Source organism: Protobothrops mucrosquamatus, unplaced genomic scaffold (genome assembly GCF_001527695.2).
Source record: "Protobothrops mucrosquamatus isolate PMUCROS unplaced genomic scaffold, P.Mucros_1.0 scaffold453, whole genome shotgun sequence".
In the NCBI taxonomy this organism is placed as follows: Eukaryota; Metazoa; Chordata; class Lepidosauria; order Squamata; family Viperidae; genus Protobothrops; species Protobothrops mucrosquamatus.
Window position 1 is genome coordinate 1,073,372 of NW_015386776.1, and position 220,895 is coordinate 1,294,266.

Consider the following 220,895-nt stretch of genomic DNA (forward strand, 5'->3'; position numbering starts at 1 on the left):
CATTGTAAAGTGGTATTAACACTTCACGTGATCTTGATTCTATCCCTCTGTTAATGCAGCCTAGCACTGTGTTGGCCTTTTTGGCAGCTGCAGCACACTGCTGGCTCATATTTAGGTGATTGTCTACTAGGACTCCGAGGTCCCTCTCACAGTTACTACTATTGAGCAAGGTGCCACCTATGCTGTACTTGTGCATTTGTTTTTTCTTGCCTAAATGTAGAACCTTGCTTTTTTCATCATTGAATTTCATTTTGTTAGATAGTGCCCAGTGTTCAAGTCTGTCCAGATCCTTCTGTATCTTAAGCCTGTCTTCTGGAGTGTTGGCTATTCCTGCCAGCTTGGTGTCGTCTGCAAATTTGATGAGTTCCCCATCTATCCTCTCATCCAAATCGTTGATGAAGATGTTGAAGAGCACTGGGCCCAGAACAGAGCCTTGGGGCACCCTACTACACACTTCCCTCCATTTAGATGCGGTTCCATTGAGGACCACTCGCTGGGTACAGCCGGTCAGCCAGCTACGGATCCATCTGGTGGTGATGCTGTCTACCCCACATTTTTCTATCTTGTCAAGTAATAGGTTGTGATGTACTTTATCAAATGCCTTACTGAAGTCCAAGTAAATTATGTCCACAGCATTCCTCTCATCCACTAATTTTGTTCCTCTCATCCACTAATTGGAATATCTAATCTTGGCTTAGAAAAATATAATATTCTTTAAAAAGGGAAATGGGAAGAGATAGCCGTTGAAATGATTAGTTGAATTTAAACCTATTTTGTAAGGCTTAAAAATTGTTTTAGGGTTTTGTTTTTTGTTTTTTGCTTTTCCTGCATCTGTCTATTTCTTTTCATCTCTTCATCTTTACACAATTTGGTCTTCCCCTACCTCCAATCATGCTCTTCTGTTGTCTACTTTTGCTACTTTTGCTCAAAGGAGAAAGGGAAATATGTATTTCTCCTTTCTTATGTAAATGATTCATGTCTGTGAGATAAAAGTTCTATAGTTTTAGGAAAAGGGAAATACATTTAAAGACTCCCAAATCATAGTCACCTCAAAAGCTATGCTTGAAACACTTCAGTTCTTTCTCTGCTCTTCAATTATTTATGTTTTTTTTTACTTCAACATAACTGAATCCTAGGATTGTTTTTTTGTGGAAAGAGGATAAATGTTATTAGGGCCAGGATTCAAATCAGAGAAAGATATTTATTGAGCTTTTGAAATTCCCAATTAAGGAAAACAAGTTAACCATCCTGATCCAAATGTGCTTGGACACTTTTTATTATTGTTGTTAAAGGAGTAACAATGGTATTATTGGAAAGGTTAGGTCTTAGACAGGAGGGTAAAAGCAGATTCTATGAGAATGAAAGACAGGAAGAATTTCCATTGGAGGCATAGTGAGTTAAACATATCTTTGTGGAGATAATCACCACAATAAAACCAAAGAACTGGAGTAGACCAATTCTGTTATTTATTAAAGTAAGGAGAGGACAGGAGATTGCCAACATGTGCTCCTGATGGCTGCTTCTTGTGAGGATACTGCAGGATAGCAGTTTACAGCAGGAGACAAAAGTATTAATCATCAAGTTCATAACCACTACTGGGACACTAAATTTACTAACTTTGCTTCAAATCATATTAGAAAATTGCTTATTTAAATATCTTAAAACTATTAAAAGTCTTTTAAATGACAATCCTGAAAAGTTCCTGGAGAATATAATTTTATTCATAAACAAAAGAAAAATTAAGTACAATTTTAAGAAGTTAAAGAATTTGAAATAAATGGCAAAAAGCTAAATAAGGTTTTGAATTAAGAAAGTTACAAATGAATTAAGGGCTCAGACACATAGATAGTCTGTGTTTAAAAGATGTTAATAAAGGAGTGACAGATGTGAAACAAATAGTACTTGTTACAGAAATAGAATCAGAAATATTGGATATTGGATTTAAAAAAATGTGGATTACAAAACAGACATGCTATTAAAACTGGAATACAAATAATAAAGAAAAAAGTGGATTCCAAAAATAGAGAAAAGCCAAGTACCGTTTAGGTACTTTCTATCACAAAAGAAAAAGATGGCTAAGGCTTGGAAATCAAAGGTGTAATACAAAAGGCATGGACTATATTCTAGATAATGACTTTCCACTTACAAAAAAGACCTGCTAAACCTTGAAGGCTTTATGGTTGGAAAAAGAAAGACAGTGAATTAAGTAAAAGTTAGAAGTAAAAGAAGAACATGAAGCTGGTTTGTTTGATCAAGGTTAAAAGAAGACTTTTTTAAAATAAAGCTCTGGTAACCGTTTATGGACTTTTTTGGACACCGTGACTAAAAAGTTAATGATGCATGGGGAAGAAGAGATATTTGTTGTAACTTTATAACTGATGATGCGTTATCCAATTTGCTTTTACTTGTTATCCAATTTGCTTTTACTTGTTACTCAATTTGCTTTTATTTGATGTAATAGAGACTTCTTTCCTTTTTTATATTTTTATTTTTCCTTTCTTTTGCACTTTTTATTATATCTCTCTTTTTTCTTTTTCTGAGTTTAATTTGTATTCCTTTTACTGTTATATTTAACATTTTAAATAATAAATAAACAAAAAAATGAAAGAAAGACCTATTTACTAGGTCTTTAAGGTCTTTTCTAATATTATTTGACTTTTTCTCTTGTATTCTAAAATAGGCAGTATAGTGTAGAATTGTTGGTCTGGGATTATGATTGAGAGGATTAAGAGGCTCACAAGGGGGCAGAAGACTTCAGCCACCTGAGAGGACAGAATAGAGATGGAATTTACAAGTTGTTTGAACCTAGGCATTGTGATATATGAATCATATCTATTGCTTACTATGTGTGAACCCAATCAGTAGTGGTTTTAGCATGTCATTATCTTTCTTCCAAAGTAGTTCATAAAGTAAATAAATTCTTATTTGTGCTATCTTTAAGCTCTCAGAAAATAAAAAATAAACATGGCACTTTTACTCATCCATACCTTCTTAAATAAATTCTCATTCTGCCCTTAGGACAAAGTTTTTTTTAATATGCTGAATCCTTGGATTATATCACAATATTAAAATAAGAATTTGATTTTTGAGCTGATTTTTTTTTAATCCCATATATTAAGGATGCCAGTGTATTGCTAAGGGATAATGATGTTCCTATTACTAGCAGCCATTTAGTTTCTTATGAAAATGGAGAAAAACTGAAAAAATAAGAATATATTTCTGAAAACTATATGAAGATAAATGGTATGGATCTATTTATAGAGTTTTAAATTGGGCCTAATGGATAGTCTTCACCAGATTTTTAAAAAACAGTTGTTCAGCAATCCTTATAATGTTCTACTCTGAAATAATATCCATTCAGTCAATCAAAGCTTTATTCTGATAAATGCCAAAACCAACCTCCTATAATCTTGGCATCTATTGGAATATTAAATATACTTGATCTTCATAAAAATATTTCCCTGATTTTTTGTGTCATCTTTTTTCTTAATGAATAGCCTACTATAAAAGAATAAATGTCTTGGCAATGTGAACAAATAAATGTAGATTTTAAGGAAGGGTTGGTAGATAAAAGTTTTCATAGAGTGTTAATGGTATTTTAAACCACAAAATTATATATATCAAGTACTATTAAGAACAACTAAGTAACATGCATATTGCTAAAAGAAATGAAGCTCTTTAATTTTTTAAAAAATGTTGAGGAAGCCTCAAAATTATGGGATTGGAAATTTAATAACAAAATGGAATTTGTATCAAGTGCATTTTATATTCATGAGTCCTATTATATTTATCTCTAGTTCATCATTGAGAAATGTTTCAACTGGATCTTCAAGACCTTCTAAAGTGTGTTTAGTGTGTGGAGATGAAGCATCTGGATGCCATTATGGAGTAGTAACCTGTGGCAGTTGCAAAGTCTTCTTTAAGAGAGCAGTGGAAGGTAAATCCTCATGTGGGTTCTGATTTTATATTTTTTCTGATATAATTGTATAGAATTTTATTGCCTTTAACTTAAAAATATCTTAATTTTTTAAAAAATTACACAAATAATGCATGCATCTTTATAGAAGAACACTTGGTTAGAGTCTGTTGATGCTGTTAAGCTAATCATTTTAATTTGTGTTCACAATTCTAATTATTTGCAATCTGATTTGTGTTTTCTGCCAGATCTAAAGCAAAAATTCTCTTCAGTTACAAATAAACATGTCCAAACCCTTTCATAAGCTACGTAGTTTATGAAATTCTGTATAGAGACAAGCAGATGATGTATCCAACTGTTCTTCTGAAATAATAAATAATAACAAATATAGTTTAAAGCTAATTTAGGCATGACAGTTATACAGCTATGAGCCACCCTTTTAAGCAATTACACTCTTGTTTTAAAAAGAAGTTGATTAATTTGGAAAGGAGTGAAGTTTTCATAAAGCCAATCTGGAATTCAGGTGACTGAAACAGGCTGCTTGCAGTATCTGAAGCAAAGCACTTCAAGTAAACAACATCTATATCTTTCTGTCAGAAAATGATTTGTTCAATTCTACATTACACTTGCCTTTTCACTGCAGTTGCCCTTTCTTCACACGACAGTCTCTTTACCTCAACAATTTTCCTGTCATTCCCAGTTCTCCTCTTGTTTTTCATCACCATAAGAAGCCTTTCTTTTTCTAGACTTATCACTTAGATTATAGTTGCTTATGTTATTTATTTAATTGTACTTACCTATGAAAAGCTAGAACATCATGGGTATAGAGGAGAGTATATAACAGTGGTGGCGAACCTATGGCACGGGTGCCAAAAGCGGCACTCGGAGCCCTCTCTGTGGGCACACGCACCGTCGCCCCAGCCCCGCCTCTTCCCACGGCCCCCTCCTCACCAGCAGCCCCCCCGGAGGAGAGTCGCCCCTGGGCATGGCCCACATGAAGCAGCGCAGCCAAGGACATGGTAGCTGGGCAGCAGGGACAAGACTCCACCCTTGCGCCCCGTCACACGCAGATGTTGCTGCGGGGCACAGGTGGAAGGCGCGGCCGTCATGGCGCTGCTGGGCTACCTGGGTGATCTGTGGTGGGCCGTGGAGTGGTGGGTGGCCCAGTGGGCACGGCGGAGCGGGGACAGGGGTGGGGGGGCAGTTTTGGGGCACTCGGTCTCTAAAAGGTTCGCCATCACTGGTATATAACCTTGTTTTTCTAATTTAAAGGTATTTTATTTTTCTATTGGGATTGCATGGAAAGTTGAGATAAAATGATAAAATGTAGAACTTGAGTGAAGGACCCTTTGAAGTGTTTCTCTGAAGCACTGGAGCATCCTTCTCCCAGTTGCTGCAATAGCTGTGGTGCTTAGTGCAGAAGCCAGTTCTGTCAAAGCAAAGTAACTGATTCATGCAAATCGACCTTACTTTGATGTTTATAAAAGTGGAATATTTCCCCTCCATGTCAATACTTCCCTGCATTGAGACAAAGCAACATGCCTCCATAGGGCAAATGGAAGAGGGACTGCAATCCTCAGAGATAAATGAAGATCTCTGATGGAATATTTTAATCAAAATTATAAATGAATTACAAATTCATCAAATAAAGTTTAATACAAAATTGTTATGACAACTTTATCTGGCTACTGAGATTTTAGTACTAGTAAGAAAGACTGTGATTAGTATTGGACTACCTGACTTATATATAGAAGTTTAGTCGATAATGTGTCAGTGGAACTGGAAAAACATCAAAGCATCAAAGCCTGTGGAAACATATTTTGTCTGTTGCTCATATTTAAGGGTTAATTAAGCTGGTTTCTATGTTTGTAGAGACACCCAGCACTTTTGCAACTTGATAGTGTTTTTTACATCTGGAGATACTGTACGTTCAGATGTAAGCTATAGAATACTTCCATGTATTTTGACCAAATTTGGTAGTTTGGCAATCACATTGCTCTTGCAGCATAGCAGCAAGGCATCATACCATATCACTTTTGACTGGACTTCTTTTTTACCTGCTTCAGCTTCTTCTACTTTTAGCAGCAATTAAAAAAAATAAGACCATGTAGCTATATTCTTAAATATAATCAAGGAATCAACTTACCTGTGAAAGTGTTGAGAAGTTTCTCTAAGACTATGCAGTGCAAATCTTCTGTTTCATGAATTTGATAAAGTTATGTAAAAGATCAATATTTATTAATCTTTAGCTACTCAGAAGAGGAACAAACTGCTAATGTTCCAAAGTATATTGTTATTTCAGATGGGATGAATGAATATATAACTCTAACGCTGTATATAATTACTGTGGACTGTATTCTATTCTTATTTACTCAGAAGATACTTCAGCATTTCCCATATAAAATAAGTCTATTTGAGTTTGCAATTTTATATTTAATGATATAATTTTTTTATAAGAATTAATGAACTGGCATAATATATTATTCTATAATTAAAATATATTCAATTTTGCTATTGGTTTATCTTTTGGAAGAGAAAGATTTCCCTGTGATGATACCTATCAAACTTAGCTATGAATTATTCACCATACCATACTGAATAAAGCACAATTGAATAGTTTCATTCAATTTGTTAAATCATAAATCATGATTAAATATAACAGTGATTGCATTTGCAGAACATACAAACCACAACCAAATACATCTCACAATAGCTTAGCTTCTTCTCCACAACTGGTCAGTTCTGAGTAATCAAAACTAATTATTACAAGCCAGGATTTCTATGTTGCCACAGCTGATCTTACATACACATGCTAGATTAGGCCTTTCTATAGTAGCTGTGTTTATTTTAATGCTAAAATTTATTTTAGAACTCAAAATTATTTTTAGTTAAATATAAATATTTTAATGTCAGAATTGGTTTTATGTGAAAGTTTAATGCCTTGCTACTCTTCATGGTGTTGCTCCAAATGCTACCAAAGGAAGTAGTGCTCATGTATCAAGATTGAAAATAAATCCCGGTGTTGTAATAAAGATGTATGTATGCTGCATATATTTAAATTGTCTCTATATCTATAAAGATCAAAACTAGGTGGGCAATAGCTTTCCCTGTGACAGTTTATGAAAGCACAAAACTTTGAAGTAGCAAGACAGAAAGAGTATTGATGCTTTTGAACTTTGATGCTGCACAAGATTCCTGAGGATACCTTGGCTAATCAAGGAAATAAACAAATGAATAATTTAACAAATCAATACTAAGTTCTTAGTTGAAGCACACTTATACAAGCTCAAAATAACATATTTTGGATGTATTTATCCCTGCTCTCTTGAGAAGTCTGGGAAAGGAGGATTTGATCATACATAATCAAACAACGCTACCGTGTTTCCCTGAAAGTAAGACCGATCTTATTATTATTTTTTGCCTCCAAAAGAGGCATTAGGTCTTATTTTCAGGGGATATCTTTTATACTCACCTCCGGCACCGACAGCCCTGCCCAGCTGGCCCACTTCTTCTGCGGCTGAAGGAGCAGCTTCATTCTGCAGCTGCGTTCCAGCTTGCATTTCACAGTCAGGCCTTTCTGGAAGGCCACTACAGCCGAGTACCGAGCTATGGATTGAATCCATAGCTCGGTTTTCAGCTGCAGAGGCCTTCCGGAAAGGCCTATGACTGAGAAATGCAGGCCTGGCTGCAGAAGAAGTGGGCCGGGAGGAGAGGCCTGGCTGCAAGGTAAGTGGGTGTGAGGCATGTGGGGCACCCCCCAACCCCTAGGTTGATTTTTAGGTGTGTGTCTCGCCCCAAAACTAGGGCTTATTTTTGGGGTAGGGCTTATATTAGGCCCACCCCTAAAAATCAAGCTAGGGCTTATTTTTGGGTTAAGGCTTACTTTCGGGGAAATGGTATATATCAAATTTTACAATTGCCTATGTAAAAATTGGATAGAAGTAACATTAAAAACTTACTAATTGTATTTTTCTTCTATCTCTTAAAATATGGATTTAAAAGAAGGTTGATTTAAATTAACCTTACCTGCTGCTTTCTGTCATGTATTATTTTTATCTGAATCATTTATTAGCACAATCTTTTATATAATACTTCTCTATTTCTCCTTTTACTTCAGCACTAATGGAACTAGTATTTTTCCATTAAAGTCTGCAGATTATTTAATTCACTTTTCAAGGCCAGTATCCCCTTGGAATTCAACATTTATTTATTTGGTTTTCTAGTGTTATCATAGAATCTGTTTTTAGATACAGAGTCTTACAAACACACACATAAGCTAGTCGCTATTTATCATAACAACCTGTTTCAATATATTCTGGAAATGCTGGAAGATTTGCAGTAGTGAATAAGAGTTGACTAAAATGTGGCTCATTGTATTGAATTATGTGTAATTCAAAATCCATTAATTTTCACTGCAGATATTCTAAGTATAATTGTATCTGGTGTAGCCTGTTTTTTTTAATATCTCGCTAATCCAACTTTCCTTAATTTGAGTGGATTTAGTGCACGGTATGAACATGCTCACTATATTTTGAACATTATTGTTGACTGTATCTGGCCATCAGAATTGAAATGCTTCTTTTTGGAAATAGTGTTCTGTATTCCTCCTACTTTTTAAAACAACCAGTAGTTACAAATACATAAACATAACCAGTAGTTACAAATACATAAACATTTGTAACCAGTAGTTACAAATACATAAACAAGGATCACACTGTGTTTGGAATTTTATTTATTTCTCTTTTTTTGCTGTTTTATATGTTAAGTTGCCCAGAGATTTATTAGAGTTGGGTAGCCCAGAAATTTGTTAAATATGTAAGTAGATGTATTATAAATAAAAAACAAACAAAAGCAAATAAATTATTTTGTTAATAAGCCTTCACTAAAAGAGGAAAATTGTGTTCATTTCTTTCTTCTTCCTGAATTTCTGTGGTATGATTTTCAGTCTTTCAGCTGTGATTGACTCACACTTGGTACTTGATATTTTCATTGAGGGAAAGGAGAATGGCGAGTAACATTTGTTTGATTCCCACACCATAATTTTATTTCTTCTAGAGATTTACAGTTGTTCTATCTTCCTTTCTTAGCAGGGATAGGAGATTTGTTAGAATAATTTGCCACACTTTGGAAGCAAATGGGTCTCTGTTGAGTGTTGTGAGGAACATTCTTGCAACCAGGCTAGTACTTCTGCTGATATTGTTCTAATGTTTTAGAACATAGAAATGCTTAGAATCATAGCTGAAATGACTTAGGCTAAGTTTATTTGTGCTTGTTTATGTATGTTTGTTTACAACCATTATAAGGATAGTGGATTGTACAATGTTCTTGATCATAAATACTGTGTTTCAAAAGGAATTTTGATGGCAAACAGCATTACAATTAACTGTTTCCACTGCTACACAGTTCTCACACAGTATCTAACTGGTTTGGTAGAACGTGTTTTGCATAGAACAGGATGGTTCCTTGATCTGTATGTGCAGTACAGTGGACTGTAGGGAAGCCTTGGTGGCTACACAGCCCTGGAGTACCTGTGGATTTGAAAAGAGGTCCCCTTAATGATTTGAAGAATGGTGCCTGCTTGCAGAACAACATGAGTTGGCCTCCGTAGGAAGGCTGTGCCTTGCATTGTCTGGGTATGCCTGCCAGCAAAAAAGCACAATTTACATGGGCTGCTGGCCCTGTAACTGGTCAAAGCCCCCAGGTATGTTGGAGTGAGAGCGGGCCTTCAGCATTGTGGTAGTTTTGATATGCTGGTGGATCAGGTAGGTGGCTAATATGTGGGGGGGGGAGATAAGCAGTTATGGGCTAGTTGCAGCATCTCTATAGTCAATCCTAAGGGTGGGTGGACTGACAAAGGTCCCATATTTTTAGCAAGTGACTCAAATGACCATACCTTTGGGGTATAGATCATAAGTCCGTTTGTTCAGCACCATTGTAATTTCGAATGGTTGTTGAATAAACAGTTGTTAAGCAAAGATTACTCATGCTTGGTCAAACAGTTTATGTTCTTCCACAGGAGTGACTTTGAAAGCTGGTCTGCTTAGCCTCATCCTGACAAGACTATAGTTTCCCAATAATATTATACATTCATTAATTATTTCAGTTATGTAATTGCAATTCTTTCTAGATTTATATAAAAGTAATTTTCTGTGTTAGCTTATTTTTCCTTTAGCAGGATTTTTAGCATTAAGGACCATTTAAATTTCACTGAAAGTCACCTTATTTTCAAATCTCTTAAATTGACAAAAATTGCTATTTCCATATACTGGATAAATGTATTGTTGTAAGTTAAATAATGTCTGTTTAGATGCAGGAGAAACATGCATTTGGCTTCGTGCTCCACTGTGTTTACAAAGGACATATTGATCATTCTACCCTTGGCAAGGGTTAATTAAACACTTCACAGCAACAGTGAAAATAAATGTTACAGTCTTTCTTGTGAAACAAGTGAGAGTCTCAATCAGAAATTAAATACTAGCTTGGAATTATGTACTGCCTCTTGATTTTTATCCTTCTTTAGGAACTTGTTCTTTCATTTTCTTTAAGGCATATGCTGCATATAGCAATCATTCAACATCGGTCCTAATTATGTCTTAGTTCAGTATGTACATCAAGTTAAAATTCATTAAAACTCCAGCTTACTTCTACATAAGCAGTATGTAGACATGTTTAATGTAACTTAACAGAATTTATTTTATTTCATGTTAGTTATAATGCAGCCATTTTTTTATTAGCTGCCCTATTTCTAATGAGATCTAATATTACTTGCCCTGGAAGTATTTTTAGTAACAAATTTATTTTTAACTTTACAGTGAACCATGTCTAGCTTTATGTTATATTGGTCAAAATACTGTAATAGAACAAGTTCAGACACAAGATCCAATATTGCAGTATTGTAATATTATTTGTGTCCAGAATATTATATTTACATATTCCCTTCTCCTATCATTCTCTACTCTCCTATTATTCTCTACAATTATATTGTATGTATGAGATAATATATTGTATGTATGAGATAATATTGTATGTATTATCATACAATAAAATTAGTTAGTTAGTTATTATGCCTTGCTTATCTATTTTAGTGAATACACAAGGGACTAGCTTTTAAAAAACAAACAAACCCAAAAGCAATATTAAAATTTAAAAACACAGATTTAATTAACAATAACTCTGGTACTAACTTCATTTAACAATTAAAAGCCTGGCTAAAGAAATGTGTCTACCTACTTGTTTAAACGCTGAGGGAGTGGGTGCCAAATGCAGCACTTGCGATGGGGTTTTGGTTGCCTGGGCACAATGCAGAAGGACTCCCAATTCTACATATTAGAAAGATGGGCCTTTGATAGCTGGGCATCTTCAAAAACCATCTCATAGCTGTTTATTCTGAAGAGGCTTGTAATGTTTTGATTGTAATATAATTAAATGCATCATTTATTGATTCATTCAATTTATATGCTTCCCAACTCACAGTTCAGGGGACTCAGAACAATGTTATGGTTCAGCCTTTCTCTGTTTATATTGCTTTGGTATGTTAATATAGTAAGAAGAAATCGGACATTAACTACTCTAGTGTAAATAATGAAGTGAATAATACAAATGATCTCTATAACTTGAAATGAGTCTTGGAATCTTTTCAGATTGAAATGCTTCATGTCTTTAATCAAACAAAAGTTCAGATAACAGCTACCTTTACTTTGCTTTCTGAAAGTGCTTTTGAACTTGTGAATTGGATATGTATGTCCAAAGAAATCCATTGTAGAAGCAGTAGTCTCTACAGACATATACTTCCTTGTTCACATAAGAGAAAACATAGTTATTTATTGTATCAAAGTGAATGAAATAGGGTGAACATATCTAGTTCCTACAAAAAAGAAAACTTGTAAACAATGGTGCTGTGATAATAGCGTTAGAATGATTGAAGTAGTTAGAGGGTTAATTTAATTTAGGCTTTTACCTTTGAGATGGGGTGGTATTTATGGTAAAAACACTTCAGATATTATCTCCCCTTTAATACCTGTTTCTCACTAAACAACCCAACAAAACAAGATAAGACCTACTTTACTATTTTTGATAAAGTTATCTTACGTTTGACCCAGTTAGGAAATGAAGCAAAGTGGAAGATGCTGAGCAAGTCTATTTCAGCATTTTTCTAATTTCCTTGTTTGTATATGTGGTTTCAGTTGCTCTCTTATTTGTAACTTGTAAAGAATTGCTTTCTTCACTAATAAGATGTGGGCAAGCTGGCTAGGGATAGTGAAGTTTGCTGGCCCCATATAAGAAATGGGGAAATAGATTGGGGGGTGGTCTATTTTATTTTATAACAAAGGGAAAACCAAATGTATATTGAAATACGAATGCAGTAAAAAACAGTGAGGTCTAATGAGAAGATTAAAAGCATATAATTGTAAAACAAAGGACAAAAAGATGGAAAGAAGTGAAAAAAATATTTCAGAATTTGCATTCAGGGAGATCATGAAATAGGCAGCATTGCAAATTTAAGGTAATTAAAAATGTATTTACTTTAAGTAATTTTTTTTTGTTTAGTATGTTATAATTTATCAGATTGGGTTTATTTAAAGTTAATTGTTAGCATAAATAGACAACCATTCTATATTTGAATATTCTAGCAGTGGAATTCACCCAGTTTATGGGATGGTCTGGTTTCTTTTTCATTTATAAACAAGAGTTTTGAGCTCTGCAAAGTATTTGAACTGCTTATGAGAAGAACTAAAAGCAGCAACAAGGCAGCAGTTAGAGTCAAGGAAGAAAAGGAATATGAAAATCATTAAAGATATGTAAATCTGAAGTCCCCAAAATATGCTGGGATAATCATGCTCTTTAGTTGTTTTTTGAATACTGCATCAAGCTTCTTTTGAAGAAGGCTTTACTTTTATAGTCAATCCATTGATTTTTCACCTCTGAGGCTCTTGGAAATATTAGTGACAGTGCCTGCTGTCTACTGCATATTTATTCAGAAATTTATCTCTTATTAATAAGTATCTCTTATTCTTGCATATACACTCATCTCAGTTATAACATTATCACTGAATAGGATTGAAATATATATTTTTTGTCTGTCCTTATATTTTCCCAACATTTAGTAATTTCAGCTTTCAGAATTGGCAACCAAGCTGTCTGGGAAGGCTGAGATGTGAAATCCCAATTCATACAGAGGACATCAGTATAGAGATCAGTAATTTAAAGAGAACACTATAAGAAGCGTTGTAATAAGATTATTTCCAAATGGGAAACAAGAAAACAACAAACAATTAAAACCTAAAGTAACAGCCAGTTTGAAATAAATTATAGTTATACTTTGCTTCATATAAAGTATAATTATAGAGTTAGAAGAAGCCAGTCTATCCATGAAATTAAGTTTATAGTTTAATTTATAGTGGGATCACTTCACAAAGTATCTGACAATGAATATTTCATAAATAAAAAAAACATGAAATACAATGGCTCTCATTCAGACCCAATATCATCATAGACCAGCGGTTCTCAACCTATGGGTCGCGACCCCATTTGGGGTCGATCGACCATTTCACGGGGGTCGCCAAGCAAGGCTGTCCGCTATTTTTTCCCTTTTCCGGCGGGTGCCTTACCTCCCTTGAGCTGGGCCAGCTGGTGGTCGGCCTGCTCCGTCTCTGCCGCTTGCCAGCTACGCCTCGGCTGGCGCAGGGGGCGGAACCATGCATGTGCGGCGCTCCCGGGCAGGGAAAGTCCTCGACTTATGACCGGTTTAGTCCTTGACTTACGACCAGTTGGGGGTCGCGGCATTAAAAAGGTTGAGAACCACTGTCATAGACCAATTAAAGTCATCTTTACAACATTGGCAGAATTGGGATGAAATTACTAATCATATTAATTATTAGGAAATATGTATTTTGATATTTTGAAATATTTATTTTGAAATCATACCTAAGCCATATTCCCTTTGTACTGTAATTGCTTAAAAATATTTTTCCTGTCTTAATTAAACAAGCAACAAAAATGAAAGTTGTCATCCAGCATGTTTAAAGGGCACCGTGTTGGAAAAGTGTATGTTAGCATCTGTTTTCACAGAAATATGGAAAGTAGCAAAAATATGAAGTGCAGGAAATTTAATACTGTTATCATTTTAAGGCAGTGAATAATTGATACCTCCAAGGGTGATAAAGATACTTTTGTTGTTTATTTCTTTCCACTTATTGAGAATTATTCCATTTAGTCAGCTAAATAATAGTCATGATATTTGTAGAATAGATATTTTTCCAAAATTGGGAAAACAAAAGAAAGCATAGATAATGAGTGGGATTAAAAAAACTTGAATAAGATATAATATGGATAGATAAAGGTGGATGAAATAAAGTTATAATCCACCAGGAAACTTGCAAAAAGGGGCTAGAAAATTGCTTAGCAGGAATGGAACCCCATGGACAGGATTAAATGTTTTAGAAGGAAACTGTCTTGTTTTCTCAGATGATGGGAAAATGGTGCCTTTATGACACCAAAAAAATGGTATGTACACTAACAATATATATCATAGGTTTCTCCTTCCTTGATTTAAATTAGTGCTTGAACTGAACATTCCTGTAATTTGATTAGGAGCATGCAGTTGATTGCATGTTTGACTGAATTGTTGGACAATTATTATATTATCCTTAATTTATAATATTTAGGTGAAGACTTGAATTTGGCTCCCTTTTTCATATTCAACATTTTGGATAATAAATCATATGATTACTAATACTGTAATATAAACTGTCAGATATTTGCATTGTATGCTCTGCAGATAAATTATTCTACCCTGTTCCTACCTTCTTGTTCAAACTGATAAAGGAGAATTCATTCTGAAATGTATTTCATTTGATGAAATTCTCATGAGTCAAACATGATCTTGTACTGATTTAGTGTAAAGTAGACAAGAATACTGAATATCTTGTCTTTCACTGTACGGTCATCTCAATAATAGCATTCTTTCTTACTTCTTAGATTTTAATTAAATCCCAAGAGAAAGTGAAACAAGGATGCATCTTGCTTCTCTCATTTTAATTTTTATATTCATTATTGGTAGAAGCTTTGACAACTTTTATCCCAGTGCTGACCAATAAACTTCTGTTTCTTGTATAAACTGTTAATGTCTCAATGATCCAAATGTGAAAAATATCTCAATGATACAAGTGAGTCTTAGAGTCTTGCCCGCTATTGCAGAAAGGAAAGACTGGTTGACAGGTACAATTAAACCAAAATCTTCTTCAATTATCAGTCATCAGTAGTTTTAGTAGCAATCAATCAAAGTTTTTAAATAGATCAGTATTTCTCTTCAAGGCTCAGCAATCTGGCAAGCACAACAAGGGCCATCACCACCTGGATCCACAAACTCTGAAATGCTATTCTCTGAGACAGCAATAATTATATCCCAGATGCAACAGAAATATTTAGAACTAAGGTCATGAGCCATCTGTTATACAGGGCGCAAATTTGCTATTAGTATGATGTGTGTTCTGTTGAATCTGTCCAGTCCAAGTTTCCATGTACTCTGTTGCAAATTGCCCAATAGGTATCTAAATCTCCAATAAGACTGGAATCTGGTTTTATCTCATGCATATTACTTCATCACCTGAAATTTGTTCGTACCAGGGTTTTCCCATGTTACTTGACTTTGCAGGATAACTTTGTGTTATCATGGAAGTCAGAGTTGATCTACATTTAACATTTCTTGGCTTATCAACTCTATTTAACTGCTTGGTTGGAGTTAAAGCAATAGACTTTTACAGCTTGAGATATTTAATATGAGTTAAGTACAAATGCAGTTTGCACTGGGCAGGTTTAACCTTTAAACTTGTTTGATCTCGTATCCTCACTCCTAGAAAAAAGATTAAATAATATACCTAGAAAGAGGAAATTTGCCCCTGTCCACAGAAGGAAGTATAATCAATTTCTCACTACAATTTGCACTTCTCTTTTTATAAAACTTGGTAAACTGACCTAATAATGCTTGTACCAAGCCTAGTTATGATACCGCAGAGAAAGAAAATGCTTTTCTTTCAGCTGACAGATCACATTTGTTATCTAAAGAAGGATTACTAAAGTCCATTCAATAATTGTTGCTGTTTATGCTTATTATCAATATTTTTCATAATTTCTTCTTTCAGAATTATATTTTTAATTATACTTGCATGTATACATTCTGATTAATTGTAATCATTTTGTTTGGTTTTATGTTATTTGACCGTAAATCAGTAAAATAAATGAACGATGAAGTTAGGGAGGCTCCAGAATGATTTCATTCATTCCATTTCTACTCTACCCATTTCACTTAAATGATCTGGACTGTTTCTTATACAACAAACATCTCATTATATAAAACATGAACAACAGAATTAAACCCTAAGATAAAGATGTTACAAATTAAAAAGTTAAAAAGATGGAGAAAATAGCCTCATGACATGAACTACCCCCAAAGTCACATAGCAGTTTCTGATGTCCATATCAATTGTCAGAGCCAGATGTTCACTCTCTATCTGAAGGCCAAAAGAGTGGGGCCCATCTCGCCTTTGGGAATGAAATGTTCCAAAAGTCAGGGACAGTGACAGAGAAGGCTTTCTTCCTGGATCCGGACTGTTATGACACAGTTATGACACCAGGGTTGGTGTGCAAGCAATATGTGCTAGGCGGAGGCTTGTCAGCATTTATTCCACCACCATCCCCCAGAATCCCCAGAATCCAGCAATTCCTGGTCCATTTCCAAAGTCTCTGCACACAATTTACACCTACAGTCCAAGAGCAAGGCTCAAACACACGCACACACTCCGTGCAACTTCCTGGTGATGGAAGTCCAAGGAAGCAGCAACATTCTGGGAGCAAGTCAGGATCTCAACCGTGGCAAAGTTCATGATGGATGAGTTGGAATTTTGTGGCATGGACAATCCACAGGGAACAGAGCAAAAACCTGGAACAGAGCTGCATCATCATTAGCCCGCAGACGTCAAACTAAGAATCAAACACAAATCCACACCAGCAAGGATTCTGGAGTAAGTTCTTCTCTGAGCCATGGAGAGTGTTGCCACAAAATACAATACTTGTTCCTGACAAAAGACCCTCGTCACGGCATTTCCTTAAATGCTACTTTCTAGGTGATCCTCGTGAGGAGGGGTGGGGCACCCTCTTCCCGAGTAGTTGGGTTGCCCTGTGCTGACTCTGCCTCCACTCCATTCTCCACGCTCGCAGATCAGGCAGGGGAGGCATTTGGTCATCTCCAGAGCTCCGCCACTCTTCTCCACTGCCTGCCTTTCCACCTCCTTCCCCCTTCCTCAGTCAACCTGCACCCTCTCTTCCTTCCTTTCTATTCTTCCGAGGTCCGAGGGACCCGGAACTGCCTCATCCTTGTCCCCAGGTGGTTCCTCATGGGCCATAGGGACTGCATCATCCACCTCCATCGGCGTGGCTCCATATCCTCCTCCTCGGATCCGGGGTCTGACAGGGCCATGACATTGACAGTCAAAATTCTTTAAATGACAGAATACAGTCAGGTGGAATGGGACAATGTAATAGGAATGAGATGGTTCCTTAGGTAACCTGGTCTCATGACATGATTAAAAGATAAGTAACAGAAAATAGCATTGCTACTTCTAACAAGAAATATAATCAAGAGAAATGTTCCTTGGAATCTTCGTTTTTGTTTAAATAGTTGCGCACTTTTTCCAGAAACACCTGTTTTTCCTATTTTTAATTTATATCTATTTATTTATCTGTTTTTTAAATTTATATGCTGACCATCTCACTGTCGAGCAACTTTGTGCCACTTACAATATCATAAACAATATAAAACAAAACATAAAACAATATAAAACAAAACTTTAAAACGGTGAACCTTTGAAGGTACACAAAACTGAGTGAGAAAGGAACCAATAAATAAACTGGATGAAGGTGGAATCTGTTTCTAAGTATACTAATTCCAAAATGGGATGCTTCCATCAGAATCCCAGATCAATTTGTTTAATAAAAGAAAAAGAAAATCAAAAAGTCCAAGAAAAATGAAAACAAAAAGTAGAAGTTTGAGAAATATATAAATGATTTCTGATCTTTTCAACAGATAATTACAATTTCCTTTACAGTCTGACTCAATCTTAAATATTTTGCAAATCCCCTCCCTTCTTTAATCTGCACCTTTCTTAATGTTCAAATCTTTAAATCATCAATTTATGCTTTAATTTTTTTAGCAAAAATTCCCTATAATATTTCCAGTCTTTCAAAAATTAAGAAATGCCTTATTTTTTCCTCTACTTGATGTTGGCACAGAGTGGGTTACTCTGTCCTGATTCTTTCTCTAGAAGAGATGAAAGTGGAGGCTCACAGAAGCAATTGTGGAACAGCTCTGTCTGACAGAGATCCCTAAGAAATATATATCTCCAAGAAGGTTTCTGCCTCCAATCACTCTAAGCATTTTACAAACAATAAAAGAAAATTGAATGGAGCACATAAAACATCAGATCCTATTCCCAAGAATCAAAAATCAGGCAATTTAATAAGCATACACTTGAACCCCAAATATCCAGCAAAATAAAAACATATTTACCATTTTCATAAAATGGATAATATGAAGGCCATCCAGGCTTCTGTGAACAAGCTGTTCCATAATAATTGGGAGCCACCCATACGACTTGCCTCTGAGGATCTCCACTTTCATTTCTTGAGGAGAGAGAATCAGGAGCCAAGCAGTGGAAGGCTTATCCCAGGGGTGGCGAACCTATGGCACGCGTGCTAGAGGCGGCACTCAGCTCTCTCTGTGGGTATGTGTGCCGTGCCCTGGAGATGATGAGGGACTGATCCCCGCTGCCCAGGCCCCGCCGCCCAGGCCCTGCCCACCCAGTCTGCAATGACCACCATGGCCACGCCCACCCAGCACCTGGTGATAAATAAGGGGGGGTTGGGTTGCAGTTTGGGCACTGGGTCTCTAAAAGGTTCGCCATCACTGGCTTATGTCATTGCCCCCACAACTTTCACAGAATTTTACTGAAGGACTTTACAGTTTCCAGCTATGCCATCTTTTTTCCTCTAGGGGAAAAATTATTAAGGAGGAAAGATGATATAGCTGCAGGAATTTCTTTTTGTTTGCAAAACTATAATCTGTTGATTTAGAACCATCCAGTGATAAGGATTGCCCATTCAAGCATTCATGTTTAAAGAGGAACTGGTGCTTTGTAGGAATAAATGAGTTATGTTGCAGTAGGTTGATAAACTGGAGATAAATTGGTACATTTTTGAATGAATCTAATGTGAATGGAATAGAAGCAAAGGATTCCTAAGATTGGATTGACTAGTGCATAAGATTGTGTTGCTTGCTTAGGTTGCCTGTACCAGTGTGTGGAAAGAATACCGGTGTTTGGAAGGTTACTACACTAATAAAGTGTAAATTTTGGAAAAATGAAAATGAGTTATACTTTATTTTCTTCTCCATTTAAAATAACACGTGTACTTTTTCTTAAGTAAATATCTGGAAATATCTTTTGTTCTTGCCCCACTTGTGGCCTTTACTTACATCCAGTATGCTAGTATAAAATATTGGAAGCTCAACAATTCTTCTTCCCCTCTCCACCTTGCATTTTCAAACCACACATATATTGTGATCAATCATTTGTAGATACATTTCATCAGATTTTCATGCATAAACCCAAGAGAAGTGGCTTATTACTTACTAGTTTACCAGTGTTGCACAGTCAGACTCTTCGGGCTTAAACAGAATTGGAAAAGTTAATTATCGCAAGGTCTAGTTTGCTCTAACAATAAGTAACCAGTTAAGGTGAAAAACTGAATATAGATGCAATATTTTATAATATGGCTGGGATTTGAACATGCTGTTGAATTTGCATTACAAAATGTTTAGGGGCTGCACTAATTTATTTCTCAAATTGTTCTAACCAGTTCGAGAGCAGTAAAACAAGGTTATATAATTGATATAACCTAAAATAGTGAATGCAAACATGCTATTGCTGGGCAGATGGCAACTGCTAAAAGAGGAAAGAGAAAAGAAAACTCGTGTATAAAATAGACTTTTTAAAGATTTAAATGCAGTGGTCAACAGAGTGTGTCCCCATCCTAGAGATATTCAGTGTGGAAAACTTAACACAGTAACCTTTTTAATAGTTTTATTAAAGATATTGTCAATAATATTAAGAAATTATTTCAACATTGTTTCAAGAGCTAGGACTTTGAATTTCACATACAGGTATGTACATTTTGTTCTTTCTTCAAAACACATAGCTTCTGAACCACAGCTCAAATAACCTTCCCGACCATCTATTCCTAACCTGTCTACCTTACTAATTAGAGAGCTTGCAAGTGTGTGGCAGTATAATAGCAGTGATTTGAATGGAGGTGATACCCTGAAAGCTGCCAGGCAAAGTTTATTTCACAAGCAATTGGGTAATTGGGTAAGCAAAAAAAAAAAAAAGATAGGACAAGAATTAGCTGAGTCTGTACAACAACAGTTAGAATTGTTTAAGTTAGCCTGGTCAGACTGCCAGGGATGCTGCCCCACTGAAAATTGCATAGTTCAAGTATGCTTCTTGGACACGAAGGCTTCTGCTTCTACCTCCCCAGCTGGCTTCTTATCATTGATTTTCCACAGCATATTTTTATTTCATTCTGCTGGGCAAATAATTCAAACAGCCACTTCAAATGTGAAATGAGACCCACTGTAAGTTATGTGAAGTTAATATAGCCAAGAAGCTTACTAATGTTTATTTATAAGCAAGAAACAAGCTTATGGATGCGAAGACAGAGCCTGGCCTTGGTTCTACAGAATCCTTCTATCGCTTAGCAAAAATAAACAAACAAAAAATCTGGGAGGTAATTTTCCTGCCGAGAAAAAAAAAATCACATCTGTACATGTGCATGCCTCAGCCAAATAGCATCAGAAAAAGAAAAGAAAAAAAACCTGGGAACCCACTGGAAACTTATCCCATATAATTGGCAAAAACATTAGGACTGGAAAATTAGGCATCCTCTGATTATTTGATGTGATTGTGTCTAAATTGTGTCTAAATATAGTTAAGCTTATATTAATTTTATGTTAATTTCATGTTATTTGTGGAGATTTACATTACTGGAATAAAGATATTATTCCCAAATAATGCACGTTGCGTGAATGTGGTGTTTACATAATTTGGAATGATGAAAAGTGCTGGAAATGCTTATATTTGAGGCTGTATCTTTCAATATTCTGGTCTGTGTCTTTAAAGTTTATCACAAATTTGGTGAATTGTATACCAAGACTTATTTGTGTTGTTTATACTGTTTTGGATTCTTCAACATCCCCTCCCTCCCCAAATGTGGAATTTACAAACACAATGTCTTTTATTTATCTTTGATCAATATGTGATCCTGTAATAAAGCATCGCCTGCTTTTGAATTTTTCATATTATCTCCATTTTTCAATTGAAAAAGAAGGAGCTGGCAACTATGCTGGATTTAATGACTGCAATTTTTTTATTTTTTCTTCTAATTATTCTGTAGTTAAATATTCATTATTTCAAACCTAAGTTCCTTATAAGTTAATTTACTCCTAATAATTTTTCAGTATTGGCAGTGGGGTATATGTCAATTAATCCTATATTGCTGTCAAAAATCATAACTTGATACAAATTAAAAATATGTGTTAAAATATTCTTAGAATATTCTCCAATCAACAAAATGTAAATTTGCCCTATAGAATTGAAGCTTCTTAAAGATCTTGTCAGCAGATATATCCATGTGACATTTTAAAGGAAGACTTCATTTGGCACATAGTGATTTATACAGTTTTAAAAGATGGAAACTTTGTAAAACTTACAATAAAATGTCCTTTCAATAAACATTTGACAAAGGCTTCATCTGGATGTATTTAGCCAACAGATGCCTTGTTCAGTTTAAGGCTCATTATATTTTTATNTTTATGCTATAAATACAATGTGAATATTCATTGTATATGCATTCCATATCGCTTTTTTGCCATGACCATGAACTAACAAGAATTAGAACCAACACCAACATCCCAATTAAAGTTAAATATAGAACATGCTACTTAGTAAAGAAGAACAAGATAAACATTAGGTTGAACGTTTTAGCATCATATTGAATCAACCTAGCCCATCAACAGCATATGATTTTGCAACATTGCACAGTCAGAGGAACTTGATGTCAATATGGAACTGATTACAATTACTGAGGTTCAGGACACAATACAGTTGTTAAAAAATGATAAACCATCTCACTTAGACCAGATATCTGCAGAACTCTTAAAACATGGTAGAGATAGTTTGGTGGAAGATCTCACTATTTTATAAACAAAGTCAGGAAATAATCATTAAAGTACCAAAGAAACGGAACCTCAGTGATTGTAATAACTGGAGAGGCATAATGTTGCTATCATCCCTGGAGATGTTCTATGCCTTGTGTTGCTCAGTAGATTGCAGTGTCAAGTAGATACACACCTGCGTGAAGAACAGGCAGGATTCAGGAAAGAATGCTCTTGTAACAACCAGATCCTAACCTTAAGAAATATCATTGAACAGAGTATTGAATTCCAGAAGCCAGTGGTAATCAATTTTATTGATTTCAAAAAGGCATTTGACTCGATTTATTGAGAATCACTATGGAATGTTGTAAAGTCATATGGTATTCCTCAATGTTTTATCAACATCTTTAAGAGTCTGTGTTACATATGAACAGAATCTGGAAACACAACCTTCTTTAATGTCAATACAGGAGTAAGACAGAGATGTATACTATCGCCATTCTTGTTTCTCCTCTCCATGGACTTTGTTATGCATAGAGCAATAGCAAAGCTTTGGCATCCCATGGATTTTGTGGATAACATTGCATTGCTTGGTGAAACAAAAAAGTGCTGGCAAGAAATGACCTCCAGTTTAGATAATGAGGTCAGCAAGATTGGCTTATACATAAATTTTGAGAAGACCAAATTTATGCAAGTTAGAAGTGTTCAGGGTAATATAACAGTCCTATAACAGTCTGTGGTCGGGCTATAGAACATTCCTGGGAACCTGCAAAATATTTCAACATTCCTACTTTTCCGGATTGAGGAGAACATTTCAAGGATTAAACACAACATCCTTCAATTTCCTCTTTTGTAGGTAGTATCCTAATGTCCCAGTAGCAGAGCATATCTGTGAAGTCTGTGAGATAGAAATCTATTTGTGAAGAGATAGAAATAGTTCATTGCTTACATATTGTAACTTTGTAGGTATGTTCAGAATATCTATCTTAATCCTTCAGTGTCAATACACAGGAAAAATATATAATTATATGTGAACCTTGTTCTCTAAAATGCAAATTTATTTATCACTTGTGAGTTCCAGCGGTGAAGAGGCAACAGCTAATAACTAAGGTTGTTCAGACAACTAACCCTATTATTTATGTTTTTATGTAATTTCCTGGTTGTTGATTAAAATGAGATTGACTAAATCAGATTTATGACTACTAAAGTTTTCTGTTTGAAAAACAATTGTTATGAAAACATACATATGATCATTATGTAATTTGCAATTTCTCACTGTGTATCAGATTTTTTAAAGAAAGGGTTATTATGCTTATGCCCAGATATAATATTATAAAAACTATTTCAAAATGTTATTTTATGTTTTAAAATCTTATTAGAGCCTTTCATCTTTGTATGTAAAATAGTTCTATGTATTGTGAGGAGTGCTGTAGTTTACTTCCTTATTAATTATTTAGTCTGTATAACTTTTAAGTTCTGGTATTATGGAAGAAGTAAATTTCTGTACTTTCTTATTATACCCATAATTTGGACAGTACATGTACATACAAAAGAGTATGGCTTTGGATGCTCATTTGTGATTGTCATCTTAACCTTTTTTATTCCCCACTGCATATGCTATTTTCCCTAAAAGGGAAAATAGCGAAACAAATATAAAATGCTTGAAGCTTGCAAGTACACTAGCAAACAGCAGGTACTGGAGCATTCCTTTCAATGCATATTCCCCAGTGTAAGCTTACTTTCCTCTTCAACTTTTATCTTCTTCTTCAGTTCATATAAATACAAACATCCATTTCCTTCTTGCTAATCATTCCAGAGCTGGGGTTGCATTCTTAAGGGAAGTAGGGAAAAGGATATGCCCTTTTATCCAGTTTCTTCATGACTCAAATTCCAGAAATCTTCCCCGGTGTTTGGGCTCACACAGCTGTTTGGGATCATATCTTTCTGATGCTTTAAAGCACAGAAAAGCAGAAGCAAAATCATAAGCATAGACACAGACACAAGATTTTCACTTAGTGACCACTTTGCCCAATGACTAAATCGCAGAAACCAATTTTGCGTACAGTGACTGTAATGGCACGCAGGTGACTTGAGAGAGAGTGAGAGATGCTGGAAAAGTTGTAAACGCAGGCACAAAGTTACTTTTTCGTCTCCATCAGTCTCTGTTCAAAGCAGTCACTGAACATCGGAAACCTATAGGATAATTTGAGTCAGAGCATTTGTTCCTCTGAGAATAAAGTCCTCTTGAAACTCTGTGTTGATTTGTTCAATTATTCACTAATTTATTTGCATGGTTATACGTGGTATTCTTAAGATTCTTCTCCAACGCCAGTGTCCCAAAGTATCATACATTTTCTATCCTCCTTCAAGTCTATTTTCACTTCCACAGAGCATCACAGGGAATTCCATTGTATCTTTTCATAAGCCTTTATGGATGCTCGACCATGATCTAGTTTGTAACGTATTTCTTGATTGCTTGTTTATTTACTGATGATAGTTGAGCCTAAAAGGCAAAAGCTACCTACAGTTTCATTATTAATTCTAAGGCTGGTTGTTGTTTCCGTTGTTTTGCAAGTAATTTTCTTTCAGTGGCTTAATCCTATTCAGCCTGTAAGTTGCATAAATAATGAGAGAGCATACAGACCTGGCTCAGTTCTTTGCTAACTTGGAGCCAATCTGGTTCACCATGTTCTTTCCATACTGTGGCTTCATGACCTGTATATATGTTTGCATAGGGACAATGAGATGCTCTTGGATTTCCATTTTAACAATCACATTCTACAGCTTGACATGGTGGATACAGTTGAAGGCCTTGCTATACAGTCATGGATATACTTATTTCATGCATGCTTAAGCTTTACTTGGTCTTGACAGGATTTAATGTATAATTGGCTTTGTCATACAAAATCTTTTACACCTTTTCAGCCATCTTTATTTGTGATATTGACGTGTGGTGATCTGAATGACCTTGAGCTCATCAAAGTTTCTATTATAATAAATTCTTGAATTTTATAAAATTCCATCTGGAATATATTACGCAAGAAGTAAATAAGGTTTCACCCTTTCATTCTCTGATTTTAAATATGTGGATGTGGGTGTGATTAATTTATTTAGTTATTTATTGAGTATGTGTTTTCAAAATTGTTATGAGCAGTTATTTTAAAATGTTCTGGCAGATTTAAAAATAATAAAAATTATAAAAGTTGGAAGAGGAGTTCTTTCAGGTTTAGAGCTGTGAGTCTGTGTTGTGGACAGTTTATTTACCTGTATATGGTTAAAATAGAATTTATTATGTTCTGTCTTTTGTTTATTGCAGGGCAGCACAATTATTTATGTGCGGGACGGAATGACTGTATAATTGATAAAATTCGAAGAAAAAACTGTCCAGCTTGCAGATTACAGAAGTGTCTTCAAGCTGGAATGAATTTGGGAGGTAAGTAAACTATGAGTACTAGTACTTTCTAGTAGTTTTCTTTTTATTTGGCAAACGTATGTTACACCTGATTCTTTTTAAATTAGTATCAGATGGATGAACTTGGAAGCTCTGTCCTGAATTCCTCTAGCAAGAAAGAGACATTCTATAAAACCTCATAAAATCTTATTGTCATTCTCATTTTTAAAAAATAAATAATAGTTCAGAATAAGAACGATGGGAGTTAGATGATGACTAAAATTTTAGTGGAATATCAGGCAGCTAATTGGACTGAAGTATTGGGATCGGTCATGTTTGAAGGATTTTTTTCTTGTTTTCTTGTGGTAATGGTGTTAAAACAGTCCAATAAAATTATCAGATTTAACCAGAGAAAAACTGTGTGTTATCTGCCAGGTATCCTGGTACGTTCCAGCCTAGAAAAAAATAATTATAATAAAAATATGGAAAAAGTATAATTTAATTGCCTAACTATATTGATAGCATTTTCATTATATTATTTCATATTTATCATGTGAAATAAGTAGCATAATTTTTGGTCACATATCTTTTAAAAAGTGAACTGGATAATTAAGGTTTTGCCCATTAAAAAAGGTATGAAATTAGAGATTTTCAAGTGGAGAGTGTCCTCCTTTTTGCATCTTTTCTGTTTGGGCCATTTGTATAAGACAGTGATGGCGAACCTTTTAGACACCGAGTGCCCAAACTGCAGCCCAAAACCCACTTATGTATCATTAGGTGCCGGGTGGGCATGGCCCATTGGGTGGGTGTGGCCAATTGGGTGGGCATAGTGGCAGTGGTAACGGCAGACTGGGTGGGACTAAAAAATTCAATCAATTCCAACTTTGAGAGATCTTTTTTTCCCCCGCGAGTTGAAATTGATTGATTGATTGAACCTTTTTTTTTTTTTGCACACGGCGGGGGAGGCCTAAAGCGAAAAGATTTTTAAAAACCCAGCTGAAGGCCTAGGACTGTGCGCGTGCCCACAGAGAGGGCTCTGCGTGCCACAGGTTCGCCACCACAGGTATGAGGCATCCTTCAGAAGAGGGAAGAAGGGAAAAAATGTATGCTGTTGATTAAAATGAAAGCAGCAATTGAATCTGGAAGCTTCATCAGATTGATGAAAGTTACACTGTAGCATTGCAATGAAAGATTTGTCCCTACCATGTGTCCGTGAGTGTGTTGTATACAAAAGGCACCTTAGCAGGCATCTTAGCAATTCAACTTTGACAGATGGATGATGTCGTGATACATCTTTCCTTAGCTGCTTCAGACAAATATCCATGAAGATTAAAGAGGATTCTTGCAGCACCTTTCTAACACATTTTATTAAAAGGCCTAACATTTGATAAACTGTGGCTGAGTTTACTAACAGCTCATGAAAGCTTATATCTTTTAATAAAATTTGCTAGCCAGAAAAGATCCTATTTGACTTCTGACTTTTGGCACTGTAGTTTGACATGGTTCTCCTCCTACATTGCCACGAAAAGCAGCTACCCAAATTTATGTAAATACAAACTATAACCGAATAACACATACTGATTTCATGCGTCTCTTCAAAAAGTTGTATTTTTCTATTCTTGTGCTCTGATATTTCAGTATAGCACATCACAGAAACAGACAGGCATCTCTTCATTTCTTTGGCAATTTAGATATCTTTTTTTTCTTTTCATTTTGCTGATTTCCCCCCCAAATTTATACTACTTTCTCCTCGGCTTGTAATTCTACTAATGAATTTTCTAGAGTGCTTTTTGAGTCTGGCACAAAAACTATGATGAATTGTGCTACCATATCTATGCTGCAGAATTCCAGATGATCATAAGGCTACAGTTGACAATAATTACCATTTTTATATCTCCTTGTGCCAAATAATTGTAATCTATATTTTTGCAGCACAGAAATGATAATTATAGTGTAAGTAGTTACTTATTGTAAAAGTTTCTTTAAAGTCAAAAAAATATTTTGTGTGCAGTTCCTACAAAGTGTACTTTATTATATATCACTCAGACATGAGAAGCTGTAATAGACTTAAACTATAGCTGGCTTAAATGGGTCGAAGAATCATTGTTATTGTAGAATAGAAAAAGAAAAAATAAAAGTTACTCTCCAGTAACAGAGGTGGAATCAAGGAGTGGAGCAAGAGAATCTTGAGGCTAGAATGAAAAATAGGGATTGGTTTCTAGGACTTGTAAAGTTCAGCCAAAGGGAACAGTTGGGTGTGGAAGCAACAAGAGAGCAAGTTGAAAAGAGAATGGACCATTCTTGGCTCTGGTTGAGACAAAATTGTTTGAACAAAGTTAGCAGGAGAGTTGGCTGACAATGCATAAGCTAGCTAGAGAACAGTGCTGGAAAATGAAAATGGGGTGAAGATGAATGTAATAAAAGATCTGCTTGTTTTGCTGAACTTGGGGTATGATTTTAAAATTCAGAAAGCTTGCTTAAATAATTTAAAAGTGTATTTCTGGATATATTGACACAGTATGCTAATACATAAATATAGTTTACATTTAGCAATTATTTATACATTTCATATGAATATGAGTCTGATTAATCAGCTGATTTCATCATATAGATTAATTGAATTATATTATAATTATATTATTCCAGAGTGAATGGATAATGATGCATACAAAGATCTACATTTATATTTTTCATTAAATAAAAAGAGCTTATACAATGTGAAAAGTGGCTCGCATACTGTATAGTAAATGTGCATGTTAATTTTTCAGATAAACTTAAGTTATGTTAGTAAATAACTAATAATTATAAAAGATATCTTTAACAGCAGCATCTTCCTATCCCAGTCCTTGGAAAGGAATCTATAGGTGAATAAAAATGCCAGATCCAATTTAAACATCTGGCTGATTGTGCCCTGAATCATAATAATGAAAAGAATATATCTTGGAATCATAAAGTTAGAAGGGGCCATTTAGGCCACTGAGTCTACACTGTGTGCACAATTCTTAGGCAAGTGAGTATTTTGACCATATCAACATTTTCATGCATATTGTCCACCTCCAAGCTGTATAAACTTGAATGTTTAGTGGATATAAGCATATCAGGTGATATGTACAGTATTTGTGTAATAAGGGAGGGTATGGCCTAAGGAGATCAATATCAATATGCAATAGGTGTGCATAATTATTAGGCAGCTTCTTTTCCTCAGGCAAAATGGGCCAAAAAAGAGATTTAACTGACTCTGAAAAGTCAAAAATTGTAAAAAAAAATCTTTCAGAAGGATGCAACACTCTTGAAGTACAAGGTGTTCAGTGCTCAGAGACATGGCCAAGGTAAGAAAGGCTGGCAGTAGGTTTGGGAGTTGAGTCCAACTAGCTCAACTTTAATAATAACAGCCCATACCAGTATCCCACCTCCTTGATGGTGTCAAAGTGGAGCTCTGTGCCTGTTACTGATCCAGCCACGGGTCCATCCATCTGGTCTGTCAAGAGTCACTTTAATCACATCCATAAAACCTTTGAAAAATCTATCTTTAGATATTTCTTGGCCCAGTCTTGCCATTTCAACTTATGTGTCTTGTTCAGTTATGTCGGGTTTCAGCCTTCCTTACCTTGGCCATGTTTCTGAGCACTAAACACCTTGTACTTCTGGACACTCCATGTAGGTTGCAGTTCTGGAATATGACAGAACTGGAGGATAATGGATTCCTGGTAGCTTCACATTTGATTGTTCTCAGATCTTTGACAGTTAATGTACATCTTTTTTTCTCAACACATTTCTTGCAACCCTGTTGACTATTTGCAACAAACCTTTGATGGTTCTGTGATCACTCCCCAATATCTTAGCAATTACTCACTTGCCTAATAATTGTGCGCACAGTGTACTTCACTGCTAAATGCAGACATCCAAATTAAAGCTTCTACTTGAACACATCCACTGAAGGAGAGTTCATCACCTCCCTGGGTAATTGCTTACACTGTTGAATAGTTCTTACCATTAGGAACTTTCTTCTAACATTCAACAAGAAGTTATTTTCCAAGAACTTAAATCCATTTTTCAGTGCTCTCTATTCTGGAACAAGATAAAACAGGCCTTGATCTTCTTTTATGTGACTCCCTTTCATGTATTTGAACAGTGCTATTATATCTACTCTCACTTATCTTTTCCTGAGGGAAAATACTCAGTCTCTTCGGTTCCTCTTCCTAGATCAAGTTGCTTTTCCCTTATCATCTGATTGCTCTGTCCAATTTCTCTGAATCTTTCATAGAACATGTTGCTTGTTACCACTTATTGTGCCAATAAACTTTGATAAGGGGAAAATAAATTATTTCTCGAGATTTTGGTATTATACAATTGTGGCCACGTTACATCAGTGGCTCAATTTGTGCCAAACTGTTATCGTAACAAACTATTGTGTAGCAATTTTGTTTAAAAATCTTTTTTAAAGTATCATTACCATATGATATTTCCTATCCTGTAACTCTGTATTTGATGTTTATTTCCTCAGTGAGGAATGTTGAACTTGTCATTCTTACATTTAGTCCATTTATTGAACCTATCAATTTTATTTCTTACTTCTTTGTTTCATTCAGTATTTGAAATTTTGAAAAGCATTCTTTTCACTTTTTCATCCAAGCCATTAATGAAATTATCCAGTATTGACCTTTAGGCCACTCCATTTGATACTTTTTTTTTTAATTTGATGAGAATCCATGGAGAAGGGCTTTTGAGCAAAATATGTATCCACTTAATTGTCACATTATATGGTTCACAGTTAAGTAGCTTGTTAATCAATATGTGATGGGATACTTGGTCAAATGTTTTATATGTACTGTGTCTAAATAAATCATATACTATATTATGAAACTTATCTGATTAACAGGCACCTCTTTTGTTCTACCAACTTGTATTCTTCCTTTCTGATTTGGTCTCCTTTCATTTCCTCTCTTTATCTTATTTCTGTGTAGCCACTTTGAATTCTTTTTTGTTCCTCCATTTGTTTTTTTCCATTGATATTGTATGGAATTGTGGTTTTACTATTAGTTCTTTCTTGAGGAATACAACTGATCCTGAATTCTTTTCCTCATTAATTTTTTCTGCTGTGAGATCCTATTTAACATGGCTCCAAATGTACTAAAATTTGCTTTTCTAAGTTCTAAGGGTTTGGTTATGTTTTAGTTTCGCTTTGAATCGAAATCTTTAACATTGCATAGTCCTATTACTTCCATTTCCTCTACTAAATCTTCTTTATGGTTTGTATCAAGTCCAGATAGCTGATCTTCTTGTGTCTTCCTCTACTGGACTGGAGAACTTGCTGGAAGGATCATTCTTGATGAAGTTTTTCCTCTAAGAAATTTTGAGTTATTCAGTGTTTCTCATCACTAATAACATAATGCCTTTTTAAAGATCTGTAGTTTCCTTTTGGAAAGCATTGGTATCATCTCCTTGGGTAGAAAATGAGAATAGACATGAACAACAATGTGGCTTTTATTTTGTTCCACTTATTTTAATCCAACGTTGTCAAATCCATTCTTCAGGTTTTCTGAATATATTTTTAACATACAGTAGAAATCCTTTTCTCTTTCTATAATATTGCTTCGGGTTTTTTTCGAACAAATAGTATCTTTCTATTGCTGTACTGCAGTCATCAAAAGTTATTCTTAGATTCTATTATATCTATTAAATCATATTTGTAATTTTGCACAAAGAGTTCATGTTGTTTATTTATTTTTTTATTTACTACATTACTTATATACTGACACAGTTTATCCTCCAGTCATCATCAGGATAACTCAGCCATGATCCCAGAAAACAAATCTCTGCTCAGTACCATTTGCAATGCTTGTCATTTTCAGTATTTTTTTCTTTCACTTTCCTGTATTCTTCCATATATTGGAAGAAAAGATGAATGTCATGTTCCAATTCTTTTTAAGTTTTTCAAAGATCAGAGTGATATACTTTTAGCTGTTTTTTTTTCTTCCTATATGTATTAATGGGAAAAGATAACTGTCAGTAGGCTTGATAAGTTTTGGAAGTTGTCCTGTCACATCCTTATTCTTCACTCCTAGTTGTCAGTGTACTTCATGAACTAATAAATATGATTTGAATACATTTGATCCATTTCCTCATATAAGTAAATCGTCAGTTACCGTGACTATTCTCTTTGTTTGTTTATTAGGATATAATTGCATCCTTTCTGTCTTGTTCCTATTCTGGAAGTCTATTTTTATTTCCTTAAATACTTAGAACCTGCTTCTTATGCAAAAGTCAATAAACTGTTTCTGAGTTCCATTACTACCAAATATTATTCTGATCCACTAAATGTACTCTTGTGTTTCTCTTCCTTATAGAACAAGTTAACATTTTTTTTATTGGGAAAGTTTTCTTTGGACTAATTAATCTTTATCCCTTTTCAATAATGTGTGATTTCATTATTTACTTCAACTCTGATAACTGGTTTTGATGGCAATGTCTTTTGCATGATGTATTTAGTTGCATGTCTTTATATATCCATATCTATAGCCATATCCATATCTATCTATATCATGCATGTACATACACCCACATGATATAGATAGAAATGGATATGGATATAGATATATATTCAGATATGTAGTATGTAGTACTAGTATTCAGATATGTATGTATGTATGTATGTATGTATGTATGTATGTATGTATGTATGTATAAAGAATTGAATGGAAATGGGCTGATCACATAGCAAGAAGAATTGATGGCAGGTGGACCAAAGTAGTCATAGAATGGATCCCACTTGATAAAAAGCATCTATGGAAGAGACCTAAAACAAGATGGATTGATAACATCAGCAAGTATTGCAGGCCCAATTGGCAAAAGAAAGCTCAGGACCATATAGCTTGGAAAGAAGCGGAAGACAGTTCTATATTGTATATTTATTCTATGAATATTATTGTAGGTTTCATGTTGGAATCTATAAAATAAGCAATGCAATAATAAGCACATAGCTCCACGATTTATCTGTATTAAATCGAATTCCCTTGTTAATTCACCATTAAAGATTACAGCTAGCATGCGGTGCACAATCTCTGCTTAGATGTTGCTTGATTTAAAAATATTGACATGACATACTTATAGCACCAGTCCCCAACCTTTCAGGTATCGGTTTTGTGGACTCAGAGCAGAGGAGGATGGTTTCACGCACAAGCTAGATCCTGGGCATGTGAAGATGAAAGTTTGCTTGTTTGCCTGCCACTTGTGTAGCTTGGTTCTTGACAAGTCACAGACTGGTATGGGTCTGCAGCCTAGGGGTTCGGGACTCCTGATGTATAGGCCAAGGTATATTACAGCTGGACAGAACCCATTTTAAATGACAACTCTGAAGATAATAAATATATAAATACATCAGTTGCCACTGTTTCTTTAAAAAAATATTTTATATGGCATCTGATGTATTTAAATAAAATTAATATAAACTCATGTTTATGGAGTTTATACCATAAAAATGGAATGTAGATAAGGAATTATAAAAATACTTACAATTTTTTTATTAAAAAAATAATTTATAATATAATACCAAAAAGCATATTTATATCTGTGTTTCTAGATTTTTGTAATTGAGTTTAGATAAAATAATCTATAATGCAGACTTGTTTGCCATTCAGGAAAAAAAAGTTATGCAGTTGGTTTGGTCCACAGTAATATTTGCAGAATACATGCAATTTTGTTTAAAGGAAAAAAATTTATTGGAAGTTCTTAGTTTGTGACCCAGGTTACTAATGATATTAGAAGATAATAAAGATTACTTATTTAAAGTATAATTTTGATAGCTGTTACTTGAGTTGCTGCACTTAACAATATTTCTGTTAATTATTTTAAAGGAATCATAAAGTGCAATTTCAAAACCAGTTGAGAAAAAACATAGCTGAGAATACTGCAAAACAAAAGAGTGAGAAAATAAGTGATTCAGTTAATAAAGGGAAACTTAAATGGCTTATGATGTGGCGTGCATTTAATAGAATAATCATGCTTTGCTGAATCCATATGAAATACATAATAAGATGTATTTGTGAAATAGCATTATAATTTGCTTTCATCTCTATGCAATTTCCTGTTTCAGAATATATTTCTAAATACTCACCTTGCTGTTTTCTGCTATTTCAATTATTGACCTGGTTTTTCCCCAGGGACATTTGTGTGTTTTACATAGTAAAAACAAAAGATGGATAGTTTCTGGTGTTGTATGATACAACTACATTCTTACCCCATTTTATGACTCATCTTTGCTACAGCCCGGAAGTCGAAAAAGTTGGGCAAGTTAAAAGGAATCCATGAAGAGCCACCACAGCAGCAGCAGCAGCCACCACAAAGTCCAGAAGAAGGGATTACGTATATTGCTCCAGCAAAAGAAACTTCTGTGAACACAGCACTTGTTCCTCACTTATCTGCAGTTTCACCAGCACTTACTCCCTCACCTGCTATGGTTCTAGAAAATATTGAACCTGAAATTGTATATGCAGGATACGATAGCTCAAAACCAGACACAGCTGAACACCTGCTCTCCACTTTAAATCGTCTCGCTGGCAAGCAGATGATTCAGGTGGTGAAATGGGCAAAGATCCTCCCAGGTAATGAAACTTTTATTTTCAATGTAGATATTCTGAGGTTAAGGTATGCTTTGCTCAAAAGAATGTGTTAGAACTCCTTTTGTATTAAGAATAATTCATCACTTGTCATTAGAAAACATTTGTACCGTTTTCTTTCATGTGGGTTGGGGCTCCAAATTCTCAGAATAGGCAATAAAAATATCTGGATAAAATAAAATAAAAATATTTATAAAGGATACATTAGTTTATGCTGCATAATATAGATATATTTGTTGTTGTTGTTGTTGTTGTTGTTAAAGTTAGAAATATTTGCTTAGAACACATGAAAATATAGCAGTGTGAACATAACTTTCTGGGCCCTTCTTAGAATAAATCTTATATTTTCATATGTGTTTGAGCATAACCACCAGTTTTCAGACCTTCTCCTGAAATATAGCTCATAATATTACTAACCAGGGATCTGTTTTAGAGGCCAGAGTTTGCCAGGAAATCTGTGAAATCAGTGTACTAATCTGGTATAGTGACCTTGCCACTAAGAAACTATGAGGTACCTTCCACACCTAGTTTTAGAATGTGAAGTAGCAGTGTGTATGAAATAAAAAAATATGGTAGGGTTTTGTTTTGTTTTTTCAAAAAGAAAATATTGAATTCATTACATTTTCTAAATTCTGCAAAATCCTTATGAGCCAGCTGAAGTGAGCAGAACTAAAACTTAGAATATTTTGGTTGTTACAGATTTTAGCTGGAACAAATTCAGAGAGGTCTTACACGGCAGAGTAGAGCAAGGCTACTACACCTTCCCACTTTCTTCCCTCCACATGGCCAATCCACCAGCCTGCCAGATGATGTCCCCCAGCACCTTCCTTTCCCTCCCTCCCCTTATCCTCCACATGTTGCCCACAATATTTTTGGCTTCAGTTACGGAATTTCCAGTCAGATACAGACCATCTATCTTTCTCGCATTTTCTTTTTCTTATTCCAAGAACATTGCTGATAGCTTAGGGGAGGTATGGAAAGGAAGACACTGAGAAGATCAAAAGAGGATGGATTTTAAGTGTTGCAGATAAAGCCAAGGGCATCAACAATGGTTATGACTGGGTTCCAGCACCACATATCCAGCTGAGCAGCCTGTTCTCCCCATATCTTTTCAGTGCTTTCCCTTTCTAACCTCTCCTTAGTTGTGCTCTATCACCAATCTGGCTGGCTTATTTCTGATCCTTCCCCAAATTAGTTGGCCTGAAACACAGGTTTTCAGTCCAGACACAGATCACTGCAAAATAATTGTTCCATGCATAGGAGGCTTCATGCAGGAAATGTTTTTCACATCAGTAAGGTAAAGTTTTAAAATTAGAATTCGTGGTTCCTAAGTGTACAAGTATTTGTACATCTGGATGTTAAGGATAAAAAATTGTTTTGCTACTAAAGATTTACTAATCCTTATTTTCTTTCCGTCTTTAGGATTTAGAAACTTGCCTCTTGAGGACCAAATTACTTTAATACAGTATTCTTGGATGTGTTTATCGTCATTTGCCTTGAGCTGGAGATCATACAGACATACAAACAGCCAGTTTCTTTATTTTGCTCCTGACTTGGTCTTTAATGAGTAAGTTTTCCAATAAATACTTGTTTTTCTAAGGAAGTTTATAAAATAAAGCTCTGTTAAAATGTGATACATATAGAAATCCAAACCTTTGAAGGAATACAAATAGTGGGAAATGAGCATATGGAAACATCTTTCTCACATGTGTTTTTCTTGTCCTTATCTTTAATTTGCATCTGTCATTGTATATGTTTCCAAAGCTTCAACATTTAATTGGCTTTGACAGATCACTAATACATAACTTAAAGAAAAAGTAGAATCCTTCCACCTATCTACTATTACATAATTTGAGATTTGCATTTTTTTAAAAGTCCATTGAGAGGATTGCTCTTCTTAAGAATATACAGCAACTCAGTGTATATTCATTACAATTATAATTACTAATTTTGGAAGAAGCCTTTTTTTATACCTCACAGCAGTAATTGTAAGTGTCATTTATTTCATTGCTGTGGGCTCATTCCTTTTCGTAATAGAAACATAATTTGTACCATAAAACCAAGGATTCAAGTTCAAAAACATTGCTGAAGCTCATGTAAAGGAAGTGAGTTACCTTGATGAAATTGTTTATTCTGTTTTTTAATGGAAGAGCAACAACAGGTGTCATATTGCAAATTACACTTGAAATTGTTTTTAGGCTATTAAACTACTTTTTCTGCACCAAGAGTGGAGAAAAAAGCAAACAAACTAAATTACTTGCAGAATATATTTAATAGTTCCTTAGATTCTGTCTATGAAAATTAAAGATCCCTAAATCTTACTTTAAGAGTTTCTTGTGCAGTCAAATTAATCTGACACTGGAAATCTGTTATATATTAATTGCACTGGATTGAGATGAATTTTGTTTTAATCAAATTTTACATTATGTTAAAATACATAGGTAATTTTTCCCTTCTACTTACTTAAAGCCTAATATAGCTGAACCTCCAAAGGCTGTGCCCTCTTAGTTGTTAATAAAGTATTTAAATAATTAGAAGATTATTGCAGCTAGGAATGAAGTCTCAGTACCAGAAGTCCAGTTTGTTACTTTGTTTCACTATTTTATAAAATAGAGAAACATATTATCTAGATCAGCCTTTCTCAACTGAATTTCTGTGGAAATCTACGGTTCCCTGAGACATTGTTCTGCAAACTATCACAATTGCAAAAAAAAGCATCATTTTTGAACTTTGCATGCTTCATATTGCTAGCACTTGGATGGTGGGAATTTTAACATGCTGTTGCTTACCTGTCAGACTATTGCTTTGCTGTTGTAAACATTGTAGGTTGGGACTAAACCGTATTGTAAAGTTTTCATATTTTCATATTTTATGCAAATATTTTATTTTTATGAGACTTGATTCCAAGGGTTCCTCTCGGGTAGTGGTCCCCGAACTCTTCACCTCATTGACCCCTTCATGAATTTTCAGATTGTCATTTATCCTCAAACAGTTATTATATGAAATTAATTTGATAAATACTACTTTAACAAATACCACTACAAACAACAACATTGATCCTTGGGGGGAGTTGATACTGACCACTTTGGGGAATTATGTTTGAAAAGTTAAGAATTGGAAAAAGGCAAATTTAAATCGTTGAATGTAGTCAATTGTCTCAAAGGTGCTTTTTTCAAAAGGCAACTGGACTATTTTTTTATTTAAGGAAAAAGATGATGTTTACAACAGATGATGGTTCTTGGATTAGAAGTGAAATGTATTTCTCTTCCTCAAATAAAAAACAGTCCAGTTGCCTTTGGGGAAAAAATAATCTTTGAGACAACTATGATCTGGATGACTGAGAATCTCCATAAATCTAGTCAATTATTTTGTGTAGCTGTATGTAGTCTAACAAAATTAAAATTTGTTTTTCAATTGTGTCAGGATAGAGGACATAGATTTAAAATCCAGGAAAACAAATATCAACTAAATGTTAGGAAAACCAGGGCTCATTTTCTATATCTGACATAACATGATCTCTAGAAGTACAAAAGAGCTTGATATTTAATTTCCTTTTTCAGTTAAATACTGAAATAGTCATAATAAATCTTGGAAATTACTTCTTTGATTAAAGTTGTTTGAATTTATACTGAAAATTAAAAGGCTAAAGACTATCTAGAGGGCTAACATTTTGCAGTACTTACATGTTCAAAACTTGCTAGCTGCTATCCAAAGTTGATGTCTGATTATGTACTCTTTTTAGGATATTAAAAAAAGGGTGAGGTCTAACCCAAGAGAGCTAAGGGATCATTTTGTACTAGCCAGTGATGTGTCTGTGTTGAAGTGAGAACTAATTTTTAAGTGATTAAGATATTGGATTAAGACTGAAAAAACAAATTCAAATTCACAGTTTATATAAATATATAAATAATACATTTTAATGTGTAGCTGAACCTATGTTCAAAGATAGATGTTGAAAAATTTAACTTTCTAGATGTTGTTTGAATGTTTATTATATTTATATCCCGCCCTTCTCCTTACGGACTCAGGGTGGCTAACAGCCAGATAAAACAACTACAAAATACAAAATACCAATACTACAGTTAAAACACTATTAAAAGACAAATATTAACAATTGGCCTATAATTTAAAATAATTTTAAAACCCCCGCTAAAAATTTCCCCTAGGCCAGTCCTGCAAGCTGAAATAACCATGTTGTGGAAGTTTAACTTTCTAGATGTTGTGGGAATATTTATAACAATTTTCCATGTTGTCTGGGGCTATTGGATTTGTATTCAATATATGGAGTAGGCCTTGTTTTAGAGGTTAGGCATAGATTGTTTTGAATTATGTAATTTGGAATATAAGAGCTGTTGGAATTATCTAATCCAACAGCCTTCCCAAAAAAGAAAAGTTCACCATTTCCCAAGGCAGACTATTCCGTTCTAAAACAACTTGTACCTTTTTTTCCCTGGTATTGAGCTGAAATACATTGTGCTGTAATTTAAGATCAGTCTTTTTTTCTTGCGTTGTAGTATAACATTCTTTTGAAATACTTCAGTTATAGCCCTTTAAATATCACATCTTCTCCAGACTAAAAATGCCCAACACTTACAAATGTTCCTCATATGATAATCCTTTGAGGTCCTTTATCAACTTTCTTGTTCCTCTGAATATATTCCATCTCATCAATGTTTTTTCTAAAATGAAATGCCCAGAACTCAGTGTAATATAGATGGGATTTGACCAATGGACATATCTTGATTTTTACATCTTATTTCTGTGGATTCAACCTAGAATTACAGTTGCTTTTTTTATCATTTACTTTACACTGTTGTCTCTTATTGACAAAAAGCCACTTGGGTCCTTTTTTTGTATGTATGGTCCCTGTTCTACATTCATGGTTTTTCTTTTTCATATCCAAATGTTAGACATCACATTTGTCCTCACCAAATTTAATAGTGACTGATTACTGCCTGTTGTTCCCACCCTTCAAAGTTTTTCCTGCCAGATGATACTGCCTTCTACGATATTTTCCATTCCCCCCTCTCTTTGTATCATCTGTAAATATGGTAATAATGTTTCCAATCCCTTATTCAGGTCATTGATAAATATGTTGAACAATATACTGTAAGACCTAGAACAGAACCTAGCAGCTCACCATTTGACACTTCCCTCCAACTTAACCTATAATTTGATCTATACTTTATATGCTTATTCAAACAATGTTGAATCAATTTAAAGTAGCTAAAACAGAGCCCTCTTCTCTAGTACAAGTGGTATTTCATTCATTCATTCATCATTCATTCATTCATCAAATTTATATGACTGCCCATCTCATGAAAAAGTAACTCTGAGTGGTGTTACAATAAAATCATAAAAGATTTAACAATTAAAAATATATAATTCAGGAAAACAATTAAATACTATATCCACTCTATTTCCCAGGCAATTAAACTGCTTATGAAGAAAGATCAAGAGGAGGGGCAAGGGAGGGAGGGAGGGAGGGGGAGAGATCAGGTTGGTTTGGCATGATTTTTTTTCCTGGCTCCTGCCAAGAAATGCATTCTTTTCTAAATGCTTGTCAACCAATTGTTTAATGATTTCTCTCTGAATTTTTCCCAGTGTCACTGTCAAGCTGACCTGGTTTATAATGTCTTCTTCTTATTCTTTTTTTCTGAAGAGTAAAACAACAGTTACCTATCTCCAGTCATCTGCAGTGATTTGTTAAAGTTCATAGGAAGGGACTCTAATGACATCTGCAAATTTCTTTACAACTTTTGGATGTAATTGCTCTTATTATGGAGATTTGAATTCACTCATAACAACTAGTGTTTACTAACCCTAATTTTATTTACCCTTCATTTTTCACTGCCTCTGTTTGTCAGTGGTTCTGATCAGTTACATTTGAATACATTTTGGGTGGCGGGGGGGGGGGATGGAGAGGGACTAAAGCAAATTAAGTCTTGAAGACCTCTGCCTGCTCCCTCTCTTATCTATTTACTATCCCACCATTTTCTCCTAGAAGTGGGCCTCTTCCTTCCTTCACTTTTCTTTCTTTTACTATTGTCATAGCTGAAAAAGGGACATTTGTTGCTTTTAGCTTCCCTTGTAAGCCTATGCTGTCATTTCTTTTTTGAGAATATGACAAATCTCAAGATAATGTGGTCAATTCTTCTTAAGCTTGCACTGCTTTCATTCTTTAATCACTCGTCCCCTATTAGTTATATCTAGTTCACCAGATCTCTCTTGTTCCGTTTTCTATGAAAAATAAAACAATCAGATTGCTAACAAATTTTCGAAGTTTGACTGCATTGATTTTTTGCCCTATAGCCATAGGTTTGTTATTTCTCCTTCTTTGTATTTTTATCAAATGCTTTCAACTGAATTTTCATTTTTCCTTTGTTCCCCTTCCTTTTCTTTATTGGTTTACGTATTATTTTAGCCATGATGAAGGACTACATTCCAAGGTAGAATTAAACATAGTAGGAAAATGGGCATTTCCCATTATTCAGTATCTAGCTGTAGATGTTACTAAAGAGCTGATCTCCATGAATACAAGATAGTTATCTGCAGTAGGGAGCAATTGTGTATGTGAAATTGGATAATGCAGATTTCTAGCTCATGTGGAAGTGTTCATTTATAGAGAAGAAGACTCACTGTTGAAAATCATATGACATCGCACAACATGATATATAGAGAAGGGCTACAGTGCCATCATTCAACCTGCATTGAGATCTGTACAAGAATTTGTCACCTGAAATATTGCGTTGTGTCAAAAAAATACTCTCAGACCTAACTTGAAGGATTTTGCTTTTATTAGCATTCTTAGAATCTAAAGGTTTATGTGTTTCATTATCACCCAGGGATAGTTGCAAATACAGTGCAAATAGAATAAATAGGCTTAACAGAAGTTTTCTAACATTTCACACTATCAAACTATATTTGTACTGCTTGGGCTCCCAAAATGTTCCTGATTTCAGTAAATTACCTATCAACATGCTCTACTGTGTCTGCTAAGACTCTTTTAATTTGAGGAAAATTGATTTGCTGCAAAGCAAAGCATTAATCTAATTGATATTTTTTACAATGCCCTTCAGCCCTCATAGATCTCAAAAGCATTACTGTAAAATGAAATGCTGGGGGCTCTAGCCCAGTGCTTTGCTTACCTTCTGGTATGTGAGTATTGTGTAATTATCCATACCCCAAGAACTCCACATTTGTTTGCTACTTCCCCAAAATTGGATACTGCTACCCTAGTGTGGTGCTGCAGATATGTCAGGAAAATCATATGCAATATGTCAGCTAATACTGAGTTTATAGCTTTTGCTATAAAAAAGGAAGTTTCTTTCTGAACTAATATATTATTTTTTCTTCCTGATTTTAAAGTTGGAAACTTAAACTTAAAGAGTAATAGTTACTTACGTATACACACAGTGTCCCAGAAGAAAATGTTGCCTCGGCTATGATCTTCTGGAAAATGATCAACTTGGTCCATTCAAGGCTACAGTAATAACAACACCAGTTTTCACAATCAGCAATACAGCTCCCGCAGTGATAGAAATGGCTTCTATAGGTCGAGCAAATGTGTTTGCAACTGGTTCACAATTACATAGTCTTCATCATTAGGAACACGTGTGCAGTTATAAAAAGCTAAGAAAATGTTTCATTTTATATTTAAAAATTATTAGTTTCATTAGAAAAAAGATATTCAAATTACTGTATAAGATAAAAAATAGGTGTATTGTTTTCTATATTTGTTATGGGAGCTATATCAGTTATGTAAGTTGGCAGATTGTGTTATAATACAAAGTGCCTGTCTAGCCTCATTTGAAATCCTGCAAGGGCTGTGTAAAAGCATACAAAAGATCACATAGCTCTGCTATTAGATTCATATTTACTGATCTGTCATTCCCATTAATATAAAGTTAATATAGTGGGCAGATATGGAAAAGATGATAAGCAATGTTCATTGATGACTTCCTAGAGCAGAAATAAAGGTCCTACATTCAGTTTTAAAGTGTTCCTTATCTTTCCAATTTATGCTCATTTCTTCAGATCTAGTGTGTTGTTAATATTGTAGAAATATTTCATCTCCACATATATAAAATTGTAATGTAAATGGCATCATCCCTTCTGCTTTATATTAGGCCAGGGGTAGGCAACCTTGGCTCTTTTATGACTCGTGGACTTCAACTCCCAGAATTCCTGAGCCAGCATAGCTGGCTCAGGAATTCTGGGAGTTGAAGTCCACAAGTCATAAAAGAGCCAAGGTTGCCTACCCCTGTGTTAGGCTATTCTTCTGTTCTCAGAAGGAGATTAATACTCAGTCAGTCAGCAGGCATAATTTATCTCATTGCTAAAGTGAGTTTTATAGCATATATGTTGGTAAAGGTAAAGGTTTCTCCTCCCCAATCATGTCTGACTCTAGGGGCCAGGGATCATCTCTGGTTCTTAGCTGAGGAAGCCAGTGTTTACTCAAGAAATTTCTGTGGTCATGTCGTCAGCATGACTATACGCCAAAGTATGCGGAAAACTATTATCTTCCCACCAAAGTGGTACTTATTTTTGATGTCCACATCGGTTTCTGACTCGGAAGAGTCAGATGATGATGATGATCTGGAACTGTACCCATCAGACAGGGTCCCCAGGAGTACTTAGCCCGGGGATGGAGGAGGATGCAGTCCCAGGTCCATTATGCATCGGGGGTGCAATCAACTGGATGGACAGCCGCCTGCTCAAGAAGAAGAAGGAGAGGCATGGTTGCCACTGGTTAACACTGATGATTAGTAACAGGCTGCCTCCAATGAGGAACAGCTACCACCCCTACCTGATCCACAGACACAAAGAGCAAGGTCAGCAAGGCTGCTTGTGAGGAAGCAGCCTTGTCCCTCCTAATCAGGAACACCTGACTGTGGATTACTTAGCATCAGAAAGGAGCAGTTGGCAAAGATAACCATTCATTTTCCTGATCATCATCTTCAGCTCCATGCTTCCTGTATTCTGATTTTGCACTGTGATCATTGGGTTTGTTTTATGGCCTTTTCCTGGATCTGGACTTGGATTGAGACTTTCACTTGGATTTGGACTTGGATTTGCATATGGATTTAGACTTGCCCCTGTGAGCTTCCTTAGCGTATTCATTTGCTTGAGAACTTATTGTTTAGACTTACTCACTCAATGGCTGGGGGGGGGGGAATCTGTGACTTGCAGGATTTGGGGAGATATTGCTATAATATCTAGAGTAGTACAATAAACATACTCTACTAGGACTTATTGCCATATGTGTGACTTGGGTCATATCGCTATCTACTTACATTTGCATGCTTTTGAAGTGGGAGGAGGGCAGGAGCTGGGGCAAGTAGCAGGACCTCACCCCATCTGGCAGCACTTGGGTCTCGAATCTGAGCTGTCAGATTTCCAGCTGACAAGCTCAACATCTTTAACCACTGAGCCATCACATTCCTCATATGTTGTTACATTTTGTTTTCAAATGTAGCTGTATCTCTATGTAGCACTGTAGTTTATTCTGCTATATTTAATATTCTGGTTTTGCAAAACTCAGTCTAGTACATAATTGTCAATAAGCGAAATAATCAACTGCTCCTCAAGTAGATTTTTCTGCTATTGTAGAAATCATAATGATCAAAGAGAATGACCAAGAGAACATTTCTGGCTGTTGAAGCATCTATATGGAATAAATGAATAGCGCAAGGTTTAATTTTATAGGTGGGATGAAGTACATTTTCATTATGTAATACTGAAATAATGCTTTAAACTACTGTTGACAAATACTGGAAAGTAGGAGTTTTTTTAAACCATAAAAAATTTAAAAAAGCACTATTTTTTAAAAAAATACATGTTTTAAAGGACTGTATGAATAAATATGGAGTAATATACAGCAAACAACAATAGAAATTTAATCTGAAAGAATTACAATTATAATCTGGGGACTTTAAACTGAAAATGTGAACATATGTGAATAATTATCATGATCATTTTTTTAAATGTCAATTTTAAGTGTTAATTTTCAGTAAAATTATAAAAAAGAAAGATTAAGTAGTATCATACTTTTGGTTAGGAATATCTGCTAATGTGATACAATTCATTCCAAGTCAGTGAGGCAGGCCTTTGGTTCTTGAAATAAAATGGGGGAGGGAGCATTTATTTATCAATAAATAGCTCAACAGAAATTACTTGTGCAAGAGCATCTCAACTCCAAATTATAAGCTGGATCAGGATTTATCAGTGGTTCAGTTTTGCTGATTACTTAATTGGCATCTGTTTATTCAGGTTTCTGGATTCTTCAGTGCATTATATAATAAACTTGCTGCGTACCATCACATCATGTTTGGATAAACATATATATTCATGTGTTTCTCCAAATACCCTAAAAATACTAAACTTACATTCTGTTGTGGATAAGATGCTGGGAATAGAAGATAATTTAGATTTTCATAGGGCACAGAAAAAGGATAGTGGACTCACATACACAGGGTTGGAAAAAAAGAATTGGGGGGGGGAGGCAGGAAATGTAGCTGATTACTATCGGATTCATTGAAGATGGACATCTTGGTGTTGAAGGTAGATTGTTGGCTTTAACAAAACCCAGTTTGGACTAGTAAATCTTAATAGGTTAGTTCGTGATCCAAGTGATAAGACTGCTGAAAATAAATTCTTGGATGCTACCTGAAGAAGTCAGCTGAAGATAGAGCAGTGGCAGTTGTATTCAGTACAAAAAGCTCTCAACAGAACTGAAGAAAGATGGAAGATAAGAAGGTCAAAAGATTACCTACTAGAGAAAAACCAACAGATTAAGCTGCTGTGATGATTGATGGAGAGATGCCAACTAGTGTAACTTTAAGCCATTTCTTAGCTTTAGATAGAAATAGTTTTCATATTTAGAAGCATTGTCAAGATTACATCATTCCATCTGTAGGAGAATATATCCAATATATGACACTGCTCAATGTATAACAATATCCTCCTCATTTGAGAGTAAGTAATTGTGAAAGTTCTGAAGTTGCCTCCTACCAAACTTCAAATGTACAGTATGTTGGGTGTTTTTTTGTTTTTTTGTTTTGTTTTTTTGTTTTGTTTTGTTTTCATTGTTCCACCCAGGAAGTGATAACTACATTTTAACAAATTCTTCAAAACAGCAAATATATTCATATTGTTTATTCTATTTTAATACATGTTTACCCAAGAATTTTATCTCCTACGTTTTCAGAAAATGGTTTCTTGTTTGAAGCCTCCAGTTCAGGAAGCTTACAGATCCGTTGTTCCAGTAGAAGAGAATATATGTAGCTCAGGCTTGATCTGTGCAGTCCTTGGTGCTGTTTGAAATTGGCTGTTTGCTTGCAGACATTTCATTACCTGACTAGGTAATATCAGCAGTGCTAGTGAATATGGGGTTTGCTTTCTGCTTATATATAGTAGCTTGCCCTCCCAGTATTGGTGAGATTGTAGTTTTTCCTTGAAAATTCCTTGATTAGTATATTGTTTTCTGCTTACTTGTTTATCTAGTGCTAATCCCAGCTTAATTTATTTATCAAATTTCTATACCACTCATCATACTAGCATGACCCTTATCTCAGCATAGGTTACTGGTGAAGATGTGTTCTGTTTTTTTGGTTTCCTTCTTAATTTTTTCATTGTCTCTTTTGAGTGATGTGTAAATGTGATTTATCTCTATTTGTTGATTGCTGATTGGTCTGAATGCTAAGCTTCCAAAAATTCCGTAGTGGTTTTGGTCTAGGATGCTCAGTTTCCCAGTTGAAACTATGGTTAAATCTTTCCATGAGCTGTGAAACTAAATAGTTTCATCGTGCCTTCCGACTGCTGATCAGTGTTTGTGGATCCTCTCTACTAGTATTCTCCCTAACTGTCCTTCATAGTGGTTGCTACAGTCCTTACACTGTATGTAATGGATTATGTTAATACTGCCCATTTGGACAGTTGCTGAAATTGAGGAATTACTTTCATTTCAACAGCCACATTAATGTGTACCTGTCCTTTCCATATACTAACTTCTTGAAAAATCCAATTTTCACTTATCTGGAAGGAATTATGCATTGCCGGATTCTGGAAGAAATTGCTTGCATGATTTCTTTTCTCTTTATGTTTTCACATAGTACTAGGATGGTGCAGAAATCAATGAATTAGTATAATTGATGTTTGACTTATATGGCAACTTTTGGATTTGTTTTATTTTGTTTTGTTGTTTTTCCTTTGCTTTTGCTCATGAAAAGATACATTTCTTCTCTATGGAATCAAAATACTAGCTTTTATTTTATAATTCTATTATAATTGGCATCTTCCATTCATATGTAAGCTTTAATTCTAGCTAGAAAAATGAACTTAATATTAAACTTTATATGGATAGAGAAGAGGAGGTCATGCTCATAGTTTGTCACTTGTCCCTCAGGATTCAACACTCTCCCCTTTGCTGTTTAATATCTACATGAAACTGTTGAATGAGTTTATCTGTTAGTTCAGTGTACTGATGGTATTAGCTCTATATCTCAACCTGGGGCTGACAGGTGAAGCTGTCAATGTATTAATCCAGTAGTGCCTGGAGGTTTTTCAGGTATTGGGAGAAATAGATTTTGGCTCAATCCTAATAAGACTGAATGACTTTAGCTGCCCCCCCCCCCCAGTTCAGGTATATTTTCATCATTGAACTTGGATGGTGGTGCATCTCCCCATTTAAGACTGGTACACTGGTTGAGAGACCTCGTAAACTCACAGCTGTGGCCAGGAAGGTTAGCACAGGTTCATCTTGTGTACAAGTTGCTGCTTTCTTCAACTGAGAAGTCCTTCAGGTGGACACTCACAATCTGATCACCTTTTGATTGGACTATATGTTATACCCATGTGTCACACTGCTATGTGAGTAGCATTGGTTGCCCATGGGCTTCTGGGTGCCATTCATCATCTGCTAAACCCTTCATGACACAGAGTCTGATTATCTGTGGGATTGTTGATCTCCAATTGTTTCTGCTTGACTCTATGTTGTGACAAAGCAAGTGCAGTCCCGGTCCTTTCTATGAAACATTGGCATTTTGCAGGGCCTAAGAAAAGTGTCTTCTCCATTGCTGCCTCTGCCCTGCAGAAAAGCATTGCCCCGGAGATTAAAAAAAAGTTCCCATTTTCCCGGGGTTCTGAAAAGCTCTTTAAGATCTGGCTCTGTTCCAGGGCTTGAGGTTAATGTGTCCATTGGTGCACTTCTGGTGCCCCTATCATATTTGTAGGATTTATTGTTTTGTTTTTTGCCTGTTTATGTTTGTTTAGTTGTTTTCTGAATTTTATAATCTCATTTATAGTCAATTGAAGACATCCAATATCTCAACCGATTTCTTGAATAGGGAAGATAAAACTGGCTGTTATCATTACATGAACTTCAGTTTGCACCCATCTAAAACTCTTTATAGTGGTTTTGAGAAAATAATAAATAGAATAAAATAAAATCTTGATGAATCTCATACTGCAATTCTTAGGCTGTCTAAAAACAGGACTCTAATCCTCCTAAACAGGGCTTTTTTTCTCGGAGAAAAGGTGGCGGAACTCAAACCTGGCCACGCCCTCATCAAACCCTAGGACCGCCCCTTTAGAGAACAGGAATGCAAGTAAAATTTGGGAGGGGCTATTTCCGGTGCGGCCGGCCCGGAAAAAGGTGCCGGAACGCGGTTCCGCCGTGTTCCGGCTGAAAAAAAGCCCTGCTCCTAAACTAACCAAAGGCCAATCATATTTGGATAGAACCAGTGTAAAACAATTCCTTTATTCCAAACATACAGTAGATCCAAATGATTTTGCACTCTTTTTTATAAAAAAAAAATTCCCATAGAGTTCCCAAAGCATTCGCTTTTCCAAAACTGGGTTTAAATCTGCATTGAACTGAATCGAAAAGAACATTTTCATTCAAAACGTTTCTGAGTCACTTAAGTAGCCCGTCAGATATTAGCAACCTTCATGAAAAAAGCTTTTGCATGATTCCATCTAAATGCTTCCCCCCATTGATACTTATGAGGGATTAATTTTGACAGGATAATACTTCAGTCAGTGTTTTATCATGTTAACAAAACTCTGAGTGTAGTCTATAAACAGTTACTAATGAAATGAAAATGATCCTTGAGGAAAAGTATATCCATTTTGCCTAATAATGACAACAGCATAAATTATTTTTTATCTTAATTAGAATAAATCATTAATTTGATGTACATAGTCATCCATCTCACTGTAGCGATTCTAGGCAGCAAAGGGCATATCAAAACACAATACAAAACATTAAACAATAAAACATTTGAAAGTTTCAGCATATCTTTATTTTACCTGTCTTGTCTTTTACAGAGAAAGGATGCGGCAATCTGCAATGTTCGAATTATGCCAAGGAATGCACCAGATCAGCCTTCAATTTGTTCGTCTGCAGCTTAGTTTTGAAGAATACACCATAATGAAAGTTTTGTTGCTGTTAAGCACAGGTACGTTTCTTGATATTCCAGTCACAATTTTAAATACTATAATATCATATATTATTGTAATAACTGACTAATCAGTATACGATGAATTAAAAAAGAAAAGAAATTTGATTTTAAGAGCTGGAAGGCTCTTTAGTGTTTTGGACTTGACATCTATAGCATTTTTGAAAATCAGGATTGATTACTTTAATGCATTGTGTGATAGCTTTGAAGTTAGTTCAAACTATAGTTTGTAGGCTCCTAAAAGGGGCTGGTAATTGAGAACAGACATCCTAGCTCCAGTACTGAGATCTACCAAATCCTGTTATAATTTGCAGCCCACAGTAAGATGGCATTAACTCTGCTATACAGCATAAATCTGTTTTTGTTTTTACCTTTAAACCTGAAGTGTATTAAAGCTGAATTCAACATGGCACGTGCCCAGTTTTTCTTCGTGGCATGATAATTTGCATTTCTTTAAGATTAATTTGCTTGATTTATAAAACAGAACCTTGCATGCTTCAAAGTAAAGTCTAGCATTATGTTGTTTCTAGAAATGCCTGTGAGATTCATATATGTTATTACTAAAACACAACTGCGAAGTTGCAATCCAGTATTTTGTTTGAAAGTTTGCATATATGCTTGAACTATATACACACATATGTACATATAATACATGCATACATATATAAATATGAGAGAAGAATAGATTACTTTCTGCTTAATTGTCACATTGCAAGTAATCATAATTACCAATCAGCCAAATTTAAAGAATCTGTAAAATATCCTCTCACAATTCCAGTTATGCCTCCAACATATATGGAATACGGGTTTCTCCTATTAAACAAAACCTTCACCTATATGAATTTGCTTTTGTGATAAGCTTATATTCAAAGATGGCCCACCCAAGTGTTAACGAGATGATTGATAACAAGCGGCTTTCTGTTTTTCAGTTAACACTTGGGTTTATCTATCAGGTTTGTGGTGTGATTTGGACCATTTACTCATCTAATGCATGTAGAAACTGGGTAAAATTGAAAGGAATATTATAAACTAGTAAAAAAAAGCTTATTTATTTAACAATTTGTTTACAATACAATTTTTACCAGGGTTGTGCATGAATAGTCTAAATAGTTAAAATTTACTGTTTAGAATGTCCTGATATGCTCATTTAACAAGGAAAAAAGTAGGTGTCCTGTAAGAGTTCAGTTTATTTGTTTATGTCTCTAGTACTTACCCTACTACAATTAAACATAAGGCAGAAATTTTGAAGTTTCTCCAGTCAGCAAAAGAGCTTTGGGTGCAGCAGATTCAGTGTTACCTCTAACTTCACTCAGCCTCCCAGAATATATCTTTTAAATTCTGACTATTGCCAGAAAAAGTGCTGATTGTACAGTTTTACTGACAGTATTTCCACAAATTGGATAGAGTCCTTCATTTATAGCCCTCCCGTCCCCCTGTGCCCTGAGAGAGAGAGAGGGGGGGGATACAAATAAATAAATATCTTGTACTACACATTATAGCAGTGCTTCTCAACCTTGGCAGATTTAAGATGGGTGGACTTCATCTCCCAGGATTCCCCAGTGATAATGCTGGTTGGGAAATTGGAGGAGTTGAAGTTCACCCATCTTAAGGCTGCCAAAACTGAGAAATACTGTATTGTAGTTTTGATTATATATTGAATTTTAATATGTATTCCTTATAATTGATTTTCTTTCTTGTGAAGAAATAATTGGTGATCTAAGGTATGCATAGTATTTATAGGATAGAAACATTTGTCACAGGTGTTTAGCGCCCTTGGTGCCAACATTGGAAGTTTTGCAGAATATTAAGATCTGTATCCTTCACTGAAACTATAACCTGGAATAAATTACTTCTAGAAATAAATTGATATAGGGCAGATAGGAGGTAGGAAAGGAACCTTAATATAGCCATTTCTTAATTTTATCCCAAAAATACTGTTTTAAAAGGAAGGAAAAAATAATGAATGACCAAGTCAATAAAGAAAGGGGGAAGGATTTGGCTTTTGGCACTGAGTCCCCAAATTTTGAAAGAAAGGAAGGAAAGGAGGGAGGGAGGGAGGTTTTAAAAATATTTTAAATATATCTTAGCTTCCTAACTGCCCCTCTGTTGTACTCATACTGACATACAAAATGTATGAACATTTTAAACATTTTGTCATTTCTGCTTTTAATTCTTTAAAAATTCCTTAAAAACATTTATAATTGCCTCTACGTAGTATGTAGGGAAGCTATTCTTGCTTATATTTGCTTAAACTTCAGTTAAACTTCAGAATATATGTTGTTCATTTTTCCATTACTGCATATTCATAATTTTAGTCTTCAGTCTGTTATCATTGGTAGGTTTTTCCTTGTATCCTTGTGGACAAGTATTTTAGTAAATTGTGGGTATTTTGTGATATTTTGTTAATATGTTTAGGAATTATACCTAGTAAAATAAATGTGGTTTAATTGCAGATATAATATCTGAATAATGCTGTGTATTTTCAGTATTTTTAAGTTCTTTTACATGTACACCACTTGCAGTGCAGGTAGTCCTGGACTTACAATGCTCATTTAATTAATGTTCAGAGTTACAATGGCCTCAGAAAGTGTGCTTTATGGCTAGTAAAGCTCTTCTGGCCCTTCTGGTAAAATGTTACACGACCGCCTCACGGTCAAATGACCACATTTTGGGAGCTTAGCAACTGGCTCACATTTATGACTATGACCATGATTTGCAACTTTTCTTTTTGCCCGTTTCCAGCATTTTTTGCTTTTGAAATTTGGGAGAGTGGGTTTGCACTTACAACTGTGTAATTGTTTGAAAACTTGAATAGTATCCACATGAAGGAAACTTTTCTCAACTAGCATAGAAGAAATCTCTCAATATATCTCAATCATTTTTATTTTTCTCCAGCCTACAGAAGAGGAAAGATAGCTAAATGCCAAATGTAATGATCAAAATGAGAAGCCAATGGGCTTACATCCCAAAGTGTAGAGTTTCGATTGTGTTTCTGATTATCAGTTTTTATATACAGTATTTAATTCTGTGGCTGCTGGTGTAATAATTTACAGATTCGTCTTTAGAAAAATATACATAATATCATTCCACTTATTTTGTGCCAATTTTATCTAGATTGTATATAGAACATAAATATATTTATAAAATGGGTTGTATATATAATGTCTGATTGTTTAAACCTGAAACTTTTATATATGTATCTTTGCTGACTGAACCATCAATGTACAAGTAGAAATAGAGAAAAATATCCTTCTTTAATCACATTTAGTTGGTTATATATAAATATAAATATATGTATATGATTACACACACACACACACACACACACACACACACGAAGCACGAAGCTGAAGACACCAGCCTGAAGATGACGAATGGAACTTCGTCGAAACGTCGCCAAGACACTTCCAATTTTACGCGGGAGAAAACCCGAATAACCAAAGACCTACATACAAACACCCGCGAAAACCTCAGAAAACACACACACATATATATATGTGATTTACTTTGTGATATATATATATATATATAGTAATGAATGTTGTGAGGTTGATAGAGAACAAGGTAATTAATTGTACAGCTCTCCTTACTGACATCAAAAATGGTGGAACCATTGCTGGAAGCAATGTTGATTTCAGAGACTGTATAGATGCAAGTTGCCCCTTCTTGCATCTTCTATAATTCAATCATTCCCATTGTCCAAAACCAATTGTGACAGCACTATAATAGTAAACTAAATAGAAATCAGAACCTACACTCATGAAAAAGACAAGAAACCTGTCATTTTGATATTCACTGCTCTTACTTATACAAGAGCAACATTGAGATCTATAGAATGCTTATGAATACAAAAGTGTTTCTTTATATATACTCTGCCCCTTTCTTCAGAAAAGCATCAGTACACGCTAACTGTTACTTCTTTTCTCAGATTGCCAATTCAAAAACTCTCCTTCCCTTCCCAAATGTATAAATGTATAAAGTGCCATTTACCACCCATTAGCATCTTCTCCAAAACTGAAATGATCTAACAACAGCTCCCCAACCAGCTATTTGCTTGCCTCCAGATGCTAAATTATTTAGATAAACATTTAGAACATTATTGCTCTTTTGGAACAGCTGTTGAGCTTCTGAATCTTTCTTTTAATGTCATCATCATTGTGGAATACTATTTAAAAAGTCCAGCTTTTCTTTAAAAAAAACACAGACACATGGGGTATTCATTGAATAATATGGAATTAAAAAATGAGAAAGCACTAAGTAGTGAACAAAAGTAAAACTCCCATGCTATAATATGTTGCTTTTTTCATACCAGTTTTCTCCCTTCAGATCATTTTAACATGAAGTCTATATCCAATGAAGTTGCAAATTATTTCTCTTAATTAAATGAAACTGCAGCACCATCTATATATGGAGTTTTGTTTGCAGTTGACAATGACAGAAGAGTGTTGAATTAGGAAAAGAATCCAGGTTTACAGGAGGAAGTTAATTTCTTTGTGTAATTGAACATCAGAAAAATATATTCTATTATTGAAGTTATGTTGCACAGTATTAATAAAGTCTTGAAGCTCATATAAAATTCAGTTGAGGTTTGTTTGGAAGTCTCTAATAATACCATAGAGACAACCTCAGTGATTGTCCTCATGAAACTGGAAGTAATCTAAAAATATCCTGGGTGATTCTAGATTGCCTGTCTAACTTTTAGAACATTGCAATTCACATTTTATATAAGATAAGCTATTTTGGATCAAGGCAAAAACTGTCTACTCCATCATTTTATTTTTCCTAGTTCCAAGATATCTTTTGTAAGTTCACCAAAAGGAGAATTGATTTTCAGAATTGTTATACCACCAAGGTTCACACAAGAAAAAAATGAAACCTAGGTGGGAGAATACAGTTATAATACTTATTAATACTTTGTATTAAGTAGATTCTGATGTCATTACCGAATCCTGTACTAGGTACTCATTTCCACACATTTATACTTTTTATTATCTTCTTTACTCCCCCTTATTGTTATTACTATTATTATGATTATCATTATTCTGTTGCTTAGCATGTACCTGAGAGCTTCTGACCCAGAGACAAATTCCTTGTGTGTCTCATCATACTAGGCCAAATAGAATATTTGATTCAACCTGTATTATTTCACAATTGATTTCAGAATAGTGGTTGAGAATCATGTCTAAATTAAAAAAAATGTTTGACACAATAGCAGCATGCATTTTTGCATTGATATACAACAATTTTCTAATTGAGGACTGCTGTTAACAATATGAAAAGGAAAATCAGTGATGAGTAGGATAGCATCAAAAATTGGTGGAGTTGGGTTGGATGTCTTTCATCTGGTCAGTACTTATATTTTTCAAAACTATCTAATGCTTATAGACTTTGTAGATTTAAATATATAGTATGGTTATTAGAGAATGTTCCAGGCCCTGTAAAAAGCAGGAAGGAATCCTAAAGCTTCATATAGCTTACCTTGATTTACCACAATGCAGAAAAGTACCCAATATTTGAGATGACATTTAAATAAATAAATTCAAACTAGATACTGTATGCCACAGTTTGTTAATTTGATATTTCTGTGCACTTTAGTGGCAATCTATTCAATGTGCCATATAATTGTATGTGGTTATATAAATGTAGCCAAAATAATGGCACTGTCATTCTGGGAAGGAAAATAGCATGAGAATGCTTTAAAGAAGAAAATGCCAAATCTGATCAAGTATTTCAAGAAAAATATTGTAAAAATTGTTTCTATTGGGAATGATATGATTTTGGATATTTAATCAATTAATTGATTAGTTTAGATATTTAACCAGGTTATCTGCAGAACCATCTTCTCCTCATTTACATCAGTCCACTTCCCCCAGTTAGGCAGAGAAGATATGTTACAGATCCTGTCGGTTAAAAAACTTTGACTGGTGGGGTATAGAAACAAAGCCTTCTCTGCTGTCACCCCGGCCCTTTGGAACATCCTCCCCCCCCCCCACAAGTGAAGTAGGGCCCACTGTCATGGATTTTTAAAACAGTTTTAAGACCTGGGTCTGCTGACTTGTATGGAGTTCACAGAGGAACATGCAATCTTGGGGTTGGTTAGCACCTTTTTAACTTTTATTTTATTCCTGTTTCAGCTGCCTTTTTTACTGAGATATTGTATTTTTATATGGTTTTTATGTTTTTGACTGTACACAATCTAGAGTCACTCTAACAGTGAGATGGGCAGTCTTTCAATTTTATAAATAAATGAAAGTAAAATTTCCATCGGTGCCATATTTGCAACCTAAAAAAATGAAGTTGCAAAATAATCCTGGTTCAAAAGCATTATTTTTAATATAATATATAGAAGTAAATATTAATAGACTGTTTCTTCCATCTTTAAGAATGTTATCAATTTTACTCTGAATGTAATTATATGTATTGGAAATGATTTCCTAAACTAAAAGTTTAGGAAAGTTTAGGAACTTAGTAAATGTTTTGGTATTGTAAAAGATATTTCATTCCTATGTGATGTGTGTGTGAAAGAGCATGAGCAGGCAACCTCAAAACTTGCCTTCTGTTATTAAATATTCTATAAGAAACACTTTACACAAGTTAAAGGGCTTATAGAGTTGCCACTCTACAAAATGCACAAGAAGTATGGAAACGGCATTACACCAAATTTTGACTCTGATCATTAAGAATGGACCTTACTTGTAACAAGTTTTCTTTTTCATTTGACAAAAAGTTGAATAATGCATATTTTACTTTCTTTTGTTGTAGTTCCCAAGGATGGCCTCAAGAGCCAAGCTGCATTTGAAGAAATGAGGGCAAATTATATTAAAGAACTTAGAAAAATGGTAACTAAACATCCAAACAATTCTGGGCAAAGTTGGCAGCGATTTTATCAACTGACAAAGCTCCTGGACTCTATTCATGATGTAAGTAATTTAAGTTACAGTACAGAGGAAAGTATTATGAAGAAGAATCGGATAAATAATCCCCTTGAAGCTCTAATTCATAGAAAAGGTATCATGATACTAACTCATGTTATATGAAGTTAGTACTGTAGTAACAGCTTCATTGGCAAAATATTTGTTATGGAAAAAAATTAGCAAAGCATAATATTTTCATATTTCTTTTCTCTCCCTCTGCTTCACTAGTTTTTTGGTAATAACCAATAAAGTGAAGGAGGAATAGACAGTTACCTGCCAAAATAAAGAAATGTTCCTACTTCCTTTACTAAACATTATGGGAACATAGAAAATAAGTTTTGGATTTCAACCATATTAGTTAGGGAGACTAAATAAGTTTCAAACCCAAAGTTCTGAAGCTAAAGGTACAGGAAATTATCTTGCGTCATTGAACACTTTCAATCAGTACCTATCATGGGACTGTGGATGAGGACAATCCACAAAGGTATTCCCAGAATTAACCTTAAAAGTCACTGAAAATCAGTTGAAGTCTTTTGTTTAATTTCATTAAAATGTGACATGTCTCTGAATTCTTAAAAATGTGGCATGTATGGAGCCAAGTTCTCAATTGCTTTTCTTAATATAGAATCTACATTCATTTCTATATATTGTAATCTTTTTTAAAGATTTTGCTGAGTGTGGTAACTTGTGAAACAGCTCCTTCAGTATTTCTTTAAAAAACTTTGAACATAATGAGTTTGCCACATGACTGTAGTACTATAATCATTATTTAAATTATGATTTCTTTTTAAAATTTTCCAGTAGGAGTTAATATTTTGCAATTTTATTGAACTTCCAGTTACATGAGGGTATTTGCAAATATCGTTTAAAAGCTATTTAAATATCTTAGGAAAAATATGGAAAATCTTGCCCCATTCTTGCTAGCATAGACACAGTAAAATACACTTTTAAGACATCGCTCAGAAACTTTGGCCTTGGTGTGCGAGAGTTTGCATATAAATGTGCCTCTTTGTACTTAACTGGCTTATTTATGAAGATGCAATACAGTATAGTGCATTTCAGGTCAGATCTGTATGAAAGCCTGAGGTTTGTTTACAGAACATACATATGGAATTATTTGTTGAGTAATGTGCTGTTAATTAAAACACTGAAAAATCTTGGTGGGAGTCAAAGTATTATTAGTACTGCAGTAACAGCTCATTCTTTAGAGACTTGCATTTGCTTTGAGGAGGGGAATCTGATCTCTTTTTTTGTTTGTTCAACATCAGCTTGCTCTGCAAACCAGATTAGTTAAGCATTTTTGGATTAAATCTAGTAGAATTTCAGATTCACTGTTTTCAATTAATGCTTTGCTTAATTCAATCTATCCAATTATATGTAAATATAGGTTACTGTATGTAGGAGGGTGGATGAGAGTTGGGGTGGTGTATGGATGTGCATTATGTTTAATATTTAATATGATTAATATTTAATATATTTATTGTCATGTACTTTAATAGTCAGAATATTTCCATTTTTATGCATATTTGGACTGGTTTTAAGAAGCCTCTAAGAAGAAATCAAAGATCCTGTAGGTGTATTACTGTAACTCTTCAGAATGTCTGGATGATACTCTTACAAATAGTTTCCTTTGTGGTATTACCCTTTCTATTTAAATATATATTTATAACAAAAGTGTTTATATATTATCTATACCTATTATCTTTCTTTCTTTCTATCTATCTATCTATTTCTAGTCTCAAAAGATCACTTTTCTTATTTTCAAAATTACTCTGATTATATAACAAAAGGGTTTTAGCTTTATTTTTATAGTTTTTAATGTGTTTAACTGTTTTTAGTTCTGTTGTACACTGCCCAGTCACTTGTTTGTGAGAGAGGTGGCTATAGAAATTGGTTTAGTAAGACAAACAAGCAAACATTCTGCCTCACCTCAACTTAGATATAGAAAATCACTGATTTTCACCTCTTCAAAATACTTGTGTTACAGGATAATTTTGAAAATGAGATTGGAAATACCTTTGAGAAAATTACATAAAGTCCTTGTCTTATCAAATTGGTTTAAGATAGTACATATTTCAAAAAGTAATATATTATTGTAGTGCCTCCAGTGGTTCCCTACAGTTACATCATTTATTAAACTAGCTGTGTAGAATAATCCAAAGGTCATGTACAAAAAAAAATATCCTTGTGCAAAGTGTCAATTGTCCCATTTGGCACATTTTCGGCTCTTTTAAATTACCAAGAGTGTAGCTTTATTGAAATATCCATATAGGTACAGCAGAAGTAAAGTCAGTTCTGGGATTTTCCCGCAAAAACCCACATAGGTAAAACCCCCTTTTCCCCCTCCGGATCACCCTCAGTTCATAGTTAACCAATTAGGTTCAGTTCTTTTGTTTTGGGAAAAGACTGTCTGTGCCGCTCAAACATTTCAGAACTTGACCTTGGTGTCTAACATCTCACCGGAAACAGAAGGCACTCTTGCATTCCAGAGTTTCCCTCCCTCCTTAAGAATTAGCCCATCCCCCTCCCTTGCTGTTTGGCAAACTGAGAGCGAAGGCAGGTGCAGCTATGGAGTTGAGTCAGGTTTGACACAAAGAAGGAACTGAGCTACTTCAAATACAATAGCAAAGTATAAATATAATAATTTGTGATTTAGGCAGTAACAGCAACAGGAAAAGTTTACATTATTTTAGTTGGTATTCTCATGGGAAACATATGTAAATGCCAAAAAAATGCCAAGTTGAGGAAAAAGCTCCTGAAAAGAAAAGGTATGCAGATTAAAATTGTAAAACATCAGCACATTTATATATAGACTCCCTAATTTCTAAAAGCAAAAAAAGAAATTAATGAATTGACTTTAGACACAAAGTCATAGCACTGAGGAAATCAGATTTAAGCTGACGTAGAACCTATGAAGCAAGGGTCCCCAACCCCTGGGCAGTGGCCCACTAGTGGGCATTGAGGCCTTCCAAACTGGGCCACGGAAGTGGCAGGTGAGCCCGTGTGCATCCCAACTTGCATGAGCAGCAGTTAAATGTGGGTGCACATGCTCCATTTGTGCAAGCGGTGAGCACTTGCTGCTCATGCAAATGGAGCTGCTCACATGGAACCATCCCTCTCCTCCCCCCCAGCCAGTCTGTAAAGCCAGAAAGGTTGGGGAACTCTGTTCTAAAGAGATTGGGAGAAGTAGTTCATATCTGTACATTTGCACATAGAAGCTTGCAAAGCTTCACCTCACAAAGATGGCACTATGTTGGGGCTGTGGAAGCCTCTACTACATTTTTTTTATGATACAGCAAGTCAAGCTTAATTAATTTTGAAATTCATTATCTTTTCTTCACTTAATAGCTTGTATCAATAAACTGGCACAAAAGATATACAAATAAAATAAATTTTAAATAATTAGTTTATTTTTCTGTTCAAAGGAAAAAAGATTATAGATTGGGGGAGTAGTTGTTTTGTTGTTTGGGTTTTTTTTGTGGAAGGTTCTCTCCAAAAACAAACAACAAAAACAAAGTTGCTTTAAGGGTTTGCCTCAAGAAAGCAGAACTTTTGAAACAAAAGTTTCAAAAGGAACTTTTGTTGAGAGTTAGTGATAGCAATAGAGCAAAGCAAGGTCTGAAGAATTTGCATATGAAAAGTTACATCATAATGCCCATTCAGGACTCTTCCCCCCAGTGTCCAACCGTCCAGTTGAATCCAGCCAATCCATAGGTGCTAGGTTGTTTTGAGAACCTAGTGATTTAGCACCCATCTCAAGGTCTCTCACGCTTTCATTTCCCAATAGTACCAGGCTCCATTGTCTGGAGATAACGCAGATGTTTTCAGGCCACATTCCTTTCTCACGAAGGGAGGACATTTCAAAGAGGACAGAGCAGAGCCAGGCAAATACATTCCCCAGGCAAGCAGCCCCTCCTCCCACCAGAATGGCAGACCCTGAAAAGGAATTTACAGGCAAAGCAATAATATGTAGGCAAATACATTGGAGGGGTCTGACAGTGGCAATGAGAGAGATTGGCTGATGACTGATTGGTATGCGCTGGCACTGATTTTTGTCTTAAAAACATTAATGAAGTGCGCCCATGCAAATGTATATCAAATACCAAACTTCTAAACACAAAATCACAATCTTTTGGTTAGGATTAGAATTGCAGTGTACCAGCCCAGAAGTTAGGAATTAGAACTGTCAGGGAGTTTTGTTAAAATAGTTTTAGGTAGTTGAATAGATAATCCAGTCAAAATCGTTTCAAGATTATAAGAAGTTAAGAACAAGTTTACTTGTACAAAATTGTGTGTTACTCAGTAGCCATTCAGAAAACTCACAAGCAGATAAAACATCATAACTCTCTTTCATAGTAACTTTTTCCCTAGCCTCTTATCTTTAAGGTATGATCCCTGATTTAGAAGGCAGAATTTACCTATCAAGCCTAATATGATTTGCCCATAAGTATGACCTTTTTAAAACAAATTATTAATGACAAGCTAAACCATTACAATGATGATTATTTAACTTGAAACTTGCTGGATCATTGTAAATAGTGAAAACCATTGTGACAGTTATGCAATTCAATTAAACGAATTATTATTTCTGTTGATAGAGAATTGATAAAAACAAAAATTAAATTGAGAAGGTAGTACATTAAATAAATAAAATTTTAATAAGGTGCTATTAGAAGCATTATGTGATTTGAATACATAGTGCTGTGGGAAGCTTATTTCCATTTCACAAACTAGGTCAGATGGTGATAATAATTCACTGTGCTGTGAGAAATGGAGACAGAGATTTCAACAAATCCTTTTCAGGCCAGCTAGTTGAGTTTGCCATCCTGGAGAAATGTAGTTATATCATTGTGGGATTTTTAGTAGTTATAATACTGATTAGAAAGAAATTGTATTTTTTTAAAATAAAAAACTAGCCTTTCAAAACACAAATAATTCTAACAATTTTTCACAGACTTGTAATTAATTAATTGTGAAATGTATGGAAACTTATTTCTAAAACATAAAGTTACTGTAGAAGAAGAGCAGGCAAAACTGGGGAAGGCGGAATTAAATGCATTGACCTTTATTGGGCACCAAATTTGTGTGGAACTTTAGTTGACCAGATTCTTGTGTATAGGCTTGAATAAATTTTCTATGCTGCTGTCTTATGAATGGTCCTGATTCCTTGTACCTGACAATTACATAATTATAACTAATTATTATAAACCTGGAATTGGATACAGTAAGTATATACAGCCATTCTGCTATAATTGGAACCCAATCCATAGCTCCCAAGGCAGCATCCCAGAGTGACAGAATTCACTGGACAGCTTTCTCTTGAGTCAGAGATAGGATTCCAATCTCAGATCATTAATATCAGATTATTTTTTACACCTGTCCATTAAATTTGAAGGTTTATGCTGTCTGAAGTTGGTTTTCTTATTTCTTGTAGATCAAGAACAAGACAGTAAATGGAGATGTATTGTATGCCTCCACCATCTTATTACTTGTTTTACTACAATCTTCAGTTGCCTAGATTGGAAGCAGGGTAATTAGAATAACCAAAGCAGCTGTTTTGCTTCTCTTTGCCAGGAGCAAGGGAAAAAATGGTCAACCATCTATTAACTTTTTTTTAATGTTAGCATGACATGGCTGCCTGGAACTGATTTGAGTTAAAAAGAATTTTTAACTGCACACATTAATTAACTTTGCCCACAACTCAGTTAGACTCTTGTACAGAGAATATGTGCTGTCTGTTTGCATGATCCTTCTTATTTCTTCATTCCACCATCACAAGTGTTGTCTTCTGTCCTTTTCTTCCATCTGCCCAGCATCCATTCTTTCCATACCACGTTCCTATTTCTTTGCACCCCCTTCATTTTTTCTTTTTAACGTTTCTTTTATCTTTCTTTCTTTCTTTTCTCTTTTTCTTTAAGTTGCTGCCATAGCTGCCTTCTTTCATCACCAGAAATTCTGTCTTGAACCTAGTAGATACAGCCAAGCACCTTGCAGACATAAATTTGTGTAATAAAATCTAGCAGTGGGGAAAGCATTATGTCCAAGACAGAAAAAAATATGTTTGCCAGAAGAATGTATGGCAATGCAGTTTCAAAGCAAGGACAACTGAAGGCAGGAATCTGTATTAACACAGAGAAATAGACTGAGGGATCAAGAGTTTGATAGGCCTGTAAAGACACTGATTCTGTTCACCTTCTTCGAACTGTATTTTTGGGAGCAAATGGTTCAAAAACTAGTTTTATTTTTGGTGTTTCTGGCTTTAGGAATTCTCTCAGCCTAACTAAAATAAGTGCTTTGTGACTGACCCATGTCCAGCACAAAAGTTCATTTGGTATGTGGATACATCCCCATCCTATGAGCAATTTAATGGCCTTGGGTTGCCCTACACGTCCAACTGAAAGTTCAAACTTATTTTCTAAATATTGTAACAACATTATAGGAGATAAAACTAATGGAAATAGGGCATGCTCAGTATTGTTATTTCATGGATTTTCTGTTATTTTTTGTGTGATCCATTAGTAAAAGGCCAATGAAAGAGAAACATTTAAAACAAAGAGAAGCTCCTGAGAAAAAGGGAAATGGATGTAAACTAGTTGTAGGGCACCACAATGCTGATGCGGCCCTGGCACTTTGCGATAACTAAGTGGGTTTTGGGTTGCGGTTTGGGCACTGAGTCTCTAAAAGTTTCGCCATTACTGGACTATAACCTTAGGACAATTTGAGGCAGTTTCACAGGTTTATATCACTCACTTTATATATAAAATATGCATAATCAGAATTTAAAAAAAGGGAAATGGGTGTGGCAAAATTTGCCATTTTTGTTAAGGAGGGAAAAAAAGCGTTTGTAAAGTGGCACCAACACTCTGTTTGAAGAATTCCATTTTCTCCTGTTCAACTTCCAGTTCATGACTGTAAAACCAAGATGTTTGTTACAAACCAGAGTAAATTATATGCCAGTTTATTTCAGTGAAACTGAAGCAGAAGTAATTTTCTTCAGGTCACAGCTACTTTTTGCAGAGATTTGGAAAATAACTTTGCTTTAAAAGAGGTGGTTCACAACAGGCTGGAGCAAATACAAAGCAGCCATTTTAAAATCATTAAAACGGCTGGTCGTTGTCAAGGTTTGTGTTGCTGCTTTGAAAACCACTTTCAGTTGCTTTCACATGTGAGAATGCTGCGCAAACTCGTGCAGGTATAAAGATTCAGAGGCAGCCTTCTAACAAATGTGCAAGCCTGGAAAATGAACAGACTTCAGGGTTAAAAATCAAGTAAATTTATTACAGTCAAAGACCAGAGACCAGAACAAGTTAAGTTCAACAAGAACAAGTTCAAAGAAAGGTGCCTCAGATGTGCTCTTGGGTGTTTCACCACATCTTTTTTCAAAGAATTTGCACAGCCCTAAAGTTTCATCTTTTGGACTACTGTTTCACATTGCTTTTTCAGTATTACAAACTATTTTCAACATCCATTAATGCTCACCATTCCTGACTTTTTTTTCTCCCATTCCATTTCAGCTTGTTAGCGATTTGCTGGAATTTTGCTTCTACACCTTCCGAGAGTCTCAAGCTCTCAAAGTGGAGTTTCCAGCCATGCTGGTAGAAATTATCAGTGACCAGTTACCCAAGGTGGAATCTGGGAATGCCAAGCCCCTCTACTTCCACAGGAAATGACAGAACATGTCTTAATGGAAAAAAAAGAAAAAGAAAACTTTGCCTTAAGTTCCCCTGCGCTATTCCACACCCATGAAGGAGCCAAGAAGCCACATTTAAAGTGTGCTATTCAAAATCGTTCAACAGTGTCTCAGTAGTCTAAAGACAATATGAAGGTTTGGAGAATGGAAAACAAGCATCTTACATGAACTTGGTAAGACAAACTAGCCAAGATGTTTATGAACACCAGGCTACCCCGAATATTCCCAGCATTTAAAAAAAGAAATATTCCTGTTCCTCTGGATAAAAAGCCATATCTAGTCAAATAACTCCTTGATTTTGATATATTAACAGAAGAACATTTTAAATATGTCATGTAATTTCTGGTATTGTTTGCTTGTTTTAAAAGGGTTTAAGAACTATTATGAACTTTTAAAAAAGCTTACCATTGGTTTGCACATAAATAAAGTCAATATGGGGCATTAATTCTTGTACTATACACAAACACACACACATACGTAGAAACAAAATCAAATTCCTGGATATGTAACATAGATAATGGAACATTTTGGTGTGGAATAATCTTGGTATATTCACTTGCGGCATTTGTTATCCCATGTTATCCATCATAGATGATCTACACTGTGTTAAGTGTTCATTTATTATTTAACTTGAAAGGATAAGATGTTAAAACAAATGCCTCAGTTTCAATTTATAGTATATTGTGCTGGCTTTACCAATAATTTTTTGCAGTCTTTTGCTGTACTGTACAATGCTGTATGTATAAATTGAAGGACCTGAAACAAATGGTATAAGGAACTTTTGTAAATGAGACCTAAAATCTTTAATGGTTAATAGGATGAATGGGAAAGTATTTTTGGAAGAATTCTATTTTGCTGGAGACTATTTAATTACTCTTTTTTGTCTAAACACAAGGTTTTTTTTCTTTTTCTTTTTTTTGTAAAGTGAATTGTTCTGCATGCATAATGAAACGTTTACAGTGTATTTAAGAAAGGGAAAGCTGTGCCTTTTTAGCATCATATCTATCTCACAATGTCTGTTGTAAATAACCACCCATAATTGTTTCCAGTTGTTTTTTTCCCATCCAACTTCCTCAGCATTTGTCTACTACTTTTTACATCCTTTGAGCACAATGAGTCTGCTTCAAGCCTCTTGCTGTGTTTGCAGCTTTATACACATTTTATCCAACAAGATAATGTTAACAAGGATAGACTCCATCATCACATCGTTTTCTACATGTTCCATTAAAGCTAATAAAGCTGTGCAGATAATTTGGTTCCTATTTCAGGGGAGCCTGCTTAAGTCAGCTATATGGTGAATTGTGCCCAGTTTTTTTTCCTCAGGATCAAATGAGATTCTGCTCCCCAACCTGTTCAATCTGAAGGTCATGGTCCTACACAAAGGCTTATCTATAAACAATACACTCTCAAACACATTGCCTTCCAAGCAAGTCTCATTAACAGTGTAAACCCTACAGAGTATAGTGATCTACTCATTTTGGGGTTGTTTAATTTTATGTCAAAATTGTGGTTAAAGAATTGTTTTTCCTTCCTTTTAAAACGGGGGTCAATGTATATTGCCAAAGTGTGGACAACAAATCTGAATATATAGGTGGAAATAAAAATTATTCCACATCCTAGATACATTTGAATGATAATAATAGGGGCTATTAATGCTAGGTAAGTCAGCAACTCAGTAACTGTATATAGGATTGCAATTTAATTTAGTACAAAATACAGTGCTACTCTTAAAATGAGCCTTAAAATGAAAGACAATTTTTAAAATCTGGATCTCTCTTAAAACTATGTTACAGGGACAGTGTCTTTCTTGTAATGATCATATATATCATTTGAATAATTTAAATATGTAGCATAATTATTAAAAAAACTTGATAATTGATATTACATACAATAATTGTCTAAAAAAAAGTCTAGATAACTTCTTTGAGAAAAATAAATGATCTTTTAGTTGAAATCCTATGTACAATTATTTGAGAGTAAGTCCCAGTGGAATTACTTAGTAACCATGCTTAGCACCTGTTATTAATAACCAAATCTGGGATCCAAAAGGTTTTTTAGGCGTGCTTAAAGTTTGGGTATGTTCCTTGGAACTTTTTGCAATTAGCAGCAAATATCCTAATGTACAAACTATTTTTAAAAGCATTGTTTCAAAAACAGTTATGGAGCATAAATAGAAGCCCAAGTGATTCCTTGAATCCTAATCATTCATGAAGTTTCTGAAACTTAAACAAGTATTTGCATTTCCACCTTGCATCCATAAAATTTAACTAAAACCGTAGCAAGTGGATTTCTCAAATCAGTTTCCCTGTGCATCCTCAAATCTCTCTAAGGATCCTCATCCATCTGGAACAGCTTTATAGGGGAAGGGAAATCTGATCTGCTGATCTGCCAGTACCGTTAATTCCAGTAGTAGACAAGCAGAACTGAATTCAATTCAACTTGACCTTTTTGAGCCATACAGTTTTCTGAATAAGAATCTATGGAAAGAGAAGAATCACGATATGCATTAAACAGCCATATACAGTATTGGGTTGAATCCTGACAATACTAACTGAACTTAATTCCAGCTGAAATAAATGCAATTTAATAAATTCATTTGCAGTTTTGAAAATCAAAATCCTTTATCAGCTCTTTGGACTGCACAGCAATATGAAACTGCATTTCTACAGTGATAAAAATATATAGCATGCAACATGATCGTTTATATTAAATATCCTTTTTATTAAGTTTTTTAAAAAAAACTTACTGAAATTGGAATTTTAAATTATCCAGGTTTGTGGTAAATAATGCAGCTGTTTTTTTATTAGCAAAGTTACAAAATATTTTTCTATCTCCAAGTAACTTTGCTTGATTAGAATATTAAAGCCATATTATTTTCTTTTTTTAAATTCACTGGTAGATGTCAGTTGTTTGGTTACTCTTATTTTTTGTACCTTATTGCATTTAATTGTGGTACAATTCATAAATCTCAGAACTGTCATGAATAAAACACTAAATTAGTTTTAAAACAATTTATAACTTTATGCAAAATAGCTATCTTTGCAAGAAGAGTATGCAGATTATAATAAATTCTTTAATCACCTATTCATGAAACCATTGATTATTGCTTAGAAATCATTAAAATGAACTTCAAATAAAAGGAAGGTATCAGGAGTACATTGTATTTTAGAAGGAAATAGATATTTGTCTCCTGCAAAATAAGATAAACAACTTCAAAATGTGAAAATAATTGTGTTGATTGAGTGTAATGATTTTGTGGCAATGACTGAAATTACACAGCAAGAACATTGTATTTATATAAATGTAAAATAGTTTTAATTTACTGCAGTGTGTATTTCAAGAATAATATTGCATTGCAGTGTGTAACCATTCTGTTGCACAGAACAAAACTGAAAAGGACTAAAAGCTTGCAATATCAAAATCTTAAAATAAAATATACTTTATAATCAATAATGCAAAAATCTAATCACAGGGTGGTATTTTCACTGACTTTTAGAAATCTTTCGGAATTTAAACCATTCTACATTTAATGCACTTTTAATTGTCTATTAAAGATGTGACATTTTTGATAGAGGGGAGAAAGAAAGAAGGAAGGGTGCAATTTTATCTGGCAGATGACTAACTTGTTAGGTAGCAGTTATAATGCCAGGATTTTCAGAGTTATGTTTCAAAGTTCATGGAGCTATGGAGCACATTACACCAAGAACTTAGCACTTGTGCAGGAGAGGTTCTTGGTGGTTGTGTCCTATTATTACTGGATGAAAAAAGCAGCCAGCACTACAGTATAAAACAGCAACATCTATGCATAATGATGCATTAATAATTAGGAGCTTGCTTCTGTATGTTTAAACCTTTTGAATAAATACAAAATTACTGTTTGGCCTTTATGTTATTGTCTTTAAGTACATAATTTTTATAAGTTGTATAAATATACACAAATTAAAATGGTGTGATCATAGTAATTTCTTGTGCTTTGCTATAAATCAGACTAATCTGATTATACATCTGTTTCTTTAGGCAGAGATTCACTAAAGTGCAATATATTATGTCCAAGATGCTCTTTTACATCACTCTTCTGTCTTCTACATATCTGAATTCCTGCTTTCATAATATGCTTCATTTGGCTCTGCTATACTGAACACTTCTTTAAATGCACAAAAAGGGCAATTCACTTCTGCAGTGGCATTTAAAATCCCTTATTTGGAGCTTTTTTTTTTTTTTAGTGGAGTAGAACTTCTGAGTAGACACCCAATTAGAGAGCTAGAAGATGACTGTAGTGATATATCAGTAACTCATTGTGGGTCTGCAACTCATTGTGGGAAGGTTCTTTTACAAAGAACTGGATTAGCTACATTCAAGTATAAGGACAGTGCAGTGGATATGCAAATTGACTTTTATTCTATTCTTTAGTTTGTCCTGCACTCAAAGAGAGCTAGTGGCAACCAAACAGCACCACTTCTGTCTAACTATGGAAGTGTCATAGAATTCCAATTTTTCAGGCTTCTGAATCACATGAAGCAAAAAATGGTTGTAGGTATTTCCCCAGAGCTTTTAATTATATGGAATTAAAACAAATTCTCCATTAGACACCATGGTGGGGTAATGATATACTATGAGTATGCTCTATTCTGCCTAACATGATTACCAGTACAATTTATGTTGCCATGTCTGAACAGGGCAAAAGGTTTTTGAAGTGCCTCTGTTCACACAACAGAACAAGCTGTAGTGAATAAAGTACCAATGACTGTAGTAACCTATGATAAGCCAAATCAAAGAAACTACACAATGATTTAGTATATGTGAAGCAATCATAACAAAGTCAGTGTCAGTCAGATACATATTAGAAATCTGAAACCATCAACACCTCTTTTGAATGTTTGTTGTTTCAATAATGTAAATGAGAATCAGAATCACTATCTATTCACTATTCTCAATGAATTGCATCTTCATTGTTCTTGGACAGCATTATTTTCCTGCCTTTTAGAAGATTTTAAATGCTTCCTCACAAGAATGCCCTCGTTACATTGTGAAAACTAACCAGTGGCAATGGTGATTATGATCCCTGGCCTATTGTAGAACAGTTGTTATGCTAATAATGTACTACTAGAAAAAAAGTAGATGGTCATGGAAAAATTATCTCAATTTGACAAGTTGGGAAAAGTTAGGAATTTTCCTCTACTTATGACTTAGTAAAGTGTGTATAACTGGCAAGGTAGAAGGGCAAATATATTTCAGGGAATCTCAGCAGTACCAAAACTGTATAAGTCATAACAATGAAAGCAAAATCCCACATTTGTTTACATTATACAGGTAGTCCTTGACATGCAATCAAATTGAGCCCCAAATTTCTGTTGCTGTTAAGTGAATTTTGCCCCATTTTACGACCTTTCTTGCCACAGTTGTGATTTTGTTTTCATCTGGATTTTCAACAAATGGTCAACATCCAATGAGGGAACAAAGGATTTTAGAAATAAACCACTGGCTTAAGGGATGGTGCCACCAAAAGAACTTCAAATTCCCACTACATGAAGAAATTCTGGAACGGAATGGGCCACACTTCACAAGAACTGGGAAGAATGTATTCGGAAAACTACTGGTTCAACTTATTCAAAGGGCTTCAACTAAAAATGAGGGTGGGCTGACCAATCTTTAGGACCTAATCTCATGCATAAACTCCAAGACAACCAATTAAACAAGGAGTTAGGAAGTGATGGGAAGGAAGAAAAACTCAAATATCAAGCAGGAGATGTAGGAAGCATACCCAGGGTCAGTCATAAAGGACTCAAGATGCCTACATTAATGCTCAAAGTTTGGGAAATAAACAGGGTGAACTTGAAGTACTATTATATGAGGACAGATGTGATACAGTTGCCATTACCGAAACTTGGTGGGATAAAAGTCATGACTGGAATGTATTGCTGGAAGGATAAACTGTTCAAAAGAAATGGACAGAACAAAAGAGGAGGTGGAATTGCATTATATGTAAAACATTACTATACCTCTACAGAAATGCATATAACCAAGAAAATATCCCTGAATTTCTATGGGTTAATATAAAAGAAAAAAAGAATGAGGCTGCCATAGGTGTTTATTATAGACCACCCAAACGAGCAGATTAAATAGATGAACTTTATGCTATTCAGTTAACTAATGTACAGAGGAAACACACAGTAATGGGGGACTTTGACTACCCTGACATCACATCAAGTGGGAAACAAACTCTGCATCAAGTGGGAGATTGAACAGGTTCCTTACGAGTCTAGCTGATAACTTTGTCATCCAAAAGATAAAGGAGGGTACTAGGGGATCAGCTATATTGGACTTAATTCTTACTAACAGAGATGAAATGATAGAGGGGATTGAAGTTGCAGGTACTTAGTGGGAGAGCAACCATGTTATATTGGAATTCAATATAAAGTAGACACAAGCAACACAATAAAATTAAATTAGTGACTTAGACTTTAAAACAGCTGGTTCAATAAACTTAGAGAGGGGTGGGGAAGGATCCCATGGATGAAAATCTTAAAGAGAAAAACACTTCAAGATTGGGAAACTCTGAGAAATGTGATTATAAAAGCCCAGTACACCACAATACCACTGAAAAAGAAAAATAAGAAATCCAAGAAGAAACCAGCATGGTTGCATAAAGAATTCCCTGATAAACTGAAAGACAAAAAGAATAAGTATTAAAAAAATGGAAAGAGAGATACATAACTAAGGCAGAATACCAGCATATAGCCCAATTCTGAAAAGACGAAGTCAGGATGAACTAAGACTTGCAACAAATGTCAAAAATAATAATAAAACTTTCAACATATAAAAAACAAGAAAAAAGTCAAACAATTGGTCCACTGATGGGAGAAGATGGCAAAGAAGTGATGGGCAGCAGGCAGTACACAGAACTGCTTGTTATTCTTTGCAATTCTCTTCACACAAAAGAGAAAAATAGCCAAACCTACAAAAAACAGAACATTAAAAGACAGACTAGGAATACAAATTAAAATAAGCAAGAAAATCATAAGAGATTACCTGCCCACCCTAAATGAGTTCAAATCACCAGGACCAGATGGATTACATCCCAGAGTTCTGAAGTAGATGGCAGACATGATCTCAGAACCATTGAACCAAATCTTTCAAAGATCCTGGAGCACAAGTGAATTACTAAACAACTGGAAAAGAGCTAATGTGGATCCAGGAAACTACAGACTAATCAGCCTGATATCAATATCTGGGAAGATCCTGCAAAAGATAATCAAGCAACAGATCTGCAAATACCTAGAAGCAAGCAAAATTACAACCAGAAACCAACATAGGTTTGTCAAAAAACAATCATGCAAAACAAATCTTATTTCATTCTTTGACAAATTGACTAAATTAGTGGACCAGCAAAATGCTGTGGACATGGTATACTAGGATTTCAGTAAGGCATTTGACAAACTAGACCAGGGGTTCCCAACTCCCAGTCCATGGACTAGTACTGGGCCATGACATGCCAGCAACCAGTCCACACAAAAAAGCAAAGTCCCATCCATGGGATGTAGGCAGCACACAAAACCATGCACACTCTGGTCTGTGGAAAAACCTCTCTCCACAAAACTGGTCCATGGTGCCCAAAAGGTTGGAGACCTCTGAACTAGATTACAACCTACTTCTTAGAAAGTTCGAAAAATGTGGGAAAGACAGCATCACCACCAGATGGATTTGTAACTGGCTGACAAACCGCATTCAACGTGTAATCCTTAATGGAACTACATCTACACCGAGGGAAGTAAGTGGTGGGATATCCCAGGTTCTGTCTTCAGCCCAATACTTTTCAATATCTTCATAAAAGATTTAGATGAGTGTTTAGAAGGAGAACTCATCAAATACGCAGATGAGCTGCAAATTTGGCAGGAATAGCCAGCATCTCACAAGATAGGCTCAAGATCCAGAAGGACCTTGACATACTTGAACTCTGGAGCCTATCTAACAAAATTAAATTCAATTGTGAGAAAAATAAAGTTTTACAATTAGGCAAGAAAAACCAAATCTACAGGTACAGAATAGATGGAATCTGGCACAATAGCAGTAACTATGAGGGATCTTAAGAGTCCAAGTGGACAACCATTTAAATATGAGCCAGCAGTGTGCTGCAGCCACCAAAAAAGCCAATGCAATCCTAAGCTGCATTAACAGAGGGACAGAATCAAGATCATGTAAAGTATTAATACTTTATAATCTCTTGGAATACTGCATCCAGTTTGGTCACCACAATATAAAAAAGATGTTGAGATTCTGGAAAAGAGTGCAGAGAAGAGCAACAAAGATGATTAGGGGACTGGCAATTAAAACATGAAGAGCAGTAACAGGATTTGGGTATGTCTGTTCTAGTGAAAAGAAGGACTAAGGGTGACATAAGAGTGTTCCAGTCTCTGAGGGACTGCCACAACCTATTCTCCAAAGCATCAGAAAGCAGGACAGAGAGCAATGGATGTAAACCAATCAAGGAGAGAGCCAACCTAGAACCAAGGGGAAATTTCTTGACAGAGAACAATTAACCAGTGGAATAACTTGCCTTTAGAAGTTGTGGGTGCTCCATCACTGGAGGTTTTTAAGAAGAGATCTGACAGCCATTTTACATAATGGTCTCCTGCTTGTGCAGGGCATTGGACTAGATAGAAGATCTCCAAGGTCTGTTCCAATTCTGACATTCTGTATCAGTGTAGTTCTTAAGTTAATAACACGGCTATTAAGTGAATCTGGCTTTCCCATTGGCTTTGCTGGTCAGAAGATTGGCAAAGCTGATCACATGACCCTAGGATACTGCAATTGTCATAAATTGCCAAGCTTCTGAATTTTGATCAGGTGACCATGGTGATGCTGCAACGGTTGTGTGAAAAACGGTTATCACTTTTTTCAGTGCCATTGTAACTTCAAATGGTCACTAAAAGTTGTAAGTCAATGGACTGTGTGGCTCCTACAGCATAAACATTTACTATAACAGTAGATTATGCAGCAATTCTTTGGTCTGTTTCTGGTTCTAGATCCTATGCAGGGAAAGGGCATGAGCATTGGCCCCTCATAATTACCCAAGCATCACATCACTTACATAATAATATATAATGCTTACACATTAATAGCACATTCTGAGAAAAAATCAAGTTTTGCTACAAACCAGCATTCGAGTAGAAGCCTATTTCTGCTCGTTTCTAGTAATACTGCCTCACTGAGAAATGGTTATTATTTTCAACTCTTGAATTGGATCCTTTCATTAGAAAGATGTAACTAAATGATGCCTAATTAGCAATCTAAATTACTCTACCCCAAACATGAGGAAGAGTAGAATGATGCTTGTTGCCCTCATTCTTAGCTATTCTATGAAATTGTGAAAAGGACTGTAGTTTCTTATACATCACCCAGAGAATCTTGATTAATCATGCCTGCATGAGGAAACTATGAGCATAGTGTTTTGTGTTAGCCGAAGGCATCACAGAGATTCTATGTCCCTTGAGTACAATCATACTGGGAAAAAGAATAAGAGATAAATGAAGCTCAGAACTGTGTGTGTCTCAAATGCCCTTCTAATAGTTCAAACAGACAACCTGATTTCCATTACATTATTCCACAGGCATCTGTGCTGTTTGGGGTAATATTTCCAAACTGCTTGATGATCTCCCAAGTAGAATCACCTTTAAGCTATCTGGTACTGATTATAGCTTTAGATACCAAGAACTATATTAATGCCCCACAGTCTGGGAGAGTTCCAGTTGGACTAAAAAAGCAACACTATGTTGGATTACAACTGTGTCATCTGGAAATAATCTGTGTACAGAATGCTGTACAGTTCTGGACAAAAGAGCAGCCAATGATTGTGAGTTAAATCTAATTAAAGAAAACAGTGTAAAAGTATTGTTAGCTATGATTTGCTTTTCAAACCATTTTAATTTGATTAAGGATAACAATAGCAAAGATCTTGTACTCCTATGAATTTATTTAAAAATTGGTTGTGCCAAATTTTCTTCATTATAACACAGCTTTTTTGCAGTCTAGTAAAATGCACAGATCATGGGATCCAATTTTTGTTTATGAAGCAAATGTATATTTACTTCCTACTAATGTGCGTGCATGGTAACCAGCTTTATTGAGGATGAACTGTAGCTATTATTATTGCAACCTTGAAACATGTTTAAATACCCTTTACTTCATTTATGCAGTCTGCATGTCAAAATTGATTCAAAAGTAGTGCTTTAGAAACTGTACATGCACAACACCTTTCTGCTATTGACAAGAGCAGCCATGGTGTTTCTTTTTCAGATTTCCACAGAAGATGAAAAAAAATATACGGCTGTTGTACTTGCTCCAGATCATGTTTATAGCATAAACAGTCTTAGTGTGCTGATGCCCATAGTTCCAAAGAAGATAGTGATCCACTCTATCTGGGAAAAATTTATCATTCTTTTCTTAATAAGCATTTTGCCATCAACTATGTTGTGGTCAAGCCTTGGTTTACAAAGCTGCACAAAGTTATGTATACATATACTTAGGGAAAGGCACACTCCAGTTTGTAATAGATTAGGTTCCACCTATGCATTATACAGATGGAAAGATGTAGTAGAAGTCAATTCTGAAACAATTTAAGCAAACAAAATGTTGAAAAGTGCTGCTTTGAATGTAGCATTTCACAAATCAACCACCAAATAATTTTTCTCTCACTATGTCAGAACCAGCATTTCCCCACTGAACAGTGCAGCTACGGCTGAAAATTATCAAAAATTTACGGATCATGCAATGTAAGATCAGTCGATTTACACATTGGTAGAAACCATTATTCAAGAACTTAAAATTAATATTCCACTGTTTCTATTTCCTGTCCTCAAAATCCCATTACTTCCAACTATTTTTCTTTAAAAAGTGGTAGGTTTAAGTGATATCATTACCTAAAATGTGGAAATTTATATTACAGTGAACAATATATTATAATATTTTTCATGTATTACTATTAAAAAGCCCAAACTAGCTAGGGGGTAATAAAAACTACATTATTATAGAAAGATACAGTTAATCTGTATTTTTCATCTTCTGTTTGGAAAATCTGGTCAGAGAAGATTCATGACAAACAGCTACATGAAAAAGAATTAAGTAGTCACCATCCATTCAGTTCCTTTACATTATATCCATAGGACTTAAACACTTCTTGGTTGAACATGAAAAGAAAGTCCTTAATTTCACCAATGATTGGAAACTTGTAAAAACTGTTTTTGAAGACAGTAAAGAAAAAGTTCTCAAATCAATAATAAGTTACAATTCATATTTCATTTTAATCATAAAAAAATTGGCAACCCTGGTTAAATTATATTTTAATGAATCCTTAGCGAAGAGAAGCTGACTCAATCTCTGCATGGTACAAAGTTATACATGAATAGGTCTGTAAATTTAAATGCACACATAGTATTTGTGTGTAGTTGATTACATAGAATAATAAAATGGTGAATACTGAAGGCAGAACTTTCAACTCCCCATCAACATAATCTAGAAGATAATGTCTAGTCATAAAAGAAACTGAAATTACTTGAGGAAATGCTAAGGAAATTTCTGAGCTACAAGAATTCTACAAGGAAGGTAATATAAGTTTGAAGGACACAAAGAGAAAAATTTGTAGTTGTCTACACCTGGAAATCATTTTTCTTGAAGAGGTGACTGACTGACGAAAGAACATCCAAACTTCTGCACCTACCATAACCAATTTTCATTGTCTTTGAATTTGTAAACAGATGCATATATAGTAAGCATGCATTTAAATTTTCAGTAAAATGCTTACTTAACTTTGTATCCTGTAGAAATATCAACTTTTGTCCACATACCATGTTTCCCTGAAAATAAGACTCACCCAGAAAATAAATCCTAGCCTGATTTTTTAGGGTGGACCTAATATAAGCCCTACCCCAAAAATAAGCCTGGGGGGTGAGTATGGCTACCACAGGAAGCGGCAAGCAGGTGGGGCTGACAGTGTCTGGCAGTAGCCACTGCCCATGGAGCACAGGTAAGTCCAAGTGCAGAGGCAGAGGCAATCCGGATGTGTTGCGTGGCTGCCTGGCTCACGGGAGGCTCATGTGGCAGCACCAGAAGGCGGAAGCAGAAGGACGGGGGGAGGCAGATGATCCCAACATGCCGCCCACTCCGTCCCACCATCTGTTGGCTTGTCTGCGGCTGCACTGGGCAGGTGGTTATGTGGTGTGTCATCGCTTGTCTTTTCCCACTTGCCTCTGCCTTTGCCTGTGCCGCCCCGCGCGCCTCCTGTGAGCCAGACGGCTGCACAGGTTGTCCGGGTTGTCTGTTTCCCCCTGTACCTCTGCTTCCTCCTGCTGCCCATGCCTTTGCATGAGCCTCCCGCAAGCCAGACAGCCGAACAGTGTGTCTGGATCACCTACTCCCCTCTGCCTCCGTGCTTGGACTTACCTGTGTTGTGACAAGGGGCCGGCAGGCTGCAGCTGGACACCATTGTGCATGCACCGGGGGAGGGCAGCCGGGCTGATTTCTCTGATACTGTGTTTCCCTGAAAATAAGCCCTAATGAATCTTTTGGTGCCCCCCCAAAAAAAGACCGGGTCTTATTTTCGGGGAAACATGGTAGTTATTAACCAAAACATGCAGTATTGCCTAAGCTTTGGCATTCAACGTATATACACATTTAAGTGAAACTATATAATTTGAATAATTTATTTTTATACTTTGGACATTTGAAAATTACATTTGATTCATTCCTTCTGTAGATTTTAAATCATCCTTTTTTCCATCTGATTTATTCATTTTCAAACTAAGGGGAATTCCAAATTAATACGTTGGATTCAGTCTAGTTAGTACTCAGATGGAGTCCTTAAAGATTGGATTGGAGATTACAGCAGAAATAAAAAAGAAAACCCCATAAGGCAACAGAAAACCATTTCCATACTGCTGCTAAGTAAGTTATATGGCTGCATTCCTGAAGTCATCTGGACTTGTGCTCAGCTTGAAGAACTTTGCCTTTTTTAGATCAACTACAACCTTCGCAACGAATTGGCCATATGGATATTTCCCAACAGTTTTGGTTTGTAATATTTGCAAAGAAGTTATTTGAGTCCACTTTCCAAAGTTTTATACCCTTCACATTTAAAATACAAAAGCAGATTAAACAGTTTTATGATCTTTTTTAACTGGTAATTTGACTAACAATTTAAATGGCTTTTTGATTCAAGTTCTTACAAACACATACATGCAAACATACATATAACTCTAAATCTTTACAAAGTATTATTTATAAAATTAAATTTCCTTCTCTGTCTCTCTCCCTTCTACATATAAAATTACATGCAACTGCAGTTAAATCTTTATACAGATTAAGGTATTAATCTTAAACTTTTTACTGATTAAAAGTTTCTGAGGCCTAGAAAAGCAATATACAATGTCTATCTGTCTATAGCCATGGATACCATGTACATCTTCCAAGCATTCAGAAGAAAACTAAAGAAACTGGACATAGTTTTGCGGAATGAGTCCTCTCTTCCCATTTAGAGTTCCTTCTAACCAGCCAGGTTCTCGTGAAAGATGCACTGAACAACACAGAAAAAGAGAAGAAAAAAAATGTATGTTATTTGGGTTAATTCATAATTTATAAAACTTTTCTAGAATTGTTCAACCAACATTTTATATAAGCAAATTAAAATCAATCTTTTGAATCTCCATTTTCCAGGAACACTAACTAATCACAAAGGTATAGTGAGGGATAGAGATATATGGTTAAAATTCCATAGGAGGAGAATCATATAAGTCTTTGGTGGCAAAAAATTAAGAGGAAGAAATTAATCTTTTACAACTAACAGTTTATTTTATTAAAAGGCATATGCTTTTATAATATTCAGCTCATTTTATCAGATGCATAGTGAACCTGAAGCAGATTCTCATAACAAACATGGAAGGATACAGCGCCACAATCCCAGACATCTATTTGTTACCTGGTCTACACCAGCAACCCCATCACCAAACTAGTACGTGTGCAAGATTAAAGGAATTTATACATACTCTTCATCTTATGTCATATATTCCAACATCTGCAATGTACCTTCTAGATTTTATGTAGAACAAACTGGACAAATTTTCTTCAAAGAATTAATGAACAGAAATTTCACATCAGGACTCCAAATGAGGCCAAAGTAGTATCAGATACTGTTTTAGAAAAGCAGGATTAAGTCCATCCCTTAGCAAGAAACTGCTGAACTTACATATATCTAAAGTTTTTGGCAGTCTCAGAACATTTCAATAAACACAATGGGTTTTAAACACATTACAATTATTAATTTGTAATCTGTTTTACATGCCATAACCTCAATCTTTTTCCTCATCAGGGTTTTACCCCAATTTAAATCCTACATCTGTCTATCCAGTCATTCTGATGAAGTGAGCTGCAACTCATGAAAGCTTATGCATTTTAATAAAATGTATTAGTCCAAAACAGTGATATCAGATTCCTTATAACTTTAAAACAACAGAAATATTCAGAATCGATTGTATTTTCTGATCTTACAGATCTAAATGATAAGATAAAAATGAGTGCGCCTAATATAACACAATACTGTTGCAACACAAAATATTTTAGAATACTTTGATTTTGGAGCACTTACACTGTATTAGTTGAAAAATCTAATGATTGCAATTGGACATTTTTGCTTCTGAAGTATTCACTGCATGTCTGAGAGAGATTTGGAGCATGACTCAATTTTTCCAGTTATATTTAAGATATTAAAGCTAAGTTATTAAAAGACTTGAAAAAGGCAACAGTTCAAGCACTTTAAATACCCAGCAAAAATGAATTATAAATGAAATGTCTCACAGGAAGCTATTGAGCACTTTTTTCTTCCACTTTGCAAAGTGGAACAGATTCTCTTTTCAGAATAAAATATAACAAGAATAAGCTATAGTGGTATATAGTGGTAGCAGATTGACTTGTAGCTGCTTAAAGAAAAGTAACTGATTTGTCTTGGGGCTCTCTTCTTTGATGTCATTTTCAAATGCTAATGCTGAATAAATAAAGAATAATTTTTCTTTAGTATAATGACACATACATTATATCATATGGTTGCAAAATCATAAAATGAATCTTTACGTGGAATGTATGTTAAAATAAATTAAAAATGCATCTGATGATGAGAGGTTTTGATTAAAACCAAAAAGACATAGAAATTGCACCAATTCTGAATATTGGCGTTATCTAAATTCTGCCATTTTATTTGTTTCTTTGATCCCAAGTCCTACCCTCAATCTAATCCTCCTGAACAATAATAACGGCTAACCAGCTAAAAGACAATGAAGATACTATCCTGATTCCGGTCAAGATTTTCCCCTAAAAAATATGTTAAGGGAGGGAGAATAAATACAGGAGAGATTAAAAAGAGACTAATATATGAAGGAAAAAGTGGAGGGGAGAGAATTTTCCTTTATGGATGTGGTGGTTTATGTCAGTCACTAATTTAATGGTTATATTAAGTGGCTGTTATTGACAGTATGTCAATTTGATGGATGCAGTGTCACTTCGATATTTTAAGTTATTGGTAGAGCAATAGAAAAGATGCAATATTCTCTCAATTCTTCATTTAAAGGCTTATTAAAACATATGGAAGCTTAGTGATACATATTAACTGATTTTGTGGTATCTGAATGAATTCTAAGTACACGGGCATCAGGAAAAGACGCAGTCCTTTTCTCAAGGACTGTTGAAGGACAAATAGAAATGTTTTTACAGATTTGGTAAATATCACAGCTTAATTAACAATTTTCTTTGACAGTAAAATATTCTACTTACTACACTTGAAATCATTAAAAACATATTCATTTCTGGAGCCATTTTATTTTTATTCCTGCCACTAAGGAATTTTTTGTCAGTAGAGGCAAAGATGTATCTTGGCTTCACTAGTATTCAGGCTATGTCTGAGTCCTCTTGTGGCCAAGATAAATAATCTAGCTAATCGTCCTCCAAAACTGAGTGATAGAAACACTGCAGTTCTCCTATATGCAAATGATGCAGTGCTGTTATCTCAGACACAAAATGATCTAAAGCAAGCTTTACATGCTTAGCTGCACATTATAGTGCATAAGATTTAAACATAATTATGCAAAAAACTCAGATATCCTGTAATTTCCCCTCAGGAAAGTTATTGGAAGGACATTAAATTTGGATACTGTGATTTGATTTAGATTTGACAGCTTGAACCTAAGATTTGCTATTATGTACTAAGCACTCTAAAAATTTTGCTTGGTAACACATTTTTAAGAATTTACTGATAGAATGTCATGCTAGTAGTATGTCAATAAATGCAGGGCACTTGTGGATTATGTCTTCCAAAATGCAGACAAGTCTTGCATTATACAAGCAATGCAATATTCATATTAGTGTTCTAGTGCTGAAAAGTATTTTCAGCCAATGTGCAGGCCCGGCTTTTGTTAAGAACCTAACTGGGACCATATGGCTTCTCCACTCTTTTAAAGGGTGCAATCTAAATTCTTAAATAACACATTTCAAGTCCCAAAATGTGTTCCAAATGTGGCTTTGTTCATGAGGCTGGTGGGATCAACACTGAAACTTATATTTGGATATTTGTCCTCTGTTATTTGTTAAGTTGATTTCTTTACTCATGAGCTTGTTACTTCTGACTTTAAGTGTTGACTTTGTTTAATCCTGGGGTAGAACACTGCGTGAGAAATTGAAGTGCTATACTTTTTCACTTAATGCAATCTTGAAGATGGTATATGAGCACTTAGGGGCAGCTTTTAAACATGGCCAGGATTAGGAAGCCCAATCAGACCTCACTGCCATACCCAAAGATGTATTCTTAGATAGTCATTCACCTTTTTTCAAGATGCCAAATCACATAACCCAAATTCAAAGAGCTGAACTCAGGCAAAGTTAACGTTCTCCCAACAGCTATTCCTGGGGGAAACTGCAGGGTATCCCATCTGAACAAAGACTTTGCCCCTGTGGTGAAGGAACTCCTGACTCCTGTTTTGCCATAATGCTTCCATTATAAAGATGCCCAACTGCAGATACTAACTATCCATCTGGTTAGCTATCCAGATTACCAGATCTTTCTTATATATAACCTTTACTATCCAATTAATATGATTTTATTGCTACAAATGTGGGTACATTTTTTTTACATTGACAAAATGTTTTTGTCCACACTAGTTTAATTATTGGTTTTTACTTTGGTTTTTACTTACTGTTTTGGAAACTGTGTTTTTTGTTTGTTTTTGGCTGGCTAATGACTGTAATAAAGTTTATTTATTTACTTCACCCATTAAGACTTTAAATATCCACAACTTCACAGATAGGAATAAAACTGTGGACTCCTATGAGCAACAGCTGTCTAGAACATAGGACATTAAGGGCTTGGTTTTAAAAGTATTTCTCGTCTCAAAAAGGATGCAGTAGTCCTTTAAAAATACTTTAAAAGTCAATGTGTTTTATCTTGCCCTTCCGGTTTGATTCCTTTCATGGTATGAAGAAAATGTCCAAAGACCCAGACCAGGTAAGAGAAACTACAGCATGTTCTTCTTGGGTTTTCCTTCACAATATAAAAAAAGCCATTCTATTGACATTCCACACAATTTATACTGAATGAGAATTACTGAAAGGATCTTTCCCATAACTGATTCAATTCTGTTCAGGGGAAAAATAACTTAGAATAACATACATGTAGATACAATGATTTGTATCTACAGATTTGTGAAGGAGAAAGAATAAGTCTTGTAATTGTGCTATTTTAATTAATCATTGTACATTCACATATTTTTCTGCCCAGAGTCTTTATTCGGAAACTTCTGGAGGTGATATTTTGGTAAAAAAAATCACATGTATATATACAAAGTGTCATCCCACGTTCATCTCATTTGCTTGAGTACTGAAGCAACATGAAATCCAAGTATCTATTAGCATAAACACTTGCAAATGGTAAACTTAGGTAGGCTATATGCATGCACGGCTGAATAAGAACACCAGTTAAAAAATGTATTTGGATGACAGTAAACTCCCTGGTCAGCACAAGAGGATAGGTGTTCATATTACACAAGAACAGAAGAAAGAGCAGCATACCTAAGACAGAGTGATTGTTTGAATTGACTTTGTGGTATCAATCAAAAAATACTAGAAACAAACTGTTGCTGTTATAAAGTGTCCTTTTATGCCCACAGAAGCATGTTTGTCTTATCACCTAAAACACAATAGATTTTATCCATTTAGAGAAATGCTTTGATTATATTGTGTTTCCGTGATACTGGTAAGCAAACCCAAATATTGTCAGAAAAAAGCAAGCCCATCAGCATAAAAGGCAACAGGCACCCCTAACAAATGAAACACTTTTTCAAGATTAGATGACAAAGAAGTCTTGAAGATGGAAAGATATATCAAAGATGCAACCTTCAAAGAGGATTTACCCCCGATATCTTTAACTGGATATAAAGAACCATGATGTCTCTGTAGAACTGAAAATAAGCAGATCAATTTGAAGCAAAGCTGTCCAATCCTCTCACAATTGAGACAAGAAAGGTGACCTTATTGAAGCCAAAGAGTGAATGGTTTGAATAATATATTCAACAGAAAAAAATAAATAATCCATGTTGGGACTGATAAAGTAGATTAGCATATATTATACTGTCCCTTGAAAAACAGAATGTCTTGAAAATGTGACATGTGCTGCAAAATACACTGTTAAGGAGAGGTAAAGGCTTTGAGATTTAAAGGAAAAACAGAACTAGAAAACAATATGCATTAGTAGGTAAAAATAGGCATGGCATGGATCCAGGCTATCTGAAGAGCCGACTCACTTCAGTGTGATTGGCTGTGACACTCACTTCAGTGAAAGAATCCCACTCTGAATCCTGTCTGCCAAAGAACTTTGTTTGGAGGGGTCCAGGAGAAGAGCCCTCTGGAATATTCTCCTGCTGGGAGTTGAGATTGGCCTCTACACTCCTGGCCTCCCAGAGCAGCTTTAAAACCTGGCTCTGCCTATTGACCTGGGGCTCTGACAGAGGCGCTCTGTACTGGGACTGGCTGACAGGGTACAGAAAAGATCCCCGTTTCACCTCCCCCCCCCCCATCATCTGTCCTCTTGGTTTTTAGCTTATTATTTAATCTTAATTTTTGTACTTTTTTATCACTTTGTTTCAGGTCCCCAAAGAAATGTATTTTAACCCTATGCCTATTTTCCCTTTTTCTGTAGCCTTTCTTTGTGGCCTGCCATTCTGTTGGGAAGGGGGAGCTTTTGAGATTGCTTTGCATTGTCTGCAGGATGCCCTTCTCCCAGGGGATGGAATGTCTCTCTCATATCTAAGGGACGGTTTGCGCTTGGAGCCAGGAGAAATCGAAAGTGAAAAAGACCTTGAAAAGCCTGCTGAAAAGACCATGATGCCACCTGTGAATTGGCTGGGATTCAAACGAACACTGAGACTCTGGGGAGAGGAGTATTGAATGTTGCTTTTAATATATTGCTTCGCGGGTTTTTCTCTCAGATTCTGCCTTGATTCCCTACTGCAACTAGCCGCTAATAAACGTTCCCTTTTGAGATAATGCCTGTTTTCAAGAGTTCTGCTTTCTTGGGAAGCTTAGCTGAGGTAGGTCCTTACACTTTGTAAGCCACCCAGAGTCAGTGCAACAGTGAGATGTATGGTATATAAATTTAATAAATAATAAATAAGTAGGTAGGTTTTCAAAATTGTCTCAAAACATAGGAAAGAAGCCATTTCCTACTTTTGGCTTTCCAAGAAGTTGAGCAAGATAAGGCTGCAGTGATACAATCTATCTCTGTCTTAAGTAATTGCCAGACAAAAACCAAGCCATGTGGACAAGGGATAAATTAAACCATTGTACTAAAAGAAAGCCTGATGCCACAAGCATGTGCTAAATCTTACCAGACTGACTCTCAAAAGGCTCAAAAAATAGTCTTTGGAAATCTATGAAGCACAAGCTTTCTTTTATTCAGCAATGTAGTTTTGGTAATAGAGGGAAACATAACATAGCTTATCCTATGCTATTAAGGTCTTGATAAAAACTTCACGTGACATTTGGAAAGTTTCTTTGCTTCTGAATCTCATTTGTGACAGTCATCTATTCCTGAAGGCATCGCTGAACTAGCTTGAATCCAAAGGCTGAAGGATTTTGGTATAATTTTAATGATGTGGAAACAATCACAAGGATGCAAACTCCCTTTTTCCAAATGGAGAATTTAAATAGAGCCTTAAATGCATTTCCCTTTCGTCTTTTGAGGAAGAGACACGAGGTCTGACATGCCTGAAAGCATTCTGTTAAATTCCTGCTTTGTGAACCACATGTTTCAACAACAATTTTGTACATAGATTTGACTACAGGAGTTTCAACTCACATGCCAAGAAACCACACCTTTAAACTAAACTTGCTTTTAAGAGAAGTCTTTGAAGCAATTAAATAAACATTTAATTCCTCTTTTATTATTTTTGATTCAGACGCAATCTGTCTATAAGGTAATTTTTGACAAGACACAACTATAACATCCCAGTTTTCTTAATGGTAAACACACTAAGAGCAAAAGAGAACAGAAGAAGGAATAATAATAATAATAGAAAAACCTATTTTTAATCTACTGTAAGCAAAAATAATACAGTGTGTGGCAAAATGACTAAATGAACTCCACTTATTTCAAGCACAGGGTGGATGTATATTTCTGTTTTATATATGCTTGTTTTTTTCTCTGCTCCCCTTTCTCTGTTCATGCAGAAAAAACAGATCATTTCCAAGTTTTTAAATCTGCCTTAACTTGTTTAAAAAATGTAAATACTTTGCCAAGTCTTAAGATGATGAAAAAATTAAGTTCATGAGAAACTTTTCTTATTTCTATTTTTGAGGTAAAAGAATAATGCCCAGTAGGAAGTCAGGGACCATATTTGGAGATACAAGGAGAGACTGACTCAAAACAATTTCCTAGGAAATAAATGATAGTAGATACTTTTTAAAATGGCCAATGCTATAGAAAATCTGAGACCACCAGAAGAAAAACAAAATTAGCCTCATGTTTCCATCATTTCCCTAGCCAAAACCATCATATCATCATGGGACTTCATCTAACTCAGCACACAGCAACCCATGAACTCAGTAAGGAATGGGAAAATCTATTACCTCAGAATAGGCACCCACTTGGAGCACAAAGCAATTTTGAGATAATACTTTGGGCACTGACATAAGGTAACAGATATTAGGAGAGTATGGTTAGTCACAAAATATTCTTTACAGAAAGCACAACTGATAAGTTCCCAGACAGTTTTCTTCCCTTCATGCTTACTACCACCCTGCCTTTTTTCTCATTAAAAAGTTATCAATGTGCTATAGCTTGCATTCAGGAATTTACTTTAAAAAAAAGAGGCATGCAAACAGTTGATGTGTAATTCACTACTGTTTCTGCTGCTATCCACCAGTTAACAACTGCCAAAAAGGGAGATAAGTCTACAGATATAGAAGTGTTAGCTTTCTCGTGTATTTGAGCCAACTGCTATCTTTTCTGGCAGAGGACAAGTATAAAGAAGGCCTGCAGCTTCTTTGAAAAAATGTATCAAAATATATAATTGCCCTCTGTCACAGAAGCACCTTCTTCAGTTGCTAGCCGAATGATGTAAGTTGCAAATGCTGCCTTTAAGACAATGGTTGAACATCAGAACTAAAGGAAGAGTTGCTGCTTGTGGTTAGTAGATCAATTCATCCTGGATGTTTGTCTTCTCTTGTGAAATGTTTTGCACACTTTTCTTCTTGCAACCCCCAAAATAAAAATATTCTATGACAAAATGAAAGTAGAACTACCACACATCCTTATTGCTTCTGGGATAAATGCTAAGTCAGCTCAGGACTTAGAAACATAAGCTGACTTTAAACTTAGATGAAATGCTATTTTATTTTGATTGATTTATTGATTTAAAAGATTTCTACAGCTGCCAATCTCTTTCTCTGTCTCTCTCTCTCTCATACATGCACACAAATACACACACGTATAAAAATAAACAAGATAAACAAGTTATAGTAAACCCTGTAAAACAACCAAGAAGTCACAAGTGTAACACATTCAGATGGGGGACACCAGTTATTTCACACCTTACAGGATATCAACATCCTGGATCCACTGTCTGAAGGGCCATCTGGGTTTTCAAGGCCTTCCTAAAGACTAACAAGGTCAAAACTAGTCAATCTCAGGGGTAAGACTGTATAGGTACCATAATGGAGGAGGCATGCCATGTGGGTTCCATCAGATTATACTGTTTCAAGAAGGGAACCTGGATCATGTCTCCTCTGTTAGCATGTGGGACATGGCAAGAAATAACTGGAGACAGTCCCACAAATGTTATTGAAATGATGGTTAAACCAGCTAACTAACCATATCTTGGAATCCAAAACTCTTGATAATGAAACTAGATCAAAAAACAAGTACACGGTGATTTCTTTAGCACTTATAGCCCTGTACAAGCATTCTTCGACAGTATATATACATCCTAATAGATACATCCTCTGTATTTCTGAAAGGAAACTAAATCTTTGTTCTAACAAAGCTACAGCAGCTATACAAATTATATTACTTTAGATTGACCTAAAGCTCTTTTATATTACTATCATCAACCCACTCCTTGTCTATGGAGATTCTCAGCGTCTATTTTAGCACTCAAAGAGGGCTAACGACTAGATGCCTGTAAGGAATATATATCCTTCCATTCTCCATCATTCAGCCAGAACTGAAGAAGCTTCTTGGATGAGAAGTGAAACATCTTCAAGAAAAAACAAAAAAAGTCCATTTGACTTTTGAAAAAGCACCTTTGGGATAATCTACTCCTTCTTGCTTAATATTGTGCAATAATCAATATATTCCCTTTCGTAGTGCCAGAAAACCACTTTACAGTTAATACCTGCTTTCTTGTTTTGAGTAGGATTAACAAAGGAAAACAATTATTTTGAAAAGTGGTCAGAGTTGAAAAGAGTATCCCGTTTTGGTGCCATACTCAAATTCAAGATCTTCCTTTCATTCTATAAAAGAGTGGGGCGTAACTCAATGTTGTATCAAAGGAATCCTAAGTGAGCATGTATTTATCACAATAAGAGGTAACTTGGAAGTGATAGGAAATATTAGAACTATAAGACTGATCTGATTTCTAACATTCAACATGACTACGTTCGTACCGTGAATTTCTCCATTATAGTCTATGTAATATGAGCTCAACAGCAGTGAGCCCAAACATTCCCAAACCTAGTTCTTACTCAGTTCTGACATATTATTAAAAGTGTAAGTAGTCCTTTTTATTGAATGAATATTGATCTTTTTAATGTGCTATTGCTTGTTCAAATATGTAGTTCATTTCTACCAAGTTTCACTAAGCCTTCCCCAAACTACTATCCTACAGATTTGCTGCTTCAGAAGCTCTCAGAATTTCCATTTTAGTGTGGCTATTGATTGGAAATCTAGGGATCAAGAGGGCTAGATTAGGAAAATCTGCAGTAGGTTGAAAGGAAATGTAAATAGAAAAACTGCATCTTTACATTGTATTTCTACAGTGTAGCACAGAGTAAGAGGTAAAACCATGGCTAATATGGATCTCCAATTAAGTTCTTTGTATCTCTCAGGTTCTACTTTGATCCATAAGTCAGTTGCATAAAAAATTCCTTGTGTTCCATTAAATGTTCAAATAAGATTAAACCCAAACTATGCACAGATTGTCTTAATGCGATTTTTTTTTCCAGCTTCATCAGACATTGGCTCAGGAAAACATATGCTTACAATGGATGCTGCATGTATTGTTCCAGACACCATTTAGGGAGACTATATGATATTACATGTCAGCTTTCTAAAATATATGCTTATTTGTAGGATTATAAAAGTGATAACCACTTACCATCTTCAAAAACTGCCCCAGTTTGAAAAGACAGTTCAGAACTATGCTCTGCTTCACATGGATATACTGCCCTGGCTTTTCTATTGACAATATTGAAAAAAAGGTTGCACAATTATTTACAGGTCCTCAATTTTATATGACAATAAAAGGAAATATTGATTCTAGTCATACAAGAAAAGTCTCAATGTCTCTGTGTATGTGTGTATTTATCTACAAAAACAATAATCAGCAGTTAATGCAGAAGATACAAGATCAGAGCAAGAAGAAATCTATGGTTCAAAGACTTCATCTACCTATGAATGCATTTCTTGCTCTGCTGAAATTAGCAGTGCATTTTCTGTCTGATAATCAATAGTCATGTTTGTTTCAAGTGCCATTTGAATCATGGAATGCTGCTGTCTCAATTGATGGTAGTGTTAATTTTTTTATTCAGGAAAGGATTAATGTTTTGGGAGGCTTCACTCATGGTATGCATATTTTTCACCATTATTCATCCATTTTTCATTCATGGATTTGCCCATAATTACCTTTCCCTGAAGCAAATTACAAAGTAGCAAGAGCCTGTTTACTGAAGATCACTACAATTATTTTTACATTTTAGTTGGCATAGTTGTTTTGGGCATTTTTTATAACATTGGTAGCATTAAAGACTGATTAGGGTATACTCATTGTAGCACCTGACACATTAAATAAAAATGGTATTTTGGCTGTTAAACATGAAGAAGCTGAAAACCATTGTAATCATTTTGTCTTAAAATTATAACTGTCATATTTATATGAATACGAAAAAAATAATCCTAGTACTTGCAAAAGGAAAGTTTAAATATATGAAGTCAGTACAGGTAGTGCTCACTTAACAACCACTGTTCCAACTTGCAACAGCATTAAGGTTCCAGCTGGTTCAGAATTCCGAGGGTCATGTGATCACAATCTGGGCACCCACCTCTTGATTACAACACTGCAATATCCTATGGTCACGAAATCATTATTTGCAACCTTCCCAGCCAGCCACCCACAAACAAAGTCAATGGGGAAGCTGGCTTGAAGTCAGAAGTCGTATTCACTTAACGACCTGTGCAGTCCTTGCTTAATAATGGTAACTGAGGACTGCCATAACTGCTGTCACTAAGCAGCATGGTCACATGATACCTCAGTTTGCAATCCCATCACTTAGTACTGGAAATTCCAGTCCTAATTACCATCATTAAATGAAAACTGAAGCTCACTAATGAAGGAGTAATGAAAACGTTGCCTCATGTTATATTATTCAATTATCTCAAAATCAAACATCTTTCATTCCAACTATGGAATTTGAAATACAGCATTTTTAATTCCTTAGCAATATTTGGTAAAATTTAGTTGATGTCATTGTCTTTCCTTGGTAACAAAATAGCTACGTGAGGCTTCCTTATTTTATCTATAAGAAAGAACAATTTATTTTCCAAGGATTGTGAAATATTCCATTATCTTAATTTCCCATACTCAAATGAGACTGGAATACAATTCAGTGTTCTCACCCTCCTTGTTCAGTCCTGCATACTATGGGGCCTGACTTCATATTTTTTTTACTAAGATATGACTGATCAGAGAGCTTTTCAGTGGACTGGCTGGGAAATTACAAGTGAATTATAGTCTTAAATATATTACTGTATCCTGAGAGACAGAGAAAATTTCATTTAATGTGACCAGAATTGAACTTTGTCCTTAATGTCTATGCCTTCCTCCCCCCGGTTTGAATATTCTGCTTTGTATCATGAATGGCAACATATTATGACAGTAAACAATTTAACTGTAAAAGAACAATTATGTCTACGCTAATTGCTATAACAGAAAAGAACAATCCTGTTTCTGTTATGTAAAGAGATAAATTACAATGAAAATAAATTAATATTCCAATATTACCTTCCAACTGGTCTGTCAGTTTCTGTGGTAGAGGACGGAAATAAAAATGATAGGTTTGTTGTGACTGGACTTTGTGCTGTAGTTGACTTTAGATTTATCCAGGAAACCATTGATGAATGAACCTCACTGGATCTGAAATAATTTTATGAGAATAATCAATGATTTTAATCCAATCCCGAGTTAGTTCTGAGATCTATAAAATCAATGAAATTATTGACCCGTCATTATAATGTGTCTTCTTAAACAGACATCAAACATCTTTTAGCTTTGGTTTCTCTTTTGCTTTAGGAAAAAAATCAACCTTGTTAGGCTACTGAGGAAAGTATGCTTCCAGATATATATGAGAAGTTCAGGAAAAAGAGTCAAGACGGCAAGCTGTGCACTCAGCTTTTTATTTTATTTAATTATTTTTATTCTTTTTTATTTTTATTATATTTCTTATGAAATATACACAGTTAACAATAAGACAGAGAAAAACCTTTTTAGAAAAAAAGAATTGTGAAATATTTTTTTGCGAACAGTCTGCTCTCAAATATTTATTAGAAAAAACACCCCCTACCCTTTTAAAATAGAAGATTGAGATTTAGCAATAAAAAAAAATAGATTAAGTTTCTGTATTTGGCTTATGAAATGGTAATTCATGAAAGATAAATATTACAGTTAGATAAATATTGAATAGCAATATGGTAGCTTGTATGAAAAAATAGTAATTAAGGATGAATGTGGAAAACTATTAAAGAAGAAAGATTATTTGCTGGTCATTTTTTTGACAAGGAGAAATTATTGTAAGGTATAATTCCATTTCTAGAAGGACAACTTGGAAATTTGACAATTAGACATCTTAACTGATATCCAGGAACTAAATACTAGAAAAGAAAGTTTATTGGATATTATTTGACTTGTTGCCAAGGTAACCCTGCTAAACAGAATTCCTTTATCTCCAGAATCAGTGAGCAAGGAAAGTAGAAGACAAAGGCCAAGGAAAGAATTTACACCAACTTTTGCGCAAGTCCATTTTGTTCCATAGAATAGCATAACCTTTCTTTGTTTACAAGAGATATACAATTCCACACTTCTATTAAAACTGAATAAAGGAACAAAGATGCAAATGTTTCTTGCATGTAAAGTTATTTTTCATTGAATGGGAGCATATGCTGTTAAATAAAAACAGAAACAGGAAGATAATAAATTTTCTGGGAAGACTTTAATCAATATTACTTGGGTAATAATTGGATTATATATATTTTAAGGGATGTGGCTATTTATTTTGATTCCAAGAGGAAATGAAGACAGATAAGGTCCATTACATACAAGAATAAAAATATTCACATATCTACACTGCAATAGCATGCTGTTGATAACTTCTAGGTATATTAACATAATGATATTTCATGCCTGTTTCTTAACATATTTAAGCATAGGGTTGGCTGGATGGATGGACAGATTACAGACAGACAGAAGGGCAGATAAACAGACACCAACTAGCACAAAAATAGTATACATGATAAAACATTATAAGACCAAGAAATAATAAAAACAAGTCTAAAATTAATATAAAGTTGATGTATATTATTATTGGGTATTCTTCCTAAGAAGTCTGAAAAAGTTAAGCATTTAAATTTTGTTAGAAAAATAAAGATATAATTATTTATTCTACCTAGTTATGCATTTATTTATCATAACAAACTACTGATTACTGATTTTTCCAATCTTCATATCTTATTTCAGCTTAATCAGGGAAAGGGCATATATCAAGAAGTAAAAAAACTGCTCTTCAGTAATGAAAGAAAAAAGACAGGAAAATACTTTAGGCATACTTCAAAGGACAAGAATGGGGTTTTGAAGCATGTACTTTTAACAATAATACATAGTTTTTATAACTTTTACAAAAAAATTTTTTTTTATTAATTATTGCCAACTATTGGGGGTGGTGCTCATCTTCAAGGCCATTGAGCCAGTGCTGTCTGAAGACGTTTCTACTGTCATGCATTCCAGCATGTTACAGAACACTATTACCTTCCCACCAAAACAGTAGCTAAAACTAGCTTCAGCACAATAATTATTAACTAACATTAATAAAAATAAAAAAGGAAAAACAGAGCCATAATGATAATATAATAAATTTTTTTTTTAAAAAAAATGTTTTTTCGCCTTCTGGTAAGACAGAAGTGCTGATGGTAAAGAAGAAACTGGAACAGAGGGACTGAGGTTCAGCCTTATTTTGAAAGGGTTGTACATTCCTGGAAATAGCAGGGTCACAGTTTGGGAATTTGACTTCATTTCAGTGGTCACTGGATTCAAGGTGTCAGCTGGACACCTCTGCAAATTCTTTTTGAGCTAGTAGCTTAACTTTATTAATGCTTAGTCATGCTAACATCCTTTTTTGATTACTGTGATAGACCCTACAAGGGACTATGCTTGAAAAGTATATGAAAGTTATAATTAGTGTAAAATGTGGAAATAAAGTTACGATCTAATATAACAATCCTAAGATGACTATATAGATCTGCACCAGCGACTAAAATTTTAAGAGCTGGTATTGATCTTTAAAGTGCTACCAGGTTTAGAGCATGCCAAATGAAAGAACTCCCTCTCCTTTTAGAAGCCCGAACCATGTTAAATTTTCCAAAAAGCACCCCGTTGAATGTGCCCCTTCTGCAAGACCATCATTTGTCCACCATGTTGGAGACAGACCAATTCTGTTCTTTCAAGATAGGGCATGGATTCTCTGCATGTAAAGACTCTGTAAACATGTATCTCTTCTATCAGATGTAGATTTCTACAAATTTTACAGCTAATTTATTATTTTTTTCAAACTATTCTGTTTTTATTGATATATGTTTTAAAAAAACTTAATATATTCCTCAAATTTCATCAACACTGAGCTGAGTTACATAAACCTTCAACTCTGTGGTAATGACACCCTAAAGAATATTATGTATTGTATGCTAGCTCACTTGTAGCACCTTTGTGTGCTTTGTAGTACACAGATCCCCTTTCCATCCAAGTGCAGGAAACTTGAATTAAGCCACACTGCTATAGATCATTGGTTTTTTTAATCTTTTTATTTTTTCTAACATTATTTGATATTTGGTGTCATTAATTTGGTGCATTAACTTATACTTACAAATTTTAATCATAATATCTTCCTATTTTTATCATGTTGAAATTTAAACATTAACAATATACTGAAATTTGAATTATTATTAAAGTTCAAGTGTCCAAAATATTTAGTATACTGAGTATATCTGTCGAATAATATACTGAGTATTATTGAATAAAATATTTACATGTTTTAATTAAGATCTCATAATGTACTGCATCAAATATATGCATGTCACTTCTGTCTTATTTGAATGATATGAACACATATCAACTGAAATCTGAATATGATATGAGAGAAAAAGTTATATAGGAAATTTGTCAAGTATGAATTACACTGACTATAGACATGGCAGAAGGAGGAGAATGCTTTTAGAAAGCCTAAAAGCATAATCAGATGAGATCTTTATCATAATTGTAATGTAAAATTTTAATAAGCAACCAGCTTAGGCAGGCTTTCTTCTGGGTGTTCTGAATGGCAGTAAAAGGTTCACTCCTTTTAAAAGTGAATTGTACTTTTCATGTAAATCTTAACCCAGAATAGAATCTTACCCTGGGCTGCACTATGAAAAAGTCTATGCAACTGCACAGCCTTCAATATTCCACTGGTTGTCACTGTGATTCCCATTTTTCTTTTTCAAATGATTGCACACACAAGTAAATTTTTAGACTGAATATTACTGGGTGTGGGAAGAAAAAAACATTGCTCTGCAGGCAATGCTTTTCTTCCTAAAAGTTTCATGTTAATCACAAAAATGCATTGTGCCTCTCTATACTTTGTACAATATGAACACCATGACAAAATTCCTACATGCAAATTATTTATAATCAAAATGTTAATGGGACAAAAATTCCTGTGAAAACCTATGGATTAATTAGGGATCAGGTTGAAATACTGAAAGGAATATAAATCCTGGGGATTACATGGCTATATCCATATTGCTTTCTTGGCAACAATATGGAAGTGATTACCTTAACCTTTTTTTTTTGGGGGGGGGGGGAAGAGAAAACTCTATAGTATAATCCATAACTCTGGTCTATTCTACATGAATTTAACAGGAATAATCCTGTTTAGCTTTTCCAAAACCAGCAAGTCCATCTAGCTGCTGTCTCCTGCTGTGATAATTAGGAATAAAAAACTTATGGTATTAAATATCTTCCTGAATAACAGGGGGATTGGACTGAGCAGACGCACAGAACACTTATTTCTTCTGTGGTCTGCTAAAGAGAGGAGGAATTATGAAGTAAAACATCTAACTTTAAGGGACTCCCCTCTATGCAATAAAGATACACTACAATTCTCTAAAATAGCCCAATGTAATTTCAGCTACTGCTACTACCTATATGTTTAAAATGTATGTAACGAGTCCCCTTTTTAAACTGAATTAAAAGTTTTAAAAGAATTTGCAATATCATTTTTAATAGTTAAATCCAAAGAAATAAGCTAAACTCTGTTGTATAGAGGATCCATTTAAAAAGGAGCTAACAAAATTGCTTTCCACATTTCTGGTGCTTACAAAAACGTTTAAGACAACAAGAAATCTGTACTTTACAAGTTTTTTTGTATACCATATAAGCTTTCAAACAAAAAATATGTTACTTACGGATTGCCACTGTCAGTTATAAGATTATTTTTCTCTGTGTCTTGAGGGCTGGTAGGAGCAGCAGTTGTGGGAGACTGAGAAGACAGGGAATCCATGCTATCTGAGCGTGTGCATTCTTTGGCAGGGCTAAGGTGGTCACCTGAAAAATAAATATTTTTATCTGCTTTCATTTTTAAAAATGTAGCATAGTTATATTTGCTCTGAACTCTGACTTCTGTGAAAAATGCTTTAAGGGTTCCAGCCATTTGCACTATATCAGGAGTAGGCAACCTTGGCTCTTTTATGACTCGTGGACTTCAACTCCCAGAATTCCTGAGCCAGTCCACGAGTCATAAAAGAGCCAAGGTTGCCTATCCCTGCACTATATGAACGTACAAGTCATTTAAGACTTGCATACAGACAGTCCTGGACTTATGACTACAGTTGAGCCCAAAATTTCCGTTGCTAAGCAAGGCAGTTGTTAAATAAGATTTGCCCCATTTGCCCCAGAGATTTGCCCACAGTTGATAATTGAATCACTGCAGTGGTTAAGTTAGTAATCTGATTGTCAACTGAATCTGGCTTCTCCATTGACTTTGCTTGTCAGGGGGTCACAAAAAGTGATCACATGACCGCAGGACACCGCAATCATCATAAATACATGCCAGTTGCCAAGCATCCAAATTTTGATCATACTGAGGGTGCTGCAATGGTTGTAAGTGTGAAAAATAGTCACAAGTCACTATTTCAGTACTGTTATAACTTTGGTCACAAAATGAATGGCTGTAAGCTGATGGCTGCATTTAAAGAATGAATGGAACTGTTGCACACTGGAAGTGAAAAATAATTTCAGGCTTAGCAACTTGCATTTACCACCTGATTATTTTTGTCTTGACAATTATCAGTAGAATGTACAAATTGGCTGCATTAAATTAATTCAAGTTGAAACAATGTTTGGATATACCAATGGGTAATCAAAACATCAATTCTGTAACAAAATCTTTTCAGATACCTTGCAAAAAGTCTTCTTGGCAATTTTTCAGGAAATCATTCTTTTAACATTTAAAAGAAAGCACACAGCATTTCAAAATTTTATCTGAAGCTTATCTTTCTAATGTTTTTATTTAGATAAATGTAATAGCAAAGCATACATAGTTCAATGAGATATATAAACTGAAACTTATTAAGATGCAGTGATTGAGGATATGCAGAGCTTTGTGAACTAGAAGCTTATCATCTTTTCTGGATGGGGCGGTACCACTCCAGACAAACCCAGTGCACAACTTCAGGATTCTCCTAGACTTGTGATTCCTGCTCAAAGAGCAGGTGGCATTCGTGGCTAAGAGAGCCTTTGCACAGCTTCATGTGGTATGGCAACTGAATCCTCTTCTGGATTGTGGAGTCCTGCCTCGGGTCATTCATGCATTTGTCATCTCCTGCTTGGATTATTGCAAAATGTTCTACAAGAGGTTGTGCTTGAATAGTATTTGGAAGCTACAATTGGTCCAGAATGCAACAGTGTGGACAGTTTTGGAGGCCCTTAACATCACTGTTATGCAAGTTGCACTGGTTGTTATCTGCTTCTGGGTGCAATTCAAGATGTTGATTGTTATCTTTAAAGCCCTTTATGGCATTGGATATCTGCAGAACTATCTTTTCCAATAGGATTGGCCTACCCCACTTAGGCTGGCAGAAAGGGCTATTGTGGATCCCATCAGCCAAGGAATTTCAGTTGGTGGGATCCAGGAGAAGAGTCTTTTCAGCCATGGCTCCTGCTTTTTGAATAGAAGGTAAGATCCGCCCCCTCTCTTTTAGCCTTCAGGAAAGGCCTTAAAATCTGGCTCTGCAGTTGGCATGGGCTCCTGAAGGAGAAGCTGTTTGCTGGAGGTGGTTGATACACTAACAAAAAACGCACCCCACCTTTCCCCCCAAATTCTTGTTTTTTAGTTTGCTGTAATTTTTGTAATTTTAATCCATTTGTATATTTATAATAGTTGAATGTTTGTTTTATCTCAATGTAATCCTCTTAAGAGTTGCCTCAACTGTGAGATGGGCTGCAAGTAATTTGATAAATAAATAACCATACCATATTTAGATTAATCGTGCTGTCTAGTACAACAGATCTATTACATTGTTCTCTGTACATTAGATACTCTAAGTTGGTGTTTAGATGTTTGCTGGTATGCATCCTTGCATGACACAGTAAGAGCTTGTGGTAAATTAGATTGTATGATAATGATCCATTCATAAAACCCACAGTAGAAAAAAACACTTCCTAGGAGAATTTACAGGTAAAATGCAAACCTTTTGGATCTATTCTACCTATTAATTTTTGTAACATAGATTAATGTTCATATCTAAAATTACACAGCATGCAGCGCCTTTTTTTTCAAAGCACTTTGGAAAATCATGACAGAGACTAGCATCCTGATTCCAAGGTATCAGTTCATTTCTGGTTTCCTGGGAGTATGTCACTTGATAGAAATGCTAGTTTCAACGCTGCTAACATTGGATGTTCCCGCTCTGACAACTGATGAAAATGCAGCCTTTTTCTCTTCTCCTTTCTCATGCTTTTTCTTGCTTTTAGAAATCAGGTGCAGCGGGGGGTGGGGTGGGATGTAAGCTCAGCTAGCCATAATAATAACGCTGCTGTGGGAACCCAAGGACAAGCTGATAACATTTTGGCAGGCTGAGGAGCTAAGGAGAAAGGCCCCGCTTTAAGCTAATTGGGGAATGTGCTTTATGACAGTTTATTGGGGGTGGGAATTGTACTTTGTTACTTTGTATCTGGAGGAAGGGAATTTAGTTTTTGGGTTCAACTTTGTTTCCCGAATAAATGTTCTTTAAGGAAGAATTTTGCCTCAAAGTTCTTTTGATGGGTTTCATCTTATCGGAACCATGACAGCTAGGAGAAGAAAAACTATCTAGCCAGGTCAAGTTAAATCTTGGCACACATGGCTGTATATAATTTTGAATTATTTGCCTCTCTTCCAGCATCATCTCATGATGTTCTGGAATATTGCCTCACTGGAGGTAGATTAAGGATATAAAAAAGGCTGGTTGGAAGATGAAATCTTGAAAAAAAACTTGTGTAGGCTTCCATCTATAACAAACATGCATGGAATAGGCTTCATATATACTTTTGCACTTATCATTAAATGGTTATCCAGTTCAATTATACAGGTGAAAATAATAATCCTAGTAACTATCAAAGGCAAAAATTTAAAATTTATACATACTCTTATCTGGAAACAAATTCCACTGATCTTAATTAATGTGTGAATAGTGGGAATAGTAAAAAATGCATGCATTAGACCAGGGGTGTCAAACTGCCGGCCCATGGGCCGGATGCATCATAGGGAAACCGTGCCCACCCCATTGCCGGCAATGGCAAAAAAGTCGTGATATGTCACGATACGTCATGACACATTGCAAGTTTGACACCCCTGCATTAGACTGATTTTCATGAAAATAAGTAGATTATAGATTTAACAGTATACGTTGTGAAAGAATGTCAAAATTGAAATTCAAATTTAACAAATATTTCCATGTCAGTTACAAAGAATTACAGATATACATTTTAATCTCACTGGTTTGTCTGATGTAGTCTCTTTCAATGTAGCCAAATTTTGTTATATTATCTGCAAAAATAGGCAGACTTTGATTGCCCAATCCATCACCAATTGTTAAATATTATCTTGTCCTTTTTATTTTATTTCGTTTTATTTTTAATGCTTATTTGTAATGCTAGTCTGTGACTGTAATAAAATTACTCCTCCTCCTTCACTAGTTTATAGTATTATATTAAAGTGAAGAAATTATACAATTAGCTGTCCTGAAATGTCTCGTTAAAGAGTCACATTATATTAGATTTTATTCTTCATTAAGTCATATTATGATGCCAAGAGCAAGTCCCATTTAAGAAAGTTTTAAGGAAGACAACAGGAATTAGATCATAAAGCAAGATATAAATTAAGTGACAATGTCAATATGAATTAACAAAAATTAATTTCTAGTATGAACCAACTGTTATATCATAACACCACCATATATTAAGACAAAATCTCTTCATTTTCTATACACAAAACAGAGCCTAAAGAAGAAAACTACAAAGGAGGCATTTTGCCTATCTATTGATAATAAACTGTGCTAGCCAATGTTAACATAGACCTGGAGAAGAGTAAAAAAACAGAAATAAATGTTTGGGGAAAAAATAGACTGATGAAACTGCCAGAAAGTGTCCCTTAAGTACTCTGATAAGAAAACAATGAGTGAATTATTGACACTAGAATTAGAACAGAATGATAAATGACAGAAATGCCAGTTATGAGGAACAATACAAAATAAGGAGAGAGAATAAAAAGTAGAAAAAAGTGTATTTTAAATTTTAAACAGCTGTTATTGGTAATTCAAATCAAAATTCTTATTAGTTGCTGCATTATTCCTTAAATAAACAGGTATTCTGATCTGGTCATATTCAAAAGTCACTATATCTGATTCTACATGCTGCCTTTGAACACAGTGAAAAAAGAATATATATAGCCCCTTTGTTCTTTTCAGTGCAGTACATAGTGGTAACAATTATAGAAAGAATCTCAATAAAATATTCAATTTAGTGACATCTAAAGAAAGATGTAACCCAGTGACACCTAAGGGCACATCTTAGAATTGCTCTTTCTTCCAAAATAACAACTGCATTTACTTAACTGATAATGCATCTCTTCCATCTGTAATAATGAGCTGAAATACACTGCTTAGAAATTCAATGCAGAAGTATTGTATTCTACCACAATACAGAAGATAGCTACCCCATTGGGCTGCCACCCAAACTCTGTAAGGCTGGCATTTGTAAAAAATAATTTGTTGTGGCTCTCTTAGATCACAGAAGACATTGCTATATATACCTAAATAAAGCAACTTTATTAAACTTTATGTTTCTGTAATATAAGTATAAAAATTACATACACATGCACTATTACTAACTATAAAACTATTTCTGCAATAATAAAGAAAGCTCGGACATCATTTTAATTTTTAGAATTATTCTTAAACTCAGCGTTCCTGGAGCCATAGGTAAATAAGCAACTTAATTAGGCAAATGACATCATCATCATCATATTATTATTATTATTCTTGTTCTTCTTCTTATTATTATTAAAGAAGTTGCATTGCAAAAAAGTGTATTATAATATGAAAAATAAACCAGGGCATTCTTTTTTGCAGAAGGACACCAGATGGCCAGCTCCCTCATTAAAGCAAAAATCCTTTTCAAGGAAGTGTTAAAGAACTATTATCTACTTTACATATTTTAGCAAATATCTCATTTAAGTATTTGTGCATATAAAATTCAAAAATTTATATGCTTTTACTTTCTACCATTATATAATTAAGCTTACAGCAGCACATAAGCATGAAAAAATTCCGAGTGAATTAAATGGTAATATAGCCATTAATATAGAATGGTGCAGTGGCTCAGCACTTAAGACCCTGGACTTGGCTGGAAACCAGGAGCCCAGATTCAAGACCCAAGAGCCATGTGATGGGGTGAGGCTCCTGTCCTTGCTCCAGCTCCTGCCAACCTAGGAGTTTGGAAGCATGCAAACACAAATAGATAAATAGATACCACCGGTGGGAAGGTAATACTGCTTCATGACATCATGTTGGCCACATGACTGCGGAAATGACTTCAGACAGCATTGGCTCACTGGCCTTGAAACAGAGATGACAACCTCCCCTTATAGCTGGCAATGACTAGTGGAATAAAATCTGCAGTGACTCCTTACCTATAGCCATTAATATAGTATTTTCACCAAATTCATTTCTTATAGAATATGTTAATGAATAGACAACAAAAGATTAAAAAATATGCTAGCAGGGAAAAAAACAAGATGTCGAGATATAAAATGAACCAACCCAAGTACAGGTAGTCTTTAAGTTATTACAGATTTTTGAGTGACAGTTCAAAAGGTAGTTATGACCCAATCCTGAAGTTATGTCTATTGCAGCATGCCATCTGCCTATTTACCTCCCCCCCGCATCCTGCCCCACTGGGTTCCCACAGGCACTGGGCCTATGTTATGTTCCATAATGTAGAAGTTTGTGAGAAGATGCAGTATTAACTTACAAATTAAATAGTAAAATAATGTTTTTAAAGCTCATTCTAAACGGTCTCATATTTAAAAATTATTATTTTACTATTATTAGCTAGATTTTATATATCACTTCCTACAACTGCAGCATAGCAACTTTCCCCCACACATGTCCAAAGTACATTCTATCCTCTACATAAGATACTATGATAGAAAAATATGGTTGAACACTGAAATATTAAGCCACACACTTCCCAAAAGGAATCTGATCTGATTGGTTCTTTGTAGTTTCTAGTTTTGCTTAGATGTTAAACCAATCCATTTTCCTTTTTTTCTAAATCTCAGCTTTGCTTCCAATGCATTTATGTTCTGTTGCAAGGAAAATCAATATTAGCATCTTAAGAAAAATATGCTAAAGGAATAGCTAGCATACAGATGTGCAGCATCCTCCTACGTGAACTTCTCATTGAGGTAGCTAAAAATAAAGGATCAAAAACTACTCACAATCTTATCAAGCTGTGGAAAACAGTTCACAGCAGAATCAGATACTGCTCCAGGGTATTATTTTAGACCACATAATTAAAATGTCAAGATATGATAGATCCAATGGTTATCATATAAAAAAGAAACAAGAATAAAAGTAGGGCAAGATGAATTCCACACTAACTTGAGATTAAAGTGACAAGTGGAAATTTTATCTACTGGAGCACCCAGAAAATAAAAAAATATTTAACTAATAGGAAAAATAGGTCCCTTCCCAATATCTCTGAATGCTGGTAATGGTCTCTTTTTGTCTTCTTTTATGAATAGAAACCAGTATGTGAATAGGCATAGATCTATATCAGAAGTATTTGTACAAGTTGCATTGAATCAAAATAACGTGCAAATGTTGGTGCCATGATGTAAGCTTCATTTTTGCATAATTCCATCTGGATCTTAATACAAGTAGTTAAGTTGAAAGATATGCATTATTCTACCATGATACACACATTAACATTTGCTCTCCCTGCAGGCGCCCATGATGCAAATGGCTGTACACACTCTCTTTGACTCTATTATTTAAGATTAACCTGAAAAATCCATAACGCAAGGGATGTGAGTCAAACAGTCAAGATAGTGGCTATGTCTGGGTGACTGAATCTTTACCCCTTTTTACCAGTTTTCTGGGTCAATTTAACCCTTTTTAAATACGTGGCTAAGACTTTATTTTTTCCTTTTCTGTCCATTTATATGTTCCGTCTCTAGTTTTGTTCCCTCTTTTTTATTCATTCCACAATGCAGATTCTCCTTTCCTTTCCCTCTCACCACTGCCACCTGCTTCCCTTTCATTTTATTTTTCTATATAAAATACAAGAGTGTCCATGTGTGATGTGTTTCTACATATGAGAGTCACGTATACATCTGAAAGAAATAATACTGAATATATGCAAGCAGAGGAGCTAATTTTATTAAAAATTACAATAGTAAGAACCTCCCTCCGCAATTCACAGGTAATTTGTCTGGGGGCAGGAGAATTTTTGTATCAGTTGAAAATGGTGTATCTACTGAATGTCTGATACCTCTCAAATTTTATAATAGTCTCTCTCTCTCTCTCTCTCTCTCTCTCTCTCTCTCTCTCTCTCTGTGATGTCGGGGTGTGTGTGTGTGCATGCGCACTTCCCTGGAATTACAGACATTTCCAGGAATGACAAGGTAGGAAAGTTGAGCAGGATTCAACATTGTATTTACCATTTTTATACTTATTTTTCCTATTTATTGTATTTGTAGGTATGAATATTCTTAAATTCAAGGTTATCATTCTTTTGTATCAATATATCAAGATAATATATATGGATATAAAGTAAATAGGTTGTGCAGTCTTTCATATTCATAGACAAAGGTGCTTTAGATCAATGTGGAACTCATATAGCATCCTAAAGGAACAGGATCTTTTTCTGGAATCATAATTTCAACAGAAAAAAGCAGAACATGTGTCCCGGAAAAAGTCACTTTTAGTTCAAAGAGCAGAATATCCCCATGGGCTTTAAACCCCTTCTTGCCTTCAAATTTGTAGTTCCGCACAGCCCTGTTTGCAAGTGCATAAACCAGATTCTTCTATACTGGAGCATGTACGCCTTTGAATTGTATAACAGGAACGTGCAGAAACCTAATGAACTTTCTTGAGGGCTAGATCCAATGATCCCAAATACATTCCACTTTGTCACGTGATCGTCCATAGTAATCTAGAATGATTCCTGATTCATTAGCATGTTTTGGGAGGGGAAAAAACCCATCTCCTATTTTACTAGAAGGGTTTTCTTTCCATTGCTTAAAAAAATCCCGTAGTATTAAGTTGAAGGGAGCCAATTTGATGTAGTGATAAAAAACTTGCCAGAAAAAGGAAGATAATGGGTTTAGGTATGGAGCCATCTCGGTGTCTTGGGAATAATCACTCACTGAGCCTATGGGGAAGGAAGTAGCAAGCAACTTCAAAAATACTGCCAAAAAAGTACTAAAATACCGGGGGGGAGGGCAGAGGGGAGAAGAAAGTAAAATGCAAGTGGTTGCAGGCCATGCATAGCGGTGTAGCCAACTCTCCTTTTATCACTTCTCTTCCAAGCAATCCATTCTTCAGAATTTTATTAGAGAACCCCCATGAAAACAACCTTGAATACAAGAATTCAGAAGCCTCCACTACAGGATTACTGTCAAGCCTCACAGAGTGACCAGGATGGTCCAGACACAACTGCTTCGTAGCTTGCCATACACTTGGGGGGAAGGGGCTATGTGAGCCGTTAACAGTTGCCGGTTACTTTGTGACAAACAAAGACACGAGGAGAGAATTATTTATTGATGATTGTGGATTCTCTCATAACAATTGCCTAACGTACAATTGGGCAGCATGACCTGCATGAAGAGGAGAGGGAGGTTTCTATTCCTTAATCAGAAATTTAGGAGCGAAACCTCCAAAGCTGGTTTTCCTAGCAATAGTGGCGAAATGGTTCATTCAATACAGCTTTGCATTAGAGATTTAATTGTCTGTGTTTACTTTGTTGGGTTCATCAGTCAGAACCTTGACAATTGCTTTGAATAGAGCAGAACAAGATGGCCGTTTGAATTAAGTGAAAGGAAAAGGATATTTCTGTCGCCAAGACTTATCTCAATAACCTCTGGATCAATAGGAGTTTGATATTACAACTATATTCATTTCTCATGCGCCCCAAGTACTCTTGAGTTCTCTGGAATGAGCAATTATGGAGGTTTGAGGACTTCTTGCTTTATATACTCTCTTCCTAACTCTAACCACCAAAATGCTTTATGGAAAGAAGTGAAGTTTATTTTTTAATCCTTTTTGGGTTAGGTTGTTGCACTGCCATTTACAAATCAATGAAAATTCACAGAAGAAACTAAATTGGAACAGGACAAATTAGAACCATTTACTTTGTCTTGGGTGAATACAGATCTATCCCAAATTGTACTATGTTCTCCAGTATTACAATTCACTGCTATACAGGAGCCAACACTGCTATACAGGAGGTTCACCTAAAAGCTATAAAAGGAACTCTGTTCTCTGTGGCTGTATAAAGAATTTAACATGTCATCCGAAATTACTAAAGAAACTCAGTGGAATTTCAATATTTCTATTAACAATTATATATTGCTGTTAACAATTCTATTATTGACAGTTTAAAATCTCAGCTTGATCTTGTTTTAAAATGTCTAAAAGTCTGAACAGTGATAGGCCACTTATTATTTCAAAGTATGTTTGGGTTTTTATTGGCATCCTCAAAGTATTGGAATTTAACTTCAAAGCTTATGGCAAGCAAGGCTGCCATGAAATGTGATATCTTAATTAAAAAATGAATAAACAGTATTATGGAAAATTAAAGATCAACAGATTTATTGTGGAATGAACTTTCATGCCATGATAAATAACATAGCTTTTAAGATGCCACCATACTTATTTTTGCTCCAACAGAACTACAGATGTCCTGTTGGATGCTTGTGGTGGTTCTAAGAAGTTCAGTGCAGAACCTATTTTTAAAACTATTTCTTTTAAACATTACAGTACAATCTTTAAAAACACATCACTACATATCTGGTACTTTTCCTACCCCATATGTATCTATAATACATACATACATACATGTATACATACATACATACATACATACATACATACATACATACATACCGATTTTCTGGAGGACACGTTTGGATCTGCTATTTAAATAAAAAATGAAAAGTATGGAAGACAAAAGGCATCACTTGTATTTATATATAAAAGCTAATAGTTCATATTTGTTATATTCTTACAACATTGCACCATTTGTCTGTCAATAAATACATCTCATTAAATAAAAGTTTATTATTCCATGTCATCTATTTGCATATTACTAAAATTAAGCTGCCTACAATATTTCTGGGTGTTGAGCTCATTTTCTTTATGAAGAGATATAATTAATTAATGTACGAAAGAAATAATAAAAAAATACCAAAAGTCTAAAAAAACAAATATTACTAAATTCAAATGCCCAACCAGGAGAAATACCTGGGGTGTATATAAATGTGGAAAAGCCAATAAAAACCACACATGGAGCTGGATAAAATCAGGAGTAGTACAGAAAGGAACTGAAGGCTTTATTTTTCTAGCTCAAGAACAACCTTTGTCAGAGGTTTGGATTTAAATGTAGCAAAAACCACTGGGCCCATTAAGATGAGGGATTTTGGAAAAAGTGTGGGTTAAGATCTTATGGGATTTCAAAACAGATAGGCATCTTGTTCATAACATGCCTGATATAACAGTCATTGAAAAGAAGAAAGTTTTCTTGATGTTGCTATAGTGGGTAATGATAGGTTTGATGAAAAGCAATCTGAAAAAAATGTGAAATACTAGGGCTTGCAAACCGAAGTCAAACACTTATGGGAGAAAAAATCATGATTGGAGCTAAAGGACTTTCTTGATATTTAGAAATTTTGAATTTAACAGACCTGAACACCCTAATTTAACAAACAAACAAACGAATGAATGAATAAGTAATTTTCACCAGTGTTTAGATTTTAATCTAATGATAGATTACCCGTTTAATAATAACAACAACTCTAATACCATCAAATAATAACATTTGCCTATCCCAGGTCCTCGGGAGGACTTCAATCAAATCCAGTCTAAATATATTGCTGATTTTGTGTGATCAGTCATAATAATAATACCACAGAATACTGCTGTAATGGAGTTAAAGCGATGCTGCTTAGGAAACAATCAGTCAAGAGAGGCAGGAGTCCACGGTTGCTTAATGGTTAGAGAGAGAAACATAGGAAGAACTCAGCCTAATGCAGGGGATCCCAACCCCCTGGGCAGAAAGTGATCTTTCTGCCAAGACAGAAAGGTTGGGGACCGTTGCCCTAAGAGATCAAAATGTTAAAAGTGAATAAATAAATAAATAATTTGCTGTATCAATGTTAAATAAATTGGAACAAGGGTGCACTGGAATTATCCGCAAGAAAAGCAAGAACTGGTGGGTCCACAAATAGATAACGTTATAGAAAATGAAGCTAAAATGCTCTGGGACTTTTCAAACAGACAAGCATCATCTGTCACACAACATCTGAGACTTAACAACTGTCGATAAGAAAGACTAAAAATCTAGATAATGGTCATTGCAATACCTGGAGACAGCAGAATAGAAAAGAAAGAACTGGGGGGAAAAACCCACAAAGACTTGCAAATAGGAGTAGCAAAACAAAGATAGCACCAATAGTAATAGGCTCGTTGGGTGTAATCCCAAAACAACTGGAGTACCACTTGAACGCCATTGGCAGTGACAAAATCACCATCAGTCAATTGCAAAAGGCAACTTTAGTGGGAACAGCTTACATCCTACAACAATACCTAATATTATTAAATAAGTTTAGTTTGTCTCAGGTCCTTGGAAAGAACTCTATAGGAGGACAAAAATGACAAATCCAATCTGAACATCTGGCTGACAGTGCAACCAACCATAATTAGTTCAGAGTATTGCTGATGTATTTCTTATGAGGGAAATGGGTCAGTCAGTTTGTCCGCCTGTTTATCATTTTAAAATCTATACATACTGTATCATTGTTAAATAAAGTATTTTAATGGGAAAAACTGCTAATGTAATATTTGCATCCTGAAAACTGTTACATCTTATTTGCACAATTCTATTTTTTCTCATTTGATAACTTACAGTACATACATACTGTATATGCAGTTATACACCAGTAGTCCTTGACTTACAACAGTTCATTTAGTGACCATTCAAAGTTGCAACGGTAGTGAAAAAAGTGACATGACCATTTTTCACTTATAACCACTGCAGCTTCCCAATGGTCATGTGATCAAAATTCAGACGCTTTGTAACTGACTCATATTTATGAGGTTTGCAGTGTCCCATGGTCACATGATCTACTTTGCCATCTCCTGATAAGCAAAGTCAATGGCGAATTCCGATTCACTTAGCGATTCTGTAATTAACTTAACACCTGCAGTGTTTACTTAACAACTGTGGCAAGTAAAGTCATAAGGTGGGGCAATACTCACTTAAATAATGTCTCACTTAGCAACATAAATGTGTTGCTAAGTTGTGGTCATAAATTGAGGACTACCTATAATGAGTATCAATATTACTGCTATTACTGTTGTCTTTTTTAGCCTAGGTAAAATGAAAATTCAAATGCATTATTATCTCTTCAAACTCACTAAAAAGCTTCCCTTTGGTTATCTTATTCCATTTATTCTGCAACTTACAATTATTGTCACAGATTAAATACAATTATTTAAAAAATTCAGTTAAAGCACGTTTTCCTAAAATTATGTAAACAGTCTCTTATAAAAATACGTTCTATCACAATCTTGCCTTCATTCTCTGATTTTTAGAAACAAAAATAATGAAATGAAAGCTATTGCTAAAGATATATTGCAATTCCACTATTACCAAGATAGACAATATAATGAACATCTTACTGTCATCCAGCTCCAGACAGAGATTATATACAGCAAGAGGCCTCCTATTACGTCGTCTTGATTGTCGTGGTGGAGCATTTGGAGGAGAGATTGGCACAGGGGTCGGCTCAGGGAAATAAGCATCAGGCAACGTGTGGAAAATCTGGAAAGAGGAATATAAAACACATTGATTTACTGTGAAGGACAACCTGTATAAATCCTGTACACCATTTTCAAGAAATCACTTGTTTGGGATTTGATTCAAAACTGGAAAGAGAAAAATTCTATTCAATTTCTCACATTTTGAATATAATCATTTTAAATAAATGAAAATTAAAATAAGCATAAATATTCACAGGCCAAAGAATTTTCAACTATGTTTGCCAGATGGCAGATTATGATAAATCAGAAAAACTTATGAATTAAGGCAAGAGATACGCTCTACAATTTGCCCAACCTATGAACTTTGCTCAGGTCTTTTGTTATGATTTGTTATAATTNATAATTCTTAAAACTGAAGAAAGTAATGTATAACTATAGCTTACCCTGCTTATTTTCTCACATGCATTGTGATTCCCTTCCCCATTGGGAAGAAGAAATTAAATCTTACTGAAATGAAGTATCATAGTAACAAGAAACAACTGATTTCCTATTTGTGTATCTTACTTTATTTATTTAGCCTACTCTTAAGAAGCAATCACTAAAATAACCTCTTAGATCCCAATTTTATCAGGTGAAAATTATAATCAAGAAAAGGGTTTTTTTTTTACCTATGGCACCTGGAAAAGTGTTATATATTTTTCCCACTGTGATTTTTTTTTGCTAGGAACTTTAAACTAGATATTATTATAAGACTGAAATTGAATCAGAGATTCCATTCATCTGTATCTTTCCTTTAAATCTTTTTGAGTACAAGTGAATCTCATGCTTTTTTCTACATGGACAGACTGCCATGAATGTGCACAGCTCAACCTCTACAAAACCCTTTTTGCATTTAGATGGGAACTATGTTTGGCATTCCTCCCTTCTCCCTCACATTTCCCCAAATTGCTACTATTATAAAGCATCCAGTTTTGGTTACCATGATGTAAAAAAGATGTTGAGACTCTAGAAAGAGTACAGAGAAGAGCAACAAAGATGATTAGGGGACTGGAGGCTAAAGCATATAAGGAATGGCTGCTGGAATTGGATATGTCTAGTTTAATGAAGAGAAGGACGAGGGGGGACATGATAGCAGTGTTCCAATATTATTATTATTATTGTTGTTATTATTGTTGTTGTTATTATTATTATAATTATAAAAGAAGCCAAAGGTCTTTCAAAAGTGATGGCCTTCCAAAATATATATGTGGGTGGGTGCATGCAGACAGCATTTCTCATTGCTTCAGAACATAAATCTTCATAAGATAAATAATCATTTCATTAATCTGAACCACAGCTGATGTTCATTATCTGGGTTAAAAGGACAATTAAGCTGAGGTAGGATTAACTGGGGGGTGGGGAAGGATGAGTCAAGATAAAACAATAAAACAAGATATGGGTCTTCTCTACATGCAAAAAGGATTTTTTGGGAAAGGAAGAAAACACTGAAGACTATTAACAGGAGTTTTTAAAGACTATAACTCAGATTCCTTATTCCACCTTATCTGGTTGGAATTAGGCTGCATTTCTTTTGGACTCATGTGAGGTTCTGTCATATCACATGTTGGTTGGAGCAAATTCTTTTGGTAATATCTTTGGATCATTTCTTAATTTTAATTTAATTTCCCAAAAAGGAAAATGAAACTCAGTTTAGTTTACTTAGCTTTTATTTTCCAATATTAGATCTTTAGGTCTAATATCTATGTCTCTACCTAATAAAGTCGTAATTACCATAGTTACTATGTTACCTCCAATCTTCAATGGAGGATGTAAACCTAGATTCCCAAACGTATATAATCAGAATTTTCCACTTCCATTACAGCTCAATACCCATCCTCTCCTGCTCCATTGCTAGACATTTTTATAATATTTCCCACACTTCACATAGAAGACACTTCACTTTCACCCAAACTATCAAATTATCTATAAGGACAACAACTGGTAGATACATCGTATTCCTTATTAAATTCATACTTGTGTATGTTATGATATAGAAGTTGAATTTATTTCACATTCATAACTACAGTAAGTGCCCTCTATGCAATAAATGGAGGACAAACTAATAACAATTGTTAAAAATCTAAATTCTCCTCTAAGCAGATTATCCATTTTCTCCTAGGCAATCAACTTTGGCCACTACATATGTTGCTTACTTAATAATCGTTCAGAGATCAAACTTATGATGCTGCTGAATGAGTGGCAGCTGTAACTAGTCCTCATACTTATGTTGGTTGCAGCATCCAATCACATGATCACCATTTGTATAGGGAAATTGAGAGAAGACAATGATCATGTGATGTTCTCACTTAATGACACGATTCATTTAGTATTGGAATTTCTGTTGCTAAACAGTATGGTCATGTGACACATTGTTTTATGATTGTGTTGCTCAGTGATGGAACTCCTGGTCCCAACTGCAACATGGTAGGTAATTTTTTAACAATAGCCATGCCTTGCAGATTTTATCTAATGTTTCCACCACACTATTAATTACTTCAAGCTTGTCTGTTTAAGCTTTATTTTAGTATTTTACATCACTTTTATATTTACTGTGCTGTAATATCACCATTTATATATTGGTTATGGATTGTAAATAAATAAATAAATGGTTGTCTTCTTCACTGAGAATATGACCTTTTTAATCAACGTGAACCAGATAGGTTTTCTGTATTCTTTCATTAATTGTTCTCTGACAGGTTGTGTTAGATTTACTTATTTATTTTGTATACTTCTGTTTTCCCAAAGTTAGCATTAAAATAAACAGTTTATAAAACTATAATTGTATTCTGCTGAGCCCTATGGTGACAGCTCATTATCGTATTATTAAAATGTTTTAACCAGTTTTCAAAAAATTGTCACAGTAATGCTAATCAAACACTGGGATGGGCTATTCTGTTAAGCATAGACTACTGCGATACACTGTTTATTCATCATGGTCTGTCTAATCTTCCTCAAATGGAGAATGATTAATAACTTCCCTCAAATAAAATTCACTGGATGGGGTCAATTTCACTTATAATGGTGATTCTGAAAATATTTTGGAATCAAGCCATATAAGGCTTCATAAATAAAAACTGGCTTTGAATTGCATCAGAAACATACCAAAACTAATGCAGGACCTATAGTACATATATTATATCACTATGAAAGTTTTCATTTGCCAATACGTAGGCTACTGATGTCTACAGCAACTGCGGTTTTAGAGTGGCCTTCAAAAGTAGCCTCATGTAAAGTGAATTGTACTAGTCTAACTTTATGGTGGTGATATGGAGGTACTATTAAAAAGGAATCAAAATGAGGAAACTATTAATAAATATGCATAGTATTGAAAAAATGAATTACATTTTTTAGGAATAGGAAATAAAATGGCGAACTATTATACTTAACTATAAACTTTTTTAAAATTGTAAAAAAAATAATATAGATAGATCGATAGATATAGATAGAATTACAAAGCAGTGACATTACTTTGCAAGTCCAAAATAACTGTTCTAAGAATAGTTCAAAGGAGCTACTGTGTTGTTAAGTGGAAGAAAAGTACAAGCCTAGCTGCTCTAAGGGTCCATGTCATGGTTCCCAAGAGCATCATAGCAATATCACACAATATCTGACTTTAAAGCATTGAAGATAAAAATAAACACGTCAGGTTTGCTCTGAAACAATCTGGGCAGCCACTGCAGTAGCCATAACTGAAGCAATTTGTAACACTATAGTTTTTTTTTTATAGAGAAAATACTTCTCCATAGAAGTGCTAAGAATGTATGGAAACTAAACTTTAAGAAACAGGGGACTCACCCGAATAAAACCCAAAGCATCCTTTTTCTTCTTATAGTGTCAGAGATAAAATTCTTACCTGTCCATTAGCATCAGGAAATCATCAAAAGCACAAAGGGAATTTGCATTATTCAATAATTATATAGAACATTTAACAACTCTTGATTTGAATATTCTCTTACATTTTAACTGAGAGCACTGCATGTTGTCTAAGATCCAAGCAACATTAAGAGAAAATTTAAATTCTTGGTATTCCCTATTATTATTGAGAATATAAAGGAAAAAAAGCAAGTTTTTTTTCATCATGGAAAATCTACTTTTCTTGGAAATATAAATTATACTTTTGGGCAACTTCAGCACACAGTTGTTAACCACAGCTTTTTCAAGAATTTAAAATGACTAAATGGATAAAAATGGGGGGAAATATATGTTTATTTTAATTGCATCCTTTATCTATTAAATCAACAGAAAAGGCAAAATACAGTACAACAAACTGAATCCTAATTTCCCAGAACTGAACAAATTTTTCATTGAATCAGTTGCCATGACAGAGGTGCAGAGGTAGGCAGGTGGGCAATGAGATCAATTTTCAGTAACATGGTTCTCCTTCAGGGATAGTAGGCAAACAGAATGTTCATACTTGGAAGACAATTTAATTCTGTAATTTGTGGGTGGGAAACATATGCTCTACTAATTAGCAGGAAGAATCATTATCCAAATGGCCTATAATGTCAGAAGACTATAATGCAGTCTTCTTTTCAACTACATAAAAATATACAGCCAAGCTAAAGAAATGAAGAGAGACGCATAAAAGAAGAAAATCTCTTAGTGTTGTTATGAAGAGTGCAGAGATTCTCAACAATGCTGTTATTGCAACATTTAAAGGATAAGAACTGCATCCAGGACCATATGCCGGGGTTGATGTCCTACTAACAATTCTTCCTTAGCTGTACAAATTCTGACACAACCTTCCCTAAGTGCAATACTCAGAGACCACAGGATTGCTGAACAAGGACGTGAAACTTAGACCACTCCATTTCAAACATCTTGAGAAGAATTGTTGGAACAGAAGAGAAAGCCACGAAGCTTTTCACTCCTACTGACCCTGCTGGCAGACTACTAATTTAATAGCCCACTGGAAAAGAGGCCAGGACTTTTTGTGTTGCAGTGTTTTTAGTCATCAGTCTCTTGCAGCTATGTATATTCATTCTTTTGCTGTCCCTTCAGCTCTTTTTTTTTGCATAGCAAATCAGGTCAGTTCAAAATAAAATAATTCATTAATTATGAAATGTTCAAAGGGATAAGGGAACATGAGGGATTTGACATATTGTTGAGAATTACTGTAGGGAAAAACCCTATATTGTTTGGAATAAGAAGGACAATTTGATTAAAGTATTTTTGGAAGGACGCTTAGCCTTGATTAAACAGCCTCCCTTCTTCTTCAATTTCCCACAATTCTCCTAACAGCTCTATTTTCCATTCAATCAGCTCTTCTTTCTTATCCTCAAGTGCGTTCTGAGATCTTGACAGGTAAGATATCTTTTCCATTTCCGATATTATTGCTACGTCTTCTAATTCTTCATTTGTCTGAGTCTCTCTGTTAGTACCTTTCTTTAGGTCATCCATCTTTGGATCTGCTTCCTCTGATTTTCCTTCAATTTTCTCGGTTGCTAGTTCCTTCTCTGTAGTCATTTGCTGAGTTTGTAGATTTAGATTAAAGAATTGTTCTTTTATCTCCTTTGTGTTATTTTTAGTCTCATCATGAGCCAAGGAAATTCTCTCTTGTATTGATTTTAATATAGAAAGATTTTCTTTCTGAAATTCATCAACATTTTCTTGTTGATATGTCAAGCTGGGGATTTTGGGGAAAGATGTTAGGGATGGTTTTTTACCATTTGAAGCTAAGTATGGAACATCCATTTTGTTTTTGTAAGTAGTCTTTATAGTCCAATCTATTTAGGGATTTAAAAAGTTTCAGTCAATTGTCATTTGAACTTCTAATTATCCAACCGGCCTATCAGTCCGTCCTTAAGTCTCCCTTCAGCAAATATAAGTAAAGTTCGAATTTTTCAAATTTTTCTGTCCAATGAGCAATTAAAAATTGTTCATCAATCAAAGGTTTATAGTCCAAAATATTCCATCATCTCAATCAATAATGCATGTTTCTTCTATAAAGAAATAGCTCCATGACACAGCTCTAAAAGTCAGTTAGTATTTATATTCATAGTCCAGGCAGGCCAGTTTCAAAATAGTTTATTGTCTCTGTCACACAGATAAGCAGCCCAAGAGGTTTTTTTGTTCCTCTCCCCTTTTCCAGCTGCAGTGTTCAAAAGTGAAAGTTTCTGAAAACAATAAGAGTCTTATCTGAGTCTAGGCTTCTAGACAACTTTCCTTTAGGCCAGGGGTAGGCAACCTTGGCTCTTTTATGACTCGTGGACTTCAACTCCCAGAATTCCTGAGCCAAAATGGCTCAGCTTGGAAACCTCTCCTTTTCCCCTCAGCATGGCTGGTTCAGGAATTCTGGGAGTTGAAGTCCACGAGTCATAAAAGAGCCAAGGTTGCCTACCCCTGCTTTAGGCATAATAAATTGTAGTGCTGTAGTTTTCCACTAGATGTTGTTGATGTCATCTTCCAGCTTTTTAAATCCAAACTTATATTGCAAGCTTTTTAAGTATCTTTAAAAAAAAAATCTCAAAAACATTTTAGTCCCCAAATTTCAAAGTTATACAGTATATGTATATTGCTTCCAAATTAATCTTGTAATTTTCTCTATTTTTTCCCAAGCAATTAATTTGCTGCTTTTCTTTTCCTGAGGGAATGGGATGGAAATTCCCCTTCCCTCTCTCATCAGGGAGGATTCTTTGCTTTGGGAAGTTTTCTCCCAGGAAAAAGTCTTAAAGTCATAAAAAGAGGATAGAGTCTCACCCAGTTCCATCCACGTTGCTCAAAAATTGCTGGTCAATACTTATTTTCTTAGACTGTCAGCAGCTTCTGACTGGCCACATGAATGTAGCCAGTCATTCCCTTGCTGATTTGGAGGGCTTCCTCGGATCAAATGAAAGGGCCGCCATCCTTTCACGATCAACAAGGGTCCCCTCCTTCTCTGTCACCTCTTCGGGGCGACTTTCGACCCTTTTTAGGATCCCCAGAGGGGCAAAATTGAACATGGAAGGAGCCCCGTCTTCCTGCACCCATTACGCTGTAACATCAAACCGGAAGTCCATAAATACATTTTATTGATCTGACATATGATTTTAAATAAGATTTTAAGAAAATAGGTAAGTATTCCTCAGCGTTAGTGAGCTAAATTTTCTGTTCTTATGTTACCTTAATTGTGGAAAAAAGAACACTATTTTGTACATAGTTATTTTAAGAATATGTAAATAAATCTGCTAAAACATATGGATGACATAAAGCTCTTTTATAAAAGCAATTATTGGTTTAACAGATGAACCATTCTAAAACTACTTAACTAGGCTTTTAGCTTTTAAGTTTGACTCTGCATTCTACTGTAACACATTTTATTCAAACCACATGATGAAGATATAAAAATCATGCTTTACAGTATGGTCTTTATTTTATAAAGGAACTCTGTCCAATATAAAAAGCATATGGAAAATCTGCTTGATGTGATTTTCACAAAAAGAGTTGGACAAAAGGAATATATAATCATTACCACATACAACAGAAATAGAAATATTCTACTAAATGAAATAATTAATCATGTTTTCCCTCTCTTTTCTTCCCTTTCCCCACCCCCAGTTATGCTTTCATATATTCTACTTGGCTTAAATATTAAGTTTTTTTAAGTACCAGTATCCAAAATCCAGAGTAATTCATAATACGTGGAAGAAAAAAATACAAATTCAGGAAAAATCAACATCAACTAACAGTTTGAAACAATAGCCATTTTTTAATCTTCTAATTTTATAGTGAACATTATGGATTATTAATATTTATATATTAAAAACCCTACACATGAAGAAAACAGCAGTGGAATTTTAACAACATATGTATTCATTTTCATAAAGTCACATTAACTCTTCTTAGAACAAGGACAAAATGTTGGTTTGACAAACTTTACTGAATATATAAAAATAGTACGCACATCAGTGTAATATCCCATACCAGTGATGGCAAACCTTTTAGAGACCGAGTGCCCAAACTGCAACCCAAAACCCACTTATGCATCGTCGGGTGCCGGGTGGGTGTGGCCCATCGGCTAGGTGTGGCCTATTGGCTGGGTGTGGTTGCGGTGGTAACGACAGACTGGGTGGGACTAAAAAGTTCAATCAATCAATTCCAACTTTGCAAGATCTTTTTTTTTCCGCGAGAAGTTGAAATTGACTGATTGAACCTTTTTTTTTTTTTGCACACGGCGGCGGAGGCCTAAAGCGAAAAGGTTTTATAAAACCCAGCTGAAGGCCTAGGACTGGGGCGATGGCGCGCGTGCCTACAGAGAGGGCTCTGAGTGCCGCCTCTGGCACCCGTGCCATAGGTTCGCCACCACTGTCCCATACTATGACTCTTGATCACAAATATATTACTGTGGCTTTCCAAAAACAATATGGCATTGGGATTGAAAGCATAACTGTTGGATGAACTTTTCTCAGATGTATGTATGTATGTATGTATGTATGTATGTATGTATGTATGTATGTATGTATGTATTATTTAACATATTTATATAGCATCCCAACTCACAAATAGGTGAGTCTGGATGGCTTACATCATATAATAAAAACCCACAAGAAAAACCACTCTCCGTACCATAGCAGCCGCAACAATTATAGGTAATCTGATTAGATTAAATCACAACTTTGAATCTCAATATTGGGGTTTGGGATAGGGAGAATTTAAGGCAGTATTAAAGACTAATACTATAATGCATGTAAGATCTTATATTTACAATAATAAAAATGTTGTTATAAATACTACCATTAACTAACTTTATGTCACAAGGAAGGGAGGGAGGGAGGGAAGGAAGGAGGGAAAGAAAAAAGAAGGAAAGAAACAAGGAAAGAAGGAAAGAGTTTGTTTTAGATTGCCAAGAATAAAGAGAATTTCTTTACTGTAATAAGGCCAGTGGAAAATACATTTGCTTCTACTGCCACCTGCCTGTTATTATGTGTATGTAGGAAATTAAAATAAATTGTTAAAAAGTAAAACATTTTAAGCCTCCCTTGATGTGATGCTTCCACAGACATCTGTCTGCCAGTCTGATTATAATGAATCTAGTAGAATTTCCATTGTACTGAAAGCAAGCTTTTTGCCAGTCTGGAAAGCAGCAGGACTGTGTGTGTGGGAGAGAAGAGTCAACTGAACAAGCTGACACTTTCTGGCAAGTGCAGAAGCAATAGTAGAAACATAAAATGATTAAAAGACATTATTACATATAAGTTGTACTTCTCAGAACCTTGACGAAGTATAAAGATATGGCTATAGAAGCAAACACATATGTTTTCATTCTTTTTCTGTGCATCTTTATTTTTTAGAAAAGAGATAAAAAAGTTGAGACTGCAACCTTAAACATGAAAGTTATAAAGTAATATAAATCTTAAACAAATGAAAAAATGTTTTTCTCCCATTTATTCAATCTATAAATAAATAATGTGGAAATGAAGGGACCAAAGAAGGCTCTTGAAAGCATTTGTTTATTAACAGCCTATGCTGAAATGCTAATAAACTCTTATGGGCAAATGAATGTTATACTTACCATTGTTCAAATCAGTGATTTATGATTATCAATTTGTGACTAAAGTTTTCATATTATGCCAATGAATCTATCAAGATTTCAGTTAATATTTGATTTACTACGAATCAATGAATGTCACAGGAGCTAATTATTCTTTGGCATTCTGAGGCAACTTTGCAACAGGACAACTACTTTGAAAACAGGTCTTCAACTTTTCCAGGACTCTCTTTATTTTCACATCTGCCAAACTTTGAATCGCCATCCTTCTACTGCATCAAATCTTAACTATATCCACCTTAGTTTCATTGAGACTTTTTTTTTCAGTTTACGACCTGTAATCCATTAATTCAGAGTAGAGTTGGGAGATTGTCCTACCATATACATTCAGATTAGGAATATATTTTATATTCTATGCACAGAACAGCTGGTTTTGAATGGTCCATGCCAAGATCTAAATATGTTTCAAGTGTTTCAACCATGTGCAAAATGGTTGTGATATTCCACATAGGAGCATTAGCAGTGACTGAGGGGACAGAGAGAAGTAAAAGAACTAAAAAGAAAGGAGGGAAGTGAGTGAGCTGGTGAGTTATGCACTTATTCCCGCTATACACTGGGAATTGGTAATGGCTGATCCAAAGTGTTCCAATAGAAATCCTAGGATGGGATGGGTTCAAAATGAATTAGTTTCTCCATTCTATTCACCGCATTAATTCAGTTTATGCATTTTAATATTTTTATGTGGCATCAACATTCCAAGATAAATCTTCTATTTATTAGCACCGGAGGGATGGAAAGTTCAAAAAGAATCACTGCATCTCCTAACACAGTGTTTCTCAACCTTGACAATTTTAAGGCATGTGGACTTCAACTCCCAGAATTCCACAGCCAGCAATGCTGGCTGTGGAATTCTGGGAGTTGAAGTCCACATGTCTTAAAATTGTCAAGGTTGAGAAACACTGTCCTAACACAATAATTCTCATATACGAAACAAAAGTAAAGCATACAAATGCAGAACTTTCTTTTAAAGACTGCAGCTAAATACTGAAATATATCCTTGAAAAAAAAAGTAAAATAAAAAAGAGAACTTTAAATATTTGAAAAATTCTAATAGGTACTATCTGCAGATAAGCTGAAGAATTAATACTGGGGGTCAGAGAGATAAATGACAGAGATACTAGGCAGTCACAGACTAATAAAAAGATGTTCTATTTTAAAGTCAAACAGAAAAAACAAAGGTTGCAGATTAGAGAATAGGGTAGTCATTAGGCAAGTAACCATATCATTATACCATTGCATTTCAGAAACTTAATCGGACAAAATTCATTCTTTTTCCAAAATGTTCCTATGTATTAAGCTAGTATAACTGCTAACAAGATATTTTATTAATAAACCTATTAATAAAATAATTAGAAGTAATGTACATCCCACAAAGAAGCAATGCAGAAAGAAGTTGTCCTAATCAAGAAGCCATCCTCTTTATTAGACACAAATAGTATAGTCCATCTCCTTCCTTTTCCAAAAACTTCATACACATTTTCCATTTTTCTACAAAACAGAATGTAAGGGTTCTGCCAATCTAGCTATATGAATAAGAACCATCAGCATCTTTTTTATGCCCCCAAGAGGGTGGAATTTTAAAAATAATCCCTGCAATGTTTTTTACAGGGAACGAACAGGGAAGATTTAAAGGTCAAAGTGAATTTCATAATTCTTACGAAGACTGAAAATGTCACTTCCTCCTTACAAATCCTGAAAGCTTATTAAAATTCCTATGTTATGGAAGTATGGAATTTGATAAAATCATAAATTATCTCATAGGAATTTAATATTAAATCTTATACAAAGTATAAAATATTTGTACAGTTTTTTCCCATTTCCCACACTTACTTTTTCATGTTTTTCAATTAGAATCTCCACCACAATGTTCTGAAATTTCAGATCCATAAGACCAGCCACTGTTTCTTCCTGTGGCCTCATTAATGTTGGTCCAAATACAACTCCTAAATTTGCCACAGTCATAAGATTTTTCTTAGCATGATCAGAAACACTTTTCAAAAACAGAAACAAACAAACAAACAGCATTATGAAAATGGCTACTTTAAGATGAAAAAATAAAATTACATTTCCTTCAACCATTGAACTTTTGCAACCATTCAAGATGAGCTTGTGAATTTCTTCTCTTTTCTTAAAATATTAAACCTCATTTAATAGATGGAAGTACCCCAAATTTCAAACAATTATTAGAAAAAATACTAACAGAAAAACAAAAAAAGCTTTTGTCCCTCTCAAAAAAAGTTGTTAGTAAATACTAACAATTATTTTATATCATTTTGAAGTGAAAACATTTTTACTTCAATTAAAAGCAATACTGTTAATGAAGATAATAGATTACATCCTGATTTGTGTATTCCTATATTGCATGTAGCATCATGTGTAATATCTGTAGACAACAGTATCTAACTTGCAAATTAGCCTCCAGATTGGAAATAGGAGTAACGTAGTATAGTGTAAACATGTTTGGGGTTAAAACTAGAATTTGGTTGCACTGTGGAATAACGGTCAAAATGTGTCAAAAGAAAAAAGTAGCGTCTTTACATGTATCAAGGAATGTTGTACGTAACACAGATGCAATTAAGCTGAGTATATAGGTCATCCTTACTTAATGACCACTAGTTTAGCAACTGTTAAAACTTGCAACAGTGCTGAACAAGTGATACTCATGACCAGTTCTTGAACTTCTGGCCATCACAGTGATTCTGCAGTCACGTAATCATGATTTCTGCCAGCTTCCAAGTAAAGTCAATAGGGTAGGAAGATGGAAGTTAAGTGCGGTCCTTGCATAACGACCTGCAATGTCATTAGCTGGGGGCAGCCAAAATTGCCATGACTAAGCAGCATGGTAATGTGATATCCAGATAACTGCACAACAGAAATTCCTTTCCAACTACTGTTTTTATGCAAGAACTACATATCTGACCAGAGTCATGATGAGATATGGAGAGCAATTTCCAATTTCCATGTTAAGAGACAACCATGGCACATGGAAGACAGTGACTTGGAATTTAAGAGTAGCAAACAATAAAGAGCTTGAAATAAAGAACCTTAATTAAAAAGTAAAATGGAAAGAGAAACATGTTCACTGTTGGTAAAGTTTTTGGATAAATGGAAAGACTTTTCTAATGCTTTTGGTGTGGCTGGGAAAAGATCCTGTTTCCTTCCTCTCTGGAGTGAGAGTGGCCCTACTGAGAAGTCCTTAGGAAGAGGAAAAGAGAAACAATAGATGAGTGAAGTAAAATGGATGAAGTGTAGCAAATATTATACAGTAAGTTAAAGAAGGGAGCGAGGACTGATTGGCAGAGCAATTTTAAATGGACAGTTACTATACCAACTAGAGTTTTGCTGAGATCAGAAGAGTACGGTAACCAATATGATGCCAGGTTGTTTTTTTTTAACCCACTGGATATTCCCTGGATACTAGTCACTATGGATATTTGGAGCTGGATTCCAGATCCATTTGTAATAACATGGCTTGAATGAGATTCAATGAGAAAAACTGGTGCATACCAACAAGCCAAGGCTGGGTTGGAAATGAGGAATTTCTTTGTCTGAGATTCACCTGCTAAGATTTTGAGTGCTGCAGCAGTACTAATTCCAATGATAAAGAAATGGTGGTGGTGATTCTATGCGAGGTTTACAAAAAAAAAAAAAAGAGGCTTATTTATGGTGCGCTTCAATCTCCAAATAGTCTGAGCAATGTACAGAGACAAAACAAAAGCTTAAAAAGTTCAACAAAATTCAGTCCTCAAACCAATGCTTATGAACAGTGTCATCAATTGATCCATCAAACAGAAGAAAAGGTTTGATGGAACCGCAAAGATTGTATTTATTTGCTGAATTTATCAGGATAGGGACTTCATGCAGTGTTGGGCTAAAGATAGTGTACTATCATGGAAAAGACTTGCCCTAGTTCAGCCACCATGTGCTTTTAGTAGACAGGGATATTCTCAACAGCCCTCCCTAGATAAGTGACTTGGATAAGCAGATTCAATTCTGGAAAGATGTTGCCAAATATACCTGATACTGCATCATAAAGTACTTTAAAATTCATTAAGCATGCATGTGATACAGATCACTTTTTCATATTGTCAATGGGGCATATTGAGTAAAATGGGCATGGACGAAAAGGAAAGAAATGAAATAAAGAACAAAAGTAGAATGTTCACAGGAAGTACAATTTCTGTATGAAAAAGAATGAGAACAAAAAATATGGAATCTGTATGGAAGAGGTAAACAGAAGTGTTTAAGAGAATAAAAGTTGTATAAAATGAAATAAAAAGATACTGAATAATGTATATAGACAAAAAAAAATAACTCCAAAGAATGTTATCAAAGAAAATACTGGAAATATTTGAACATTGAGCTGAAAGTCTGTTGCCCAGTACAGTAAGAGCAGTATACTCAATGGAATGTAAGCATGTCTAAGAATAAACAAAATGCTTAGCAAATGGTTCAACAATGAGCAGAGATTAAGACATGGATGTGTGATCTTTCCTTAGTTTTTTAGGCGATAATTATGTAAGGAAATGCTTGTGTTTGTCATTAGAACAGTGTTTCTTTTAGATATCAGTATGTGTGTTTGTCTGCATGTGTGTATATTTTTGCATGGAGACCATATTGTGTTGTTTGCTAGTACTTCAATAATTTGCAGTGTATATTAGATAAATCAGATAATTAGATGTACAGATCTAAAAATTAAAATACTGAAAACCAAGTTAAGATATAAATGTGATAAAACAAGAAGAAAAAGGGTCACCAATGTTGAATAAACATAGACTGAACACAAAAGTAAATGACCAGCATGAAAGATGTACATTGAGGTGGTTGCATGGAAAGGTATACTAAATGAATATTGGTATAAATGGCAATGGTTTCGGCTATGTTTCTTTTCTTTCTGTAATGCCTCTTATTATTTTAGCTATTTCTTAATATTTCCCTCTGCATTAACAGTGCTTAATCAGTAAAGGTGGGCATCCATCCATCCAGATTAAATTTTACTAAAATAGATATACAGTATACAACAAGGCAAACTTCACATTTGTTTTTGCTGTTTATATGAAATATAAAAATACACTCTGAACATAATCAGCCTTCTGGAACTGCAAAGGAAAAAATGTAAACATCAGACTAAGATACAAGATGCTTACTTTGCTAAGTGCTTCACAACAATATCAAGCATTTCTTTGTTCTTTTCTGGAAGTTTATGAACCAAGGAGTGGATAACTTTAACACGAGACTCAGGGCTACCACTTTCTACATAAAAGAAAAAAAAATAATAATTCGTAGTTATGCACTTGGCACAATGTATGCTGAAAATTATGTATAAACATTTTAATTTTCTTTCTTGCTACCTGTGCATTTTTAAAAATATAAAGTTAAATCCTATTTTGATACTTTTTTTATCTCCCCAGATGCTAGGAAACTTCAGTACTATATTAAAAGTTGCTAGTTATAGAACATTTATCATAAGAGGATAGCTTTTTATTTTCTTGGCCTTGTTTATGACTTTCCTTAATATAAAACCAAGCATCGGTTCCGTTTCCTGAAAACCACCCTGACTATAATATTTAAACAATTTGTTGAAGTGCATTACACTGAGATAATACAGACATGTCACAGCCCCACATGGGGCATAATGAAAATGAAATGATGCACAAATATGGTTAAAAAATGAGATTTGCTAAACCTATGCAGATTTGTAAACAATTAGGTGACAAGAGTCACTTGATAGTATTAAAATCAAATAATAACATAACATAAAGTAAAATAAAACAAAATGGTGAATAAATTAAATAAATACCTTGAATTAAATAAATACATACACTATCCACTCCAACCATTTATCTCCCATATCCTTTAGTATCATTATCTCTTTTCCAGCTTTACCTTCTTCCTCCTAGCATGCTTCAAGCTTAAATACCAAGAGAGTCCTGCAAATCTATCTTTTACAGATCCTTCTTTTTACGGAGCTTTCTTTCTTCATATCCTCAAATATCGTGCCTTCTCCTTCAAACCATTGCACATTCTGCTCCCTTCCTTGTTGCTGGCAGTCCCTCAGCTTCTTTAAGTCATAAACCTCTTTAGCCTTCCCCTTTAAAAAGTTACAGTCATAGTGAAACTGATAATATTCTCTTCTCTTATAAAAGGTAGGTTTAAATAATTGAATAATTAGGCATTTCAGGTTAATATCTAGGCTGTTTTCTTCTGTACAGTACAATATGGATTTTCTGATGGGGGGGACACTGAATCATACAATAATTCTTCTTTAGTTAATTATGGTTATGTTGACAGACTTTTTGAAAGATTCTTAACACAAAGTTCAAGCTCCTATGTAATTCAACTACATTACATTCTGGGAGGTTACATCCAGTTTTCTCATTACCCATTTCATATTATTTTCATAAGATAAAAATAATGCTAATATGTGTAAATTATATTGCAAAATCCTTCTATTTAGCCAAATACACTTAGTTTTATATATGAATTTGAATATATACTGTATAATAGTTTGCAGTGAGGCTGTTGTACTATGTAGAAATTTTTTAATATTCTGAATACTGTATGCATTTGTAGGAGGACCAGAAATATACATAAATTGCAAATAATTTTTGGAAAAGACTTCGAATATTAAGTTACCTAACTGGATTTCCCTGATTTCCAATAATTATTATTTTAAAAGAAATAAAATCTGATAAGTCATATATTTACTAGCAAGAGTGATGAATTCTCCGTGTAACTCATACGTCATTAAGGGCTCTGGCAGGCTTCTGTTAAGACAAAAACATTGTAATAATTAAGGGGGAAAATGATCATGCTTCTTTAAGTTTACAATTGTTTAAATACAAACATCCTAAAACTATATATTTTATCATACTACAATGTATTCATTTTAATTTTGCACTGTTTAATTTTCCACTTAGGATTCCTCTTATAGTAACTATAAAAAAATCATCAATCCGTTAAAAAAATCATCATTCCGTGAAATATTTCTCTGGGTTGTATCCCATATTGCACAGGATGTTTTTACCACCAGAGCCAGAAAATATAAAGGCATCATTACCATACTGCAAACAATGTAGTCTTTAAAGCAACGGTTCTCAACCTATGGGTCGCGACCCCATTTGGGGTCGATCGACCATTTCACGGGGGTCGCCAAGCAAGGCTGTCCGCCATTTTTTTCCCCTTTTCCGGCGGGTGCCTTACCTCCCTTGGGCTGGGCCAGCTGGTAGTCGGCCTGCTCCGTCTCTGCCGCTTGCCAGCTACGCCTCGGCCAGCACAGGGGGCGGAACCACGCATGCGTGGCACTCCCGGGCAGGGAAAGTCCTTGACTTACGACCGGTTGGGTAGTCCTCGACTTACGACCGGTTTAGTCCTCGACTTACGACCGGTTTAGTCCTCGACTTACGACCGGTTGGGGGTCGCGGCATTAAAAAGGTTGAGAACCACTGCTTTAAAGGATGCCTTTTTTCAAAACATAAAAGTTTATTATAACTATTTGCACAGATTGCACTCTGAAAATTACAATTTACTTCTTTTTCTTTCTAGTCGAAAGGAATGTTGAAAAGGAAGTACGTAAAGAAGCTTGAGTGTCTGTCTATCCATTAGCAGTACCACTCTCCAAACCCAGGGCAGGACAGAATCAAATTGGGGATGACAGAATGTTGCATTAATGTATCAGCTGAAGCTATAAAGAAAAATGTGCCCATGAATTGCTACAGAAAGGGCAATTGTGCAGCAGCTTGACATGTTGCCAACCATTCCATTCTAAACTTTTTCCCAGGTCATTTCATTAAAGGACTGGAAAAAATTCCAGAAATAATATTCTACACGCTTCCTAAAATTGTTTACACTTGCATTTTTCAAAAAAAACCCCATGATAACATTTGCCATCTAGTATAGTTTCAATTAAATTACAGAAATCATGACATATTTAATTGTACCTTAAGTATTGTTTCACTGTACTTGTTATTGTCTTCACTTCCCATTCTGTATTACCTTCCAAATCAACTTCATCACTTGTTTTTGCATCTAGAAAATAAAGATAAGCAGGTAAACTTGATCAGTTATAATTCAGTTTTCAGATACTGTATAACTGAGCTTATGAAAGCAGCAATAAATCAAATCATAAAATTCTGCTAATGAAGAGAATAAGTCACACAGCTGCAAGATTCTGTTTCTTATCTTCTATGCATAGAGAAGTAGAAACTACAAGATAGTGGGAGTACACAAGATAGTATACAGTACAGAAAAGACCATTTCAAAAATCAAATTTACATCTGTTGTCTGTTGTGGTCTCTGTGAATTATATATGGGTTATTAGCAGGCTTACTTGGGTTACTTATATTCTGGGACAAATAGCACTCATTAATACAGAATTAAAAGCAACACTGATATCAAACAAAGTATCATTTTGAGGTCAAACATTTAATATATAATGCTGAATGCTCCCTTGTCTGGAAGAGATATAGAACTGCAGATATCAAACTAGTTGGTAGAGTGACTTCTCGTGGACTCTATGGTTTTGGCTGGCTATAATACACACTGGTTACAATAAATTTTGTCAATTAAATTAATATATATTGATATTATTGATACATCTCTTTTATCCATCAGACAAGAGAGATTTTTCCCTCAACCCAGAAAAGCAGAAAAATATCTGTTGTATATCATAAAATGACTTGGTTGCAGGCAAAAAAATCCAAGAGTCAGTGGTTATCCCAATAGAGTACAGATAAAAAGGCACTCAGGTGAGGCCACTTTAAACTATAAAAGAAGACTATAGTTGGTCTTCACAAAATGTCTAACATTTGATACAGCTCCCTCATAACCAACCTAAAAAGTCAGGTCTTGACACTAGGCAACTAAGTGACTGGAGGTCAGGGTGCAGATTCTTACTGTGTATTAGATCTTATGAAACAACTAGAATAGCAGAGAATCATACCTATCTTAGCCACCAAAAACAATCAAGGTGGTTCTTGATGAGGCATGCAAGCTTTTGATAATGAATGGACTTTTTAGCCAAGATGTTCTTTATAGCTTGCTTCTTTGCTACAGAAGTTCCTTTTGCTGCAGAACTTCCATTGTTTACTTTTATGATTTTGTTCCTTTACTATTGTTATTTTTACATGTTTTATTTTTTCTTGTTTTATTGTTGTGAGCTTCCCAGAGTAGCGAAATAGGCAACAAATAAATGTAATAAATACAAAAAATGTCCTCAGTGGTAAGAAGCTCCTGGCAAGGTTGTAATCCATGTTCAAAACTCTTATATGCAATGACAGAGATACTTATGAAAAATTACAGTAATTTTTCTAACAATCAGATCCATTTAATTCTTGTAACTAATATTCTTTTTCAGTAGATAAATTATTTAAACATGAACATCCATTTTATGAATTTTTTATCCTTAACTTTGTTTTTTCTTTCTCACAACATTCCTTTCCTCTTGCAAATCTTGATGAGCCTGAGGACCACAATTTAGGAAAGCTAAGACAGGAGATGAAATCTTTCCCATGCTTGCATACCTATCCAGGTAAATCTTTGTAAGGCAGAACAACGTGCTGAAACATGATGTAATAGCAGAATAGGATTTGATTTCCTGCCTTTCCATAAAAAACAAGCTTAAAAAATGAATCACCCAAGAAGCATGGATCTCAGATAATGGAAAGGTCATAGGATAGTGGTTTATATTCTTCATAAAACAGAACCCCAAAATAAGCTTCTATTTGAAGAATATGCAATAAAATATAAAAATACAAAGAAATAAACTACATTCTATAGTATGTGTGTAAAAGGATTTTGTGTGTGTGTCGATTCCTTGCACTTGTCTGGATCAGTCCCTGAGGTTTTCTTGGCAAGGTTTTTCAGAAGTGGTTTGCCTTTGCCTACTTCCCAGGGCTGAAAGAGCCTGCCTCAAGGTCACCCAGATGACTTTGTGCCTAAGGTGAGACTTGAATTCATGGTCTTCAATTTTCTATTCTAATTCCTTAACCACTGCACTAAACTGGAACTGCTATCAGCTATTTAAGTTTAAACTATCGTGTTTCCCCCAAAAATAAAATTTTCTCCAAGAAAACAGACGATTAAGTTGGGTTTTATGAAAATACCAGGTTTCAACAGGTTCATGCATTTTGTCTCAATAACTTTACCTTTTACTTCCTCACTCTTCCTGATGCTATAAGAAATATTGAGGTCTATATACCTTTCTTAAATTCAGTTTAATTGCCAATAGCAATTAAAGAGTTAATTAATAATTAGCCAGACCATTTTGCAAATTAATACGGCAAGCAAGACAGTATACTGTATAATATCTGTCATATTTTCAGCAGAGACAGCATCATACAGGTGGCAAGGATTTGACAGTAGCGCATACGGTAAAATAAAGTACTTTGCCATTCACATAATGTCTGGGGTAATGAGATGAATTCATTTGCTAGTTTCCTCTAGTTTTATCTGCCAAAGAACACTGTGTTATCAGCACAGATGGAGCTACATGCTCCTGGAGATGAGCCTGTTGCAAACTAACATCTCTGAATATCAATGAATCCTTTAGAGTCAGAGCAGGGATTCTATCAAGTGACAAGCTTGGAAAACACAGAAAGCTCAAGTAATCCCAGTAGTCTGATCTGATTGCATGTACTGCCAAAAGTTGTGCACAAGAAATCTGAAAATTTTGCAGTATTGGTGGGATTGGATAATAGACAGATGAACAGTTTCAGATGACTTATAGCTATATTTGTGTCAGAATTAAATAAAAAATTTATCGAAGGGATGAGAAACTATAATTTTCTAGAAAATCACTAGAGTTCAGAATAAGGATTAAACACATACAGACATGTACATGTATCCCTCGACCTACGTACAACTGCGGACCTGCGCCTTTTTCGCCGAGCCCCTGAAAACCCATCTATTTCGTGTGGCCGGCCTGGCGTAGTCTTAATTAGGTTTTAGTATAGGTTTTTATATGGGGTATTTTAGAGCAGGCCTTTATTTATTTAATTTGATTTTAGAATAGATATTTATTGTGATTTTTATTATCGCCTGTTCACCGCCCTGAGTCCCGTAAGGGAGATAGGGCGTTATACAAATCTAAATAAACATAAACATAAACAAACATTTAAATATATTTGCACTGAAATGAGACAAATTTCAATATGTTAAAAATATTCCTTTACTTTAAAAAATATCTAAATATACTGTTTTCATTTCATGAAAATTTTGTCCTCACATAATTAAGGAGAAATCTTGAACAAACTACAAGTATCTTAAATCTTTCTATATTTTCAGATTTTTTTTAACTTTGGTGAATTAAAGGGCATAATGGCTATGTATTAAATTATGCCTTCTCAGCATCCATTAAAATTCTCCCAAATCAAGTTGCTTCCTCATCTTGACATGATTTAAATAGAAAAGTAAAACTTGAAAAAAACATTAAAAAGTATGCATATATAATGATAAAAGCAGATTTTAAAAATGAGCATACCCATCAACAAATTCAGAAGTCTCTGGACTTTTGAACTCACCCCTACAACTCTATACAGTCCTTGATCATTTATACCTATTAGAGACACAAAAGAATAAATAAAAGTTATTATATATAAATAAGTCATATTTATTATAAACATTTAACCTGGCTGATGAACAGCTTTGAAACAATTAATCCATCGACAAGTAAAAACTGAGAATTTACTTCCAGGAACAGAAGAACACTGAAGAATGTATAAGCTTCCCATAAACATCTTTTTGGCTACTGTGTAGACAAAATCCTACACAGTGCAGGTTTTTTATCTGATTAAGTATAATTGTATGTAAGAGCTAAAATAAAGTGATAATGAAATCTTTGAAGAATTCAAATATATCCATGCATCAATGAAAACACTTTTAGTTCAATATACTGAAGTTAACATAAGTTCAATATTTTTCTCCCTGGTTAGTCCATAATTTAAATTACAGACAATTTGAGCTCTTTATCATACCTAAAAAAATAAATATTAACCTAGAACAGTGGTTCTCAACCTTTTTAATGCCGCGACCCCAACCGGTCGTAAGTCGAGGACTAAACTGGTCGTAAGTCGAGGACTAAACTGGTCGTAAATCGAGGACTAAACCGGTCGTAAGTCGAGGACTACCCAGCCGGTCGTAAGTCGAGGACTTTTCCTGCCCGGGAGCGCCATGCATGCGTGGTTCCGCCCCCTGCGCCGGCCGAGGCGTAGCTGGCAAGCGGCAGAGACGGAGCAGGCCGACCACCAGCTGGCCCAGCCCAAGGGAGGTAAGGCACCCGCCGGAAAAAAGGGAAAAAAATGGCGGACAAAAAAAAATGGCGGACAGCCTTGCTTGGCAACCCCCGTGAAATGGTCGATCGACCCCAAATGGGATCCCGACCCACAGGTTGAGAACCACTGACCTAGAAGATACACTCAAATATAAGGCGCTATCTAACTATTGTAAACTTCAATTACATATTGTCCATGAAGAGCACTGCAGTTGTTGTTATTGTACATAACATGAAATCACAGCTGGCAGTTCTTTAGCTGGTGTTGGCCTTCCTACACATTGAGTTCTTCCCAAGAACCTAGGATGTCATAATCTATCAATGTAATATATGTGTAATACTAGCAGTGTGGCTTTTATAAATGACAGATAGAAATTTTGTCAATGCGCACAAGATTTTTTGGTATGGCAGTATGCCAATAACTACGGGAACCACCATGGCCCGTTTATGCTATAATCTTTCAACTTCAGTTTTCAGATATTGATACTTTGTGATCTTCTGCAACTTTTGGTCTTCCATTCTACTATCCCCTGGTATTGCCATAGCAATTATCCACATTCTCTTCTTTTCAACCAATTATATAAATTGCAATGTTTATATTTTCACCTTTTTCAATTAGTATACTTAGTTTTATAACATGGAAATGCTAATACTAGTGATATAGCAGGTCGCATAATTTCTAATCATTTTTATATGACACAGTCTTAAAAGTTCCAAGAAACTGTTAGAAAATATAATAAATCTGCATGTTTTAGGATATGTATTTCCTGAATTGCTAACAGTAAACACAATCAAGAAAATAATAATATGGATCAAGCCACAAGAATGTAATATTAAATCTGGTAGTAATATAGGTAGTCCTCAAGTTATGAGTGGAATGGAGTCTGCCCATTCCACTCGTAACTCGAAAATTCGTAGAGTGAATCTCATTCGAGGTATGAGATCACTCCCTTGCTCGCTAAAACACACACGGCTCATTAAGCAAACATGAGGTATCTCAGGGTGGGGAAGGCCATGGAGGGCCTAGTGCTAGTACAGGCCCCAAGGCCTCCCCGACCCACTAAAATACCTTATGCTTCCCCCTCCCTTCCTGCCGCACCGGACTCACCTGGAAAAGATCAGTCGCCTCTCTGCTGCAGGTCCGCCCAGATCTGAGACTGGGAGATGCTTCCACAGCTCCCCACAGCCCAATCCCGGGTTCCAGAGGCCTTTTCCAAGCTGCTGCCACCCGGATCTGAGGCCAGAGAATGCTTCTGCGGCCCACCGGATACCTGATCCAGGTGTTGGAGGTCTTTTCCAGGCCACTGCTGCCCTGATCTGAGGCCAGGGAACGCTTCTGCAGCCCCCCATGGCCGATCCGGGCTCTGGAAGCCTTTTCCAGGCCTCTGCCACCAGAAACAGGCTGACACAGGGCTACATAAGCATCCCCCATCATCAGATCCTGGTGGCAGCAGCTTGGAAAAAACCTCCGGAGCCTGGATTGGGCATCCGGTGGGCCGTGGAAGCATTTCCCGGCCTCAGATCTGGACAGCAGCAGCCTCAAAAAGGTCTCCAGAGCCCAGACCGGGCCACAGGGGAGCGCAGAAGTGTTCCCCGACTTCAGATCTGTACGGCAGCAGCCTGGAAAAGGCCTCTGATGCCCCGATCCAGCCTCTGAAGGCACGTGGAAGCTTCGGTTCTGTTCTCTGTTGCAGAGAACAGAGGCCTAAATTAACATGAGATCATGCAAGATCAGTAGCGTGAGATCTCGCCCCGCTGATCTTGCATTACTTTAGGTCTCCATTCTCTGTGAATGAACCGAAGGCTTGGAGCAGCCAAGAAAGTGAAGGATCTCGATGTTCGCAGGGTGAGTATTGAAGGCCTGGTACCTAGGGAGACCCGTGGCGGGATGGGGAGGGAGGGAATAACCCAGGGTGAATGTTGCAGAGCCACTGCGGACTTGTAGATGTCAACTTGCGGACTTCGTGGACTCAGCCAGCTGGAATTCTGGGAGCTGAAGTCCATAAGTCTTAAAGTTGCCAAAGTTGAGGATTAGGATTCAACTAAAATGTACTGCTAGCTTATCCTAAAGCAGCAAACGCAAGCTATAGCCATTCAGATGTTATTAGGCTTAAACCCAATTTGCCTATCCAGTGGTCAGTGTTTGATAAGATACAAGCTATAGTCCTAGGAAGTCACAAAATCTCAACTCTTATTCTAATAATATATTTTCTAGAATGAATATTGTTAATGCTTATGACAGTTTTCAGTAGTCTATAGAGCTATTTTCAAAAGCAGTTTCAAGATTTTTATTATGTTCCTTTCAATTCCTCACTAGTGAAAATCTTGTTGTAGAACTTCAAGGAATGATAGCTTACTGCTGCCATCTGTCTTTCCAGCAATGAATTATTATAACTAGTGCAGAAAATGGATGAAAGCTTTTAAAACAAATATTTGGGAAGTGGAACTATGAAGTCTCAGAAGAGGAAGAAAAATAAGTATTATCCACCTCAAACAGAATTGCTGAGGATACAGATAAATTAAGATTAAATGAAATATTTCTCAGGTACAAAAGAGTAACTGGTATAGAAAGCACAAAAATGTACTATGTATCTGATGTCTCAAGAAATCACAGTGATTAAACAAGTATCAAGTGTTATTTATTTCATTTTATTTGTGCCCTAATAGGTCACCAAATGCCTCAAAAATACTCATAATGACAATATTTAATATTTTCTTTTGCATGGCAAACTTCCCATATCAAATCCTTAGCATTTTCTAGATGATACTGGGGAAAAAATCCTATAATAAAAGCCTAGAAATCCATTGCTACTCAATGAAGGTCCTATTCAATTAGATGAAGCGATGCTAAGAAAGAAAGCAACTTCCTATTGGCTGAGAAAACTAGAAACTCTTTTTGAGGTTTAGATAGCATAGATAGCTATGGTAAGATAGGTAAGATAAATGTAGATTTTAAAAATATTTATGTTCAACAAGCAATTCTTAGAATATGGAATAAGTATAAATTTAGATTTTGCTTAATAAACATTTTATGGTTTCAGCAGAAGGACCATTTTATAGATGAGAAATTATAAGTACACATAAATGGTTAATTTACTGAGATATAGTAAAAATTTTCTCAAGATTTAAGGATAATAAAACATGTGGTTAAAAGGATTGACATTATGTTCTAGCCTTAAAAAGAATTTTTATAAGATGATATATATTTATCATCAGAGAAACTATCTAGAACAGTGTTTCTCAACCTTGTCAATTTTAAGGCATGTGGACTTCAATTCCCAGAATTCCACAGCCAGCAATGCTGGCTGTGGAATTCTGGGAGTTGAAGTCCACATGCCTTAAAATTGTCAAGGTTGAGAAACACTGATCTAGAATATACTTTGAATCTTGCTGGAAACAACATCAAGAAAAAAAGCAATGTCTACACTTGTGGTTGATTGGTAAACCCCTATAGATTTTTATATGAAAAAAAATGCATTACAGCTGGTAATTTAAAAAATGGGTAATAGAAAAAAGTGAGGGTATTTTGTAATAGAGTAAGAGATACTTTTGTAAATGTACTCATATTTGCTGCAAAGAAAGTTTTAATTCTTTATCTTCCTGCAGTTTGCTTTTTTTCTTTCTTTACTGCTTTTGCTTTTTATTAGTTGTGTTCATTTTAGTGTTTTGTAAAACTACTAAAAATTTGTATGTATGTATATATGTATAGCAACTTAATGGTACTATATATCATATATTATAGGGGTCCCCAACTCCCAGTCCATGGACCGGTACCAAGCCACGGTATGCCAGTAACCAGTACGCACAAACAAGCAAAGCCCCATCTTTGGGATGCAGGCAGCACACAAAACCACGTACTCTCCAGTCTGTGGAAAAATCTTTCTCCACAGAACCCGTCCCTGGTGCCCAAAAGGTTGGGGACCTCTGATATATTATATCAGAGCTTCCTACTTTCTGCCTCCTTTTTCATCTGTACTTGTTTCTTTAACCAGCAGCCAATAGAGTAACTAAGAGGAAGCTAAGCAACCTGAGCACATCTCTCCATTCCATGATGCTAAATTCTGATGACATGCCAAAAGAGAAGCATGTTTTTTGCTATCGTAAAGTAGGAAACACAGATTTAACATACACACAAAAGCCTAGCACAGTTACTTGCTTCAGAAGATCTGGAGATGAATCAACTATAAGGAACTAGAGAAAAAAATATCCAAGAGAACCTGTGCTTGCTTTACAACTTATTACCTTAGCAGATCCAAAATTAATCTTCAGCAGTCATTAAGTGAATACATAGAAAGACATTGTAATATTTCAAAGAATCAAATATTTCAAAGAAAATTTGCCTATCTGCAACTTTCAGAGATAGACAGACAGACAGACAGACAGACAGACAGACAGACAGACAGACAGACAGAAAGAAAGAAAGAAAGAAAGAAAGAAAGAAAGAAAGAAAGAAAGAAAGAAAGAAAGAAAGAAAGAAAGAAAGAAGACCAGAGGGGATCTTACTTTTACATGCAAAAAGCTTTTGTTTCAATATTAAGTATTACAACAAAGCTTGATAATATTTCACATTAAAAACAATTTACTGCACAAACTTTCAAACATAGGAAGCCAAAACTTAAAAAACAGCTCCTAAATAGAGTAAATTATAAATACAGCTCCGAACCCATATATCAAACAGTTACAATAGCACAGAATTACATGAAATGTGAGAATTCAGCCAATTTTCAAGAGTAGCTTTACAAGTCATTATGCATCAGTTTTAGATTTTATCTAGTCATATATTATAAATTTCATAAAATTAATATATTGAAATGCTATGTGCAATTCTGCAAAACACTATTTTGTCTCTTTCCCAAGTCATCTTTTCATTTCATAGGTAGATATCATGACTCCTTTGTTTTGATACACAAATGGCAATGGTAACATGATGAGTGTTCTGCACCAGTTGTATAAAATTGCAGTATAAAATATGCCTGGAAGTCAGCAACTCTGTGAAGTTTCCTTTTTTGAAAAGAGAAAAAGTATTATCTGCAAACAATGTTGCCGAGAGGAAGGGGGAAGCTAGATCCCCCCCCCCAACAGTCTAATGGCTTTGGGTTCTTTCTCTGACAGCATGCTTGCTCAGAACTGCTGGAGAAAAAAGATTATTATAAGACTTCTTCCTTCCTCCCAAGAATCCAATGACTTTGAGCCGGACTACTACAAAAAAAAGAAATCTAATTTCCCTTTCTCTCAGTAATTGTGAAAGAAAGATACATTTGTGCAAGATGTAGGAAGACTGTAAAACATAAAGATGGTCATGGAGGGCAGTATGTGGGGATGGAAAAGTTCCCTGTTCACGATTTACTTGGTGCCTTAAATAGGTAGCCATAGCAAGAAAACTATTAGGGCTCAAGGATTATGCTCATGAAACAGCAAAGCTGAGTAGAAGTTGGAATGTTTCCACTTTTCTACTCTGCTTTTTTCCCATGAATATTAGAAGATTCATTATAGCCAAGATGAAAGATTATTTATTTCTGTTCAATCCAGGAATTCTTGTCTTTACCTCTTCTTTCAATAGCACTAATGCATTTTCTGAGAATTGAGAATCCAATTTTATCTAGCTGTGTACCTAAGACGACAAAAAAATGAAGATATTTCAGATCTTTAAGCAATATTTTCCATTTAACAATTTATTTATTTTAATTACATTTATATCCCGCCCTTCTCCTTGCCCTTCTCCTTGCGGACTCATCTATACAAATAATTGTAGTTATAGCTATTCAAACAATCTATCACCGAAGTAGGAGAGGGGTTTAAAACAATATATATTACCCCAACATATGGCTATTGGGTTTATTATACAAACAACCCTCTCCAATTGTTTTCTCTCTCTGTTTATATTGCATCTAGCTGTGTCACAAAATAAAAATATTAATTTGAAAAGAAAATTGAAATATGCATAAAAAACAAAATATTCTTTATTAATGAGCACTTATCCAAAAGGTATTATTTTTGTACTTTTATTCTGCTACATTAAACAACAACAATAAAATGATCACTTGTTCATTTCCAGTGATATTCAGTGGAACTTCAAAATTATGAACTGAAATTTAAATAGATTTAGATTTCAATCCTGAATCAAAATGAGGAGGCATCAACTCACTGAAAGCAAACAGAGCTGTTTTCTAAAACATAGGCTGAAGCAAGTGTTGAATAAAATTGGAATACAATTTTATTTCAAATGATTTTTTTTAATCTCTTAGCTGGAACAGTACAGGTAGTCCTTGACTTCATTTAGTGAATGTCCAAAGTTACAAAGGCACTGAAAAAGTGACTTATGACCACTTTTCACACATACAACCATTGCAACATCCCCATGGTCACAAAAATTCAGATGCTTGGCAACGGATTCATATTTAGGAGAGTTGCAATGTCTCGGGATCATGTGATCCCCTTTTGCAACCTTCTGAGAAGCAAAGTCAATGGAGAAGCCAGATTCACTTAACAATTGTGGAACTAACTTAACAACTGCTGTGATTCACTTAACAAATTTGGTAAGAAAGGTAATAAAATGGAGCAAAATTCAACAAAAAAAATGTCTTGGTTAACAGCAAAAATTTTAGGCTCTATTGTAGTTGTAAGTTGAGGACTACTTGTGCACAAGATAGAATAACGTTTATTTGTTTGTTTAACAAATTTATTTAGCCACTCAACTGACATGTAAGTGATTCTGGACAGGTCACAACTTTTAAAAAATCCAGAATAAAGTTACCTTCAGAAATTATTCTTGAAAATTTAATTTTAATATAAAGATTGTTTTAACTCTAGTACTTACTTCCTTCTTTTTGTGTATTGGCCTTGTTCAAATTGAGAAACACCTAACAAAACAAAACAAGAAGAAAGATAAAACTTCTAACTGCACTCAAAATACAAGCTTTTAGACATTTGGGTAAGGAAGAACTCCCTACTCCATTAAAAGACAAAAATGGATTGTTTAGAATTGAATCAAAGTACTACTTGGTCAGTTACTTTCTTTGTAACTAACAATTTCTAACTTTCATCTGTTTCTGCATGCATAAATAAGCATATTTCTGAATGGTATAGATAACCAATGCAAGTTACGTTAGGATCAAGCCAGATGACTGGAATTCAAAATTCACTTCCATAATCCAAATAATGACATTAGAGGTAGAGGCAAATCAAAACTCTCCTGCAGACATTATGTGGAACTAGAGGAGAAGTTGCTTTTAAGTGTCAGCAATTAGGACTGCCCTTACATGCCAGCTTTTAGGGTGTTAATTTTGCTAATGCATACACTGCAGGTATAGATGCTGTCAGATAAAAAAAGAGGCTGTGCTTAGTTGAAGTCCTGTGAATTGGGCAAACAAGACAAATTGGATTAGCCTTACAAACCAGAGATGTGTCATCCCTCCTTTAAATTCTTAAGGCTTCTGACAGATTTTCATACTTCATCCTGTTTCCAATAAATCTATATTAAGGAATCTTATATAATCTCTTCTCCTCTTCCTCCTCCTCTTATTTCTTCTTTTGTATTTATTTGCAGTATTTCCTGGGGTAGTATGGATTTTGTGTGTTTTTTTTAATTCTAACTAGCTTCCTTCCAAAGGAAAGATGCTCCTTCAAAATTATTTGTATTTTTATGCTATTCTCTTCATTTAACAAATGTTTCACAGTGAAAAGGAGCTCTTGATTTGTCAATAATCTTTGAATTACTGCATGTCTAAACTGTATAATTTGGCAAAGAGCAGACAGAAAAGGAAACTGGAACTTCAACAATATATATTACAATTACTTGTACCTTTTAAATTATGTTAAATTTCATTATGACAAATGACAGATAATTAATACAATATAAATATGCTTGTTATTTCTACACACACTGATACTTGAAGTATTTTTATATAAACCAAAAATGAAGTGTTTCTTAAGAACTGTAGATAAAAACAGTAACATTTCTGAGATACAGCCTTTTTATTAAGACTGTCAATTTTATATTATTAGAGCTAATAGTAAGTTTTTTCAAAAGTTTTGCTTCCTGAAAAACTTTTGCTGATTATGATAGACTCTTACAAACTGCAAACAAATACATTTTCAGAATGACTGTATGACATAGGAATCTTGAGAAATATCAAAATATGAATTTAACTATGATGTATTTAATCTCATAATGTTTCCATCAGCTTTGATGGATTCCGGTTGCCCTGATACCATTTTTCCATTGTGGCAATGTCCTATTTAAACTTTTCACCATGCTCGTCACTGACTTTCAGGAAAGAAGTGCAAGTGTGAATGCAGAAAATGAATATTCAGTGACATGTGGCACTTCATCATCTTGTATGCTGTAAAAAGTTTGTCAATCGGCTGATTATAGTTTGGTGCTCTGTAACTGCCAAGAAAATTCTCAACAACATCCTTGAATGTTTTTCAGGTGCTTTTCTCCGGCACCACTAACAGATCTTCAAATAGATATGTCATTGCCCAAATTGACATATCTTGGGTAAACAAAATTGCCTTCCTTAATCTTGGCATCATTTATTCTGTCTCAAATAACGAAAATCTTCACTTTCCTTGTTAATCGCTTTCACAAAATTTGTCAACAGTCCAAGTTGTATGTGAAGCAGTGGAAAAAATATCTTTGTCAGATCGTGTTCTGTCCTGGAACCAAATTCTTTCAGACTGGCCATTTCTTTTTAATGTAACTCTCTTGCATGCTGTCCCATACACATATGTAACAACAACACTTGGTATATATAGCTGCATTCCAAGCAGCAGACCCACTACTTCTAGATATTTACAGATATGCCAGTTATGCTTAGCATACTGGATGTGCTTCAACAACAATTCCATATTTTGTTTTCATGTTTCTTTCTTTAGTGCAGCATAGCCAATAGTAGTAGCAATAGTCATAGCAGGATGTACATTGCCACCATGTAAAAACAGATTTCTATAAAATGGTACATGTTAGTTTAAATTACAGGTTATTTTCCTGATTAGCAGCCAAAACTCTGTAAGATATACCCAAAGTATTCTGAAAGCAAAACTTTTGTTGTCCAGTGTTAAACTTCATTTATAAACAAATTTACAATAGAATAATTTTCTTCAAAAACGATAACAACAAAATAATGCTGCAACAGTTTGGAAAAATTTTAATTCAAAAAAATCCAATAACATTTTTTTATATTTTTAGTTTATGTTCAGTTTATACATTATAGTTTTTTTCTCTTAGAAGGAATATTCATTTATTCCTAGGTATATTTTTTGTATATATTTCCATGTGTACATTTAAAAACATATAAATAGATGCACATACACATATATACCTTTAAAGCAGAAAGTTCCATGCAATTGATCCATAAAATTCTATGCCAGTATGCACGCATTAGTATTTAACAGTGATATGTTTTATCATTTTGTTATGTAAGCACATAATGCATAACCTATATCACATTAACTATATAATTAATAGTAAATACAGTCCATGTTGTATTAGTAGTCTCTCCATGTTTATTTATTTGTAAAAATCGTAATTCTCTTACGGTTTCCTTCCCATCTAAGGCTTCAAACCACAGGTTCCTGTCCTCTTCTGAGAATGCTTGCAGGGTCAAAGGCATACCAGATCTATAAAAACAGAGTATTTAAAGTTATTTAAACCACCACTAAGCACTAATTTTCATATGAAGTAATTTTTTTCATCATAACACTTTACAAATGCATCATATCCATCTTTGAAACTATCAGATATCTTTGAAACTGTAATGTAGTTCATAGTGCTAAGTGAAAAATAAAAAAGTATACAAGCCAAAACCAAGCGTGCACACGCATGCACACATACATACACAGACACACACTTACACAGAAACAATGGTTTAGCATAATACATGAAACAAGTCATTATATCTGAACCTGAAATTCTGGATGGCCGTACTAAAGTTAATTGAAGTCAACCACAAAAGACATTTTAATTTAGACCAATTTAGAGTATATGAGGTAAAAAAAATAATAGAAAAAGCCATGTTGGCGCAGTGGTTAGAATTCAGTATTGCAGTCTGACTTTGCCCACTCCTGGGAGTTTGATTCTCACTAGCTCAAGATTGACTCAGCCTACCATCCTTCCGAGGTCAGTAAAATGAGGACCTGGATTGTTGGAGGCAATATTCTGACTCTGTAACTGCTTAGAGAAGCTGTAAAGCACTATGGAGCAGTATATAAGTCTAAGTGCTATGACTATTGCTACTACTGAAGCTCATTAAAACAAAATCAATTTGTATCATTAAGTTTAAGTAATACAGTGTGCCATTATTCTTATGTGATATCATTCTGTTATGCAAGAGAAGAGACATTTAAACTATAAGGCTGAATTAGACTGTCCCATTTCATAGCATTTAATAATACCTAGTTTCAATATGTCTATGAACAAATTGTTCATATCATTTAAATATTAAAATAAAGTAAAATATTAATATATTTTGGGTACTTCCCTAATCTATGAAATTTAACAAGACATCAATGGTTATGGGATTTTTCCTGAAAGAATGGCCAAAGTAATTATTCTACAATACTAGTATGGTAAATTCAGTATAATCATAGATTTATTTTTAATAATAACATCTATTGAAATTTAAAAATGTATAGAAACGTAATACAAATTAAGGAAAATACAAAGTATAATTTGAAAGAACAGAAAGGTATGAAAATGGATACTCAATGACACTGATGTCATTTACATTTAATTTATTTATATTTTCTGTAATCTCTTTAACTTTCATTTATTTTTCTTTGTATTTCTTACTTTTTCCCTGCACTTTCTATTTTGAAAAGGAATAGTGAATATTATATAATGATATAATTAAAATATGCAATAAATTAACTGAATCACTAAAAGCATGCAGGGTTTAAAATTAGGATCCCTAGTGTGGCATCTAAGAATGCCAATGCCAATGTACTCATGTCGCATCTCTCTTGGTAATCACAAATATCCTTGTCCCACCTTTTACTGTATCTTTAAAAATAAAAAAGATGGGCATTTTCAGCCCAATGTTTTGAAAATATATCTAGTTAGTAAAAAAAAATGTCAAAAATAAGGAGAATTCGGTTAGAGGAGATAGCAGACAGTGGTCTGATGCTTTGCAAATAAGAAAATCTCCAGAAAATACAGCAATTTTGTACATGTCCCCATTTCAAAATTCCAAATAGACTGGGTATCTTTTAGTTTATTAGAATATTTAGTCTACTTATATACCCTAATGCAAAGACTGTGAATTTCCTTTGTTTACCAAATGTACGCATGAATTCCACTCTTTATATTGGTTTCAGGGCTATAGTTTTTAGCAAGATTATCAGAAGTATGGAAAACATTCCTATAAAGACGGGCTAAAGCAGGGGTATCAAACTTAATTTCATTGAGGGCCACATCAGCATTGCTGTTGCCCTCGGGGGGGGTGGCCAGGGTGGGTGCGGCCTATTGGATGGGCATGGCCAGCTCTACAGATCTGGGACAGATCTGAGGCAGAAGGGGGTGGGACCGAGGCAAGCGCCAAGGCATGGTCCATTTCTTCATTCCTCACAAAGGGTGACTTTTCCCCAACATGCACCCAGGGGGTGGGGCCAATGCGGCAAGGGCTGGTTCTTCACTGTTTCTAGACGGCCTTGTGGAGCTAAGACTGAATGTGTTTCAGCATAGATGGCCACCACAAAATTGTACATTGGCTCTCGGCTGGCCTGGGCCAGGACCAAGGCAGCGGGGGCCGTTCCCTGTTTCCAGGATGGCTTCGCGGGCCACATGAAACCACTTTGCGGGCCGCATCCGGCTCCCAGGCCTTGTGTTTGACATGTCTGGGCTAAAGGAACAAGATATATTTATTACAGGGGAAAAAGGACTCATAGGTATCATATACATTTCATTTATATGAACTGTTGCACAGTGAAAATGGAAAAGCTTGATTCTAGACGGCAAAATTAAACATATTGTTTTACAGGACCATAGATTTTGGTTGACCACTAGGAGAAGTGTGACAAAAATAGTATGAACTGAAGCTATCATCACAAAAATTATGGCCCCTTTCTCACTGCAGATATTCAATTAGAAACTGGTGAGTAGATAGAGTTGCTTTATTTCTAGATTTCTTGCACTTTATGCAGGGCTGCTAAATGGATTTGAAGGTTCTTTTCAAATCTACATTTATATGATCAGAAGGTTACTTATAACAGGGCTTTTCAACCGTTTCACCCATTGTACCCCTTTTAGGATATGGCAACATCCGAATACCACCAGTCGCCTAGCAAGGTGTCAAAAACTTGATGACCCCGCCCAAAAAAGGAAAAAAGTGATAAAGTACTGGTAGTCCTCGATTTACAACAGTTTGCTTAGTGACTGTTCGAAGTTACAATGGCACTGAATAAAGTGCCCCCCAAATCACAGCCGAGCAAGACAGCGCCCAGCGGTGCTCTTCCTCCTGTCCGAGGTTTTCATTGTTGTGACCATTTCTGTTGAGGATTGGCAGCGGGGGTGGAGTGGGGGTGTTTGATTTTTATTCCCCCCATCTGCTGGGTGGTTGAAGCAGGTTTTGGTCACTTCACATGACCCTGGGACACTGTGACCGTCATAAATCTGAATCAGTTGCCAAGCATCTGAATGTAAATCACAAGACCCTGGAGATGTTGCAACATTCCAGCTGATCGGTGCTTCTTCTGGGCTCAGCAGAGGCGCCAGGATCAGCGCCGAGGTCCAGCTGATTGGCGCTTCTTCTGGGCTCAGCAGAAGCACCAGGATCAGCACTGAGCTCCACCTGGAGCCTGGTGCTGATCCTGGCGCTTCCACTGAGCCCTGACAGCCCTGAAGAAGCGCTGATCAGTTGGAAAGCAGTACTGATCCTGGCGCTTCCGCTGAGCCCTGACAGCCCTGCAGCTCCAGCCATCTCTTGCTCAGGCTTGTGCGGTGCTGCCACCGGTTCAGCTCATTCCCCTCCTCTGCTACCACTTTTCTAGGATGGTCGCGTACCACCTGCCAGTTGCCAATGTACCACAGGTGGTACCCATACCACTGGCTGAAAAGCCCTGACTTATAAGGTCATCCTATAAGAATGGTTGTGTCAAATAAACTGTATAGGTAATAATTTGAAATAAATTCAGTTAAAAGTAATATTAAGATACACCTGACCGACTTACCTCTCTATTATTTCCATATCAAAACAAAATCGCCTATCTATAGAATCAGTATTCCGTTTGGTACAGTTCTGAAGTTCATAGACTTCCAATTCACCCTGAAATAAATTAATTACATGAATATGATGACAGAGACTATTACTAAAAATGCCAGGAAAAATGTGATTAATAACATAAGTTTAATTGTTGTTATTGTTGATATATATTTTTTAGAATGAAAGCATCCATCAATATTGTAGAATTTTTGGAACTGAATATAATGCATGCCTAGAATTCACTATATCATCAAATGAATTTCTCAGGAGTAACAGAATATTTTACTGAGTAACAGATGGGATTAGAAAATCTTCCTCTTCATCATCATTTTGGCTGACACTCAAGTTAAATTGACTGATTTAGGATATTGGGCATAGAAGAGGAAGAATCCTGTTACCAAAAGTTCAATAAAAATCACTCTGCCTTGATTGCTACCAATACAGTAGCCAATACAATGAGCCGTGGTGCCCCAGTGGTTAGAATGTAGTATTGAAGACTAATTCAGCTCACTGCCAGGAGTTCGAGTCAGCTCAAGGTTGACTCAGTCTTCCATCCTTCCGAGGTCAATAAAATAAGGACCCAGACTGTTGGGAAAAATATGCTGACTCTGTAAACTGCTTAGAAGCAGTATATAAGTCTAAGTGCTATTGCTATTGCTATACTGATAATTTGGAAATGACATGGGGAAGATGAATATTGTAAGAAAACTGAAATGTTGCAGATTCTGGAATATTCAAACAGTTATCAAAGAGTTTCTTAACTTGAAAACTACTAATATGAACAGGTTTCCTGGAAAAAGACATACTGTGCAAAAGTACTGTATATTTGAATAAATATATCGAATGTAATAAGAGCTGGTCAATGGAATGTAATTTCTGTGCCTTACTAGGAAGTAATTCAAATAAGCTTCCAAATATATTTATATTAATGAATTACTATGGATAAAATATGGGTATTTTGTTAAAGCTCTCCAAAATTCCATTTCAGATCCCTCCAAACTTATTATTTGTAATTCCCAATATTGTATCTAACTATACTTAAAAGAAAATGTCAAAAACACAGAGAAGCAATACAGAACATACTTTATCTCTTTTACTGTTCTTTTAATATGAAATATACTCACACTTTTTCCTCCTGCTCTGTGTTCAAATGGTAACATAGTAAACTTCTTTGACTCCTTCTTATACATGCAATAATGTTTTATCCAACTGGAACCAAATGGTGCAGGTCCTTCATAAAACAATAATAATTAAAACTTCAAATTGTTAGATATATAAAGACGTTTTTCCATTCAGCCTATTTTTCAGATTATTACATATTGAATCAAAGTTCTTTTTAAAAACAAATAAATAAATCCAATATATGCATTCTTGTTAACAGAATCGCAAAAGCAATAGAAAACGTAAAATTATTACAGGTAATCCTCAAGTTACGAATGTAATGGAGCCTGCCCATTCCATTCGTAACTCAAGAATTCATGGGAGTGACTCTCATACCTTGAACGAGTTCACTTCCCTCTTCCTCCCTGCCACGCCGGACTCACTTACCTTGAAAAGATCAGTCTACTCTCTGCCGCGGCTTCTGCCTTTGTGGGAGAGTCAATGGAAGCTCCTGGGGGCCAGTACTATCGCGTGAGTTCAGGCACCCATCCTCTTTTCCAGAGAATGGGAGCCTGAATTCAGTGTTTGCAGTGACTATCTCCTGCTCCTGCCCCCAACTCCTTTCCACCACTGCCAGAACAATTTTCATCAGGACAGAGACCTTGGAGACACTTGAAACTCCATCTGCATGCAAATGAGCGCTTAGAAATGGAGTGAAACGCTCCATTTCTCAAGCACCCTACTGGTAGCCACAAGGAGCTTCCAGTCTCTGTCAGGTCTCTGTCCGGGTAAAAAGAGTTTGAGTGCATATGGGGTGTTTGGAATTTGCTTCATTTGCTTCATTTTAAAATGGCCCATAGTCGTTGAAACACCTTTTCTCCGAACTGAGACTTGACAGAGACTGCAAGCTCCACATGGCTGACATCGCGCACTTAGAAACGGAGCAGAAGGCTCCATTTCTCAAGCGCCACATTCCAGGCATACGGAGCTTGCAGTCTCTATCAGGTCTCCATTCGGTTAAAAAGTGTTTCAGGACCAATGGAGAGCTTCAAAACGCAGCCAATCCCTGCATTTTGAAGTGCTCCATAGGTGCTGAAACACTTTTTATCTGACTGGAGACCTGACAAGGACTAGAAGCTCCGTGTGGCTGCCAATGTGCACTTAGAAACAGAGCGGAAGGTCCTATTCCAGGCATACGGAGCTTGCAGTCTCTGTCAGGTCTCCATTTGGTTAAAAAGTGTTTCAGTGCCTATGGAGCGCTTCAAAACCTAAGCCACTGGTGGCGGCAGCCACCTGAGTGCCCATGATCTCCCCTCCCCAGCCAGCCCTCACCCCACCCGACCTACTCATTGCCTGGCATGCCATCTCGTACAAATCCTGACCGCTCTTCTCCTTGTCATCCTCCCCACTGAAGCGGCCGCAGCGGCTTGTTTCTCGGCTCTGAGTAGAAAAAAGCAGAAGCGCAGCAGTGAGATGGCTCTCAATAAGGCCGGCACACACGAGTGAGCAGCGCACCTGGGTCTTCTTGAGAGCAATCCTGCTGCTGTGTCTCCATTCTCTTCATTTCAGACAGAGCCAAGAAACTCCGCTTGAATGGGGAGGACAACAAGGAGAAGAGTGGTCAGGATTTGGGCCAGCCAGCCAGTCAGAAAAGGAGTAGGTTGGGCAGGGTGGCTGGCTGGCTGGGGAGGGAGGATCATGGCCACTCAGGTGGCTGCCACTGCCACTGGCTTGGATACAGGTGCAAGGGGCCTGGCTCCGCGATGCCGTCCCACTCAATTGAAGGCTTCATTTCTGCCCTCAAACTAAGGCCAGCACACGCAAGCGAGCGGCACACCCAGGCAACGGATAGTATTGGTTCCTGCGTCCGACTGACTCTGACTCCACACTTTGCCCCAGAGGAGTGCAAATGAAGCATACAATCCCCCCAAGAATGGAAGCTTCTGGGGGCCATGATGTCTTTTGCAGAGAGTTTATGTTCAAACTCACGCAAAATTATGGCACCCAGGAGCTTCCACTGTTGGCGCAAAAAGCATTTCCAAGCCAATGCGCCTCTCCCTCAAAGGGAAAGAAACTGCGGCAGAGAGGAGGCATATTTTGCAAGATGAGTATATCTGCTGCAGCAGGGAAGGAGGGGGAAGCAGTTGTGGGGAGTGGGGGGGGGGAATAGCGTGAATGTTGCAGAGCCTCAGCAGTCATTCATAAGGGTGAACTGCCATGGTGCTACAATATTTGTGATTTTGGGACTTGATCATAAACACTAGGGGGCGCTTGTTATGTAACTTTGAACAAGCGTTAAGTGAACGCTCGTAATTTGGAGATTACCTGCATAAGAACATTGAAAATAGAGCAAATGTAGCGAACTGAAATTAAAAGAGAAAAAAACTCTATACAGGTAATTCTCATTTAACTACCACAATTAGAACTAGCAACACCATTATAAATTATGAGGGCGTTAAGCAAAACATCATATGACCATGAAAGACTTATGATCTCACTTCTTCTGCAGTTGTTAAGCAAATCACACATGGTCATAAACTGAGACTGCAACTTGTGATTTTACTGCCAGCTCCACTGATTGTGCTTATCGGAAGGTGATTGTGAAGTATGCAAATGGAAAGCACATGACTGTGGGTGCTGCGACAGTTGTAAACACCCACTGGTTGCAAAGCACCCAAATTTCAATCACATAATCACAGGAATGCTGCAATGATTGTAAATAAAAAGATCAGTCATAAAGTTAATTTTTCAGATGTCTTAACTTTAACTCACTAAGCAGAATAGTCATTAAACAAGCCTTACCTGTGATAAAAAACATTGCTAAACAGCCTGAATACATGTTTACAAATTCTTACCATGAAATGAAAGAAATAGCTTACTTTTTTCCTGCACATAAAGATAACCCTCCATTGCAAATTGATTTGCTCTTTTGTGTTTTTTGGGATTTTGCTTGATTTTGTTCATGAGGTCTTCCACTTCTGATCTTGTTCCCTCAAAACGACTTCTTGTCTGCAAGAAAAGATTTTAAAACTTACAACAGAAAACCACAAACGATTCTAGAAAAAAATATCAAAACTAACAATCTTCTGGTATTTAATATCTCTTTGTCAATTGTATATGGTTACAAACATATTTTTTTTTTCCAATTTTTTATTAATTTTCAAATAAACAGATAAATTACAAATATGGTATACATTAATAAACAAAAGAAACCCCCCCCCGCCATATTATATATCTATTCAGAGATGCTCAGCAGCCCCCCCGCCTGCGTCCACCCTCTCTTTCACCCTTCCTACCTACCTACTTCCCTCCTCCTCTCTTCTACCTACACCTCTCTCCTCCTTCCTCCTCTCAACTACCCTACACATCCCACCTCCTTCTTTTCCTCATCCTTCGGACGCAGTTTGGGGGGGACGCAGTTTGGGGGGAACATATTAAATACTGTTTCCCAGATAACAGAAACATGGAAGATTACAACTCTTCCAAGGTGTTCCTCTGGTTGCTGAAACTTACTGACTGGAGATGGTAGGAAACTATCTGGCTTTGTGTATGTTATCTTTTGCCTTAATTCCTGGAGATTGCATTTTTAAAATTTCATTTATATACCACTTCTATTATTTTTATAAATAACTCAATGTGGGGAACATTAATATTACTTCCTCCTCCTATTTTCCCCACACTAACAACCTTGTGAGATGAGTTGAGCTGAGAGAAAGTGACTGGCCCAAGATCACCCAGCAAGCCTTCATGCCTAATGAAGTTCATTTAAGGTTCTTTTTGACAACATTTTTGGAATTGGTTTTCCTTTGCCTTTTTCCTAGGGCTGACAAGCAATGACTAGACCAAAGTCATCCAACTAACTGAAATGAACTGAAGTTCATGAACTGAAGAAGCTTCTTGGATGAGAAGTGAAATGCTTTCAAAGAAAAAAAACCAAGAAAGTCCAGCTCCCTTTTGGTAAAGCACTTTTGGGACAACTATGACGTGGATGGATGAGAACCTCCATAGACATTCAAAGTGGATGATATGCATTTTGAAGACATCATTGTGTCTAATCCACATACGAAAGCCTGTCCAATTGGTAACAGTGTTACCCCTAATTCTTTCTGAATTTGGATTATTATACAAATAATTAATAATTTACATTAACTTAACTTAAACATATAATACAATGTTATGAAATAAGACAATAGAAGACAATACAATATAATATATAAAAGTTATCTTAATATTTGAGTTTGCAATGACTGTTAAGCGCTGTAGTTTTGATTTCATACTAAAACATGAACATAAGCATCATAGATAATTGCTTATAATACCACAATCTTCTATACAGACAATTAATTTTTCAGTTTATATTACAATTTCCAATTAATTTGATAACAATGTCCAATATATGGAACTCTCAACAAAATTATTTTATATATATTTCAACATTTAAAAATAATGCAACATACTTTTCTCTGTTAAACATTAATAGAGAAAATAAATTCATTTTTATTTTCAATTATTAAGTTATATACAAAATCTGCAGAAATATTAATTTGGTTACTGCATAAAGGCTTAACAAGTCATGTAGCATATTAGCCTGCAGATGGCATTACATTTCCATAGTTTTGTAGAATATCATCATGCATTACAGAAATACAAAACTGGAATGGCAGGGTCAGAGTTACAGATGGACATATCTTACAATCAAAGGATGGCTTCACTTACATTCTGGATATTGATCTGCAGATCCATTTTGTAATGGTTAAAATCTTTGGCAAGTTCATAGCCTTGATGGTAGAAAGTGAACATGCCCTGAAAAAATGACAGGACCTAAAACACAGTAAGATTTCTTTTTAGCTTAGATGGCAAAGGAATAATTTCTTTTTACTTTCCTCTTAGCATTGTTTTAAATAAATTAGGTTCTACGTTTAGTGGGACTTTATGGCATAATACAGAATTCCACTGTGGAATAACTATCTGTAAATTCATAATTCACAGCATACTGTGATTAAGTATAAATTCAGTAAAATAGCAAAAGGACATACCGTATATACTCGAGTATAAGCCGAGTTTTTCAGCACATTTTTTGTGCTGAAAAATGCCCCCTTCGGCTTATACTCGAGTCAGCGTCTCGAGAACTGAGGAAAGAGAGTACCGTAGTTCTTTTTGGGGGAGGGAGGGAGGGAAGTCTCTTGCTCAGCCGCTTGCTTGACTTGCAGCCGATTTCCGGGGAAAGCCTCTTTACAGCAGGCTGCCTTTGGGAAGCGCTGCCTCCTTCCATTCATCTCTTTGCTGCTGGAGAAATTTGCAATTGCCCGTGCGAGAGGCAGACGACAAGGAGAGCGGAGTAGCTGCCTCATTTCCCACCCTAGGCTTATACTCGAGTCAATATTTTTTCCCAGTTCTTTGTGGTAAAATTAGGTGCCTCAGCTTATATTCGGGTCGGCTTATACTCGAGTATATACGGGTATACAGCACAATGCAAATGGTTATATTTGTTTCTAAATCAACTTTTACTTGTTTTCTATTGTAAAATTTATTTTCTTTCAGATATGTTTTTAATATTCTACTTACAGGTTCCACAAACTCAAATTTCTTTCTTTCTTGTATCTCTTGCAGTTTACACACATAGACAAGTAACAGTTCATAGAAATGTTTTCTGTTTTGCTCAATTTGGTTATCTGCCTGCATAAAAAAAATATAGGTTTGCTTTTTTTAAGATTCAGAGATTCTATACAGAAATATATTGTATCAAGTATCTCAATCTAACACAGAATCATTAACTGCACTAATTTAAATGTAATTATACACACCAAGCTCTATGGTCAAATGATTTCATGTTAAAATTCTCCTCATGTCTCAGAATTAATTCCAAGTGTTTATATAATAACTTTCTTTTAATAAATGTATTAGAGTAAATGGGGTAGGGGGAATTGACAAATTAACAGACAGGAAAGTTAGACTTAAACTATTTTTGTTTTCCTCAACGAATTAGACCAAATAACTGTAAAGCATTGAAACAGTTTATTAAAAGAGGCACAATTTCCACCAAAAAAAAAAAGGATTATCAGGAGATGTAAGCCCTCAGATTTCATTTTATTAAAATTAAAATGTATAACCTGCATTCACACAATAAATTTTAATGACTGACACATAAGCAAAAACAGCAATCTAATGTACTTGCATTTGGATTATGTAAAATACATATATAATCTAAGCACTGGTAGGTGTCAGGTGCAAGAAACCAGTAACAGAAGTAGAGTTCAAAGCACTAAAAGTTTATTTTATGCTACCTATACACAAGAATCTGATCTAGTTAACAGTCCAGCCAAATTGGCACTAGATAAGAGTTAATGGAATTCATGAGGAGGCTGGACTTAGATCTCTTCTGGGAAGTAATGACTCCAAACTGATAGTGCATTTGACCCCAGCATGGATTCTGCCTCGTCATCTTCTATATTAGGCACTTTACTGCAAATTAATTGTGTTTATTATGTATAAAACAAATAATATTTATCATTGATAGAAAGTCTCAGATTCCAGCTATTCGTTCCCTGCTCCCAACCCAGAATAGAAAAATAGCTACTAGCAACTTATCTACAAAAGAATTATTATTGCAAATGTTTACAACAGATAGAAGTTTGACAATGTAGTATAAATGATACCTCCAATATTTGTAATTCTTTCTTTTTAGCTGACATATTTAAATGTTTCTCCAATGAACTGTAGTTCTTTTCTGTTTCTTTATCAAACCTCTTTTTTTCTTCCTAAAACATTTTAAATGGAAAGATGAAAGAAATATTATATCATTTATACATGAAATACATAAACTTTGTAAATTGTTTGGTTTTTGTCCTTTCTAACATCACAAATGTATTATTATAGATACATGTTTTTGTAAAAATGAAGAATTTTAATTTACAATTTGTAACAAAGCTACTATATCCAATTTTGGTATACATTGTTTTTGTTCAATAAAATAGAAAACACAACAGCACACACAGAGGCTATACATTTTTTGAAATCACCTCATAGGCCTTGGTTAATAGATGGAAGAGTCTTGGCAAGTTTGTAAACATTTCTGAATGGAAAAGCAAAAATGCAGAGCTATGGTCGTGGAGTGGTTAGAATGCAGGCTAATTCTACCCACAGCCAGGAGTTTGATCCTGATCGCTCAAGGTTGACTCTGCCTTGCATTCTTTCGAGATCAGAAAAATGAGGACCCAGATTGTTGGAGCCAATATGCTTACTCTGTAAAACTGCTCAGAGAATGTTGTAAAGCACTGTGGAGCAGTATATAAGTCTAAGTGTTACTGCTGTTGCTATATACAAGTATACAAAATCTTTTGTTAAATGTTAACGGATCTTAATGCACACGTAAAGTACTGAAGAAACGATCATCTAGTCCTACTTAAGTTACATTTTTACCATTTTGTTTGCAAAACAAAACAGATAAAATGGAAAATAAGCTATAAATACAAAAGTTATTGACAAACCTTTACTGCTCCAAGTTGTTCTTTTCTGAATTTTTCCAGAGGCTTGATGAGAGTTTCAGTTACACTTAGGGCCTTTCAAGAAGAAGAAAATAAATACAAGTATGATTATTCCACAGTAGGAAGAAAACATTATACTGACAGTGTTTTCCAAATGAAAATAGCATGTTTTTTTTTTAAAAAAAAATCCACATTAATTTCTATTAATAAACTATCATTGTCACAAGAAAAACAGTATACATGTATGTAAATTATTCTATTAATTGTAAATTTTTCTCTCCTGGAAATATGACGGATTTCAAATAGCTTCGGCTAGGATATACATTCCTATGTTCTAATAACTTTTTTTAGACAATAATGTTTTTAGAGTATATATCCAAGTACATCAGAATATATTTTGCTTACTTAATTATAATGAAGCACAACTTCTTTGTAGCCACACCTCTGGAATGACATTTCCCGCAAGATCCAGATGGTCTCCACTCTTTAGAAGAGCCACAAGACCTGGCTTTTCATCCAAGTCTTTGTTTCATGCAGTTGCCATCTTGTATCTCTATCTTTTATGTATTATTAATTTATTGTAATTCATTGCTTGATCGTTGTGAGGCACCAAAGGTATTAAGTTAGATGGCATACAAGTTTAATAAATTATGGTTGGTTACACAATCAGCCAGATGTTTAGACTGAACTGGCATTTTTATTCACCTATTGAGTCCTTCCCAAGAACCTGGGATAGGCAGATGGTGTTAAAAGTATTGCCATAGGATGTAAACTGTTCCATATATAGATGCCTTTTGCAGTTGAGTGATGGTGATTTTACCAATACTGAAACTGTTCAAGTGGTGTTCCAGATGTTTTGAGATTGCAGCCAAGGCATCTAGCATTATTGGTACTATCTTTGCTTTCTTTTAACACAGTCACTCTTCTGCTATTGATAGGTCTTTGAATTTTGTATCTTCTGTTCTATTCTGCTATTCCACTGCAACATCCACTATCCAGACTTTATTGCCTGTCTTATTGACAATTGTTAAGTTTGGGGGGTGATGATGATGATGATGGTAAAGATTAGGCAAAATTTTTCCTCTCTATAGTTAAATATAAAAAGCCTTGCTCACACTTAGAGAGCTATGTAACAGATTTAATGAATGAAAGTAAACATTCACATCGTTGAGGTAGATTTTATTATTGTCTAAAGGATTCTGTAGCACTTGGAAATAGATTTAGAGTTTCTGCTTTGAAGATGAACCTTGCCCCAGTTTTTTTTTACAACTGGTTATACTGTAGATTTCTTTCTAAATGTTTTTAGGAAGATTATTGTCACAATTCTATGCAAGTCTAAAAAGAAAAGTGTCTCTCAAGTTTAGCTCATCTCAGTGACCAAACAAAAATAGCCAAGATTTGGTGGGAGGGGAAGGTTACAACACATATAAGTAATCTGCCACTACTTTCTTCTGGGAATATTTTCCCCCAAATTCCCTGTTAGTCATCAGCCTGATCCTGCTTAGTTTTTCTGAGAAATGCCAAATGCTGAGAGTAAGAAGCAAACTTTTGCATGTGGATTACTTTTATCTAAATCCGTATAGCAGCAATTACACCTTCCCAGTTGCTTGGAATATTACAAAATGAAAACTGGAGAGAAAGGATTCCTCCATATAATTTATCAAGCAATTCGTGATCTTACAAAAGTACTTATTTGCGTTGGAAGAGTTCAGCTCAAAACAAAATTTCTTCCTTAGTTCCAAGTTGTGTATAAAAATATTTTCCAAGCATTTGGGTGTATATGTTTGCATAAGAGAGACGTCTTTCTCAGGAATCACACATCAAGAATTCCTGAAATGAAACAGCAGCTTTGGACTGAAAGAAACTCCCACTGAATCACCTGTCATCTTACTAAAACTTATTTTAAATGATGCAGTGAACTGCTAAAAATATTGTCAGTAATGAGAAAATGCATAATGAACTTCTGATGTGCACTTTCTGTATATTCTCAAAGGAAAAAGGTTAGTAGATGAGTCCAACATTCCAAGTTAGATTAGATTAGGACAGTGGTGGCGAACCTATGGCACGGGTGCCAGAGGCGGCACTCAGAGCCCTCTCTGTGGGCACGTGCGCTGTCGCCCCAGTCCTAGGCCTTCAGCTGGGTTTTATAAAATGTTTTTGCTTTAGGCCATGTGCAAAAAAAAAGAGGTTCAATCAATCTATCAATTTCAACCTCGCGGGGGAAAAAAAGATCTTGCAAAGTTGGAATTGATTGATTGAACTTTTTAGTCCCACCCACCAGTCTGCTGTTACCACCATGGTCACACCCACCCAATGAGCCACACCCACCCAATGGGCCACACCCACCCAATGAGCCACACCCACCCAATGAGCCACACCCACCCAATGAGCCACACCCACCCAATGAGCCACACCCACCCGGCACCCAACGATGCATAAGTGGGTTTTGGGTTGCAGTTTGGGCACTCGGTCTCTAAAAGGTTCGCCATCACTGGATTAGGAAGACACCAATTTGCAAGGATTATCTGCTTCAAAATTTCTTCAAACATTTTCATTGCTTGGATAGGGGGCTATAGAAACCAACACAAGAGAAAGGACTGGCTATACTGTAGAATGATAGGAACAGTAATCTCAGACATGGAGATGATATTGACTGGGGAATCTCTGGCTAAATGTGTAAAACCTACTACCAATGATACTTACTGAGCCCTAAAGAAATCTACATGATCTGGGTTCAAAAAATGCAGAGACCCTGATATTCCCTGGAGTTAAATCCTTCTTGGTTTCTAAATGCAGGCAACCTTGGCTGAGTACTGTTATATGTTGAAACTTTTAGAGGAATTAGGTTAAATTAAAAGATTTTCTTCAAGAGGTTCAAATGGATATATAAGAAACTTTTGGAGTTTGAAAACTAATGAGAAATATGCAGATGACAGAGCTGACAGATTACATACTGCTATATTTTATTAAATAGAAACAAAATTAGAATGCAACCACACTTTTGCATGTGACATTTTAAAAAAGAACTCACCATTATTTCTCTTTGTTCTTCTAAATTTTTCAGAAAGTTAGAGAATTCATGAAGGGATGCATCTGTAACATGAATAAATATAAACATATATATATAAATAAATATCAGACACTATGTAGCAAATAAAATATAAAAAAATAAAATTTTAGATTTATATAGACACTCCTCAAGTTACAACCATAATGAAGCCTGGATTTTCTGTTATAAGTCATGACATTCATAAGTCAAGGCACCAAGTGTCTAGACCTGATTTTATTATTTCTTTTGCAGTGCTTGTTAAGCAAATGCCAAGGTTGTTAAACAAATCCATATGTTTCTATGGATGTTTTTTTGCTGGAAATCAGCTAAGAAGACCAGAAATTAACCAAAAAACATTGTAAATCATGGTCATGTGACCACTCTGTGTGTGCGCGTGTGCTCTGTGTGTGTGTCCATTGGAACTCTGGAACCAGGTCATAAATAGCTTTGGGGGGATCCATTTCAAAAGGCTGCTAAGCGATTGGTTGTTAAACAAGGGTGACTTGTATTAATTTTCTTATACTGACATACCTATGCATCTTTCATCATCTGTTTCAGCCTCACCAATACATTCAAACCTGAAATCCCTCAGTGAACGAGCAAATTTTCTTTGGGCAGATGAAAGATCTAAACGGAAAAAAGAAAGAAAATGAGTGATAGCGCTTTTCAATTCAATAAAAGAACCTTAATATATAATTAAGGTACAACAAAAAATATAAATTTTAACTCTTCATTATTTAAAGGACTTCCTATGGTACTAAATAAATAAATTTATGGTATTATAATCTTGCATATAAGTGTGAGAGAGAGAAAGTAAGTGAGAGAAAAACTTTTAGCATTGTTATTTTACTATTCACTAACTTTTGCAGCTCTCTGGACATAATATAGACCTTAATTTATACTTAACATGTGTATTCAATAATCCATATAAGTTCCATCATAACTGGAACAGAAATTTTAGTTGTGATAAAGTTTATGTGATTGTATATGAATTAGAGAGCAAATGTGGTGTAGAGGTCAAGGCATCAGGCAAGAAACCAGAAGACCATGAATTCTAGTCCCACCTTAGGCACAAAGCCAGCCGGATGACCTTGGGCTAGTCACTTTCTCTTAGACTTAGGAAGCAGGCAATGCACTTCTGAAAAACCTTGCCAAGAAAACTGCAAGGACTTGTCAAGGCAATCTCTGAGAATTGAACATGACTGAATGGGAAAAAATGCATTAATAAAATACATTTAAAAATCCCTTCTATTGACTAAAAGCATCATTTGTAACTATCTGGTGATACTATGAATTCAGTTTGGCTATATTAAGAACTTGTGCATTACTTCCCCCATAAATTGTTCTCTGGCTCAGAATCACATGTATTTAATATTCACAATTCATCAGAGGTCAGCTGCTCAGAAGGCACACATCAAGTGAAACTATATGAAGTATCCTTAAGTAAGTATATCCCATAGTGTATGTACAAACCACAGCTGTGTTAAATGCCATTTGAGAATGAATATTTCTTTAAAATGGTGGGGCTAGAGAATGAATATTTCTCTCTATGTCAGGGGTTCCCAACCAGGGGTGCGAGATGGTATTCCAGGAAGTGCAAAAACTTGGGTTTTCAAAATTATAGTGTATATGCATAATTTGTTGCCGTTATTTTGAACTTTTGTAAGGGGTGCGAGAATATATCAGAAGCATTCTAGGGGTGCGGGGTATAGAAAAGGTTGGGAACCACTGCTCTATGTAGTGGCTTGCTCTGTCAATGTTGGTAGGAGTGATCTTGGTGGTTCCTTGATCCCAAACAAGGGACCACCACAACCACTCCCACTAATATTGATAGGCCAAACTACTAGTATATAGAATGAGAACAATCTCCACTCCCTTCTAGCATTGATAATGTTATCTAGTTTGGTAATTAAACATATGCAAGAAAACAACCAAGCTCAAAGAACACCAAAGCCCCACAGTTCAACCCTGAGCAATAAATATTCTCTTCTGTCGATAGTACCTAATTATATTTGTAGTACACAGTCTCAGTAGATTAGGCACTGAGTCTTATGATACTTTATAAAAAAAAATGCAGCCAGTTGCAGCTGCCAGGTGAAAGCTGCAACAGCCATATAACACTAGGGGTTTTTTGAGTGCTGCATTGGTTTATAGTAAAGCTTTTGGTGCAAATCAGAAAAGCCCCAAGAACACTTGAGGATTGCCTCTTCCATACAAAACCAATCTCTGTTCCACCATCATTGTAAGCCGGGAAGTTAAAGGTTCCTCACAAATGTCGGGTGAGAGAGCAATTCAGCACTAGAGGTTTTCATTGATAGCCCCCTCCTTTGGAACAGCCTTGAAAAGGTCATGGAACTAGGGCAGAGGTCCCCAACCTTTTAGGCATCAGAGACTGGTTCCGTGGAGAGAGGTTTTTCCACAGACCGAAGGGTGCATGGTTTTGTGTGCTGCCTGCATCTTGCGGATGGGGCTTTGCTTGCTTGTGCGGACTGGTTGCTGGCATGCCGCGGCCTGGTACTGGTCCACAGACTGGGGGTTGGGGACCCCTGAACTAGGGCTTTAAGGTGTAATTACTGCTGCTACCTAAATTGGAGCAATAATCAATGTTTATGTGCTATTATTGTTTTTTTTTTGTTGTTGTTTTATTTGCTATTTTTATCCACATTCAATTTATTGAAAATCAATATGCTTTAGCAGTATACATTGGTTAGTTTGTTTTTAAATTTATCTAGCTGTCCACCTCACAGATGTGACACTCAGCTAACAAAGTTAAAATACAAAATGCAATATAAAAGTAAAACCACGATTATAGAACAAAAACCATTAAAACATACTAAAGCAATAAAAACTACTAAAAACATAAAAATATAATCTGTGAGGATACAATCTAATTTACTAACAATATAACCATTTAGCAGGCTCTACACAACCACTATCAGATATTTATAACAAAAACAGTTAATAAAAACAAATTGATTTTTATGCAAGGAATGTCATTTAATTCTTTTGTTTACACATGCATACACGCACGCGCGCACGCACACACACACACACAAGCATTCTAATGCTGTGTTCTGAATTAACAGGACAACTGAAATTATCTTGCCTTTTAAATATTGTTGTTTTAACAATTATATAACTGTCAAAAAGATTATATGTAGGAAGATATATTAACATATACAAGCTGTGCCAAGTATTTTATGTAATTTAATAGAATGTTTAAATTAGAGTTGAACTTGTTGAAACACTGTATCTCAATAAGCAGGTTTTTTTTCATAAACGGCAAGATTCCTAAGATTCTGCCACATTATTATACACAGGCTTAAATTCCATGCTGCCATGGCAATCACACCCATACAGATTTTTTGCCTACTTAAAACAATTGATGTTTATTATAATTGGAACTCATGAAATTTAAATTCCATAAAGGAAATAGTGTAAAATATTGCACATTTTTAATATTAATATTTCTTCCTCTTATTGTAGAATTTTAACTACTATTGTGGTGTATGTAAATAACGAGATGGAATAAGATTTATAGGCAAAAATGCTAAATATTTATTAAAGAAAAAATAATTTCTGAATTGCAACAAGTTTCACAGCAACTAGTTATTTAGATCAGAGGTCCCCAACCTTTTCGGCACCAGGGACCGATTCCATGGAGAGAGGTTTTTCTGCGGACCAGAGGGGGCGTGGTTTTGTGTGCTGCCTGCATCCCACGGATGGGGCTTTGCTTGTTTGTGCGGACTGGTTGATGGCATGCTGTGGCCTGGTACAGGTCCATGGACCGGGGGTTAGGGACCTGATTTAGATCAGTTCAAGAACTCCAGTGAAGGAGAGCCCTCACATCATGATGAAATCTTTTCCATTATAATTAACCATAATCTACTATATAATTTCACCTAATTTTTGTACCAACTTCTAGAAAAATTGGAGCAATTTTGTACCATTTTCAATATGGTACATGCAATCTTTTCTTCTCCAGGCTAAATATTGCCTTCAACCATTCCTCCTAAGTGTCTTTTTTCCAGATTCCCAATCATTCTAATTGTTCAATAAGACAGGAAACCTTTTCTTTAGGAAAAAAAAGTACTTTCAAAAATCTCTTGCTTTGATCTAATGCAAGGGTAGGCCGCCTAGCATTAATGGTAATATCTTTTTTGAAACAATACAGTAGTGACTAAACTGGCCCTTTCACTTTTCAAAAAAAAATCTTTTCAATCTACTTTTCTTGGTACTTTTCCTTTATGTACTAGCCAGATCAAATCTTTCTTAGCTTTTCAAGATCAATAAAGTTAGCTGCCTCTTCTGTTGTAGATTAAAATTATCTTGAGTTCTATTGCAGGTAACTATTTGGTGACATTCATACAGTTTTCTTGGCATAATATATAGAAGTACTTTGTTATTATGATTTCCATATTTTGAGTCTTTCCTAGAGTTGTTTATTCCAGTACGAACTAGCTCAAACCAGTTTAGCTTCTGAAATCACATAAAGCTGGCCAGACTACTGCCACAGGCAGAAAACTAAAAACTGGAATAATTACATATCCTAGCTAGTATGCTTTAAAAGAAACTGTCCCCAAAACATGTAGAGAGCAATAACGAGACTATACCACATGTAAAATATTTGGCACTACCAATGAAACCAGAAGAAGCCACTTCTAATGATGGGCATGTTTACATTCTATAGGCGCTAAATCAAATCATTTTCTCCTAGAAGATATTTTGAGGCTCATAAGAAAGCTGGATCTACCAATGAAACCAGAAGAAGTTAAGTTCCCAATTTATTTATTATATTTATATACTAGTTTTAGTATAATACCATATAATGGCTTTATTTGCATAAATCAATTTACAAAGATCTATATGGCATCACAGCAACAATATTTAGGTAGGGAATGTCAAACCCTATTCTTTATGCTTTTTCTTCATTTGAAACACATCCCAATATGCTATTACCTTATGAGGCATTTACCTTCTATGGTCAATAGAAGTTTTAGCAGAGGATTAGGGGTAGAAATGCCAGTGAGAGAGAGACAAACAGTATTTAATATTATATATTTCTGTATTACTGCCTCAGCTAAAAGAATATTTTTAAAATACACATGAGTNATAACAAAAAGTTAACAGTTTCATAGGGCCTACATAGATGAAGATACACCAATTTTTTTTAGTATTTCTGCTGCATGTATAGTTTTTGAATTTTACTTACGTATCACATATTACACATATATATTTATTATGTTTCTGCATTATCTTTTTATATTGTTGATGGTTGATTACGTACTATGGTTGATTACGTACTATCAAGTCAGTACATAAAGACTGCATAGATATTCTCCATGATGATAAGTCCCTACCTGGTCCTTCATGTCTTCTCACATTATACACATCAACAATGTAATTGAGTTCATTCACCTTGCTACTGATCCTCCTTTTTCCCTCCACTTTTTCCAGCATTATAGAGTTCTCTAGCAAGCTTTTTGCTTAGTGTGTCCACATTTTAATCATTGCTGCAAATGTTTTATTTACATTAACATGTTTTTATTTATTTGTTTTTTACCATCAACAGTTCACCTGGGAGTGCCAGGTACAAAATGGACAGGTAAGTCAGTAATATCTAATGATTCATCACTTAGTTCTATAGTCTGCCATATAATTACCAGAATTTTTTTTAAAAAGCTTATAATTTAAAACCTATTACAAGACAAATGTAATCCAAGGCTCATGGTTTTAGAAAATAATATCCTCTGATCAAGGCTTTCAAGACTACTTAAAGACCTTTTTTTTTCCAAACTGGCTTTTAATAATATATAGTTATATTAAATAGTGTAAATGTGATCTTTATGATGATCAACCAAGGTGTCGTATTTTGATGAGTTTATGGTTTAAATTTACATTAACCACGTTGAGCCATCTTGGAGAGGTAGTACAGAAATAAAAAAGATAGCTATTAATAAAAATGTTTTATTTATAAAAATGTTTTCTGTTATTAAGTAATAATAATAGGTCAGCATAATTATCATTAAGAAAACCTCTTTGCATATGAAGTTCTTAATGGGGTACATCTTGAAGACCATCCTCTGGTACCTATCTAGCTCTTCCTAGCCTGCAGACACATTTTTAATAAGTCATTCTTAATTAACATTATGCAAGCATATACAAGCACTTTTGCAGACAATTTGGGTCAAAAATATTAATGGCATTTTAGGTCAAAAGCAATAACTGAAGTTTAGTGAGATACATGTTTGAGGAATGTAGCCTCAATATTGATGTAATCTATGCTAATTAAATTATCCTAGTCATTATAGGACCAGCCATATTTTATATTAACTGCAGCTTCTGAACATCTTCAAAGGCAGACAAACACGGTACACTAATACTATGAAGTTTGTTTTTGTATAACTAAACCAGCTTATGGTTCAAATGTGCACCAATATTAGTTAATACAACATAAATTCCACATCTTTGACATTGAGTCGTATTCAAACAACTAAAAACTACAATGAGCTCATTCACCTAATTCTAGAAGTTGCTATTAAATGTTTTGCTGAAACAATTGGCAAAGACAAACCAAATGAGAAATATAGTCCATAATTATATTTATACGTAAGAGAGAATAGTTATAGGTGCCAATAACACAGTAAATACAAGAGAAGTCTCCAACAGTAAGAAACAGAAAATAAACATACGAGACTGTCTTTCGACTCAAAACTGCTGACCTGAGTTTTCCTTCCTTACGGATTGTGCTCCTGGGACTTTACCAGAGCAAAGGGCATCAGTTGTACTTCAGGAAAACAAGAGAAACACTGACGATGCAGAGAGTGGATATTGGTGAAAGAGAGAAATGAGAGCGCATTGGAGAACCAAAATGCAATCATGCATGAAAGATGTGAGATGAAAATAGAAGGTGGAGTGAGTCAAAAGCCTCAGAAGCTACTACAGCTGAGAAAGTAGTAGCAGGACCTTATACCCACAAGAAGTCTTTCACAGATGCAGCTCAGCTACAGCTATTTAGCAGCAACTAATTGTTTTCACCTTCTTATAAACTGATAAGGCCTGACGAGTCAGAGAAACAACTCAGAAAAGGGAACAATTGCCAGGCTACCTCTAATTCCAGCAGCACATAATGAAGTCTAAGGGCTGGAAGGCAGGGTGTAAGATAGGGATAAATATAAAGTAAAAGAACACACGTAAAAGGAACACATTTTCCCAGTCGGTAAAGGTCAGAGATAAAGTCAGAAAAGTGTACATTTTGCATAAAAAACCAACTTTGTATAAATGTCAAAGGAAAGTATTCAATGTTCTGGTCTGTGGTATATGCTATTACTTCTCATACGGGTCTTTTGTAATTTTAAGTTTATGCACATACCGATTTATTTGTTCCAGTTTATATAACCACTCATCTCATATATGTGACTCACAAAGTTAAAACACACACAAAATACACAAGATAACCAAAATGATACAAAAACTATGAAAACACATTAAAACTATTAAAACCCTGATCTGTGCAAGTGAAATCTAATTATCAATAAAACCATTCAGCAGGCTCCCTACTATCATTACCAGAGTCCTAGGCAAGATGGCAAAACCAAATCTTCAGGCCTTTTTTAGATGCCAATCTAAATTCCTAAGAAATGAGGTGCAAAGAGCGGGTAGCAGAGAAGGCTCTCTTGGATTCCATCAGATAAACATTCCATATTAGATGTAGCATGCCTCTCCAGCCACACCTGATAGGATGGGTAGATGTAACCAGTCCCTCAATATCAAATATTTTTTAAAGTTTAATTATTTCTCCTGTCATTTGATTAAATATGTATTGACTACTTCATACATTTTTGGTTACTTTTCATATATTTGTCTACAAAGGAATGTAATTATTATTTCAGAAAATATAACAAAACACATAGATCTCACATTATTTTCCTTCTAAATGAATAGACTATATGAAAGCCATAATTAACTTTAAACACACATTAAAAATTTGCTGCCAGCAACAGATTGCTGTAAACATGTTTTCTCAAGTCACATTTTAGCAAGTACTCAGCCCTGTTATATCGTCTTTATTTTATCTGTGGAGTCGTAATTTTCTATTAAGTATTCTGAGAGGAAAAAAAGCTAAGTGCTCTGTGGTTCAGATGAAGAGAACAGAAGGAAAGGGACGTTGTCTTACCTGAATGCCTTTTCTCAGCATGGAGATGGAGAATCCATCAATGGGTTTACTCTGTCTTCCTGCCCAATCAGATCAAGTCAGCCAAACCTGCTACGCCTGTCCTGGACTAGGGTGTCCCAGTCTCGACGTGGGTGAAGCCATTGACTGACAGTATGACGTGTTGGCTCACAGAATCTAACCCTATCCCTAAAGGACCTGGTAGGGAGGGAGTGGATTCTCCATCTCCATGCTGAGAAAAGGCGTTCAGGTAAGACAACATCCCTTCTCCAGCACAGGAGATGGAGAATCCACCAATGGGACATACCAAAGCCTACTGTCCCTGTGGGAGGGAAGCACCCAGGTCCGGTGTGACGCCTCGAGGTACAACCTGTTGGAGAACTCTCCTGCCAAAGGACGCCTCCGCAGAGGCGAACCTGTCCAGTTTGTAGTGTCAGATGAAGGGCGAGGGTGAAGACCACATAGCTGCCCTACAAACGTCCTCAATGGACATCTGAGTAGCCCATGCCGCAGAGGTAGCTGCACTGCGTGTTAAGTGGGCCGTGACGCGATGTGGAACCGGCAAGGAATCGGACTGGTACGCCCCCGCAATACAAGCCCTGATCCACCTGCCAATCGTGGAAGCAGACACCCTCCACCCTTGGAAGAAGGGTAGAAGGAAATGAAGAAGGCCTCAGAATTGTGGAAGGCAGCCGTCCGTTTGATGTAACAACGGAGTGCCCTATGGATGTCTAGATGGTGCCATTGTTGTCCCAAATCATGAGACGGATTAGGACAGAAATCTGGGAGCACAATTTCCTGAGCCCTGTGGAATAGAGAGTTAACCTTAGGAACAAAAGTAGGGTCTAAACGAAGGACCACCCGGTCCCGGTGAAAAATGCATAGGTCCTCCCTGATGGAAAGTGCCACCAACTCAGATATCCTCCTTGCTGAAGTGATTGCCACCAGGAAGGCAACCTTGAGGGATAATGACTGCAAATCACATGTCCAGAGAGGTTCAAATGGCGATCTGGTGAGGGCCTGTAGGACCCGCGGCAGTTCTCAAGAGGGATACCTGTGCACCACTGGGGGCTTAGTGTTTGTGGCACCCTTGAGGAATGAACGTATCAATGGGTGTTGACCTAGAGATGCAGCGGTGTCACAGGTAAACAAGGTGGAGAGAGCTACAACCTGTCTGCGTAACGTGTTTGATGCTAAGCCCGTCTAGACCCGCTAGTAGGTAGTCCAAGATCCTTGGAATTGTCAAATCCGATATAGTCAGGTGGTGTGTTGTGCACCACAGACAGAAGTTCTTCCACGTGGCATCGTAAATGCGATTGGTAGCAGGCCGTCGGGAGGCCTGGATCATGGAAATGACGCCTGGTGAGAAGGACTCCTGGGATAGGAGGAGTGCCAGGCGGCTAATTGGAGCCATTGGGGATCCGGATGATGCAGGGCCCCCTGGCTGAGCGAGACGCGACCTGGAGGGATTCTCCACGGTTGAGATATGGAAAGGTTCACGAGGTCGGCGAACCATGGTCTCCGCAGCCAGTACTGGGCCACTAGAAGAACCCCCGCCCTCTCCTGAAGGAGTTTGCGGACAACCGCCGGGATCAGAGGGAGAGGGGGAAAGTCGTAGAGCAGTCCCTCTGGCCACGGACTCCACAGAGTATCCGCCCTCTCTGCCCCTAGGGACGGGAACCGGAAGAAGAACCTTGATAGTTGGGTGTTCGCCGGGGAGGCAAACAGGTCTAAGATCGGTAAGCCAAACCTGTCTGAGATCTCCCTGAAGAGGTCCGGATGTAGGCTCCATTCCGACTGGTCCACTGTCGACCTGCTCAGGAAGTCTGCCTGTCTGTTCGTCTCCCCTGAGATGTGGTCGGCTCTGATGGAGGCAAGGTTGGTCTTTGCCCAGGAGCCCAACAACTTGGCCTCAGTCATGAGGGTACAGGATCGGGTACCCCCCTGCCGGTTCACATGGGCCTTTGCCACCACATTGTCCGTGAGGACCAGCACATGATGCCTCGCAACTCTGTTGCGGAAGTGACGGAGGGCCAGGTGTATGGCCCTGAGCTCCAACCAGTTGATGTTGTGCCTCAGGTCCGACCGGGACCACCATCCTTGAGCCCACTGCGACTGAAGGTGCACTCCCCAACCGAACAGACTGGCGTCCATCGTGAGTGTGAGCCGAACGGGCTCCTTGAAGGAGGACCCTTTGGCCATGGCTGGAGAGAGCCACCACCTGAGAGATTGCAAAGTCTGAGGAGGGACCCTTACCCTTCGGTTGGAGGAGCTGGTGCCCAACCTTTGGGAGGGGAGCAGAAACCACTGGAGGTCCCTGGAATGTAATCTGGCCCAGGGAATAATCGCCATGCACGATATCATCTTTCCCAGTAACTGGGAAAGGATGGCCAGTGTCACTACCCGGTCCCTGCAAACTTTGAGGACCAACTCCCAAATACTGTCCCGACACTCCTGGGACAGGTAGACCTGGCATTCTACCGTGTCTATGATGGCCCCTAGGTGCAATAGCCTGGTCGAAGGAACTGTCTGGCTCTTTTGAAAGTTTACCAAGAACCCATGGTCCTGGAGGACCTTTATCACCAGCCTGAGGTCTGACTGGGCGTCTTGGAGCGACAACTGGATTAGAATGTTGTCCAGGTAGCATTGGACATGGACCGGCACCAGTCTCAGGTGAGCGGCGAGTACCGCCAAGATCTTGGTAAACACCCTCGGAGCCGAAGACAGGCCGAACGGGAGTGCCCTGTGTTGATAATGATGGCCCATATAATTGAACCTTAGAAACCGGTGGTGGTCGAGAAAGATGGGAATGTGGAGATACGCTTCCATGACGTCAGGAAGTCTCCCCTTCTCACGCTGCCCAAGATGGACTGGAGCGTTTGCATCTTGAATTTTCGATATGCAAGATGGTAATTCAGACCTTTGAGGTCTAGGATCACTCTCCATCCTCTCGAGGTCTTGGGGACAACGAAGAGGATGGAGTAGAATCCCCGACCCCTTTGACCTGCCAGCACCGGTTCTATGGCCCTTATGTCCAGGAGGTGACGAATGGCCTCTTGCATGAGGCCCCTCCTTACTGGATTTTTTGATTGAGGGCAAGAAATAAAACGCCCTGGTGGCCTGGAAATGAACTCCAGGGACAGGCCGTGGTGAATGGTGTTTAGGACCCAGGCGTCTATGGTGGTGACCTCCCATTGGTGAGCAAAGAGGGACAACCTGCCCCCTATGGGAGGGACCGCCTGAGAGTCACCTGAACCATCTGAACAGACGCCCTCCCACCCGAAAGGGCCGTTTGCCCTGGAACTGTTGCCTGGGCCTGGCACCCGACCTGTCAGCTGGGCGATCCTGTCTGGGCGTGAAGGGACGGAAGGGTTGTGTATTGTTGGGGCTGTCCTCCATCCTGTTGAAGGCAAACTCAAGTGCACGAAAGGGTACCCCTGGTAGTGAATTAATTGCCAGGTAAGAATTAAGGGCAGGGGATGATAATGATCACCCTGCCCCCCTGGGTCACCAGACCAGTGGTGCTCCCAATGACCGGTTGCGTCTATGGCCGCGGCAAAGTCACCGAAGTGACGACAGCCAGCCTGCTCGTAGGATGCACGGTGTTGCCGGGCCAGCAAGATGATAAGTAGTAACACGGTTTGCGCGGCGGGCGGATCTGTGGGGGCGCAAAATCCCTCGCGTGCTGACCACAGTCCGATGCGCAGCCCGCCAGGAGGTGACCAGGTAGGGAGACACCAGATCGGGTCCTAAATCTTTGTAAAAAAAAAGGTATCTAACAGTAATGGCAGTATGCCTTTAAGGGGATCCCAGAGGTTGTCAGGAGAAAACCTCTTCCTTTGCGGCCCTCAGAGAGTTGCAGAATCCACCGGCCTGCAGGCCAGTGAAACGACTCTGAAGGCCTCCCAAAATGGCGCCCGCGGCCCGGTTCAGCTCTCCTGCGCCAAATTATGGGAAATTAAATCAGTCAGATGCAGGGGAGAAATGGAGCTGGCCCACCCCACTGCTCAAGGACCCTGAGGGAGCTGAGTGGCTGAAAGCAGGGGAGGTCCCCTCCCCCATCGTGTCCTTCGGCTGGGAAACTTCGTCAGCCACGCAAGAAGTCCCTCTGGTGACCACACCCCCTGGGCAGAGGTAGAGGGACCCAGTGGCAAATCAAAGAGAAGAGCCTCGGCTTGTTCAGCCTCAGCCCTGGCCTGTTTTTGTGTATGTGTGTGTGCGCGCGCGTGTGTGTGTTATAGATATTGCTGTTAAACTGTTGAGTTTTCTGTATGCCAAATACAAAATATGTTACTTTATTGTTTTTGTAGCTAAAAGCAAATATAGAACATTTTCATTATGCAAACATGTGCATGTATGAAGCTTAGTGGGCCCAAAACTATATTTCCACTACAGGTAGTCCTCAACTCACAACCACAGTTGATCACAAGATTTCCTTCACTAAACGATACAATTAAATGAGTTTTGCCCCTTTTTATGACCTTTCTTGGCAGTGAATCTTTGCCTTTCAGAAGGTCCCAAAAGGATACCAGTTGCCAAGCATCCAAATATCAATCACATGAACATAGGGATGCTGCAACAGTTGTTAAGTGTGAAAATTGGTCATACATCATTTTTTTCAGTTCTGTTCTAACTTCAGTCATTAAATGAATGGTTGTAAGTCGAGAACTACCTGTATATTGTGTTACTTAAGCTATACTGAAGTGAATGAATTACATCTTTCATTATCCTGTCATTTTTTTCTGTAGACTGAATAGTAAGTAATATTTTACCATATTGCCTGCCTTTATTACCTTAAGTTAGCTTTAAAAAAAAGTATGGGAACTTTATGTTTGCTTTGGTGGAACCCTTAAAAATATTTTACCTTCTTTTGTGAGAATCTATCCAACTCAAAACATTTTAATGAAACAATCTGAGTTAATATATAAGATTTTTCACTTAAAATTATGCAAGATTATATGTGAGAACAGACCATTATTATGTATGTTTTTCAACAAAATAGTAAATACACAATTAAAATATGGCTAAAATAACTGTTTTAGTTGTACTCTCAAGGACCTATCAGAAATATATGTACAGCAATCTGCAACTTCTGTGTTCCTTAATAGGGCTCCACCTTGATATAAGATATGATACTTCTCACAAAAGAGTTGGGTGTCTTCACAGACTGCCCGGGAAAACACCCAGAAAAGAAAGAAGATGCCAACCTCTCATCTAAAGCTGAAAATTGAGCTGAATAAAACTTGTTCTATAGGAATGCTAAAAGAGAACAAAGAATGCTGTAATTGTAGATTGTTATAATCCTGTTAATTATAGTCCATCCAATTCACAATGTAGTTACTACATTTTTCTCAAATTGCACAAATGATAAAGTTAAAGCAAAACATATTATCAATTCAAATCGTTTCTTAGCAAGCTTGAGCTTTATCAAGGGCAATATTTTGATTCCTCTTTCAAGTATTATGATTATTTGTGATCAAGAGTTATGGAGTGGCTGGAAGTAGGGAGATAATAAGGACACCTTTGAACTTCTTAACCCTTAACAAGAGAAGAAAGTGTCATAAAACAAAATAATATGCTTTAGTTCACGGGTGTCCAACTCACTATGTCACGTGACGTGTCGCGACGTATCTTTTTGCATTGCCGGCAATGGGGTGGGCGCGGCTTCGGTATGATGAAACTGGCCCGCGGACCGGCAGTTTGACACCCCTGCTTTAGTTGCTTGATCATCCAATTAGATTTGGTGTCAGTAATCAATAAATAGAACATTTCAAGGTAGATTACTTTCTCTTATTTTGTAGGTTAGTAAATTTTATTTAGCAAATATTATTTACATATTTATTTACTGGATTTATATCCCTCCAACTCCATGAGATCCAATAAACTTAAAAACCTCCATATTGGAACTGATTTAGGCTAATTATAAGGTGATTTTATGAATTATGTTGATAGACCTTTTTTCCTACTGATTTTATATTTTATATTGTATTATTTTATTGCTTATTAATCTCTTGCTATTGTTTTCTCTTAGCTTTACAAACACACAATCATTTAATTCACTTTCTTAATTGAACACTCATCTTATATTCTAGGCTTAATCTTCCATAAGCCTATGAATATTGATTTCTTCTACCCACAAGTCACAACATTCATATAATGATTTTTCATAAGATAACAAATAGTCTGTATATTCGCTTTAATCATATAATGCCACAAGCAATATCCTGCTATTGTAAGAAGAGAATACTGGTCAATTTCGATATGTTTAACCCAGCATGAAAGTAGCATAACTATAATAACCTAAGGTACCCTGACTATATTCATGCAACCATGTGCAAGCTAGAAACTTTTTAGAACATAAATGACTGAAGGCTAAATACTCTAAAACAGCTTCCTATACAATAATTCATAAACTATTATGAAATGCAGAAAAAAGATCCACAGGCCATATGCATGAAAGTGTTATTTTGCATGACAGTTCAGCACTGAGATTAAATTTTCTCTTTATGATACTATACAGGTAAAACAGAAGCAACAAAAAAAAAACCAAATCATACAGGAACTAAACTGAATCCGAAAGACTGAAGTAGTATTTTCTAAAATCCAAATTAATGCTTGAATATCCTCAAAACATCAAACAAACATGAAGGTAAAATAAAGAAGACAAAGAATATCAGAACATAAACTGAACAAATATTGTAGGCTAGGAAAGTCTTTTTTCTAGTCCTTCCAGACATGCAGGGAAGTATGACTCTACCAATTACCTTAATCTAGTGTCAACATATATTTCAGAATGACTTTACCTAAGATTTTACTCTTTTGAGTTTCCAAAGAGATTTACCCATCTAGTGACACAATACAAAAGCTCAGCAGCTGATCAAATCTTTCCCAATTGGAGCATTATAACAGTTTTTAAGAAGCAGCACTCCAATGACATCAATGAGGAAATATCTTATGGTATAAAGATCCATTATCAGAAAAACCAAGCAAAGCATAGAATTTCTTACACTTCAAAATAAACCCAAACCAACTGTTTCCAAATAAATTTGGAAAAGTCTATACTTCACATTAAGATGCCTAGGAGACGAAGCAAAATTCCTTCCAGCCTTAAGATAATGAACAAATCGGCTGAAAAATAAATAAAACAAAACCCACAAACAATTGGGAAAACAACAAAGTTACTTTATGTCTGGAAGAAAATAAGATATTGAAAATACTTGGATCACAACAGAAACTATAAACTAAGAAAAAATTATGCAACTTTGTTTATAGAAAAAAAAAAACAAGAATACAAACATGTCTAGAAAGAGCTGTCTTGAGCATGCGAAACCACGGCCCTCTCTCCACAGAAAACCTCTCTCCACAGAACCAGTCTCTGGTGCCCAAAAGGTTGGGAGCCCCTGGCCTAGGTTACCTTAAACTCATGGAAGAAAAACAGGGCAGAAATATATAATTAATGGCAGGATGAAATACATGTATAAAACTTTCAAAAGCAGCCTAACACCTAAAGTGGAATATTAAAATCATTTCTCATTTAAATTAAAAATGAAACATCGTTCATAAAACCAGAAGCCAAAAAGATCAGATGACAGAGTGAATAAAATTAAATCAAAATAAGCACAAAATAAGAATATCAAAATAATTCATATATTGCTATTTTGTAACTTGTATAAAGACAACTGTACAGGTAGCCTTCCACTCACAACCACAATTGCTAAGTGAAACATTTGTTAAGTGAATTTTGCCCCCATTTTAAGATCTTTCTTGCCACAGTTGTTAAGTGAATCATTGCAGTTGTTAAATAACACGATTGTTAAGTTTCACACTGACTTTGCTTGTCAGAAGTTTTCAAAAGGTGATCACATGAGCCCGGTACACTGCAACAATCATAAATATGAATCACTTGCCAAGCGTCCAAATTTTGATCACATAACCATGGGGATGCCACAATGGTTGTGTGAAAAACAGTCATAAGTCCCTTTTTTCGATGCTGTTGTAACTTTGAACAGTCACTAAATGAATTGTTGTATGTCAAGGACTACCTGTATTTATTATCTATTGTTAGTCCTAAATACTTTTAAAGGCATGGTTAACAATAAATGTTAAAACGTGTTAAACAGCAAGTAAAGCCCCATGAATTATACGAATGGCCCATATTTTAAACATGTATCTAAATAAATGTACATTTCTGCATTAAAAATTAATATTAAAGTAGCCTCACAAAAACGCATTAAAATGCCTTTGATAATGTTGATAAATGAGTTTCCAGACATAATTTTGTATAAGTTAGTTGTAGGGTGATGGCGCTAGATGGTAAAACGCTCCCAACCACAATGTTCCTCTAGATGCCAATAACCCTTGCTTAACTATCAGATCACCACAGTGTTACCGATTTTTTTTTTAAATAACAAGGTATACCTTTTCACAAGGCCTGATGAGTCAACATCCAAGAGCTTAAACTGATTTTTTCTGCAAACACCCAGATAGGGTAGGGACTGGTAATACAGAGAGTTTGGACTAGTTTGAATCCCGTTTTATGGTATCTGGATAGGCTTCTGATCATGAGAGCTGAAAGCTGGCAATACAAGTTTTGACACAGGAAAACATATATAAGCCACATATCAAAGAAAACCCTAATGTTCCTCTTCCAGCTGATGCTGCTCACACCTGTAATATAGATCCACACACTTTGTAGTTCTCGGCCCACCAAAAAATGTTAAGAGAGGACTTCGCAAGCAAAATATTGCCTATACCTACTCTTGATGCTGTTGACCCATTATTCTCAACTGTAGTAATGCTACTACCCAGAGTCCACTTGGTTTCCGCTGTTTGCAAATATGAGGGCACCTCATTTCAGAAAAGGCCACATTTGGGCACCAGCCTAGGTTTATAAAAAAAATAAATTACTGGTCACAGTATATATCTGCTGTTAAAGCAGGATCCATGTCCAGAAGAACCTTTGGACTACATTCTTTTTTTTTTTTTCTGCAGAAGTGAGAATTTCAAAGTTTTAATTAATCCATATGATTATTTGATAAATCGCCATTGTCTTGAATTACCTGTTTCTTCTAATCCTATCCCTCACAGACACTATGTAAAGCCCACATCAAGCCCTTTCTTAATCACAGCTAGAAATGTACAATTGGTTATCATCAGTATGCCTTATGTGTCCAATCACACTTGGCCAATAAAGTATTCTATTCTATACTAGCTGTACCCAGCCACGCGTTGCTGTGGCTCAGTATGGTAAAAGCGTGTGTTGCTTTTACGTCCAACAGATGGCAGTTTTTCAAAAAAAGCATGTTTTACCTGTCACAGGTGTGACATCTATATAATATAGGTATATAAAAACACGCGCGTATTCGAATGCAATGTTGTATCAAAATTTCAAAGCAATCAGTGAAGAACTTTCAGAGATTTAAGATTTTGAACAAACGAACATTTACCGTATATACTCGAGTATAAGTCGACCCGAGTATAAGCCAGGGACCGATTTTCCCACAGAGAACTGGGAAAAATTGGTGACCCGCGCATAAGCCGAGGGGGCATTTTGGCTGTTCCTCCCTGGCCGCCGCCCCACCCCCGCCGCCCCACCCCNGTATAAGCCGAGGGGGGCATTTTTCAGCCCCAAAAATGGGCTGAAAAACTCGGCTTATACTCGAGTATATACGGTACATTTTTATTTATATAGATTGCTGATACCTTATCTCAAATGACAGATGACTTCTCCCAGCAGTTTTAAATAAGATTAAATAGAATGAAGGAAAAACCTGGGCAAATTTCCAAAGAGCCACCTCCCCTGCCCTTGCCCAGATTTCAGCAATAAACACCAGATCTGTCTTTTTGTCCTTGATTAAATGTGGGGAAATATAGTGTTGCTGAACAAATATCTTGCATTTAGCAACAACTAACCAAAGTATGATTCACAGAAATGGGGAATAGCACTGAATTGCTGATCCCTCTTGCCTGGAACAGTCCACCCAATAGGCCCCGTAATAATGTTTCTACTACTACTACTACTACTACTACTACTACTACTAATAATAATAATAATAATAATAATAATAATAATAAAGTTGGAAGGGACCTTGGAGGTCATCTAGTCCAACCCCCTGCTCAGGCAGGAAACCCTATACCCAAACCCAAAACCCACTTATGCATCGTTGGGTGCCAGGTGGGCGTGGCCCATTGGGTGGGTGTGGCCCATTGGGTGGGCATGGCTGCAGTGGTAAGGCAGACTGGGTGGGACTAAAAAGTTCAATCAATCAATTCCAACTTTGCAAGATCTTTTTTTTCCTGCGAGAAGTTGAAATTGACTGATTGATTGAACCTTTTTTTTTTTTGTACACAGCGGCCGAGGCCTAAAGTGAAAAGGTTTTATAAAACCCAGCTGAAGGCCTAGGACTGGGGGGGACGGTGCACGTGCTCACAGAGAGGGCTCTGAGTGCCACCTCTGGCACCCGTGCAATAGGTTCACCACCACTGCCCTATACCATTTCGGACAAGTGGCTGTCCAGTCTCTTCTTAAAAATTTCCAGTGTTGGAGCATTCACCGCTTCTGGAGGCAGGTTGTTCGACTGCTTAGGAAGTTTCTCCTTAGTTCTAGGTTGCTTCTCTCCTTGATTAGTTTCCATCCGTTGCTTCTTGTCTTGCCTTCAGGCGCTTTGGAGAATAGACTCCCTCTTCTTTGTGGCAGCCCCTGAGATATTGGAACACTGCTATCATGCCCCCCCCTCGTCCTTCTCTTCATTAAACTAGATATACCCAATTCTAGCAACCGTCCCTTATATGTTTTAGCCTCCAGTCCCCTAATCATCTTTGTTGCTCTTCTCTGTACTCTTTCTAGAGTCTCAACATCTTTTTCACATCGTGGTGACCAAAACTGGATGCAGTATTCCAAGTGTGGCCTTACCAAGGCATTGTAAAGTGGTATTAATACTTCACGTGATCTTGATTCTATCCCTCTGTTAATGCAGCCTAGCACTGTATTGGCTTTTTTGGCAGCTGCAGCACACTGCTGGCTCATATTTAAGTGATTGTCACTAGGACTCCGAGACCCCTCTCACAGTTACTACTGTTGAGCAAGGTACCCCCTGTACATTTGGTTTTTCTTGCCTAAATGTAGAACCTTACTTTTTTCACCATTGAATTTCATTTTGTTGGATAGCGCCCAGTGTTCAAGTCTGTCCAGATCCTCTGTATCTTAAGCCTATCTTCTGGAGTGTTGGCTATTCCTGCCAGCTTGGTATCGTCTGCAAATTTGATGAGTTCCCCATCTATCCCCTCGTCCAAATCGTTGATGAAGATGTTGAAGAGCACTGGGCCCAGAACAGAGGCCTGGGGCAGCCCACTACACACTTCCCTCCATGTAGATGCAATTCCATTGAGGACCACATGCTGAGTACAGCCGGTCAGCCAGCTATGAATCCATCTGGTGGTGATGCTGTCTAACTAACCCACATTTTTCTATCTTGTCAAGTAGTAGGTTGTGATCTACTTTATCAAATGCCTTACTGAAGTCCAAGTAAATTATATCCACAGCATTTCTCTGATCCACTAATTTTGTTACTTGGTCAAAGAATGCAATAAGATTTGTCTGGCATGATCTGTTTTTGGCAAACCCGTGTTGGCTTTTAGTAATGACTTTGTTTGCCTGTAGGTGTTCGCTGATTCGTTGTTTGATTATCTTTTTCAGAATCTTCCCAGGTATTGAGGTCAGGCTGATAGGTCTGTAATTTCCTGGGTCCATTTTTTCCCCTTTTTTGAAGATGGGAACTACATCAGCTCTTTTCCAGTCCTCTGGTAGTTCCCCAGTGCTCCAGGATCTTTGAAAGTCATTGTTACAATTCTCCCCCCAATTTCCCCTCCCTGTAGCCTCCTTACCCTACCTTCTCTTGGCTCTTGAGAGTATTCTTCCACCAAATACAGATGCCTTTTTAAAAAAAAAATGCAGCAGCCTTTTTCTCCTTTGCCAAGAAATGCCCCTTTGTGCTCTTTTTTGTTTTGCCACACAAAGCCAGCCACATATGGCCCAGCATGCAGGTTGCACATGCCTTGTCATCAGTAGGAGAAAGAAGAAGGGCAACTGGGACTGGGCAACTGAGGCTTCCTGGGATGTGGAAAGCAACCCAGAGCCACACAGTTCTCAGGCCACTTGCTATCCAGAGAGGCAAGGTGCAAAGTGGCCAAAAGAGCACAGATGGGGGGGGGGGAAATAGGAAGGTGAAGGAGTTGCAGGTAATCTCTTACCTTATTGAGGCTTGGGGATGGGTAGGTAGGACGAAGCCCAGAATGGCTTGAATTGGGATGGATCCTTGGTTAATAACCAGTAGGATTCACTTAAATACAGCCATAGGGAGTGTTGGGATTGCCATTGCTAAATGACGCAGAAATGTGAGTTGATGTTTTACAACGGCATTGGTTATTGACCAAAATTCAGGTTCCAATTGTGGTTGTAAGTCTAGTACTTTCAGTGGACTGTACTGCCGCTGAATCGCCTTCTGAGCCCCAGGCTGTAGATATACAACTTAAATATCATCAACATATCCAGCAGCTTCATGTAAATATGAAAAGGAATAGGAAAGTATTCACTACTGATTTATCAATTTAAAAACTGCTATCTTGATTCAGAATGGCTTCAAGTTATGTTGTTGTTAGTTGCGAAGTCGTGTCCGACCCATCGCGACCCCATGGACAATGTTCCTCCAGGCCTTCCTGTCCTCTACCATCTTCTGGAGTCCATTTAAAGGAAGGAAGCAAAGCTGACTAAATTATCAGATATTTTGCTTCTAGTTTATGAGTTTCCACTAGAAACTATCTCAATGTTTCCACCTCTCTGCAATTATGAGGACTAAGTCTGTTTTTTCTACAGCGGGTCTCCAACCCCTGGTCCGTGGACTGGTACTAGTCCGCAACATGCCAGAAACTGGGCCGTGCAAATAAGTGAAGCCCCATCCGCAGGATGCAGGCAGCACATGAAACCACGCCCCTTCAATCTGCAGAAAAACCTCTCTCCATGGAACCGGTCCCCGTTGCCCAAAAGGTTGGGGGCTTCTGTTCTACAGAATGCTGGAAATAAATATCCAATTCTGCATATTAATAGGTACATATTTACATATAAAGTACTCATCTTCACAGGTGTGTTTTATATTTTTAAGATATTTATATTTCTTTTTGTTATCATTTAAATCAACTAAGAATTTTGCCTGCATAAAGCCCTTACTTAATACAGTAACTTCTCATTTAGCAACTATCTTAGTTAGCAACCATTCACAGGTCTCCCTTTTTCTCAGAAATATCTTTATTTAGCTAATATTTCGCTAAAGAACCTGGTTATTGGAATGGAACTCAGTCACTAAGCAAGAAATGGGGGTATGTAGATGCTGTCCTAAATACAAATTTAAAAGTTGTTCTACAAAAAAAATTTCTAGGAGTGCTAAATTTCCCATTTATTATTGCATAATTCTCGATTTAGTTCTTTTCCACCAGTGTTATTAACTTACTTCTGAAAACTAAATATAAAAGTAGCAAACCAAACTTTTATATTACTGAACTATATAACAGATTTCTTAATTCAGTTTTCTTAGGGAAATGTCTCCACATATTATAAGTACTGTGAATTATCTCTGGACCACAGTAGGATAGCATCCGTTCAGTCAGGAATGCAACACTAGAAAAATCTTACATCTTTTCAACTCTTAATTTAGGAAAAGCATTGTTATTAAAATGTATGTGCCAATTAACTTCCAGTGACTCTGGGCCCTTTACAAATGATTTAAGACATAAAAAATGACAATAAAAACCAAAAAGAAACAAAAACAATACAGATGGCAGAAGAACAAACTTGGTGGAAGCAAAAGAAACAACCTTAATTAAAAAGAGGCCTCAGTCATTCTCACCAAAGGCTTAAGTGAACAGTCAGGTCGACAAACAAGGTTTCATTGTAAGTAATTATAGAGATGATTTTGCCTTTAAACCTTGAAGGAAAGAAAGAACCTAGTCCATATGTTCTGCTTATTTTGGAGATACTTTAAAAAGCTCATATAGCCCATTTGTCCTCGAAAAAATTGAAATGGGAAATCGTAAGAGACATAAATTGGATCCCAAAGGCTCATTCCACCAAATATTAAGAGCGGCCACTTCACAATGGGAAAATGGCTGCAGGTAACCAGAGATCTTTGACTAACTATTAAGAAGTTACAGAACTGTAGACTTCTAAGGGAAGAATAGAGAGCTAAGACATCTCCAATAGCTAAGATTAAGAAATCTCTAAATCAGCAGACACAACATCTCTGGCCAAGACTAAAGGACCAACAAGTACATTGGTCCCACAGAACCTCTCTTGGTAAGGAGAGAACAACAGATCACTTACTTGTGCTCTGGACAGCTGCTCCTCACAGACAGACAGCAGGACATCAATTTCCAACAAATTTGAGTGCTAAGAAACGAAAGGAAGCAAACATGCTTTCAACTGTGCGCCTTTTAAAGGATACTGGATTCACTAACCTCACTTTCAAACCATTTTGGAATCGAACGATTTTAAAGCTCACAGAAAACTTCAGAATGACAAGTTTGAAAAGCTACCTGTAAATTTAACTTTACTCTTCAATAAAATATAAATTAATGTTTAAGAATGTAAAGAATTGGAAATGAATGTCAAAAATCTAAGTAAGATTTTGATCTAAGAAAGTTATAAACGAATTAAAATACAAGACAAATTTGAATTATTAGAACTCTCCTATAAAATTTTGGAAACAATAAACACACAACACCATACAAACAGTGGGAACTAAATTGCTTAGTCTACCCTAACAAAAATTAATGACTATGATTTCAGAAATTGGAACTAAAGATTCCTGGCTGAAAGAAAAAAAGGTGATGAAAAGTCTGTCTTGTGTTTTTGCAAACTGACAGAAAATGCTATGATATTTGAAATACTCCAGGAGATCTTTGCAGATGGAGTCAGAAAATAGCAATTACAATGTTAGCAATGATGCAGGCTTCTATGGATAGACTATTTCCAAAAAAAGATGTTAAAAAAGATATGGCAGAAGTAAAAGAGACACAAAGAGTAAAACATCTTGGGAAAAAAGAGATGAAATAAATTTTAGGGGGGAAAAGTTTCATGATAAAGAACTGAAATGTTTTCCTGTTGCAGAAAAATAAGAACATAAGGAAATTGAAGAAATACTTTAAAAATATGGCTTAGAAGACAGAAAAGATAAAGTGGAAATACAAATGACAAGTCAAGAGAATGACCTAGATAAGAACTTCTTACGACTTGTAAAAAAATTGGTTAATGAAGAAACCTTTGAGATGGGAAAAAGAAAATCTGAAGAGAGATTCTATGACAATATTTGAATGAATTAAAGATTACGATTGGAGAAAAAGGAAATAATATAAAATTGGTTTGTTGAACAACATTAAAATGGCATATTTGTATACCTGGAACTTTTTGCATCTGGATTTGCGTAAGGAGAAGGAATGGGTTATGGGAAGAAGAAATACTTATTGCAAATATTTTTACCATATAGAGGATGAAGAATTATTAATTCTGCTTGTACTTGTTCTGATGAAGATCAGAAGTCACTTCTTTAAATATTTCCTTTTCTCTTTTTCTTATTTTCTTTTCCCTCTTTACACATTTTTTTCTTTATTCCTTCTTTTTCTGAGTTTACTTTGTATTTTCTTTTACTACTGTTATTAGAATACTTGATAAAAACTATTTAAAAAAGTAAAAGTTTAATTTTTTTGTTAAGGAACAGAGCAACAGGACACAATTAATATTTACATTTTCTATGTTAAATATGTGTTCTGTATTTTTTCATATCTCAGAAAGAATTCTCAAAAAAGAATATAAACATATTATCCTCAAATTGTAGAAATATTATTTTTCACGTATTTGTTCTACAGCAATTATATACAGACCTTAGTCATATTATGCAAGATTGTGATTAAGAACACTCTGAAAAATACCAGGAGGTGTAATACAGTACTTATAACTGAGAACTAAAATATAAATAGGAACAAAAGGGAAATAAAAAAAACATGTTATTCTTTACCAATATCAATAAACAGTAATATAAAAATACACATAAAATCCACATTCTACTTCTTCATTACTAAAAAACAACCAAAATAAGTATCAAAAATTATTTTGCTAAACCAAAATTCTGTTATAGTGCATTTGAATATCCAGCAAGTAATGTTTCTATTCCACTCCAATCTGTTTTGTTGTTGATTTAGGGCTCTTCCTCAAACTTACGGAAATAACAACAAAAATGATGGATGTAATTGCTTGCAGAAGACTAAAAGGCTTAACCTTTAATTACTTCAGCACAATATCCAGGATGTTAAGACAGTGCAACAACCCAACTGCAATCATGCAGCTGTTCAGGGCAAAGCTTTATTGTATAACTCAGAACTATATTGTAAGAGGAGAGGAACAACTTTTAACGAAAGTTTATAGTTTGTTGTACAATTACAACACTAGTTTCCCATTTACAATTATCTGGTCCATACTGTTGAGTTGACATAATGCTGCAATCAGGAAACCATTAACTCAGATATGAGCTAATCTTCAATACCACAGCATAGACTGACAGAAATCTAAGTTCCAGTTTTAAGGAATACACCCATGTTTCTATAGAATACAAGATAAGGAACAAGAAAGCAATAAGAGTGTTTAATAAAAAAAGTCATCTACAATTAGGATACAATTATAAGATTGACAAGCCTATGATTTACATAGCTTGATCATTTTACAGCCCCACAAATGCCCAAAGACCCAGCAAAACCTGATAAAAACATATTTAAGGTTTATTCTTTTAAGTAAAATATTCAGATATAACCAGCCTGTATTTATTCTCTTAAACCCAGCAAGCATAACAAATACTCTGGGATTAGCAGCTTTTAATGTAAGGATATGGAAACATCAGATTATTTGGTCCATTATACTACACACACACATACAGATATTCCAAAATATCTTTGTTAACACAAATGTAAACTGAAAACTGTGTTTCAAAGTAGATATTATTTAGGGTAATCCAGAATGATTGATACATTAATTTTTAATTTTACTGTAGAAAGCATGTAATATTTTTATCTTTTATTGAGACCAGCAGAGAAAATTATATAATTTATCAGTTTATATAGTATTTTGAAAGTAAATCTAATCTGCTGCATAAACAAAAATTAGCCTCATCACAATCACTATATGAACATTAAACATAAGATTTCCACATAGAACATTTACACATTCATTTAAATTTTTTAAAGCAAATGTCTATGTACACAAGATACAGACATTCATATAGCATTAACTTATACAAATGAAGAACATGATATATTTATATCATCTGTTGAATTTCCTCACAATATTTGGTTTCCTGCTTCTAAACCCAAGTTAAACGCATCTGGGTTGTTACAGCAAAGTAAAGTAAGGAGCGATATGTGTACTCAGAAAATATTTAAAATCAACTAATTAATGATTACACAATGATTACACAATACAAATACTGAATCAAGCTATAAAATCATATTGTGCACAAATATGAATCTCGTAAACCCTGATTACAGTTCCAAGGGCCTATAATTGACAATCAGGAAAGGCAGCTGTGGGAATTCTCTTATTGTATATAATAAACTCATCCAATAATGATAATGATTGAATAATTAAAATTCATAGATATAATCCAAGTATGCGTTTCATATATTTATAAAAAATTGAAAGGCTTTGAAATATAATCTGAAGTGTAAGAGGAATTTCAAGATATATTGATTAGACTAAAATACATTTTATATCAGGAAACAAAACAGCGTTTCCCTACTCAGAAGCAGCGCGACTTGGAGACGGATTTTAATGTATACTTCAGGGAAGGCGTTTATCCTATGTAAATTATGCAAGCATATTAGTTGGAAAACTGCAGCTCTTTCTGAAGTTATATTAGCCGTATGAATTTGTGTCTTGCATTGCTGTAGATATCAAAGAATGCCGATCGGTTTCGTCATTAGCGCAAAAGCGCCGAATGCTAGTGAATTTTGGGAGTCCCCCTTTCCCCTTACACGATTCTGCTTCAGCAATTCCGTACTTTTCTACTCTATGCTCCAATCACCCATTCCAAGAAACCCAACACTCTTCTCAAACTGCGCTCCCATCTGCTGTTTTGGCCCAGGCAAGAGGAGGAGTCGGAGAAATAATCCAAACAGCTAATCGCGCTTTCGGTGCCCCCGGACCTTGTAGGGGCAAGAAAAGATTATCGGGACACGTGCGCCAGGGAATCTGGTCGCAAACTCGACTATTTGCTCTGCCTCTTAGTGCCAAAACCAGCCTCTCTCTCTCCCCTCCCCGCACATACTTTTTGGTTCCCGCCTCTCCCAACTTTTCCACTCACTCTTGGTGGCGGCGATCAGCGTCTTGCCATCCTTGAGCAGCTCTTTGATGAATTTGTTGGTTTTCTCCAGCTCCGCTTCGTGAGCTCGTATCCTTTCCCGGAACCAAGGGTTGTCCAGGTAGCAATCGCTGAACTCCAAAGGCTGCAGTCCCATGGCTGCTGAGGCGGCGGCAGGGCTAGACCAAAATACTTCAGCCTATCTAATCCTTCTCCGAGAGGCTGCAGGAGGAGCACGCCCGCCTTCTCCTCCAGACCAGAACCGGTCCCTACAGCGCCTCACCAGGGCAAAGCCGACAGCCGCCGAGGACTATCCCAGCCCCTCTAAAAGAACCGCGGGAGAAACGGAGGGCTTCGGCGCCGCCGACGAGCAACGCCACAGGAAGGAGACTGGCGGGGAAGAAGTTGGTCATTGAAAAATCCGCCACCAGCTCCACGCACCCTTGGACCGCCTCGGGTGCTCCGCTGGAAGTCGAGGCAGAAGCTGGGCTGCTCTGAAGGAGCTCCGCGGACAAACCTCCCCCCGCGGACTGGCTGGAAGAGGAGACTAAGGCGGCCCGCATCTGCATTCCCTCCCTCAGTCCCGCCTCCCTCCCAGGCTGAGTCTCCACTCCTGGCCTTCCCGCCTCCGGTTTTTCCAAGTTTTTCCAATCCGACACCGAGGTTTTCTCGCTCGGCTCCTCCCTCCGGCCGTCCGGGTCTTGCCGCTCTCACGCTCCTCAGGGTGACGGAGGAGGTCTCCCTTGGGCCTGCAACAGGGCGTCAGCTTCAGTCGCTGCTTTGGACTCCGCGGTCTCCAACTCTTTTGGGACGGTTTAGATTAGAATAAGCCGCAGGGAACAAACGGTGACGTTCTCGTCAGTCGTTCGCACGAACATCGTTCCGTTTATTCTGCAGCCGAAATAAAAGGATCTCGACCAGCGGCGGTAGTGGCCGTTGGGCTGCAGTTCTTCTGGCTGCAAACCAGTGCAATAACATGTAACGTTTGTGCCCGTGTGGTTACCAAAACACGGTCCATAAAGTGAGGGTTATTTCTGAATAAATGAATTTAAAACCTTCCTCCTCCTCCCCCCCCCCCCGGTTACACTGAATAAAATCAACTTTCCGAATCTTGATCTTTAAAGCAAACTCTCCGCAACTGGTGGATTTCCCCTTAACTCCACAATTTTAATTCATCCTGGAAAGCTCTGGTGCACCCTAACTCGGGAGTAAGTCCCTTGCACTCAGGGCTGACTTCTAGGCGTGCATGAGTATGCGTATGTGTACGAATCTACTGAGAAATAAGCCTTAAGTAAATAGGGATCGATGCACGTAGAACCGCACTGGGAAAAGAGGGAGAGGCACTAAGACCTGAACATTGTTTCTCTAAACTCGGAGGGGAGGGCGGTGATGACGACAGGCGCCGCGAGGCCACGCAGAATATGGCGCCGCCCTTTTCCCTGCCTCAGAGAGGCCTCCACTGGCGGGCTCGTCAACGGCGGCCGCTTTCTTTGAGCTCCGCTTTCGCCTTTCCTCAACATTCAGCGCGGAGGGGCGAGAGATCGAAGTGGAGCGGAGAATGTGCGTGTGAAAGTCAGTGGCTGCGTCCTGATTCCTCCTCTCCCGGGACTCTTTCTCTTTGAGAACCGGCCTCTGTTGTCTGAGGAAGCTCTGGCGAGTGCGGGTGATTCGGAAACGTTATTCTGGCTGCCATAAACACGCGTCTGCCTAACACGAGAGAGGGTCTTCCGCGCGTGGTTTTGTAAGTGAGAAGCCGGAGGTCCGCTTCCTCTTCGCCTGCCCTTGAAAGTGATTTTAAGTGGTTCGCCTTAAAAAAAAGTTTTAAAAGGTTAAGTAAGATTCCATGTCGTTTGTTTTTGCATGGGGAGGGCGATTTGTGTGTGAGGACCTTCATCAAGACTAGCATTTCTGAATACATATTAGTAAATAAGACTTACCGAAAGATAATTGCTGCTCTCGAGTTACTACGTGGCCTCTTCACAAGAGACATTGGCGCAAAAGTTGTTGTTTTAGTAACCACACGAACACAAACTTTACATGTTATTGCACTAGTATTGGTTAGGTTTATATTCTGCCTTTCCTAGAGGAGTTCAATACTCCCAAACCTTTTTCTCTCAGTAGCCTTTTTTACTTTTGAATTGTATACAGGACACCAAAAGAGCTTTTGTTGTATGGGTTGACATTTAAGGTATTGATATTAACGTTTAAAGTTTTAAATTATACAAAGTTTGGGACCACTTTTCATGTAATTCCATCAATTTGTTAATATCTATGGAGCATGTCTTATTTATTTACAAGTAAGGGTAGATTGGTTGCTCCTGGAAAAAATACAATTATGTTATTTCTTCCTATAGATTTACTCAGATCCTTTAGCAGTATGTCTCAAAAGCCATGTTTTAGTAATAGGTTAGCCATAATGCCACTGAGTATTATGTAACGCTTTTTCAATAATGTTATATGTACCTGTAGAATTTTATATTCCACCTTAATGGAATTTATTGTTGTTTCATGATATCCATTTTCCTAAATTGTGTGCTGAGTAGACAGCTATACAAATTAAACACATAAAATGTTTGTTTAGTAGGGCTCTACATATTTTAAATAAGCATTTAGTTATTGCATTTGAACATACCAGTATTTCTTTACTGTGTATGTAACTGGGTTTACCCTAATCACATAATCTAATCACTTTATTTCTTTGGACAGTCTTGGGTATTTTTCAGAGAATCCCGAAATTCCTTGAACATATTTTCTGTTCTTTGAATCTATTTTGTAAAAATGAGGGCACATAATTTGATGCAGCTAATAGCAGTAGAGGTTAGAACTAATTTGCTTAACTAATAACATTTTAAGTAGAAAAGCTGGGCCATTGATTTAGAGCTGCAAGCAGATTTTTCCAGCAATATCCACAAACATCTTGAACTACTGTGCACATCTTCTCCAATCAGCTAGATATCTCAATGGCATAACAATTCCAAAATTCAGAAGGGCGTTCGTTATTCTTAGGCAGATTCAATGCCCTTCCAAAACCTGTTACTGAAGGAAGATACCAAAAAACTCTTCTTCCAATGGAGACTGTGTGGTGGGGGAATAATTGAACTAATGGAACATGTTACTCTGTATTGCCTTTTCTCTGCAGGTGCTCGCCCTAAATATCCTGGTCATTCAGATTTGTTTTATCTCAAGATCTTATTATTGGATCAATCTGATATTATTTCCTTGAGCACAGCCAAATACTGTTTTATAATCTGTACAGTACCCCCTAGTTTTAACTCCTCTTTTTTTTCCTTTTGTCTTAATTATGATTCCTGTGTTTTATCTGCTGGTCTGTGACAGAATAGCGATTGATTAGATTTGATGGAAAAGCTGGAAAGTATATTGAATATGAATTAAAATTCTAGCTATGTGTAAAATCACTCATTCAGCGACCATTCGTAGTTGCCATAGCCTAAATGAGTGGTACTTATAACTGGTTCTCAAAGTTCTGACCGTTACACCACACCTACTGTCAGGTACTTGGCAACCACCTTGCACTTGTGATAGTTAGGGTGCCCTGAAGTTTTGTGATTGCTATTTGTAATGTTCTGCTCTGGCTTTACATAACTAAAGTCAAAGCCAATGAGCAAATGGAGGCCGGGGGGCCAGCGCCACACTCTCTCTCCCCAGGCTACTCTTCACTCACATGGCACTGACCTTGTTTCTAACTTCTTCACTCACGCCCAGCCTGAATGGGACTTCCAGGGCCTCCCCCATCCTCTGAGCACCCCCCACAGTCCTTACCTGGAACGGCTTCCCGCTTAACCTACATCTTGGGGTTATAGTGGCAACTGTGATTGTCATCACATAATGTCATCATGTGACACTTTATGACCTAATTGCTTAACAACAGCAGTCTTCATCCCGGTTGCCATAATAAACCAAGGACTATTTGTACTACAAATCAGTTGTTGGATTATTTTCATTCAATACTGCTAGCCGGACTAAATAAGATAATATGCATCTTTCTTACTTATGTATGATGTTCTAAAGACAGCCTGCTGTCTTTAAAAAAAACCCACAGCTTTCCAGTTTTAATATAAGGTTTGACTTATAGAGTGCATTCTTGCCTTTACAAAAATAAGAATCATGCTATATTTTGAGTCCTCCACATTCCTTTTGTTGGGAACAGAATGATAGTAATGTTCAAAATAGTACAAATTAACCTATGGTATTATATTTTATAAATAATTGCAATGGGGACAAAAATAACTTTAATTTGTTAATTGTAATAAAATAATAGAATTTGGCCACAATCCTAGAATAAATGTTTTATCTTTGCAGGACAAAGTGGAGTTGCTTTTAATTAAAAATGCCTAACAGTAAAAGCAAATCTCGGCATAGACACAAAGTTAGTCAAGAAACTGGCCGGCGTGAATTAGTCTCCAGATCCTTGCAAAGTGCTCAACATTGTCTGGAGGATCGTGACTTTGGAACTGCATATGCTCACTATCTCTTGGTATTAAACATAGCTCCTGAATTTAAAAATGATGTCAAGGTGAGAAATTTTCTGCTTATTTTTTCCCTATCCTAAATAAATGTGTGAACCACATGTATACTACACTGGACATGGTATGTAATTTATTCATTATTTATTTATTTAGAAAATTTATATAGGCACTTATATAGCCTCTTACAAACAGAAAAAAATAAATATAAGAAACAATAAACACTTAAAAAACAATATGCTTCCCCACTCTAGATGTGACCGGCAAGACCAGTCCCTCAGATAACCTGGTCCCAAGCCATGAAGGGCTTTAAGGGCAATCAGCACCTTGAATTGCTCCCAGAAGCAAATTGGCAACTAGTGCAGCTCCCGTTGGAGAGGTGACACTTGCACACCGAGGTCTGAATAAAACCATGCAGGCCGCTGCATTTTGAACCAACTGGAACTTCCGGATGCTTTTCAGGGGCAGCCCCATGTAGAGTGCATTGCAATAGTCAAGATGGGAGGTGACTAGGGCATGAGTGAATGTGGGTAGGGATTGTCGATTCAGGAAAGGGCATAACTGGTTCACAACCCACAGCTTCGCATTTATTTGCTTATTTATTGGAAACATAATGAATAATCTCTAAATTTTTGAACAATGTTTTTGTTTTTTTAGGAAGCATTTCAGTTTACCCTTTTTAAATGGGCAGAAGAGCTGGATTCTCTTTCACGAATTCAAGATTTATTTGATTGCTATGAGCATGCCCTGGAATTATATCCTAATGATGAAGTTATATATAACAGTATGGGGGAACATCTTTTCAGGTGTGAAGTTATACTTAATTAGCCATAATTTGACTAAATATTCTAATGCACATAAAGCTTCTGAGTCAAGGAACTTTAGTTTAAATATATTACAAAGTTATTAACTGAATAAGCATTCTTAATTCTACATGTGTAAGTATTTACAATCATTTGAGCCTGGCAGCTTCTCTTTTGTCTGTTAGCTCAGATTCATTAGAACAAACTCTAAATGCAAAGGTATCATTAATTATAATTTCTAGATTGCTGCTTCGTGTTTATTCTATTTTATGTTTAATTTTAAGATTCATCCTCATTACCATTTTGTGCATAGGCATCTTCTGTTTTTCCCAGGTTAATTTCCACAATGGAAATGGATAACTCTATTGCAGTAGTTTGTTGTCAACTCAGGTTTTCATAAGAGAAAACACTATATTTGGATTCAGTATTATTGAGATGATTTATCTTATAGATAGTCCTTGCTTAACATCCATAACAGACTAGCAACTGGTCATCAAGCAACATGGTAATTAAGTGAGTTATCACATGACTGTGATAGAGTTTCATCTCACTTCTGCGATGATTAAGTGAGTCACCATGTTCATTAAGCAAAACATCATGTGATTACAACTTGGATTTTACTGCTGGTTTCTCCAATGCCCCCTCTCCTTGTCGGAAGCTGATTTGTGAAGCACAAACAGGACCGCAGGATGCTTCAGTGATCATAAGCATCTTCTGGTTATGAAGCACTCAAATCTTGGATAATGTGACTGCAGGGACTCTAGTGGCCATAAGTGCAAGGATTAGTAATAAATTGACTTTTTTAGCACTGTTGTAACTTCAAACAATCGCTAAACAGGATATCATTACATAAGGACTAACTTGTAAGCACTTGAAGATTTATTTACACAGTACACGTGTCATTTGTTTATTTCTAACAGTAAACCATAATTATCATCTGCACTTTTCTATAATTTAAACTGCTATATATCTTCATATTACAAATATAGATTTTTCTCAAAATTCTGTTGTTCCAAAAATTAAACATTTGTGCTTTTATTGATAGTGTAATTTTTTTTCTGTTAGGTTGGGCTTTAAAGATGAAGCAGCTGCATATTTTCATAAAGCTGTGAAGTTAAACCCTGACTTTCCTGATGCAAAGGAGAACTTTTATCGGGTTGCCAACTGGGTGGTAGAACGGTGGCATTTCATTATGCTTAATGATTACAATAGAAATTTGCTGTATCAAAAAGCAATCCAGAAAGCTGTTCATTCAGGATATAGAAGCGTACTTGATATTGGAACAGGAACAGGAATTCTCAGGTTTGTTGAAACTTCGTGATACAAATATTGGCATGTTTATTTACAAAGTAATAATGACTAAGATTTAGTGACATATTTCAATGAGGCAAGTTCAATAAAAAATTGCCAGATGGCATTAACATGGCACTCCATTAGCATATTCCAAACAGATGCCAAGAGGCTTCAGCTATTATAGCCCTACAACCTTTGTAGCAAGATTGAATAACCATTGTTTCCTTACAGTTTTTTAACTATCCTGGCATTCTCATCTGTTACAAAGTATGAGAGTCTTTTTCCATAGCAAATAAAGTTGGGGAGGCTACAACTAAACAAGACCCATCATCATCCTAGTTTTATTTTGGTTTAAAATGGTGTTTGATACAACTAGCTTTTTTTTGTTTTAAAACGTTTAAGAAATTAATGATATTATTTCTTATTACCTGAACTTTATGCCCCCCCATATGCCCCAGGACTTTTAAAAATAAGTATCAAATATTTTATACAGAAATTACATTAAAGTTAAATTAGTAGTATTTTGTCTAACCCCAAAAAATATTATAATTTATATGGAATGTCTTCTGCTTTTTCAGTATGTTTGCTAAAAGGGCTGGAGCATCTCCTGTCTATGCTTGTGAATTGTCAAAGACCATGTATGAATTGGCTTATGAAGTGCTAGCTGCAAACAATTTGGATGGAGAAATCAAACTTCTTCACATGAAATCCTTTGGTATAGAAATTCCAAAGCACATACCTGAAAGGTTATATCTTATATTTTGTCTGCTATTTTGAATTAAATATGGTATTCATTACTAATGTTATGAATAATAATATTCATATTCTCCATAGCAAGAGCAAATATTGTATAATGTGTTATCCTTCTACTGAAATTGATTTTTTTTAAGTTTCAATCTTTTACTGATTTTATTGTAAACAATGTAATATTATACTATACAGTTGAAGTATGTTTACTCAGTAGCTGGTATACTGAATTCACAGTCACTTATTTTGAATTAAAATAAAATTATATAATTAAAATAAAATTATATAAAACCCAAATGGAAAAAGATACCTGTTTTCATCTTGCCTCCAATTCCAAATGTCTGCTGCTGTTTGGGAATTTTATATTAAAATACTAAGAAGTAATTTTTAGAGCAAGTTTATAAGAAGTAACTTCTTATTGAAGAAACTCACTAGCGAGATGATCACAGTTCAGTTGTATAAGAAAGGACTGTTAATGTCACATTATTAAATTTAAGCTTTATAGTTTTTAAGGCTTCTTGTTATAACTATTTTTTTATATTTAATAGAGTTTCCCTTGTTATCACCGAAACAGTAGATTCTGGATTATTTGGTGAGGGAATTGTAGAAAGCTTGATCCACGCTTGGGAACACTTACTTTTACCACCAAAGGTTAGTATCTTAGTATCTAAGGCCTGATAAGAAAAGATACCTTATTTTTATATTATAAAGTTCATGAAGTCTTCTGCCTGTTCAAAAATTTTGTTAATCTGAAAAGTTGTATTTGGGCATTTTTATACTCTGTAAGCTAAAATATAAGTATTGCTTCTTAATACATGAACAACAAATAAACCTTGTTACACAATTTTTAATGTATGTCTGTTTTACAGCCTAAGGATGGTAGAGATGATTCTAAAAACTATGGTAGAGTTATTCCAGCAGGAGCTACTATGTGGGGCATGGCAGTGGAATGCAAAGAGATACGTAGACATCATAGGTATATTTTTTACTGTTACAAAAAAAAATATCTTTAATTTTTAGACAAAAAAACAGAAAATGCCTTACTTTTAAAGCAAAGAATTTTGTCTCTGTTCTTTTTTCATTAACTTTATTATGAAGAATTTTAAAAGCATGTTAATAAGCATGGCAAAATATTAATCATAAAAATGCTGATGACAAGTTTATACTGGACTGATACTCATAAAACCCAATTCCCTCATTCTACATCATAGAAAAATCATGTATTTTCTAGGCTGATAATTATATAATTTATATTTTTCACCCTTTCATTAGCAAAGGTTCTTTGTATAAGTTATGTACTAAATAAAGCAGTGTAAATAATAAATTCTTCCAAATCAGATAATGTATATATTTATGTATAAAAGCAGTGAGACCAAGGCTGTAGTACAGCCTCAGTCATGGAAATTCACTGGGTGAGTTGGGCCAGCCACTCTCTCTAGCACAGTGTTTCTCAACCTTGACAATTTTAAGGCATGTGGACTTCAACTCCCAGAATTCCACAGCCAGCATTGCTGGCTGTGGAATTCTGGGAGTTGAAGTCCACATGCCTTAAAATTGTCAAGGTTGAGAAACACTGCCTAGCACATGTATTTCCCAGGATTGTTGGAGTCAAGGGAAATAGTAGGCTAGAGACTGCCTTGGCTTCTGAATAAAAGGGAGGATATAAATCTAACAAATAAATATACACATGCATTAATATATTCCGGGAAAGCCTTGTATTGTAGTTATTTTCACTACATTCACAAGATTGATAAAAATACAGTCTGCTGTTAAAAAGATAGGTGAGGAATCAAGACCAGCAGGACCTCCTCTTTAAAACATACTTTGCTATAATGACATAACACTAAGCGTTTTATAAGATGATTACACTTTTCCTCTTTCTCTGTGTCTTAATTGTATGACCACTCAAACTCTTTAAGATTTATGATGTATAAATTAAAGTAACATTTTTTTTTCAAAATTGTAAAAACATACTGAATGCCATTGGTTTACAGTGTATTAAGGGGTTCAAGTTACAAATTATGCTACTTGAAAATAATGGGCGGAAAATGGAAGGCTAAAGAAAATGATCTGTTTCAACTCCAATTAAATACTGTATATTCCTAAAAATCATGATTAGATTTGCACAAGAGATTGAAATCCTATCCTATCCTAGATAGGGAGATTTCACTATAAATCACATGGGAAAGTATGTGTTTCCTTCCCCCCCCCCCAACTTCTGGAATCCACTCCCATCAGCCATATTTAAGTAAAGCTAACCTAAATCAGATTTCTTCAATAAACAATAGGCTTGAGGGGAAAAGATACTTTATCCTTACTGTAAATGTTATCTTCCCTTTAAGTTCAAACAGTAGTACTAACCTCCAGCTTTTCAGCTATCAAAACTTTCAAATGAGACTTTTTAATATGCAAAACACCATATCTAATTGGAAAATAAATTATAATAAAAGAAAATATGCTTGAATTTATCTAGTCAACTCTAATTTTTATTATTTCCTTTTCTCAGAGCGGAGGTAAAAGAAATTGCTGGTGTCTGTTTGCCAGAAACCCTGAAGTTTTGCAGTCCAACATCTGCTTCTCTAAACTCCAGTGAAACCCTTGAACCTTACACTACTGAAAAACTCGGCAGAATACCTGGTGGTTATAAAGCTCTTACAGAAATTTTTCAAGTTCTGACAGTCAATTTTAATAATTTGCAGGTAATTTACTGGCACAAGAAAAAACTAATAATTACTAGTTATTATTGTAGAACTGAAAAATGAATTTCATTAGGATAATACCCTTATTCCATACAATATTTTAACATTTAGCCAAATGTCACATTTGTATATTAAATATTTATTAGCATTGCATGCATGTTTTAGATCAGAGGTCCCCAACCTTTTGGGCACCAGTGTCCGGTTATGTGGAGAGAGGTTTTTTCACGGACCGGAGGGTGCGTGGTTTTGTATGTTGCTTGCATCTGATGGATGGGGCTTTGCTTGTTTGTGCAGCCTGGACCGGGGGTTGGGGACCCTTGTTTTAGATGCATGACTAATATGTAAAATTTTACTGACCTTCACCCAATTGGTTGTCCTAATCTTGTAGAATCTATTTGTCAGCTATCACAATGGCATTTTTTCTGTGCATGCAACTACTGTTACCTATTGACATTAATATGTATGAATGATATTGTTACATTGCTTAAACAAAAGAGATTACTTACTGAAGTCAGTTTCTATATTTAAGGCAGAATTTAACCAAAGTAAAATTGTGAAATAAAAATTTAAGCTTAATCAACAACATAATTTGGGAATAGAGAAACAGGGAGGTAGAAACACCTGAAAAATAAAGTAATGGAAGATTTCTACAGGTCATTGTATATTAGAAAGATAAATTAATTTGGAAGATAGCTCAAACAATTGTACCAAGTCATTTATTTCTTTGAAGGAAAAAAATATATAAAGTAACTATCATTGCATCTAATCTGTGAGCAAATTATATGCCTTAAAAGAAGATGAATGTTTTTTCTGTCATAAGCAAGGTTTTTATTTCTTAGCCATAAAGGCAAAATCTTAATATGTAACTCTTCTATACAGTTAATAGTTTGAAGCAGTATGTTTAAATGGGAATCATAATGTTCTTTTTTTCCCACCCTGGTTGAAGACAGCCAATTATTGGCATATGCAAATTATATTTGGGAATCCAGATATTACTGTATAGTCAATCTAATCAGTCAATAATATAGTCAGTCAATATTATTATCACTGAGTTGTTGCAGCCTTCTTCACCAATTGCAATATCTTTAATCTAGTAGCACAATTCTTAGGCTGTGCAGAATTCACAGATCAATATATTTGTTTTATTTGTAGACATTCAGCTGGTTATGATATTCTAGCAAGAAATAAAAGTGACATTTTCTGATGTCTCCATAAACATATCTATGTTGTTTTTGGGTGAACAATCCAGAAATATTTGGCTGCTAACTTCTTAGGAAATATTCCTGTGAATTACAGTCTAGCCTACAGCTTTAATTTTTCTTGTTGGTCATAAGCAAGGTCAACTCTGCAAAACTTTTACAAATCAGCCAAGGCTGGTTAGAGATTACTATGTAGCTGCACTCTAGGTATAGCTGTATACTCCTTGGGAAAATCTGGATCAGTGTATCTACAATATTCGAAGAATGTGAGCAAGAATTATTTACATTTCTTTAAAAATTATTTCATTATATATTGTACCTGACTTATTACTATTTATCTACTTTTTTGTAATAAATTCTATATTTGAGCAGTTTTTAAAAGCAAATATTTAATAAATTACATTTTGGGGTAGAAAGTGATTAACAGTGAACTGTAACTTACCATCATATTTTTCTTTTATACTTGACCAGGAGCTAAAAAATTTGTCGATTAGTAAGCCATCCAAGATGAATATACCCATTATTAAAGACGGAATACTAGATGCTGTTGTAGTCTGGTTTACACTGCAGCTTGATGATGAACTTACTCTTTCTACAAGTCCAAATGTGGACACCTGTTGGGAGCAAGCAGTCTATCCTGTACAAAGTCTCCTTGGTATGTCTTTCATTCTATTGAAACAAAAGTGAATTTTTTTTGTTAAAATGGAAAAAAAATGAAATTAATCATATAAAAGTACAGATTTATAGATAAAAATGTCATTTGATTACATGAACTTGTAAAAATAAAGATAGGAGGTTCTTTCTGAGATCCATACAGTACCTACCCTGTTAGCATTTTAAAGAGCCATGTTCTTCCAGGGTGGTTGGTGCTCTATTTGTTGGATGTCAATTATTGGGGCTTTGAGGGTTTTCCAGGTTCACCATTTTGCTCTGCTTTCTCTTCTTTGAATCTATTCTATTCCTTATTTGACTAATGCCATTTTTTATTGTTTTGATGTATTGTGCGCAGTCAGCATTTTTGGGAGTTATGAGACATCAAATTAGTCAAAGAAATAAAGGTTGCACAAGCTTTGGGGCAGTAGTGTATATCTCTGTCTTAATGTTACACACATGCGCACATACAAGTGTATTTTATCACATAGACATAACTTTCAAGAAGAACAGTGAAAAGTCAAAGGTTATGGAGATTGTGCCAAATTTTAGATATTCTCATCCTTGAAACAATAAAAAGAAAGAGAGTCCAACAAGGTTCTATTTTCTAGTGAAAGAATATGTTTTTCTTTTGGCTTTTTCCCCAACCAAAGGAACCAAAATACTGGAATAAAAGGAAAATGATTTAATTTATAATTGCCTGTTAGTAATTTAAATAATCTAGACTTTACCTTTGACTATTATTCTCTTATTTTGTTTTGAAGATATTATCTAACTTCAAAGGATTAAAACCTCCAAGAAAAGATTATGCTTACTGTATAAAAGAGAATAAATCTTCTCCCTGAGAGTTAGGGGATAGGTAAAACTAAATCTAGCTTCTGCCTATTATTCTTGATCAGGTCAGTTGTTGAGGCGCCTTGCACATATAGCTGATATATTCAATTCTCTTCTCTCTCCAGAGACACTGCACATAGGGAACCTGATTTATTAATTATTAACCTATAAATACACAATTACGGTAATAATTTAATAATTATTAACCTATAATACACAATTTTATTCTTTAAACAAAAAGAAAAAAAGTATTGAAGAACTCCACCGTGGAAAATACTGAACTTGTCAAAGTTCACCTATTTGGGTAAAACTAAATCATACCTGGAGATCCAAGAAATCAGAATACATATTGCAGAAAATTAGGAAGCCATATCTAAAAGAACTTCAGAACTAATCATAAATATCCCTAATTATAGAGCTTTAGGTTTCTTGCACTTAAGGTTTATTTCCTGTCTTACTTAACAACTTAGCCAACTGTTTTGAGTTGGCTAGCTCGTTTCCATTTTCTTCCTGTGACTTGGATTTAGTTAAATTTTATTGTTGTTTTCCATTCATCACACTACATCTCTTAATAAGATTTGCTTTTACAGAAGTAAATTAGTGATATTTCTTTATCTAATAAGTGAAATTTATAGATTTAGAATGGGTTTAGTAAAAGCAATCATAATGCTTTGTTTCATTAGGACTCAAGAGATAGTAATGAAGCATTTGGAAAGACTGAGAGATAGAAATAAACAACATTGAGAAAAGCGAAACCTAAATCTTGTAGCTGGAACTTTATAATCTGTTTTCATTCATAACTAGAGTTAGTCATAGCTTAGTTATTTGTGATTTTTAGTCAGCAAAAAAAGAGTTATGATTATTTGTTTTATTCCTATTTACACTGCCCGACTGCCAACAACTTTGGGTGGTTCACATAAGCATGTGACTATAAAATAATAAAACCACAGCAATAAAATAGTGAACTCAGAGATGACAAAACCCGGAAAGCAGCAAAGCACACACCCATTCTTACACCCAACTAGCTAAAGGCCTGAGCAAACAATCAGGTCTTCCACTCAGTTGGAAGCCACCCAGATCTGACAGTAAACATACTTGCATCCAAACTCAAGAAAACATACTTAGGAATATATTGTTAATTTCTAACAGTATGTGTATACAAATCAATCAAGTGAAGCACTTTAAGGACCCATTCCCTGAAACAGCTTCAGCCATTGCAAACTTGGTGCAGCTGTTTTGAGGCCTTCCCACAATCGTCTGGATTATACCTCAGCAGGAGGTTAGTACAGACCTAACCTCTAATCTCCGTAGCTTTCTATAATGGAATATTTAATAAATATAATACTCTTTGTGCTTTCTCCATTTCTTGAAGAATTAAATTGAAATTTGGATTATGGGAATTTGGTGGTTATCTTGGATAAAGACTGAAATGCAAATTCCACAAAAAGAGTGGGATTATGTAGCTAAGTAAAATACCTGTTTAAATGCCTGTCTTATCCCATTTTTCACCTTCCCTTTTATCATTTTAAACTATTTCATTAAAATTAAAATACGATTTTGAAGTAATTTTTACACAAATACTGAATGCCTGATTCAACTAGGCCTTTTTGTTTCCAATACTATCTTAGTTTGAACATCACTGCAAATTACACACTTAGTAATGGATTATTACTAAGTACACTATTGTTTAAAAATAACTATTTGTGGCTCAATATTATATAAATACACACAAGCAATGGCTAAAATAAAATATTTGCATAGTGCAACATGTAGATCTGTTTATCGTAAGCTGCTTGACATGTGTTGTCGAACTGCATTAAGGTTTACAGATGAATTATTCTCCAACAACTGGAAAACAATTATTTAAATCAGGACTTTTCAACCAGTGGTACAGTTTTCAACCAGTGGTACATTGGCACCTGGCAGGTGGTACGCGACCATCCTAAAAAAGTAGCGGGGGAGGGGAATGAGCTGAACAGGTGGCAGCACCGCACAAGCCTGAGCGAGCACAAGCCTGAGCGAGAGATGGCTGGAGCTGCAGGAATGTCAGGGCTCAGCAGAAGCACCAGGATCAGTGCCAGGCTCCAGCTGGAGCTCGGCGCTGATCCTGGCGCTTCTGCTGAGCCCAGAAGAAGCGCCGATCAGCTGGAATGTTGCAGCCTCTCCAGGTCTTGTGATTTACATTCAGATGCTTGGCAATTGATTCATATTTATGACGGTCAGTGTCCCAGGGTCATGTGAAGTGACCAAAACCTGCTGCAACCACCCAGCAGATGGGGGGGAATAAAAACCAAACACCCCCCACCCCGCTGCCAATCCTCAACAGAAATGCTCACAACAATGAAAACCTCGGACAGGAGGAAGAGCGCAGCTGGGTGGGCAGGCAGGTGTCTTGCCCGGCTGTGGCTTGGGGGGCACTTTTTTCAGTGTCATTGTAACTTCGAACAGTCACTAAGCGAACTGTTGTAAGTTGAGGACTACCTGTACTTCATCACTTTTTTCCTTTTGGGGGGGTCAAGTTTTTGACCCCTTGCTAGGCGACTGGTGGTACTCGGATGTTGCCATATCCTAAAAGTGGTACAATGGGTGAAAAGGTTGAAAAGCCCTGATTTAAATATTAAATATTTTTCAAAATGCATTTTAATAGCATTAGTTTGTATTTCAATTGTCATTTCTTTATGGTTTACAGATCATTCTGTGAAATCCGGAGATGGTGTTGCAATGGAAATATGCTGCCAGGACTGCTATCTAAGGATTCAAAAAATTTCCGTTAAGACTTCAGGATATGGAACGGATGTTGAAAGAAACTTGAGGGAGAAGACCAGTGAAGCTGAACTCTGCAGTGCTCTAGCCAGTCTTCAGACAGCAAGCACCCTGGAAAATGTCGGCCAAGAATGTATGCTAGAATCCACTGAAATTGCTTTATTAAATAATCTGCAGTATCATGAATCCTTTAAGATTGCAATAGGAAAAGTATTGTCATCGTTAAGTCACCAACATTCAATGGATGTTGTTGGTCACCATGAGCTTGAAAAGAACCAGATCAAACATTCTATAACTGTTGATCCTCTGTATATATTGGATGTATCAGAAGGCTTTTCAATTTTGCCAGTAATTGCAGGTAAATTTGGAGCAGTTAAAGCATACAGCTCTGTTGAAAAAGAAGAACACCAAGTAGCTCTCAGTTTGATTTCAGAAGTCAACCAATTTCCCAGAGAAACATTAGAGTTTTGGCTTAGTCATCTACAAGATGAAAACAAGGTACTACAAAGACCTAAATCTGACAAATTATGGAGTATTATAATTCTGGATGTCATAGAAACTTCTGGTTTAATTCAGCAGGATGTGATGGAAAAAGCTGCAATATCTAGGTAATGTAAGAAACAAGTTTCTTGGATTTTATTGCACCAATCAAGTTATATGACAAATATACTTATCAATAGGTTAATATTTGATTACATTTTACAATTTAGAGACCAAGTCCATCACAGACTGGTCAGCTTACAAATGTAAAAGCAAGAAATAGTATTAAAAGAACAAAGATCTTAATTGTCTGGGGAGAAAAATATTCATAGCAAATAAAAACCCTGCAGAGGCTTAATACTCAACCTTTCCCAAGGCCTGGGAGAATAGCCAGGTTTTCAGCACCTTTTAGAACATCCCTGGGATGGGAGTCATACATCTAGCTTTTCCAGAAGACAGGTGCTGCAACAAACAAAGAATACTTCCTAAGTACCACTAGATAATATGTTTAATTAAAGAGACTTGAGATGTGCCCATCCTGTCTAGTTTTACATTTTTAAAATAATGAATTTGCTGTTGTGTTTTTCAGTGTTGCAGAATTACATGGTCACATCAGAATCAAAAGTTGGGGTTTTAATGCCCAGTCAATGCATTTTGCTTAATTCATGCTACATATTTTCACCTAAATTAATGTTTAACAGTTTTAATTATTTCAACATCATTGTTTTTCAATCTTAAAGTCTACTATTTGGAGTCAAATGCAGAATGTATAAAGAACAATTGACCCTGTTGGACCTGAGGAAGTGGACAGGATCCTCCAGGTGGTCAGTGCCACCACCTGTCAGATCCTTGTCCCTCCCGGATAGTGGAAGCCTTCAGGATGGTGACTAGCAGGTTGGTCCAGGCAGTGATTAACACATCACTGGAGGAGGGGACATTTCCAGGGACTTTTAAGGAGGCCCTGGTTCACCCCCTTTTAAAAACCATTACTGGATCCCTCCTGCCTGGACAACTTTCATCCAGTTTCCAACTTCCCCGTTTTTAGGGAAGGTTGTGAAAAAGGTAATGGCCTGGCAACTTCAGAGGATGGATGAAACTTGGACTCCTTCAAGTTAGGATTCAGGACTGTTTATGGGACAGAAACTGCATTGGTCACACTTGATGATGATATCTGGTAAGAGTGAGATGGAGTAGTGCAACCATTCTCACTCTCCTTGACCTCTCAGCAGCCTTTGATATCATTGACCAAGGTATCCTTTGGGGCCAGATAGGGGGGCTGGGACTGGGCTGCACAGTTTTGTGCTGTTTAGGCTTCTTTGTCCAAACCAGTCTCAAGTGGAGGTGGTTGGATCTCTTAACAACAAATTTCACCTACACCCCCCCCCCGATGCTCCCCATCTTTTAATTGGGCCATTGTATTCTGGATTTTATATTAACTTAATTTGTTTTTAGTTTTATGATTGTAGGCTGTCAGAATTACTTTGAAGTAAGATGGGCAGCCTATAAATTTTATAAAGAAATAAAATCTGAGAATTTGTTTTCAGTATAACAACTAAGCTGCCATTTTTACACATTAAAATGTGTACTTACCTTTACCAATTTTCTGTTTCAGTATATTTAATATTTAGAAATATAAAAAACTAATATGCTGATGCTATTGTTAAACAACTGAAAAGTTGAAATATTTATTAGACTCTATACATTTTTATATTTAGGTGTTTGCTTCACTCTGGAGGAAAGATATTCCCACACCATGTGAAAATATATGGAATGCTTGTAGAATCCAATTTATTATTACTTGAGTCTGCTGTTCAAGGGACAGATCCCACACTTGGTTTCAACATAGCACCTTTTATCAACCAATTCAAGGTTTGAAACAATTTATATTTTTCTATATTCAGATAATCCTTCAAATATTGAGAAGCCAGAAAAAAGTTTTTAAAGACAAATCAATTCTGTGTGATCCCATTCGTATCCAGAATTTGCAAAGCTGCTTATTGAAAAATTAGAAAATAGATTAAAGAAAATAATGGAGACTTAATGGGCATGTATATGTTAAAAGTCTTCTAATGTTTTGTTATACAGTCTTCAAGCATACAATGATATGATAATTCAATAGAAGTACAATTTATGAGAAGCTAATGTAAATATGGTTAGTTTCAATAGTTTTGTTTTTTTTCAAAATTAAACTGGCCACCTGCTTTCATCTCCTGTTGGTAACTAATGCTGTTTGTTTACTTTTTTATTTATTATTCAAATTTATACCACTCCATACATTCCTGCCATTAAAACTTGATCATCTTTAATTCTATACTATTTTGATTGGAATAACTTGGAATCCTGAATTCTGTCAATAAAGTAGTACAATTTGCAGTTATTTTGCCACTATCAATATTGACACAGGGACATATTTACATAGTATAGGTTTAACACCAACAGTTTTATCCACACAAATTCTTAAGACTTAGAAATATGCATAAATGTCAGGATGGAACATAGATGGAAGATTTTGTTGTATGTTGTATTGTACTTCGTACAGAATCTTAAAACTTTCTGTTTCAGGTACCTATCCGCATTTTTTTGGATCTCTCCACACTCCCATATGTACCTTTAAGCAACTCAGTAGAACTTCTGCGAGTGGATGTCATGAATCCCCACTTGAATAACAGCAGTACTGAAGTTGAGGTAAGTCTACAGAATAGATATCCAAAAATTTATACAGCTTGATTGCTTTCTTGTTTATTTATTCTCAAATTTATATAGCTGCCCATCTCACAAATCAAATGACTCAACAAAGCATGCAACAATATTAAAAAAAAAATAGTTTCCAAGTAACTATTATTATTACTAAAACATTAAAAATGATAAAACACAGCAAAAAATGGCCCCAGATGTTAATAATAATAGAACCACCTCATTAGTTTGCCAAAATTAATTTGTAGAGTTTACTTACTTAGATCAGATTTATGCAAAATGCATACGTATTTATAGAAAAAAATCAATTTTAGAAGAAGCAGCTTTTAGTTTGAGTCCAACATCTTGCTTGTTGCTGGAATCCAAATTAAAATAGTCCAAATATATAGCTAATAACACTCTATTTTAATGTATTCAATGGAGTTTACCATTTGTCTGAGTGAATGAGTTGAACTGGCCATATTGTTATCCCTCTTTAAGATTTAGCGTGGCCAACTACATTAGTTCATGGGATTTAGTTCTAGTTTCCTGATCTACATTATTCTTCTATGAATAAGTTCCAGTTTCTCTGAATAGTTCTTAAAGTTGGACACAATATTTGATATGGGCTTGACCTGAATAAAATAGAATAAAATTATTACTTCTAATGATTTGGAAGTTTACTGATACAGCCTAAAATTGTATTGTCTGCCTCAGTCAGTTTGCAATCAACTATTATGCCAAAATATTTTTTTCCCCAATAATTATTATGCCAGATATCCATCATCCTGTATCTATGTTTGGATTTGTTTCCTCTGAATTTTCTGTTTCTGCTGACATTCTTTCATTCTGTTAATTTGACCTCATTTTTTTAAACACATCAAGATTGTTTTGAATTTTGTATTCTAGGGCAGGGCTTTTCAACCTTTTCACCTATTGTACCACTTTTAGGATATGGCAACATCCGAGTACCACCAGTCGCCTAGCAAGGTGTCAAAAACTTGACCCCCCCCAAAGGAAAAAAGTGATGAAGTACAGGTAGTCCTCAACTTACAACAGTTCGCTTAGTGACTGTTCGAAGTTACAATGACACTGAAAAAAGTGCCCCCCAAGCCACAGCCGAGCAAGACACCTGCCTGCCCACCCAGCTGCGCTCTTCCTCCTGTCCGAGGTTTTCATTGTTGTGAGCATTTCTGTTGAGGATTGGCAGCGGGGATGGGGTGGGGGGGTGTTTGGTTTTTATTCCCCCCCATCTGCTGGGTGGTTGCAGCAGGTTTTGGTCACTTCACATGACCCTGGGACACTGACCGTCATAAATATGAATCAATTGCCAAGCATCTGAATGTAAATCACAAGACCTGGAGAGGCTGCAACATTCCAGCTGATCGGTGCTTCTTCTGGGCTCAGCAGAAGCTCCAGGATCAGCACTGAGCTCCAGCTGGAGCCTGGTGCTTCTGCTGAGCCCTGACATTCCTGCAGCTCCAGCCATCTCTCGCTCAGGCTTGTGCGGTGCTGTCACCTGTTCAGCTCATTTCCCTCCCCCGCTACCACTTTTTTAGGATGGTCGCGTACCACCTGCCAGGTGCCAATATACCACAGGTGGTACCCGTACCACTGGTTGAAAAGTCCTGTTCTAGGGTATTATTCGTCACACCCAATTCAATAAGTGTTTTTCCACCTTTTTATCCAAAATCATTAATGAACTTTGGCTCTGTATTTCCTCCTTCAGAAGCATCTGTAACAAGCTATAAAAATGGCAAAATGACATGCACTTGTGCACATTATATACTTCTTTAGGGAATCATGCTCAATTTAATTTTATATAAAAAAAAGTTTACTGCTGAACAGTAATTTCACACCTATTAATTTTATAGGTGGAGATTTGTAAATCGGGTCAAGTGACTGGTATTCCATTTTGGTATCATGTATATCTGGATAACGATATTGTTTTGGATACATCAAGCAAGTCATCTCACTGGAAACAAGCGGCCATTGTGCTTGATAAACCCATTCAGGTTCAAAAAGGAGAAAAGGTTATTCTAAGTATTCAGTATTACAAAAGCAACATCAGTGTGGTAGTAAAACAGTAAAATATAAATAGCTTTTCTTAATTAGTTTTGAATGTCTAAATTCCAAATTTATGTTATATAATATAGTAATCTATGCAAAGTGTTGATTTTAAAATACTTGTTCAATTTGCAGAAGTTAATCTGTATAGAATATTTTATAATGTATAAAATGTTTCTCAATTACCAAAAAAATACTATGGACTTGAAGCATTGGTTTTTTTTTACATTGTAGAAAATTACTAAATAAAAAGTATAAAAATATAATTAAAATTCTACAATATGCCTGTTCTTTCTTACATTTGCAGATAACTAAAATAGTGAATTGACTGGCAAAGAAGGTAATACTGTTTTTTAGATCATTAGTCCTAAAAGATCTTGAAATGGTAATCATTAATTTTACAAGAGTGAAAATACAGTGCATTCAGAAAGTATTCAGACCTTCAGTTTTGTCAATTTTGTTATGCTGCAGCCTGATATTACAGTTGTTGAAATTCATTTTTCTCATTAATCTACACTTAGTATCCTATAATGAAAAAGTGAAAACAGAATTTTAGAAATGTCTGTAAATTTATTAAAAAGAAAAAAACTGAAATATCATATTGGCGTAAGTATTCAGATCCTTTGCAACAATACTTGAAATTTAGCTCAGATGCCTCCCATTTCTCATGTTTCTAAACTTGTTTGGAGTCAACCTGTGATAAATTAAATTGATTGGACATGATTTGGAAAGGCACACACCTCTCTATAGAAGGCTTCACAGCTGACAATGCATACTGTAGGAAAGCAAAAGCCATGAAATCAAAGGAACTGCCTGCAGAGCTCAGAGACAGGATTATTGCAAGGCACAGATCTGAGAAAGGCTACAATAAAATTTCTGCTGCACTGAAGGTTCCTAAGAGCATAGTGGCCTCCATAATTCTCAACTGGAAGAAGTTCGGCAGGACTCTTACAAGACCTGGTTGCCCAGTCAAACTGAGCAATCCAGGCAGAAGAGCTTTAGTAAGACAGGTGACCAAGAAACTGATGGTCACTCTGACTGAGCTCTAGAGAACCTGTGTGGATATGGGACAGAGGTCCAGGACAACCATCACTGCAGCCCTCCACCGATATGGGCTTTATGGCAGAGTGGCTAGACGGAAGCCTCTCCTCAGTGTAGATTAATGAGAAAAAAATGAATTTCAACAACTATAGAACCAGGAGGCAGTATAACAAAAAGTAAAGGGGGTCTGAATACTTTCTGAATGCACTGTACCTTGCCACAATATGATGTATAATGTTAAAATGATTCTAGTATAAGTCTTCATTTTTAGAGAACTTCCTGATAGGAAAAAAGGCATGTTCTTGTTCAAAACTATTTTATAATACATAATACAAAATAAAGAGCAGAGTATATATTTATTTTGTACCTCATCCAATAATCATTTTTATTTAGCGTATTTTTGTCAATTCCCATTAAAGCTCTATTTCCTATTTAAAGAAAAAGAGCCTACATGCCAGCACCATCTGATGTATTCAAAATAACAGCAACTGGAACCTCAACTGGAACTTTTAAAACTTTTAAAGGGAGTTTTCAAGACTCACAAGAGCAGCTGAATAAAATGCAGTAAATATCCAATTTATTGTCTCATTTATCATTTCTTAATCTAAAGTCCTAAATGGCTCTTTTAACTAGCTGGATCTTCCTTTTTTATGTAAGAAGCATAAAAAAAGGTGAGGGGAATAATTGTGTTTGCACTTAGGAATTTGTTGACAAGTTATCTGAAATGATGCATATGAACAATACAGAACAGAAACCAAAGTTATCAGGAACCAGCCTGAGAGGAAAAAGAAATGCAAGGGGAACAAAAGAAAAAACAGGAATATATATATAAATGCAGAGAGAGAGAGAAAGGATGCTAAGAACCATTGCCTAAAAATTGCCTATAAAAATACTTCCATATTGCAACAGTAGAAAAAAATAGATTGAAAATTAAGAGCAAAGGCATGCATTTTTACTCATTTCTTGCATATTAATATTAGATTATAAAGGGGCAGCAGAGTAATATACTGTAAGTAAAGTAATGTAAGATGCTAATGAATAATTTATTGGGTTCTTTTACAGCCTGGTATCAAGGAAATTCAGATTCTTCATTAGAGCCAACAACATTTTTCTATTTTATTAATGGGCAGAGCAAGAGGATTATTTTCCTCAATGTTAGAAGAATGCAACACAAAATTTAAATAAAACTTTATTTACTTATATACAGTATGAGACAATAAGTATCTCTTTGCCGCTTTAATCAATTTCACTTAAGGACACAATGAGGTTAAACAAAATATGTAGTCCACTAAATAAGGCCAAGTAATTACATACTACTGTAAAATACTTGTAGCATGACTTTACCCACTTCAAGATTGATTAAGAAAAACCTCATGTTTGAATATTAAAACATTGAGCTCTTGAAGGTGCTATTTCAAAAATACAATTCTTGGTGCAAATTTTTATATGTGTAACATGGCAAGCATGCAAAACATGTATAAACATGATAAAAAAAATTGTGAGAAAACCTAAAGCCACATTAATTTATTACATCCATATATTTTACAACTGTATAATTGTTTCTATCTAGACAAATATCTTCCACTTGATAGTGCTAACTAGAATGTTTTTAAACTCATTCAGTAGTGTATAACATACACTTAATACAATCTTAATAAAGATTTCAGATCAATGTTTTTCAAGCTTGGAAACTTTTAAGATGTGTGGACTTCAATTCTCATAATTCCCCACCCTTCATGCTGAATTATGGGAGTTGAAATCAACAATCTTAAAGTTGCTAAGCTTGAAAACACTGTTTTAAATTATTGAATCTTCAAGGCTAACTCAAATAAATTAACTTTTCTTTATTATATGCTGATCATGCCTTTTTTAAAAGAACAATTTTAAGATATGTCCTAGTAGTCTTTAAATATTAGCTTTGTAAAGATTCTGGTATATTTGACTGAGGGGGGGAATCAGAATTTGAATCCTATTTAAAAACCCTTCCCATCTCAAATCTCAACATATGTTCTCATTTATTGTAAAAATTCTGTGCCCGTGAGTTGTTTTGAACTGTATACAATATACATTATGTGTTCCATAGTATTTTATTTCTACTTAAATTCAATATTTATGTACTATATTATAGCACTAAAACTATGTTTTTTATGCATGGTAACTTCATCAAATGACAAATGCATATTTTTTCACTTTAGTTGAGAGATTAAAAGTAAAGCCCAACCATCTGACTTATTTTAGTATTTTTTCAATAATTAATCCTACTGGAGAAAATGTACTTCCAAAATAAGAGTAGCAGATCGTAATGTCTAAGGAAGGCCCCTTGAGCAAAGAGAGTTTTAAATTTTATCTATACGTTTGTCTGACTGAACAGAAAAATCCTCATTCTCTTCTACAGAATTACACAAATCAGCAGCTGTAGGGTCAGAAGGCGTTGTTGGAGTCAGAGTATGTCCAAATCCTTGGTAGTGACCAACAGGTGATGATGGTACAGAAGTAGCAGTAGAAATTGGGTCTTGACTGGATGTTGACAACAAACTTGTATGTTCATTTTGTTCATGATCCTCACCAAAAAACATTTTCCTTGGCTGACCAAATACTGTCCTTCCTAAAGACAAAATTTTTTAAACACAGTCATTAATTAAACATGATAAAAAATTAAAATATTAACTGAACAACTAAAGTACTTATATTTAATAATTATTTGCTAAAGATATATTTTCATTTGTTGCTTACCAACATTGCGAACTTGTTCTGTTACATCTGCTCTGATATCTGAAATATCCCACATTGCAAGAAACGAATCAAAACATGATCCTTCTTCAGCTTCTTGCACATAAGGCTTGTAGGTAAAACTGTAATGATGAGCAATTGCAGCAAAGAACATTTCGACACAGATGATAAAATCCTAAGAAAAGAAAAATTAATTTTATTCCTATTCACTCCATAATTAAGCCACTTCAAACTGTAGGAATTTCTACTTTAATGACCATTTTTATGTACAATATTTTTAGAATGGCATGCTTTCACCAATTAAAATCAATTGAAAAAAACAGTTTTAAGGACTAGCAATGGTATGAGGGGCATGACCAACCATAATCCCACTATTGTTTCTTAAGGAACATCTAACCCAAACTCTAACCTCATAAAGAACTGAGGGGAAAATCCAATATCTAGTTCTCTCTTCAGGGCTATAAACCTGTTTCTACTCTCAAAACTGAGACGCCATCAGTTCTTGATTCTGGGTATGCCATCCCATGGGCAATAAATGTAACACCCAATAAATACTGCAAATCATGATTCTACACTTCATGGGATTACCTTGAATACAGACCAGAAGTTTCATCCATTGCAAAATACAACTATCCTCACTACTGAACAAATATATGCATGAAAACAACTAATACTGGTTCTAAAGCACTGCAATAAATATCATCTGCCAGCCCCAGTGTAAGATATCAGCATTAATCCATAAAGGCTGCACACTTTGATTCACATACTTATAAAATTGTCTACCCCGTACATTAATATCAATTAGCTGCAGAGGCCCAATTTGTGATTTTGCAATTAATATGCCCTACAATGTGGTGAACAGGAATTGGTCTTCTCAATAGGAATATCCCAATTACCAAATCTTTTCCATAAAAGGTTAATCTGCCCCCACTTCATCTATCTTCTTTCTAGGAGCAAAATTGCTTTTCTTATTGCTTTTCCTTTTAATGTATTTATTATTTTTTATTAATTGGTTACTTTAATATTTTTTTTCTAAACCACTGTGGACTCCTTTGGAAGATCAGCATCACTTATAAAAGCTATGCAGGTACACTGTCCTTTCCCCCCCCCATATACTCTCATACTACACCAATTTTTATTGGTCCAAGTATGTAGAAACCTTAAGACTGTTTCCACTTAAGGAGTAGGCCTATACATTTCTAGATGTTATATTAACTACTGACCAATAGGAAACATTACATGACCAGGTTTGTCATTATTAAAGCATATTGGGATACTGCTGTAAACTCATGGGAATGCTAAGGCATATTTTAAAATTTTTGAGGGAAATATACTGGGTGTCAACGCTGCTAACATCGGATGTTCTTGCTTTGACAACAGATGGAAATGCAGCCATTTTCTCTACTGCTTTTAGAGTTCGTTGATGCTGGGAGGGGGAATAGGGATGAGAGTCCAGCTAGTCATAACAATAATAACTCAATCGTGGGAACCCAAGGATAATTGGGCCCAGAGCTGATAGTGTAGTGTTTTGGGGGCTGGAGAGCTGGGGAGAAAGCTCGCACTTCAAGCTAATTGGGGAATGTGATTTATGACTGTTTATTGGAAGAGGGAATTGCACTTTGTTACTTTGTATCCAGGGGAGGAGAATTTAGTTTTTGGTTTCAACTATGTAGTGCTGATACTTTGTTTCTCAAATAAAAGATTCTTTAAGGTAAACAATGCCTCGAAGTTCTTTTGAAGAGTTTCATCTATCGGAACCATGACACTGGGCACTACATGTGCTACCAACTCAAGAGATCACAGATTTATCTAAGGAGACCATGAAAAAATTAAGACACTTAACACTGCCATGAACCAAGAAAATGTGGGAACTTCTGCTTTATTGGGATAGGTTTAAATTAAATTTGTATTAATCCTTTAGATTAAAGGATTGAATATAATATAGAGAGATCATATGATACCTACACAGTAAGGCTGAAAACATTCATGTATTGCCTCTTACTAATCCATAGCTAAGATAACATTTATAGCATCGTCACTCCTATTATGTAGGAGAGCTTATGCAGCATAAGGGAACAAAAGATGGTTAAAAAGCTGGTTTAACTTACTTGCAGACCAGTTGCTACAGCTTCAACACTCTGCCATTCCCATGTGTGCTTTTCAGAAATAATACCAACTTTCACCAATATTGCAATAAGTACAGCTTGCCTGTTTTAAAAAGATGAAATTATCAAACAATTTGGTTATCACTTATAAAATTATATTGCCCATATAAAGAAATTATGGAATGATACAGTACATATATTTTCAAATGAAAAAAATACATATAATAAAGTTTGAAAGACTATAATCATAAACCAGCAGTGAAAGAAGAACTAGGATTTGTAGTCATTTGGTCCAAATAGATATTTAAAAAAATGTGCATTCACCAAAATAAATTAATAAAAGAAAAAAATTAAGTTTAATTACACATTGTCCCAAAACTCTGGGGCTTGCATATTAACATAAGTTCAGCATGAAATCAAAATTTGCACTGAAAAAAACAACAGAATTTTGTCTTTTAAAAAAACTCAGATATTAACAAATTTCTAACCAAAATGATGGAGGAAAACTACTTGTAGATGTATCCTAAAGTATTATACTGCTCCACATTTTCTCAAAGAATTCCAAATTTCAATGACATAAGTTGAAACTGAAATTTACTGTGACATAAGTTGAAACTGACATAAATAAATGGTATTTACTGATGTCAGTTTCAATTTAACTCACAGTAAATTGGAATTCTTTGACAAAAAAGTGAGTGGTATTAGTATTTTTGACCCTATCTGTACTGCCAATAAGTTAGATTTCTACTTATAGTTTAATTTATATAAGAGACTTCACAAAATATATATATTTAGTTAATATTTTAACTTATTTCACTTACCAGAAGGAAACAAAAACCACCATTTTCACACAGAGAAATTTTCCTACAGGTCGGATTGGGTTCAGTTCTTCTCGCAGTACTTTATAAAATAACACAAGGCAATACATGGCAAACTAAAACAGAGGGATAACAATGCTTATCTGCCATTTCAATATTTGGACTGTTTTTATTCTTTATATCATAACATTTCAGAAGTTATTAGGCCAACATATTGTATCTATGTTCTGTGGGATATCAAGAAAAGGACTGCTACCTTATTCTTGCATGAATTATTTTAAAAACTTTATATTTCTTTTTCAATAAATAGAGGACTTCTGACATTTATGATAACATTCATTCTAAACAAACTAATTTTATAAACTGTATGCAATCTCTAAGAGGGATGAAGAAGACTAAATTGTATTCTACACACAATAGTGTAATATACCTAAAAAGGATCAAATATCATTGTCGATCTCCTTTCATAAATTTCTCACTTGCATGCAATTCCACCAATATTTAATACCATGAAATTAAATATCATGACATGCTAAATATATTTCTAGATGTATCTGTTAAGAAAATGCATAAGACTGTTTACATTTTTCAGATAATTTTCTTATCAAGAATCTGAATTTAAAATAAAAGGCAAAAGCATTATTTAATCTCACTGTAAATAGAAAGAATATCAAAGTTTCACTACTTACGAGCTGGGATATATTGTTGATAAATACCAGGTAGGTCCAGGCATTTTTAAAGCTAAAATTTCCTTCATCATAGACACCAATCAATTCACAGATTCTGAAAGAATTGAACACAAATTATTGCAGAGAAACTCGTGCAGTACAGCTGAAACAGAGCTAGTCTTAGAGACTCACTCATTTATGATGGATAAATTCTAAACAAATAAGAGAGGACAAGATACATAGTTTAATATGGTAGATGAAACTTGTAAAATATCTCTGGCTTGATTGTATAGTGTTTTACCTATAGAAATTTTGTGAAGCTACTGGAGCAGGGAGTAAAAAGGTGACTGGATCCACAACTACTTAATCTTTTAAAAAAAGAAATATTTTATTAAAAGTGTTTTTCTGTGGTCGTGCTTTTAATACCAGCGTCATAGACTAGGGTCGTGGTGGCGAACCTATGGCACGCGTGCCACAGGTGGCACGCAGAGCCCTCTCTGTGGGCATGTGCACCGTCGCCCCAGTCCTAGGCCTTCAGCTGGGTTTTATAAAACTTTTTCACTTTAAGTCTCTGCCGCTGTGTGAAAAAAAAAAGATTCAATCGATCAATCAATTTCAACTCGTGGGGAAAAAAAGATCTCGCAAAGTTGGAATTGATTAAACTTTTTAGTCCCACCCAGTCTGCCGTTACCACTGCAGCCACGCCCACCAATGGGCCACGCCCAGCCAATGGGCCACGCCCAGCCGGCACCTGATGATACATGGGTTTTGGGTTGCAGTTTGGACACTCGGTCTCTAAACGATTCGCCATCACTGGACTAGGGGTTCTGTTCTTTTATTTTCCATTCCTGAATTGGGAATGAATTTTGAACAAATTATAATCCTGTACTGATACAAGGTAGACCCAAAAATATTCACAAAATCTCATATATTTTGGCAACTGTTAAGTTTTAAGATTAGATGGGATCTTACCTATTTTGTCTGCATAGCTGTGTATTACATTAACAATTCTTGGTTTAAGTATAGCAGGAGAAAACACTAAATTCTAATAGCAAAACATTTCTTGTATTATTTTATACTTACAAAGCAGTAATAGTAGTGAATGGTCTGACAACTGTATACTGTAGAACACCAAGCTTACACCTAAACAACAATACCCTACAGAAAAAGCACAGAAAGACTTTAAGAAGTTAAGCAATATAAGCAACAATGTTGCATTGTAAGCAACAATTCTAGTTAGAATCTGGAATATGGCAACTATCTGTATGATTGGAAGGCAAAGACTAGAGTAGTGGCTCTCAACCTTTTTACCACAGAAATAAATTTTGTGGCCATGGACCATGGCCACTGCCCCCCAAGATTTAAGATTTAAATTATAGCATTTCTTCGTGGATCCCTGGTGACATCACAGCTCCCCAGGGCTCCATGGACCACAGACTGAGAACCACTATACTAGATAAAGGGATCAATATAATAAAAATAATAAAATATCAAAACAGCAACAACAGTCAAAATTAAACACTTTTTAAAATCAGTCTGTACTTAAAATAACATTGTTAGTATTCTTTGTTTAACTTTTATTCATGTATAGTTCCATTTACGTTAACAATATCCAATCACTAAAATAATTAGTTTAGAACATTTTCCATCTGAAAAATGTTATCTTTCAAAAGCCCAATTATTACGCTCTCAGCCATTTATATGAAGTCATGAAATAAATTTGTTCTTCCAATAATTAGCCATTATTGTAATTACCAGCAAGCACTTGTTAACTAATTACTGATGTTCTCAGTCTATTCTTCTAATATTTTTCCCAATATATTTTTGCCTTCTTGTAGGTCCACTATGTAAAAGGATTATACATCAGTAGATAGTCCATTTTCATCAATACATAGACAGCATTTTCTCCCGAAAATAGTGTACATTTAAATAATTTTTCTTCCCATGAAACATTTAGGATATATTTAGAACTCCTCCTACTCTAGCTATTTTGAGTGTTACTGGCTTCATTCACACAATAAGCTAATGACAGTTCATACTAACAAAATGGAGACAAACTAATATTCTAGCATGGAAATTATTTATTGATGAATGCCATGTAAGACAATGAGTAAGTGCTAACGTTTCACTAGCTATGGCATAATAAAAAAAGCAATATTAGGCTTTAAAATGTAAGACCATGGTCATTAGCTATCAATACAAGGCAAAAAAAATCATACAATTAGCTTGGAAAATGTCAGCATCCTGCTATGATAACAGAAAAATCTACAGACAGTAAATATTAATAAGCGTATTAGTAATTAGATGAGGATAACGATTGTGAACAGTTATCTACATAGTGGTTAATGACTGATTGTAACCATAGTGATGGCTTCACAGCTGCTATAAGGAAATGGCATATTGTTGCAAAGGTAAGTTCCAGATCTGTTCCAAAACTACTTCACCTGGCAATTATTTTAGCAAACTACAATACAGTTCTATATAAACTAATCCACAAGTAGATGTAAAGTATATCTACAGTTTGTAAACCATTACTATAAACCACTGTCATGGTTAAGCTGTTCTCCTTCCCTTCAACTGTAAACTGGTAAGTAAGTAAGTTCTACCTTCCATTAGAATTGCATGTTTTGTTAAAACTTGAAAGATTCTTAGTTAACAAAATAGAAGACTACAGTAGGATCTATTAAAAATAGGAAGCCAACATACTTATCTAGACATAATAGAAAACTCTAACTTAATGTAAATAGTATCTTTTCACTCAACTGGCATGAAACAGGAAGAACTAAGTTCAAATTTTTTACCATAGAGGACAGTTAAAGGAGACAATGATATGCACAACTCAAGGACACAATTTGTCTCTAGAATATTAATTTACTATTCCAAGAGAGAGAAAGAAGGAAAAAGAATAGCCGGGGGGGAGGAGGGGAAATACAAAGACAAATCAAAAAGAAAAAATAAAACAAAAACATAGTTTGTTATATGTAGAAAACCATTCACTTCCTAAAGTACATCATTAAACCTTGATTACAGAGGATAAAGAGAACAGCAATCCAGACTGTAAATCTGTAATTGCACTGACTTTCCAATATTAAAGAGTATTCTATTTTGCTGCTGCTTGTACACAATATGTGCATAATTCTTGACATAGTAGTAAGTTCCAAGCTTTTGATTTATGATTCAAAAGTGCAATCACATATTTAAAGCATACTGACCTCTGTATGCTTTATATTAAGAAATGTATGGATATTAAACCAAAATAGGGCAATAGTGATATTAGGCAATATTATGGGAGTAATTGTCCTTTCACCCATGAGAGCCAACATTCAGGGGTATCTACTAAATATGAAAATATACCTTTTGTTAAATTAGTATCATCTTAATGTAAGAAACATACTTAACATTATTTAAGGCCTTTAGCCATGGTTTTCTAAGATGGAATATTAGGATTGTTTCAGAGGTCTTACGAATAACCAATATGGATATTAGCAAATTTTAGGTATTTATTTAAAAAATACTGTTGACTCACAAATCAAATTCCACTATGGATAGTGTTCAGGAATTTTAGATGTTGCTAAATTTTATTGGAAAGGCTAATAAGAATAAAGTATAGAAAAGAATATCTCATCTGTTATTTCATATTCAATTAAACAGACATCGCTCTCCTTGGAAAATGGCTTGCTATGGCATTGAAATATTTAAACAGGGAGAAAATTCTGCTTATTTCATCCCATTCCTTCTCAAGGCAAGTTGAACCATCATTGCAAGGGTATATTGCTTTTTCACTCTTGCTTTACAATATTAGAAGACAATTGCCCCCCAGCTTTTTGACATAAATGGTCAGAAACCTCTGCGTAAGCAGTTATGAATCTAAATATAATATAGCATCTTGAAACAATACTTAACTCTATAATAGCAAAATCAATAGAACTACATTGCACTAAAAGTCTTTAAAGATTTCTGTTACTAAAGCAGTCCTGAGAAAAATCAATATTTGTCTACATTATTTAGAACAATAAAGTGCGTTATTTAAATTTCTTGAAATCTGGGTTTCTTAACTCAAAAGAAGGGAAATATTTTAATAAATTAGTATTAGAGGCAATTTCTAGTACAAAATGTGAAAACAACAGAAAAAATATATGATGCACTTACTCTCCCATAGCCCATGGTGGACAGCAACACAATGGTGGCAGATGTCGCTGCTGATCTTTGGCTTCTATGATTAATACCAGATTTGGATACCGGTTGATAAGATAATTTGAAAGAAATACCATGAAGTTATAGATCACATACGCTTCATAGCATTCTCTACAAGTATCCACATATATTGCAATGTTGGGATATTTCAGTGCTATCCACTAATAAAGAAAAAGAACAAGCAATGAAATAATATTACTCAAAATAATTTAAATTGAAATTCAATTCTAAACATACTATATCTCAATATTGCAGATAAACATTTAACAACAAAAAGCCTTTACAGCTAGTTTTCAAATATAGTATCAAACATAAGCAACAAAAGTCAAGAGTTCATTATCCTGAGATATGCACATTTATTCTCAGTTGCATAACTGAGGGTTAGGAGAAATTAATCTATGCACATTTTTTTGTTCATGTTTCCTTCAGCTTTTTTCAGATGTCCCTAAAAGAATTCACTGTAATCACACGTCTATTACATTTTTACAAAAAGTAATTTTTTTGTAAAAATGTAGATTTTATAAAACTTACAAAAATATCAGCAACATAAAAAGTTGCAATTATTCAAAGATTTTCTACATAAAATAATTGTGCAACCTAACAGACTAGAAAAGAAAAGCACTTACACTGTCTAAACTGTAAATTGGCACCATCCATAGAATTCTGTAACGATAAAAACATGTTTGCGTGTTATGAGATTTTAATTTAAAGTGTCTGGATTGCTATCGAAGCATAACCAGCTATCATACGTATAGAAACTTACCTTATTATTGGTTTCTGTAATTCTGGTTGAGTATAATGAACTAAATGTTGTAATATCCCCCAAAGAGATATTGGTATTGTCATCAATAAAAAGATACCAGCAATAAACCATGCTTTAGTATGAACTCCAACCTTTAAAAAACAGATATACACATGCATTGAAAGGACAGCATAGGAACATTGATAGATTAAAAAATAATGGTCCTACACTGATAAAGCAGTCTGTAATCTTATCAGTACAACTCTCTGAAATAGTCCATTTTTATAGACAAAATATGCATTACAAATGTCATTTCCTTGCAAATTGCGATTAAAACAGATGTAAATATAGATAAATATACATAGGTCTCAACCAGACATAAAAACTGCAGTATTTACAATTACATCCAAATATCTACAATAACTATTTTCCATTAAGTCACCCACAATGTATTCACAACATAGCATATTTCTCTGCTTCTACATTAATATTTCTAAAAGTACATCATCTAGTAGGTCTACTATATACAGTATACATTGTGCAGTATGCAAAATACATATTGCCTCAGATTGCCAGTAAAACTTAGAAAAAGTATGATGCAAACAAATGAGGAATATGATATAGCTGGAAGATAGAATATTGTAGTAAATGTTTTAAGTGTTTCTAGTTTTCATATTACATTGAAGAATTCCTTATATCAGAGGTTCCCAATCTTTTGGGCACCAGGGACCAGTTCTGCGGAGAAAGGTTTTTCTGTGGTTTTGTGTGTGGTTTTGTGTGCTGCCTGTATCTCACAAGCTTTGGTTGCTTGTGCGGCCCGCTTGCTGGCATGCCGCAGCCTGGTACTGATCCACAGACCAGGGGTTGGGGACTCCTGCCTTTTATTATATGAACAATTCCAAGTAGATAAAGCAGAAATATTGTAACAAGTTTCTTCATTCACAATTTTATGACAGATCTAAAAAATCAAAGCATTAAATTCAAGAAAAGATCTAGATTGTGAATAAATTAATTACTTCAGGTCCAGGATGGGTAGTAAAGCTTTCTGTATCAACACATACTCTGTAAGTTATAAGCCATTGATAGATATGAAATGTATTTCCAGGTATTTGTTTCCCATAGCATAAGTAGGAATAAACACAAGAAAGCAGAAAAGTCAGAAATGTCTGGTGTATTAGGCAGTTAATCTGTGTGTGGGTGCAGATGTTTTGATTTTGATGAATCAACTGCTACTCAACCTAAATAAGCAATGATGAATAGCTGCAGGGAAAGTTGTCTTTCATATACCTTAATATTTTTCACCTGCGAAAGATAATTATCAGGTAGTGCTTAGAGTTGGGACTGGTAATATGTGGTCATCCAGATTTTTTTGAATTCTTAGCAGACTAATCACCATGGCTAATGGCGAGAGGTACAAACTTGTGGTCAGATGTTCTAAATTCTCAAGATAAAATGTGAACAATATATGAAACACAATATGTGAAGATGACAGTAACTAGAGAAATAGGTTTTATGTCTTTTCCCTACTTCTTAGTAACATAAATATCATATGAAAAATAAGAATATTTTAGCTTTGTTTTAAAACTTCATCAGTTTTCCCAACAGCTCCAAATGAAGTGTGTAAAGAAATGTCCCATTTAGTGTTCCGCAAAACTGGCTTTATACAAAATCAGTCCAGTATCTTGATACTACAATTTACTCTATATGAGGTGCAAGCTGTGTGTGCATCCCACCAAGTATCCTTTTGCAACCTCTAGAACTGTCTGTATAAGGAGGGGAGAGGAGTAGAGGGAGAAATGAGAATGTAACTTTTGCTATGCACTCAAGGCATTTCAATCTTGTTGCAAAGCTACAGTCAATTTTAACTAAGCTTTAAATTTTAGATGAAAGTATTTCTAGCCAGAATTAAACTTCACAATGTCTAATCTATTACTGAACAGTACTGTCACTGTTAACTAAGAAAGGTGCAGCTTCCAGTTTTCTAACCCATAAAAATTAAGACAACGGCTAAAGCAGTGTTTCTCAACCTTGACAATTTTAAGGCATGTGGACTTCAACTCCCAGAATTGCTGGCTGTGGAATTCTGGGAGTTGAAGTCCACATGCCTTAAAATTGTCAAGGTTGAGAAACACTGGGCTAAAGCATAACCAAGACACTTTGATGCCACCTCAAGAGTCTTCAAAATTTTTGCAGCCCAGGTCTGGTTAATCCTAAACAAAGGTCACCACAATTTGGCCCCTGAATGCTTTCAGAGTTCGGATCTCTCCGATTGGATATGAGTGTAAGTGGAGTTTGCAAAAGTTTTTTAGGTTTTAAATCAAATACAATGTGAACTAGTAACTAGAGAAGTATATTTGATGTCTTTTCCCTACTTCTCAGTCATGTAAATATTCCCAAACAAGTTCGCCAACAGAGACATCAGAAAACCCAGTACTGAAAACATCCCTTTCCCCGCGGGAAACTGCCTCCCAGACCCCGATCCGTTCAGACGGCCGGAATAGGGTGGTCGTAATTGCCGAGGGGGGGGGGGACATTACGTCCTGTAAGACGCCAGATCGGGACAGCTCCGTCACTACTGTATTGCGCACTTCGGGAAATTACCGAGTAGAGCAGTGTTTCTCAACCTTGACAATTTTAAGGCATGTGGACTTCAACTCCCAGAATTCCACAGCCAGCATTGCTGGCTGTGGAATTCTGGGAGTTGAAGTCCACATGCCTTAAAATTGTCAAGGTTGAGAAACACTGGAGTAGGGGGTGGGGGGTGCGGCGGAGAGGAAGGAGGTCCCCTTCCCCTTCAAAGTCCCGGAAGACCAGCCATTGCAGAGGCAACAAGGAAGGCAGGCCGCCGTTTCTCCCCTCGCAGACGCAGGGGGGCAGAGCTGACTCACCCTCCGGCAGCGCTCGGAGCAGAAGGTGGGGGTGGGTGGGAGAAGCAGAGCGCCCCCTCCCCCGGCCCGCGCGGCGCCCGCCCTCACGCACCTCCAGTTTCTGCAGCTCCCAGACGCAGAGAGGCACGGCCACCAGCAACCCCACCAGGTACACCGTAGCCACCAGCGGCCGGATCCAGCGTCGCCAGTTGCCGCAGGTGCAGGGCATGGTGCCGTTGGCTCAGACCCTCAATGCCACCTCGGTGCGGTCGAGACCGGTCGCCGGTTTAAGAACTGGCCAGGAGGGCCACGCAGGTGCATCGCCGCAGGCTGCCTCCAGCCCCGCCCTTCCGTCGCCATCCGCCGCTCGCCTGCTGCCCCGCAGCTGCCCCGCGCGAACAAAGCAGCCCGCTCTTCCCCTCCCCGTTCTCTCCCACTCTCCCGGCGCGGAAACTCGCGCGGGCTACTCCCGCCCCCGAGCAGGGCCAAAGCAGCAGTACTTCCGGCTCTTTGAAATAAACAACTCTCTCCCCGCCCCCCCATCAGCAGCCGGGACATCATTGGATGAGGCTCAGATCACGTGACGGTCACGTGGTGTTTCTTGGTGTACCTTATACTCTTCCAGGCGGGTTCGTGGATGGTGGTAGAGTTGGTGTGGATTGTAGGGCTAATGAAGACTTTCCTGAAAGTTGATTTCCACCTACAACAATAGATCTTAGTGATTGGTCCCATGATGCAAGAGCTTTACCTGCTTTCTTTTATAGTGCTTTCCTTTGGAATTGATGCAATCCTATGAAACTTCACATTTTAATGAGTTTAATCTAGTCCTCAATGAGTGAATGTTGTTTAGGATGTGACATACTCTTCTAAGGATGATGAATATACTTTTCTCCATATCTACCTACCTTACTGTGACTTCTCTTAATAATAATAATAATAATAATAATAATAATAATAATAATAATAATAAATAATAATAATAATAATAATAATAATAATAATAATAATAATAATAATAATAATAATAATAGAGTTGGAAGGGACCTTGGACCCCCCTGCTCAGGCAGGTAACCCTATACCATTTCGGACAAATGGCTGTCCAGTTTCTTCTTAAAAACTTCCAGTCTTCATGAATCCCATAACCTTAATGTCCCAAAGGTGCTTTTTTTTCACAAGGCAACTGGACTTTCTTGTTTATTTCTTTGAAGATGTTTCACTTCTCATCCAAGAAGTTTCTTCAACTCTGTGTCAAAGCAAGAACAAACTCTTTTGAAGAGTTTCATCTGTTGGAACCATGACACTCTGACTGGATGATGGGGAATGGAAGGATTTATATTCCTTACAGACAGCTGGTCATTTGCACTCTTTTAGAGAGTCATTGACACCATTCGGCGGTTTGTATCATCAGGGTCACCTGAGTAGTGCAAAAGGGTGTGGAGCCTTCTTGGAACTGCTGAAAGGACTATGTTGTATACTGGAGATAGAGTATGTCATATCCCTCCACCTCTGTTGAGAGAGGGCTGTTCAATTTTGACATAAATGGCCCCTTTGACCCCTCTTTCAAACCAGCGGTCCTCCCTGTACAAAATGTGGACTTTGCTGTCTTCGAAAGAGTGGCCTTTGTCTTTTAAATTCAGATGGACTGCTGAATTTTGTCCTGATGGGTTTGTTCTCCTATGTTGTTGCATGCATTTATGAAGTGGTTGTTTTGTTTCTCCAATGTACAATGTACAATCCTTCCATTCCCCACCATCCAGTCAGAGCTTGCATGAAGCAAAACATCTTCAAAGAAAAAGCAAGAAAGTCCAGTTGCCTCGTAAAAAAAAAGCACCTTTGGCACAACCATGACCTGGATGATTGAGAATCTCCATAGACATAACCTTAATGCTTCCACAAATTTTCCAGTCTTTCCTTTTTTCCATTCCTCTTTCTTCATATAGCAGATTGATTTTGTGATTCAATCTTCATTAATGCTGTCTATATATGACCAAGCCATCCCAAATTACTTCTTTTGTAGACCATGTGTTTTGTGTTCATTCAGCACACATTCATTACTGATACTGACTCTTCTTGTTTTTTATACTTAAGTATACCTTTATACTTAAATTATCCTTTTAAACCAGAGGTCCCCAATCTTTTGGGCACCAGGGACTGGTTCCGTGGACAGAGGTTTTTCCGCAGCCCGGAGGGTGCATGATTTTGTGTGCTGCCTGCATCCTGCAGATGGGCTTTGCTTGTTTGTGCGGCCTGGATGCTGGCATGCTGCAGCCTGGTACCGGTCCACGGACGAGGGGTTGGGGACCCCTGTTTTAAACTACATTGAACTTTTTCCTGACATTCCAAACTCACTTCCCTACAAAAAGAAGAAAACATGTGTTCATTAGTCCCTTTCCATGCCATTTGTAATTCTTGAAATTATTTTCTACCAAAGCAACATAAATTCACATACTTCCTTCCATTTCTATGCAACATGCAAAATATATATGTTCTAATTTTTAGCCAACAGATCTCTAACATTACAAGAATTTCTTAAATATATATCCATTTATATATTAAGCAATTTGATGGATATCTTTATACTTAGACTTACCCTACTTCTATGTTATATTAGTCTTATTAGCAATCAGCTTTCAACACTGAATATTTTATAATTCAAGCTTATTTACTTTTCCATATCCTTAATTTAAAAATATATAGTAACCTTTCTTTCTTATATTCATTTTCCAATAACCTGCTGAAGAGCAAAATCCTGTTGTGAAATTTCCCTGCTGCACTGCACTTCCCAAATTTTGCACATTATCATTTTTGATCAGAATTGTGCATGTTGAACTAATTAATCCGTTTAATTTAGTTGACTTTTCATTAATATAGATGAACAGTAAGTGATTTTTCCAGTAATTAAATACGTATATGGTCTTTGCACACACATTAATCAAGTCATACAATCACTACATAATCAGATCAAATATTTTAATATTCCTTTATTAGCAACCTTAGCAGGCTTTGTGGGTTTTTCAAATCAACTATTTGGGAAAATTGTATTTTGTAGTTATCCTTTGAATTTGTCTGAGCCCGTTGAGCAAGGAACCTGTTATGGTCCTTACTGCTTTTAGTAGCATTATGTGATCTGTTGAAGTTTTGCAGTAAATCATAAGACATTTAAGAAGCCTGCTCCACAGACAAAGGCATTTGATATCTAACTGCTGTTGGAGAAATATTGATTGGACCTTTGGAAAAAATTATCCTGGACATTTTTGAACTCATTAGTGAACTGGTGCTGCTATTGCAGTGGTAGTGATTGGATCCAAGTACCAAGTTGCCTGTATCTCCTTGATACAACTTCCACAGCCCTAATCCTATTTTTGTTTTGTTTTAGCTTTGAGTGGAATGAGAGGTGGGTTTAGTGAGATTTAAAAAAGACTGATTCCTTCACCCTTACTTTTTAAATCAGCCGCACATACACACATGTCATATTTGCTTATTTAGTAGAATTTATTATTCAAATTTATTTTGATAGCCGTTCACTTCTAGGGAGTCCAGTATGCTCTTAACCACTCTCTTTCTCCATCTGAAATTGTTTGGAGGTTTTTGTCAAAGCACAACTGATCTGAAATAGCACAACAAAACTCCCAAGAGGTAATGTTTTCCTTGAATGGAGAAACATCCCATTTTTCATTTTATGTACATCTGTAGTTTATAGTAGTCATTCCAATTTAACTTGTTCTTATATCCCGATCATTTCCATGCAGCTCTCTAAAATAGTCATTCAATGTCTCCTCATTTCAGTTTTATCCCAAATCATGTCATCACTTTTTATCTTAATTCCATTCATTTTGATTAATGCTCCTTTTAACCTACTTCCAAAACATATTTTTAATCTCCATCAAAATTGTTCTGCGTTTTCTTTTCCTCTTTTAATCTCAGTTGTTCTATGTGCCCCTTAATTATTTTTTTGCAACTGTTTATTGATATTGCTATTAAGTAATAATATTGTGAGAAATTGTGAGTAGGATGGGAAGATAATGGAAGGGAAATTGGTCATAAATAAAAAAACAAACAAAAGGAAGTTTATTTTATAAATGGCAACTCAGTCCAAAGATGCTTTACAAAAGGCAACTGGACTTTCTTGGCTTTTTCCCTGAAAATGTTTGACTTGTCCAAAAAGCTTGGGGAGTAGAAGGATTTATATTATTTGCAGTCATCTGCAGTCATCCGGTGACAAACAAATGGCACAACATAGGAGAACAAACCCATTAGGACAAGATTCAGCAGTCCATCAACTTTTGAAAGACAAAGGTCATTTTTTGAAGACAGCAAAGTCCACATTCTGGACAGAGAGGATTACTGGTTTGAAAGAGGGTTCAAACAGACTATTTGTGTTAAAATTGAACAGCCCTCTCTCTACAGAGGGGGAGGGATATGACACCACTTATCTCCTGTCTACAACAAAGTCCTTTCAGCAGTCCCAGGAAGGATCCGCACCACTTTATTTATTTATTTATTAAATTTATATACCGCCCTATCTCCCTTGCGGGACTCAGGGCGGTGAACAGGCGATACTAAAAACCATGGTAATAAATAGTTTGTTTTAAAATCGAATTAAATAACGGGCCTGTTCTAAAAACACACCCGTAAAAAAAAACCCCACTGAAACATAATCAAGCTACGCCAGGTTACGCCAGGCCGGCTGCACGAAATAGATGGGCCTTCAGGGCTCGGCGAAAAAGGCGCAGGTCCGTAACTGTACGTAGGTCGGGGGGTAGGTCATTCCAGAGGGCAGGAGCTGCCACAGAGAAGGCTCTCCCCCTGGGGGTCGCCAGCCGGCATTGTCTGGCCGACGGCACTCTAAGGAGGCCCTCTCTGTGGGAGCGGACTGGCCGAAGGGAGGTGTTTGGTAGGAGGCGGTCTTGCAAATACCTAGGTCCATTGCCATGGAGC

General features: G+C 35.8%; 4 protein-coding genes across 4 annotated transcripts; 2 read left to right on the top strand and 2 right to left on the bottom strand.

Moving 5' to 3' along the window:
* The first annotated feature begins 3,771 nt into the window (after positions 1–3,771).
* On the top strand, positions 3,772–63,484 carry LOC107287890 (mineralocorticoid receptor). The gene is made up of 7 exons (XM_029284231.1): positions 3,772–3,937; positions 25,495–25,611; positions 33,834–34,169; positions 35,607–35,751; positions 48,513–48,643; positions 55,406–55,563; positions 63,072–63,484. Exons 1-7 carry the CDS (start codon positions 3,772–3,774, stop codon positions 63,225–63,227), a joined length of 1,209 nt encoding a protein of 402 aa, XP_029140064.1. The 3' UTR covers positions 63,228–63,484.
* A 13,221-nt stretch (positions 63,485–76,705) lies between these two features.
* ARHGAP10 (Rho GTPase activating protein 10) lies at positions 76,706–180,332 on the bottom strand. Its single transcript, XM_015816448.2, has 23 exons — positions 180,103–180,332; positions 154,066–154,161; positions 153,517–153,578; positions 150,489–150,560; positions 149,658–149,759; positions 148,567–148,677; positions 147,718–147,822; positions 145,881–146,010; positions 143,025–143,131; positions 141,869–141,963; positions 138,241–138,322; positions 135,519–135,561; positions 134,247–134,312; positions 127,913–127,987; positions 124,374–124,461; positions 123,142–123,200; positions 121,581–121,686; positions 118,264–118,423; positions 106,788–106,929; positions 93,753–93,891; positions 89,047–89,178; positions 87,145–87,224; positions 76,706–76,811 (listed from the first exon to the last, which is right to left on the bottom strand). Exons 1-23 carry the CDS (start codon positions 180,254–180,256, stop codon positions 76,723–76,725), a joined length of 2,295 nt encoding a protein of 764 aa, XP_015671934.1. The 5' UTR covers positions 180,257–180,332; the 3' UTR covers positions 76,706–76,722.
* Positions 180,333–184,439: 4,107 nt separating this feature from the next.
* PRMT9 (protein arginine methyltransferase 9) lies at positions 184,440–200,951 on the top strand. Its single transcript, XM_015816449.1, has 12 exons — positions 184,440–184,633; positions 185,241–185,389; positions 186,452–186,688; positions 187,258–187,425; positions 187,975–188,077; positions 188,296–188,402; positions 189,933–190,125; positions 191,796–191,979; positions 195,499–196,180; positions 197,768–197,921; positions 198,615–198,737; positions 200,600–200,951. Exons 1-12 carry the CDS (start codon positions 184,448–184,450, stop codon positions 200,813–200,815), a joined length of 2,502 nt encoding a protein of 833 aa, XP_015671935.1. The 5' UTR covers positions 184,440–184,447; the 3' UTR covers positions 200,816–200,951.
* Positions 200,952–202,794: 1,843 nt separating this feature from the next.
* Positions 202,795–216,213, bottom strand: TMEM184C (transmembrane protein 184C). Its single transcript, XM_015816450.1, has 10 exons — positions 216,070–216,213; positions 213,112–213,242; positions 212,975–213,011; positions 212,304–212,509; positions 209,238–209,312; positions 208,176–208,269; positions 207,490–207,602; positions 206,672–206,771; positions 204,567–204,738; positions 202,795–204,438 (listed from the first exon to the last, which is right to left on the bottom strand). The coding sequence occupies exons 1-10, from the start codon at positions 216,184–216,186 to the stop codon at positions 204,170–204,172; spliced, it is 1,314 nt and encodes a 437-aa protein (XP_015671936.1). The 5' UTR covers positions 216,187–216,213; the 3' UTR covers positions 202,795–204,169.
* Positions 216,214–220,895: the final 4,682 nt, after the last annotated feature.

Coding starts and splice junctions, on each gene's coding strand:
- LOC107287890 (XM_029284231.1), top strand. CDS start 3,772: ATGAGTCCTATTATATTTATCTCTAGTTCATCATTGAGAAATGTTTCA. Junction 3,938..25,494: donor CTTTAAGAGAGCAGTGGAAG/GTAAATCCTCAT, acceptor TGTTTATTGCAG/GGCAGCACAATTATTTATGT. Junction 48,644..55,405: donor TTTGTTGCTGTTAAGCACAG/GTACGTTTCTTG, acceptor CTTTTGTTGTAG/TTCCCAAGGATGGCCTCAAG.
- ARHGAP10 (XM_015816448.2), bottom strand. CDS start 180,256: ATGGGACTGCAGCCTTTGGAGTTCAGCGATTGCTACCTGGACAACCCT. Junction 143,132..145,880: donor TCTTTATGTGCAGGAAAAAA/GTAAGCTATTTC, acceptor TGTTTTATGAAG/GACCTGCACCATTTGGTTCC. Junction 134,313..135,518: donor CAATACACAAAAAGAAGGAA/GTAAGTACTAGA, acceptor TTGTCGTCTTAG/GTACACAGCTAGATAAAATT.
- PRMT9 (XM_015816449.1), top strand. CDS start 184,448: ATGCCTAACAGTAAAAGCAAATCTCGGCATAGACACAAAGTTAGTCAA. Junction 188,403..189,932: donor GAGATACGTAGACATCATAG/GTATATTTTTTA, acceptor TCCTTTTCTCAG/AGCGGAGGTAAAAGAAATTG. Junction 198,738..200,599: donor ACAGCAGTACTGAAGTTGAG/GTAAGTCTACAG, acceptor TTAATTTTATAG/GTGGAGATTTGTAAATCGGG.
- TMEM184C (XM_015816450.1), bottom strand. CDS start 216,186: ATGCCCTGCACCTGCGGCAACTGGCGACGCTGGATCCGGCCGCTGGTG. Junction 208,270..209,237: donor TTCACTACTATTACTGCTTT/GTAAGTATAAAA, acceptor CAATTCTTTCAG/AATCTGTGAATTGATTGGTG. Junction 206,772..207,489: donor GTGGTTTTTGTTTCCTTCTG/GTAAGTGAAATA, acceptor TTTTTAAAACAG/GCAAGCTGTACTTATTGCAA.